General features: G+C 35.5%; 5 protein-coding genes across 6 annotated transcripts in view; 1 reads left to right on the top strand and 4 right to left on the bottom strand.

The window, feature by feature from the left end:
- The window catches only part of LOC123684788, a 3,377-nt gene extending 489 nt beyond the window's left edge, over nt 1-2,888 (bottom strand). Inside the window, exons 1-2 of the mRNA XM_045624236.1 lie at nt 2,616-2,888; nt 1-967 (exon numbers count right to left, since the gene is read on the bottom strand). The exon at nt 1-967 is cut by the window's left edge and continues 489 nt beyond it. Coding sequence (XP_045480192.1) covers nt 311-967; nt 2,616-2,630 — 672 coding nt within the window. The 5' untranslated portion in view covers nt 2,631-2,888 and the 3' untranslated portion in view covers nt 1-310. The remainder of the gene's footprint in view (nt 968-2,615) is intronic.
- Nucleotides 2,889-14,013: 11,125 nt separating this feature from the next.
- On the top strand, nt 14,014-18,422 carry LOC123684787 (PAX-interacting protein 1-like). The gene is made up of 2 exons (XM_045624235.1): nt 14,014-14,297; nt 16,974-18,422. The coding sequence occupies exons 1-2, from the start codon at nt 14,286-14,288 to the stop codon at nt 17,970-17,972; spliced, it is 1,011 nt and encodes a 336-aa protein (XP_045480191.1). The 5' UTR covers nt 14,014-14,285; the 3' UTR covers nt 17,973-18,422.
- Nucleotides 18,423-21,023: 2,601 nt separating this feature from the next.
- LOC123684785 (transmembrane protease serine 2-like) lies at nt 21,024-27,336 on the bottom strand. 2 transcript variants are annotated; one of them, XM_045624232.1, is made up of 3 exons: nt 27,184-27,336; nt 26,838-27,101; nt 21,024-21,932 (listed from the first exon to the last, which is right to left on the bottom strand). In XM_045624232.1, the coding sequence occupies exons 2-3, from the start codon at nt 27,046-27,048 to the stop codon at nt 21,169-21,171; spliced, it is 975 nt and encodes a 324-aa protein (XP_045480188.1). In that variant the 5' UTR covers nt 27,049-27,101; nt 27,184-27,336; the 3' UTR covers nt 21,024-21,168. The 2 variants fall into 2 exon arrangements, with proteins under 2 accessions (XP_045480188.1, XP_045480187.1); XM_045624231.1 differs by having other exon boundaries at nt 26,838-27,336.
- Nucleotides 27,337-58,751: 31,415 nt separating this feature from the next.
- LOC123684784 lies at nt 58,752-198,163 on the bottom strand. The gene is made up of 3 exons (XM_045624230.1): nt 198,106-198,163; nt 61,307-62,903; nt 58,752-59,940 (listed from the first exon to the last, which is right to left on the bottom strand). The coding sequence occupies exons 2-3, from the start codon at nt 62,869-62,871 to the stop codon at nt 59,013-59,015; spliced, it is 2,493 nt and encodes an 830-aa protein (XP_045480186.1). The 5' UTR covers nt 62,872-62,903; nt 198,106-198,163; the 3' UTR covers nt 58,752-59,012.
- On the bottom strand, nt 80,396-81,166 carry LOC123685328. Its single transcript, XM_045624987.1, has one exon. It carries the CDS (start codon nt 81,164-81,166, stop codon nt 80,396-80,398), a length of 771 nt encoding a protein of 256 aa, XP_045480943.1.
- Nucleotides 198,164-288,358: the final 90,195 nt, after the last annotated feature.

Raw genomic sequence — 288,358 nt, 5'->3', positions numbered from 1 at the left:
TGATAGTAACACTGGAACTTCAGCTTTGAAATACCGCAAGTAAAACAATCATAAATGAACTTAGAAGAGTCTCTCATTATTAACGTGCTTCCTAATGAAGTGGAAACCATTAGATACAAGAAAATTTTCATCTAGTTAAGAACTTCCTCATAACGTTGACAAATTATTGATCATCAAGTTCATAAAGGGTCATTATATGCTTCCACAATTTAGCAATAATCCTAATTTTACAGATCAAATATTTTCGGACTTGAATTCAAATTTTTAACGAAATTTGTTTGAATGGCTAACCAAGAAACAAATCAACGTGTTAAGCATCCAGAATATCCATCAATGCTGATGCAGCAGCTATTACTGCCAATTTCTTGTTTATATCCTTGCTGAAGCTATCGTGTCTTTTTGTCTTTATTTTTTCTTTTGTTGGCGTCTTCTTTGTAACGATTTCTTGAGTTGTTGTAACATTTGGTACTTCTGTACTAGAAGAATCACTTTTATAGGATCGAAGTTGCAGAGAAATCACATTCCTAAGAGCTTTCAAATGTTCTGCAGACTTTTGTTTATGAATTTCTGCAGCAGACAAACTATCATTGGTTTTTTGATGATCCACAACAGTATTTTTGTTTTGATTAACAACAGTGGTTTGTGTTAACGTTGGTAGCAGTGTATTCTTGATGTCTTTGATAGGGGTTTTCAGTATACTACCCACTCTAGTGATTATTTTTCTGATTGGTGAATTCTGTCTGGATTCTATATAACTTTGAACCAAGGGATTGTTCTTTGCTATTTCTTGAGTAAAAAATGGCTTCAAATTGTTTTGGGAATTTACATTCATTTTTACTGCAGCTTTGACGGTTGGTACTAGCTGATGTATATTAGAAACACTACGTTGAACTGAAACAGTTGAATTATGTCCATACTGGCCACTTTTTTGTTGACAGTACACGAAAGTTAGGGGGATTAGAAGAATCTGTTGAAAAAAAATTAGGAAAAGTCAAGTTGGGTATAGAAATTTTAAGATTGAAATACGGTTTGACATACCCCTTATATCTGAAGATAAATTCTATAGGATGATTGAAAAATGTGATACCTACATTGGCTACATTGAATGAAACTGAATGATACTTTTATCTTATGAAATATGTGCGTCAGAAATATCGAAATTTAAATTTATTGTGTGAACTGGCAGCCTATTTTAATTTAATAAATTTTCAAGAATTGAAATTCTCAGGAAAAAATATAGTGTAATTCTTATAAAACGAAGCAAATATACAGGGTGTCCCGTAAAGACCACGTCAAACCGAGGGAGAATGTAGATCAAAGGATAACCCACCTGCTATGACAAAATTCCCATTATAAAAGTCTTACCGTTTTCGAATTTTGTTTTTTTGAAAATAATGAATTTTGCCCCTTTCAATAGTTTTGCCCTTACGGTTGGTACAATTTTACATCTTTTTGGTTGATTTTTTCAGTAAAATATTGCTGAAGAATGATTTCAACGTTTACATTAAAAACATCCTTGGTACAGGGATACTCTTCGCTCCAAATGATCTTATTGAAAAAATCTGGATCTGCATGATGTTTTCGCAAAATTTGCCGGCAAAATTGAATTTCGTTGAGGTGAATAATTATGCGAGTAATATTTTCGCACGTAAACAATTGCCATTGTTCACTAAGTAATGCAATATCGAAGATTTCTTAACAGAATTGACAAAACTTGATTTTGTCAGAAACGTACCCATTTGTATAAAAACAGTCGTATCTTTTTTCTTTGAATAACAAATGACTTGTGTGAGACCTCTTTGAAATCACTATAAAATAGACAATTTATTGGTGTAATGTGCAGCAGTAGCTCGGTACATTTTTTTTCCACTACGATGGGCTAAACTTCATGAACAAAATAATCCACTACCAAAATCTCCAATGAAAATATTTCTCCCTTTAAAATGTTCGGATGCTGTTTTTAACGTAAACGTTAAAATCATTCTTCAGCAATATTTTACTGAAAAAATTAACCAAAAAGATGTAAAATTGTACCAACCGTGAGGACAAAACTATTGAAAGGGGCAAAAATTCATTATTTTCAAAAAAAAAAAATATCTCGGAAACGGTAAGACTTTTGTAATGGGAATTTTGTCATAGCAGGTGGGTTATCCTTTGATCTACATTCTCCCTCGGTTTGACATGGTCTTTACGGGACACCCTGTATAGCAACTTCAGAGTCAATTCTTGAAAAAATGCATACCAATCTACCAAATTAATTCATACATATCGGGTGTCCCAAATTCGTTGTCTAGTTAGAGGTTTTCAGAATTCTTTTGAATTAGAAAAAAATGAATGGCACCTTTTTGGGGCTCGATTTTTGAGAGAATTAATTTGGTGAACTCCTCATAAATTAAATTGTTTTAAAGTTTTAAGAGAAAATTGAAAAATGGCGTGAAATGAAAAGTTCTCATAACTTCTTTATTATTGGTGCTATTAACATGAAACAAACGAATTAGGGACACTCGATACATCCATGATCATAGTTTAAAAAAAGATGAAAATATCCATTACAGAAAAGATTAAGAAGACCACTTGAAGATATATCAAAGAAGAAAACAGACTGACATACTTACATATAGAACGTTCATGATGACAAGATAAAATTTCACTGGAAAATAGAAAACTACTTCTGTTGACTGTATGTATAAGAATCATCATTGCAATGAGAGAAATTCATTTTTTCGAATGTTGATGGTTTGTTGATTGAGGGATTTGTAGCACAACAATTACCGATGTGATAACGACTTTTGAATTCACTTGTAGAACTCGATTCGACATCTCTTTTGTTGGTATAGGAAAGTGATTTTGAAACATCATCATAAATTACCCACACGTTAAAATCGGATATGACATAAAAATACTCGTAAAATATTTCTCTTCCTGAGATAGGTAATAAAAACTGCTAATTATCGAAATTTCAGTTGGTTTTGTACCAATTGATTTGATAAATAAAAATTATTTTATTTTCTCTATTTCACTATCGTAATGAGTACAGTACTAAAACAGTGCTGTAATGAACTCATTACAGCATTGTTTTCAGTTATATTTTTCGATTTGTCAAAGCTGACTTCCGATCCTATCAAATTTCAATACATGACAATTATCAATATAATATAATTTGGATGTAGTGAATTGATTTGCAACATTATTCGCAATTTCTCTTAATTCTGGTGGTGTTAAATCGATTTCGTCAGATATAATTCACAAATTTAATGCGTAATTATAAATTATTCTAAAATTCGAAACGTAAGTATTGTTATGAAATGAAAATCGTTGCTAGTTGTTATAGAATTTTTTATATTCAAGAAAAGCAGAGGTTGAAATTTTATGACAAAATACAGATGGGTATATCTACGAGTGGGTAGGTATATTGAATTAAATAATTGAGAAATATATTTTCCTCACCATCATAGAAACAATATTGCCCCCTTGCTTAGGCTTTTGAGAATGCATTGAGGAAGTGTTTTTTGTATCAGAACAGAACCTCAGAATATCAATTTGATCAATTCCAAACTCAAAACTACAGTAGAATATGCTTAGAAATTCATATTATCTAAATAAATCCATCCATCGCCTGATGTTTTTAAATTTGCGTATGTACAGGGTGATTGTTTATATTGCATTGCTTATATTTTACTCAGTTAATATTGATTTCACACAATTTTTTAAATGGACAAATTTGAAGTATTTTTTATGGGGATTCAGAAATCAATACAAGGAAATACAAAGAAGCATTATAAACCTGAAAATTTTATGTGAGCTGGTATTTTTTAAATAGAACACCCTGTATTTTATTTCCTATTCCAAGTGAAAAACAAGCGATTTTAATGAGCATCTAAATCGTTGCCTGGATGGGTTCCAGGGCGTAGAAATGGGGAGGGGGTAGGTACTGGAGGTAATAAATCCTCAAGATTTCCAAAATATAAAATTTCACAATTCTGACAAAGACGAAGAACGAAAATTTTTTCATAAAATGATCGAATAATCCTTTTACTTCCCTTTGAAATCGATACGGCAGTAAAAAACCAGATCCTTTTACAGGTTATGAGTTTATTATCGCTTTCAAGATGAGTACTTTTATTGCACGTCCAAGGTTTATTATTTTATCTATCTGCTTTGTCGGTGTCGCCCCTTATTTGCCATCTGTGATTGCATTCGTCTTCGGTAAGTAAACACTTACCTGTTGTTTTTGAGTAATTCGCATCGAAAAATTGTCTGGGCTGCGTTGTACAATTTATTATGTTTCATTCAAATTGCAATTTATTTGTGAAGATATCAGTTTTGAATTGACTTTATCTACACGGTGTTCCCAAATTGGAGGTACAAATGAAAATTACATTTTTCCCGGATCAGAAAAAAGTCCTATAACATGAGTCCTCAAACGATTTGTTTCCGATGTTTGAAATTCAAGTTTTTTTTTCATAGCACCTTCCCTTCACAAGATACTCAACTTGAATTGGCAGAGATATTCCAATTTAAAGTATCCATTATGTGATATGCTAATTTTGAATGCAAATCTACAGGGTGATATTTTTTTTTGGAAGGGTATCTGCTCCTTTTCTCCAGAACTATAGGTGAACCACTGATGGTTTTGAAAAATATAAAAAGAAACACTGGTCCAGTATTACACTTGTTGGTTTTTTGTAGTTCTGTCCTATATGCTATCGATTTCGAGAAAAAAAATTAAAACAGCTCTCAAATAATCCTCAGGAAAATTCAAATTATTATAAGACCCATTCAGTACGCTGTGATGAATATATTAATTATAATTCTTTTCTTGTTTCGGTACTTATTTAGCCACTCTGTAGCGAAGATTTATAAAGATACGATAAACTCATACAAGCATTACTAAAAACTACGACTACAAGAAACACCCTGTATCTCGTAAACAAAGCGTTTGCGGGCTCATGTTTATGGAAGTTTTTATTGTTAAAATTATCCAAGGAATATCTCTTTTTCCTTCGTGACTCCAAATTAGGAATACCTAGTTAAGATAAGATAAGAACAATCGAATTGGTAATAAAAAAAATTATTTAGAGTAATTTGGTTCAAACTTTTCTCACTTTACAGATATGGGTAAACGTTGTCGTCAAAAATTTTTTTTCAGGGGAAAAAATACGCCGGTTTTTCTAACGACTATCTGAGATACTAAAGGTATATTTCAAGTGAATTTGGTCAGGTGAGAAGGCTCGCTAAAGCTGCTCAAGCCATATTTTTACTTTTGTTGAATTATAAATTTTGCAAGTTTTGTAAACGCGCAAAACACAAAGTAGTTTGTTTCTTCATTGGTATAGACGTGATAATTTCCAAACAATAAAACATTAAGGAAAATATTCATCATGAGCAAACTTCCTCCATTAAAAAAACATCGTAATAAGCTTATAGATTTTCTTAAAAATTTTGTCATTATGCGATTACTTCCGTAAGAGATTCGTTACGAATGTATTCCAGACCTATAAAAACACAGGTCAAGCATTCATGTTGTATCATTTCCAAGTAACATCAACAACAATATCAACATCCAACAGCAACATGAAGTTGGCGGTAAGTGAAAACAGTTTTTCTCTGTATATAGTATTTAAATTTTTGAAAAAATTTTTTTGTTCATCTTCAAGAACTATGTATCTTAAATTATTGGACCAACCAGTTATTCCTTTCAATTTATGTTCTATTTTCATATTATTTTTTCCAGATTTTCCTTATCTTCTGCCTGGCATTGGTATCAGTTCAGAGCAATCCTATCAACCTTAATGTGAATCTCGCAGCATCTTCAGCTCCTCCAAATCAGCCCTTCCGATTATCAATTAACCCCCATTACCAGCAAGAAGACCTTTTCAGCGATGGGCAAATCTTAGGAACTTACTCTTTTGTGGCACCAAATGGGCAGTTCAAACAAGTTCATTATGTTGTACATAAAAAATGATTTTGTGAATAAATCCGATGTTATTTATTGTTTAAGATTTGTTTCATTTTTTTTTGTGATTTGCAACTTGGAAAAAAAAACTTTTAATACAAAGAAAAAGCAATGAGATCGTGCAGTGTAGCGACGAATCCTATTGTCCTTGACCGGTGGAATATGATTGTCATTCTTGATACTTAATATACTACTTAATCTTCTAATTGAACGATCATCATAAAATTTTGTAGAAGATTTCATATTGGCATTTTACAACTATCTATTGAGATTCCATCCAATCGAAATGGTATTTTTCGAGTAATTAGAAAAATAAAATTTCAAATGGCTTCAATTTCGAAATCGTTAGGAGGATACGGTCCATTAACAAATTCGTCCAGTTCATTCAGATAACAGACTCATCCTGAAAATAATTTCGAACAATGGAACTTCATTTCATTCAAGAAAAAAAAGGTTAACCTCTTATTAAATTTTCGATTCAAGTTAATCTTTGATTGCACGCTTATTCATCCATCTATTGCGTTTTTGAAGACCATAAAATTATATGAAGATATGAGATGTGCTTTATTTTGTCATTATTAGTTAGTTTACCTAGACAGGGATCTGATCTTTGAAATTCGGTACAAATATTCGAGTGTATTATTTTACATAGAGGATGTTTTTAAATTGAAGGTACCACATAATGAAAATGGAAGAGTCCTTGGATAATTTCAGGAGAAAAAGTCCTATGAATATGGGTCCGAAAACGCTTTGTTTTCGAGATACAGGGTGTTTATTGTAGTCCTACTTTTTCTTTGATTATACGAGTTCATCCAATCTTTATGAATCATTGCTAAAGATCGGCAAAATAAATACCAAAACTTGTAATGAATTCATCACAGCTTACTAACTGAGTTTTTATGATAATTTGGATTTTCCCTAGGATTTCGAGATGAGTGTTTGATTTTTTCTCGGTATAGTACACAAAAAAGTTTAGTAGCGAAACCCAGTTCTTTTCACATTTCTTTGAACTACCAGTGGTACACCATAAAAAAGTTCTGGAGAAAAAAGCAGGCTCTGCTCTAGAAAAAAATTCACTCTTTAGATTTGCATTTGAAATTGGCATATCACGTGATGTTCAAAATATCAGTTGAAATTATTATGAAGTGCATGTGCTATCACAGTAAAAAACTCGAAAACATTTTTCTTGAAAACAAAGGATTTGTGGGACCATGTTCATAGGATTGTTTCCTTAAAATTATCGAAGTATTTTCTCATTTTCCTCCAATTTAGGAACATTCGGTATAACGGCTTTTAAATAGGAAATATACAATTTTGAATGATTATAATGGCACTACTGAGTATTATTTTTTCTCATGTTATTATTTGTGTTAATTGACTCAGTATTCGTTGTATCGTAGACAAATTTAAAGTGGTACCAGTACAGCTCAGTAATAGGTACTGGTACTCTTGTATAGTGCGAAGTAAATTCACTTTCGAATTTGTCTACTTTACGACGAATGGTCAGTCGATTAACTAAATAATATCATTCATAAATTCTTCTTAAATTTCTCTCAATATATGAACGTTGTTGAGGCGTGGATCTTTCCATGATTAAATAACATAACCTAGGTGATGAATACATCTGACATAAGACATGTCAAAAAATAATACGGAGTGTTGCAATTATAATCATTTTAAATTTTCTCATTTTCAAATTGTCTCATTTTCAAGTCTTCTGCAAATTTACGGATCACTCTACAGGAGGTCCGAAAGATGGCAATTTTTTGAATGTCCGACATTTTTTCATCTGTGAGTTGCCTTGTGAGTAGTCTTCATTTTTTGTTGAGACATGTTGTGCCTAAAACGAAATTAATTGTTTTCAAAATGCTTTGCATTTCATGTTTTGTACGGGGTCTGGCAGTATACTTTCCATGTATACAATTTCAAATGGATTACTCATCTCTACTTGATACCTATATCAATTAAAGATAAGCCAAATCATAATAGTATATTCTAAAACAAGTTGCAGAATGGGTTCCTATTCCAACACGAATGCGTGTTGGAATTGCCTTCTGCAACGAGTATTAGACAATATTTTCTCTATTTCAGTCAATTTTTGTGAAATATTGTTGAAATTCAATGAAAAATTCAATCATACATCCTAGTGACATTTGTATTGTATCTTGGCAGTTGGTGTGACTGCTACGAAAATTGACAGATTACGGAATTTCAATTTGATTCGTATGTTTTGAATTCTGAAATAATTTATAATTATGCATTCAATTCGTGAATTATGTCTGACCAAATCGATTTAACACCAACAGAATTAAGAGAAATTGCGAATAATGTCGCAAATCATTTCACTAAATCCAAATCATATTATATTGACAATAATTGACGTGTGTTGAATTTTGATAGGATTGGAAGTCTGACGTCAGTGTAGACAACCACAAAACGAAAAATATAACTGAAAACAATGCTGTAATGAGTTCATTACAGCACTGTTTTTAGAACTGTAATGAACTCATTACGATACTGAAATAGAGAAAATATTTAAAAACATTCATTTCGACAAAATGCAGTGGAGACCACGCGAAAAAACAGAAGCATAGACTGAATTCTCTTAAAGAGTTCGAAATTGCATATTTTCAGCTGGAAAGTCTCATTAATATTAATCGCTTATATGAACTGCTCGGATGTGTTCAGTAGGACGGCGATACTTGCCATAGTGTTTCTACAACAATTATAACAATTATATAATAAGAATGTTATTAATAATATGTAGTTATTTATTGTTCAAGACGATAAATTTGTCTTTTAGAGTTATTTTTTACGCTAGAGAAGATAATATGATTTTATCGTCGTGTGTAATACAACATTTTTCTCTACAGCAAGACTTCAAATTCAGGTAAAAATTAAATTTCAAAGAAAAATGTAATGTGAACAACAACAAATGTGAAACAAATTTTACATTCTGGTTTTTGGGGAGTGTCAAGTATTTTTGCGTTTTGAATACGAAGCGTATACGAATTGTATGGAAAAGAATTAACACAAGAAGAAGAAAACCTGCTATCAGATGTAGAAGTGCAGCGTTTCAACCAGACAGTTTATTGTTGTTCATACGAATTTATGTGTTTGAAATTGTAAAATAAATTGAATAAAAAACCTCAAAATATTCTATCTACCCTTGCGGTTTAAGTGTTATACTCAAACTAGTTGCTATAACAACATTTTAATATTAGTTTGTAAAAAATGAGATTTCTTTCCAATTGAAAAATCGCAGCTATGTTGGCCAACCTGTACCTTCAACCCCCAACCTCTTGTGTGGCAGTAAATCCCCCCATTGTCGTCCAGTGCCGTCCGGCTTGAGTGTAACAAATGATACTGCAGCAAAATTAATACGCTAAAATCGAAGGCCGATTTGACTTGACCCAGTGATTGATGATCCGAAAATTGAAACACTTTCTTTCGCCGTCAATTTTTTTCAGGCCTCGTTCACCATCCGGCCAATATATAACCGTGATATATCGATATTACAGCGCCTCGCGAATTATAACGGCTTTTGGAGTGTTATATTTTCCTGGAATAATATCTCTGTCGAAACCTGCTGCTTAAAAAATGTCTCCAGAATATGAATGATAGCTGTTACTGACAAGAGCGCTACTAGGGGATAAATACAAAATATATTATTCTCTCCTATACAAAACTGGCATCGTATAATGCACGTAGCGGCCATATTTTACAGATGAACAGGCCGGGATGCGAAGGGTTCGTAGAAAAATGTTATTTTCTCAGATTCGGAGAACTTACTTCCTTCACAAATAGATTTCTTGAGTGCTGATTGTTCAAGTTTATGGATTGTCGAAAGAGAAAACACCGTTGACAATATAGAGGCGGTGAAAATGAAATGGAGGGAAGAAACCTGCAGATTTATGCTGTGGAATATACTGCAACACGCTAGAACTGTTAGATCCAGAAATAATAACATCTCCAACCTTATTTATTGGTGATGTGGAAGTCATCATCAAGACTGGAAAGATGAAGCTTGCAGGTAATATTATTCGATTGAATTTCAGCTGAAATTTTCTTTCAAACCCGATGAGGCTGAGCAAGCTATAAGTGCTCTGAACTTCGACTTATGTAGAAAACATGAAATTTCTCAAAAACATTGTTTGAAGTTGAATATCAGTAAGTCAACATGTCTTCTTTTCGGTGGTAAGAATGATAGAAGAGCGTTTTTGCGGGATTTCGGCGGTACCATAGTGTTGGGGGGAGAGACGGTTGACTTTCAGGAAAATATAAGAAACCTAGGCTTAACTATGGACACAGATTTAAGATTTTCTAAGCACATTTCGATGTGCTTGAGTAAAGCCTATTTGAGTTTGAGACTTCTGTATCAGTGTCGGAACAGCAATAATACGAAAATTCTCTGTGACTCGCTGGTTCTTTCTCATCTAAACTTTTGTGATGTAGTTTATGGTCCCTTGACTGTTGTGGATGAGAAGCGAATCCAGGGTTTACAGAATTCATGTTTGAGGTTCATTCATGGGATCAGAAGGTAACATACAGTCTCAGATGCACTGATTGGCTGAATATGAAACATAGAAGGCAGTTACACTCTCTCACGTTATTTTTCAATATAATCAGACGTAATTCACCTTTGTTGCTTGCTAATAAAATCAGGTTTCGTTCTGAAATGCACCATGTTAATATTCGTTCATAAGACACGATTTCTATTCCCAAATACTTCACCGCGCTATTTACTAGATCGTTTTCCTATCAAGTTCCGTATCTTATGAATGGGTTGGGATTTGTATACAAGGGCTCAACTTTAGATAAATTCAAACTACACATATTAAACAACTTTCGTAATGACCCATTGTATTTATAGTAAATCAATTTAATTATTTCAACTAACTGATATATTATGTTCCTTTGAACTCAACATCTTGAAAATTTATTAATTTTTGTTGTGCTATGGCTGTATCTAGTGAATATTCTACAAAGATTTGCTTGTTTTGCTGCATTGGTGAGCTCATTCGATTTAAGTTAGTGGCTTATGTTCGAACATATTTTTCTTTCTTTTTTTTACCTTGTTTCTAGTTCAATTACAGAGGGTTAGGTGGAAGAATAGACGTGAGGTCTCGGGACTTTTAGTAGGTTTTATTTTCAAATTATGATACCTGAGACAGCGCGAACTAAATCTCGCCCTCAATTCTGTTGCATTTTTTGTATCATAATTTCTATAAATAAAGGCCTTTATTATTATTATGATTATCTTGCTCTTGAAGCTGTCTATACCCAGCACATAAGCAGATTTTGCAAATAATACCTGAACTTTCGCTTCAAGAGAGATACAACACTGTAAATCCTGTTGTTTACGGTCCTCAACAGGTACAGGTTACCTATGTTTGTCAATAGCTTACTTGCAATGTCTTGCAACAAGCTTACATTTCTGAGGTAAACATCAACATACTTTCGGCAGTTACAGCTCTTGTGGTCCAACAGCTAGCATAGAACATTACATAATTTACCGAAGATATTCCAAGAATTGCAATTAACGTAGTTTCTAAGGTTGCAGCTAACAGAAATGTTGATCTTCTTGAATATGAAGGGATAAAGAAGCTTCTTCCGAAACTAGAAGAAACAAAACTCAAGTAGCAGAAGTTTCAAAACAAAATACACAAATTTTCTACAAACAAACGAAAATCGTCTCCTCAGATTTTCAATTGGTGCATCAGCAACTTCAAGTTTTTATCCAGCAATCTCAAGCTGCTTCTCAAGTTCCTTGAATTGTGTGGCAACAATGATTATTTATGCTATTCCTGTCTATGTTATATGTATTCATTTCGTCTTCTGTTTTGTTATTCAGTACAAGCAGATGGAGGCTCAATAACTAAAAATACCTGTTGTTATCAGAACGGTTCTAAAAATATTGAGTATAGCTGTCTTAGAATTTTGAAAAGTATTTTCAGATAAGTATCACCCATTTACTGATCACTATCTGAGATAATGTTGGACATCTCTTTAGAAAGAAAAACTTAAATATACTAACTTCTGGTTATTTTTTTTTGGTATTCAGTGAGTAACGTTTCTAGTCATTTTATGAACTACATTAGCCTTTTCTATCAAGTTAGGTAGGTAGTTGAGATACTGTTTGGTATCTAAGACACTTAACAACAGTTTATTGGACAAAAAGTTGTTCATATGGTATATCGATGGATCAAAATCAGAAGGAGACACAAGTATTGGGGTATATGGATCTAAAATGAGGATCACTAGGTCCCTGGAAAGTGAGCCCTATATCCTGCAAACCGTGACATTAGCTGTCTATACTTGCGCCCAAGAGTGTCTTGAAAGAAGCCTCAAAGGGGCGGTTATTTACATCACTACGGACATCAGGTAACGCTGAGATCCCTGGAATCATATAGCTAGGGGTCTCTACCGACATGAGAGCGTCGTAATACTATAAACATAAAGCAACTTCTGGCCAGAGGAAATAAAGTAATTCTACACTTGATACCGGAGCATTGTATTGTTGAAGGAAACGAAAAAGCCGATGAACTTGCAAAAAGTTCATCAAGGTTAACACCTGTTGGTTCTGAGCCCTTCTGTGGGCTTGAAAAAGACCAATATAAAAATAACTTTTTATTCTGTGAAGCTACAAGGTATAAACTTATAATCGCAATAAGAATGATATAATTTGAAATCGTTCTAATGGCAATATTATGCATTGATTTTTGACATTTCTTATATCATCTGAGTTCAGTCATTAAAAGATACACGCTTCAAAAAATTTGGAAATTGTTGAATTGTTTCATCAAAATCATTGCTCATTTCTGAATTTAAAAATTCATGGACGACATTATTGAGTTAATCGATTCACTATTCATCATATTGTAAACAAATTTTGAACGTAAATATAGATACTTTACACGATATAAGAGTACTGGGCCGTCGGTACTTGATATTACCTTTAAATTTGTATACAAAACGAAGAATAGTGGGTCAATTAACTGAATTATTTTTAAATTTCTTTCAGTAATCACAATTGAGAACTGAGTTTGATAATTTTTTCAACAATTTCTGAACGTTGTTTAAGCTTTTCATGATTAAATAGCACAACTTACTGAATACGCAGATGATTTAAGAAATGTCAAAAAATAACACAAGGTGTGCGTTGTCATTGAAACCATTTTTTGAAATACCTTTAAATATGAACAACAAGCGATTACAAATAAATAGCCATGAATAAAACATAGACATATTTCATGCTTATTTGATAACCGCACTGAGATACAAATAGTTCCTAATCAGCCAGGGCTGATTTTTTATCTAAGATTGTTTTGATTTACCATGGTGTTAAATATTTATAGTGATCCGTTTGGAGTAGAACGAAAATTTCATGAAAATACATCACATTCAAATTGGGATGAAATTGTTTTCGAAATGGAGCACGTGATTTAAGCTTACAGTTGTGATTCGCAAGAAGATTCTATACTTTCCATACGTCATTATTAGATGTAGAAATTATGCAGTCAAAGTTATAACAATGGATACAATCAACTAATTCAATCCACAAAGAAAGACTACACGAATAAATTTTTAGATATATTATATTTTCCAATTTTTATTGTCATCTCTACTTCAATAACAACCCACTCTTTTTTTATTTTTGTGGAAGATATTAATTTTCATCCGTTGAATATTCAATTGAAAAATAGTTATGTCGCATTTATTTGAGATTATAATTTTGAAACGAATAAAGATATATTATTTAGGTATATTTTATGATTTTTGCAAAGTTTAGTAGCAGTAAAAACTGATATATTCCTTTTAAAATAAGAACATGAAGATTTATACGAGATAGGTTCTGTCTAACGAACATTTTTCTAGAACTACTTCTTATGCTATTGAAAACTGATTTCCGTACTTCAGATAACGACTTTGCACTTTAGTGAATTTTAAAATATGCGGAACGAAATACATACTGAAACATTGTATAGAGATTGAATGCATGTACCATTAATTCCCAGAATGGATTCTTGTAAGATGAAAGCGAAACTTTCAACTCAATGATAACATGAATTGAAATAATTTTCATACTGATAAATATTCGATAAAACCATCTAGATATCTAATCGAAAATATGTCATTCGAATCACAATTAAAAACAAATTTTCTCTATCTACCATTCTAAAGCAGGAAAAGACGAACAGGTTTTTCCTAATTTGAAAAAAAATCTAGTTGGATAATTCGAAATCTGAATACGCTCACCAAATTTCGGTTCCTATAAGTATCCAGAAAATAGGTCGAGTCTTCACAGTGTTCACTGCTCAGCTTCACCATGAAACACTTTGTAAGTACTCAGCCTTCATAACTCCCAGAAAAGTTCATTATTAATTTTTAATAGCGTATTCTGCAATATTACATTGTCCCTGTAATGAAGATTTATATGTGCTGCAGTTAAAATTGAACGAGTCCGGTCGAACGAGTATTAACACATATTTTCCCCAGTTTTATACACTGAGTCTTTGGATAAATCATAATTTTCAATTATGCAGCTTCAAATTGAGGCTTATGGCGAAAGTTGTAAAATTATAATTTGTTTTCTGTTGCTACTTCTTCTTCACGGTAGGAATTCATTTTCACTTTTAACTTAATTTTACTTTCGAACGTAATAGGGATGTTTCGCACCCCTAAATTACTTCTACATTTGATAGAAATGAATTTTCCAGACATTTTTGTTTGAACGAGTTTTGAACTCCCGAATATTTCATGATATGAATGTTATACATACCGGTAAAATCAGGGGAGCGGACAAAATATCAACGAAGTACAAATTTCGTAGTTTATTTTCTCTTGAACCCTTTGTCCGATTTTAGCAATATTTTTTTTTAATTGTAGCTTGATTCCTTGGCAACACAACTGTTAAGATTCCGTTTTCAGTTATTCCGTTGTTTGTTATATACAGAGGTGAATAAAAAAAGAAAAGTAAGCTTTTATTCAGAAATAAAAGTTTATTTTCTCTTGAACCCTTTGACCAATTTTAGCAACTATTTTATTTAATTGTAGCTTGATTCCTTGAAAACATAATAGTTTAGATTCCGTTTTCAGTTACTCCGTTGTTTGCTATATACAGAGGTGAATAAAGGAACGAAAAGTAATATTTTATTCAAAACACCCTGTGCAATGAATCTTTGACCAATGCGAATGTTCACGAACATTTGAATGTTGCCTCATCTTGTCCGAATATTTATTTGTTTTAGTAATTGCGATATCTTAATAAGAAGATAAGAAGAAATAACAGCGAATGATTTCAGTATCTGTTCATTGTATTGAAGAATGGCAATCATCAATTTAATTTTTGTTCATTAATTTTTATGGTTCGATGGATCTGCGGCTAAAAATCTGCACTGTAGAATATAGGGTTTCCTATTTAAAATACTCTTCTCTATATCTCTAAAACGGCAATTGATTTTCATGATATGTATATATAATACATTGTATATATCCATTATACCTTTCAGTGTTTGGATTTCGAATTTTTTCGAATGTCGAAAAGAGACTAAGATACAGGCAAATATTTGAAACATTCATTTTTTAGAAATGCCCTGTCACTCAAGAACGAATCAAGATATCTATGATATCTTAGATATTATTTCGAAAAAAGTGTTCGGGGCTCCTTGCAAATTCTTATAATTCTCGCGATGCTTTCAGTGAGCATCGAATTTGGGAAAACTTTCTCATCAATATAATGAAATTCTATTTTTTAACGCATTTCCTATTCATTGATAATATGAATCTCTGTTCATCAATATCAGGATTCTGAAATTGATGTTGATTGTTTGTTGTTTCGGTGAAATATTTATTCAATAAAAGAAATTTCTTTATTGGATGTACAAAGTTGTACAATAAATAATTCGGACAATTTCACATTATGATGCAAAATTCAACTGATCGAATAGTGAAACGAACATTGTAATAATGAACATTTCATTGGTTAATTGAAAGTTGTTCTTTGATTCAATAAAATATGATTCATGAATATGATGAACTACGTTAAATTGTATTAGAGTCTCGTTCATCGGTTGAAAAATGATAACTGAATGCACCAATATAATTAACTTTTTATGAAATTTGTGTACATTTGTGGTTAGGTGTATCAATTGAGATTGATTTTAAGAGCTTAACAATTTAAAACATTAATTTCTCGTTCAACTAAAGTTACATATAAAGTGCTGTAAATTCTCTCAAAATGAAGAAATCCAATTACTAGAAAAAGGGAATTTTCAGAAAAGATGGTGCATACTCTAAGTGTATTCAGGTATTCTGAATGAAAGCTTATTTTTCATTTCTTCACCCCCCCTATACAACAAAAAAGAAAGTGAATAGACTTTTGTCTAATTGTATAATTGGATTTGAATCGTAAATTACGAATTTGTTGACTTCCATGATATTCAGCCTGTTCCTAAATTTTTCGAAAAAAAAAATTACTGCATGATTTAGCATAAGGGATTACTACAAAAACTTGCCAAAACGGAAAGTCGTGTGTTTCCGTTAGCAACAGGTATCTGTTGCTAGGCTTAAGACATCAATAAGTTATTTTGCTGACGTAATTATAAAAATTTGACAAAAATGAAGAAAACAAGAAAATTTTTTCACATTCGATAACCATGTCTTTTGCTATCCATCTTTTTTGTTCTGAGGAGTTGTCTCATCCAATTCCTTCCAACCTGATAACCAAAATTGATAAGAGATATTGAATATTAACGTACTTTAATATAATTGTTCATGGTAATGCCTAAAGTCCTAGTGGCATTGGTATATTCTGTAATATGTAACTTCTAATATCTCCAAACAAATTTAAATGAAGTAAGATCGTGATATTGCAGCAGTTAATCCTAGACTTCAAATAGGTATGATATAGTTCAAAATCACGTCACAATTTCGAGTCTATCGCAATACAGTAACGTTAACCATTCGCCTTCATATTTGCCTGACTGGTTTGAAATTTTAATGACTCAATTTACAGATTCTCTTGTTCACCATCGTAGCACTCAGTTCTTCTGAGATTCTTTCAACGGAAGGACCATCCCAGATTATTGGAATTCCTGGACCAAGATGGCAAGGACCTTTCGCAAATCATATTTTAGGACAACCTGTTGGTGATACTCCAGAAGTTGCTGCTGCTAAAGCTGCGCATTACCTAGCACATGAGCAGATTTTGCAAATTATACCAGAACTTCCTCCTCAAGAGAGATACAACACTGTCAACGTTGGTCAACCACAACAACAAGTATTCGTTCCTCAACAGCAACAAGTCAACTATGTTCCTCAACAACAGCAAGTTTCCTATGTTCCTCAACAACAGCAAGTTTCCTATGTTCCCCAACAACAAGTTGTTTATGTTCCCCAACAGCAGCAGGTTACCTATGTTCCTCAACAGTCTGCTTATGTCGCTCAACCAACGAAAGTCCCCGAGGTACACATCAACGTTCCTTCTGCAGTTACAGCTCCTGTAGTACAGCAGCAAGTACAGAACGTTCCACAATTTACAAAATTCGCCGAAGATATCCCAAGAAGCGAGCTTGGCGAGGTTCCTGAAGTAGCAGCTGCCAGAAAGGCTCATCTTGCTGCATTCGAAGAAATAAGAAAGCTTCTCCCAAAATTAGAAGAAACAACAACTCAAGCTGTTGAAGTTTCAACACAAAAACCACAAGTTGTCGAACAACAAACAAAAATCGTCACCCCTGATTTTCAATTGGTACAACAGCAACCACAAGTATTTACCCAGCAAACTCAAGCTGCACCTCAAGTTCCCCAAGTTGTGTATCAACAACCACAAGTGAAAAGCCAGCAGACTGAAACTGTCAACCAACAAGATGACTCTTTGTTATGGAGGCAACAACTCCAGAGAAATCTTGACTGGTTCTACAACCCACAGCAGTTCTATTCCTACCTTCCTCAAGATACACCAGAAGTCGCAGCTGCTAAACTCGAACACCTTAAACTTCTCCAGGCCTTGAATTGAATCAATTGAACTCCTGTGGTATGAAAAATATATACTCAATGTCAGACTGAATAATTCTAGTTTATTTTTTTTTTTTGGATTTCATGTCATCATCAATGATTCAGGAACATGTAAGAAATTGATTTCGCTATTCAAGATATTTGGTGCTCTCAACTCATCACTATTAAGACAAGATATCGAACATAACATAATTTTTTTTTTCACTTCTATCATGTGCAACATTTTCCTTTCTCTTATTTCTTCCTTTCTCGTAACATACTCCTCATATTCCCTCGTTCTCTTATTTCTCATCAATAAAACAAAAGGAATGATGATGTTCGCTGCCACTCCTGCTGATAAATAATTATTTTTCTAGTTAATAACAATCTTTTACTTTTCACTGATTTTTTTTTTGATAATACTTTTCACTGTAATTATAGAAACTGTCTATTATAAGAAATATAAATGATAAAAAAGCCCACTTACTTTCAACTTATATCAAACTGCAACATTCTCTCCCCCAAAAATAAATATAATTACAATTTCATTGAACATCCCCATATCTGCAAAGAAAGTAAGGGTCTAATAGAGGCACTTATGCTGCTTTTGGGAGTGAAGAAATTTCTGGGAGTATGGGTATTGCTCTGAAGTTTCTGCACCTATTGCGTTTTATGAAATCTTGATAGCAGCACAAGCTTTTAAGTCTAATACATAATCTCACTTCACGATAGATTGGTGGTGTAGGATCAGAGAAACAGGACAATGATACTGTTAGTTCGCCGACGTTTCGGAAAATTTATTTCCATCCTCAGGGTTCTATAAAATTTACGGAAAACATCATTTTTAACATTGATTACCTTAATCAATGTTATTTTTGTAAACACCTTGTTTACAAAAATAAAGGAAAGATGAATATTAATAAAAGTTATTGACTAGAAAATATCACAGAAAAGATGGTCTGGCATAATTTAGATATACAATGAAATATTATACACTTCAAGAGATTTTTCAGTTTAAAATAAAAAGTAATATACATATATCTCTTTCAATAAATGTATTGATTTTTTTGTATAACTGGGGAGAATGTTCATCAGTTGTAGAAGCAGATAATGACAGCATACAAGCTTGCTTAGGCTGTATATTTCTGCAAGTGAAGTTTTTGTCTGATGTATATTTATACCTATTGATGAATAAATTGAATTGAATTGAATTGAATATATAAACTTAAAAATATTTTGAATTGTATAATATTTCATTGTATGTCTAAATTATGCCAGACCATCTTTTCTGTGATATTTTCCAGTCAATAACTTTTAGTAATGCTCATCTTTCCTTTATTTTTGTAAACACCGTAAATCAATGTTGCAAATGATGTTTTCCGTAAATTTTTTAGAGCCCTGAGGATGGAAATGAATTTTTCCGAAACGTATCATTTTCCTGTTTCTCCGATCCTTCACCACCAATCTATCGTGAAGTAAAATTTTTGGATCACCACTTCAGATCTAATACATAATTATCAATAAAAAAAATAAAAAAAAATAAAATAATACACTTGACTATACGTTTCACAATTTTTAGAATAAGACCAAAATGAAAATTCTGAAACAAATGAAGAAGAAAGCCACATACAATGACTTAATAATAACAAAAGCTGACAAAGGTAATACGGTAACTATTTCATATAAAAATGACTTCTTGAGAAAACGGAAGCTTCATTAAACATCAGCAATTTCAAACAATTAAAATCTAAGTCTGGCAAAAATAATTTTCCTCAACTCCTCTTGGGTACTGAGACAGGGAGAGAAAACAGTGATAGAATGGAGAAAGTACACAAGAAGAATGGAGAGAACAAACAGAAGGTGCATTATGAAGAGAATATTGAAGCAAACCTGGGAGATGAGAAAATATGTAAGTTCTTATAAAGGCAGTTCATTCCCGAAGAACTACCAATTTTTTCCGGAGAACTAATTGAAGGGTTGGAATTTGTACCAGCTTCCCAAGAAACAACAGAAATATGCGGCTTCAGTAATAGGTAACATATTGCAAGGGTCCAGAAAAGACTTCGAGGAAAAGCAAAGATATTTGTAGTCCTTTGGGATGGACTGCCTCCATAAAAACTTGTGTTTTTTCTCATCTTCCTTGCTTGCGTTGATTTTTTCTTCATAATTCTCCTTCTGTTTCTTTTCCTCATTATTTTAGTATACTTTCTCCCTTCTATCACTGTCTTTTGTCTCTGTATCACTGCCAAAAAGCTGCTAAGGATAATAAGTTTGGCTTCGAGTTCTATTTCCAGTGCTGTTTTTCGTCGTCTTCAATAATAAGCTTTCGATGCTAATGATTTTTTCTCACTTCTATCTCTAACCTCTTGATCTATTGAAAATTTTTTCGATTAATTTGAACGTCGACGAATAATATGTGTTTCTGACATTGCTGTGAGTTGGCTATCATCCTATATTTCAATGGAATTAATACATGACATGATACTTTCCCCAATACTTTATCGACTTTTTCTTCACGGACTAGCTTTATGCTCAAAGGACCAAATGATGCTATAGGGTATACGCTGACGAATAACTCTATTAGTAACTAATAACAATCTTTTACTTCTCACCGACTTATATTTCAACTGTTTTTCTAATAATAACTTTAACCATAACTACTGTAACGCTATTACGAAAATATGAATGATTAAAAAGCCTACTTATTTAACTTTTACTTTTCACATTTTCACATAAATGAAAAGTTAAAAAAAAAAACTATTATCAAACTGCAACAAGAAATGAGGAGAAAACAGAATATAAAAAATAAGTAATGAAAATATGAGAAATGAGAGAGAAGAAGACGTCGATCATAATAGAATAAAAAAAAAAAGGACAACAAGGGGTGTTTGATGTATATAATGTGTTGTTTTGATGATGATTAGGGGAGTTGGATATTAAATTTCTCTGATTGTTTTCAATTCTCTCCTAACATTCAAAAATTTCAACCTGATATGAAGATTTGATTCCGTTGATTCATTATTTTTCATATTGTCAGTTGTTGAACTGAAAATTAGAAATAAATTAATCTTCATTCATTTTTTTTTCAATACCAATTTATTCGAGAGACTCTAGTTTTTCTTCAGTACAGTTTATAATTGTTTTATTTGTTTCATCGTAAGTTTACAAAATTGTTTAATCGTAAATTCGAAAATAAAATAATTAAGGTACAATAATAATTACATGGTTTTAATCAACAATCTCCCAAACATCAACGGAATTGCTACGTTAGTATAGAATATCTGGGACATCACCTCAAATATTTTCCCACTATTCGATCTGAACGGAAAATAAAACTTTCGTGGCATTTCCAGATTGAAACAATCCTTAACATTTCCAACTAAACAATGCTCCCCAGAAACAGAAAACTTCTTATTACAAATGTTAACGATACAGAAATATTTGAACGGTTCAACGTCAGAGTTTTCCATCCTGTTGATCACGTACTCCTGAAACATGTGGATGTTAAGGAAGAACTCCGGGAGGCCGTTTTCTACATTCCTCTGGTTCAGCTTCAAGCCTATCAGTTTCCATTCTTCATCAAGAACTTCCTCCTTGCACATCAAGGGGCTTCCGATGAAGCCGTACTGAGATTCATTGACAAAATCATCGCTGTGCCTCACACACAGAAAACTCTCATCAGGCATCAGACTGACATCTGGTAATAATTCCATTAACGACGAGCACTGTTGAGTAGACAGAAAGATCTTCTCAAGGCTGTAGATGATTGCTAGGTCGTTGGCTTGTTTGATGTAATCGCTTGATGTTTGATCTACTGTCAGCGACTCTGGTTTAACGGTCTTCCAACCAACCATTTGACAGATCATGTCGTACTCTAGTAGGTCTTGGGGGAGTTTCTTAATGGTTATTGGTCTCACTAGATATCTTTCAAAGTCTATGTATTTTTCTGTGACTACCAGGGCGATGTCGTTGTACGTTCCATCTGGGGGGGGAAGAATTTCTAAGATTACTGTTGGTTTTATAAAAATGGCAATAAAGAAACAAATATTCTGCTTACAGAATGTCTAGTAGGTATATAGACTCTTTCGAACTTGACGCATATACAGAGTATCCCAGAATGAGAGCGCTCAACGCGCGTTGAACGGGCAATAATTCACCAACGTAATCTATGATCAGAAATATTGGGAGAAGTCTGAGGAATGAGAATTTGTTCTGAAATCGTTCAAAATGTGTGCTTTCTCATCGAAGTCATCCGTCGGAGGTAGAAAACCTAGACAGACAAATGAGATCCAGAGCCAAGGACCGCCATTTTTGAATAATGGCAAGAGATCGATGCTCGAGTAAGATTATATAATAAAGGAAAGAAAAGTCACTTTGGGATCTAAGAACCAGTATAGTACACTGATCAACAATTGCTAGGGATCACTTATGAACTTCTCTTCATTTGTATTTTTTTCAAGTTATCTCGTGAATATCTGTACATTATATGTTCTCTAAGGAAAAAGTAAGATGTTTTGAGTTGATTATATCAAAGTCTTCCTCACTTCATCGGCTCTTGTTCACAAAATCGATTATTATCTGTAGGCTGTTACAGGTGGAGTGAAAAGCAATGTGGTATTTGTTGTTAAATCTGTTTTTTTCTCTCGTTCGAACACATAAGGTGACAATAATTGAAGAAATGAGAACAATATCAGCTTATCAGTCATGCCGAGAAGATGTTTGGCTCCTGTGCAACTGGACCAAATCATACGGTGGATACAGGAAGGTTTGTCCCAGCGAGAAGTGTCCCGGCGGTTGAATGTTTCGCGAAGTGTCGTGAGTCGGGCTTGGAATAGGTTCATCCAAAACGACTCAGTAGCTTATGTTCATGGGGGAGGTCGGCAGCTCAGTACAACAGCTGCCCAAGATCGTCTTTTGATCCTCAATGCCAGGAGAAATCCCACTTACCCGGCGTCGCGGCTCAATAGATCACTGAGAGTTGCAACAGGAGTTCTAATTTCGAACCAGACTGTAAGAAGACGACTACATGTTCGTGGTTTGAGAGCACATAGGAGGGTACAACATCCCCGTTTGAATAGGGAACACCGGGTTCATCGACGGCAATGGGCTGAGGAGCACCGCAATTGGACACTTGAAGATTGGAGTCGATGTTTATTTACGGATGAGTCTAGATTTCGTTTGGTCAACTCCGATGGACGTATTCTTGCTTCGAGGGAAAGAGGTCGAAGGTATGCAGAACAGTTTATGGTACCCACAACAGCTTTTGGCGGAGATTCTATATGTGTATGGGGAGCCATTTGTTTGAACCAACGCACAGAGTTGGTTGTTCTGCAGAACACCACCATGACCAGCCAGAGATATCACGATATGATTATTGAACCCATAATTTTTCCGTTTGCGGCTGCCGTGGGCGAGAATTTCATTTTAATTGACGATAATGCCCGTCCACACCGTAGTCGTCTGGTTAATGAAGCGCTAGAAATTCATGCTATTGATAGGATGGACTGGCCAGCTCGCTCTCCAGACATGAATTGCATCGAACATGTCTGGTCTGAGATGTCTAGACTATTGTCAACCTTAGAACAACCGATCAATAACCTGGAGGATCTTTCTAACGCTTTACGGGATATTTGGACGAATTTGCCCCAAAAAATTTTATAAATCGTTTGATCGAAAGTATGCCTCGTAGGGTAGAATGCTTGAGACGAGCTCATGGGGGACCAACTAGGTACTAGCTTAACCGAAACTTCAGCCTTCTTGTGGTTTCATCATAAAATTTTTATGTTATTCAAACACAGAATTTTGAGAATTCCTAATAAAGTCTTTTTTTCTCTGCAACTTTCCATTTTTTCATTCTTTTCTCAAGTGAATCATATTATCAACTGAAAATACTCTGATATCTGACTAAATTTATAATCTTGAAGCGAATATTTCAGAAATAAATTCAGAACAAGTAAGTGATTCCTATCAATTTTTGAGCAGTGTATATTCAAAGGTACTTGAAGGAAGCCAGAATGTTTTGATTATACACGTATGTAATGATTCCCTTCTTGACTGCTTTGACGGTTAGAAATCCATAGATTAGCTACCGATTGTAAGTGAAAGAAAATTAATAGCGTATTTGACTGGCTGTACCATTGAGAATTCATTAGAATTTTATCGAGCTAATTACATCATTAGCTCGATTTAATTCGCACTGGTGCAGCCAGTCGAATACACTATTAACCAAACACCCACAAAAGATTCTACAGTCATCGAGAAAATGAGAGAGGTTTTTGACGACTCCGACAATGATGTTTGGCCTAATTCTGTGAGATGTTGAAAAACTGAAGATGAATCAAATCTCAAATTCCTGCAGTAACTTTCGAAGTATTGAAGAAAATTATGTCGCATCCTAAAGGACGGTCATACCACAGAAGAAAAGATTTTGGGTGGAATACGAAAAACACTACGTGAGATTTACCAATAAAATTTCTCCTACATTTTCTGATCAATTTGATCAATGTCATTACTAGTTTGCATCAACTTCAGACAGAAAATATTCAAGTTTGTCTCAAACACTTCTGTGCTCTTTAGTATATTATTCAACGAGCGGTAATGTAGGTTATAACTCACACAGATGAAGTTTGCAGCACGAGCCTCAGGCGAGTGCTGTAATTCATCGAGTGAGTTATGACCATTACCGCAAGTTGAATACTAATCATTATCTACGACTATATCAATAAATACTAAGAAAAAAATACAGACTTAGAAATGGGAAATAAACGTATGTGTGTTTATTGAAAAACCTTAATAGTTGCCTATAAAAATGCATTAAAATATACCAAAAAACATTTCCTGTAAACGATGACTTAATAATCTTACTGCTACACCAATCTTGAAAATTTTTTCAAACTCCTTTATATATTTTTCTGGCAAGTAATTTGTATGGTAACATTAGCTGTTTGTCTTTTGGAAATGTATACCTATATAATATTTCAACTTCACTATCTGAATTAATCGTTTTCAGCAGAACATTCACAATATTTAGATACCAACTTAATTTGAAAACGTCAAAATTATTAAAGTGACATTCCCTCGGACATTCCTCCTCTCAATAACAATAATGGAATGTTCCCTTCCGGCCAATCGAATAGAAGCAGAGAAGTATAGAAGTACAGATCCATATTTTCCGACTTATTATAGTGAGTTATAGAAGTGATTTATTATAACTCACGTTGTTTGTTAAAAGACACTATTAATTGCTCAAAAGCAGTTGAATAATGAGTATATAATTCAATAGGAGTAGATAAATAATTTGATGCAACGATCATGTAATCATAAATGATAATGGTAGTTTGCTAGTTTATTACAGGTCGAGAATATATAATAATCGAATTGAAATACAGTAGTATAATATGGTAGTATTAATTATGTGACAAGCAGAGCGTGAGAAAAGAAAGGCTATTCACGTCGCGAATAATCTAAAAGATTCGATATCAGAATTTAATACAATGCAATCCCATAAATATTGATTTCAACTCTGAGCTTCAAAAAGCGTACGCTCATGATTGCGGCATGACACCCATTGAAAATCTAGCAAGTGTTTTTATAGAGTGTTTCAAGTAAAATTGGAAGAACTCATACCTTAGTAATAGTGTAAAGTTAGGTAGAAACAGAATCAAGAGAGTCACATCTATACCTGAAAATCTGCTTGGTCTCAAAATTGGAAGAAAGGTAATCACTATTAAAGATCAAAACAACCAATTCCTGAAATTAAAGAAGATAAAACAATACGTCAATCAAATTTGGTATGTCTTAGTGTTGCATTTAATTTAAGGAATTGGCTGTTTTGACTTGTGATAGTGATTACTTAATTTTTGATTTTGAGACCAAGAATATTATTATGTAAAGATGTGATTCTCTCGATTATGTTTTTGCCTGACACTGTTAGGTTCAGATCTGAAAATAATTGAATTCTGCTTCAAAAGTCGATATTTCTTTCCCTATAACTAGAGATCAATGTTTTTTAAACGAAGGACGTTTTTTAATTCGTACTGATCACTGTTGAATGGAAGCTCTTGGCTTGCAGTCCTATTGTGCACATCTTATGCTTTTGCTGACGGCTCGTCATCGACAGCAACGTTTGGAGTGACTGTATTAGGACGTGGAATGATATAGGGTGGTCTTGAGTGACGATTTCTGTTTGGGAATGCATGCTGGTCAGTCTTGGTTGGTAATCATCTAAGGCAATATTAATGTGTACGGGTATATAGGAGATATAGAAGAAGAAAATACAACTCCATTTCCTTTCATTCCTTCAGAAACTAGAGGATTTTTCAACAAGATAATCCCCGTCCCCAAATTGTAATGCATTTTGTTTAAGGCTTTTAATAGGTTGTCATTATCTTGACGAGGCCACCCAGATCTCCCGACCTCTCGCCTATTGAAGATGTGTAGGATGGTGGGTGGAAGACTGAATCAATTAGGCATATCTCCACAATAAAAGAAGCTCTCCTGCATGAATAATTGATTGCCTGAGATCCAATACCCCAGAAGGAAATCGATCACCTGGTGGAATCCATGACAAAAATGGTGCAAGGGTGTCAAGCTAATAAGAATGGTGTAACACATTAGGATTAAAAAAAAATGCCTTCAACCTTTGTTCTGTTCTTTGTTGTGTGTTTCTGTTCTCTGAAATTTGGATCAATTACTATATTTACCTAGTAGAACATTCCTTTCAAGTTTAGTCGAAAAACATTAAAGCCTTTTTAGTGTTTCAGAATATAGTTTCATTTGTCAAGGTAATTACACTCCCCACGAGAAATGAATTTAAGAATTTCAATCTTGTGAAGGCGTTCAATTATAACTATACAAGTTTTCAGGCTGAATTTTTGTTTCTACTCACCAACTGTGGAAATGTAGTGGGGGTGTAGAAGCCACTTTTCTATATTAGCTGCGTATTTTTCGTGTGCCACTGTACCCACGAGAGCAACCCAGTTCTCTTCTGGTCTGAAGCAGTGTGCTGTGGTGAGGATGAATCTTTTCGATACAACGCAACCAGCACAGGCAGAAGTGAACTGAAAATTCTGATCAGTGTATGTACCGATGAGGGCCATAAAAGAATATTCTCCTAAAGAGTGATTGCTTATAGTCACGGCTTCCAAAATCCCTACAAGCGAGAGTACAAATATGATTGTGACGGTTGCCATTTTGACAGAACCTCGAACAGTATTGGTTTATTTTGAACTCACATTGCGAATTTCATGGAACCACTGGTACTGGACTTTTGTGCACTCATCTATTCAAAGTTGAGTGAATTTCACTAATCAAGTTGAAGAAATACAATAATCTCCTGAATTTTAAGATTTCCAGAAAACGTTAATACTTCATTTACCAGTTGAATGTCAAAATGACATCTGACTCAGTTTTAGTTCTATGAATATACAGGATCATGAATTTTTAAGCGTTCGTTCTTCGAACGGAACGAGCTATCATTTTGCATGGTCTGGTCGAGTTCGTTAATGAGCTAAATTTGACTGGAGATTCCATACATATGGCAGTTCGACTTTTTCTTAAATTCAAAATTGCAGATTCGGAAGGGATGAAAATTTGCTACGAAATTGTTCGGTTGGCCTGAATTAATCTCCCCCTGAAGTTTGAATCACTCATTCACTAACACCCTGTATGTGTTTTCAACTACATACTTTATTCAATCTGAGACCAACAGGCCTCACAAAATTTTGTATAAACCTTCTCATCATTAATTATACTGCAACTGAAAACTAACCTTCAATCTGCAAGTTAGAGACATTACCTCAAAATGATGCACATAAACGAGCGCCTAAAAAAGGCACTTATGACACACTGCATACGTTTCTAACCACATGCTTTTTTCAATATTTCGGATCAAAGGCGCTCACAAAATTTTGTATAAACCTTCTCATCATTATATCGCAACTGAAAACTTACCTTCAAACTGCAAGTGAGAGACATTGTCTCGAAATGAAACGTAGAAAGGAGCGCCAAAAAAAGGCACTTACAACACCTTGCATACGTTTCCAACTACACATTTTTTTCAATCTTTTAGATCAACAGACCTCTCAAAATTTTGTATTAACCTCCTCATCATTATATCGTAACTCAAAACAGAGCATCAACCTGCAAGTTAAAGACATTGTCTCGAAATTAAACGTAGAAACAGCGCCAAAAAAAGGCACTTATAACACTTTGCATACGTTTCTAACTACACATTTTTTTCAATCTTTTAGATCAACAGACCTCTCAAAATTTTGTATTAACCTCCTTATCATTATAATGCAACTGAAAACTAATCTTCAACCTGAAAGATAGAGACATTGACTCGAAATGAAACCCAGAAACGGGCGCCAGAAAAAGGCAGAATACCGCTTCAACAACCCCCTCTCTACCCCTCATCATCTCGGCACCTGATATCCGCAAATGAAGATTTAATATAATTTCTCGGGATCATAATCCACATTTATCTGGTGAAATACGACGCCCTGAATTAAGCGTAGATATACCCGAACTCCCATTTATAAAATGCCAATGAAATTCAGAGCTTACTGCCGAAAGTGTGTGGTTAAAACAGCTCGGGGAGCGATCAAATAAACCACCGTGAAATGGCTAATAAAAAACAAACCGTATCTTAGCGCAACGCTGGGACTATATTATGTATATTAGTCCATAAAGTGGGCACAGTATCGCAGATATCTACAACCACGTGTTATAAGTAGGTTTTTGGCTTCTGGAGTGTGTTCTCTCAAGAAAGTGGTATTCTTTATTTCGGGAATTTAGTTGATTTAGTGCCGTTTCCAGGTGTTCCTTCTCTCCACTGCTTGGATATAAGCGGTAAATATTAACTGTCGTTTCGTTGCCGCACAAAAAAAAATGTAATTAGATTTTGGAGTCTACCTCAAGCCGGAATGGTGGAGTGTCATCATTTTGGCTGTACCCATTTGAATTTATTTTTTTCGTTGACCTAGATTTGGCATTGAATGAGAAAAGAGTGAGGAGGTTTTGGAAGCTTCTTCGAATAAGTATTCATGTTAATAACTTGACTCTTTCAACACAATATACAGTGTGGAAGCCAAATGGAATAAATTCATTATCTCAGTTACTGTATCGGGAATTTGTTGTTCTGTGAGGGGATTTCTGAATCCCGTTGATCCAGAAAAGAAATGAATGACACACTTTCGGGTTCTATTTCTGAGATTATCAATTTGGTGAAAACTGTATCCTCATAAATTCAACACTTTTGAATCTATAAGAAAAAATTGGAAAATGGCGTGAAATGAAAAATTCTCATAACTTCTTGACCTGTACATTGGTATTCCCTCCAGTGACCAAAATCTGAAGCTTTATAAGTGGGTATGCTATGTTTGCCACCCGGTAGCTGAAATATTAATCTTAAAAAAAGGCATGCATAGTTCCCCCGCTCCTATGGCTAATATCTGAAGTCCACATTGAACTTTGATGTCATGAAAAATATTATATCCTGAACACTTAATTAACTTGTGCGGTAGATCACAGAGAAGATGGCTTAATATTATAAGGTAATATGCGGGGAATAGATAGTTTCAGATAGCTCAGGACAGGATAGCATGGAGGAACATGAAAGGGGCCAATGTCCAGGAGTGAATAATCAAGGCTGAGGAAGAAGAAGAAGAGCACCCAGCTGCTATCAGTCTAAAAATCCTCCAAACAGGAACATCTCCAAATATACTAACTGGCAAAGAAACTGCAACACCCAGAAAGTGCTTTTTAAATTTTAAATATTTCTTGGTAAAACATATAGCAAGTAAATGATTGAATTTGGAGAAAAAATCGTGAAAATTTTTCCATGTGAAAAATTTTTGTTACTTGAATATTGTAGTCGTTTATTGTAAGTTTTTTAAATTTTATAACAAACCAGCTGTTCGAGGAGATCCAAAGTTGATGTTTAGTTGTTGTTAAAATGCCTAGAGCATATGTACGCGTAAGTTAACACCAGCTAAGTGAATTTGAAAGAGGTCGAATTATTAGTCTACAAGAGGCAAGGTTGTCATTTCGAGAAATCGCTAACCGTACGAACAGAAACTTTTATGAGATGTTGTCAATCGTGGTTTGATAATGCCCCAAATCGAAGAAGAGAAGGCACCGGACTTCGAAGGGGTACAAATTACGTTCAAGATCGACGTCTAAGACTTATGGCCATTAGAGATCGATTTGCATCAACTCGATCTTTGGCTGATGAGTGGTTAGGAGAACAAGGCCAATAAGGTCTTTTCGACTGCAGCATTATTGACTCCATTTTGATAAGTTGAAAAGTTACTTCTGACGGTTGACCATCGCCAGCAACAATTACATTGGTGCAGAGCACGTCAACAGTGGAATGTGGAATGGCATCAGGTCGTCTTTTCTGATGGATCTCGATTCTGCTTGGGTGCACATGATGGCCAAACAAGGGTTAGACGACGTCGGGTAGAAAGACGTGAACATCAGTTTGATGTTGAGCGTCATGTACACCGAATGAATAGGCGTTATGGTAAATAGTGCTATTGCACACGCTAGTCGGTCACCTTTAGTCTTTATTCGAGGTAACATGACAGCGCTGCGTTACCTTCAAGAAAAAGTGAAGCCATATGTTCTTCCTTAGCTTAAATGGCTCCAGAATCCAATATTTCAGCAAGGTAATGCCCGACCTCATTTTGTAAGAGTTAGTTTGAACATTTTCGTAGCGACCCATGTGAATCTTTTGCCATGGCCGCCTAGATTCCTCGATATTTCGCCCATAGAGCGTGTTTGTGACATCATGGGCTTGGAAATGTACCCCAGCCCCGACGGACTTCGGCGGCTCTGACACATGGAGTATAGGTAGCTTAGGATAGTATTCCTCAAGAAGAAATAGACCATCTTATTGCATCAATGCCGAGACTTGTTGGGGAGTGTATAGATAATCGCGGTGGACAAACACATTATTAATAAATTTATTGAAAGAAATTGTAAACCTTCTTTTTTTTCTTCATATTTCAATCATTCTCTCCTTGCTCTACTATATGTATATGTTTTACCATAAAAATTTAAAATTTAAACAGCTCCTTCTGGCTGTTGCAGTTTCTTTGTCAGTTAGTATACTGGAATTCTCAGATAATATTCTATATCAAAAACTAACATGCAATCAGTTACCTTCTAGCACAACCCAAAACTGACATATTCCGAAATTCGTAAAAGAGTTCAGTTTTAAATGTGTAGGCTAAAAAAAATGAAATCTCAGAAGACTCTCTGAAATTGTCAGTTTTCTAATCCTTTTTTCTATAGAGTAATCGTGTTCATCGCAAAATTTCATGCGAACATTTGATAACAGTTAACCTGGAACCTTCCAAATAAAAGACCATCCCTAACTCAGATCTCTTGTTGATGCACACTGTATACCTACCTTTTCAGTCTCATTTAATATTGTATTCACGAGTGGTGACAAGGGACATCGTTTCTTCCTGAACACAAGCTTTATCAACGTTTCCTGGATGGCTATTTCCGTTTAAATAAAAGGCTGCAAAATTGTATGGCTGCCTATCAACAGATGATAAAGCGGACATGTAGCAGCATATAGTTGGCATTGACGTAGCCAGGATTTTTCTTCGAGGGGAGGAGCTAGGAAATATATGTCTCTAATATTGTGGCAAATCCGTTTATTCTGACATATATACTTTCTAGAAAATATCGTATGGGAATATTTCTGTTTCACACAAATTTCATTATTATGTTGTCATTTACATAGAGTAATAAACATAGATAGAGGGAGTATACGCAATTTTTACATGTCCCCAATGTGGTTAGATTACGTTGTCAGATTGTGATATATTTTCAAATCCACAATGTTACTATATCGTTATGAATGTATTTTATATTGAATGAAATATATTTATTTGAGTGATTTCCGAGTAAATATACAAATTTGAATATTTGGAATCCGATATTTTTCATAATTGTCGAATCTATATTGAGCAGAATATTTATTATTTTCTGTCTCTACCTGCTAATATCTAGGGTTTGGCAACTTTTGCTCTCCTAGTGTCATTGGTTGTTTCACGTCGTTTGGTGCGCTTGAAATTTGTTTTATGAATTTCTGATATATTTAGGTATTTATTTCAATATATTTAGGGTTAATATGGAACGTTGAGTCACTATAGAACATAAGAAGTGCGTTCATTGTGGAGAAACTCGCGAATTGAGTGAAATATCGTATCACTGATATGTTTTCATTTCCGCGCGCTTCATGCTCCTTATAGTGAGGTTGTTAATCTGAATTCTAATGTCACGGATTTATCTATTGTCTGTCAAAATTTTGGTACAGAAAACAGTTCTTCCAATGGAAATATTCCATTAATTTCAATAAAAATTCAGTGAAAATAATGTATCCCACTTTTATCGCAACAATGAGACACAATGCTCTTAAATCTTATGTAGCTGTTTTATTTTTCAGTAGAAAGTGACTGAATTCCGCTTATAGATTCGGGCGTTTGAACCAAAACAATATCTATCTTTCGGGTCGAGTGCCTATTGGGGATCATATATCTTTCCCTCCGTTTTGTTCAGTCATTCATGTATTTACGATAATGCTTGACATGAATTATAAATCTTCCTTATTTATGGCTCAGTTTAAAAAATCCATATTTCTTGAGTACGATAATGGAAAAACGAGAGAGAAAGCTCACAAACATCAATACAACTGTTATTTTTCATGCGATTGCCAAATTCGGAGGTGAACTGATTGAAGAACACCTCTTTTTGATTTTTCTGCAATGGATTATTGGTAGGGATCACATTTTACATCGTATTTTGTAATTTTTGTAATACACACACACACACAATATTTTACTCTAAAATACCTAGTTGAGATAGAAAACATTGAACATACTCGTATATCCAAGTTGTCAACAAATAAGTGCGGAAGTTTTTAGGGGGTAAATCTTTGTTGAAAATCAAAAAGGGTCTTTCATATGAACGATATCTCTTAGGCAGTTCCATGGGAATTGATGTCTCAACGTTAAAAAATTCGAGCCTAATATTTCAGTGTCCACAAATGAAATTTAGTGTGTATATGAAGAAAAACAATTACACCCCCATGCAAAATTTCATGTTTATAGCGTCACCAAAGCAATAGAAACTTCAGGCAGAACATGGAGAAAAAAATTGTGAAAGTAGTGATTTGGAGTCAGGAGCTTAGGGGTTCTCGTCATCCATAGGTACAAGACTCATTTAGTTTCGGGTCTGATATGCCAGTTCCATATCACTTTCTTTTTTTTTTGTTAGTGTTTTGAACATATTTTGGAACATATTTAAATATGAATCTAGAAATTGAAGGCTACTTGACGCTAATTTTGTATTGTCTTGTGACTTAGGTGTTGTAAAAAGAAATCCATTATTTTTCCAATAGTTGGCTTTGGTTATCTGTATCTCACGTAGGATAATTCCGATCGGATTCCAGTAGATGGTGTTAGAAAGATGATATTTCGTACTACAAAGATTGACACGAGCAAAGAGAAGGAAATACACTATATTTAATAATTTTTCTTCGATGAAGGCAAAAATGCAAGCCAGGAGGGCTGAAAATGTAAATAGTGTCCTGATAATGTAACAGCCAATCACGTACAATTTTGGTTTCGTCGATTCGGTTTCGGTAATTTTGATGTCAAAGATGCACCACTAGAGATGAGCGATACCGTGATTTCTAGATCACGTTGTGAAACGTTCCTGTTGCTTTATGATATCAGTGAAATTAAAGCGTGACGTGATCACTGTTTAGGTATCGGATTCGGTTAGTGTCCGTTCTCCGTTCCGTGCAGCACTGGGAGTGGGGTCACCCAATACCTCCTAGAAAACAGTCTAGGAGGTATTGGGTCACCCCACTCCCAGTGCTGCACGGAACGGACGCTAACCGAATCCGATACCTAAACAGTGATCACGTCACGCTTTAATTTCACTGATATCATGAAGGAACAGGAACGTTCACGTTTCACAACGCTAAGCACGGACCGTGCTTGTTATTATTATTTGTATGAATCACCCAAACCTTAGATCTTTTGTCTTTCTGTTAATTATTTAGAGGTAACAGATTTGTGGAATATGGATATGAATAATTTTGGACATCGAAAAATAAATAATACCTACACATACAATAATTCACATGTGAATATATATTGATAATATTAAGTGGCTGATACTGCATCAAATAAAATAAGAGAAAAACAGAAAAAGTAACAATCAGAAATGTACAAAAATATAGTAAAACCAGTTATTGAATAATTAAATTTCCTAAATATATTTGATATTTTCTATTAATTTCTGAGCTAATCAAAGAATTGTGAAATCTCTAAATGAAAAGGTATGATTTTTAGGACATCGAATAATAAATAATAAGCCATATGCATATATTCAGACGTTTATTTATTTATTTAATAATAATGATGAGTAATCAACCTCCAAACAAAATACACTAATTTTATAATTGTATATATCAAAATATTTAAGGGGCTAATACTGTAACAAAAAAATAAGAGAAAAATTAAAAATTTCACAACAAAAAACTCAGAAATGGGTAGTTAAAACAGTCCCTAAATAATCGAATTTTCTAACTATATTTGATAAATTTTTCGAAAGAAAAATACAATTCCTATTCATTCTCCACCAACGACATATTAAAATTGAGGAATAGAATCATTTGAGTTTTTTTATTAGTTAGCTTGCTTCGACGTTCTGTTAATATTTGTCCGGCTTTCGAAAACAATCGTTCGCACGGAACTTATGTTGCTAGAGTGCATCAGTAAGTGCCGACAAAGGTTCCGAAGCAATAAAAACATCAGGCTGGCTTCATAATTTACGATTGCACGGACGTTGATATGCCCCGAAAATATCTGTGAAATGTTCAAACAGTGATCCCATCACGCTCTGTATTCGTTTTTCGGAACCGTGACTACCTGTGACAGTCTGATATCAGTGATTAAATCACAGTTCGTGAAATATCGCTCATCTCTATGCACCACGCACTGGAAGAATTATCGAAAATGTCGATGAAATCATGGACATTGTCGAAACCAACCGTCATGTGAGCACTGTTCCGATTGCTCAAGAGCTAAATATTGCACAAAAAAAAAACCGTTTGGAACCATTTGCATGAGGCTGGTCTCAAGATGTTCCATGTATGAGTAGCACACAAGTTAACGCAAAAAAAACCTCATGGACCGAATTTCCATCTGCGAATCGCTACTGAATCGCAACCAAAAAGACCCATTTTTGAAGCGGTTAGTTACTGGTGATGGAAAGTGGATCATTTACGATAACGTCAAGCGAAGGTTTTGCTGTGTCTTCGATGGGATTGCCAGGGAATTATCTAATATGAGCTGCTCCCTCACGGCACAACTGTTAACTCAAAACGGCACTGTCAACAATTGGACCGTTTTAAGAACGCCAAGGAAGCAGCTTTGGCCAATAAAAGAGGTGCCCTGTTCATGGCAAAAAATTTTACTGTTAAAAAATTTGGTCAACAGGGGCTTGGGAAAATCTGTCTCAATTTTTCATCTATAGGGACGTTCTTGATGACTATGTCTTCTATGAGAGAGGCATAATGATGTTATCAAGTTATCAAACGGCGCATATTTGACCTGAATCGGATTATTCGAACTATGGTAATTGAAGCCTAGTTTTTCAAGCAAACATGATGAATATGGGGGTACTATTTTATACACCTTTACTACTTGTCACCTGCCAAAATAACCACAACCCAAACTCTACAGGGTGTCCCGAAATTAATGCAACAAAATTCAACCAGTGATTGCAGATATGAAATAAGCCGACCCGTATTTTTCATTTTTGTCCAGTGCCATGTCATTTCGGAATTATAGCCTCCTGAATTTCACCTGAAATGAAGTTCTTTTTTTCCATATCTCAGGCCTTGGCTGTGCGAACTTCACGAAATTTGGTATATGGGGGGTTTTAGTCATGTATAATCTGCTACTGATATTTCTTCGGAGACCCTTATCTGAGTGCCCTATTACCTTCGGGACCAAATTTTTTTAGATAACAAATTTGAGTTTTCAAAAACTATTGATATTTTCAAAAACAACATTCCATTGTCAAACTTGTCTCTTGCAATTTTTTCATCAAACGCAAAAATTTCGAGAAAAATCACGAAATGTGATCAGCGAATGAAAGATTGGTTGTAACGATCAATGCCTCCCATCTCCGCGAGGGATACGAGGGATTAGATTTTCTACCGTACTCGAGTGAACATAGGCAGAGTGTTGATATTTCCTGGCTTCCCAAATAGTTTCTGAATATTTTATCTTGTCGTCGGCAAGTATTATCAAATTTCTTTTTAATTATCTTTGATACTATTCAGATTATTATTTTAGTTTATTTTTTCATTTATTTTTCGATATTCTTATGAAGAAGTATTTTCATTTGTTCTTAATTTTTTTTTTGACGCGCTGTCAACATTTTTTTTTCCTCTACACTAGCTAGGAAATCTCAATTCTTGTTTGTGGTCATGTGGAATATTTCAAATGTTCAATTTATCTTTCTTGATTGATTTAATATTGAATTTATTGAATTTTCTTGTCTTATTTTTTTTTCAAAATTGAATTAGGTGAATTTTCTTGTCATATAATTTTTTTTCAAAATTATTAATTTCAATCATTGACACTCATGATTTTTTTTTGTAATTATTTCTCCCAACATTTTTTTTTACCCTCGAACAATTTTTGTGTATTTTTTTTATATTTTTTTTTCCGGCCATACCTCATGAATTCAAACAAAATTTTTGTCATATACTGATTCCTCTTTATTTTCTGTGGTAAAACCAAGAATTATAACGGGCTTTTCAAGAAAAAGCCTTACCATTGGAGTTTCGACATATTTAAATCAAATCAAGAAATTACCACGAGATCAAACTCTATTTTGGATCCTTCTTCTGAAAGAGTCGCTGAACAATTCCTCATCGTTGATAATTTTCCTGGTACCGACATCGAGACCAAATCCTCCCTTGGATCATTTTGGTGGAGCCGCAGAACAGTTGGCCATTGTGGATGATTTTCCTGGTACAAACAAGGAATACCCAAGGTATTTACCTAAATTGGCACTAGATGAAGAGACCACAGTAATCACAATAATCCTGTAGGATTTCACATATGCCTACTTATGCGTTTCGTCCCTGGCACACACACCGGACTCATCAGCAGGGCCCCCGCAAGGGTCATCAACGCCCGCGTGCCGAAAATATTTTGGCGCCCCTTAAGGGGGGAAAGTGGAGAAAAACGTCGCAGGATAATCGGCAAAAAATGTTTGAGTTTTTGTTAGGAATTTATTTGTAGAAGGGTTAAAAAAACTATCAGCAACCTTTATTGAATGCTTTAAGAACTTTATGCTGTCAGTTGTTGCAAAATACATTTTTTAAATGTTTCATTATTTTATTCAAGCATTCGATCAAAACCGCATTTGATTTTAATTTTGTAATGAAACTGCAGAGTTTTCAAAACCTGAGCTTTATTCTTCTTTAAATTATTCATAATATTATATTAAAATATTAATATTATTATTAATAATTATAAAATATTATTCCATACTCCCAGCCATCTTCTCCCTTTGTTGAAGTCTAGCTTTTTTTTGCTCTCGAAATTTTGCATCAGAAGGTCGTTTTCTCTTGTATGGCTCCTAGAATTTAAGGAAAACTTGATCCAAAATTGGTAAGGACATTCACCCATGATTTACTTTGCGCCATCCCTTTGAGAATAACCCGTATGTTTTCATTTTTATGAATTTAAACCTTGAATCCGAGCCTTTAAACCTAAATGGAGTCAATATCAATAATAATAATAAGTTAAGACCGATCTGAAGCACATACCCTGTTCCTGTTATAATAATTAATTTTTGGCAAAGGTGAAATATAATTTTTTTAGAATGTCAAACGGCTACGAACATCAAATAAATAATACAGATCCAGGGTGCATATTAAAAAAAAATTAAGTATAATATGATGGTGGCCCCAGGAAACAAATTCAAAATATCAAAGTCGATTCAATTTTTTCACGATTACAAACAATACTTCCCTATTTGAAGCAAATAAAATAGTAATTTACGTAACAAGTCCGGAAAATAGGGTTTTTTTTCGGACGAATAGACAAAATTCTCGCTTACGCTCGTCCTGGAAGTTTGTGAGTCCAAAAAAAACCATTTTCGGGCGTGTTGCGTACAATATTTTTTCGGCAACCATGTAAAATAACACTATCGCTGCTGCTTTCCATATTTTATTGCGATTGCGATAAAAAAACATGCAAATTTTTGACAACTAATTTCATATGAACTGTCAGCCGTTATCTCGGTTGCTATGGATTCTATGATTCTTTTCCGGCCTAGTCCGGGAAGTACGTACTTTCCGGACTAGGCCGGGAAATGCTACTTTCTCAGAGAAAAAGCGTCCGGGAAGTGAGCACTTCCCGGACGGTTGCCGAAAAATAATATTATAGTATATAGGTATGGGCTAATTTAGGATGTGCACCATTTTAAACAGAAAAAAAATATAGAATTGTATAGACTAATAGAAATGCTAATACTGTATGTGGATAGGTACTTACCATTTCATAAAATTTAATTTAATCACAACAAGAAACAGTAAAACAAACCATAATTACACAAAATACAAATTTTTCCAATTATCTGAGTATTTTAATTTTTTGCGTCTTGACCTCAACCCCTAAACGTTTCGAAACAAAATAACTATTCTTTGGATAGGTTTCTGCTGTTATAGCATAGCAAGCAGATTTTGGTAGTTTCAGAAATTCTCTGTAACATGTAGTATTTTTCCTACAGATGGTGGCGAAAGTTTCAGTAATTCCCCTGGCTAAAAGCTATCGCTTCGGTATTTATGATTGTTTATGTGTACCATATGCGTTTTAGTGATGATCGAAGAAATGGTGCCCGCCGTCCGGTGCAAGGTGGTCCATAAAGAAATCACGTACCGACAAAGGGATGATTATTTATGATTTGTTTACTCGAAAAGAATCGTATAATTGCAATCTGTGGCCGAGGTTATTTTATAGGGATTGTGACGTTCGGGAACTTGTTTGGATGTGTAAAAGATGTCTTAGCACGTTTAAAATTGTTGAAAAAATAAAAAAAATCTTTTTCAAAAATCTTTGGTCTTTCGGATTTTCATGCGGTCTATAAGAGATTTTGGCGCCCCTTAAGAGTGGCGCCCGCGTGCGGTGCACGCGTTGAACGCGCGGTTGCGGGGGCCCTGCTCATCAGTGTAACTTTGGTATATTTGTGTGTGCCGTGTCACAGCCGCTTGGGTAATTTATTATTATCGGGAGCCGCCGGGACTCGAACCCGGCATCTCGGTGAGTGAGTCTACAGTCTTAACCACTAGGCTACCGACTGCGGTGTTTATTGTTGCTATGTGGAGCTTTATGAGAAGCCGCCACATGACTCCCTCCTCAGTGACGGAGGAACGAAACTTATGCGTGTTACGAGGTCAACGGTGCAGCCGGGTGATTGCCGACTAATTAGAGCTGCACCTCGCGGCATCGTGCGGACGGTGAATGCCGCCTATTCAGATCCGCTATACCGCAGCAGACCAAGGAGCACGTATTGCCCTCATGGGAATGGGTGTCTAGAGTTTCGTTGGAAATTGCAGATATATGGGAGCTACGCATCAACCTTCTGCTTTTCAGGACACATCGTTAAGACGGCCATTCCCATCACGTCGGGCTTGCGTGCTGTGATGACGGAAACACGAGGCTTGGCGTGCCATCGGCTCTAGTGTCCGATGAACACCCCAGTAGCCGTAACGTTGAGCGGGGCAGTGAGTAGCCTCTGCGCTCCAACGCCGCAGCTTTCCGCCATCATGTCGGGGTCACCAATGTAGGATTTCAGATATGCCTACTTATGCGTTTCGTCCCTGGCACACACACCGGACTCATCAGTGTGACTTTGGTATATTTGTGTGTGCCGTGTCACAGACGCTTGGGGAATTTATTATTAATCGGGAGCCGCCGGGACTCGAACCCGGCACCTTGCCGCATCTCGGTGAGTGGGTGTACACTCTTAGCCTCTAGGCCACAGAGTGCTGTGTTTATTGTTGCTATGTGGGGCTCTATGAGAAGCCGCCACAATCCCTTTAAAATCAGTAGATGTTCATAGTTAAATACTGTCCTAGTTTTGTTACATTTATTGTCAATTTTTATTTCATTTCATTTTTGTAATATTTTTCAAAAGAAATATATTGTTAAATTTTTTTCTTATTATTTCTTCCTTCAGTCAAAAATAGTAGTAATTATTATATCTTGGCTTCATCAAGCCTGGCGCCCAACAAATAAAAAAGCCAAATTATCAATATTTGCAGACAACCCCGACCCTCACCGGTCGATCTGAGCAGCCGATAGGCTAAAGTGTTCTCCCTCATCAAGGGAGGTTACATGGTAGCGCATAGATTTCAAAGTAATTATGGAACATTGCAACACGTTATCAACGAAATTATTACTTTTATCCGTTATCAAATACTTTTCATCAAATTATTCAATGAAATTATCATCAATTGTCAGATTTTCGGAAAAATTCGAAAATTTATTCGAAGTAAATGATTAAGTGTAGAACTAGAATGAACAACTGTTTGACAAACGTTGGGTAGTGTAGTGGCGTGCAGACAAATTTTCAATTCTGGAAAAAGTAACTCCCCGAGCGGGACTCGAACCCGCAACCTCCGGATCACTAGTCCAGACAACCGTGTGGTTAGAGCGCTGGACTAGTGATTCGGAGGTTGCGGGTTCGAGTCCCGCTCGGGGAATTACTTTTTCCAGAATTGAAAATTTGTCTACTCGCCACTACACTATTTATAATGATTAGAAGGTGCTCCAGAGACAGATATTCGGCTCTATTGGAGAATTGACTATCGGGGTTGAATCCTATTCAATTTCTTCAAACCTCCGATCGAAACTCACAACCTGAACGTTATCATTCCCTTCAGACTAGGGCTGCGAATCATGAATGAATGATTTGAATATTCGAATAATCATTGAATAATTATTCGAATAATTGCATTTTGCATTATTCGAATAATCATGAATATTCACTGAATAGTTGAATAATCAATGACTACTTTTCTATTCATGAATAATCAGTGAATAGTCGAGTATTCACTGAATAGTTGAATAATCAATGACTACTTTTCTATTCATGAATAATCAGTGAATAGTTGAGTATTCACTGATTATTCAGTGAATAGTTTTCTATTCAGTGAGTAGTTGGATATTTATGAAGTTACGAATGAAAGTTTGAATGATCACTTGACTCACTATTCAGGAATGATTGAAACAAGGTTTTGTGATTCACTACGGACAAATCGTTTTATTAATATTAAAATTACTGGAAATTACATAATATTGAAATTGATAGATACAATTGAATTAAAATTATGAATAAACTCCTGTCAGTGTTCGGAATCCAAACAAACAAATTGTCATTCAAATTAGTACGTTGTCGTTGAAGAAATTAGCTTATTTCGATAAATAAGATTATTTGAGGAACGATTTTACTATTAATTGATAGACAGAAGGAACGAGATTAATGCCTAAAGTTCGAACTTGAGGTTCAACTAATAAACACGGCTTTTTACAAAATCTGGGAAATGATACAGGATTCAAAGTTACCTCGTTTCTTCTGTCTATCAATTAATACTGAAATCGTTCCTCAAATAATCTTATTTATGAAAATAAGCCAATTCCTTCAACGAGACCGTACTAATTTGAAAGACAATTTATTTGTTTGGATTCCGAACACTGACAGGAGAACCAAAAATGGCGGTGTGTGACGTCACACTAATAGAGCGTATATGGCGAGAGGCAAAACACCAAAACGATTATACCACGTCGCAAAGGGTATATTCACTCATCAAAACTCTCGGATTTTATTGGTTCATTAAAACATGAGTTTGATCACTGAATATTGACTGAATATTCATTGAATAATCACTGAATAATCATTGAATAATCACTGAATAATCATTGAATAATCACTGAATAATCAACGAATAGTTGAATATTCATGACTACTCATGAATAGTCAAGCATGAATATTTGTTTGAATGAATTATTCGAATAATCGAATAAATTTATGGATGAATATACCAATACAAAAAGGCGAAAAAGTCCCAGCCCTACTTCAGACACTACAACGTCACAATTAGCCCCTTATCCTACGCAACACCGTGATTTCTTCAAGTGTCACCCGATCCATCCCGTCGAACGCATACGTCCCCAGATTCCAGAGATAACTCATCCGAATTCCCCATTCGAACTATTCCGACGTCTACGTGTTTCCGTTCGGGAATTTCCTGCTAGGTGACAAGTTTCTCCGTTTCCGTCAGATTTCGCGGAGCATCGCAATTAGCCGGAGAGTCCGTAAGGGTGGCCATACCTATGCAATCAATACCTCAGACATTGCTATTTGTCAACGGAGGCATTCGGAAAAAGGAACTCCCCAGGGTGCCTAGTTTATATATACGATTTCGTGGCACTTGCACGTCCCTCGGATCGCGTGTAGGTTACGTGAGAAATTGGATCATTTGGGGAGGATACTGGGAGGGATGTATCATCGGAGATGCGTCTCTTATGCGGAGCATACGAAAAAACGGATGATGATATGGAGATTGGTTAATGTGGATTTCTTGAATGAATCGAAACACTACTCTTCCATATGGACCACACATAGATCAAAATTACTGATAGATATAGGAGTATACTGTCCTAAATTATCTATCTATGCACTTTGATCAGGAATCTTTTGTATTGCAGACAGAAAATCTAGCGTTCTGCATATGTTGTCAAGAATATCTCCAAAGTGACAGCTAGAACGCTAGGCACTTGCGCATACCTCGGTTCGCATGTTAGTTACGTGAGAAATTGGATCATTTGGGGAGGATGCTGGGAGGTATGTATCATCGGATATGCGTCTCTGCTGCGGAGCATACGAAAAAAGGGATGATGATATGTAGATTGGTCAATGTGGACTTCATGAATGAATCGAAACACTACTCTTCCATATGGACCACACATAGATCGAAATTAGTAATAGATATAGCATTATACTGTCCTAAATTATCTATCTATGCCCTTTGATCAGAAATCTTCTGTATTGCAGACAGAAATTCTAGCGGTCTGCATATGTGGTCAAAAATGTCACCAGAGTGACAGCTAAAACATAGCTGAGCACTTGGCCCTACCTCGGATCGTATGTTGGTTACGTGAGAAATTGGATCATTTGAGGAGGATGCTGTGAGGAATGTATCATCGGAGATGCGTCTCTTATGCAGAGCATACGAAAAAAGGGTTGATGAAATGTAGATTGGTTAATGCGGACTTCGTGAATGAATCGAAACACTACTCTTCTATATGTACCACACATAGATCGAAATTACTAATAGATATAGGACTTTACTGTCCTAAATTATTTAGCTATGCCCTTTGATCAGGAATCTCTTGTATTGCAGACAAACATTCTAGCGGTCTGCATAGAATGTCTCCAGAGTGACAGCTAAAACATCGCTAAGCACTTAGACCTACCTCGGATCGCATGTTGGCTACGTGAGTAATTGGATCATTTGGGGAGGATACTGGGAGGGATGTATCATCGGAGATGAGTCTCGTATGCGAAGCATAAGAAAAAAGGGATGATGAGATATAGATTGGTTAATGTGGACTTCGTGAATGAATCGAAACACTACTTTTCCATATGGACCACACATAGATCGAAATTACTTATAATAGATAACAAAGTAGACTGTCCTAAATTATCTATCTATGCCTTCTGATCAGGAATCTTCTGTATTGCAGACAGAAATTCTAGCGGTCTGCATATGTGGTCAAGAATGTCTCCAGAGTGACAGCTAAAACATAGCTCATCACTTAGACCTACCTCAGATGTTGGTTACGTGAGAAAAAAGAGGAATGTTGAAATAAAGACTAGTTGATGTGGACTTCGCGAATAAATTGAAAAAAAACTCTGCCCTGTGGTACACAGACAGATTAAAATCAAATAGAGGCATAAGCATATGGGTCAAATTGAAGGTATATTCACCCCTAGGTCAGGATTTTCATGCGTAGCAGGCAGAGATTCTATTTTTCTCTGTAAATGTGCTCAAGTATTCCTTAGAAGGAAACTCAAACAAGCAGCCAGGCCACGCTGAGAATCTTGGTATCAATCATATAACCAAATTTTCTGCTGTCCTGAGAATCCCATAATACCATAAAGCAACAGGCTAGAGGCAACAATGTGACTCTTGTATGGGTGTTGATGCAATGTGTGTTTAAAAATAATGAAGTAGCCGATAAGGATGCGAAAAGGTATCAAAGGTAACACCTGTTGGATACGAACTCTGCTGTGTGCTCGGATAAAAACACTTCAGGGTCGTGAACCAGTAGTGGCAAGTGAGAAGCAAACAGCCCAACACTCTCTGGCTAACACCCAGACCTGAGCAAAAGATTCGGTGTTTTCAACATAAGTGGAGTTTTTGCCATCCTACATCAAGAAGCTAAGTTTTGGCTCAAAGTATGACTGCTGACAGGGCACTGCCAGAGCAAATACCATGTGTTCCTAATGAGCTCTTCGGCAGTTGAAGTTTGCAGGATTTGCTAATCAGGGAAAGAAAAACCTAGCACTCGCTTTGTCCAGACCACCTAGGCATGCCAGTTCTTTATCTGCACGTTGTTATATAAAGATTCTAAGGACGTTATCAGATTTGTCAACACTATAGATGATCTCCTTTGTAGTATGTAAGAACAACAGATAAAAAAGGCTGAGACCCGGTCAATTCATACCAACAATAAACTAGTTCTAGTTGTTTATGGTGTTGTGGAGGTAACCACATGAGCTGCGGATTTTTCAGATTCTTTATCGATGAAGAGAAATTAGCACTCTTGTAGATATCTAAAAATTGGGAGTGAAAAAGGATTATCATCTTATTCTGGTATCTGGTATATTTTTCTTGTTTTATCTGAATCCGAGAGATTTCCGAGACATCCTGTATATTTTCAACAGATAGGTGATCTTATATAAAGAAGTTCTTTCTGCCAATGTGACACCTAATCTCGGAAAATGTTTTTGGAATAATACGGTATCTGTTGCCATGTCTCGTTCACTGCTTGCTTGCTATTAGGCCAAAGGCGTGTAAGTGATTTTACCGCCGCCAAAATTAATTAACGAAGTCTCCATAATAATGAGTATAACAGTAACCGCGAAGTACTCGTTAAGGAAATGACGAAGACAGATTAAATAATAGTTTATTCTAAAACAAGTTGCAGAGTGGGCTCCTATTACACAAATGCGAAAATGAGCGACAAAGGAGCGAAATGATATTTTTTCTATTTAAGTCAAGTTTTGCGAAATATTGTCGAAATTCAATGAAAAATTTAGTTTGAACATCCTAGTGACTTTTTTATCGTATCTGGGCAGTTGGTGTGACTGTTACAAATATTTATAGATTACTGATTTTGAATCGAACGTTTCGAATTATGAAATAATTTATAATTATCCATTAAATTCGTGAATCATGTCTGACTAAATCAATTTAACACCACCAGAATCAAGACAAATTGCGAATGAAGTTGCAAATCATTTCACTTCATCCAAGTAATGATATAAATATAGAAAAAATCATACATAAGTGGATTTTCTAAAATGAAAGATACCATTTGAAATATTGATGATGGCAACACTAGTATTTTTTCATTCTTTTCATATATTTGAGCTCAGTAGGTTATGAAATTCAATCCGGAGAAGATACACGCTTCAACAACGTTCAAAAATTGTTAAATTGTTTGATCAAAATCAGTGAGCATTTGTGAAAACTGGAGATCAATTTGGGAAGAATTAATAGACGATATTATTATGTTCATCAACTCACCATTCCTCGAATAGTAGACAAATTTGAATATGAATTTTCAAATTTGTCTAAAATACGACGAATAGTGAGTCGATTAACTGAATAATGTCGTCCATGAATTAAAATGCCTCTCAGTATTCACAAATGGGAGCTGATTTCAATAAAAAAATATCTAAAGGTTATTGAAACGTGAATCTTTTCATGAATACATGTCATAACCCGCTAAACACGAATGACATAAGAACTGAGAAAAACATATACAGTCCATTCAGGAATTATTGACATCCCGGGTGGCTATGGAAAATCGAAATTAAGTTGGTACTGGCTCATTCAGTAACATTTTGAATTGCAGATTTCGGGTTGGCATTGGAAATGTCATTGACAAGAGGTTAGATTTCAGTATGTTTGTGTTATTGGTTTTGATCGAAGAAATTTTGAAACTTAAAAGTTGTATCAATTTCAAACACACATTGATTAGTTTATTTGAGTATTTCTCACAGTACTGTTTGAAAAAAGAAGAAGGCAAGTCATTACAACCTGGATTATTAGTGGAAGAAAACCTGTGCAATACGATTTCACCTTCAAAGAATCATTGAATGATTTGATTGTTACCAAAACCCGAGCCAAAAGCAACCAATATATCAGCCCGGATGAAATTTGAGCAAAAAGCATCTGGATTTTAATCAATCAAAGACAACATTACATAAACGTAATTGGTTACAAGTTCAAAACAGTTAATAAAAGGAAAATTCTTATTGATGAACAGAAAAATATAATAAGTTGAGTACGATTTTATGGTGAATACAGAGAATATTTGCAACAAAATGTGAAATTCATTTATCTGGAGGAAACTTGGTTATTTGAAAATGCTAGCATTATTCAACAGTGGACTCTAGAAAGAAAACAAAATGTTTTTCAAGTATATTCAAGGGTAAAAGTAGAAGGAGCACTATTTTTAATGCTGGATATTTGGATTTTTACCTGGATGTTTTGTTTTGACAGTGGTGATCATGAGGATTATATAAATCTATGAAGAGAGAATTATTTTATGATTGGATTGCTAAACAAAGTCTTGGCATTGCATCTATAGCTTATTTATATTCTATATTGAAATTAAGTATTGTTATATCTTTGTTTTGTTCTTCAATGAGTAATCCAAAAATCTAATAAATTCCAATTGCTTTATAGAATTTTTACTGATTATTTAATCGAAAAATATATTCAGAAGAGTAACTTCAAGAATTTCTTCATCTCTTACCCCCTTGAAGATAATAATAGAATGCAATAAAATTTTAAAATTCACAAATTAAAAATAATTTCATGCAAAAATGCTTTTAGTGAGTGAGTTAAAGCTGTTATGGGCAAAATAATTTAGGTAATTTAATAGAAACTAGTATACAAGCATTTCAATAAAAAACAGAAAACTCGAGTACAAATAGTACCTATATTTTTCATACAAGTTTAATCAATCATTCATGTCACGAACAGTTTCAATAAATAGTGACTTTAGAAAGTAATTTACACATCGGCTGATAAATTGGTTCCAATTTTGAAAGTTACAGTACAACTGTGATGTCAAAATTTTTCATATACTAAATGGATTCTTTGAATTTTATTTCTGTCTTATTATGATACGGCTCTTCCATTCACTAAGCTACACTATTTAAATTTATCAACCAGTTTTTTCTGTTTTCTTCACCAGTTTAGACACCACAGTTAAAATGATCCATAAGAGTGATTTAATAAGAATTTTGCAAGCAGGTTGGTATCCAGTGTTCATCAGTAATGCAACAATTTTTGTAGAGCCTTCAGCGAAAAGGATTATGCCTATTTTAATGATCTTCAATGGGATCTTTCATGAGCGACTCTTAAATGAATAGATATCTCTTCATTGAATTTCCTTGAAATGAGATAGCATTTCACTATATTTTTACGTTATATAATCTGAATTTCAATTTATGAAATCATGACTGTATGCGTCCCTTCGTAATAATCGTAATTTCGAAAATTCAGGATCTTTCGGATACAAAAATGATGAAAATAATTTAAACTGGTCATTTCTATGATGAACCATAGCAATTTTTAGTGATATTTTTGTAACCAGAAATAAAGCCGCGACTAGACGTTCATGGCCTACTTCGATGTCAATAATTCCTGAATGGACTGTACACAGAGTTGCTATTTTCTATTACCATTTACAACTGTTTATTGTAATGCCTCTTGTATAGGTGGGATTGACATTCACCGAAACAGATACATCATAATGGTCACTTTTGACTTTTCATTGATCAGATGAAATTGATTTCTCTATTTCAGTATCGTAATGAGTTCATTACAGTTCTAAAAACAGTGCTGTAATGAACTCATTACAGCATCGTTTTCAGTTATATTTCCGTTTTGTGTTGGTCTATACTGACTTCCAATCCTATCGAATTTCAACAAACGTCAATAATTGTCAATGTAATATAATTTGGAAATAGTGAAATGATTTGCAACATTATTCGCAATTTCTCTTAATGCTGGAGGTGTTTAATCGACTTCGTCAGGCATAATTCACAAATTCAATGCGTAATTATAGTTTATTTCAAAATTCTAAACCTACCATTTATATTTATATTCCGTAATCTGTCAATTTTTGTAACAGTCACACCAACTGCCAAGATACAATATAAAAGTCACTAGGATATATAATCTGAATTTTTCATTGAATTTCGACAATATTTCACAAGAGTTGACTGAAATAGAGATATTATCGTCTAATACTCGTTGCAGAAAGCAATTCCAACACTCATGCGTTCGAAAACTAGCTCCTTCGTCGCTGTTCTTCGAATTTCGCATTCGTGTTGGAATATGAGCCCATTCTGCAACTTGTTTTGGAATATACTATTATTGATCGAAATTATGATCTAATCTGAATGAAATCAAAGAAGAAGTAGTGACCTTTGCTTACGGTGGGAGGTTAAAATGACTCATGTGAAATCATAGAAATCAAGGGGAAAATTAATATCAATTGAACTTCCGAACTCAACTAATTATCAATAGGGAAATAACAACTCCGCACATCAACCAATCACAAAATTGTAGTTTTACATTTTCCCGAATCTATCAGCTGAAATGTATTTTTTCCAGGAATGTCGTTCGAATGTAGTTGGCGTAAAAATAGCATGCTTTATTCAGATACAAATCAAACATTGAAAATTTTCATATACAGAATTGATTATTGCTATCCATCAAAGTGGGCATATTTTTCAATATATCCCGAGTACCTACATTTTTATACCTACACTCAACGGAAAAAAAACTTGCCCACCAAAAATGTTGTTGAAGTTTGTTGACCAAGAATTTTTTTATGTTTGCATCGATTTCAATTGTTTCTACGCTGAATTGAAGATACATTTTTGGTATTAGAACAAATTTCCCAAAAATGTAGATAGCTTATTTATGAAGGGTGAAAGAACCTATGTATTTTTAGTCCAATTTCTTAATACTTGGAAATTTGTAGAGTTTATGCTCAGTTTATTACGAAGACCACCCTTTACGCCATCTTTCAGTTTTTATTCCACCTTAATATCTAGATTATTTTTAAGGAACACATATTCAAATGAAAGCTTGGAGTTGTTTTAGGAAAATAAAATTAATTGGTAAAGTTTTAATATTCAACTGAAATTAAAAAAAAATAATTAGGATTTTTCAATTTTTTGTATGCCCATCTCTAGCGAAAACCTCGAGATACCGAATTGATAAGACGAATAACGAGATTTCGAGGAATTGCGTCATATTCTGATTTCAACGCAAAACGCAAATGTTTCAGGTAGTATAGTATGACGACGTTTCTTTGAATTTAACCCCAGAGATGTTCAATCGGATTCAGATCCGGGCTACATGCAGGCCATTTTATTCTCATCCAAATATTGGTAAACAATATTTGCTACATGCGGTCTTGCTTTGTCGTGCATTAAAATTAAGTCATCTCCAATGAATGGAGCATAGGACCTACAGCTTCCTGAAGAACGTGTTTTATGTAATATTGAGCATATAAAGTGCTCCGTTTTCAATAAATAAGAATTCGGTCCGAGCTGCTCTTGGTATATCGGCCTACTCCTCAATAGAGTTGGCGTAAACTCTATAAGTTTCCTGAACTTAACACAGGGTGTTAAGAATTTGGACTACCAATACATGTTTTTTTCACCGTGTATAAATAAGATATCAACATTTCTGGAAGAATTGTCTGGAGTTTATTTTAATAGTAAAGAATTCATCATCAATTTGGCGTAGAAAATAATTGAAATCGATGAAGAAATACAAAACTTCTTGGATAACGAACTCCAGCAAAATAGTAGGTGGTTTATTTTCTGACGGCGGATATATAAAACTGTGCGAAAATCTCAATTAAATAATGATAATTATAGTCCTCTATTTTCCAATAGGTGAAAATACTCAATTACAGGAAAATATAACTTAACATAATATTCAGAACAAGAAAATACCAAAAAAAATATGAGAAAAAGATTTATCCTAAGAATGACTGAACATCAACAATTTCTTAAATTGTTGGAGAGTTCCAAAGATTTGTCAGTTGGAAAGATAAATTTCCCCAAAACTACAGATTAAGTCCTAGCCAAACAGATAACTCCGCCATTGTCTCTTAATATTCAGAACTCACTAAACTATTACGAAGAACATCTCTCATATCTTCCCTCAGGAATACTTCCAAATTACCAGCAACCATGTTCATACAAATCAGCTTTACTCAGAGTGTCATAACGATACGCCTGACTCAAATGGAACAAACCTGACAAAAGAACCAAAATAGCAAGCGTATCAAATTCCGAGGAAACTTCCACAATATGCCGTTATGCTAAGCTACGTTCGTTCTGGAAGACGATATCTTCATTAATCTAAGTTAAAGGCTGCACGGGGCTAGAGTAAACACGGTAAAGAAAATTGCAGCAGAGTGCTGCAGGCAACTACGAATTAACATTATGTTTTAGTAAGTGTGAAATGTTGGACTTGGGAAAATGGAATTTGAATAAACTTCCACTCTGAATTCCACCGGATTCAACGTATTAGTTCCGGGTTTACCTACTCCTTAGTCCCGGAATTCCAAACGTTTTCTATTGGCAATCGGAACTTTCATATAAAGTGTTGAGAATTGTCAAACTTGGGAGAGATGACGGAAAGTTGGTAAGGTGTATTTCAGTCTTTACGAGTATCGATACAGCGTTTTCGGTGATGTTGCCAGGTGTTCGAAAGATTAAACTGTCAGATTTGTCGACAAACGTAACTTTTAAATAGAAAAGTTTTCCTTATGCCCAATGATGAAGTTTGATACGTATATTTGTTGAAATACATTGGAAATTACACCGTTTTATGAGCTGTTCCAAATTTATATTTGCTTAGCTTTCTAATTGAATGCAACGATTCGATGAGGCGCGTGGAGATATGTCAATCCAAATCCTGGTTCTAGGGAATTTAGAGGCTATCAAGCGTTTCTTGGGAGCGGATCGCACGTTGTGCGTACGAGATTTTACAGAACTGGTGATTCTGCGACTGTTAGTGATACATTTCATTCATTGTTCATATTTTTGGGCATATGCTGCACAGTTCTGGAAGGGTACTGTGCAAAGTGTGGTACTTTTGAACAATTACAATTAATGATGATTAACGGTGAGTATGAATCGATTTTATATTTCTTCCTTTTCGTTATTAATTCAAGTGTTCAAGCTGCAAACAATTATTTTCATTTAAAAAGACTATTATTGTTGGTCAGGCCCGGCGTTAGGGGTGAAACAGTGAAACGACTGTTTCAGGAGCCTCTATTCAAGGGGCGCCAATTTAGCTCAGTTCGTGGCCGCCTTTTTATATTTCTGAAAAAAATATAGTCTGGATTCTTAAAAACAACATGAGGTTGATCTGCTCCGCTGAGTTTATCAACATTCCCTGCAATAAAAATTTCCAAACCGTCTTTACTAAGCCGCCTGTGCAATAAATAACACATGGCAACCCAACCAATATGAGCAGCATTGCCTATTACCCTTATTGAAAGAGGGATGAAATATATTTAACAAAGACGAAAAACTTCTTTCGAATTATGTTTTTACACATTCAACATATGGAAAATTCCTTTGATTTTGCATTCGAAACTAGTACGTCGAAGAAATCCAGGAATCAAGATACCTACACCGTAAGTAGCTATTTTATTCAATCAAAAAACTTAAAAAAAGCCGGTATAATATTATATATTGAAATATTTCAATGTACTTAGTTCACTAGAATTTAATTTTTTTTGAGCATGATTGCAAGATTCATCATCGGAAGTAGAAAATTCTGTATTACCATCGGAGCAGGTGATGTTTTTGTTTGGGGAGGGGGTTGTGTTTTATGAAGGAGGTCATGTTGTTTTTGCTACATTTTCAGCAGGGGCAACAAAAAATTTTTTGCCTCAGATGCCGAAATTGCTCGCGCCGGCCCTGGTGTTGGTATTGGAGGATACACTACCACCTAGTTGCTCAGTTTAAAACGAAATTGGAGATGTTTCTTCTTACAAATCACCGATTTTTATAGAGTTTCCACCTAATTTTCTCAAACAATAATCTACCTGGAAGAAAGTGAACATTTTCGATTTGCGAATGAAAAAAAAAATTTGGTAACTTTTCGTTTTTCGCGAAAAAAATTGATGATACTTGTAAGCTTGTAATTTTCAAAATATTCGTGTAGAAAACCTACCAAAAATTATTACAAAGAGGTTAAATTATAATTCGCTGAAAGTCGTCGAACATTGCTGCCCTCTACTCATTTGCTCCGAAAAAAAAAAGATGAAGTGAATGTACAACTTTGTACACCGTACAAAAGTTTGACAGATATTCGAAAAGCCACGTGGTATAAATCCCTCCTAAGAGGGTATCCCCAAGCAGAGAAGATCTAAAATTGACGGTATGCAACTAAAGCATTGTGGTGCATTTTCCACTGTCAGCTGAAATTCTTTCATTTTCATACAGTCCACTCATTTTCTATTCGAGTGCTTATATGCGACTACACGAAGAAATATCTTCAATATCCAGAAATAGGTAAAAAAGTTCAAGGAGAACGGTTCAAAACTAAATAAATCAAAAGCCGGGCGCCCAAGATTCTTGAGACCGGAAGAGAACGTGGAATGCGTTAATCGGTCTGTTCGTGATGATCCCAATCTCCTTTTGAAAGTGAGCAAGTGCTTTGAAAGTGCATAGATCATAGCTTAACTGCGGTTCGTATAAATAACTAAATCTGTAAACCCTATAAAATACAATATGTGTGAGAATTGAAACCCAAGATGCCATTAAGAAACAAATTGATCTCCAGGAGAGGGATATCCATTGGCCCCTCGCAGTCCTGATTTGATGCCTATCGATTTTTACCTCTGGGTTTCCCCAGATCTGAAGTTATCGATAGTGAATTAATTTATTTGGTCCAGTTAAAACGAAATATTTGTAATGAAATGGGAACCTTCACAGATCATACTTTCCAAGTCATCATCAAGAATTTTAGTGTTAGATTGCATGAGTGTCGTTAACATTAAGATGACATTATTTTGAAGAAATAGATTCCCAAAATAGTGTAGCTTTACTAGATTTATAATTGATACACGTTTTTGGACAAATGGCTTATTTTTTCACATATAAACTTTCTTTTGATACACCTTGTAGTTTTAAAGTTACATAGTTTATATATTTCAGCATATAAACTTCACCAGAAGTTTACATAGATTCAATAAGAATGTTCATTGTATTGAAGAATTCAGTTACCATTCTTCAGCGGATGAACAGACAGGTTAACACCATGAAAAATCGTAACCGAATTGATAGAATTTTTCTTTGTATCAAGGAATAACTTCTATTACACCAATGAAATGTTCATTATTACAGTGTTCGGTTTACTATTCGATCGATTGTACCTTGTATCAAGCCTTGTCCAAGCAACATTCTTTCAATAATACGTATTCACAGAAACGAAAATTTGAAAAAAAAATGTGAGTCCTCGTCGCCACCATTTTTTTCATAAGATTCCCATTAACTTATGAACATTTGAGTTTTCACCCGAGGTATGGTATATTGCTGAATTTGTCATCAGAGAAAGCTATCAAATGATGCAATAATAAACTGGGTGTGCCATTTGAAATAAGGAAGTTTCCGGTATAACCGGAAGTTGTAGAGATCTGAAAATATTTTAAGGAAAAAGATCATTGTCTCCAACCCAATCATGCACATTTTCAGCTCAAAATTATGATTGGATTTTCATAAACGTCTAATAGGCCATCGCGGTGAATTACTCTGTATAGCAAGATATCAAACTCTATTGGAGAATTGCAAAATATTTCTTTCTAAAAACAGGGTGAGGAATATATTATTGAAGGAATGTTATTATCATGTTAATGATTTCTCAAATGATATTGAAAGTAATTAATTGCACCATCTATATAATAATTGCTCAATGAATTGTCCTATGTTGAATGTTTTCAATCTGAAGGATTAATGGAAACTATTATTTTCATTATACATTATACCTAAAGTAACAGAAATAATTGAAACAAGTAACTTTTGCTGTTTGAAAAAGCAAGATAAGATTTGAAAAAATCTTAATGATTCAAATTCGTTCAGAATCTTGACACAATCTAGATCTATCAAAATCCATTCCTGAAATTAGAATGAAACACAAATGAAAAAAGAACCAAATTTTATTGACATCAGTTATCCAGCAATATACAAAGATATGTTTCGAATAGATCAAATTTGGGATGAATGAATTACATTGATCGTTATCACCTACAACAATTGTATCACAAATGTTGCCTAGAGCCATCCATCAACATTTAATATCGAACAAAAATAACATTAATATTGTGACATATACAAATATTTACATTACAATTACAATATTCAAATATGAATATATGCGTTTGAATTCAATCATCATTACTATATGGTTTTAGCTTTGAATTTTTTCTATATTCGGTAACAAAACTATAATAGCTGCCACTGAAATTTCAATGTGGGGTACTAAATACCGTGTATTATGCTGAAAAGTGGACAACGATTTTTCCAGATTTGGTTTTTTTTTATAGGATTTTGAATGATTTTTGATATTTCTTATGTTATTTGTGTTCACTAAGTTATGTCATTTAATTATGGGAAGATATACAATTCGATAACGTTTAGAAATTGCTGAATTGTTTAATCAAAATCAGTGCCCATTTGTGAATACTGATGTAATAAACGGTTATTGAAGCGTGTTTTTTCATGATTTGATGATATAACTTACTGAACACAAATTGCATAAGAAATGAAAAAAAAATGGACAGCGATGACAATATCACCATTTCAAAATGTATCATTTTCATTGGAACACCCTTGATAATATACAAATCATTATATAATTCTGGAAATGAATAATTCTAACCAACTCTCAAATGGATTCAAAAAAAGCCAAAGGATGAGATCTGAATATCTCGCTGTCCATTACCTAGAAAATTTCCAACTTATTCAGAAAAGGAGACCTGAATGAATGATTTGAAAAAACTGTCAAATTGAAAATTTCTATGAACCAAAAATTCAAAAGACTCAGGGTTTCTTTTCAATGTAACACACGGTGTATATAGTTATACATGGTCCTCATTTGGAGGTAAGCACTGCAAGGTCTCATTCTGAAAAATGTGAATTTCAATTTGATCGCAAAACATTGAAAAATGCTTCTCGAAAACTAAAGATCTTTGATAAATGATTCTCAAACTTTTCTGCCTACGTTAGTATTATACAGTATCAAGTATTGTTCATCTGAAAATAGCAAATAGGTATATTACGAACATTTTATTTATTTTATGAAAGGGTAGTCATATAACATATGAACATTGAGAATTCTCAATCTTTCAGGCTGGAGTGGTTTTGAAATAATATTTCTGAAAGAGTTTATGTTACTCAAATAGTCGTTACACTTTCATTATACTATTGAAGTGTGGTGGCAATACCTCATCATATGTTATGATTTTCTCAACTTAGAATTTATATATCAGTTGTAGTAGCATTTGACCCTTATTCAAGATGGTCTAGAAAGGATATTCGGATAAGAATGTGAGCTTCTTAAGCGGTTTGACAAATATTCTTTTCTATGTTATTATACCGTGAATGAAACATCAATTTTTTCAAGAACCTCCTTTCTCGAACCAGATTCTTTTTGAAATACGAAAATTACGAACTGGAAATGAGATTCATACTGAAACACCTCTTTTATTCTCAGCCAATTCCAACAACTCGAACATTCAATTATTAAGCGGAATTCCCGAAAAAAACTTGAGAATTCTGAACAGAATGAATGTTTCAAACTGCTGGAGAATACAAACTGAAAAATTTCGAGACTACAGTGAAAAAAATCGAAGCCTGGACCAGTATCTTCATTAAGAGGAGTAGGTCTCTACTCTATGAAATGGTACATAATTAAATTATCGTACACTGAAAACTGAGCTCCAAACAAATTAAGAAAGGAAAAGTCTGAATAATACGGTTGTTGAACATGACGTACCTTCGTTTTGTGTTCCTCTGTCTTCAGCATGAATTAAATTCTAGGTTCTTCCGACTGTGAAAGGGTAAAGGGTGAGCTTGGTGACGTGAATTATTTGAATTCTATTCTTATTGAAGGAAACTCACAGGTAATTCCGAAGATTCTTTCATTGATAGGAATGGGAAATGAAGAAAATGTTATTTAACAAAATTGCGATTGAAAGAGGAGTTCTTGTGATTTTTCTCATTCGAATTATCTTTTAGATCCTTAAATTGACAGGAAGCTTCGTTTCATCAATTGAATTTGATTTCAGATAAAAGGTAGTACGGCGAAACAGCTGATTATGACCTTTAGAAGTGAACCAAGATTGGATTTTGTTTAAATTGTCACTCATACACATCGTCAAAAGTCTTGGCCCCTCATGTCAACTCTCAATTTGTTGAATGTAATAAGACAATTTTCTGTGTGTGGAATTTTACTATCTTATCACTCAAATGAAAACAATAAACCAGCTAAAAATGTTTCTTGTTCGGGAGAATACAGGTGTATTCGAAGTTGATCAGTTTTCAGCGAATAACAATAGTTGTAATATTGAGAATATTCCGTGGAAAATGCCGGGACATCCAATTTCTCAGTTTGACCGGGACCAAAATAGTAGCCCTACATCAAGAAGCTTTGTGGAACCACCAGATTGCGCAACGTTTGAATATTCCACGGATTTCAATAAGGACCGTAAGGGGCATAGTGGCCCTTTTCCTGGAAACTGGCAGCGTTGTCCAGGGACCAGTGTCTGGTCGACCCAGAGTAACATCTGCAAGGGAAGACCATTAAATCGACAATTTTACTCGAAGGAATCGAACGGTATCTGTTACAGCCCATCGAATACATTTTTTGAGGACCTATGGACGAGTAGTCTCAACCAGCAGAGACGGTTGCATTCCTCAACTTCAAGGTCAAGAAGACCTTTAAGAGTACCTCAGCTATCACCTGGACATAGAGCTACCTGTCAGCAATGGGCAGAACACCACTATGACTGGCTTTAACCACAATGGTGCAACGTACTCTTTTCGGACTAGTCACGATTCGGTTTACAAAGTGATGGTCGACAAGAGAGGCTTTGGAGAAGTCTAGACACTCTAGAGCGACTTAAATTCGACCGGCAAGTTGCGCTCTTTCAAGGTAGATCAATAATGTGCTAGGTGGTATAATGTTCGGTCGAATACCCCTCTTATTATCATTCATTAGGATGATAACGCCCCACCCCTACCGCACACGATGAGTTCAAAACATTCTTCAAGAGAACAAAATCCAGAGAATGAACTGGCCAGCAAACTCACCAGACATGAATCCAATAGAGCACATATGGGATTACTTAGGGAGAGCAATATTCAATTGCCAAAACCTAATTCCACCTTTTCAGGAATTGAGTTTAGCCCTTCAGGAAAAATGGAACGATATGCCTGAAAATTCCATTGAAGACTTGATTCGTGGGATGCCTAGGCGTATTTGGCAGTTGATTGAAAGAAGAGATGGCAATACGTACTATTGAATTTGGATTCAGTTGTGGAAGAGTAACAAACGAACATTTTCTATCAAATAACATGCAGTTGAAATAGAGGAAAATATCTTCTCATTTTCAGAATATAGATTATTTCTTGAGAAACCTTTGGGGCCAAGACTTTTGGCGATGTGTGTATGTCCACTCATTCAACTCAAACAATCGAGTAGGTACTATTAGATATTTGCCATAGTGGGTTATGTACCCAAGATCGTCTTTTGCTCGTGGGTTTTACATTTACTCGAATATTTTAACTGATTCATCTCAGTAACGTAACTAACGTACAGGGTGGACGAAATTCGATGTCTTACGATGAGATCTCCAGAACTACATCAGAAAAAGAAAAATTGATGTCACATTTCCGAACTTTTGAGAAACAAAATATTCTGAAGACCCCATTGATATTTCCTTTCGTTCTTGATATGAATTTTCCATTTTCAACAGATTGTCATAACTTTCACAATCTTAATAATATTGCTATGGAACAAAAAAATTCTTGAAGATATTCCATGAAATCGGAAGATACAAAAAATAAGGTTTTTTTTTAGTTCGATTTGAAATCTGTTGTATGTATGTATGTATTGTTGTATGTATGTATTCCGATTTTGTACTCTTACTTGAAAATTTGTGAGGAATTGATGTTTTCAGCATAACCCTCAGATTCTTCGCAATATTTTAGTCCAACAAGGTTTTTGCTTCAATGCAATATAATCGCAAATGTGCAAGTTATGTTGATTTAATGAAAATGGAAAATTCAAAAAGCTTTTAATTTCTTCTGATTCCTGAAAAATGGGCTCGAAGATCATTCATTTTTTTTAATAAATTTTTGAATCTAACAATGACAGGTAGAAGACAGAAAAAAACAGGACAAAAATATTGAAAAGAGGAAGAAAAAGATAACCATTCTTTATTTTTACTGTTGTAGTTCCCAGTACACCTAAAAAGAATCTTAACGCTTTGTAAAAATGGGCCAGTCAGTGTCAGGTCTATCGAGATATAAACTTTCAGAGTCAGCCAAAGAATACACATTGTGGTCCAGAAGCAACAACAACTTCAGAAACAAATCTTCAATTGTTAAACAAGGTGCTAGTAGCATACGGCTTTGGAGACGAACTCTTTGCCAACAAATACTTAGTGAGATCGCTCTGAACCTTACCACCACACTCCAAAGAGTTATCATTCGGAGAACAAGCTCCATCAACAGAACCTGTCCTTCTTCCTTTCTTCATGTCATCGCTAGAACTCGTCCTGGACACCGACTTCAGATAGTTGGTGTCATGTCTCAAGTTGTCACACGTCTCTTTCATCTTCGTCAGCTGCTTCTGCAAACACCTATACTCCTCCAAAAACCGTTCCAACTGGGTTGCGTGATAATCGTAGCTGTTTGCGTTAGGGGTGCCGGAAGTAGGTGAGAATATTTCCGGTCGCGTGGGTCTGTTCTCTAAACCGGAAACATTAAGCAAAGGGGTGGCTTTGTGTTGCTCGAGGTGAGCGGAAGGTCTTTCCACCCTACAGAGATTGAGGTAACTGTTTGATATCTTCTCTCTGTTGAGATTATTCGCAGTGTATCTGTATGTATCTCCGAATTTCCTCAAAGTGGAGGACTCTTGACTTCCGTAGCTGTCTCCACCACTACTCACGTACCTACTATCAGACAATAAGGGTGCTTCGCTGTCCGTGCTCCTGTACTTTCTTGTTTTCCTCGGAAGGGTGCAGAAGAGTTCAGAGATGTCATTGACGCTGCCGCCCTCGCTGTTGGTCCTTCTAGGGTTGAATGTAAAGGGGTTTGTGGTGCTTGTACCTACGATGTCTGGGAATTTTCTGCCGACCGGGTCTAAGGGCATGTTTAGTGGCCTGGAGTTTGGTGAAGATCTGTATCCTTCAGGCGAGCCTCTGGATATTTGGGGGTAGCAGTGCAATGTCGACGGTGGAGACTTGTCCTTGGGTTTATTAAATGTACCAGACGTCGAAGTGGTGATCTGAGGATGATCTTCTCTAGAAAAAAGAACAGGTACTATAGACTTCAGTAAATCATTTTGGATTGTTTCTATGTTTATTCGAGGAAGAAAATGATGCAATCACTAATTTGAGAATAGTTATTTATAATACAAGTGCAGAAGGCATTGATCTCGGTATTGATATTCTTCCACGAGTTCAAAATTTAAAAACGAGCCACGAAGTGGCGACTTTTTGAATGAACGAGTGGTAGAATGAGCCTTCTGTACGAGTATTATACATTATTTTCCCTAATTCATTGCATATTTATTGAAATTAATGGAATATTTCGATAAATATCATTTAGTGATTTTTGCATTGAAAAATTATGGTTGGCAGAACTGATTTCTTTATGGCAAATAGATGAATTGACAGATAAAGCCGTGGCGGAAAGTTTGGAGTACCAACATATAATAATAAAATATAACTATGGAAACTGTGCGTTTCAGATATATTCTCGCACGATTTTGTTCTACAAGATGTGGAAGTATGAACGGAATAAACACAGAATTAGAGAAACCGTATTTTGAGCCCAAATGTGTGAAACTTGAAATTTATATGACTGCCTCTAATATCTATTTATATTTCAGTTTTATGTTATATTAATGCTTTTTTAATATATTTTTTTCAGGAGGAAGAATTTATCAGTAAGAGTATAATAAAACGATTTTTCATAATTTGGAAGTTTTCACCTGTTGTTTGAAGCCTTTTTCTATCGTGAATTCCATGTTCACTAACTTACCACCGATCATGTAGTCTTATTGATACGACATAGGTTTCCTGAGATTTTCAATAAGTATTGGCTTTTCAGAAAAAATGAGCTCACATGAATTTTCAAACATACCTAGCTGAGCTTGAATTTCATTCATTAAAACTGTTAGATTCGAATCCTCAGCGGCAATTATCATTTTAAGTTGTGAATCAGAATGATGGTTGAAGTTCTGAATACTCGATATAATTCCAGATCAATTATTTTTTCAATCTGTATACTATTGATTAATTTTATTTAAATAGAGATTAATGTATTATGAGGCGATGCAAACACAAAACATTTTTCAAACAGTGCTACCATTGGAACTAAACTCTCAATTTTTCTACCGGCTCCGGTGAAAACAACTGAAGGATGGCAGCTGACAAATAAAAGATCAGGAATATTATAACTAGTTGGGTTATCTGCAATATTGATAACCTATTATTCAGGAGAATTTGATATGAAAACGGAGTTTAATAACCTTTGGATGAAATGTTTCTTAAACCTGCCTTTGTCACATCGACAAGATATTGAAAAATTAAAATTCGGTTATGCAGGTTTAAGATTAGTTAGACAAGTTGAAATTTAGCAAAAATCCTCCTCAAGGATACGCACCTCGTATCACTTATCATCCTACTAGGCATCTGCATATCATGATTCTGCAAGTTATCAGGAGATCCCCACTTCTTTTCCTTATCCAGATCCTTCGTCCACTGCGACGACCTGGACGCTATATCCAAAGTCGACGTCTCATCGTCGTCCAACTCTTGATCAGTATCCGCTGCAGGAACCACACTATAATCACCGTTTCGTCTGTTCACAACTGATATCTCATTGTTCCTCTGCATTCCACCGTTCTTATCACTCACTTTATGGTTCAGCTCGATCTTCTCGTAGTTCTCCTCCATGGAACACTCACGCGTACGCCACTTTTTCGTCTTCCTCTTCGAACAGAGACACAAACTGATGAAGCACAAGACCACAACGAGCAGGATTCCTATGAGAATGCTAACAAGCAAAACCTTGACACTTATGGATTGATCATGAGGCTTCCTCGACACCGCCAAGGTCACACTAGCCTCCACCTTACCAGCCTTGTTTTCCGCGGAACAAACGTATACACCAGCGTCTTGTAAATCCGCACTGAAAATTGTCAGATCACTGGAATCATTCTGCACTTGCATCACGTACAGTTTTCTACCGTTAGTATTCGGAGTTCCCGATAGGTTCGCTATCAGTTTATTCCTAAGGCTCCATCGGACGTTTGGTTCTGGTATCCCTGCTATCCTACAGGTCATCGTGACGTTTCTTCCCTCTACTCCATGGGTTATGGTATCACCAGGTGCTATTTCAGGGACGCAGGCAAACTCGTCTAGATCCAGTTTCTCCCAGGACTTGCCGTTGAGGCGGTTTGGACTGTGGCAAAGAGGAGGCACTCCGAACGGTACGTTGGTCCGCAGCATCCAGTCTCTCAGAGGTCGGAGAGCGCAGGAGCAGTTCCAAGGATTGCTGGCTAACTCTAAGCCGTGAAGGTTTTCTAGTCTGGTCAAGGATGTAGCTTCGATCCCTGTCAGCTCATTACCATCTAGTTTCAACCACTCTAAAGACCTTTCTAGACCTACGAAAGCTCTTGGTTCAACATCTGCTATCTTGCAATCGTTCAGTTCCAGTCTCACCAACTGAGGAACATTAGCGAAAGCCTCATCCATTAGAATCCTAATTGGATTATCATTCAATTTTAACTCTCGGAGCTCGTAAATCGAATCAAAAGTGTGGGTTGGTATGGAACTCAAGAAATTGACACTTAGATCTAACTCCACCAGGTTCTTGAGGTTTTTGAACACGTAGCGTTGCAGTGTTTTTAACCGGCACCTGGACAGGAAGATCTTCTGGAGGTTCAATAGTCCAGCTCTACTGAACTCCTCGCTTTTGAGCACTGGAAATATGTTTCCGGTGAGGTCTATAACTTGTGTGCCTGAATCAAGATGTAGAGGCACGTGGGATAGGTTGGCGTTGAGACAGATGACAGTTTCTTTGCCACTCTTCCATTTGCACTCGCAGAGGGAGGGGCAATCAGCCATGGCTGTGTGCAGATAGAAGCAGAGAACAATGAAGATCACAGGGTAGAGCATTTTTGGATTGGTGGGGGGATCATCGTTGAGCATGCCTTGATTCAGCATCCACTTCTTCAGGTTCCATGGTGGCGTCACAACTAGAAAAAAAAGTGTTATTAATGTTTTGGTCATCATGCAGAGTATAATATGAATAAGAAACTTCGAGAATAATTTTTGATGTGGCTCGCTTGTTGGCTTGTTGAAATTCTTTATATCGCGACTGCAACAAGCAGATCGCTATCAGTATTGATACCAAAAAATATAAAACAGAAAAAAAACACAAGAAAATCCAGAGTAAATGATTACGTTGGTATAAGTCTGTCAGGCAAAAAAAAGTTGCAAAATGATCACTCCTGTGTTTTTATATTATTTATTTATAAATTTTTCGCTTCGACACCTAGGTCATTAGCGATTTCGGTACAATAAAATTTACATATTAATCATATTTAGTTAACATATTGAACTGTATTGTATAACATTGTTTTCGTGACAGTTACATTGACTTATAGTGAATTTTGTGAATGGTGGATTCTATTCTCTCTGATTTTATGTTCGTCAACGTCATCGTAAGGTTCTTGAGAGCTAATGCTTATACTGCTGGACAATTCAGTCTCTTCAAGTTCCATTTGAGCCTTCAGTTTATTTAGTATCTTTGTGAACTTTGTTTTTGTGGTTTTACTAGGTAAGTGTGTGTATATATTTTCCATTGTGTGTATGACCAAATCGACGTTTTCAGTCATTTTGTATGCGTTGTTGAGTGGATCTTTATTTTCGATGCTGAGGTCTAGAAACTTCTTGAAATCTTGAAAGTTTAACGGGAATTGTGTTGGGTCTGTCTGAAATACTGCTTCGATTCCGTCTAAGTTAAGGTTTGGGTGGGAATTTTGTGAGGTTTTATACTTTTTATTTCTACTGGTTTTAGATGTATTTATTGGATCAGGTTTCATAAAAATTTGTTCGGGTTTTCCTGAGCCTGGTTCTTGAGTTGGTTGTGTGAGAGGATTGCTGATCTCTTCTGTATTTGGTGAATTTGGTGAACTGAAAGAAGCTCGACGTTTTTTTGGGTTCTCAGATATTTCGGTTATAGGATACTCATCTTCCATTGGTTCATTTTCTTTTTCTGCTTCTGGATTCATCTGGTTAGTATGAGTAGGATCCAGAGACTCAACACTACGGGGCGTTACGGTTTCAGGTATATTTGGACATGTGCTGGCGATGTGACCTTGTTCCTTGCAATTATAACATACCAATGTGTCAGAAGCGAGAAATATTCTGTAAGTTGTTTGTTCGTGTGTAAAGAGAAATGTTGATGGAAAACCTTCTCCTTCATCTTCGGGGGGGATAATGAAAACCTGCCTTTTGAAACTCAATATATGAGAGAATTCGTCGTCCTCTATTCCGGCTCTCAAGAAATTTATACTGGAGACTAATTTGAGTCCGAGGTCTTTTAACTTTGCTTCAATAGTTGCGTGAGGAATAGATGGACATGCATTTGAAATAATGATTCTCTTTGCTGGGGTTATAAATCTTCGGATATGTATATCATAGCCACCTATGTTGATACTCGATCTATTTTCTAGTAATTTGTCTACTGTTTTCACTTCATCTAGGAAGATGCAGACTCTCTGGTTGGAAAGGCGTGATATGAATTTTATACATTGTGGTCCTATTAAACTACCAATGGCTTTTATGTAGTCGGAATTTCGGAGATCTCCAATTGCGTTTAGTACGATTGCTTGTTTTTTTTTGGGAAATTTATTTTTGGGAAATTTATGGTCGGTGTGGATTTTGTTGCGTTAGCGTATGATGTTTTGGTTGATACGCTTGAATTATTTGCCTGGGAGGTGGTTGGTTCGTGTATGGTTCCTTTATTCATTGTAGTTATCTTATCTGTTATTTTCGAGATAAATAATCATAGGCATATTTTCTCGTAAGAAATATACGCCTGTTCGTTCGAATGGATCGTTCCCGCCGAGCTAGAGCTCGATGAGATGAATATTATAATTCGTATATTTAACAATAATCAGATTACGAATGAGATTTTTAAGATGAGGTTATTTCATTGTAATTATCAGATTTAGTATTTTATCTTCGCTCACCGTAGATAAAGGACAGCTAAATATGTGTACGTATCGGAGGTAGGTAGCACGTGTGCACTCACTAACAGATTTGTACGGAATGATGACCTGTGTTTTTTGAATTTCAAATTCATTCCCATAGATCCTCTTATTCAACTAAATCGAATGAACTACTTTTTCGGCAAAAATGTGAGACGAAATAAATTTTTTCAGTTCTATTGTATCGAAAAAAGAAAAAAATCCGTGATTGAATTAGCTTGAACGAGCTAGGATTCAACCCGATCTAATTCAATCGCGAAGACAAATTTTCGAAAATGTATTTCATAACCGAATGTCCCAAATGATACGAAATATGTTTATCCAGTCCACATTCATAACCTAACTTAACCTACAAAGCAGTCAAATCATTCAATTCTAACAATGTTGCCATATTTTACTTTAAGATCCCGATGCACTAATTGGATCGCCCTTTACAGGAACGGAACGTTTCAAGAGAAAGACTGTTTTCTTCGGAAACTTCAGAGTAAATAACTGTTGCGAACATCAAGGCCAAGAGATCCAGCCGGAATGAGAGACCTGGAAGGTTACGCAAATTCGGGATACAAAGCCAGCAGGGCCGATTATTCTCTTACCTCCTCCACATTGAAAGCAAATTCGGAATTTTGTACACAATCGAATTGCATGTTGAAAGCTAAGCCTCTTATTTTCGCAATACGGTTTCAACATGGTCCTTCAGTCCCAAGCGGAGTTGAGTGTTTGGCTTCAATTTAACAATTTTAATAATTGGAAGCCAGAAAGTTTTAATTAGATTTCCATAAAATCCAACTGATATAATGAAATTTTCAACTGGGTACACAAAAAGTTAGCCGACTTTAGAACTTTACGTCTTATACCTGAATGGTTGTGTAGGTCTGGACAACTTTGGGGAGAGATTGATCGGAGGTTTCTTCGTTTTTTATCGACAGAAATTTGTTGAGTTATGGGATAAAATAGCGAATGATATGATGCTTTAAAATACGAAATTTATGGGAACAGAATCGAAAATTATATTTTTTTACTTTGAATGAAGGAAATTATTGATATCAATATGGAAAATACTACAAATTGACCAAAAATCAGCACTGACTTGAAGTCACGAGTTTCTGTGCACTAGTATAAAATCAGAATCATCTGATTTTTTACGTAATTTTTCATTCAACTTCAAACCTGTTATTTTACAAGCAAAGAATAAATTTGTGATTGATTTCATTTGTAATTTACAAAGTGAATTTCCATCAAATTAAAATTATGTGAAACAATATCTACGGTGGATTGGATGCGTGGATGAAATGCATGGAAAATCTAACCCTGTAAATTGAATTACAATAAACTCGACTTCCAACTAAAATCGAACCTGGCAATTTTATGTCTGTAGCTCATTCTCTTCTAGAGTTATCATGTTTACGGCCGTCAGTTGGGCATAATGATATTAGACTTGCAACTCTTAATATGAGAGTTGAACCCGATCGTTGGAGGCCATTGCCTGATGAAAACTGAACGACGCAGAATGGCGGATGCGTCGGTTCAAGCATTCTTGAAGATTACTGTGCAAGCAAAGCAATGACTTGATAGTTGTTTTTCAGACACTGATCCATCGACAACATCAGTTAAAAGTTGGTATGTTGACTTACAACATGGTCGAAGAAGCACCGAGTTGCATGAGATAGCGGTTAAGTTGAGTAAGAGATATCAGAAGCCAGGTATTCACTATTTTGTAAGAACATTCGTCAATGAGAAAGCTATGATGGAAATGAGTACCGCGCTTGTTCCTCGCTCCGAACAATGTTTGGAATTTTTTAAACAGAATAAAGAGGATTTTTTTGCTAGGATATTAGACGAAGGCTTAAATATATGAACTCTTGAGTTCAAGAGAACGTCAGATGAGTGGAAAGCATATGGTAAAAGCCGTTGAAAGCGACCGTCGTCTTAAAGATCTGCTGGCAAGATCATGTCATCCGTATTGGGATGTGCATGAAATATTGTTTATTGACTACCCTGACGAAGATTAAACCATAAATAGTGAATATAACATAACATTAATAGATCTATTATTACTGAAATTGAGAAAAAACGTCCTCAAATACAAAAGAAGAGAACTCTCTTCCACCTAGATAATGCCCCTTGTCACAAATTGTCAAATCGGACGAATTGGGCTACTGTCTGCTTGACCACCCAGCTTATTATGCCTCCAAGTACCTTTTTTGTGCAGAATGCTTTAACGAAAGAAATTTGTGTCTAATGAAGAATTTATTGCCGAGACTGAAGCCTCTTCCGAAAGCAAAGACGAATCTTTTCACAGAAAAAGTATTGAAAACTTAGAGGAGTATTGGAGTACATGTATTTTGACTATTAAGTTGAATGAAATCGAATAAAAGAATGTGTTACTACTGGTTATAAAAATATAAAATATTATATTATATATAGATATTATAAAAAAATAATTATATTGAGGGAACTTATTGGGTGAAGTCTATCGAGAAGGGATTCATCAAGCAAAGAAGCTGGATATTTTAACCAATTACTTGACTCGTGATAAATTACATACTTGAACTTGACATGACTTGATTTAAGATATTTATGGCTTACTTTATATATTGCTACTTGATTTTTTGAATAGTTCTCTCGAATTTCTGTGTAAGTTTTAGTAGGCAGAAATATGTTGGTAGATTTGGTAGTTTTAGAAATATCATATTCTGAGTATCAGCTCCAGTGTAGAGAAACGAAGGTACCGAGACGGTTGGGAATTGGGATACCTAGATTGTTCCAATGAATCAATTCATTATTCATTGATTGTTCTGCATGATTCTAGAAGAATGCTCGCAACCATACTAAAATCATGACACTTTTTTGGTTACTGTCGACTGAGAATAACTATAAAGGGTATATCTACGAAGGGCACTTCATTAAAAACAGATAAATGCAGTAAATTTCAGTTGGAAATGTAGCATCATCGGCTTTATTTATCTCATATTTATTGTTACACTAAGACGTCCCCAGATTTGTTTCAATTGGTTGACTTTTTCTGAGAACTGACTTTTTTTTTCTAAGAATAGACTCTTTTCATTAATCCTCAAGTAAAGAGGGGTCAATACTGTTTCAGCGATTATTTCAAAAATTAGTACGCTTTATTTTACGCTAGAGATCATCGATTCATATGAGGTTTTCACTATTATTCATTTCAAAGAGTTAATCATTGCGGAAAGTCCTTATTCATTATTTTCTTGGAAAGGAAAAAAATTATACGATGAAAAAAATTATACGATAATTTTCCGAACAAATATTTATTTTTTATGTTTTTTTACATAAAAATATTATATATATAACGAGGGTAATTGTTCATGATGAAACAAGTATAAAAGGATAAGGACAGTCCCTCACAGAGAAGTGCTAACCGTAGACACGTGTTATGCAATAAATCTTATCAAAGGTTTAAAACGCGGAAATTAAAAATAAAGACAAAAAAACGTTTTCTGAATTCTTGCTTGTGATAGATGTGGGCAGTAAATCTAAGGAACTTTGATATTGCTTCACTCACCCTGAAAAGTTGTGTGATCTCGAAAACGTTCAGGAGAAAGGATTAGTTGAACGTTTGCAGATTATAATAATAATAATATAATCAACTAATATAATATAATGGCAACTAAATTAACACTAATTCATTCTGAAAAAGTGCCATACTACAAATATCGACCGGAAACCATCCTGGAAAACGAACGTTATAAACTGTACGGGGATCGTACAGTTTTGACTGATAAAACAATCCCTCACAACAGGCCAGATATATTGCTAGTTGATAAACATCAAAAGGCAGCAATACTCATCGACGTAGCAATACCCAATAACAACAACATGCGTCAAAAAGAGGTCGAAAAAATTTCAAAATATAGAAACCTCGAATTTCAGATGAAGCGCCAGTGGGGAATAATATCAACGAGAACTATTCCAATTATCACCTCAACAACAGGAATAGTACCCAAAAATCTCAAGAGAAATATCAAGCAACTAGGACTTAGTGAGTATATATGTAATATAATGCAAAAAGCTGTTCTTTTAGGTACTGCAAGGACGGTGAGAAAATTCCTAGGAAGCGAAGGACAGGTCCAAGGATCGCGTGTAAGAGGACCAGAAGTTCGACGAGAACCAGGGGGACCACAAGGACCGGACACGACCGAGCTCTGCCCTTCTGATATTTTAAATATCTGGGATTGAGTGAATGTTCCTCTTAGCGAGGAGTGAGAAGCCGATGGCGAGGAGAAATCCTACGCGTATCGGCAAAAGTATAATATAATAATAATAATAAACTTTATTTAGCACTCGGCTATTGAAAACAATACAAATGTAATCCACTAACTTAATTAAATTCTTCATAAATATAACTCATTAAAAATTTTTTGAATTCTCTATAATTATTACAATATTTGATCTTTTCAGGTAGTTTATGGAAGATAACTAATCCCCTGCTATCACGAGAAAGTCACGTGGTATAAACCCCTGTTAACTATTGTTGAGAATTGGGTCGATTGGAGTATATTTTACTTGAAATGTTGATATTTCCTATTATACCTACTGATATTTATTATTACGTATTCAATCCAAGGATCCGAGGTAATCAAAAAAATCCGTTAGTTAGATGAAGACCGGGAATATTAAACTTTCAAGGCGCTACCTGGAAAACATTCGATTTAATCGACTGAAAGAACAACTCGGGCTCCTTCTAAAACGGGAAATGTAAATGGGGTTTTTTGTTAATTAAACGTCTGCACAATGAGCGACAATGGACGAATTTAGCGCGAGACAGCGTCTGTACCTCCAACGGACTCTCTCTCTGAATTGAAATTCTAAAGGCTGATGTGAAATATGATTCCGCTCTTTCAGAAACGGACAATAAATCGCTTTTGAACTGTCAGAAGCTGTCTGGACCGTTACATCTGTTCCGGAATTGACGAGAGCCTTAATGGAAAAGTAACGACATTAGAATTGTCATTCTCGATATATAACATTACGTGACATTAGAACAAGAACGCACAGTAGTGGGTTGAAGAATACGATCATCTTGTGAATTATTACAAGGGCGTAGGTATGGGGAGTATATGCCCCCAAGAGAAGCTAATATTCATTTAACTTTTTTTTTAAATCGGCACGGTAGTAAAAATTCGGATCTTTCAACGATTTATGAGGTCTTTATTGTTTTCAAGATGATTACACTTTTATTGCACTACGAGCCCCTCTATGTCCGAGGTTTATCATTTTCTGTTATCTTTGTCGCCCCTTGTTTCGCTATCTGTGATTTTTGCATTCGATATTGGTATACATTCACCCTATGTTTTCAGATTTTTCTATCATATTGCAGTGGTTGAAGAACTGAACTGAGTTATTCGCATCGAGAAATTGTCTATGTTTCATTGTACAATTCATTCAAATTAAAATTTAAATTGAGAAGCTGATATGATTTTGGTTTTAGGCAGATTTTTAAGGAATTCATATTGAAATTAAAAAAAAGTATCGTTTCTACCTCAATGGAAACAGAATTAGAGTTTTGGTATAACAAAATGCACTTGTAAGACTGAAAATCTGCCAGATACAGTATTGACTGCACTAAAATTTGGCGTTAAGTCAATATATCATCCGAATGTTTATTAGGCACTATATTTGATCTCTATTATGGCTCTAAGTGTGGAGAGCTCTGAGAGTAGTTTTTCAACATTGAAGAGACTCAGATCTAAATGGATCAGTGACGGCTCGTGCCCTCGAGATGTGGGTCGGCCACACACACACACACATATATAAGATTTCTTACTAGCTCCTGAGTACAACCTTGGTCGCTGTGGTGACCCGGTTGTCTTGGATCCATCCCGCTTGTCGGTGAATTAAAAAAAAAAAAAAAAAAAAAAAAAATATATATATATATAAATATATATAAATTTTCCCACACACCTTATCATACTTATAACTATATAAATAAATATATATAAACAAATAGATTTCCACGTCACCCAAGAGGACGGGTTGGTTTTTTGTTTTTAATGGGAAACCTCACCTAGAATAGCCCTATTATAACCCAATATAAAAATGTAGTTCTCAAATCAATGAAAACTGAAATAAAATGAAACTCTTGAAAAAACAGAAATAATAAAATATTCAATTATCAACATAAAATATATATTTGAATAAACATAGAGAAAACCTCTAACGAAAACATATAAATAAATGTATAAAATATAAAAAAATCTTATAAAGACAACAAAAAATATTGTGGAAATGACCGCATGTATTCTGGTCGAAAATGTATGAGCTTGCTTACCCTTTATTCATTTTTATAGATCAAATCAATTCGACGATCTTTCTTTGTCGCGAAGTCATCAATTATTTTCTCGAAAAAAATGTTTCCTCTGGCTAGTTCTTTAACTAAACCTCTTTCGATTGATATCAGTGCCAGGTTATTTAAACGGTCTTGAGACATCATGTTCCTACTGAAAGATTTTATTCTTTTTAGCGCTGAAAAACTTCTTTCTACTGACGCGGATGTTGGTGGCAGGGACAAAATCATACAAAATAACTTATATAATTCAGGAACATCGGAAACAATATTATTTGAGAAAATGAATTCCGTAATACCATTCAGCATATTTGAATTGCCGAAGATAGCATTGTCCCAGTACATGATCAGAAAATCAATACCTAACTACTATCGAACGGCATAAATAAGTTTTTTTCTGATTAAGACGTTATATCCCATAATCAACCATTCATTTGAATATATTTATTATATTTTCATGATCTGAAAATCAATAGCTACTATCGAACGGCATAAATAAGTTCTTTTCTGATTAGGACATAATGTCTCATAATTAACCATTCATTTAATTATCAAATATTTGAAATAAACTTTAAAAAGTTGCTGCTTGACGCTCTGCAATAGGATAACCGGCCAGCCGACCCTGTGTATTGGGAAGCGACCTTACATCGAGTTGTTGTGCCGTTCTACTGAGTGGTCGTATTCTGGGCGTATGTCGTAGTATCTTTTCCTTTACGTAGCGCTCTCGGTAGCGCTGGTTCCGCCATCGGCTCTCGGCCGACCTAACGTGATGAGATGCTTTCAGTGATATTCCAGGAGTTGCAATTGTATAATTGTAACATTTGTGTTACATTTCAGACCTAATGTTACGGTGTTACGTACAATTCTGGAATAACTTGTTTGGGGTGATGTTACGAAAAGTAACCAGTTACGATTGTGGTTTGTTACAATTTATGAAAGGGAATAACAACGCTGGATGCTTTGGAAATCGAATATTAGGTGGGTCCGAAAGAAAATATTGGCCGGTATAAGTTATATTTTCCTGTTCTGAGTGGAAATATTCATTACCGAGGGAATTTGGATATCGAAATCGATAACTCCGATTGAGTTTGAATGAATTGAATATCTAGAACTATTTTCTATTTCCTGATAATTTTTGGGTCGGCCCGGCCGACCCTGCCGACCCTGACGAGCCGTCACTGAAATGGATCAAAATAGATTCGTAGGTTCGGCCTCATTATACCTACACGCATACGGCAATTCAACTCGATATTGATTCTATGATAGAAAGGTTTGCGATAATGAAGAAGAGATTCATGGAATTTATATTTGTTACAGTATTACTTCATCCGAACAAATTAGGAGAGAGGCAACCAACATTACATCTTACCTACTCTTAGCATTACTTCATCTCACCACCGCGGCGCTGTGCGCGCTAGCGGGTTACGAGGCCATCGAGGGCTATCCAAAGAAATAACAAGAATAGATCTTTAATGATCTTGAGCGAATAACAGAGGTCTAATCTTAGATATCAGTCCCTTCGATAACGAGCTCGCGCAGAGAGAGATATTCTAGAGATTATATTAAACTATAAACTTAAACTGTGTTTCATTGAATACTCTGCAAAACCTAGAAATCCAATAATATTTTAAAAACACAAAGGACAAACTATATAACGAGTGAATGATTTTATTTTCCTTCCACAGCAATTGTGATTAATTTGAAGGCATGTTTTCCCATATGGATTTACCATAGAACTTATGAATAAAATTGACAGAACTGAACTGACACTTTGACAAAATCAAAATTATTGGGCCTGATAGAAGTTGATTGTATATAGAACAAATTCATACAACTGAAGAATACTAAAGTGACTTAATAAAGTGGGCCTTACATTTTGAATAATTCCCGAAAATCAGGTAAATGGAGAATGTAAACAAAAAGCCGCCATATTCAGGCTGAGCAAATCAAAAACGAGACCAAGCTTGTCGCCACTATGGTTTAATTGAGTCACTGTACTCCCACTATCTATGTTTATTACTCTGAGGTTGGTATGAAATACTCATTTCAAGCTTTTAGTAAAATTTCATGTGGATAGAAAATGTAGAAATATGGCTGGTCTTCCTATATTTTTTGATTTCCGTGACACTACCTGAGGTGGAAAAAGCTGATAAACGTCTGTGTTGAATGTGCAGTTTTTAGGTTGATATTTCTTCATCCCTAACGCATCGGTCCTACATTTTTGTGCCATAAGAGATTTTTCCTTTCTACTTCCACTTACGCATCTCTTGGACAGATCCCCTCGTTTGAAAAAAGTGCGCGTTAAGAAAATCTGGTCCTCATAATCCTAAGTCGTGCGGCTTTGGCGGCCGCAGCCCACAAATCTAACCAGCGCGCCACGGAAAGAAAATTTGTCTGAGTCCCGCCTATACCGTGTTCTTATTCTGAACAGGACATTATTCCTGATATTTGCTGGCGGAAATTACCGAACTTATTGCAGCTATTTATCCCCCTTTGGTGATTTATTTTTCCGGTTACGCCTTGAGAGTCTATTCAGAATGCCGCTGGGGAAGAGATTGCCGATCTCGGATATCTTGTCGGATGGTATGGATAGGAGGTTTCGCTGTGCCATCAACTGAAGTAATACTGTCTGAAATAAAACGAGGAACGCATTGCCGTGAAGTTAGAAGTTTATAAACGCACCTTAATTGATGCGCCAGTTGTACCTTTGAGCACAACAGAACTATACAGGGTGATTCAAAAGTCCAGGTTATAAATTTATGAAGTTTAAATAAGAAATTCATTCATGTTAAATTGCAATACTTTAGAAGGTACAGTCTGTTAAAATCAATTTTTTTTTCGTTTATTTTTATGACTTTTAAACGAGTTTGGATAAAGAGCGTTTGAATAGTGGAAGATGTTGTACCCAAAAGATTTCCAATATTTTCATATTTATGTTGGGTTCCTAAAATGAATCAATTGGAACTGGGAACTTTTTTCTCTTTTGCAGTTAGGCTATTAGTCTCTTTCTACTCAATCTCAATATGATTAACCTCTGATGAGCTATTTTGATCTGCTCTCCCAGGTGGCAATATGCCACTCAGAAGGTTTGAGTAATCACTACACAATCTCTGTGCCAGAAGTTTGGCTTTAACACACACTTCCTAGGGAAATGGGATCTTTGGTCTCTTGTGTTTTCATGGTCACAAGCCTTCCTTATAAGAGGGTATTCGTGGTTTTTCATCTTACTGAAGATCTTCACGTTCAGGTCATTTAGATGGTCATCTAGAAATGGTATTTGCAGGTCTTCATGTATTTGTGTAGGATCCAGTTAGTTCCCTGTAGCTAATTGAGATGGTCAACCGGATGCTTGGAGACCTATTAATTTCTTCAAGTGTCGAGGGCATGACACTTTCAATGAATTTACAGGGAACGAATTGTTATTGTACATAATGTAAAAAGGATGTGTAATTCTTCGAGGTGTCGAAGATATGTCAAGAGTTGTGAATCTTGAAGAGATTTATTGGGAGGTTGATAAGGTTCGAAGACGACACGGTCGTACCAGATGTGTTACATCTGTTTATCAGGTTCTAGTCCTTCTAGAATATTCGATTTCCAGGAATCCGCGAAGATCTTTGTGGGCGGCACGGCAAAGGTCTTATTGGACTAGGGGATGGTACTTTCCCCTAAGGGTGTGGCCAAGACGAAAAGAAGGGAGGTCGATATTCGAGACAGGGTAGTTCCAATCGGCAGAGACACAGTTCAAATTTAGCCAAATACGGGTACAGTTCAACTTAAGTCGAAGTCGAGTCAAGTTCGGGCGGTCAACTTAAGACGTAAGACGAAAAGACGTTTCGCGGACTAGATTAAGACGAGTCGCGAACAAGTTAAAGACGAGACGACCGAAAACTTGAGGTACGACGAAGACGTGATAATCCAAGACGTTTCGAGTAATCAACAAACGAGTTAAAGACGAAATTCAGTACCGTAGTGAGAAACTTGTAATTAAGACGTAATTAAGATCTTCTCAACACTGAGTTTGTACTGTATAAGTGTGGCTTTGTAAATAGATGTAAATAATTCAAAAGAGTTTAATTATTGCAAATCCAACAAAGTCGCGGAGAAAAAGACGAAAGGCCAGGTAATCGAATCATACCTCTAGACGATCGATTAACCAAGCCTACATTTGTACGTTGCATGGTACATTTACGGCTCGTCTCAGGATCATATTCTGTACGACTTGAAGTCTCTGGAGATAGATCTTTACGGCGTATCCCCAAGCCGGGCATGCGTAAGACATGACCTGCCAAATGGTGGCGTTATAGAGAAAAAGCTTGTTGAAAAGAGACATTTTTCAGCTTTTACAAAGCTGCTGTCTTTCCCTTCGTCACAGCAGATGTGACGTGTTGTTTACAAGTGAGCTTTTTGTCAAGTATCACTCCCAGATACTTGGCCTCGTTTTACCATTCGCTTCTCTTAACGAACATTACGACGTGTCCTTGGGGATCTTTTTCATTTCGGCTGAAAAGAACGGTTTCGCTCTTCTCAGAGGTTACTTCAATTCTTCATCGAGCAAACCAAAATTGAAGTCTGTAGATGGCTTCTTGTAGATACTTCGTTGCCATTTTGGGACGTCAGCGTACATGCCATGGAGGTTTTCTACGTTTTTGGCATGTCGGATTCATATATTGAGAATAATAACGGAGACAGCAGTGATCCTTGCGGAACTCCGGCTGAAAGAGTCCACTCTGAAGACAGCAGTCCGTCAACTCTGGCTCTTAACTTGCGAGAATGCAGGTCAGAGGCTAGAAGTTGCACCATGGAGAGTGGAAAATCATCAGAACCACTGACAAATTCAAGAAGAATATTGGAAAAGAAATGCTCAAAATTGCTGTGACTATAAAATCGACTGAGTTGAAACTGAGGGTGCTGATATAAAATAACAATTTAAAGCATAATTTCAATCTGGTAAAATCATCAAAACCATGGAAAATTCAAAAAGAATATCGATGAAAATACGCAAAATTGCCGTGACATCCAATCAGGATGAGAGTTTGCATGTATGAAAAGAATAACAATTCTAAGCTTCCTTCAAATTTCATATCGATCGCGTTCTAGAACTATAACTAATTCAAGCAGAATAGAAAAAAATAACCATTATTTCCTTAAAAACACACGTAAAAAACCAAAGCGAGACTCAACACCTGCAAAGAATCTGAAGGATCACCGTTCTGTTTCTCTTCGTTACGAAAGCTGTAAGCTATTATTTTCCAACAAAATCAAGACTGCCGTGAGGAGCACGCAGTCAATATCCTGCGAGGTAGCAACGAAGTTTCGCAACCAATTAATCTTCAGGGACTGAGATTCCAGGGAGCAGTAAATAAAGTATAAGTTTAAAACGAATTTCTCAGAGAGGATTCCAGGAAAGTTCTCGAATTGTAAGAAATCAAACTGAGGTGAGATAGGTTGACAAACTGGAGAGAATCCCCTTGTCGCTGGCTCTCTGCAGAAGACGAGGATGAATTGTTAATAGAGGGCGCACAGATCTGTAACAGAGTGTAACTGGGCAGATGTAAGAATTAAAGGAAACTGTTGGAAAATAGCGAACGGTGTTGCAAGGGCCAGAAAATTATTTTTGCACGTCTCAGCTTTCTGGAGTACTTGCGTCACAATACCTGTTGCCAAGTTTTATTTATTGGCAGGAAGGCCAAAAGACGTACCAATACCACAAAATTATTATAATTTGATACTCATCTTAATGTCATAATAACCTTCATTACCGCACTAGAGCTTTTTTGATGCATTACCGAACTGGTCTAGTAATGATATCCTTAAAAATAGTAGACAATTTGAAAACAAAACATTCGATGTTAGGCTGACATCTTTGTTAGCACCTAGAATAATCATATCCGTTCGTTTTTTGTGTTCATAAGTTGAGATTCATTGTAGCCTTCAGCAACCCAGTTTGAATTTACAGCTACCATGTCTTTTCGCGGGTAAAAAATCAGATCTAAAATTAACTAAGAGAGAGGTTAAAGATCGTCTGAAAAAGTACCAAACTATTCCTTCGGATTAGGCAAATGAAGAAACTGGCAATAAGTCTTGGAACACTTCTCATCGAGCTTTTTATATTATTTATACCAATATATTGCTTCAAGCACTTCTCTGCTTTATATTCAATAAAGAGTAATGGATGGTAGCAATCATTAGGTTTTATTATATATATTTTTTCTTCGATTGACAGCAAATATTAATTTTGCAGATACATATCAATCAGGAAAATATTACTTTTCCTGCCTAGGCAGCCAAATGATTATTCTCAATGGGAATAAAACATTCGACATTTTCTGACAAATAATATTTTTTGCCACCTTTCTTATTTCTGAAGAAGTGAGTACTTCTAAGTCGCTACCAATGTCCATAAATAATATAAATATATCTGATATTTTTCCAAAAAACTGTCAGATATTTCATAACTTGTCAAACTATAATTATTATGGGCATACCTACATTTCCACAGCAACCAACCATTCCAATAATTGCCATTTCGTCTCAATTTATCACTACAGGAAAAATAAAAATATTGTGGAAAGTGCAATAATTTGCAAATACAATAAGCTACATATATAATCAAAGAAAAAATTGTATGTTCAACTTGGCATCAAAGTAGATTGACTGCCTCGGCTGAATTCCTAGACTCGCCATGCTCGGCTATTAACTATCAGCCGCGTCAGTCAATCTACTACTTTGCTGTCTAGTAAAACGAATAACTATTTTGATCATCTCTGGGTTTTGCTCAATCCATTGAAATATACTCATAATATCTTTCTATTCCTTTCCGCCGTGTATGTTAGAATTTTTCGTTCTCCGATTGACAACAAATTTTAATTCTGCAGATACATATACAGGGTGTTCTGATTTGTTTCCGACAATCTGAAATGGGTGATAGATCACATCATTTTAAGCAAAAAAGTTCCTATGAACATGGGTCCGGAAATGCTTCGTTTCCGAGATACAGGATATTAAAGTTGAAAAAATAATTCGCGTTTTCTTTAATATGTTTTGACTGCTCCGAAATCCTTTCATGAAATTATTCCTATTCGAATATTGAATTTAAATTCATTTTGAAAATTTCTAAGGCGAAATGCATGCGGATTTTCTATTGCCCACTAATAAGTAGAAGTGATATGCTATGTAATTGTTGTTTTTAAGTGTTCTGAATATTCTGTTTCCTGAAATATTGCGTTGTTAGGATGCTTTACGAATACTGATTTTTTATTTTCTTCGAAGGTCTGTAAAATCCTATTTCTCTGTAGATGATTTGTTCTTTGTATGCTTCGTTCGGGCCTTTGGTAACCAATACCATTTTCCTGTATTTGTTGATAAGCTATTAACTTAGTTAACTATAATTTTAATTAATGACATCTGAACCTAACACACTTTAAATCTGTCATTGTGTATAGCCATTTTAAATCTATTGCCGCAACAATTGTTGAATGTAAAACAATCACTCATTCGAAGATGTCATTTGTGCATTCCACAGAACGGTGGACATTTCGAACACCTTCTTTAAAAATTATTATGTTATTTGATTTTGTTCTAAATTGTTACTTCTAAAAAATATTTAATTTAAAATTATTACAAATTTGTTTCTACATGTTTTAGAGATTACAAAAATATGGATTTGGCTTTAAATGCGTTTTTCTCTGAAACGGTTGCCCCTAGCAACTTAAATGAGTTATACCTTTTTTAACTAGAAAAGTCAGGGAAATCGATTTTTTCAGTTCAGAATGATGTACAGGGTAGCACAGAAAAGTTGTTACGGTTTAAAGGGGACGAAATGATTGTCAGTGGCGCCCTCTAGAGAATACAACCAAATCGACCACAAATTTGAATTTCTCACCTCAAAAAACCCTATGTACCAACTTTCATGCAATTATTTGGAATCAGTCGAAAGATATTCAAGAAAACGCGAATTATTTTTTCAACTTTAACACCCTGTATCTCGGAAACGAAGCATTTCCGGACCCATGTTCTTAGGAACTTTTTTGCTTAAAATGATGTGATCTATCACCCGTTTCAGTTTGTCGGAAACAAATCAGAACACCCTGTATATCGGGAAAGTATTACTTTTCCTGTCTAGGCTGCAAAGTAAGGATTTTCCTGTCTATGTAGCAAAATTATTTTTTTCAATAGAGAATTAGATTAATATCAAAAGTCAAATCAAGCTCAACAAGTATGTAATTTTTCACGAGCTTGTTTCCAAATCAAGTAGTTGGTTGAAATGTCAAGCTACTTGGCTTGATGAATCACTCGTTGTCAACGTGAAGCACTCTTCTTTATGATAAAATTTAGTGTCTGTTGTTTCTGATAATGACCACATTATTGTCGAAATTTGTGGTGAACTGTAATCGAAAAAATCCCGTGAACGAAAGTGTGATTATTTCATCCCTCAAGTTTCCATTGGATTTCCCCAGTTCTGAGGAAAAATCACAACTTGGCATCGCTGATCGCGAATGACAGAACGTCTTGGTTGCACGTTTGAGCTGCTGCAATTTTCACAATGCACTTTAAGTTTCCACGTTGACGTTCGCCAGAGCACATCAGAATATTGTATTATATTGTTGTGAAGAAAGTGACGGGATTCGCGCACCGGGTGAATGAATTAATAATTTTTTTAACCTGGAAAAGCTCTTTTCTTGCAGGTTGGACATTCGAGACTTCGACATTCTATGATTTGCCGGAAATGACAGGACGATATCTTTCGTACGTGGTCAATGTTCTTTTATGCATGTTTGTGTAACTTTTTTCAATTCTTTATATGAAGGAATCGCTGACAATAGTTTTCTTACTATATCTGCGAAATAATCTCTGTTTCATGTAGTGTAGGTATGAGATATTACTCGATATTTTTCATTCATTTTCTATGATTCTGATGAGTGATCAATAAGTTATTGTGCACGAAACTTGAAATTATTTATTTATCTATAGGTGAAATTTTAACCCGGTCAGATGTATTGCTATTGAAATGATGAAAGGTTAGGTATTTTTTTCCGATATTCTTCTTATGGTTCAGAAAACAATATCAACATTTTGCATGAAGCTTGATATTGTTCTTAGGTGCGCTAGTCTTCTTCTTCTACATATTTTAAGCCAGTGGCTTGTATTTCCCAATTATTTATGCCTCTTGGGAGATTGACGTCCACGAGTCCTTCCACCGTTTAGGCGGTCTTCCCAGTGGTCGACGTGTTCCCGGATTTCCATCCCTTACTATTCTGGCAATTCTTTCCTCATCCATCCTTTCCACATGGGCATTCCAAAATCTTCTTCTATTGCGACCCCATCGAACTATATCTGGAACTTCACACTCGTTGCGGATGTCTTCATTTCTCTTTTTATCTCTTAATGTGAAGCCTAGGATGTATCTGAGTACTTTCATTTCGGTAGTTCGGAGTGCATTCTTCATCACCTTGGTGTCTGCTCTCGTTTCTATTGCGTACGTCATCATTGGTCTCACAATAGTTTTATATATTCTGGATTTAGAATCTTTCCGCATGTGTTTGTTGTTCCATATAATGTCTCTGAGAGCACCCGATATCCTTGCCGCCTTGTTTGTTTGGTCTTTAATTTCTTTGGTTCTGTCCTGATTAGCTGTTATTTGCACGCCCAAGTAAGCAACCGACATCAGCTGTTCAATTGGTCGATCCTCCAACACAAGTTTACATCTTATTGGTTCTTTTGAAGCCACGAGTGATTTCGTTTTCGCATTCGATATTTCCATGTTCAATGTTTTGGCGTTTGTGTAAAATTTAAATAGGAGCCGTTGTAAATCGTCCTCGCTGTCAGCTACAATCACTGCATCATCGGCATAACAAATTATCTTGATCACACCGGTTGTCAGCCTGTAACCTCTTGTTGTCTTCTTCACTTCTTCTATTATTTCGTCCATTATCAAATTGAACACATGAGGACTCAAGGAATCCCCTGCCTTATTCCTATCGGTGTTGTTATTTCTTCTGTTAAGCCGCTGTTCGTCACTATTTTAGTGGATGTTTGGTGATTTAGGTCCCTTATTATCTTAACGATATTGTCAGGAACATTTTTTTTCTTCAGGATACGAGTAATATCTTTCAGTTCTGCCTTCGTCAGATCAATGAAACAAATGTACATGGGCTTGTTATATTCTATAGACTTTTCTACCAGCTGTCGTACTATATATATAGCGTCTATGGTTGATCGGTTTTTCCTGAATCCTTAATGTTCTTCAGAGATGCTTGTGTAATTCTCTATCATTTCCGTCAGGATTTTGGTGAACAGTTTCATGGTAGAGTTCAGCAGGGTGATACCTCTATTGTTTTCAGGCTTCCTTTTGTCTCCCTTCTTGAATATGGGTATTGTCAAACTCTTCTTCCATTCATCAGGAACCCTTCCTGTATCAATAATTGTGTTGAAGAAAGTTTTCAGTTCTTTGGCAAGCTGGGATCCACCATATTTGAGAAGTTCATTTGGTATTCCGTCTGGACATGGAGATTTACGATTCTTTAGTTTGCCCAGTGCTTGTTTCATCACTTCGACTGTGATTTCAGATGTCCCTGTATTTTCTGCTTCTTCTCTATATTGACCATCATCATGCTCTTCATTTGAACAATGCAAACTCCTGAAGTGATCTTCCCACACATTCTTATCTATCTGTGCTGTTCTCGTGTATTCCGCCAGTTCCATTTTTCTATTTCTCAGCATACCCCATATCTTTTTCTGAGCCCCATAAAGATCGTGTTCCATCTCAGAGGTAAATTGTTCCCAGTATTTCCGCTTTATGTCTCTTATCGCTGCGTTGGTTCTGTTTCTCACTTCTGTATACCGACTCCTCTCTTCCGGTGTTTTTCTGCTTCTGTATCTTATGTAGGCTTTTCTTTTTTCTTTGGTCAACTCTTTTATTTCTGGACAATACCATTCTTTGTTTTTTGATCTGTCTACTGTTCTCACCTGTCTTTGACCAATTGCTTCTATCGCCGCTGTTTCGATGTTATTTTTGATCTTGTTCCAGCTTATTTCTACGCCATCTGTTTCTAATACTCCGTTTATCTCAATTTTTTGTTGAAGACGAGATTGGTAAAGGATTTTGGTTGATGCGTTGGCTAGTGATTCTGTGTTATATTTTGTCTTTGTAACAGATTTTTTGTCTTGCCTTTTTCTTTGCACGTTCATACGTAGCTTACATAACACAAGATTGTGATCTGAGCCGATATTTGCTGATGTTACACTTCGTACATCTAAGATCTGGGATCGATGTATGGCCCTATTTGATAGGACAAAATCTATCATTGATTGCTGACCTCGGGAATTTTGCCATGTTATTTTGTGCTGAAGTTTGTGTGGAAAAAAGGTATTGTTTATCCTTAGAGAGTAACGTGCACATAAATCGATAAGTATTTCACCATTATCAATGATTTGTTCTTCATTGAATCGATTCATTATCCCAGGCAACACATTGTTGCCCACTCGGGCATTGAGATCTCCCAAGATTATCCCTTTTTCAGTTGACGGTATTCTTCTTACTTCTGCCTCAACCCTTTCATAGCAAGCGTCTGTTTCTTCCTTTTTCCGACTACTATCTGGGGCATAGACACTTATGATATGTGTTTTTCCGCATTCTGTGTTTAAAGACAGCACAAGTATTCTCTCGTCAATGTATTGGATGTTATCGATAAATGGCTCATATTTCTCTGCGACCAGGATCCCTACACCAGCTGACGCTCTCTTACACTGGTCTACACCACTATAAACGAAGATGTATCCCGCTAGTAAGTTTTACAATAGATGGCTCTAGCTGTAAGTGCTGGTAGTGGGGTATCCAAAGGGAGATAAGGGGCATTGAGAGCTTCGAAGACGCTGCACTAAGTCAAACAACGTGCCATGATCGGTGCCGTTGCTTTAAAGACGGTTATTTCGATGTTAACGATAGTCCGTGTGAAGGAAGCCTTCGAAGATGTTGAATTTGAGGTATTGATCGATCAGGATCCATGCCAAACGCAAGAAGAGTCTTTTTGCAGCATTAAGAATTACCCGCCAAGCCATGCTTCCACCGCATATTCACGCTGCGAAGGTTACTGGGGAACGGTATCGACTTCAATTGAACACTGTGCGAAAAACGGTCACAATATGGGAAGAGGCAGGATAAATTGATTCTACAGCATGACAGCGCTCGGCCTCGAGTTGCTAAACCCATTGAAACCTATCTGGAAACGCACAAATGAAAAAACCTAGTTCACCCGCCGTAGTCCCCAGATATTGCTCCGTCAGTTTATTATTTGTTGCGGCCGATGGTATATGGTTTAGCTCATCAGTAGTTCCACTCATATCAAGACATCAAAAAATGACTTGATTCTTGATTAGTGGAAAGCCTCAAAAGATGAACACTTTTATCTGAACAGTATTCGAGCTCTACCAGAAAAATGGGAAGAAGTTGTATTTTACGCGGAATTTATCGCCAGCTGAGTGAATTTGAAAGAGGTCGAATTATTGGTCTACGGGAGGCGAGGTTGTCATTTCGAACAAACGCTAACCGTACGAACAGAAACCCAACTACTGTAATGAGATGTTGCCAAGCGTGAATTGATAATGCCCAAAATTGAAGAAGAGTAGGCACCGGACGTCGAAAGGGCACAAATGAAGTTCAAGACATATGGCCATCAGATGCCGATTTGTGACAAGTCGATCTTTGGCCAATAACTGGTTAGGAGAATAAGGCAATCCTGTACCTATCCGAACGGTTCACCGCCGGATGAGGTTTTTTGGACTGCAGTTAGTTAGGGATGGGCATTAGTAGTTTTCAATATTTCGCATTTTGAAATCGACCACACGAAACATATTTTGATCTACTTCCATTAGTCGAAAATCCGGATTTTTAGTAGTTTGCTCCCATTTCATGGAATATTTTCGATATGCAGAATTTCAGTTTTGCGATTCTACATTTCGATATTTAGATATTTCAGAGTTTCAAATTCGATATTTTCAATATGTCGCATTATGATTCATCGTGACCAGATTCATTTGAAAACACATTTAGTAGTTGGCTTCCATTTTTATAGAATATTTTCAAAATGAAGTAGGTACTTCAGTTCTGAAATTCTGCATATCGAAAATAGTCGATATTTATTTGAAAGTGTCCAATTCGATATTTTTTAATATTTTGCATTATGATTTTGACCACACGAAACATATCATGCTCTAGTTTCATTAGACGAAAATCCATATTCATCGTGACCAGATTCAGTTGAAAACATCATATTTAGTAGTTTTGCATATTTTCAATATGTAGAATTTCAAAACTGAAAATGCTTCTTATTGTATGGGTTGATATGGGGTAGGTAAAAGGGATCTTGGGAATTCCAGCAATAACCAATAAATGGTTCAGGACGTTTATGTACAGAAAGAAAGGTATTTAACAACGGCCGTTGAATTTTATTATGTCTTTTTTTGCTTGAGTTTTCAGCAAGATCGAGACTTAACTTTTTATTTTCGATGAGTAGAATTTCAAAACTGCTATATATATCGAAAATATTCGATATTTATTTTATATTCCGCTAAATCGGGATTTTCGACTAATGGAACTAGTGTATTATAGGTTTCGTGAGGTCGAAATCGTAATGCGAAATATTAAAAAATATCGATTTTGATACTGTGAAATTTATAATACTGCAGTATTATCGACCCCATCTTGGGTTATCTCTGACGGTTGAGCATCGTCGGCAAAGATTACAGTGGTTCAGAGAACGTCAACATTGGAATGGTATCAGGTCGTCTTTTCTGATGAATCTCGATTCTCTTTGGGTGTACATGATGGACGAAGAAAGGTAAGACGACCTCGGGGAGGAAGACACGAACCTCAGTTTGATGTTGAGCTTCATGTACACCGGGCAGTAGAAGTTATGGTATGGGGTGCTATTGCACATACAAGTAGGTCACCTTTATTCTTTATTCGAGGTTACATGACAGCGCTGCGTTACCTTCAAGAAGTGGAGCCATATGTCCTCCCTTACCTCAACCGGTTCGAGAATTCAATATTTCAGCAAAATATTGCCAGCATGTCGAACGGATTAGAAGGGAACAGTGGACGAAGCGATTGCTGGAGTGGAGACCACGAGCAGATAAGAGAAGTAGAGGAAGACCGCCTACACGATGGACGGACGACATAAAAAGAATATCCAATAACTGGATTCGGACAGCATAGGACAGAAGTGAGTGGAATAAAATAGGAGAGACCTATGTCCAACAATAGACGCAAAGGTTTGTATGATGATGAATGCCCGACCTCATGTTGCCAGAGTTAGTTTGCACTTTTTCGAAGCGACGCTTATGAATCTTTTGCTATGGCCGCCCAGATCCCCCGATCTTCCGCCCATAGAGCATGTTTGAGACATCATGGGTAGAAGATTTGGAAATTCACCTCAGCCCCCACGGACTTTGGTGGCTTTGAGACATAAAGTACAGGTAGCTTGGGATAGAATCCCTCAAGAAGAAAAAGACGTGCCGAGACGTGTTTGGGAGTGTATAGGTAATCGCGGTGGACAAACACATTACACATTATTAAGAAATTTATTAAAAAAAATTGTAAACCCTTTGTTTTTCGTTCAAATTCCGCGTACACGTGCTCTAGGCATTTTAAAAACAACTAAACATCGACTTTGGACCTCCTCGAACAGCTGGTTTGTTGTAAAATTTAAAAAACAACTACAATATGTAAGTAACAAAAATTATTACTCTAAATTCAATGATTTGCTCCTTGCTATACGATTTATGTTTTACAAAAAAAAAATTAAAATTTAAACAGTTCCTTCTGGGTGTTACAGTTTCTTTGTCAATTAGTATGACTTCTTCTGCTTAAATTCCTAAAAAAAAATTTCTCTCACAACTTGCAGCAGTCGTTATGACAAAAATATAGTCCTCATTCAGATATTAGAAGCGCTCTGAAGCTTTCAATTTAATTTCGTAAATGGAAAAAGTTCATAAAGATATTGGAATAATCCTGATGAAAATCCCTTCATCTTAATATCGAATTCAGTATTTTTCCTGAAGTCGACTTTTGTTGGTGAAAACTGAAGAATTAACGAAAACCTGTTTTGAAAGTTCTAGTATTCTATTTACTTTGATGATTATACAGACATTTCAATTTGACCACAGGTTCAATTGGTAGAACTGAGGAATTTATACACATAAATTACGCGGTGAGCATAGAATGAAGGAATGTTAATAACTTTATCACCCAATCGATACTAGTAGGCCGATTCGTATTCAATTATTAGTATATGATTCAAATGATGGAGCAAATTGATAACGTGAAATTATCTGTTTTTTTTTATCAGGTATGCTCATTTTCTATAAAAGTTTTGTATTATTATTTCAATTAACAAATAGAGTTGATGAAATGAGAATATATTTTCTGATTTGAATCTATATACAACTTTTGTTTCACTTTGACCAAATTTTTATGCATTCTTGAAGGATTTTTGTTGCACACTGTGCAATCCCCATCAACCCTCTAAATTTTTGAATAAGGAAAGTGGGTCATGTGGTACTTTTTTGGCAGATATTTGTATTTTCTTCACAGGCGTGCAGAAATTTTCAAGAAAAATTTTTTTTTTTTTGAAAAATTAGTAAGTTCAAAGAAGTTATGTGCACTTTGTCATGGGTCATTCACTTTGAGACGATGCTACTTGATGAAATTTGTCACCGAATGAAAGTCGCCCATTAAAAGTTGTGCATGAACAAAACTGTAATGGTCGACTTTCATTCGGTAACAAATTTCATCAGGTACCATCGGCTCAAAGTAAATGAGCCATGACAAAGTGCACATACTGAAAACCTCTTTGAACTAACTAATTTTTCAAAAAAAATGTTTCTTGAAAATTTCTGCACGCCTGTAAAGAAGATACAAAGACCTTGCCAAAAAAGTAACACATGATCCACTTTACCTATTCAAAAAATTCGATGGGGATGGCACAGGGTGCAACAAAAATCCTTCAAAAATGCCTAAAAATTCGGTAAAAGTGAAACAAAAATTGACTTGTTTCAGGATTTTTTTGCTAAATCTTTTTCTTCTGTGAAAATGAATTTGTTTCTTAATTTTGACGCTCACTGTATGTTTGTGTGGTTATATTTAAAAACCCTATACAGTATGTTCCAAAATAAGTCGGCATCATTGCCAACTCCGTTATTATTAATGCTACGATGTCGGTTAAATGGACCAACTAGTAGCATTTTTAGTAGTCTTCTCGATGCCGAAAACAAAACAAAAATTGACAGTCGCGTTGTCATAATATTTAATAAAATGATATTTTTTCAATGGAGGACCCTATATTTTTTCATGCATTCCGGTTCGTAATAACATTCTCAACAACAAAGCATTTGACTTTTTTCGTAAAGGTAAAAATAAGACAGTTGTATTAATAGGAAACATTCATAACAAACGGATCTGATAAAGCGCTATAAAATATCGAGTGAATGTTCAAAAACACCGCCTTCCTGTTGAACACATATTTGGGCCCTTCTATTGACACTATTGATTCACAAAATGAATGCGTTTTGTATATTAATACCAAATGGCTTAGTGGTGTCAATTGGGTGGTGCGACATGATGATCGCGGGTTGCACGAGTTCACATCCCAGCGCATTTTTTTCTTTTTACGGTCTTATTTTGATATTAGTAATAAAATATTCTCATTCGTATAAGTACAAAAATGGTTGTGTGGACAATAATGAGGTTTTATTCGCAAAAAGAAATGAATTTTTTGTACTAGTGAAAGAAACATATATTTGAAAATAAGTCCCTCATTTTCCACTTCAGGAAGAAAAGTGATAAAAGCTTTGTTGTTGAGAATGTTATAACGAATCGAAATGCATGAAAAAATACAGGGTGTTCCATTGAAAAAAATATCATTTCATGAAATATTACGACAACGCGACTGTCAATTTTTTTTTGTTTTCGGCATCGAGAAGACCACTGAAAATGCTACTAGTTTTTCAATTTAACCGACATCGTAGCATCAATAATAAGGAGCTAGCCGACTTATTTGAAACACCCTGTATAAAGTGGTATAAAATGATATCCGATGTTGAAATTAGAGCATGAATGAAGGAGGCGTCCGAAAGTTCCCGACTTCCACAACTTCCCTCTTTTGCACAACTTCCTCCGTTTTAATTCCCAAAAAACGACCTAACGATCGAGCAAACTGGTGTTACATCAAGACTGGTAGCAGTCTGGCATCGATCCCGTCAACAATCTAGCCATCTAGCGTGAGAACGATCTTAACCCCGGCTGAAATCGGAGCGACCGGTGTGCGTTCAACTAATAATCCGTATTATTTGTGGAATCGTTGTTTAAATTGTCCGTAATATCCCGGGAATAATTGCTAATCAGACTCGACGTTCTCTCACGCCGGCAATTGCACTTCTAATTACCTTGAAAATCGACGGACTAATGAGCGCTCCTATCGTGTAATCCTGGGGGTTCATTAGGATTCGTTTCATCAATATTACGGGGGGCCCCTGCGTGAATTGATGGGAGATATGGAAATGGGGGGTGTATAACTAGGAATTTGACAAGATACGAATGTGCCAAATTAACCAACTTTCGTTGCTTTTTTTGTTTGAAGCAAGAAGTATATTTCTGAGCTACTATGTTAGAAAATTACGTTTTTCTACATTCATGTAAAAAGCAAAACTTAATTGAACTATATTCAGTGGAAAAAGAAGTTCTTTATTGCACTACTGCAATAATGTTTTTATTGCACTCATCTGTCATTCTACTTCAACGTGCTGTCATCATGACAAACATAAACGTTCAAACCCACTACATATTTATCAGATATGCTGTGAAATTGGCAATACGTTTTAAACAGTTACATTGAGGGTAAAAATAAAGTTTGAGTTAAATTGTTCGTAACGTATTAGTTCCTGTTTCAATGCAAATCGATATTAATAATAAAGTATTCAAGTTGCGCTTTTCATTTTCCTACACCTAAAGCCTCACCTCAATAAATCATTTTTTGCTTTTTGCATGAACGTAGAAAAAATGTTGTATGCAACTCGTGCAGAAATTGTTTATTGAATTCGACGTGTTGTCCAACTCGGCCTAACGGCCTCGTCGGACAATTTCACGTCGAGTGCAATAAACATTCACTTTTTGCACTTGTTGCATAAATAACTTCTTTTTACTACCCCTACAGAAAGTGACGAAATGTGTACATCTTGCCAACTATGTAGTAACATAGTTGACGAGATGTACACATTTCGTCACTTTCGGTAGATATCACATGATGAAAACTTTAAATTGAAATATCTATGCCAATTTAAGTTAAATATCTTAAGAAGGGAAGGTGCTATGAGAGAAAAACTTGAATTTTAAAACCTCTATCTCAAAAACAAAGCTTTTGCAGACTCATGTTATAGATCTTTTTTTTTAAATGATCCGAAAAATCTGTCATTCGCATTTGTACCTCCAATTTAGGAACAACCAGCAGATATAGTCAATTCCAGACTGATGTCTTCACAAATCAATTGCAATTTGAATGAAACACAATAAATTGTACAAAGTGGGCAAATAAGCGAGGTAAACGGCTATATTTCAGAATCCACTCATCGTAAAAACTTGTGGTAAGAATTTTTACCAATAAATTGTTCAAAAAAACTCACTGGAAATTGTTTTGAAGTTCATACCTCTACCGCAAGGGAGCATAATAGCTATCGTCGAGTAGAAAAATGAATTTTACTCGAAAATGTTTCATACAAGGCTGAAAAAAAAATATCATCACTATGATCCTTGGAAAATTCTCTATCTTTCTGAATTGTCACTTTTAATTTCACGACATCAAATAAGGTAGGGGAAAGGGAGAAATCTGACTGATTGAAATGCCTGTAAATTCAGTTTGGCTCTATATTTCTGAGCAAATTAGATCTCGTCTGAGAGATAATATCTTGTTGATTGAGGACAAAATATACTCATGATAAATTTGTTTTTGCTGCTTTCGATAGGGGGCGCTAAGTCAAAAGTTCATTGTTTTGTTCATTTTGATTCGAAATTTCAAATGTAATGATATGATTTTCTTGAAAGAAACAGAAGTTTCATCAAATCTGATCGAAAAAACCTGAAGGTCGCAAAGCGATACTTTCAGGCATTAGGGGTTATGGCGGAAAGAAAATATTCTTCAACTGATGCACTGAAAAACCAAATTGTGTCTTTGGGTTCTGATAGACACAGAAATTTAATTAAATTTGTATGAAAAAACCAGAAGGTAGCAAAGCGATAGCTTCAGGTGTTTTGGACTCATAACTTCTTTATAATTGGTGCTTCATCCTTCAGGCACTTCTGTTAATAGAATCCATTGTTTCAATAATTTATTTTTCGTTGTCCATAGTTTTGAAGTTATAATACAAACTGGTGTCTTTTGAATATAAACCATAAAAAAATTTCATAACAAATAAAATTGCAAAATTTTTCCTTTTTCAGGAATATATAACATGAAATATAAATTTCTCATCAAACTAAAATTTATCAGAAGTTTCAGTTTTACACGGCAAATCAACCAAATGCCTATTTGTAATAAATCTCTGAACAAATAATTAGAATATTCGGTGGCCACCAAGGTCCCAGGATTTAACATCCGTATATTTTTCTTCTGCGAACATTTAAAGAATGTCATGAATTACTTTGCAATCATTGAAGAAGCACTGAAACCATAGAAAATTTAACCCAAACATCGAAAAAAAAAAACGCATTCTCATATTCTAATTCCAAATCCCAGCGAACTACATAACGGCCATCACAACTCGTCCCATCCATTCAACAGCTATAAATATAGCCTCCAAAAGTTCGATATATATCTCCTCCCCTGGGAATACGCCCAGACCGTTCCCCCGCAACCTCGGGCACATCCAAAAACTATCAATCACCATTAAAAGTATATCGTTCCGACTGAATTAATTCCAGAAAATCACATTAGACGAAACAAGACGAAAATTCCAAATTGGAACCGAAGGGCCCAGCCTCGAAGGAACGGGAGAGATAGTTTTGATGAATTGCGCTGGAGCAAATGGCAATTCTGTGTTTAATTCAGACAGGGGCGGCTCGTCTCGGGTGGGGCTAGGCCGGAAGAGGAAGGGTTGAGGGATAATTGATAACTTCGAATTATATTGATTTACAGGGTTTAAGTTCGATGTTTTGTTGTTAATAAGATTGATTAATGATTATTTCCTTATTCTTCTTACTTTTCTTCCTTTTTTTAATAGGACTGAGTATTGTCATTGCTCTTGTAATCTCGAGCTCCACCTTTCTTTCCACGTCTACTTGTATTTGGAATCTGTGTTTCCGCCCATTTGGTCAACATCTTTCTGCTGACATTCTCTCTACATGGTCTCCCCAGAACCTCTTTCGTGCTCTGATCCATCTGACCACATCCAGCATCTCCAGTTTCTCCCTTATGTCTGTACAGGGTGGGCAAATAAGCGAGGTAAGCGGCTATATCTCAGAATCCACTCATCGTAGAGACTTGCGGTAAAAAATTTTATCACTAAAGTGTACAAGAAAACACACTGGAAATTGTTTTGAAGTTCATACCTCTACCGCTAGGGGGCGTAATAACTACCGTCGAATAGAAATATGAATTTTACTCGAAAATGTTTCATATGAAATTGAAGGAAAAATATCATCACTGTAATCCTTGGAAAATTCTCTATCTTTTTGAATTGTCACTTTCGATTTTACGACATCAATGAAGGGTAGGTGAAAGGGAGAAATCTGACTGATTGAAATGCCTGTAACTTCAGTTTGGCTCAACATTTTTGAGCAAATTAGATCTCGTCTGAGAGATAATATCTTGTTGATTGAGGAAAAAATATATTCATGATAAATTAGTTTTTGCTGCTTTCGATAGGGGGCGCTAAGTCAGAAGTTCATTGTTTTGTTCATTTAACTCCGAAATTTCGAATGTAATGATAGGATTTTTTTAACAGAAACAGAAATTCCATCGAATTCGCATGAAAAAAGAGGTATGAACTTCAAAACAATTTCCAGTGTGTTTTCTTGTACACTTTAGTGATAAAATTTTTCACCGCAAGTCTCTACGATGAGTGGATCCTGAGATAAAGCCGCTTACCTCGCTTATTCGCCCACCCTGTACTTCTCACATGATATCTGAGTGTTACTCCTTTGATGCATCTTAAAATCATTTTTTTTTGTTCTTGTCATTCTCTTGGTTGTAGATGTTTCGGCGGCGAATATGAGCACTATTCTCACACACGCTTTATATATGTGAATTTTTGCTTTGTGGCTGATGCTTCTGTTAGTCCAGATTACATATCTCAGACAGTCTCCGATCTTTGCGTCTTTGTGCGCATGTGCCCGTATTACTATAACGTATCGTTCATTGTTACTTCTAGGTAGATGAATCTTGACACCTGTTCTTTCATTTTGTTGTTGATTACTATCTAACATCGGATAGGCTCTTTGGCGATGACCATGGTCTAAGATATTTCACAGCTGATACTCATGCTTAATTCTTCTACGGCTATTTCTAATACGAGGCACTGTAGGTCGTCTTCCTCATCTGCTATCTGGACGACGTCATCTGTTTAGCACATAATCTTCAGAGAGCGACTTCCCATCTTATAGCCTGCTCCAATTTTTCTGACACTCAATTATTCGATCCATTACGAGTTTGAATAGCAATGGACTCAGGCAATCTACCTGTCGTATGTTGGTGAAAATTCGGACCTCCTCAGATAATCCTCAGTCCGTTTTTATTGTCGTAGTGTTATCGGTGTTAATATTTTTTTCTTATTTTTAATTTTTTTACTGATATGTCCTTACATTGAAGGGAAGCAAGAATATCGCAGAGCCTTATTCGTCATTATAGTCGTCATTATAGTTTGCTTAGAATTCGTAAAATTAATGAATTGAATTGAATCAAAATTATAATCATAAAGAACATATTTTTTTCTTCGTTTATGCACCCCTGAAACTAATTTCTCAACGGATATTTCCAATCCTATGATGTTTCAATGAAAAGTGACTTTAAAAAAGGGAAGCTTTCTGGCGCTCGTTTATTCAAACTCCTATTGCACTCTTGGAGATCACAGGAGTCCCAGAAGTCGACATCAAGTGATAATATTTATCAGAAAGATATAAAAAAATATGAAATATAGTGCATTTTTCAAATTATATTGAATCTTTTCATTCAAGAAAATTCACGTGCCCTGGGATTATTTCTGAACTCCTATTACAAAAAATCTATACTATTTCTTAATTTTTCATCTCGAATAGTGCTCCACGATATCCTTCGAGATATCGAAAAATCCAAAAAGAAATATACCTTCGACCTTCGAATCAGCCAAAAGGAGCTGACCCCGAAGTTATTCCAGACAAAATTATTCGAGAGAGTCAATAAATGGAAGAGGTATCTGCAGAGCCTCAAGTTAGGCCGACTAGAACCAAATGAATTCCCAGCAACCTAAAAGATTTTGAATTAGGAAAAGGAGATGTCAGCACCAAGTGAAGACTCCGTACACTATTGCCTATGGAAATCATAGAAATGTATCGACAGATGAATGTCGTCATTAATAATTTTGAAGATGTTACTTTCATATATTTGAAATATAATATTAGACGCACAACTAAGTTCCTGGTATTTATCAGTACATGGTTCCAGTACTTGTGCTGGTCGATTTTGTCATATCCCAAACGTCAAGAACCAAGCTCAGACATATGAACAATTGTTTGAATATATTAGTGGTTTTGTTGTGTGAATATATTTGATTTTGTGCCAAATTATTAATTTGCAAGAAGTGTTGATTTTCTTCTTTCATTTGAAGAAAACGTCAGCTGAAACGAATGGAGAGCTACAAAAAGTTTACGTAGATGCTTCTGTAAGTGAAACAAAGTGACGTGATGGGTTCCGTCGTTTCAAAGACAACAATGTTGACGAACATACGACTGAGGAAGGTCAAAAACTTTCGGAGACTCTGAATTGGAGGTATTGCTCGATGAGAATCTGTTCCAAACACAAGAAGAATTTCTCAAGCATTAGGAGTTACTAGTCATTTCCAAGTGATTCCATTCGTTGAAAAGATTCAAAAACAGGAAACTTGCGTTCCTTATCAATTGAAGACTAGATTGAAGCCAAGGGACGATGAACGTTGTTTTTTAGCATGTAAACCATGAAGGAGTTTTTCGTCATCGCATCATGACGAATGAAGAAAAATGAATCTATTACAGCAAACCAAACCAAAAAAAGTCATGGGTACTGCCTGGTCACGCTTCTACGTCGTCGCCTCGACAAAATAGATCAGAGTTATTCATTATGAAAAGAGTGAAACTATTATTGGGGAAAGATATCGACTTAAATTGATGTCATTACGCCGAGCACGGCCACAATACGAGCAGAAGCACGATGAAGTGATTCTACATCATGACAACGCTCGGCTTCAAGTTGTTAAACCCGTTAAAACCTGAAAAGTTCCAATGGGATGTCCTACTCTACCCGCCTCATTCCCCAGACATTGCCCCGTCAGATTATTACATGATCTGGCTCATCGGCATTTCAATTCATGTAGGATCCAGTTATTGTTCCCTGTAAATAATTGAGATGGTCAACCGGATGCTTGGAGAACTATTAGTTTTCTTCAAGTGTCGAGGGCATGACAATTTCAATGAATTTACAGGGAACGAATTGTTATTGTACATATAATGTAAAAAGGATGTGTAATTCTTCGAGGTGTCGAAGATATGTCATGGAGTTGTAAATTTTGAAGAGATTCATTGAGGGGTTGAGAAAGTTCGAAGACAACACGGTCGTACCAGATGTGTCACATCTGTGTATGAGGTTCTAGTCCTTCGAGAATATTCGATTTCCAGGAATCCGCGAAGATCTTTGTTGGCGGTACGGCAAAATTCTTACTGGACTAGGAGATGGTACTTTCCCTAAGGATGTGGTCAAGCCGGAAGAAGGGAGGTCGATATTCGAGAGAGTTCAGTTCAAATTAAGCCGAAGACGGGTACAGTTCAACTTAAGCCGAAGACGAGTCAAGTTCGGTCGGTCAACTTAAGACGTAAAACGAAAAGACGGTTCGCGGACTAAATTAAGACGAGTTAGAGACGAGACGACCGAAAACTTGAAGTACGACGAAGACGTGATAAACGAAGACGTTTCGAGTAATCAAAAACGAGTTAAAGACGAAATTCAGTACCGTAGTGAGAAACTTGTAATTAAGACGTAATTAGGATCTTCTCAATACTGAGTTGTACTGTATAAGTGTGGCTTTGTAAATAGATGTAAATAATTGAAAAGAGTTTAATTATTACAAATCCAACAAAGTCACGGAGAATAAGACGAAAGGCCAGGTAATCGAATCATACCTCTAGACGATCGATTAATCAAGCCTACATTCATATGAAGACATCGAAAATTGAATCGATTCCTGAATAGTCTCAAAAGATTAACACTGTTATCGTAACTTTATTCGAGCTCTACCAAAAAATTAACAAAAATTAGTAGCTAACAATGGCCATTACTTTTAAATGTTTCATTACATTCATAAAATGTAACCATTTTTTTCAATAAAGTTGCATTCTCATGGCAATATCAGACAACTCTATTGCTCTACATTCAGTGAAATAGTTTCCATATTAGCACCAAAAACTCATTCATCAATAATGAATTTTCATAACCAAACACGTTATATAGCAACAATCAGCTTTCGAACCCATCCCTTGTATATAACTAGGTATCCGCCTGCCCCATTCCCAAATACGAAACCCCAAATCGAAACCGCGCACACCGGTCAAATTCCGGATTCCGGATCACGAACAGGGAATCATCGGACACGCGGGCATCGCAATCAATCACGGTGTCGTCACAAATCATCGGCCGGCCGGCGAAACAATGAATCCCGATTGATTAGTTCTTGATTTCCCATGGAGGAGGATGTCCATGTCGATCCTGTCGATGAAAGGTGGATCGTTTTGTCCTAGTCGCGATGACAATCAATCCATCTTGTGGAGTCGAGATCGAATCACAGGATGCGATTGTATATCCTGTGTTACCGGAGATTTTGGAATTGACGTACACGAGAAGCCAACGGACTTGACAATGTAATATAGGGACGTCAAAAGTAAGCGCTTTGTAGTATATTAGGGCCATTCTACGCAAACTATCGTTTTACCAGTACACATTTATTAATTGGTATCTATTTTACCATGATAACGACTATGGAATAAGTAAGAATTAGAAACTGTTTAGAGTCTGAATAAGAAAATAATCAAAAATAATATATAACAATTTTATTACGTAAATTTCTTTCAAAAAGTCATTCCTCTGGCTTGTTATCGCAAAAAGATTGAGAATTGAATTGGTTATTTTAGACTGTTGGAATATAAATAATAGCAATACTCCCAACTCAATAGGGATTTGAATAAACAATAAAACTTGTAACTATTATAATTTTTTTGAAAAAATATTATGTTTTTTTGAAAAGTTCACCATATATTATGTAACCGTCTTAGTTAGTCATACCTCTGGCCTCGCCTCTGGCCCTACTAGAAAATTACATAAACCACATAAAAGATGGAGCTATGAGCTAACGTTTTAGAAGTAGACATTTTGCATTTCAAGATTAGCACGTGCAGTATTATTCTTTTGTTAACCTATTTCATGTATCATTGTTAATTTGGCCTTCTGTTATGAAAAAATATTTGTCACAAACTGCAGTTATTTCTCTGGTAAGTTTATTTCGTAAAATCATGTTTGTTTTTTATTAATGATTAATGATAAATTATTATAGGTAATTCAAGAAAAATCCTGAAGAAAAATAGGTTAAATACTTATCATGATCGGATTTATCGAATATATCATTTCAAAATCGTCATTTCTCTGTCAAACAAAGTGACAGAGGAATGTCGGACATCAGTTTTAACTGAATTTTGAAGCTTAAAATCATCTTATTATATTATTGAAAGAAATTCATTTTAAGTGTAATATGCCGTTGTCAAGGGAAGAAAAATGAAAGCGGAAGAGGAAGTTAAAAAAAAAGGTATGAGAGATTGAAGGCGGATCCAAATGGAAGAGAAAAACTAAAACAAAAGGAACGCAATCAATATTTAAAGAAAAAGGATCACAAAATTTTAAGACCTATTAACGAACTGAGTAAAATGGAACAACGTTTTAAAAGAAGACAATGGCGTCAGAACTCTGGATTCTCCTGGAATATATTTTTTATATTTCCGACAAATCTCACCAAATTAAAAAAGCTATTATTAAATTAGCATCAAGACAATGAAAACAATTCATCTAAATTTTTTCATCAATATATTTAAATATTTTTGTTTTTTTCAAAATCATACTACATACTTAAAATGAAAGTTTGCGTGGTATGACCCATTACTATATTAGTAACAAATAAATGAGGCAAGAAAAGGGTAGATACTGCAACAATTGGGGGCGAGATGGAAAAAATGTTCCAAGAAGAAGAGCTTTGGCGCGATTGTTCAAAATATTATTCATGTAAAGACAACAATTCATTTGAGAGAATGAAAAATGTGTAAATATAATAAATGCATGCTTGAAATGTTCATTTTTTTCTTTCGCTATATAACATACCACAGGGTCCGGCAACAGTGGTTTGGTGCTTTCATAGAGTAATAAACATAGTTAGAATTTTTACATGTCCCCAACATGGTTAGTTCACGTTGTGGGATTGTGATATATTTTCAAATCCACAATTTTACTCTATCATTATGAATGTATATTATATTAAATGAAATATATTTATTTGAGTGATTACCGATTAAATATGCAAATTGGAATATTCGGAATCCGATATTTGTCGAATTTATAATAAGCACAATATTTATTATTTTCTTTATCAACCTGCTGAACTCCAAGGTTTTGAAACTTTTGCTCTCCTAGTGTCATCGGTTGTTTCACGTTGTTTGTCGCGCTTCAAGTTTATATTTTCTGAACTTCTGATGTATTTAGATATTTATTTCAATATATTTTAAGTTGATATGAAACATTGATTCACTATGAGACATAAGAAGTGCGTTCTTCGTGGAGAAACTCGCTAATTGAGTGAAACATCGTATCACTGATAATAATAACTAATTTTTACATAAGAATTTTATGTTCTCAAACATATAAACAAATATAAATATTTCAAAACTGTAAAAAGAAAAACTTATAAAATGATCGGGAAAACCATATTTCATTAAATATCAATCTTTCCCTTTTTTTGCTCTTATATGCACTGATATGTTTTCATTTGATGAGGAGCATGAGGTTTAGGACCACAAACAATATCTACATTGTCAGCCGCATGTCTTGCCTTTTCGTCTTCATCGAAGAAAACTGTAGAATATAGCGTATTTTTTCTTTGCTAATGACCATATTTGTCGAGCGTTAAAACAAAACTGATTCAGCTAGTCACAAAACTGACGCAAAAGTTTATGTAGTACGAAATCTCATCTAGTTAAAACCGATCGAACTTATACAACGCGAGATACAGATAACTAAAGCTATATATTGGTTCATTAGTAGATTGGATCAAACAATCTCGGGAATATGATCGGAAATGTTTTTCTCTAGAATTTTGGAAACAGCAAACATGAGGCTTGGAAATGATTATATCATCGAGCATTAAACGAATTTTTGCAAATTGGGTTTGTTATCGATGTGTTGCGTGGCGTGGCAACACAAAATATGTTGACATTGGCAAGGCGACAAGATCTAACTGAATCTCGACCGATACACTTTACTATCGAAGTCCGCAGTGCATAAATATAAAGTGTCATCGTCGTCTCCCTCATGAAACATCCTGGGCGTAAAAGTTCGAGGAAACTTTCCTTCCACAAAATCTCTGGTCGCGCACGAGAAAGTACTCATTAATATTCGAACGGCAGAACGGGGTAAAATTTGCAACAAGGGACGGCCGTTATTATCCTCAGTCAGCCGGTGTCTACAAAGCTATGCCGGGATAATTACAGGTCCATATTCCGATTAGATCCCTCCCTGTAATGACGATGATCATAACTTGGCAAACTTTGCCCGTCGTACTTTGTTATACTTACAAAGTTACCCCGGTCCCATCAACCTAATATCGTTAAATGTTACAAATTCCATTTTCGTGTTTCGAATTAAACGCAGAAGTGCCATTTGGGTCGACGTCATTCATCAAAACTATGCGGCCTTCGGTTGGAATTTTCAAGCATAGGCGGCGACGTGAATTTTGTTTGACTACAAGACGTTCCGTAGTTTTTTATTTCGAGGAGAGCACAGATAAAAACCTCAGCAAAAAACACTACCCGGATAGATGTAGTGACTGTTTTTGTATACGTTGACAGAATAAGCTGACATATTTATATTGAAGGGCTTCCTCTTCGTCCAAACAAAGTCTTCTCCATCCTTCATCTTCACCAACGGTTGACGACTTTATAATTAAATCCTAAAATGGAGAAGAAAAGAACTAGAAAGGAGTACCAAATGTTAGTTTCTATTATATCGATTTGAAGTTAGCGACCCATTCTGAAAAATATTTCGAAAATGAATGGATAGCTTGGAAACCACCATGAAATTTATAAATTGGAAAAGTGTTCACCAAGTAGTCAATGGTTTCTTATACACTACACTCACATAGTGGGCTATCAATAGAATGCCATTTGAAGAGCATACTATTACAATGACCATCACCATTCCTTAGTTGCTTTGAAATACACCAAATTTTCCTAGGAAGATCGAAAACTAGAAATTTCTCTGAAGAATCAACGATAAGACTTTTGTTGAAGACATCACAAGAAATCCATTTCCAACGCCAAATTTTCTTATCACTTTTGAAGGAAAGTATTAATGCATAAAGGTTTGCGTGACTCTAATCTGGCAGTTCTAGTTTTTGGGAGGTAAAATACAATTTGAAATAAGTTCGGGTAAAAATGAATGAGACCTTTCTACGAATATAAGGCGGAAGTATATGTGATAGCTTAGCTCACCAATCTAATGGTGTAGATCTAATAGTTCCACAATTAATTATTCTCATAGGAATGTCAAGCTGTGCATCAATATTATGAACATGAGCACTATTGAACCAAACAGAACAACAGTATCCAGCAGCAGAAAAAACCAAGGCCTAGGCTGCCCTACGAAAAACCATAGAAGCGCTGATGTGAAATCAGGAGCATTTTATAGCAAAATCAGTTTTGATGACAAAAAAGGAGATTTTGACAATGTGGAGATTATGAGATATGCAGATGACAAGAACATCATCATTAAAGCCAAAACATACCCTTAAGCTGTTTCTAAGACTGAAATGGTCATGAAGAATGCTGTAAATTGGTTCAGAACAAATGGTCTACTTCTCAATGACAGAAAAACTGTGTCAATTTTATTCGAAACTAGCCATTCCGGATTCATTACACTGGACAAAATGATTTTGGAGGGGACTCCAATAGAATTTTGCTCGTTCGTTAATTTCCTTGGTGTTTAAATAGATGAAACATTGAACTGGATGAAGCATATTGATGAAGTATGCAAATTATTGCCAAGAGTTTGTTTCTCAATGCAGGTGATATCAGGTTGCTTGAATTTTTCCACTATGAAAACTATACAGGGTGAGTCTTTGACTTGTACATATATTTTAACCGAAGATTCCTGAGGTCAAAAGAAACACTTTTTTCCTTTATAGTTTTTTCCGATTCGGCCCAGTTACTAAGATACAGGCTGTTGAAAATCGATAAAAAAATGTGATTTTCGGCTATATCTCGTAAATGGTTCTATTGAAGGAAATGATTTTTGGAATATAGCTTTTCCTTGATGTGATACATCTTCTCCGAACACAAGATTCCCTACACATCTTTCAGTTTCTTCATTATGAACATTACATCACATAAAAATACCAGAAAATCTAAGAACCCAACTCTTAAAATTAATTTGAACGTTCATTGAAGAATATTTGCCTAATTTGAAAAATAAAAGTATTCCTCATATTTTCTCGTACAAAGCGCCGTTTTCGAGTAACTTAATCTTAAAAAAAAAATTATCTGTGAAATTCAAAAAATTGGGTACTTTGGCTAAATGCAACTCTGTTCTGTTGTGGAAAAAAAAACCACAGAAATGAATATTTACTATGATGTCATGTCTCAGATTTTAGAATTGAAGTACTAGCCAACTTAGTTTGAAAATGAAGTTATTTGAATAAGCTCACCTCAACTCTTCTATTTGATCACGAATTATTGAGCTTTGACACAGCTCAGATAATAAGATACTTCATTAAAATCAACATTCTATTTTGAAAAGTCCAGATTTACCATAAAGCCTATGTTTAAAAAAGTTTTCACAAAATAGTCCCATTTTAATGACAACAATCAATATCACACTAAAGACTGCCATCGAACAATACTGTACCTATTCTTCTTGTGGTCATTCAAACTCACATCGAAACATACCACTAACTACATACTAGACAAATTTTCATGTGATTGAGATTAAATACTTTTATTCTTTTGCTACTCCATAAATTCATCCTAAAGCATATGATTGACATACTTCCAAGAGTGCCCTAATTGTTTTAATATGAAAACAAATAGGTGAGTTGAAAGAAACAGGATATTCAATTCTGGATATTTATATTAATTACTTCTCATTTATTTTCAATGGCGAAATCAAGATGAATCAAGTAGAGTTGGCTATAATGCAGGTACATAGGTATTATAGAACAAATTTCATAACAAGTGGAGTCTAACATTTTCCATTGATTACAGAGCCATAAAACTTCATTTCCATATTTTCACACTAATGGCTTCAAAAATATTGATGCAGATCATTATTTTTATGAGAGTTGGCACAAATCAAATGCTTCATTTCATAAAGGAGTTACTCTCTATCAGAATGCATACTTATTTATTTTGTATCCACACCATTATTTTGGAAATTGTTTTTAAATTTCTTGAAAATATGTATGGAACTTCAATATTCTGTTGGGTTTCTTCAAATCTTCGATGATTTTCATTTTATGCAAATATAATATCAAATATCATAAGACAATAACAGCGTAAACTTTAAATGAATATTTCAGATTATAGGTTAGAAGTTAGAACATAGATTATTCGAACTGTTGTGTTTAAATTTGCAACACTCGAAATTTGAGGTTCAAACTTAAAACCACAGACTAGTAGTCTGTGTTAGAACTGTCACAGATGAATATTATTTATTTGAGAATGTAAGGTTAAATTGCAATTCTAGTACGAAATCAAATAAACAACGATATATTATAAATGCGATATAATAAATGAATGGATATGAATTATGAATATCAGAGCTAAGCTAATATGGGTGGTAGCGAGCTCAATTCGTTATGATTATCGAAAATGAAATAGAAAATCAAGAGAAAAATATTTAATCTTTATCGTCAGTGAAATTGGGATAACTCATTTATTGTATTAAAAATACTACTTTGTTCAACAAATGGAATGTTAAAAGTGAGTTTATGATGGGTTTTTTCAACTGAATAGCTTATTTCCAAGGTTCACATTGTATATCTTATACTTGCGAAAACTTCAGTGTTCCGGTTACCAGGGGTGAATTAGCTCATTATGAAAATTTAAAATGGCTATATCTTTTTAACAGGGCCGAATCGGAAAAAATGGTAAATGAAAAAAGTGTTTCTTTTGACCCCAAGAATCTTCGGTTAAAATATATGTAGAAGTCAAAGACTCACCCTGTATATTATGGAGTTTTTCAATCCAGAGTTTGATCCGGCATTTTATTCTTCAAAAAAACTGTATGATGTCATGGCTATGCAATAAAAAATTTTAAGGATAATGCTGAACATAAAGCCATTAGAGACATGCAGAAGGAGGTTCAGGCATAATAGGATTCTGACAATCCCAGCGATCCACATTCAAGAATGTCTATTGTTTCTCCATCAGAATAGATATAACCAACACACATCATACTCGAAATCTGGAAATAGCGTACTTAAAACATCGTCTCTCATCTACTGCAATGAGTGCTCATTACTCCTGCATAAGGTACATCAACAATTTGCCTATATCATTAAGAAGAGAAACAAATTATATGAAATTCGAGAAACAGCTGTTCTCCCTTCTTCTGAAATTAGAACCATATACTGTAGAAGAATTTATAAGTTAAAAATTGTAAAATAATAGTTTATTGAAAAAATTTCTGTTTATAACTTGACTTGAAATCAACTCAAGTTCAAGTCAAGTAGTAGTTTCTCAATATCAAGTCAAGTACTTAATAAATAAATACTTGACATTGAAAAACTTGATTTGAGTCAAGCTCAAATCAATGAGGATATAATTCCGCATTTGTGTTAAAATTTGATAAATCGAATAATATTTCAAAGAGGTGGAATGATAATTGAAACCAATGAAAAAATAATGAGAACGTGCAAAAGCGGTATAGAGGGACGAATCCTATTGTCCTTGATCGGTAAAATATAATTGCCATTCTTGATACTTAATATACTATTTAATCTTCTAATTGAACGATCCTCATTAAATTTTGCAGAAGTCTTCATGTTGTTATTTTACAACTATCTCTTGAGTTTCAATTCAATCGAAATTGTATTATTCGAGTAATTAGGAAGATAAAATTTCAAATGGCTGTAATTTCGGAATCAGTAGGCTGATACGGTCCATTAATTAATTCACCCAGTTCAATTAGATAACAGACTCGTCCTTAAAATAATTTCGGACAATGGAACTTGGAAAAAAAGTTTTACCATTGTTGTCAGTTATTTCACGTAGATCTGGATGATGGTATGATATTTTTGCAATTCTGCATTAACATTCAAGTGATTTTTTATATATATAATTTCGATTGAATAATTGAATTGAAATAATTTGAAATGGTTATAATGGTTACTTTTTGATATTTCTAATATGTATTATTTCTGTTCAGTAGGTAATGCTTCTCAAATATAGAAATTGTTTAGTAGTGCCCTTGCATGTCCGACAGATGGCGTTACCGGCTTCGCGTCGCACTATACCGCGGCATCGGTGGGTTGATTAAACATTAGACTCACTACAATAGGGCAGTCAGCCCTTCACGATGGAAAGGGGAAGGTGTCTTGAATTGGGCCCTTAGATTTTCTTGTTCAGGAGGTCAAAATCTACAACATACGCAGGGCCGTCGCTAGGGGGTAGGCAGGGGAGGCGGTCGCCTAGGGCGGCAAAAGTCAAGGGCGGCATTTCAAGCTTGATCAACAAAAATTACATGTGTAGAAATTCAAAGTAATGAGATTTAATTCAGTCTGCAACAACAGGAAAGAATACCGATAAATTTAATTAATAACAAAAACCATCAAAGATGCCGCATTATACATTAAACTCATAAATATCCAGATGTGGCGTGATCCCCTCATAGTGCTGTTAACGAGTTATTGACATTAAAAAAAAACACATGCACTCATCAGGTTTATCGGCGTCCGCTTTACGTTGCCGAATTTTATTGCCACTTGGGGTTCTGGATTATTCTCTTTTCAATTCTCTAATCATAATGTTGTTTCCTCTGAATGGAATGCAAAATATAAGAAAACAATTCCATTCCATCACTTCCAACTGATCCTTCTTAAGAAATATAAGTTTTATTATTTCATACTACATTCCATTCGAATTAAATAATGGTTCATTCGCATCATTCGATTATTTCACTAGATAAAAATTTTCAAGCTTTTTCTAAAATCGAAACTGACCTTTGAACCTGAAACTGCAGGACCTACTTTAGAGAGGCGACAACTGATAGAGGGCGGCATTATCTACTTTTTCTGGGAAATCTGGATCACTGGAAGAATGAATTTAATAATTTTTTTTGGATTTAAACGAATCTCGCTGATGTTTTTTTTTATTAAATTTACTAATCTTGAACATATTCGCATCGTGAATATCTGTAACATCTATTCGAATTCAAAAGAATTGTTATTATCCGATTGTCCTATATTAATTTTTAGCATTCTGCAAAGTAAGCTTCTGCACGCAAAAAAATCTATTCTCAAATTGAGTGAATAATATTTGGTTGAAGTATATGATAGATTCATATATAAGCAAGATTATAATAAATTTGGGTCAAGTATACTTTATTCTCCAAATTTAAATATACCAAGTATTCCAAATAAGTATATGATATTCTTGAATTTAATAAAGTCGGTATTATTGGTCCAAAGAAAATTCTTATATTTGCTGTGAGTAAATGACTATACTGGAAATGAATGGTTGATAAATTTCGTTTAAATATAAAATATTTTCAAGACAAGATATTGAATTCCTCAATTTCAATAATTTCTTCGTTTGAAGGTAGTGAATCATATACTTGAATGAAAGAATTGATATACTCAAACCAAAATTAAGTTAGTGTTAGAATAAGTATGTAATATGGTAAATTCAAAATTAATTTTATGGTTGTTCCGAAGAAACATTAAACTTACTTGAAATGAATATCAATTTCAAATCAATTCTTTGAAATTATTCGAACGAATAAATGCAATTATCTATCCAATCCATAAGATTTCTAAATCTGAATAATAAATAAAATACAGCATATATAAAAAACGAATTTATTTCTCAAATCATCATAAAATAAATAAAAACCAACAAATAAACAATATCTACATTGGAAAAAAATTGTATTACATTTATACAAATACAGGATAAAACATTGTACTATACAAAGGATTAAAGGAACATAGTTACCTCCTAAAGAATAAATTATTTAGGCGGAGAGAATTCGAGATACATTCTTAAAAGTTCATCTACATCTATACAACAATTTGGAAACTTTTCGGCTATAATAGATTTTCCCCTGATACCAAAAACAAGTTGGGCTTGGCGGTTTGATTCCTGTGTGTTGCTCTATTTTTCTGTTCTTGAATGATTTGTCCAATATCACTTGAGATCTGCAAAGAAAGAAGAAATTTGTGATTAATAAATTTCATCGTGGACTTTTTCGAATGAAGAATACTACCTGGTCCTGAAGAATTATTCCAAAATTGTATCTCACTCATATCGATGGATATCTATTGATTTGCATTTTCATCAGCAAATGATAACGTAACTCCCAATTGTTCATGAACAATTTCCATATTCTGCAAAAGAATCAAATTCAATTAACATTCATCAATTATGAACAGGAAGTTGTATTCAAAAAGTGCATTAATATTTCGAAAATAATTAGAAATCTCTAGAAAATCTTCATAACAGACCCTATTAAATATTAACGCATTTGTTCTGAAAAAGTAAGAATTTTGTTGAAAATATCAATTCAAAAATACCTAGTACTCAAAGAAATAATGCAAAGATATCAAGCTGAATTACAATAGTAAAAAAAACAACAAGAGCATCATGAAAAGGAAAATGAAATCCGAATTAATGAAAAAAAATTAAATGAGTTGAAATTATTTATTATAAAAACTTACCTTGAAATGTTCCAATCAGACACTCCATGTATCCTAATTAAATTTTGCTTTTTGCAGTATGTATTCAGTATCTAACACTTATAACACAATCAAAACTTCCGTAGACCGATCAGTCCTATCACCTAAATGAGACTGAAGGGGATCGAAAGAGATATTTTCTAATGCAAACTGCACAGAGGGCGCATTTTAGTATATCTTCGAATAATATTCTTGAATCTAGTGGATGGAAGCATTTATATACTTGTATTACGATAAATACTGCCAACAGGTGGATAAGAACGTTTTAATTGGCGCGGCATATCAAACGAGTCGAATCATGTTGACGAAGATGCAGGGAAAAGAACTCGCGTTTTAGTATATTTCGGTATAATATACTCAGATCTAGTACATGCAAATTTAATTCAGATTATGAATGGTTTATTTTGAACTGGATCATTTGAATTTTTCAAAAATCAAAACAAATTTTGTCACTCATCTTATTCAAAACGAAATCCGTGATCAAAATATTTTAGTTTTTTTTTATTTAAATATTTCACTCATCAAGCACTTGGGTCATTAGACACCTCTCAAAGGAATTATATTTTGTAAAATACATTTATATCCATTAAATAATTTTTGGCTTATTCTATATCACACATTTAACGGAAACTGTTAACGATTATTCCCATGTTGTGTCGGTCACGAGAACCTTGCTATCTGGGGCAATCCCAGGTGTTTGATTGCTAGTATACCTCATCCATTTTTGAATGTTGAAACAAAAGTTATTTCAAAAGACTGGTCAAAATTCAAATAAGATGAAAAATGTGTTTTTCTTATCATTTTTTAGGTTCATGATTGCTCACCAAAATCAATTTCACTTATATTTTTATGTATTATTAACACATCTCAAAAAATCACATAAATTACCTCAATATGGTACAATTTTTAGCGTCAGAAACTAGATGTATTGTGAAACGGTATATTAACAAATTATCTAATATGGCCTTTATTGAGTTGGTTAGCTACAATGAACATAAAAAGAAAAATAAAATTCATATTATCTGCTAATTCAATCACAGGGTGGAGTTCAGATGAATTATTCACTCCCCTTCTAACACTCAAACCCTAATATTTAAATATCAAAATGAAATATGTCTCACTATGACGAAATTTTGTCCACAAAATTTCATATTTTCATTTATTATGATTAGTCTCGAACATGAAAAATGAGCAAATAGGTCTCCAATTCATCTTTGTGACTTGGGCATATTCTAATTACAACTAAAATGTATCACTTGCAATAATTGTAATGTGTGAACCAATTCTTCAGAAATATCATTTGGAATGAGTATATTTCAATTTTCATAATGAGTAAATGATATCTTCGAAGTCGCAATATCGTATGTTCAAACAAAATGTAGCAGTATTCTTGAATCAATAAATTTATTCCTTCATTTTGAATACATCATTCACTTGTATGGAGTATTATATATTTCTATGAAGTATATGTATTCGGTATTCTATTTATTCATTCCAAGTATACCAAATTTCTTACTTTACTTTTTCCGATTCAATATATACTTGGATCAAGTTTAATATTTCAAGAATATCCTGTTTCTTGATTTGAGAATAGATTTTTTTCCGTGTGTTAGGGCGGCAAAATAGGTCTCTGCCTAGGGCGGCAGTTTGGCTAGCGACGGCCCTGAACATACGAAAAATTTAGAAATATCAACCTGATCCTTTCAAAACAAATGTTTTCTATATTTCAGTATCGTAATGAGTTCTTTACAGTTCTGAAAACAATGCTGTAATGAACTCATCACACCTCATTGTTTTCAGTTATATTTTTCGTTTTGTGGTGGTCTACTCAGACTTCCAATCCTATCAAAATTCAACACACGTCAATTGTCAATATAATATAAATTGGATTTAGTGAAATGAATTGCGACATTATTCGCAATTTCTCTCAACTCTGTTGATGTTAAATCGATTTCGTCAGACGTAATTCACGAATTTGATTCGGAATTATAAATTATTTCAAAACTCGAAACGTACGATTCAAATTCCGTAATCTGTCAATTTTCGTTACAGTCCCACCAACTGCCAAGATACAATACGAATGTCACTAGGATGTATACTTTTGAATTTTTCATTTAATTACGACAATATTTCATATAACTTGACTGAAATAGAAAAAAATCGCCTAATACTTGTTGCAGAAGGCAATTCTAACACTCATGCGTTCGTGTTGCAATAGGAGCCTTTTTTGCAACTTGTTTTAGACTATAGTATTATTAATCTCAGAATTATACAATCTTTGAACTGTTTGAAAAAATTCAGTCCCACGGATGGGTATTTGTTCAATGATTGAGAAAACGAACTAACACATTCTATTCTAGAGTTATCGAGTACCCAGCGGCCGGACAGCTTGGCTGAATTAATTTTGACCTCAAATTCTTCATTAGTGAGTCAAAAACAACACATACCTAAAAAAGGTGAAAATTGCAGCCTCACCATTCCAATGGGAATAAATCGAAATCAAAGAATCTAAGAAATCGAACATCTGGACCACAGACGTCTCTCCGTGAGATTACTCCTCTCTCCAGTTGAGATTGGTGTTTGGATACATTTTACGTGAAGTGGCAGTCGACTTCACGAATGTATATCTCATTAACGGCTCTTTTTGCGGTGCCTTCAGACGTAATAGGAAGCTGGAGCACTTTAGCTTTCAACCTGTGCAGGAAATTGCGAAATGAGCTGGCCTGGTTGGTCGAACGACCGACGTCTCGTTAGAAGTCCGACGTCGTTGTTGACTCTACTCCCTAGTCATGTTAACTTTCTTACGGTCCAAATGCAAATGTTTACACATCGAGTGCGAAATATCTAATAAAGTCATTTAGAGGGGACTTCAAAGGTAATTCATACCTCATTAGAATCTGCGAGTCCTAACAGATTCTATTTAACTGAAGCAGGTGTTTAATGTAATCATGTAGTAAGTCCTAACAAGAGAGTAGAAAGTAGCCAAAACGTCGAAATGCGAGTATGCAATGAATTTGAATTTTTGATTGGCATATAAAATAAACACACGATCAACTACTCTCTCGCACATAACTCATAACATATTCAGAAACACCCATCAGGGCAAGTTATCTATGAAGTTGAAGGAAAAGTCTATATTACACTTATGTTGGTTAAACAAAATAGGATTTTATGAGATTATCAAGTTATCTATATTTACTTCACTAAATTATTCTGAGGCTTTTGCTATCGAAAGCCTTGAGTTCGTTAATTGAGAATATTCTCAATTACCCAATGTTCGTAGCATCTCATTTCATATTGGTCTCTCCGGAGATGCAGTGTTTCTCTTTCACTCTTTCCTCGCCAACCATCTTCAGGCTGTTTTTCATAATAACAAACTATCCAATTTTTTGAATAATTTGAAAGGTGTGCCACAAGGTTCAATTTAAGTACCAATTGTGTTCATCAATTATGTCTCTCAATTCCCAATAATATTTATCATTTCCTTGTCAGCATACTACCATACAGATGATGATGGACAATTTTAAATTTCGTTCCATCCTGCATTGAACTAAGATTTGAACATGAAGCTTGATATATCTAGAAAGCACTGCTAGCAGCTCACCGCTAAGGAATCTCTTGTTATTTTTTCATTGGAAGAAAAATTGATAGATTGAGGTTTGAATCTTGTAACAAGTTAGTGATGTTCGGTAACGAGAACTACTTCTGGAAAATACTTAAGAAAATTTGAAAGAATATCAAGGAATACAAATATTCTATCCGCGAAACAAAAAATGTTTTCAATTTGATATCAATGTACGATTTTTCTCGGAAGTTAGTGAAATTCCACTAGTGAATTGAATTTTTGGCCGAAATTTTCAATGAGTTAAATGACGTGCGGGACATTAAAATCTACAGATCTCCATAGAAAAATGTCTGCTCTTTTCGAATATTTTCATCAAATTTCAATATTCCACTTTACAGGGTGTTGAATTTTAGTTTGTGAAAAGTCCCATATTTCTAATATCCGCACCTGATTTTTCTAATCAGTTCAAAGATTAATCGATGGATCTAATGGAGTGAATTTTACGTTCCAAATATCAATCGAATATACTGGGTAGTTCAAAAGTTATAAGGAATTGAAAATATTGGTGAATTCATAAACCACCCTGTATCTCGGCTATGGGGAAGATAAGACCTATCATATATGGGTTTTTTTGGACTCGTCTAGGATAGCTCTACCTCGAGTTAACGTATGTAAATTTACCAATGAAACACTCTATATAAAAGTTACTTTTCTGGAGTAGAACGTCAAAATTTATTCTTACTGGTTTTTATATAGATAGACATTCGAAGTATTGACCAAACTTGCTGAAGATGAACAATGTCCTCTGTATTAATGTGTATTAAGATAATTAAAAAAAAATTCATCAATTTGCGGAATTTTGCTAAACGGGTGTTTTCCCTAAGGTAATACATACCTCATTTGAAGCAGCAAGTTCTACCCCCTTCTATTTAATTGGAGCAGAGACTTCTCGTTATTCTATATATAAATCTTATAACAAGGCAGTGTTGATGAATCCTTAAGGATACCTATACATCCTTTGAGAATCCATATCTCCCCGAGCTGAAATATCAATCGAATCAAATTCCTTTGATCGAATAGGTAAACTATGCATCAGTTTCCGTTATAGACATCGATATCCTGTCGGTCAGAATGATTGAAATTCTATATGCGCACCTGTTCTCAGATTGTATTACTTGTTTGACAAATTACCTCTCACTTAATTGGCCGGCTACAGGGAAATGTGCAACGTGACCACGTAATTCTACGGTCTCGATCCAAATTGAAACTGTTTGTACCTGGTAAACGCACCCGACCAAATTAAATGTATACAATTCATTTCGACAATCGCCACTGAAAATAATATGAGACTGTATTTTTGCAAGTATTCTTAGAACCGGGGTTTCCATCAGTGATCAAGGGCGTAGAAATGGGGGGGTACTGGGGTAGTAAAAAAATCGAACCCTTTTACGGTTTATTAGTTTATTATCCCTTTCACCCATGATTTCAAGACATCCATTCATACACGAACTTATATCTTTGAATATTTCCAAAAGCTAGGTATCGCTGGGAAAGAATCACAAGATAAAATAATCAAATACAGAATTATTTGAATATGACTGATCGAGGTACCAGAGACAAGATACCTTTCGAAATTGGATCTGAAATACTTAATATGAAATACGTACTTATCTTATTATTTTTTAATTTTCAGACTTAGAATTAATCAAATCGGTTATTTACAGTTTTTTAACATATGCGCCTAAAGTCTCATATTACAATATTATATGAATCTAAAAAATAATTATTGAACTGATTGGGAATGCGAAGATAAGTAAAAATTCACTGTAAAATAGATGTCATCAAACTAAAACGATTCTGTTATGTGAAATGAATGACTATAAATCTGAAATATTCTGCCACTTGAATTTTTTTCACTTGATAGAATATCCGATGATGGAATATTTTTAACTGAAATTTACAGCATCTGTTTCTAATGAGATACCCTTCGTAGATATACCCTTTGTAGTTGTTCTCAGATGACAGCCACCAAAGAATTTTATGATTTTATTATGTTTGCGTAGATTTTTCTAGAAACACGCAGATCCTCAATGAATAATGAATTGTTTTATGGGAACAGTCCAGGCATCCCGATTCCCAACCTTCTCGGTATCTCCGTACCTCCATCGCTAGAGCTGATACTCAAAATGTTAGATTTCTAAAACTATCAAAATCTACCAGCAGATTTCTGTCATAAAAATTTCGTAGAAATGCGGGAAAACTACAGAAAAAGGTACACTTGCAATCATAGGTTGATTAGAAGAAATAAAAAAAAGGTGATAAACAATTTGAAAAAAAATCATGAAAAATTTAGAGATTCTGCATTTTCAAAGTGGAGGTAAAAGCCCCCCATGAGTCAAGTTTAGTTGACCCCGTGCTGGCGATCGTTTCAGTCATCTTAGAGCTCAAGGAACCTCCTTTTTCTGTCTAAGCGCGCACGAGATAGCAGAAATATATGCCGTGCGACGCGTGCATATCAAGCTCAAGTAATATCAAGTAGCTTGATATCAAGTCAAGCAATAAATATCTCAAATCAAGTCAAGTGTTTGGTTAAAATATCAAGTTACTTGGCTTGATGAATCCCTATTCATTAGTCGTATGAATAGACAAGCTCTCAAATGCTCCTTACGCTATATCAGTGGTTTCGTCGAAATTTTTTAACGATTCGAGAGATGCTACGCGTAAGAATAAAATGATAAATCATAGGGTAATAGTCCAGTCAACAAATACAAAAAATTGGGTCTGTTGGAAAAAATTCCGAACTTTGTGGAATGACTCTGTCAAGTTATCTAACACGAGGACCAGGTGCTAACTTCAGGGCGGCCGAAGAACCTCAACATTTCCACACTTTTTTCAGTTTTTTGCTCATTATCTCTCAACTAAGTAGTTTTCGTCCAAAACGTTAATTTTTAAAGTTGTAGATCATTAAATTCTCCACCATTTTGTGTTCACAATCTTTTTCGTGAGCCTAATATCAATTGAGATGCAGTCGATCAAATTAATAGTCCAGTAGTCAATGCAAAAAGGTGGGGTCTGCTGGAAAAAATTCCGAACTCGATAAAACTGCTACAGATTGTTCGGGGGTGTTGTGGGATGACTATGTCGAGTTATCCAACACGAGTACCCTGTGCTAACTTGAGGATGGCCGAAGTATCCCAACATATTCGGACTTTTTTCGGTTATATCTAATAATTATTTTCAATTAATTCTTGGTTATTATTTATTTTCTTCACCTAGTTGATCTGATTATAAGGGTTCAAAATAATTATGGGTTGACAGGATTTTACAGTAAGGTGATAACATGCCACGATAACATTGAAATATCTACTCTTCAAATAAACATAAACTTTTAGTCAAAGCTACCTCCCCCCTCCACCTCCCAATGTTTCAATATGTCGATATTGATGAGTAAGTACTATAATTACCATGGAACAGCTGGTAATTGATAGTTAGAGGGTCAAAACCTTCGTTTTTTGCCAATTTTTGACATTTTGAGAAAATTCCTCTAATTTTGATTGGCTGTAAGTTGAAAGTAATACCTAAGCAAAAAACCCAAAAGAGTCCGAAAATGTTGAGGTTCTTCAGCCCCTTCCTCGAGTTAGCACAAGGTCCTCGTGTTGGGTAACTTCACAGAATCATTCCACAGCACCCCCAACCAACCTGTAGAAGTTTCATTAAGTTCGGAATTTTTTCCAGCTGACCCCACTTTTTTAGCTGTATCACTTGACTATTATTTTGATCGTTTGTATCTCAATTGATATTGGGTTTACTAAAAAGTCTGTGAATTCAAAATTCTAGAGAATTCAATGGTCTACAACTATAGATATTAACGGTTTGGTCGAAAGCAACTTAGTTTAAAAGTTATGAGCAAAAAACTGAAAACAGTTCGAAAATGTTAGCACAGGGTCCTCGTGTTGGATAACTTGACAGAGTCATGCCACAGCACCCCCGAACAACCTGTAGAAGTTTCATTAAGTTCGGAATTTTTTCCAGGTTAAATGTATTTATCTACTGGACTATAAAGTTTGTAATGTTTTTTTTCGGCGTAGGTATATGTATAGTTAAAACCACTACTGCATTTTCGAGAAATGCAAATTGCATCGGTGCAGCCTCGGTTAGTAGTCCACAAACAAACCGACAAATTCCGCGAAACGCAGAAACCAATTATCGTTCGAATAATACGCAAAGTTTTAGTTAGAATGGCATTCGTTCAATTGGTTCATCGGTCACGTGGAAATTGCCTGTTTTCGATGTTGACCAGTGGACCGTATCCTTGACGGATCAGGACCAGAGGCAAGGATAATATTTACAGTTGAACGAAAGATGCAGTGATGCCACAAGTGGGGTATTGATCGTTGGAAAGTTGGTAGTAAACGACACGTGATCTGGAATCGCATGTCATAACATTGTTGGTTATGATAATTTTCGTAGAGAGTTGAACTATCAAAGTTGAAGAAGGGAAATATTATCTGTTTGGATTCGGGGCTTTCACGTCCTAGAGTAAACCTGTTGAATTTCAAATTACCAGTGCAACGTTATAATTGTCCATGAGACTCTAATGACTGATTTCTAGGGGTGGTTTGGTTTATTTGGAAACAAAACTCCTACCCAGGTTTTTACAAATTTAATAAAATTAAAGTATACAAAGACCGATTTGACTCTAAACAAATAATATTCAAATAAAAACTTAACTTAAAACTGTTTTTAATTTATAACTCTGTTATTAGGATGAAACCTCTTCTGTAAATTATGTTCAGCCTTCTGAACACCAGATCTTAACAGGAATATATAGTACTCCAATCCTATTCAGCGAAGTTGGTTGGTTGATATAATAACGCCAGGTATTACGAAGGCATTCTCTCAGTTTCAGGAACTAAAGTGGTTTAACGTACTACCTATTCCAAATTCTGTATCTCAAGGAAGTACTCTTGATATTTTTCAATCCCAAGAGAGATCCCGACACAATTCTCGCCGATAAATTAAATTCTAAAACTCAAATTGAACTAGTAATGGATGTAAACTAAAACAAGGCGCATCCGTTGGCGCTTCATCGGAGACCAATAGCATACGATTAATTGACAAATTACCGCGTCTTTGACAATTCAAGTAGCGTAACATGAATTGAAGCGTGCAAAATCATTGGACTAGGTCAGGATCATTGAAATCAGGCGAACAATTTGGATTGAGCCGTCTATTTAGAATTCAGACATTATCAAGGCTCAAAAAAAAAAAAACCAAACAAAATAGGAAAAAGTTGAAGTAACAAACAGGAATGAATAAAAGGTAAGAAAGTCCTACTTTGCCAACAAGTTCACTTGTCAGTAGCACACTAACTCTTTTTTATATGAATGAAATCTTATGCCGAGTTCATAGGATCGTGTTTACACCGATAATCTTCAGACTGTTGACTATCTGAAAATCAACAACTGTCAATTTATTGGTGAGATATTACTGATAAAATTATCTCACAAGAATCGAGTTCTGTGAAGGATCCCACGAAGCCTGCTGTTATATTCCACACATAGAGTTTTCTTTTTACTAAAATCACTCAAGGGTGTACACTACCGTTCTTACTTAGTTCTTCATTGAAGATTCATTCTGATTTTGTGCTGAAATCTCATGATCGATTCTCTCATATTTTGGAAGAAAACTTCGCATGACAGTTCAAAATAAACTCAGTGATTTTATTCACAAAAATTTCTATAGTTCTTGTTTCATATAACTTTGAAATTGAAAGGTTTTTCAATCGTATCTCAATCATTTCAATTATGAATTTCAAAATTTTAGAATGAGAAATGCAGCATATCGGGTGTCCCAAATTCGATGTTTAGTGAGGGGATCTCAGAACCCCTTTGAGCTACAAAAAATTGAATGGTACATTTTCGAGCTCGATTTTTAAAAAATTATTTTGGTGAAAACCGCAACCTCATAAATTCAACAGTTTTCAAGTTATACTAGAAAATTGGAAAATGGCGTGAAATGAAAAGTTCTCATAACTTCTTTATTATTGGTGCTATTAACATGAAACAAAACATCCTAGAGACACTTTTTTGCTTTCAGTAGAATCCCTTGGTGTTATAATTTATTTTTTATTGCCATCCGTTTTAAAGTTATGAAACAAACTTGTGTGTTCTCTAATGAATAAATCTCGCTTATTTTTTTCTTTTTTCAAAAATATATAACATGATCAATAAATATCTTAGCAGACTATTAAAATCATCAAAAGTTTCATTTCCACACAGCAAATCAACCCAGTACGTATCTATAGTAATTTATGAACTTTAGATAATTAAAATATTCGGTGGCCACCATGGTCTCTGGATTCAATATCGTTAGATTTTTTTCCCCTGGTCACATTTAAATAACAGCATTTATCAATTTGAGAATGTTGAACACATCTAACGATGTTAAATCTGGAGACCTTGTATCCACCGAATATTTTTTTTATCTGAATTTTGATCTGCTATGTGAAACTGAAACTTTTGATGTTTTTACAGTTTGATAAGATAATTTATATATCATGTTATATATTTTCGGAAAAGGAAAAATTAAGCGATTGTATTCATCATAGAAATTGTTATGGTTTACGTTAAAAAAAAAAACAGTTTGTATTATAACTCCAAAACGCAACACAATCAATTATAAATTATTACACCAATGGATTTTACTGAACAAAGTGCCTCTAGAATGTTTTGGTTTCATGTTAATAGAACCAATATTAAAGAAGTTGAGAGTTGAGAACTTTTCATTTCACGCCATTTTCGAATATTTTTTTAACTTGAAAACAATTGAATTTATGAGGTTGCGGTTTTCACCAAATTGCTTCTCTCAGAAATCAAGCCCGAAAATGAGGGCTTCATTTTTTTTTTGCTTAAGGGGTTCTGAGATCCCCTCATTAGACATCGAAATTGGGACACCCAATACACCCTAAAGTCTTCATTACTTGAGACAACACACTTATGAAAAGTTCTGGACCACCTTCAAACCTTGGAAACCTCCACGAAAAACCAACACGTATTGATCGCATTTGACGCAGTGCCCTGAAACTGTCATTTTCCCACAAAATGCGTGCTCTATTCCTGAGTAATTCAATCATTATACAGCGACGTGGCAAATCTTATCGAAAACTGCCTCTATGAATACAAATTACAATTTTGCACTTATCCAATATCCCTCCGTTCTGGTTGCCTCTGGTTTTTCCATTTAAAGTTTGCCTGATCTCTCATTATGCGCCTCGGCGAGAAACATTGACGTTATCTTATTTTTTCAGATGGATAAAAAGCCGAATTTCGTCTCAATAAAATTTTGCGGAGATACTCGTAAACAGAAGATTGTGGGCATTTGGGATCTCCGGGGATTTTTAAGAAACGTTTTATTAGGGTTTGAAATATGGAATTGCCGATTTCTATCGAGGTTTTGTGTTTCAATTTACATTTATTCGTTGCAGAATAGCTGACGGTATTATTAATTTTTTATGAACGGATATAGCAACGAATATACTATGATTTTTTCAATATATTTGGAGCTTACTCGGGAACTCTATGACTCTATGAATTATATATTTTCAAAAAGTTTCCTACGTGTATGAAGAATAACGTGAGTTTCTCAAATGTAGTTAATATCCAATTAAGAAAAAACCAATTCAGTTCTTCAGAATATCCTAACGAATAATTGTTGAATTAAAAAGATTTTACGAAATATTTCTGTTTTCACCCCCTATATTCATTCAACTCTGGGTTGCATATAATTCAATCAAGTAGGTTGAATTATTGAATTGGTATATATTTTGAAGACTTATCAATGATACTTTCTCAAATAGTTTCCACATCGTTTATCAGCCAAAAAAAAAAGAAATTTTCGAAAAGTACCAATTCAGTTCTTTATAATGTTCCAACGATTAAGTTGTTTAATTAGGAGAAATTGTAAAATATCTTTCTATTCTCACCCTGTATTCATTCAACTCTGTGTTGCATCTATTCCAAGTATGTAGGAAGAATAATTAGATTGGTAATTATCCTAAAGCCCTATGAATAATATTTTACAAATAATGTCCTAAGTGTTTGAAGGGCCACATATACTTAAATACGAAATCAGTTCTTCAGAATGTTCCAAATAACATTTTATTGAATTCAGAAAAGATTGCAAAAATCTTTCTGTTTTCACCCGGTATTGATGCCACCCTATAGGTTGCATCTATCAATCAAGTAGGAAGAATTATTAGAAAGGTATTTATCCTGAAGCCCTATAAATTAAATCTTTCAAATTGTTTCCTAGGTTTTTGAATTGTAGTTATTATACAAGAGGAAAATAAAATTTCAAAAATACCAATTCGGTTCTATATAATATTCCAAGAAATACAATGCATTCATGTTCGTGTAATCGAAATATATTGTCTATGCTTGAGTTGGTATTCGTTACTTTTATATAACGAATAATGGAATTGACCTCAATTTCTTGAATGTTCTTTATTCTTCTGCCAAGCTTTCGGAATATTTTATTCCATCATCAGGGCTACTACAAAAGTTACAATAAATAGATGTATAAAACATAACTCTCAAAATAAACTGAATGACCATAATACCAATACAATTAATAACGAATAATTTCAATAACAATAACCAAAGCACTGCATTTTGATAATTCAATGACATTTCACTGAGCTTGAGCTTAATTTGTTTGTCAAACGTCCAAGCATGTTACTATGGAAATAATCCCAATATGGCAGGAGGCAAAACATCAACATCCTCCAGGGTATATCCACTTATCAAAACGACGTAACTATGGAAAATTTACGGATTTTATTGGTTCATCAGAACATGAATTATATAATCCAAATTAGTATAAATTGTGACGTAACTCTTTCTTTTTTTCGGTAATGATATTCAGTTTACTTACCCCAAGGATTTTTGATGAGGATTTGAAAAATATTGCGTCTCCCCTATTTTGCTACTCGTAAAAAATGCCTAATGGAGAATAACGAATAAAATGAAAAGTGGAAATAGAAACACATTTCAGCAAATGGATAAAATACAGATACAAATCAATAGCCTTGTATCTATGCCTATTTCGCTCCAGATCAACATATATTGTTTACCTACACAAAGACGATATAAAGTTTATGAAGTGAGCATTAATATCATTCCATACCATTCAGTTGTTAGGATGCCTTGAACATTCACTTCCAGACCATATGGCAAAAGGGCTATTTGATTATTACTATCCTGTATATATTATGTTCTTGTGTTTACATCAATTTGAGCTATTACTCGAAGTTATTTGATGTTTACTCGTATTCAGGATTGTGTTACTTTTATTACTTCTGATAGAAAATCGATTTCGAATTGTACCTATATACATTTTCTTCTCTCTATATGAATTGAATCACGATACAGTTCACCATACAAACATCAAGAACTATTTGTGCGATGTCAGTGGATTAATTCAAACGAAATAAATGAGCTGGAGGAGATCTAAGTTCTATATTATTATTCAATGAAATACTAGACATAGGTCTTCACGCTTTACATGACAGTTTAGAAATAAAATAAAAACTCATATTTAGAAATCGACCTCTGATGTTAGATTACTTTTTCTACCCTAATCTTGTAAATTAGAAATTAATGAACCCTACATCTTCGTCCTAATGAGAAGAATGTGAGTTTGAGGTTACCAACTCCAGTGCGCTCACTGATGTAGGTGAGTTATTGCCAAACTACTTTTGGAAAGAATTAAAATTCAATTTAATACCCGGCACCATAGTTGGATAGAGAAAGTTTGCTGAAATGAGGTTTACCGAGTCAAGTTCTTCGATTTATAGCCTGGCTTTTGTTCAATCTCCGAAACTACTGCTTCTGATACGTTTTTGAATGATTCACAAATAGGAATATTGAGGTTTGAAAATTAACGTGATATTTTCATCAGAAACTTTCCGTTCGATTGAAAATTCGATTGAAAAGATTAATCTTATAAATTTTTTTTCCGATTCTTTCAATTTTAAATAATCTGAATACTCGTGGCGGATTCACTTAATATTTGGTATCGCCGAATCATTTCGTCGTGATAAATGATATAAACTGCATTTTGATAATAATAAATAAGCTTTATTTAGCACTCGGCTATTGAAATCGAACATTTCGGATCTAAGAACGAAACTTTTATTATACACTATAGAAAATATCTCGCATATCGACCAAAAAAAAATTGAAAGTTGCTGCTTTTTATTCGAATATTGAAATGGAAAAAAAATAGGCAAATAGTGAGAATATAACATGTTTGGTCATATTCCACAAATTTCTTTTTTTGATTTGCCTTATAGGTACCGGGTTTTTCACCATAATTTGACCCCCCTCCTTTAACTTTGTTACTAGAAGAGGTACAAAAAAATGTTTTTTACAAAAGTTTCACAAAATCGACTAGTGTTTTTTAAAATGATTTCACAAAACGAAATATATACAGAGTGGGCAACATATTCATAACAACTCCATTTTTTCAAGTGAAACACCCTGTATATTTTTCTATATTTGACTAGCTCTTTTTCTCCTGATTCCGGATATATAACATATGTTTGGCCTATCTCTCTTATTCTGAGTACCACAGAGTTTCAAATTCTAAGAATCACCTGGCAAGCTAAGTAATTGTTTTCAATTGGAAGGCTGCGATATTCAAAATGCCCTTTTTTGAGTTATCTCGTTGGCTACGATATATAACATACGTTTGTCATTGAATAAAACTATTCATCGAATATGCACTACACAGCGGAAAAATTTGAAATATTTTCGCTTCATGTGGAGAACAATATATTAAGAAAGCTACAAGGAATATATGGAGTTGCATCCAAATGATCCAAATCCAATTTATTGTGAAAAACGTATGTCATATCGTTCCCAACGAGATAACTCAAAAAGGGCATTTTGACTTATCGCAGCCTTTCACTTGAAAATTGATTACTTTTGCCAGGTGGTTCTCAAAATTTTAAACTCTGTGGTACTCAGAATGAAAGAGATAGACCGAACATATGTTATATATTCAAAGTCAGGGGAAAAAGAGCTAGTCAAATATAGAAAAATATACAGGGTGTTCCATTTGAAAAAATGAAGTTGCAATCAATATGTTGCCCACTCTGTATATATTTCGTTTTGTGAAATAATTTTAAAAAACACTAGTAAATTTCGTGAAACTTTTGTAGAAAATATTTTTTTCGGCAACCGTCCGGGAAGTGCTCACTTCCGGGACGCTTTTTCTCTGAGAAAGTAGCATTTCCCGGCCTAGTCCGGAAAGTACGTACTTCCCGGACTAGGCCGGAAAAGAATAATAGAATCCATAGCAACCGAGATAACGGCTGACAGTTCATATGAAATTAGTTGTCAAAAATTTGCATGTTTTCTGATCGCAATCGCAATAAAATATGGAAAGCAGCAGCGACAGTGTTATTTTACATGGTTACCGAAAAAATATTGTACGAAACACGCCCGAAAATGGAATTTTGTCTATTCGTCCAAAAAAACCCTATTTTCTGGGCTTGTTACGTAAATTACTATTTTGTACCTCGTTTAGTAACAAAGTTAAAGGGGGGATCAAATTATGGTGAAAAACCCGGTATACATGAATACATAGGATATTGTTTTCATCAGTAATCTGCAACAAAATTGTCTTGGGTAGATTTAGTTGCACTGAAAAGGCATGGGAGTTAGATCATTTTGTCTCAAATTCAATATCTAGTTCACACTTTGGTCAAACATATTTCTTATTAATATTTTACGCAGCGTGTCACAGCACTCGGTAGGTGCTGGAGGCTCACAATAAAAGAGAGTTGAACAGAAAGCTTTAAAATCCGAAACATTATCTCTGTATAACGCTGGTGCACTGTATTCAAACGTGGACGTAGTTCGCTCACGGACGAAGTTAAAGAAGGTCGTCCAAAATACGTCGTTGTGCCGGAAAATATTGAAGCTGTGCGAAAACTAATTGAAGAAGATCGTTATGTGATATGTCAGGAAATCGAGAGATGTTTAAGAATTAGTGTGACTAGCATACATAAGATTTTGCACGAACATTTGTGTGTTCGGTAGCTCTGTGCAAGTTGGATTCCACATTTGTTGAATGATGTTCAAAAAAATGCGTATATCGATTGGTGTAGTAAAATGATTTCGAAATACAACTGCGGTGCATCCAAAGCGGATGGATTTATGCAAACGACTCAGAAAGAAAAGGCAAGTCGGCAGTTTGGGTGTTTCAATGTGAAGCAAAGCCAACAAAAGTTGTTCGTTCTCCAAACGTTAAGAAGCAAATGGTGGCGTCTGTCTCCACGAAAACTGGTCGTGTGGCAAATTGGGCTCTTGAGAATCAAAAGACCGTCAATTCAGAGTGGTATGAAACCATTTGTTTGCCTAATGTTTTCCGTAAATTGAGAAAAACAAACCCAAAATGATGAATCATCTTGCATCATGAAAATGCGAGCTCACACACTTCAAATGCAACGAGTATTTTCACATACAAAATATCAAATTGATGGGTCATCCGCCTAGAGCCCCGACTTGGCACTGAATGACTTCTTCCTCTTCCCAGAAATTAAAAATAAACTTCGTGGACAACGATTTTCATCCGAAGGTGCGGTTGAGGCCATCAAAACGCATGTTTTAGAACTACCATCTTCTGACAGGAAAAAATGTTTCGAATTATGGTTCAATCGCATGCAAAAGTGTATAGATCCTGAAGGCAATTATTTTGAAACACAGTAAAAATAGTTTGCATCGAAATCGCTTGATAATTTTTTGTATTCTCAATACATAAATAGTAATCCCCGTATAATATACCCATCTAAAATTTAAATTTATTGCATAGTATGAAGTTTTAGCTACTCCCTACTCCCTTGAAGACTCACTACAGAATGATATAAAACACCTGCTCCAATTAAATAGAATCTAGGACTTGCAGATTCTAATGAGGTATGAATTACCTTTGAAGTCCCCTCTAAATGACTTTATTAGATATTTCGCACTCGATGTGTAAACATTTGCATTTGGACCGTAAGAAAGTTAACATGACTAGGGAGTAGAGTCAACAACGACGTCGGACTTCTAACGAGACGTCGGTCGTTCGACCAACCAGGCCAGCTCATTTCGCAATTTCCTGCACAGGTTGAAAGCTAAAGTGCTTCAGCTTCCTATTACGTCTGAAGGCACCGCAAAAAGAGCCGTTAATGAGATATACATTCGTGAAGTCGACTGCCACTTCACGTAAAATGTATCCAAACACCAATCTCAACTGGAGAGGAGAGAAATCTAACGGAGAGACGTTTGTGGTCCAGATGATTGATTTCTGGATTCTCTCACCAACGAATTTGAAATCATAAGGATCTAGTGAGGGAAGAAGAGGAGCTGATAAAATGAATGTTTCAACCCCACTCACTTAGGTCTCTCTTTGAGAGTTAGACAAAATAATTAATTTCAAAAAAAGGTTGTGAAAATTCCATCGCGTTTTAATGTATTTAATTATGAAGTGAATTTTAGTGTCCCTTCCGACATTACCCTGTTACTTTTTACCCAAAATAAAATTGTAGATCGTTGTTCTGAACTGTTACAATTGTTTATCGGCTCAGGACTGAATTTCCTGACATTTGTATTAGGTATTTACGCAACCTTAAACAAAAGGTCTACCTCTAGTATATTATATACAATGTCACTTGAAGGAAGCCAGAAAATTTCGATTATAGAAGGTTTGTTGAAGTTTCCAGCGATTCATTTGGTACCAGAGAATTCATTGAGTAACAGTACTTTTCAATAAACCCCAATATTTAGCGGATCGTATCTGTAACCAGAATGTGTCGATTTCGTTGTTTCTATTGGCTAAAATAGTCTACGTTCCACCGGGAGCCAGTTTAGTTACTTTCATTGGATACAGCATCTATCACTTATCTTTCTTATGATTCCCATAGAGCAGTGGATTGATACAATGAATATTTTCACCCAGCTTTATTTCCTTGTGACACAGATTTTTCCTTGTTATTTGAATATAGTATATACTGCTTCACAAAAATAGGGGGAAATTCAAAAATTTTGTGAACGTTTCAGAAGTTGTGCACTAAAAGTTCATACTTACTTATAACTGAATGGTTTTTTTGTTCCTCGTTTGATAACTTTTTTAGTTTAGGGCATGTTCTTGCCGTTTGCGTTTCTAAGAATTTCGGATCAGTTGTAATTTTACGTTCTTACAATCAACTTTGATTCAAAATCTGAAAATTTGTTTTGTAATAATGCCTAGACGTGAACTTAGTGCAAATGAAGCCAATAGGACTATTGGTATTATCAAGGCGGGACGTAATCAGAGAGATGTTGCAAATTTCTTAGTGAAAGCGTACTTTTTCGACTCGTCTATCGATATCGAGAAACTGTGAACGAGATCAAAGACCGAGAAGTGGACGTCCAAAATCTACCAGTCATGCACAAGATCACTTTCTGACTCTGAATAATTGTCGAAATGTCGAATCATTCAACAGCGGCTTTTGAACGCTTCTGGTTATTTGGTTTCGATTGAAACAGTTCGTCTAAGACTTCAAAGCATTAATCTACATTCCGACTACTTTTGAAAAGGATTCCATAAACTCAAAATCATATGCGGTAGCGATTGGAATGCACCAATGAACATGTGAATTGAAACGATCAATGGAAGTTCACCGATGAGTCGAGATATGGACGGTTTTCGGATAGTCGGCATTTTCCTATATAGACCCATCTTCTGGTATCCAGAAATCACAGATCTTGTCAGGAAGGACACCCGTCCAGCGGTGATACAGTTATTGTTTGGGAAGGCATTTGTTTGAATGGACTTACACAGTTGTTGGTGCTTGATCCTACCCTGAAATCGCAAATTTACAAAGAGCAAGTTGTTGATAATATTATTTGATTGTTTCAAGCTGCTACTGGGCGGAATTTCTTGTTTTTGGACGATAAGGTGCCACCAAATCGTGTAAGAATTGTCGATGAAGCTCTAGAAGTCCATGGTATTCCGCGTTCGACCCTGACCGCTTGGTGGCCAGATCTCATTCTCATTGAACACGCTGGGGATCAGCTACAAAGACTTTTAGATTCTCACCAATCACTTCCTCATGTGCTTCAAGAACTCAGACGGCTTCTACCGCTACTCTGGAGAGAAATAGATCAATGCTAGTTCAACAATCTGGTCGAAAGTATCCACAAAGGCATTATGAAGCTGTAATTGATGTTCGAGGAGGCTACACTCTTTACTGAACTTTTTTTTTTGAATTTTTTGAGTAGACTGATTTTGTAGTACAAATTCTAAAAATGAAATTCCAACTTGAACTTTGAAACCATGAAGGAATGGGCAAAGTAATGATTTAGATGAGTAAAATAGAGTAAACGTTTGGATTAGATTAAAAAAATTGTTGAAACAAATTTCTGAACTTCCTTAACTTTTGTGGACCAGTATACTCGAAGTCACTTGAAGTAGGCCATATAATTTCTAATATACATGGATTTTCCAAGTACCCAGAAATTCATTAGAGGATTGAAAAGCGTTCGCCCATAGTCCCGGCATGAGATCAAACGAACATCTGGACAAGCTTTTTCATGGAGTAATTCAAGTAAGATTGAAAGAACTATAAAAAAAAATTGCCATGAAAATAAAGGGCAAAATTTGCATCTCCTTATATAAATTTATAACAACCCAGAACGGTAAACAAAATAAAATACTGAAATTTTTCAGATTCCTTTCTGACGTTCGCCGATCGATCAGTGTCAATCCGGAAACTTCAACAATGCCACTTACCGCACCTGAATCGAGGATTTTTATTGGTCGCCTATATCCGCTTGTCCTCTTAAATGATGAAATATCCTTGGTTGCCGACCCGCACCCTTAGTAAGGGGGGTTAGGAAGTATGATTGATCATTTTAAACCGATTTACTCGAATTTACAGCTTGAAGCCGGATTTATCAACGGAGGAACGACTTAGCTGCGAAACCGCATCCTTTCGCCGAATGAGGAGAGGCTAAATAATGGATTCATTCAGATTGATATCTCGCAGCAGTTTGGGGGTTGGTTAATTGTTTCGTCCTGGATTTTTCCTCGGAGCTGAAGTTGGTACGTTGTGAATCTGAAGTTGGCCTAGTTTGTGGTAAGAAGCTACAAAATACAGAGGGTGATCAAATTATTACAGCCACCTCAAAATATTGAAAACTTATTCATGAAATCAACTGAAATTGGGGTAAGCAGCATTTTAATCTGATTTTTTCTTGTTCAATTATGATACTAGAGTATATTTATTCGTAGGGTTAAATCCTGCAACACTTCAGATACCCCCACCAATTAGGTCATGCGCCATAATGAATCAGTATTTTAAGTTCTAGCCAACCAGCCTCGCGGTGGGTTGTATATTTTCACCTAATTTATGGTTTTCTGAGACGTTTTGGTACTTCAATCGACGTTTTATACTTTTGTGCTTTATAACGATGAGATTTTAACAGTCAAGTTTTCGTTTTGTGTTTTTTACACCACTTGATTGAAAACAAATTAAATTATAATGAAAAAATCGAAAGACATCACACCAAGAAAAACAGCTGAAATCTTTGGTATCAAATACAGATTACTCCAACAGAAGAATAGCATCCATTACTTAAGTTTTGAGAGCAACAGGAGACCGAAAAAGAAAAAAAAATTTTGAAAAATAAGATATGACCCCACGACGAAAAGGATGATGTGGTCGGAAAAAAAATTACAACACCAAGAGATGAGCGAAAAACTCGTGATGTTGTTATGGCAATGATACCACAATGTTAAAAAAGTTACAAAATTTCTTTTAGCCAGCCGAGTAGAGGTTCTAGATTGGCCTGGTAATTCTCCAGATCTCAACTCGAGCGAAAACCTTTGGAAGTTGATGAAGACAATATTGTTAACGAAATAATCACTAGTAACCGTCATTTGATAGCGAGTTTAAAATTATAAAAAATGCATGAAATCGTGCCCAAAAGGTGTCAAGCAGTCATAGACGCAAAAGGTGGTGCTACCAAGTATTAGGTCTGAGACATAATTTTAGTTGCTAAAAGGTTCGTTCTTAACTATTATTGAACTGTTATTATTTTTCCTCTATTTTCCAATAAAAAACGGACAAATACATATGAAAAACATGGCCTAATTATTCTACAATAAACAAAAATGCTTATTTCGGTTGGTGGCTCTAATAATTAGATCACCCACTGTACACTTCCTCCACGAGTACTATAGAATATGGCTCTTTCTATTTCAAATTGGATCACAACATGTTAGGATTCCATCACTTATATTAATTTTATTATGCAATTCTTGGTCTCGTGAGCATTTGACTAATTTTATTCCATCATCTGTTGTGGAATGAATATTGTGGAACTATTAGCGATTTGAGTTCTTCTATAAGCCACCTATCGGCGAAAACAGTAATTTCATGGGTTGGGTCCAAAGCTTTGATGGTGTACACTTCTGCAATCATTCCATCATATTATTCCATCACTTGTTATGGAATGAATATTATGAAACTATTAGCGATTTAAGTACATCTACAAGCCACCTATCGGCGAAAACAGTTATTTCATGCATAGGGTCAAAAGCTTTGATGGTGTGCATTTCTGCAATTATTAAACACGAGCTATAGAATGAAAGGGAACTTAATGAAAATCAATGGAAATGTGTGTACACTGTAGTGTACGTCATGTTGGAAAGGGTTAAATTTTTATATTTTAGTCTTCAGTGGGTCATAAGAGTTGTGTTCCAGCTCTTGTTTAATATATATTTGAACATTGTGATATGTGATTACTGACACTAAAACATGTTCATTATGATTGATGCCGATAACGTCCTCAGTGGAACAAGCCTTGTTAGATCACACGACAAGCGAAATAAATCTATTATTTTTTGTATAACTGCATCATAAAGCTTGTATAATTTGTTTTACAAAATGGATCCATCTGCTCGAGACAGGTCATGCAAAATTTGGTGATAAATGAAGATTTCCAGCTCAGCTACATGCCGAACACTAATCAAAAAGTTGCCAAGGGATGTTTCTATTACATTTGTCAAATTTTTTTTCCGTTGGACGAATGGTTTTCTTTGGGAAAACATTGTTTCTTACTCTAAGTCTTCGGAATAAGGCACTAAATACTCTGTGAGGGGGTTGGTATATGTTTGGATATTTTTTATTGATATTCTTGGAGTGGTTTTTGGCAGTTTCCTTTAAAATACCTATATTGATATGATAATAGGAATATGCAGATAATATCTGCATACTACTGACATATGAGAAAATGCATTATTATTCAAAACGTACACTACGTAACAAATGAGTAAGATTTCCAGCTACATGCCGAACACTAAGCAAAAAGTGGTTTTTTGAGTTTCCTTTAGAACACCTATATTGAAAGATAATTTCTGCATACTTCTGACTTGATATTACAAATTACATTCATATATAATGAAATTTCTATACAGAGTGTTCCTAAATAGGGGCTATAAAGGAAAACGGATTCGATAACCCTTTGTTTTCTAGATACAGTCCTTGTAGTCCTATTTTTTGTGATGATTATACCACTTTATCTAATCTTTAGTAATCATCGTTACAGGTTGGTTAAAAGAGTATCAAAACTCATAATTTGTAATTCATTCATGTTAGAGGAAATCAACAACCCAATGATCTAAACAATTATAAATGAACAATCAATTAATTGAGAAAATTTAAATATAATCACACCCAAAATATGCCGGATCTCAAAAACAAATTACAAATCCTCTCAAACATGAATTTGAAATGTTACAGTATAGATACATATTTGCAAGTAAACAGGGGGCATCAATACATGAGGTGTGTAAACCACTTAGAGAAGGGTATGCTTTTGCGTGCATCCGTTTCCTAATGGATCAGCAGATCACATGGTTGCGCAAGCCCTATAGGAAACGGAAAAATGCGTCCTGGCGGTAGACCTGTCTTTGAGTTTATCCATGAGCATGTTTATCGAAAATTCGAGCAAAAATAGAAAAAATAAGGAAAGCACTAACGTGAAGTCAGGAGCTTTTGCTGCTCGTTCATTCTTGCGCTAAATCCAACCTTTCAGCCATATATTGTTTTGTAGTTGGGTTTATACCTGTAGAGCATTGTATATGTATTGAATAAAATAAATAAATAAAATATTTTCGAAGTGGAAAAAAGAAATGGACGAAGGAAAAGTTGTTTTGTGCGTTTTTTGACTTAAAAAGTGTATTTGAAACCATTGATCGGCAAAGACTTGTCAAAGTTTCCTCTAGTTATGGACCAAAGGGAACGGTACTCAAGTAAATTGATAGTTATTTAACTGGTAGATCTCAAATTACAAAAATTAGAGATAAAGTGTCAGATAAAAGGGATGTAGACTTTGGAGTGTCACAAGGTAGTGTGCTTGGCCCTTTACTTTTTATTCTCTGTATAAATGACATTGGTAGATATATAAAAAAATGTTTTCTCAGTTTATATGCTGATGACACAGTGATATCAATATTGCCTCGCTTTCTCTTGCGACTCGATCCGAGTGCACGCAGAAGCCTTCCATCATCTTCCAGAGGATCGCCAGAACGCCAAAACCCCAAGGCAGGTCCGTTCCATTCGCAACACACGGCGTAATTAGTCCGCTCCGTGGACTGAAAACGACTTTGCCAGCAAATTAGTGGCCCCGGCACCCCTACCCCCACCACTACCCCCACCACCTGGGCCGCAGAGAGACAGACATATAATCACAACATCCAGGTACCATCCGGCCTACGTAATTAGTGACGGTAATCGTCCCGGCGGCGTATTTCGGGCGTCGTTCTCATTACGGAACCCGGGCGTGACTTTCGCGTCGCCCGACGCCGGGCGTCGTCCTTTCCCACCTTTAATTGCTGCGGATCATCCCGCGTCCCCTCTATCTGTCCGACCCCCTTTAATACCCTCCCGCTCGGTGGAGGGGTTTTGGTGTGATGTTGCCAAACATTTGGAGAAGAGGCGACTCGTTTGGGGGGAATTTGTCTTGGTGCAAATTAGGCGGATAATCTGGAGATATGGGGGTGGGAATGTTGAGTGGTGGGGCCATCCGTCATGAGGAACTGGGGGGGGAGGGGAGGGTCTGGAATGTCGACAATCTTTCAGCAAGGGCTTAGAAATGGAGGGGGTACTAGAAGTTATTACCCCCTCCCAAGACTTTCAAAATATAAAATTTTAGAAATCTCGCAAATATGAAACACGAAAATTTCTCCATAAAATGAACCAATAATATTCATTTTACTTTCCTTTGAAATCGAGATGTCAGTAAAAAATCGGACCCCTTTACGGTTTATGCGTTTATTATCGCTTTCAAGGTGAGTATAGTATATCCAAAGTCACTTGGAGGAAGCTGAATATTTCGATTATACAAGGGTTGTCCAACTTTCTAGAGATTCCTTTGGGGCCAGTGAAATTATAGCCTAACAGTACTTTCAAATAAACCCCGGTATTTAGCAGATCGCGGTATTCACTCCAAAGGGACATCTATGGCCAAGCGATTAGTTCAAGTGATTGTGGATATACTATACCTTTTTTGAACTACGAGCTCGTCTTTTTCCGAGGATCGGTCCAAGGTTTATTATTTTCTTTTATCTATCCGCTTTCGCGGCATCGCCCCTTAGTTGCCACCTCGGATTTTTGCATTCGTCATCGGTGTACACTTACCCGTTGATTCCGGTTTTTTGTATCATTCTCGTCACACAATTTCAATTTGTATCATTCTCGTCACACAATTTCAATTTATATTATTCTCGTCACACAATTTCAATTTCAAAGAACTGAACTGAAGTAATTCGCATCGAAGAATTGTCTGGACTGTGTTGTACGAATTTTGTTCCATTCAAATGCAATTTATTTGTGAAGACTTCAGTTTCAAATCGATTATATCTACAGGGTGTTCCTGAATTGGAGGTACAAATAAAAATAACAGATTTCTCATTTCAAGAGAAAAGTCCTGAAACATGAGACTGAAAACGCTTTGTTTCTGAGATAAAGCTGTTAAAGTTTGAGTTAGCACCTTCCCTTCACAAGATAGTCGACTTGAATTGGCATAGATATTCCAATTTAAAGTTTTCATCATGTGATATCCTAATTTTGAATGCAAATCTTCTGGGTGATTTTTTTCCTTCTTTCCCACTCCTTTTCTCCTGAATTATTTTTTTGTGAACCACTGGTAGTGTCAAGCCACGGTATATAGAATTTATACCGTGGTCAAACATGATTATTAGATGTGGCGCCACTGTGCTCAACGTGGCAACGTGGCAAACCCCCCCTGTCTCAACAATTACACCCTTAGTACGAGAGTACTGAGAGAGTCCTTCCTTCCTTCTCGTCCAGACCTTCAAGTCATCAACACGTGCTCGTTAAGTAACCTTCCAGTCATCAACACTTGCTCGTTAAGTAACTACGCGCCGCACCACCACAGTTGTAAACCTTGTAACCAAGCAAAATATACACGTAAACCCGATACAGTCTATTTCTCGTTCCCGAAAGGGTGGTCCTTCATCACGCATTATTCAGGTAGTTCAGAAAAACTTAAAAAGAAACTCTGGTTCAGTACTACACTTTTTCATTAGTCGTAGTTTTGTCGTAACTGCAATCGATTTCGAGAAAAAAATTCAAACAGCTCTCTATAATAATTGTCATGAAAATCCAAATGATTATAACGATCCAGTTAGGTAGCTGTGATAAATGAATTAATTATAAGTTTTGGTACTTATTTACCAACTCTGTAGAGGCGCTTAATTGAGGTTCGATATTGATTGAGCATCACAAAAAAGTAGGACTACAAGAAACACCCTGTATCTCGAAAACAAAGCGTTTGCGGGCTCCTGTTTATGGGCCATTTTATTTTTAAAATTATCTAAGGAATCTCTCATTTTCCTTCGTTACTTAATGAGAACAATCGAATTGGTAATAAACATTTTTTTTGAGTAATTTGGTTCAAACCTCTTTTTCTCACGTTATAGATATGAGTAAACAATGTCGTCAAAAAATTTTTTTTCGATTACCCCCTCCCCCAGAAATAATAAAGGCCTATGACCTTGTCTTTCAGGGTGTTTGGTAAAGATGTGCTGAAAGTTCAGGTAGTTAATAAAACTGAGGTCTGTTATTGTCAAGAAATTTTTTCGTATCCAGCTCTGTATTGTATAGGGGTGTAACTCAAAAATGGCAGTGAATTTAAAAACTTCTGAACAACTTTCCCTAGAAAATAATTCCAGAGAATGTTTTTCTTCGTAATGTGATAATCATTCACAAAACAAGTTTTTTTCTTATTTTACCTTAATAAAAAAAACTCAGAAGGGCGATGGAGTTGAAAATGTTTTAAACCACTACCACTAGAAAAAATTCGGGAGAATGTTTTTCTTCGGAATGTAATAATAATTTCCGAAAAAATTTTTTCACCAAAAAAAAAAAATCGAAAGAACATGTGAAAAATTTAATTAATTTTTATCTGATAGAATCGACGAAATAATTCATAACAATAATGGAATATTTTTGTTTATCAGTATAGTGACATTTTGTAGAATTTAGTGACCATCTGATAGTACCTTCATTGGCGTACAACTTTATTTTCACCGTTTTTTCCCTAATTCAAGTCTTTATTGTGAAAAACTGTATTGTCAAAGTTTTGTCCATCGCTGGCAACTACTTTCTCCCATTTTTTACGCAGCGTACGTTTCCCGCTTTGAAAAAACTGGTTATCTTTAGAAGCGATCCACGAATCCATCCAATTTTTCACTTCTTCATACGTCCGGAAGTGCTGGTCAGCCAGACCTTGTGAACGAAACAAGTCATAGTCCGAGGGAGCAATGTCTGGTGAATACGGCAGGTGAGGTAGAACTTCCCATTTCAACGTTTCCAAGTAAGTCTTCACCACTTTCGCAATATGGGCTTGAGCATTGTCATGCTGTTAAATCATTTTATTATGTCTCTCGTTGTATTGCAGACGTTTGTCTTTCAATTATCGACTCAAACTCATTAATCGCATTCGATAATGATCGCCTGTCATTGTTTCTGTCGGTTTTAACAACTCATAATACATTACGCCGAACTGATCCGACTAAATACTGAGCATAACCTTGGAACCATGAATATTCGGTTTGATCGTCGACGTGGAAGCCTGGCCGGGATATGTCCTCGATTTTCTGCACCTCAGATTATCGTAATGAACCCATTTTTCGAATTCAGTTACAATGCGATGCAGAAATCCCTTCCGTCTTTGCCTACATCTACATGCAAAATTTTAACTTGTTCAGATCGGTCATCACTGAGATAATTTTTTTCTATATTCTACTTTAATTTGTTATGGTCCTGGTGTCACGATAAACATGATATATTCATCGAAATTTTTTCAAATAAACACACGTAAACTCGCTTCGGTCGAGGATATTGTTACTGAGTTTGGTTTTTCGATAGTTTGCGTAAAACTTGAAATTGTTTTTTCCCAACTAAATACAACATTTTATTCAGTTATAACGGGTAGTTCTATAATCAGTGGGGAAACAAATTTCAAACGTATCTTTCCGTTCGAGAGTTACCTTGTTGACGGCCTGAAATTCATTAATTTGATCACGAATCCTTCATTTTCGAGTCGAGCCCTATCGCTTGACACCATTGCCGGCTTAAAGTTTAAAAAAATACAAACGATATAGCGCTGTATTCAGTGAACCAGTGCTCAAAAATATAACGCTACGACCCGTCGTTAGTCGAAAAACTGCAGGAACGAATCCAATCAACTCCGCTCGCGCGAATCATCCGAAATAGAAGGACCAGAAAAATTCGGGGTTCATCAAATTATACTAACTGGAAGTTGAGTTATCCGATTTCCAGAGAGTGCTCCAGCTAATTACGATCCTAAAGGGTAATGTGGCGTGAAGTAATTCAGCTTTTATTGTCTAGTAACTGGCTCTAACGTCTAAGGATATAAAATTATTTCACGGCACATTGGGATCGGATTGCCCGACCTAACGTCTTAATAATTTCTCGTTTACATTTTCCCCGTTTCGTTCGATTTTCCGAGAGGGATTGGCGATGCGGCGACGACTGGGTTGATACAGGGTTCTGTTTTTTTCCTCTTCGAATCATAAAAAGCGCAAAATTTGAATTTTTTTGGGAGCAGTATCACATAACAACATACAAGACTTGACAACAAAGTTTATATGAATGAGATAGAATAATAATAACAATAAAAGTAAATACTCATCTTTAGAATCACGTTTAATTTAAATGAATTGGTCCAGAAGGTGAACTTCAACTTACTACCCGCTGAAACTTACTGACCTCCCCTGAATATCGACTTCCCTTCTTCCGGCTTGGCTACACCCTTAGCACCACTCCGATATTGGGGACGGTACCACCCCTTAGTCCAATAAGAGTTTTGCCGTACCGCTCACAAAGCTCTTCGCGGATTCCTGGGAATCGAACATTCTCGAAGGCTAGAACCTGATACACAGATGTGACGCATTTGTTTTCGATATTTCCTAACCCCAGTAAATCTCCTAAGATTTACAATAGAGTAATCGACCCGACATGTCTTTGACATCTCGAAGAATTAACACTTCCTTTCTAAGTTATATACAAAAGCAATTCGTTCCCTGTAAATCCATTGGAACTGTCATGCCCTCAACACTTGAAGAAACTAATAGGTCTCCAAGCATCCTGTTGACCATCTCAATTATTTACCGGGAACAATACCTGTATGTACGAACTCAATATCTTCAAACAATATTTTCAAAGTTTTAATGTTCACAATACCATTATTTCGGTTCAGTTAAAAGCCATTCCGTTGGATTGAGGAAAAATACGTCATGTAATAAGTGTCATCTTTTTCTGTTTCTTAAAATGGGCTGATTTTAACAGAAATCAAATCCGTAAGTTTCATATTCGGCAAACGAGTTCATATAAATAAATCAATATCAGGGCAGTTCCTGGCTTCTCTGATATTATCTTTGTGTTAGTTTCAGATTCGCTAGATGCTCCAAAAAGACAGTTTCACAGCGTGAGAAATTACAGCTTTGTGTTGTAATAGTTGAAATGGAAGGATTTTGAAGCGTAGTCCTAATTATCGATCTAACTCCAGAAATTGTGATGCTTTCAAGAAGAAAGTTACGGATGAAAATTAAGATCTGAACATATTTCACCTCTTTCCACTCTGAACGATGTCTCGGATCGTTGAATCTATTGGCTATGCATCCTTCGAAGTTCAACTGTTCAAGAGTTTCATGTCGAGATTAAATAGAAATGAGGAAAATGAGGAAGTCATTCTAAGGGAGCGTTCTTGTTCGGTTACTCGAAAACAATTGAGTTGATCCCTAGGAGAATTGAGTCTGTGAATGAGATTACATTCTACTTTATTCTGAGGAAAATATTCGATGTTTCAGTTCTAGGAAGAAAGCTATGGAAATCAGGAAATACAGTTGCGAAATGGCGAAAGCGCTACCTACGTTATAGGCAATTTTTATTGAAATTGCAGTTTCGATTTCCTGAAGCTAGCAGGGTCTAGGTTTCTACTAAATCAACTGAATACAATTCCTTCAATATGGTATAGTTCTTCCGAAATTACTTGAACCAGCTACTCCATAAAAAAATTGTCAGATGTTTGTTCGATCCTCATTAAACGGGTGTACGCTTTTGAAATTCTGAAGCAGCCCATAGATGTACAATGATTTTGTTCAATATTGGGAGTTGTGCAATATTTGAACGTATGTGTGCAATATTGCACAATATCTGGTGACAAGGTCCTATGCCAAATGTATTTGATTGTAAAATTGTGGTTTGAAGGATGAATATACATTATTTTCACCCATAGGCTATGCAATATTTGTCCGCATTGCACAATAAATATCTGATATTTTTGATTTCTTCGCATATATAGACGTATACATCTCAACGCTCCCAGGCCCGCCGCCAGGAGCGGCATACTGGACATTTTTCTAGGGCGCCAAATTGTAGGGGCGCAGTCAGTTCATAAAACAAGACATACTTTTTGACAAAAAACTGTTTCTTTATTGGAAAAACATTATTTCAAATCAAATCCGTGAGTGTGAACAAATGTAGATACAAAATGTTTATTTTAGTTATACATAATATAATATTATGTCGTACTTACAAACAAAAAAACATCGAAGAAATCAAAAACTCAACACTTCGAAAGCTTCTTTTCCACGACATTCTTGAATGTTTTTTAACAGTCCCTTTTTAAACTCAAGCAGTAATCTGCCATCATGTGCATGTCCCATCTTCCTTGGTATAGCGTTCCTTCATAACTCGAATATCTATGTGAAATCTTTCACCTTGTTACTCACTCATGTCTTCAAAATTTTCTGGAAAACGGTGGCTGTGTAAATAGTGTATTTCAATACTCGTATTGCTTGCACCCTAAGGATTTGAAACTATTAAGCATCTTATCAACCATTTCAACATAGTTTTGAGCTTTATGTTTGCCTAGAAAATTGTCTACAACTGCAACAAATGATATCCAAGCTTCTCGTTGAATTTATGACGGCAGAATCCTTAATTAATTGTCTTATTTGTGGGCCGTCAAATATCCCTGCTTTGAGTTTTTCTGTACTCAACTGATGCATTTTTAGCCCTATATATGCAAAACATGACACATTCTTATCAAGAGCCTCTACAAATTGCTTCATTAAGCTCAACTTCACATGTAACGGAGGAAGTATGATTATTTCTTCAACCAAAGCGTCGTTAATGACATTCTTTTTCCCAACGTCCATGTTTTTTCTTTGAGGCCACAATTTTCTAACCCAGTGTTTGTTCCTACTATCCCAGAGGCACAAGAAACACGGATATATCGTGTAAGCACTTTGCTGCCCAAAAAGAAAGTTTATCATTTTTAAGTCTACAAAAATCATCCACTGATGTTCGTAATATTTATCTTCTGCAAGACCAAAGCTATGGTATTATACTTTCCTTGCAGTTTCGTTGTGTGAACTAGTAGTATTGAACCATATACAGGGTGTTCTAAATTAAGTCGGCACCATTGCCAACTCCGTTATTATTGATGCTACGATGTCGGTTAGATGGGTAAACTGCTAGCATTTTTAGTGGCCTTCTCGGCGCCGAAAAAGTTGACAGTCGCATTGTCATAATATTTCATAAAATTATATTTTTTTCAATGGCACACCCTGTATTTTTTGCAAGCAATTCGATTCGTAATTACATTCTCAACAACAAAGCTCATTTGAATTTTTTCATAGAGGTGAAAATAAGACAGTTGTATCAATAGGAAACATTTATATCAAACGGATCTGATAAAACCCTATAAAATATCGAGTAAATGTTCAAAAACACCGCCTTCTTGTTGAACACATATTTGGGCCCTTCTTTTGACACTTTTGATTCACAAAATGAATGCGGCTAGCGAAATGGCTTTAAGATGGAAATAATCGTTTTGTATATCAATACCAAAAAGCTTAGTGGTGTCAATTGAGTGTTGCGACATGATGATCACGGGTTTCACGAGTTCACATCCCAACGAATTTTTTCTTTTTATTGTCTTATTTTGCTATTAGTAACGAAATATTGTCATTCGTTATAAGTACAAAAATGGGTGTTTGGACAATCATGAGGTGTTATTCGCCGAAACAAATAAATTTTTTGTACTAGTGAAAGAAATAAATATTTCAAAATGAGTCGCTCATTTTCCACTTAGGGAAAAAAGGTGATATGAGCTTTGTTGTGAGCATGTTATTACGAATCGAAATGCATGAAAAAATATAGGGTGTTTCATTGAAAAAATATCATTTTATGAAATATTATGACAACGCGACTGTCAATTTTTGTTTTGTTTTCGGCATCGAGAAGGCTACTAAAAATGCAACCAGTTTGTCCATTTAACCGACATCGTCGCATCAACAATAACGGAGTTGGCAATGGTGCCGACCTAATTTAGAACATCCTGTATATTCCCATTATACCTACATTAATGAATATATCATATAATAATTTTAGAACTTTCATAAATGAATATATTGAATGAAACCCACATTGATAAATAAGTTGATGTATCTGAAAAAGTAGAGGTGATAGAGAAAAATGAATTGCATGTAGGTACAGATTTAGCGTCCCAAATATAATTTAAATCAGCTCTAACATCCCACTCACCAAAAAAAAATAATATTTTGTTGCCTTGTGTTATTTAAATAAGATACATAATTCTAAAATTTCAGACGATAAATCGATACGAGATGAAACAGTACCGAACACAATGAATCGATTTGACAGCACTCACAGTATCCGACAAAAGGGTTCAGTCAGCTCGTTACAAGAGACAGATCAACATACGCGTATCAATAATAATTGTCACACATAATTGAATCGAACATTTTCATTGGCGACAACAGTCCGTTTCAATGTGGCACGATCGCATTTATCAAACAAATCGTTACGATAACAATGATATTTTAAAATATGTTCAAGTTGTTGATTATTGCACATGCCATTAAAACAAATGTCCCGAACGAAAACACGTTGATTTACGCTCATTGTAGTTTGCGCCAGCTTTGGGCATCGAAAAGTTGTTATTACTGTTCGCTATAAACTAAAATTAGATGTTTTCAGGAATTTCGATTCGATTGCCAGCTGTCGATGAATAACGCCTTCATTTCGTTGGGGTTGCTCGTTTTTTGTCGTTCTGGAGGTTTTTTAGGGTTGTTATTTCCAATAGACGACCTTTCAAATCGGATAGTATTGTCTGGAAAACTGTGGAAAATTGAAATTTTGGATTTTACATTTCAGTGTTTCGATTGGTTTGAAATACATAGGGTTTACAAATGGGAATGACACAATTAAAATAGTTATAATGGAAACACTCTTATTATTTGACATTTTCCATGATAGTGGTTATGATAGAAACAAGTTTTTATTACTACTAAGTTTTACTACCAATTAAATTGAAATAACAATTCAAGGATTACATTGTTTCGAACTTATTTTAGTTCATCTTCAGATTCCGTGAAGATTCTACAAATTGTACACATCATTTATGTAAAACAGGTACAAGAAAGGTGGTACTTGGGAAAAACAGGGTAAAGGCTATAAAATTTGGTATTGTTGTTCAATGCAAAAGACTTAAACCCAAAAACAAGTAAGGCACGAATTAATGAATTAACATGTTCAACTTGTAATATGAAATATACAGGATCCTGCAATAGTGCGTTAGGCTTCCATAGCTGCCAAACTAGTCGTTTTAGGAATTTAGTTGACAAGCATTCCCTTTGTACTTTCAATTCTGCATCTCTGGAAATTATTTTCTGATATACAAGGTGTTCCCAAATAAAATTATTCAACAAATGCGTTATTTTTTAAATGGAAAAATGGGTGTTCCGTTTAAAAAATAACTCATTTGTTGAATAATTATATTTGGGAACACCCTGTAAGAAATGAGCTATTTTTTCATTGATTATGGATAGTGAACTTTACTCTATAACAGAGTTCATTGTGAAGTATATTTGGAATTTTTCGTTTTTTTCTCCTTGTTTTTATAACAATTCAAAAAATAAATGGGTGTTATTATTATTATTATTATAAGCGGCTCTCCATCATTGCATCACATTGTTTAGATAATAATCATCCTTTGCCTAAAATTGACGAGATGAAAATAATGCATGTAGAATCAAAAGGCAGGAAACTAAACTATTTAGAATTGAAATTTATAAATTATTGAACAAAAATAGAATTGAAATTATGAACGAACAAACAAAACTGTGTTATTCTAAAATATTCAATGCTTTCAAATAATTCCTGGAAGTTAGATAACTTTCAAAAATGTTCGCTATCTACCAAATTTTATAGCCTCTTTCCTGGTTTTTCCAAGTACCACCTTTCTTGTCACTTGGAGGAAGCTGAATGTTTCGATTATACAAGGGTTGTCCAAGTTTCCAGAAATTTCTTTGGGGCCAGTGAATTCATTGCCTAACAATCTCGCTAACAATACTTTCGCGGTATCCACTTCAAAAGGACATCTATGGCCCAGCGTTTTTTTTTGACGAGTTCAAGTGACCTTGGATAAACTATACCTGTTTAACATTAATGCTCTGTACAATTTGTAGAGTCTTCACATATTGAAGCATGTATACATGCTTCAACATCGACAGCACCACATATCATGATGTGCTGTCAATCCTATCTGACCCAAAGGATCCAATTCAAAAATAGTGTTCGATGAAAGATGCCCTGAAAGTCGACACACAAGCCTGTTTCAACAAATTAGCATTTGTAGAATGTAAAAATTTAATCCAGATAGAACCAATGTTTTAGTTCGATAAGTATTATAATGCGTCATCACCGCTAATGACCTCGATGTCGAAGAGGAAATTATATACATATAAATGAAAAAAAGATATTAAAAGCTTTAAACTTTACTAATCAAAGCCATAATTCATGAGCATGCTCACAAAAATTCCGTTCGTTTGAAGACTTGGCTGAATCAAGAGGAAGTAACACGGTGAGAGATTTGGACAGGGGTTGAGTTCTTGAGAAATTTTTCAATTATTTGAAATTATCGGGATATATTCTAAGAGATTTCAACATTCGATTGAACAAGCGAATTTGAGCTATCACTCCATTCCAATGTTTCTCAGTCAAAAAATTCCTATATATTATAATTTTGATTTGAACACAGATCATATTAATGTCAGCGCGAAAAATTCAAAACTGAAGGATGCACACCATTATTCAAGATTCAACTCCCGCGCCGCACAACGCAGCATTCTACAGGGAAATAACCAAGCCTGTCTATAAATCACTACTATGCAAGGTGCCTATATATCTTTCAGTCACAAAGAGCTTCAAGAAAAGGGATCAATTTTTCATGCGGCAGACTCTCACAAATTCGATTGTATTCCTATCCCAGCGTACGATTCTTAATCGACGAGGCACAGGGTTGCCACTTTCGTCTGTTCTGCATTCGAATGTCGACAGAGGTAGCATCCCTAGCATAATTTTTTTGTGTGCGATTGTCCCCTAACTTCGTTCATTTCTTTATTTCATAAAATGCCCTTTTTTCCGTATAATGACACAGGTTTTTTTTGTCAGGTGCATGAAAATTAAGGTTCGATGTTTGCTGTCCATGGTTTAACAGTTGACAATGTTCAACTGTATAATAATAAGATCCATAAACTAAACTGGAATCGTACAGTTTTGACTGATAAAACAGTCCCTCATAAAAGACCAGATATACTACCAGTCGATAAATATCCAAAGATAGCAATACTCATCGATGTAGCAATACCAAATAACAACAACATGCGTCAAAAAGAGGTCGACAAAATTCCAAAATATAGGGAGCTCTAATTTCAGATAAAGTGGCAGTGGGGAATGATATCAACGAGAACTATTCCAATTATCATCTCAACAACAGGAATAGTACTCAAAAATCCCAAGAGAAATATCAAGCAACTAGGACTTAGTGAGTATATATATATATATAAGCGACGGACAGGTCGAAGGATCGCGTGTAAGAGGACCAGAAGTTCGACGAGAACCAGGGTGACCACAAGGACCGGAAACGAACGAGCTCAGCCCTTCTGATATTTTAAATATCTGGGATTGTTGAATGTTCCTCTTAGCGGGGAGTGAGAAGCCGACGGCGATGAGAGTTTTCTTTCCTCTAAATGTCAAAAAACATCAGAAAAGAAAACATCTTCCCCAATGGCATATACATCGACAAGCCACTTAAACTTCCTTGTGTGCGAATTTTATGGTTCAAAAAACTGAAATAAAGGTTGAAAACATAAAGAAAAACATCTCCAGAACATATTATTTGAATGAAATTTGTTCTTTTTTTTAAATTTGATGAGAAAAATGAACCTAACAGATAGACTTATTTGGACATAAACAAATGAGTAAGGCTAATGCTTTCAAATTGTGGAAATTAACTTCCATTCTGCGCCGTTCTCAACTTGTTGGCCTTTTTCCTTCGACTTAGAGGAAATTTAAACTTGAGGATCTTGGCTTACGTTCCTATAAAATACGGTTTGTGCAAGAATTAAAGCCAAAAGACCATCATTTACGTTGCATTTTTCTGATTGGGCTACTTCGAAACTGGCCGAAGAAAATCATTTTTACCAAAGAATTGTGTTTAGTAAAGGTCTTTTTTTTTAATGGCTTCGTCAATGAACAAAATTGCCGTATATGGAGCATAGACAATCCTCAAGCCATGAGAAAAGAGCTGCGTTTACAGCAAATTGCTAACGCTACCGAGCCATCCTGAATGATTTTATGTTTTCAAAAGTTAATCAGCTTACCATCGACGACATTTGGACCCAATAAGGTGGCGCAATCTGTTATACAAATAATGCTTAACCATTATATTATTGCAGAATCAATTTGATGATAACCTGTTTTCCAGAAGTCGTCGTGTTAACTGATCCCTTCGTTCATGGTACTCAACGTTTCTCGATTACTTTTTATGAGGCTATGTCATTGGTTTATGCCGATAAACCAGCAGCTCTTGGAGCATTGGAAGCCGATGTTCAAGCCACCATTAAGACCATACGGCCAGATTTATTGGAAAAAGTAGTGAAAAAGCAAAGCGATGAACTAATAGAATCCGTAAATTTCCCATAGTTACGGCGTTCTGATGAGTGAATATACTACTTGACGACGTGGTATAATCGTTTTGGTGTTTCGCTTCCTGCCATATTGTGATCATTTCCATAATAACATTCTTAGACGTTCGCCAAAAAATGAAAGTGAAAGCTCAGTGAAATGTCATTGGATTATCAAAATGCAGTGCTTTAGTTATAGTTATTGAAATTATTCGTTATATAATCGTAACGAATACCACTCGAGTATTGAAAATATATTTCGATTATACGAACCTCTTGATTCGACGTAGTTCGCGAAACACTACTCGAGCTGCGCTCTCGTAATGTTTTGCGAACTACGTCTCGTGAATCGGTGTATAATCGAATGATGTCTATGCTCTTATGATATTATAAGTGATTATAATAATACCAACTACATTCCAACAATATTTCCATCTTGTATTATTATTTAGAGTTCTCAAGCTCTTAAAAAAATACCCATTACCTATATTTTTGTTCATTTAGTGCTCGGCTTCCCTCGAACCCGGTACACCAATTTAAATTCAACCCTGTTGATAGAAAACGATTGAAACCGCTGGCGAATAGAATCGAATAACCGTGTTTCAATAGACACCGCTCTGTGATCCCGATCTTCCAGCGAAATAATGTCAACAATTTGCGTCCATTCAAGCCGTAAAGCAGATTCCCAAAATTGCGATTGTTTCCCGGGATTCGGATTGTTGAGTTGCATCGCGCCATCGGGTGTTCTCATACAATGCCGCACAAATGCAAACAAGATAGCGTATCGCGTTTTAGGACCCATCGAATCTCGTTCAGCCGATATACAACATAATATGTTATACCGTGCAAATTCGAACCATAGAGACACATGTCGATTGTCAATGGTTTGAATTGATTGTCTTTTAATTTTTTGACAGCTTATTGTTATACTCTAGTACTCAAATCAAATCAAATCAAATTTTATTCCTTCGAAAAATAAATACAATTTCAATCATACAATTTGCAAATTAATTACCCTTCATGTGAGGAAGGACGCACCTAAGTAGCAACTTGTGTTGTGCTCTCCATACTCCATTCGGGGTGTTCATAGATATAACAAGAATTGAATATTGCCGGACCGAGACCAAACACACTTATTTCTTTTACATCCAAGCCAAACATTCAGTCTGATGATCCTTTGAGCAAAATATAGTAACAAAAATAAAGACAGAAAGAGAGAGGCAAAGAGAGAGAGAGAGAACCCAAGAAAAAAAAAACACAAGCTACCACTCTCATAGTCACCTCCAATCAACCAAATAAGTTGAAAAGTTCTCTATTGAGCATGATGAATTGAGCTTTGATTGAGTTTTTGCGAGAGTTTTTGTATACATTGAAATTTGAAATATTTCTTATGGTAACTGGTAAGAGATTAAAAAGTTTGGGGCCGTGATAGAAAACACACCTCTGTGTGTGACTCTTTTCGGAGGATGGAAGAGTTAAGCATGGATTCGTCACGAATCGTGTAAGCTTTTCCTTTTCTTCCTGAAGAACAGATTTGTTCTTGAATACCCAGAGTGAACACTGGTTTATATAGAGATCTCTTACCTTCAGTACCTGAGTTTCTCGATACAGATATTCGGTGGGAAACAATTTCGGTTTTTTGAACAAGATTTTCAATATTGTGTTCTGAGTCACTTGGAGGACGTTCAGGGAATTATTGAACTACAGACTCCGCAAGATAGTGGTATATGGTGGTTAGATTTTTGTTCATCCTATCTCACATGCTGATCCATAATTACCCCAAGATACCTGATCATTTCCGTCTACTCGATAGCAAAACAGTTGCAATTTATTGAACAAACACAGCCTTTCTCGTGAATGTAGATAGTGTTCTGCCTCGGTTGGTTGTTCTGCAATAGGGTGAAAGTGATAAATTTAGTCTTTTTCACATTCAGAGAAGTAGTCAAATATGTGTGATGTGAGAATTAGTGATGGAATATCTAAAACTCCCAGAAGACCATGAATAAATTGAGTTTTCTAATAAGTAAAATTTAAAATATACGTTAGTCATACGTCTCCGTTAAAACATTTTCTGGATGAAGACATGAAAATTCGAAGATGATGTACAGGGTAACACTCACGACTGATCTACACTAGTGTGCTGGCACATGAGCACTTACTATTTTTAAGAAGCAGTATATCACACATATTCATGAATTGTTCAATTTCAGCATTCAGTGATCTTGATCCTCAATCAGAATTACAAAGATTCCAAACTGCAAGGATCTAACCAAACCAGAAGATGTCAACACTTGAAAACGAGTCGTAGAAGAAAATCATTTTGCAATCGTCAAGTACGACGTATTCCAAATGGAACACAAAAATCGATCTAACCACATCATATCCTATTTCATCTTATTACAATGCAAATGCAAAAAAAAGGAGACAATTCAAATAGTGAGAACTACAGACCAATAAGACAAATCGACTGACAGCAAAATTGGATGCGTACCAGCCAGTAGAACAGGCAGGCTTCGGAAAGGGATTCAGCACCATCGAGCACTTACAAACAATCCGGACAGTTGTTGAAAAAACAGTTGAATATAACATTCCGAAACATAAAGCCTTTGTCGATTACCATAAAGCCTTTGACAATGTCGAGAGTTGGGCATTCCTAACAGCTTTAGACGATGCTAGAATTGACTCTAGGTACTCCGCTCTCATAAGAAATATATACGATGAAGCGACTTTCCACGTGAAAATAGACGAAAACATAACGACCGAAAAAATAAATCTAGGTAGAGGTGTTAGACAAGGTGATACCATCTCACCTAAACTTTTTACTCTAGCCTAGGACAATGTGATGAAAAAGCTAGCTTGGGACCGGAAAGGACTGAAAATCGATGGGGCGTATCTCAATCATTTGAGATTTGCAGACGACATAGTACTGATAAGCACAGACATCCATTAATTGAAATCGATGCTACACGACCTGAATGAAAAGTCAAAGGGAATAGGACTAGAGATGAATCTTGACAAAACGAAGATAATGAGCCATAGTTAGGGAAATATCACTATAGATAACATGAGCATAGAGAACGTGGAACAATATATACATTTGGGGCAAATGATTAAAAATGGAAAAGAAAATCAAATATTGGAAATTGAGAGAAAAATACGCTTAGCATGGGCAGCCTTCGGCAAACTGAGTTTCATCTTTAAGGACAAAAATATTCCTCTACACTCAAAACGCAAAACCTAAACTGCTGTATATTACCATTGACAACATATGGTCTAGAAACTATGGCGAAAAAAGTGGCAGAACAACCGAGAGCAACTCAAAGGGCCATGGAAAGGATTATGCTGAGTATAAGCTTGAAGGAGAGAATTCGAAATACGAAAAAAGAACAGAGTAACTGACATCATGAGTAGAATAGCGAAACTTAAGTGGCAGTGGGTGGCACATGTTACAAAGCAGAGTAGTGACGTTTTGGAGACCTCGAGAGGCGAAAAGAAGCATAGAAAGACCGAGAAAAAGATGGATAGAGGACATAGCCGATATAGCCGACAAGCAATGGATGAGAACAGCAAAAGACAGAGAAGCATGAAAAACAGGAAGAGGCCTATGTCCGACACTGGATGAAAGAGGGCTGAAGAAGAAGAAGAAGACAATGCAAATCAATCAGAGAAACCTTTTGGATGCAATAATCCCTCATGAAGAATTATAACCTTTGGTATTTCGATATTCGAGTTGTCTTCTTAAAAATCAATGCAGTCCTATCCCCAATATCTGAACTGAACGCTCTTTTGATTTGTTTCGAACTATAACCGCCCGTTTCAAGTGATCCAACTCATCATGAAAATATTTCGACTCGCATACACTTCGAGCTCTCACCACAAGTGTCACCTATGTGACCTAAAGATTCAAATCACACCATCATTTGAGCTACGTCCTTTCAGAATCGATCACGACAACGTTTGACTACATCCTCCCCATACTTTCTGCTCCCATCCTCCCCCGCAACCCCCGTGCAGCATCCCGATCGACCGCCCTCTCCACGATGCGATTTACCTTCCTCAAAAACCCCGAGATGAAGTTGCCAATCCGTATACGTCGCAACGCGAACTTCAATCGACAGACGCCCGAATTAAACTTCACAGTCGAGCGGATCCCGATATGAAAGTGTCATTTTTTGACCGACCGACGGGCGTCTCGCACGTCCCTTTCCTCCTTAAGCCCCTCGCCCACCCTCCATAACGTCCGGGGAGATATTCACGAGAAACGTTCCGCAATTTACGACAATTTGCGAGCTGACGTTGCTTATCTCTATTGATCTGTACGAAATGTATAAGAGAGGCCGGACATGGATTTGAATCTCTTCGGAATGCTGGAAGGGTGAGAGAGGAGCGAGGTCGTGGATTGCACCAGATACGAGATTGAGATGTCCCTTTGATTTATTATGCACGGCTTCGGCAAGTTCGATCTGTTGGAAGGCGGACGTCGAGATATGACGGGGGGTTCCGCAGGGGATTAGACTTGGGACGGCGAGGTTGTGATTGATGTTTTAATTGTGGTTTGGTTAGCGTCTTATTAGGTTGTTTTTGTTTATTGTTTTTTGTATTGAGGTGTTTTTTGATTTTTATACTTTTGCATTCATTCATTTACACATTCAAACCGTATTAAGTATTCCGAGTTTTTAGAGGACTTTTCAATTTTTCTAAAGGTATAGTAACTACACTATAATCCACGAGCATTCAATGAATGTGTGAATGTTGTCAATCCACAGGAACTAAAATTGCTAACTGAATAACGAGTATCTAAACGTAATAAAACACATTCAGATCATAAATTAATTCTTCTTCTTTTCTTCTTCATCAGCCCTCTTTCATCTAGTATCGGACATAGGCCTCTTCCAGTTTTTTCCATGCTTCTCTGTCTTTTGCTGTTCTCATCCATTGCTTGCCGGCTACATCGACTATGTCGTCTATCCATCTTTTTCTCGATCTTTATTATACTTCTTTTTGTCTCTCGAGGTCTCCGAAAAGTCACTTTGTGTGTCCATATCTCCACACTCTGCCTTGTAACATGTGCCACTTAAGTTTCGCTATTTTACTCGTGACCTTGGTGCCTTGGTCTGTTTTCGTATTTCGGTGTTCGGAATTCTATCCCTCAAGCTTATACCAAGCATAATATTTCCATGGCTCTTTGAGTTACTCTCAGTTGTTCTGCCACTTTTTTCGTTATTGCCATAGTTTCTAGACCATAAGTTGCCACTGGTAATATACAGCTGTCATAGGTTTTGCGTTTTAAGTAAAGAGAAATATTTTTGTCCTTAAAGATGAAACTCAGTTTGCCGAAGGCTGCCCATGCTTAGCGTATTCTTTCCAATATTTGCTTTTCTTTTCCATTTTTAATCATATGCCCCAAATATACATATTGTATATTATTATTCTCTATGCTTATGTTATTTATAGTGATATCTTCCTGACTATGGCTCATTATCTTCGTTTTGTCAAGATTCATTTCTAGTCCTATTTCCTTCGACTTTTCATTCAGGTCATGTAGCATCGATTTCAATTCATGGATATCTGTGCTTATCAGTACTATGTCAACCGGATGACATAAATTAATTATTAATCATAAACATATATTGGAAAAAACTCTCTCTAGAGAGAATTTCCACTCAATAATTCATAAAATTCAAAATTTTATCACAAGGGTTACTGTAGAACTAACTTTCAAAAGTGCTACTAACACTAAACAAATTTTAGAAAATAGTTTCGATAAAACTCCGGATAATTTTAAATCGTTTGGATTGCAATAAAGTTGAGTTTATGTACGACGAAGGTTGTTTTATATTCTATCAAGGTACAAGGAACACATGAGTTACAAGAAAGTTTTGAACCACCTCACAAATTTGTGCGACCAGAGTGACCAGTATCGTCGGTGGTTCTTTGACGACGTGTAGAGTCAGTTCTAATCCTTGTTTCGGTGAAGAACACTGTTTTTGCACATCGTCACAGAACCACCGACGATGCTGGACGCTTAAGTTGCCCAAATTTGAGAGTTGTTCCATCCACGAAAAAGTCATGGTCGAGCGCAAATTGAAGTTGCATGAGATAGCGGTGGAGTTGAAGATATCAGAAGGCAATATTCACTATTTTGCGTGAACATTTGTCCATAAGAAAGCTTTACTCAAATTGCGTGCCACGCTTGCTCACTGATAATCAAAAACCACAACACATCGTCGATTCTTAACACTGTTTGGAGTGGTTTAAGCGGAGTAAAAAGAATTTTTTGAATGAGGAATGAAGGAAACATTGATTCGTCACTATATTCCTGAGTCAAAGAGGACATCAGCTGAGTGGATTGCACTTTGCGAACGTCATTGAAAGCTACCAAAATCTCAATATCAGCTAGAAATATTCTAGTATCCGCATTTTGGGACGTGCATTGTATATTATATACTCGCTCCTTTTTTCCCAGAATAATTCAAAATATAGAGAATTTATCTTGCTGATTTACTAATAAACTCAAAAATAAAGTGTGCTAGATCAGCATTTGAGCCCATGATAAAACTTCTAAGTATCGCTTTATTGGACCTGGATTTATGCCATCGAACGTTCAGATGCTAATTATACTCTATTCTTTTGTACTGACTCTGTCTGCCCCAGAGGTATTATGGGTGTCGCGCCACACTCAACTGCAGTACCGGCGGGTTTATGGGGGTTGCCGCGTTGCAGAATAGTCACCTACCGGCAGAATATAGTTCGTAAGGCACTATACTAACACTCGATTCTGGGATCAGTGGTTCCTCTTTGCGGAGAATCTTCAGCTTCCTCGATGGCTCAAGTGGCTAGAGCGTCGAACTAGTTATTCGGAGGTTGCGAGTTCGAGTCCCGCTCGGGGAGGTACTTTTTCCAAAATTGAAAAATTGTCTGAATGCCGTGAAATTAATTCAACAAATGAACAATCTCGTTGAAATCAACACTCGAAACATGCAGTTTCACAACCCTACCGAATACCTTACTTCACGTGAAAACCCGCCAGTCGGTAAACAAAGCACCTATTTCATCCAACTCGACCTCGAAAAGCCTACTACGATCCCGGACAGGCCTCAACCGGAAAGAAAATATGCATTTATTCCGTGAGGTCGGACCCTCGACCCTGCTGCCAATTTGTTGGAATTTCCCTACGTACGCACCGCCAAGACGTTACCTGATCGATAACGGACACAATAACGTGTCGAACTGAAAACCAAGAAGCAGCCAGACGTATGGCGTTTCCCCTCATTAAAATCGGAAGCCTCGCAACGTTGAAAATTCGTTGGAATATAATGAACTGTTTGGTTAGTTTCAGACGGTCTGGGACGCTTGTTACGTGCCGTGCTCATTTTGTGTATTGACTTTTCTCGTGGGGGGAAACATGCTAATTGAGTTTTTCCGGATGTGAGGCGGATTTGGGGAGGAAATTGAATAGTTTGGGTTCGTCTGGCCGCTGTATGTTAATCTAGAATTCGGATGAGGTTAGGAAGATTCCGGATGTTAATTTTAATTATGGAATATTTCATTCTATGGTTGTCGAGCAGAGACCTAAACTTTGAAAATAAAGGAATAAAGAAGACATAAGTCAATGTCGATGTCAAAATTTTGTATTTCGACTATCTTATGGCTCTCCGGGGCATTATGGTTTTGAAGGAAATTAAAAGTCGATGAACTTGCATGCATCAAGCTTGACACCTGTTGGTAACGAACCTTTCTGAAGGCTTGTAAATACCAATACAGGGCAGCGTTCCAACAATAGCAGAGGGACAATATGGAAATCCTCGGAGGAATATTCCGTGGGTAGTGCTTTCATCGACGTATACTAGGAAGTTCCTGAAGAAACCACGACCTGAGATTCGGGTAATGGTGAGACTGCTGACAGGACACTATCTGTACACTATTCTGTATCGCATGGATAAGAAGCAGATGAGATCTGCAGACTCTGTGGAAAGGAAGTAAAAATAGACGAACCGATAGTGTGCAAATGTCCGAAGCTGACTGGACTAAGAACCACTAACTCGGGAAAGTCAGTTCTGGATACTCATGCAATAAAAGCCAAAGCCCTGGGTTGTTATGAATAGGTAGGGTTAAGAACAAAAGATCAATTTGATCGCAGTTCCCGTTAGGCTAACAGAGCCGTAACCACCCCGATTCAGTGAAATGATAAGTAAATAATAATAATAATCTTGTGGTTAGAAATGATGACATGTTCTGACTTTCATCACTACCAGACTCGACATGATGGTATTTTATGCATACCACGTCACAATATTACTAAATATGAAACATCTCCCACTTTTTCCGGTATTCATTTGTTCAATCATTCACCTAGCGGATTGAAATCGTTAGATGATAAAACATTCAAGAAGAAGATCAAGTTAATATCAATTGAAAAATGCTTTCGAAGTACTGAGGAATTTTTCTCTGATTCTTTCAGTTAGTTGTTCATTTCCGTAATTGTTATTTTTTATGATGTTTGAATTATTTTATTTTGAATTTTATAATAATTTGGTTTTTACTTTGATTGTAATTATTCTTATGTTGACATGTCCGATACATTATAATATGTCTTGAAGGATTAATAAAGGTTGATTTGATAAAGATTGATTTCATTTGATTGCAGATACGACAAAACTACAACAAAACCAAAAAGTGTAATACTGAACCAGAGTTACTTTTTGAATTTTTCTAAACTACCAGTGGTTCACACAAAAATAATTATGGAGGAAAGAAGCGGGCACCCTTCCAGAAAAAAATTACTCTGTAAATTTGCATTCAGAATCAGGATATCACATGATGAAAACTTCAAATTGAAATATCTATGCCAATTCAAGTTGAATATCTTGCGAAGAGAAGGTGCAATGAAAGAAAAGTTTGAACTTCAACACCTGTATCTCAAAAACAAAGCGTTTGCGACTCATGTTGTAGGATTTTTTTTTCTTGAGATGATCCGAGAAATCTATTATTTTCAGTTGTATCTCCAATTAAGGAACACTCTGTTGATATAGTCAGTTCAAAACTGATGTCTTCACAAATGAATTGAATGGAACACAATAAATTGTACAACACAGCCCAGACAATTTTTCGATGCGAATTACTCAGTTTAGTTCTTTGAAAACTATAAATTGAAATTTTGTGACGAAAACAAAGGGTAAGTGTATACCGATGACGAATGCAAAAATCACAGATGGCAAATAAGGGGCGATGCCGAGAAAGTGGATAGATAAACGAAAATAATAAACATGGTAAAAAGACAAGCTCGTAGTACAATAAAAGTACTCATCTCGAAAGCGATAATAAACTCATAAACCGTAAAAGGGTCCGATTTTTTACTGACGTGTCGATTTCAAAGAAAAGTGAAATGATTATTAATGGTTCATTTTATGGAGAAATTTTCGTTCTTCGTCTTTGCGAGTTATCTGAAATTTTATATTTTGGAAATCTATAGAGGAAGGGGTAATTACTCCCAGTACCCGCCTCATTTTTACGCCCTTGATTCTATACACATGTAGGCTTGGTTAATCGATCGTCTAGAGGTATGATTCGATTACCTGGCCTTTCGTCTTTTTCTCCGTGACTTTGTTGGATTTGTAATAATGAAACTCTTTTGAATTATTTACATCTATTTACAAAGCCAAAATTATACAGTGAAAACTCAGTATTGAGAAGATCCTAATAACGTCCTAATAACAAGTTTCTCACTACGGTACTGAATTTCGTCTTTAACTCGTTTGTTGATTACACGAAACGTCTTGGATTATCACGTCTTCGTCGTACTTCAAGTTTTCGGTCGTCTCGTCTTCAACTTGTTCGCGACTCGTCTAAATCTAGTCCGCGAAACGTCTTTTCGTCTTACATCTTAAGTTGACCGCCCGAACTTGACTCGTCTTCGACTTAATTTAAAACTGTGTCTCGGCCGATTGGAACTACCCCGTCTCGAATATTGACCTCCCTTCTTTTCGTCTTGGCCACACCCTTAGGGGAAAATACCATCCCCTAGTCCAATAAGAGCTTTGCCGTACCGCCCACAAAGATCTTCGCGGATTCCTGGAAATCGAATATTCTAGAAGGACTAGAAACTGATAAACAGATGTAACACATCTGGTACAACCGTCTTGTTCTCGAACTTTCCCAACCCCAGTAAGTCTCTTAAGATTTACAACCGATATGACACATCTTCGACACCCCGAAGAATAACACATCCTTTTTACATTATGTACAATAACAATTCGTTCCCTGTAGATCAATTGAAACTGTCATGCCCTCGACACTAAAAGAAACTAATAGGTTTCCAAGCATCCGGTTGACCCTTTATTTATAGGGAACAATAATTGGATCCTACACACATATTAACCAGATATACATCCAGCTATTCTGCGTGAAATAAAAATATTTCGATAATAATCGAATAAAAATCATCGAGCCTTTTGGTATAACCTATCAACAGAGTAGATTTCACTGTAGCAATCCAAGACCAAAAAACGTCAGTTCCAATAAGAAGCGCCCCGAAACTTGCGAACCGAGTGGAACTCGTAAAAACTTCGCGGAACGAACCATATATCCCGCCATATTCATCATCCGAAACCCCCGACCGGAACAGTTGTTCCAACTTCCGCTACATCTTCCACACATAACAGAAGAATCAAATTGGACTGTCAATCCTCCCTGCAGACTCCCGTGCGGTCCCTAGGAAACTGATTCCCCGGTAATATCACCCACCTCCGTGGCCTACTACGACCAAGAACCTACGCGGAAAAAATAATAGAGTTGCGAACTTTCCGCATAAATCCTCATATTGAAATTAGTTTCGCGTGTTACGGATACAGGGGGATTTTGTCGGCTGCGACCCGGGAGATTTAGGGCTGCGCTCTCCCGAGTTCAGGGGCGCGAAGGATGGAGTGTGACGAGCATGCGGGAGGGGGGTGAAGATCCGGTAAGGATTCGAAGTTATTTCAATATCCGACCTTCCTCAACGGGACGGCGTCTTTGCCAGGTATCCCATTTGTGTTGCGAGAACTTCTATCGGAGTTTTCCCTGACCTTTCTTTTGTTTTCCGATGGGTTATCGACCTGTTTGCCGTGTGCCGATTTGGGAACGTGGCAGGTTGAATAACTCAGTTTCTGACGAGGGATACGTCGAAGATGATGGAGAATCAACCGAGAAACGTCTATTTTGAGACGTACGTAGTATCGACATTTGTGTCGTATTTGGTCAGGAAGGTTCGATAGAATAACTTTTTGATGGAGATAACTAAAAATTTTCAGAGTATTTTTTGCGAGGTTGAGTTATGGTCAAATCTAGGGGTTTAAAACAAAATTTGGTTGTATTTTGAGCTCGTAAAATACTTATACATCTAGTCAAATTGTTCAATTATGAAATATTGGATTTACACGGTTTTATATTATTAATATTATAGTCATTTTATTTTCGAGTTATGTATTGAGGACTGAAGTTTTTTGCCATTCCGTAGAAGATTGAGAACACTTTTTCTAATGTTCGTCCGTAAATACAATATCTTTCGAAAAAAAAACACATGGATCAAAAAATTTGTAGGGCATGTTTGGGATTTGAATATGCTAGCTGAGGTCGTGATGCAGCTAATTCTGAATTTGGTTTTTCGTATAACTGGAAAAAACACATTTGATTGAATTGAAACTTTGTTGTCAGTTTAGAAACAATGAGAAGGAGAATCGTGACAAAATTTTATGAGTAGGAGATAAAAAATTTGTTTTCATAAAATTCCACATCTCAGAACTTTTTTGGCAACATATAGGGCATCAAAAGTTCTATGGAAACTTAGCATATAACTTGCACCATAACGAAAAACGTTATTTTTCTCAAAATTTCGTTCAAATTCTAAGTCCCCGATATAAATAAAATGGAACACTTAAATTGCAGGCATAAAATTTTCTGGAACACTTTAAAGAATATGAAATAATTTCTCAATTTTTCATCTTTTACTTGAACGGCGTACGAAGCTTCTAACTGATATAAGATTACGAATGAAATCTGGAATATCCAACATTACGAAGTGTAATTTTCTAGAAGGAAAATTTGAGACAAGTTGTAGAGAGAACTTTCATGGATCTAATACCGCAATAAAATACGATGGAGACTTTTTGGGAAAAGGACATTATCATCTGATATGCATCCGGTTTACATTTTTTTCATTTCAAAACTTTAATTATCTCTGCCATCCAACAGTTTTCAGTTGATTAAAGACATAAGAGCGAATTTGGGCCGAATACCTAAATTGAGACCTGAAAATTCTTCTGGAAAATGTTTTTTGACATCTAATAAATGATAAGAATGAAAAACATCTCAAGTCAAATAAAGAGTAACAACGATTTCTAGGAACTTTGAAATTCTTCAACTCAATTCATAAAATTCATTCAACTGAAGGGTTATCCGATAAGGTATCATTTTTATATAAAAAAACGACTATAAGTTTCTTCAATGGATGATTGTATGATGATGGTATGCCATAAATGATGGAAAACGATATCAATCAAATGATCGACTAGTAAGAGAAAAACCTGGGTTTTCGTCAACACTACAGACTACAGCAGTAATATTCTCAGTTGTTATTGAGCCACCCACTAACTGATCCCGACAGCTCAAATTTGTCCACAATTTCCTTCCGAGAAGGTATTTCACGATGACCCAAAAGTACTTTAGTTTTAGGAACTGTCTCAAATGCAAGACAATTCATTCCATTTCCAATGCTTGTGACACTTTTCCAAGTTTTATAATTTAAACATCAGAAATGAACTCGAATTGTGGCAAAGGATATCGCAGGACAAACCGGAACTCAATTTCAAGGAGCTGACCGTAATTTATTCAATGAAAGAAACACGGGACCTTTTTCCTGAGACGGAAAAGGCTTTGGAAATTTTGATCGCTCTACTTACACTTGTAACGAAGTCTGATTATTCCAATAAGAATGATCAGGCTCCGTCTAAAAGAATATTTCATTGTTTTCCGTTCAAATTAATCATTCTGATATATTCCGTAAATATTGGAAATAATTTATTAATTGTTCACCGCGATAATGAAAAAGTCCATGCCTCATGTTTTTCAACCGACCAGGGCCTCGAATAATCCGATTGAAATAATATAAGAAATTATTTATTTCGGCGTTTTTACCGCTGATATATTTTTTTTCCATATGTTAGATTACGTTCCGCCAAGAGAATTTTCTCGAAAAACGAGGTTTTTGTCGACATGAAGAGTCACGTGGACTGAATTCTTTCACCGCCCCGCACCGAAGTTATAAAAGGGTGTAACCGACCCAAAATCGGTAATTCATGTTCAGGCATTCAGATAGTAGAGATAGTTATTCAGATTTAGTCAGTAGTATATAGTTAAGATTCAGATTTAGGCAGTAGATAGTTTAGTTTAGTTTAGTTAGTTATTTAGATTTAGAGATTTAGGCAGTAGTATAGTTTAGTTTAGTTTGGAAAAAGACATTTTGGTTAAGGAGTTACAAAGTGACTGGACCATAGTAAAATTGGTAATTGAACGCCAATAGTTACAAATTCGTTTCTGAGGTCGAAAATCGCCATTTTCATCAGTCAACTTACTTGTTAGTCCTTTTTCTGGGGAGTTTGCTAATTTTTACTTGTGACTTTCTTACGAGTGAATATTCAAGGGTTTCATTTGATAGAGACAACGAGAGGGTGGTGTACCGGTGGAGTTTTTCAACGCGTTAGGATTAGTTTTCATTCCTTCCCGACTCTACAAAATCCACGATTCTCAATCTCCAAATATCATAATTTCCCGGCTCCCGGATCCGACTAACTTGTTCAACGGTTCTGACTGACATTAAATTGGTGAGGTAAGGACACAGTAGTTGTAGACAGTACAAATTATCTCAGTAACCGAATTTAAGTATACATATTGATACAGTTTATACTTTTTCTGATTTCCCGTTTTTGCTGAGATTGTCTGTATTGTAGAATTGAATCAGTACCTAAACCTATTAATTTTGTTGCGTTGTTTGTTACTTGGTCACCGCTACCATCCTAGGTGACACCGAATCCTGTCTTCACTAAGCTACCCTGGTAAGGTTTGTCAATTTCTCCCTAAAATTGGCTGGCGCTCGAGATACTACTGCAAAGTGCTGAAGGGCAATTGGCAGAGGCGCACAGTGACGCAAAAAGGAGCGTTACACACTGTAGAGAGATCATTCAGCACCCTGCGAAGAATTAAGACTTAGCTGAGGAGTTCGATGGTTGAGAGTTAACTTAACGGTTTGGCGATGATGAGCAATCATCGTACAGCACTTAGTGAAAACTTCACAACAGAGTAGTTAAATAATTTTCAAAAAATCTGAGAAGGTTGTGTTTAGGTTTGGTTGCAGTTTTATGATTTTGATTTATTCAAAATTTGAGTTTCATTACATTATCAGCTGATAAAACATGATATCAAGAGAGAGAAAGACATAATGATTTTGTTTTGTTTGCCCCCCACTCCCTTGCCCAACAGCTGGCGACGCCCTTGAGCCTATTCAAAATGAAACCTCTTATTGCAAATCATTTATTAATTCAATTTACATTATGTTTCATTAACGTTTTTGCGAATCAATGAATAATCGAAATGAAGAAAAATAAAAATGCTCAATATTTCTTCCTTCTTCGATGTCGTTATGAAAAATATCACGCTCAACTACAAAATCTTACAACTTACAAGTAGATCCTCGAACTCCACCAACCTTATATGTCATCTTCGAAATTCGAGCAATTTTTCAGAGGATTTGTTTCCGACCCAGAAGCGAGCAGAACACGCGAGGGGGTGACGCAGTTATTTAAATAAATAGCCGCGAGTTCTCGACCCTCGTGAGTCTGTATTCCGCGAACAACACCGTGTGTCCGATACGATGAGATGGGTGGCGCGTGTCTAGATTTCAAGATCCGGTTTTTGCCGCTCCTGTTGAATCGTCGCAGGCAAACGACACAGTCGGGAGAAGGGATGGGAATTGTTTAGGTGGAGGTTTATTGAATTTTGGTTTGGCGTAGAAGTTGATAGAAACGGGGATAGATGTAGGGACAGTATATATTCCCACGGATAGTCGAAATTCAGACGGCGATTCACGTTTCGTTCACGACTTTGTCAGTAGATAAGTCTTATCAGTTGGTGGCTGCGTTATACACCTTCACAAGTAGATAGCGGCGTGACCCCGGCTATGAACTTTTGGGTACATATTGTTCGCGGTGCCATTTTTCCAAGTGATATACAGCGTGTGGCGCCACCCTATGGCAAAGAGTCATCACCTACTCTAGGTAGATAAGATAAATAAGGAAAAAGCAAGGAAGCGGCACATGTTGTTCAAGTGTATTCGATCAACAAGTAAGAAGCTAGAAACGTTGGGCGAGGTGGTACAGCCATAGTGCTATACACCAAACACTCAAACAATAAAAATTTTGGTGAATGCTTTCATTGTCCAAGTGTCTGATAATTCTTTTTTCTGAAAAATTCAATTGAATGCCTTCTGAAAGCGTTATAACATACTTCGTCAATTTTTGTACTTTCATTTATAACTAAGTGTCCAGTAGACAGAGCAAAAAAAATGGGGTTTGATGGAAAAAAATCCTGAAACTTCTATAGGTTGTTCGGGGAACTGTGCAAAGATTCCGTCAATTCATTCAACACGAGGACACTGTGCTTACTTGTGGGAGCCGAATAACCTCAATATTTCCGGGCTTTTTTCAGTTTTTTGCTGAAATTCTCCAAACTAAATAGTTTTCGACCAAACTGTTCAGTTTTAATGTTGTAGAGCATTAAATTCTCTACAATTCTATATTCGTAAACCTTATATCAATTGACGTACAGTTGATCAAAACTATGGTCCTGTAGACGAAGCAAAAATAGTTGGCATGCTGGAAAAAATTCCGAACTCAATGAAACTTGGTTGTTCGAGGGTGCTGTGGGTTGACTCTGTCAAGCTATTTTACACGAGTATACTGTGCTAACTTGAGGATGGCCGAAGTATCCCAACATATTCGGACTTTTTTCGGTTATATCCAATAATTATTTTCAATTAATTCTTGGTTATTATTGATTTATTTCACCTAGTGGATCTGATTATTAAGGTTCGAAATAATTATGTTTTGAAAGGAATTTACAGTAAGGTGATAACATGCCACGATAACATTGAAATATCTACTCTTTGCTAAAACGTAGGCTTTTAGTCAAAGCTACCTCCACCTTCCTATGTTTCAATATGTCGATATTGATGAATAATTACAATAATTATCATAGAACGGATGGTAATTGATAGTTGGAGGTTCAAAACCTTTGTTTTTTTGCCAATTTTTTACATTTTGAAAAAAATCCTCTTATTTTGATTGGTTGCATCTCGGTTGATATAAAATTTAAAAAATTTCTGAGAACAAAATTATAGGGAATTCAATTATCTACAACTTCGAAAATGAATGTTCGGTCGAAAACTGATTAAGTTGAAAATTATAAGCCAAAAACCGAAAAAAGTCCGAAAATGTTGAGGTTTTTCGTTGGATAACTTGACAGAGTCATCCCACAATACCCTCAAACAACCTCTAGAATTTTAATTAAGTTCGGAATTTTTGCCTTTTTTTGTATGTTAATTCCTACTAAAAAATTGTCTGAAGGGCCTTAAAGTATCCGTTCCATTCATCATTTCATTCACATGAAATTTTAATCATAAATTTTCCAACTATTCGTTGGACTCATCGAAATCGTTTTGCGTATAAAGATAGATGGCTTGACGGAGATTTCCACTAGATTCCGAATAATCTTCCTTCGATTGATACGTCCTCATTATTCAATGGGAAGTATTTTGAATAAAAACAAATAATTTTGCCACTTTCAAATAATCAATGTACTGAAAACAAACAGTTTAGAGAAAACATCAGAATTTCATGTAAATGGTTAATGAAAAGGATACATGGACGAAAAATTCAAATTTGATTACAAAGCCATCTGTGACGATTCGTGGAGAATTTTTCGTGAAAAACTTTTGTATTTTTGGTCGTAATCTGAAATAAGAAAAGATCGCATTTTTGAAATTCAAAAAGTCGAAAGCCGTACTCCTCACAAGGGGGAATAAATGGAAGGGTCCTGGCATAAGTAGACTTCCCCCTCAAAAAAATCAACTGAAACATTTTTCCAAAAGATATTTTCTTCTCCAGATTTTTGACTGATTCAAGTTGAAAAAATTACCAGGTATATTGAGTAGAATCGTTTCAAATGAATTTCTTTCATTAAAACTAAATATATGAATGTTATCAAATAAAATGAATTGCTCAATTTCCATATTCATTTTATTCAATCAGCTGCTATGTTTCTCAACATTATCTTCGGAAGTAGTATATTTTTTTCATTATTGAACTATCCATAACGTTGCTCGTAGAAATTCCTTGATAATGCTTCAGAATTTTTTTCGAAAGTTTATCATTGGAAACAATTGTGCAAAATTCATTGAAGTTGTAATTTCGTCCGTAATTTCGTCTAGGTATAATCAAGTTTCAAACAATTAATGTTAATAATTTAGGGTCCACTAACTGGTCTGTGGTCTCGTTAAGGTCCGTGGATGGCAATAAAGGTTGTTATTACGGTTTGGACAGACGTTAATACTTAATGATCCCATTTATTTTCGCTATTTGAAATGTCCCTTCTTTGATACTTTTAGTTATGGAAAGACCTGAAGTGGAAGATGCTATTCCACCCTCTAAATATTTGATGTCGACAATTTGTCCCATTTAAGTCAACACTCGGGGATAACAATTAATTTTTTTCAGGTTAACGAAGTTCGTGAAAATTAGTTATGAGGTGAAAGGTGGAGGAAATTTTGAATTACGATCTATCCATATACCCTTTCTTTGAATTATTCATTATTCATGGATTTCTTATGGAACTGAAGTTTTAATCGATCTCCCGCTGTGTTAAGATCCTCTGATGAGTTATTGCAAATGGATTTCTTCTGCTACAGATTCAGTAAATCTCTATCATTGAGTTCCAAAGATGACATTATCGTTGTGAAAACAGATGATTGAATGCCTAAACTTGAAGAGTTTTAAGAAATGAATTATTTTTCTGAAGCATGCATGCTTTTCCTTTCATTGTTTAGATATTTTCGACTGTGCCCGCTCTTTCTGTAGAATGATTCTAACTTCACTAATTTTACATATCCATAGTTCTGGGTCAGAAAGCCAGGCAGGCAGAAATCTTAGGCCTCTGTATGTGTAACTAAAATAGGAGATAAGAGGTAACAAAATCATACTGTTCTGGACATCGAAAATTGTAATACTCGATGGAACTGAATAATTTTGTGGAAATTTTTACTATACCTCAGAGGATGTGATGAGCCTTCGAAATATTGTAGGAAAGCTTGGCGAAACACCTTCGGTACTGTATGAAATTTGCAGATTCTGTAGCTAGGACATGAAAACTGTAAATGTTTCAGACTGGTCGGCCGAACAACTTTTGGAAAGGCCTTTTCTCAATTTCTTTAAAATGATAGCTGAAACTCCCATTGATCAGATCAGAGCGTTATATGGGATCAAAATGTCAGCTTTCGCATTTCTAAATTCTAGAAAAAGTTATCACTGTTCGTCAGAAGATGGTAACAATATTATCCATAAATTCAACGTAAAAGAACATTGGAACGCATGTATCAACTTCGCTAGGTAGTGTAATCTAAGCGAAAACGTATATAAGACCAAATTCAAGATATTCATGCGTTGGATCAGAAACCTTCTGTTTTGAAGGCGAAACCCCTGTCTGTGTATTGAAAGGAATCTTGAAAAGGCGAACATATACATTACAACGAACAGTCAAGTCCAGCTGACGAATTTGGAATCATTCAGATCTTTGCTGATCTTGAAGTGATCAAAATAGCACTGCAATGGATGTCAAGCTAGAGAAAAACCTAAAACCTCCTATGAACTAGGAAAATAATAATGTAAGATAGCAATTCATCAATTAGAATTCACGATTAAGAGATCCTTTCAGAAGCATATGTACATCTGGAGTTGAACAAGCAAAAAGCTTCCTGAAATTTCCTCCAAAAAGCACATGCAGCTGTCAAGGACCAATAAGGTACACCTATATATAAGCTTGCCAGTAGATAATTGCTCAAAGCAGAACACAAACTATGCAAATTTCCAGAACTGGACAGCTTAAAAAGCACACTTGTGGTAAGCCTATTATAAATCCCCATGAATGGTTGAGTCAGGACTCTCATAGAATGCAAACGGATTTGCCAATATTGTTTTCCTAGGCATTAGTTAAACAACAGTTCTGAAAGTGCCAATTGACTAATGGTATTGAAGAAAGTTATCAAGCCGATAAATTTGTGAACGTATTTTATAAACCAGAAAAAGAATATAATAAGGAAGGCGTTCAGCAATTGGAGATCACGATTAAGAGATACCTCTAGCAGGATAAACCTGATGTTGAAACGATGAAGTCTCTTGGAATTTCCTCTGAAGAAGCACATGCAGCTTTCATTGATTAAAGATGCATTTCTAAGTACTTTCTATACCAATATACTGTCAGCATATGGGATTTGCAAAGTTTACAAATTGCACAAAACCAAGCTGATTTACAGAACTGGGTAGCCTAAGAATCCACTTGTGTCAAGCCTGTTATAAATCCTCACGAATTGATAGCAAAAGAATGCCAATATATTCGCCAACATCGTTGAAGACCTTCTTGGAATCGGTTAAACAACACTTCTAAAAGGCTGCTTCCACCCAATCGACTCCTCCATTCAGTCTGATCCAATCTAATACTCGTAGCTCCATCGCAACTCTACCCAGCATCACTCTCTACCTCCAATTATCTCCAAAGTCTGGGTCTGTCAGCAAATGAGATTTGCAAAGTGTACAAATTGCCCAAAACAAAGCTAATATACAGAACTGGCTAGCCTAAGAATCCACTTGAGGCAAGCATGTTATAAATCCTAACGAATTGATAGCAGAGAAATGCCAATAGATTCGCCAACATCGTTGAAGACCTTCTTGGAATCGGTTAAACAACACTTCTAAAAGGCTGCTTCTACCCAATCGACTCCTCCATTCAATCTAATCAAATCCAATACTCGTAGCTCCATCGCAACTCTACCCAGCATCACTCTCTACCTCCAATTATCTCCGAAGTCTGGGTCTGTCAGCAAATGAGATTTGCAAAGTTGACAAATGGTTCAAAACAAAGCTAATATACAGAACTGGCTAGCCTAAGAATCGACTTGTGGCTAGCTTGTTATAAATCCTCACGAATTGATAGAGAAGGAATACCAATAGATTCGCCAACATCGTTGAAGACCTTCTTGGAAACGGTTAAACAACAGTTCTGAAAGGCTGCTCCTACCCAATCGACTCCTTCATTCTATCTTATCAAATCTTATACTCGTAACTCCATCGCAACTCCACCCAGCATCACCCTATATCTCCAATTATTTACAAAGTCTAAGTTTGTCAGCAAATGAGATTTGCAAAGTTTACAAATTGCACACAAAATAAGCTTATTTACAGAACTGGCTAGCCTAAGAATCCACTCGTGGCAAGCCTGTTATAAATCCTCATGAACCGAGAGCGAAGGAATGCCAATAGATTCGCCAACATCGTTGAAAACCTTGGAATCGGTTAAACAACAGTTCTAGAAGGCTGCTTCTTGATCGTCGATTGGACAATCGACTCCCCTATTCAATCTTATCAAATCTAATACTAGTAGCTTCATCGCAACTCTTCCCAGCATCGCCCTTTATCTCCAATTATCTCCAAAATAAGGGTCTGTCAGCATATGAGATTTGCGAAATTTACAAATTGCACACAACTATGCTAATTCACAGAACTGGCTAGCCTAAGATACCACTCGTGGCGAGCCTGTTATAAATCCTCATGAACTGAGAGCGAAGGAATGCCAATAGATTCGCTACAAATTGATAGCCAAGACTCCCAGGGAATGTCAATAGATTCGCCAACATCGTTGAAGACCTTCTTGGAATCGGTTAAACAACAGTTCTAAAAGGCTGCTTCTACCCAATCGACTCCTCCATTCAATCTAATCAAATCTAATACTCGTATCTTCATCGCAACTCTACCCAGCATCGCCCTCTATCTCCAATTATCTCCAAAGTCGACTCCGGTCCCATTAAAAACACGACAATTTCCATTCACGTCATTCGGCATCACATCAGCCCTGGATGGGCTGGAGACTCACCGCTACAAACAGCTCGTCTGACGCGCTATGATATTTAAAATAACGCGTCGGAGGAGATTAGATGGGCAACGTTCCGTGACGTAGTTGCAGAGCTACGAATCGCTCCACTTATGTGTCTACGCGAGCGCCACGACAAGTATTCGAAACTTGCGGTCGAATGGAATGGGAAGATAGGATTCAGGAGAATCGGGTGGTTTTGTTTGGCAGCTCGGAACGATATGTACGAATAGCAGTTTGGATAGTCGTTGAGGAGTGTCGTCGTATTCAGTTTGGATGTGGGGCTAACGTTCGAAGAGTTGGGTTTGATGGGGTATTGGAAATTCGTGTCGGTGTAGACGATACAATGGAATATACATTTCATCATGTTATCAAGTGGAGTATAAAGACGAGATCAAAATAAGTATACACTTATTTCGATCTTGTCTTTATACTTCACTTAGTAAGTCCTAGGGTCTAACCAGTAAAATCCTTTGAAAGTGATTGAAGTACCTCAACGCTACTTTAACTTTTCAATACCTTGTCTGTAAAAATATTCATCTTTGCTTTCGAAGTAGGCTTCGACCTCGGCAATCACCTTTACATCAGAACCGGAATTCTTTTCTTGGTGCATTCTTTTGAGGGCTGCATGATTTTCTTCTATTCGAGCGTTATAAATACACGAAACTAGGAATTTATGCATTTCCGTTTACCTTTGTTCCCTGGATTTTCTGATATCTTGATAGTTACCCCCGGTTTCTGAAAGACTGATCAAATCTTTGTTCAATTAATACAACATTCAACTTAACAGCGATGTCAAATCCGTTTGAGTTTCTGAAATGTTGTTAACTGGATTGATACCTGTTAACTTAGAGAATTTTAGGATTTTACTTTGATTTGCCTTTCAGAAACTGGCCGTTATTCTGCTATTCGGAAATGAAGTCAACTGTCAACTACTGCACATACTGTAAAATAAGGTAATATCGCATCTTAACGGTGATTCTGTCCTGTGACAAAGGTAAAGCCATAAACAGTGAATATGACATGAAGTTATTGTTGGATCAACTGAGTGTAGAAATCGAAAAAAAAAATATCCTCACCAAAACAGTACTCTTTCTCACAAATCGATGAAAACCATGGTAAAATTGAACGAATAACGCTTCCATCTGCTTGCCAACCATGCTTATTCTCCAGATCTGACCACAACTGATTACAGCTTCAGGGTAAGAAATTTGGATCTAGTGAAGAAATGGTTGCCGAGGTTAAAGACTATTATGAAGGCAAAGACGAAACTTTCTACAGAAAAGTAATTGCCAATTAAGAGGAACGTAGAAGTTACTACATGTATCATTCTTGAAGGTGACTAAGTGGACGAATAATGTCGAAAAGAAAACATATCTTTCTACTGGTTTGTCTTGGGACCAAGTAGTTATAAGTTAGATTAGATTTAATTAAGGTTTCGTTTTACTGCAACCTAATGATCTATTGTGCCCCCATCAGAGTTAGTCTCTCCATAACGTGATCTACAGCTCGCCTTCCTGTTCCAGAGTTCTGATGAACTCCAATATCTTGGATGGCTTCAAGGAGGCTAACTCCTCACCTCTATAAGTTTCATGTCTAAGGCAAGTTTTGCATTGGCTAGCGATGGCGAGGCGTTCCGTCACCAGGTCATCCGAAGTTTCTTCCTCCTCCCCACAGAATCTGCACACGTCATTTTCTGTTAGACCCATTTTCATGAGGTGTTTCCTAATCGGCAATGCCCTGTGAGGAATCCAGTGAGGAGGTGCAGTATGTTCTTACTAAGATCCAGATACTTCTTGGATCTTGTAGAGTCAAAGTTTCGAAGAAACTTTTTGGAATGATCCAGACCAGGAAGATTCCGACAGAGTTTTTCTCTTTCGGTTACTCACTGAAACGGAGGTAACCGAAAGAGGACCTACTAAATGAACAAATTTCATCAAAAAGCAGAACTCGAGATGAAAATACTGGTAATTTCACGTTTGCGCATGCTTAACGCGTGCTCTATAACCAGAAGACAATCTACTGCTCTACATGCCCCAACTCGAAATCGCTTCAAAATTGAATAAAAATAGTAGATGTTTAGGCTGTTACAAGAATTTTAGGACCTACCAACCAAAGACATACAAAAAACAAAGTTTCTTATGGTGTTCTGAAAAGAATTTTGTTGGCGAAAAATTTTAAAAGTTTTTTCCTACATTTAGCAGATTGGAAAAAAAAAATAGAATTTTTGAATGTTTCCTTCAAGTTCTGTGTTCAAACTGTCATTTTGACATTGAACATTGAATTTGGTGAATAGCACAGAGTAATAAACATAGATATAGGAAGCATACGTCATTTTCAGTAAGCGAATTTTATCCCCAACTTAAACTGTCAAATTTGACGTAGGGAGCGCGGAAATGAAAATATATCAGTAATACGATATTTCAATCAATACTCGAATGTCTCCACAAAGAACACACTTCTTATGTCCCATAGTAAATCAATGTTTTATATTAAATCAAAAAATATTGAGATGAATACCTAAATGGATCAGAAATTCGGCCTTCAACCTTGCCACACGACGTGAAAAAACTGATGATACTAGGAGCGCAATAGTGGCCAAACGTTGGATTTCAGCAGGTAGATACAGAAAATAATAAATATTCTGAATATTCTGCATAATAGAACTAGACAATTGGAAAAAATATAATATATATTCATAATGATAAAATTATGGATTTGAAAATATATCACAATCCGACAACTTAATCTAACCATGTTGGGGACATGTAAAAACCTTAATAGGAATGAAAAACATCATTATCGAAAAGTAGAACCAGGTTTCACGAAAAACTTAACTCAATCAGTGAAAGTCTTCAGCAGTTGCTAAACGAATCATGTCTTAGATTCTAAAATTTCTTAATCAAGTAACCAAAAAGGTCCCACACAATGTCCGATCGGCCTCAGACGATAAGTCTCCCAAAGCCCCCCATTCCACCATCAGCATCCTCATCAATCAAAACGGCCTTAAGGCCACCTAGAGGGCAGGGCGACACGTCGTAGGGGAGCGTAAAACAGAAATTCACACCGCTCGCTAAGTGATGTCGAAATCATTGTGTACGATTAAATTTTAACTCGCTTCAATTATTAATGGGATTTAACAGGTCCCCTCCAGTATTAGGAGAACCTAAGCGTCCCTTTGTCGAATCCTCCCTTTATCCCGTGGATGAAGGGGTCGATCCCGAAATGTAACGTTTCCAGGGGCCTCTCCAATTTATCGCTTGCGAAATACATAAGTAACCGCGAATACCTGGAACAACGGTGTTACGGCATTTACTCAATTATTGTGCAGGCAGGTGGGCGGAGGAACTGGATCCTCTGTTGATGGTTTCGGGAAGTGGGGATTTGGGGGTTATTTGAGTAAAAGAGGTGGGGGAAGGGGTGAAGTTGTAGGTGACAATAATACACACATAGTCAAAATTCTCAGCCTCTCTTCCAACTTTCCACTTGTTAACCCTTTACCGAGACTATCTAGGGAAGGTACCGGCAATGAGAGAATTAGCATTATGAGAGCCTGGTCCTCGAACCTTCCCAGTGATGGGATGATAAAGAAAATTAGCATCAAAAAAATATTCATTACGGTACTGGGTAGAAAAGAAGATTAGGAAAAGGAGTCCACAATCCCAGTTCTTAAAAAGAATACCATCAAATGGTATACAGATGGTTCCAGAACCACGACGGAAACTGGCGTTGGAGTATTCGGGGCTGGTACTAAATGCTCAATATTGCTACGCCACTGTCTAAGTGTCTTTCAGGCAAAGATACTCGCGATAGAAATATGTGTAGAAATTAACATAGCAAGAAATTATCGCAAATGTGACATAGTCATACCTTCCGATAGTCAGGCTGCAATTAAAGCACTGAGCTCACATACCATGGATTCTAAGATGGTTTGCAGTGCAGAAGAAAACTTGATGAAATGGGTAAGATTAACAGGGTCTTTTTAGTCTGGGTTTCCAGCCATTCGGGAATCAGAGGGAATGAGGAGGCCAACACACTTACCAGAAAAGCACAAACTCCTTTCATCGGCCCGCAACCTTTCTGTGGTATAGACAAATGTACCTACAAGAAAGAGTTTCAGGAAAAGGAGATAACCGAAAGAGAAAAACTCTGGCGGAATCTTCCTGGTTTGGATCACTCCAAATAGTTTCTTCGAAACTTTGACTCTACAAGATCCAAGAAGTATCTGGATCTTAGTAAGAATATGCTACACCTCCTCGCTGGATTCCTCACAGGGCATTGCCGCCTTAGGAAACACCTTATGAGATGAATTGTCTTAGCCTCACAAGATCGATTTTTATAATTCTTTCCGGGTTTTCAAATTCTTAGCCCTGATGATGGAATAAAATATTCCGAAAGCTTGGCAGAAGAAAAAAGAACATTCAAGAAATTTAAGTCAATTCCCTTATTCACGCTTACGTTTCTAACACTGAATTACCATAATACCAATACAATTTTTGCAGATATATGCAATACGATCTGACGCCATCCTATCAACATGGTCTCTCCTTTCCCTCCTTCTTTGTCTACTCAACTTGGCAACATCATGTATACCTGACCTTTCTCTCATTGACTTGCTGGTGTTTCTATCTCTCAATGTTACCCCCGAAATTCTCCTCAATTCTCCTTCACATCTACCGTTCTGAGCTTCTGTTTGGATCTCTTTGTTTCCGCACAGGTTTCTTTGGCGTCATAATTGAGTGTACCATTGCTTTATGAACTCTCACTTAACTTCTTTTGAGCTTCTTTAATAGTATGAAATAATAATAATAATAATAATAACTTCACAAGGAGCAATTTTCATACAACCATCAGACAAACCAAGAAAAACTGGATGGAGATGGAGAGAGAAGCCCCTGCATGGAAGACATTTCAACGAGGTGAACCAGGATCATGTCGACATTGAAGCGTCGAACTATTGGCTCACATCAGGTTCAATGTACCCAGAAACAGAAGGTTTTCTTTTAGCCATCCAAGATCAAGTGATCTCAACTAGAAATTACTGCAGGCATATCATAAAGGATCGAACTATTACTGACGATCGATGCCGATATGGGTGTCCAACAAATGAGACAATACAACATATCACAGGTGGATGTCAAATGTTTGCAGGAAATGAATATAAAGAGAGACACGAAGCAGTAGGAAAGATACTACACCAAGAAATGGCAACTAAATTAACACTAATTCATTCTGAAAAAGTGCCATACTACAAGTACCGACCGGAAATCATCCTGGAAAACGAACGCTATAGACTGTACTGGGATCGTACAGTTTTGACTGATAAAACAGTCCCTCACAATAGACCAGATATATTACTAGTCGATAAACATCAAAAGACAGCATTACTCGTTGACGTAGCAATACCAAATAACAACAACCTGCGTCAAAAGGAGGTCGAAAAAATTTCAAAATATAGGGACCTCGAATTTCAGATAAAGCGTCAGTGGGGAATGATATCAACGAAAACTATTCCAATAATCATCTCAACAACTGGAATAGAGCCCAAAAATCTCAAGAGAAATATCAAGCAACTGGGACTTAGTGAGTATATATGTAATATAATGCAAAAAGCTGTTTTTTTAGGTACTGCAAGGACGGTGATAAAATTCCTAGGAAGCGAAGGACAGGTCCAAATATCAAGTGTAAGAGGACCAGAAGTTCGACGAGAACCAGGGAGACCACAAGGACCGGACACGACCGAGCTCTACCCTTCTGATATTTTAAATATCTGGGATTGAGTGAATGTTCCTCTTAGCGAGGAGTGAGAAGCCGATGGCGAGGAGAAATCCTACGCGTATAGGCAAAAGTCGGGGATAACTTAACTTCTTTTGAGCTCCTTTAATAGAATGAAATAATATGCATTGTTCTCATACTAAAAAATTGGTTTATCGAGTAGTCAATTTCCTGCATCAGTTTTTCTGTATACACATCTCGTCGACTAACATCATTAAAGATTACGTATATTTCGCAAATTCCGATTTACATATCGAACGTCTCCACGAATCCTCATTTAATTCTCCACTCTACGCATTTTTTACTCCGATACCCCAGGTTCTGATGAATATTCCCGGAGTCCTCTCAACCGCCGTTTCGAAACATGCAACATGTCCGGAATATCAAGCAGAGACGGAGGAGGGTTATCTGTCGTCTCTCGCGCGCGTATAAAATTTCGGAAATATTATGTCTCGTGCCCCGCGTTTAGCCGTGGAATAAACCGCGGAAATTTATCAACTCGTTCAACAGTTAACAAAAGGGCCACGCGGAATTTTTATTACGAGGAGCTACAACGACGGAATAATATTTGAGGGCTTGTTACAGGGGAACGGCCGGGTATAGTTTTGTTGGAATGTTTGAAATTTTCTGTTTTTTTTAGAGTGACAGAACTTTCTGTAGGGATAACTGTGATTTGACAGAAGGTAGAAGCCATGTTGTTTTGAGATTTCTGTTCAGTAAGCATTGACGAATTATCATGGAAAGACTCACACCGCAACAACGTTCACAAATTGTTGAAATTTATTTTCAAAATCAGTGTTCTATTCGTCAAACTTATAGAGCACTTCGTTGAATTTATGGTTTGCATAATCGTCCATGAGAGCAGCTTATTCGTCGAACAATCGATAGATTTCGGACAACATTTTCTCTACTCGATGCAACAACAACAAGACAAAGAACTGTACGTACAGAAGAAAATATCGCTGCTGTAAATGATAGTTTAATGAAGATCCAGATTTGTATATTCGTCGATGTTCACAACAAGTTGGACTCTGTGCATCCACCACATGGAAAATTTTGCGTAAAGATCTTGGTCTACACCCTTACAAGATTCAACTGGTTCAAGAACTAAAGCCATTTGACCATAATAAGCGTCGTTTATTTGCTGATTGGGCCCTAGAACAGGTTGAAGTTGATCCAGTTTTTTATCGGGAAATTGTGTTTAGTGATGAAGCTCATTTCTGGTTGAACGGCTACGTAAACAAGCAAAATTGCCGTATATGGAGTGAAAACAATCCTCAAGAAGTTCTGCAGGTTCCATTGCATCCTAAAAAATGCACTGTATGGTGTGGTTTACACGATGGAGGCATCATCGGTCCATATTTCTTTAAAATCGGTGCTGGAGCTAATGTTACAGTGAATGGTGCTCCTTACAGATCGATGATCTTGTTTTGCCGTAGAAAATATTTTCTACGGTAAAAAAAAAATAGAACATGTTATATTAGGGGTGCAACTTTGCTTACGCCGTTTTGCAAGAGATGGCTATAGCGGTAAGTGATAGTCGAAATAAATAGATCGCTGATGTCATACAATAAGCTTAGGTAATTTTAAACATAACGCCATCGAAATATTAGTCGATTTGTGTCAACATAAAGTTGTTCTCGATTAAACATGTCTGCTTACAAACCAAATTCTTGTTATTTGCGGGAGGTTTCAATTTTCTGCTTCAATATGAATATCTCTGCGGCTGAGGCTCATCGAATGCTATCAAATACTAAAAGTAGGCCGCTAGTAGTGCCGAGAGTGGTTTCAACTCTTTAAGAACGGCGGGTTTGAAGTCGAAGACCAGCATGACAGTCGAATAGAGAAGGTTTTCGATGATGCAGATTTGGAGGCATTACTTGTTCAAGACTCGTGTCAAACGCAACAAGAATTGGCAAGATAATTGGGAATGACGCAACAAGCCATTTCAAAATGCCTGAAAGTCATGGTAATGATTCAGAAACAAGGAAATTGGGGACCGTAAGAGTTGAAGCTGAGAGATCTTGAACGGGATCTGTTTGCTTGTGAACAGCTGCTTGCAAGGCAAAGACGGAAGGGATTTCTGCATAGCATTGTGACTGGAGACGAAAAATGGATTCATTACTATGATCCCAACCACAGAAAATTATAGGGATATCCCGACCATGCTTCCACGTCGACGCTAAAACCAAATATTCACGGTTCCAAGGTCATGCTCAGTATTTATTGGCACCAGCTCGACGTAGTGTATTATGAGTTGTTAAAACCGACAGAAACAGTCAAACATGATCGTTATCCACTGCAATTAAATAGTTTGAGTCGATAATTGAAAGACAAACGGCCGCAATACAACGGGAAACATGATAAAGTGATTTTACAGCATGACAATGCTCGACCCCATATTGCGAAAGTGGTCAAGACATACTTGGAAACGTTGAAATGGGAAGTCCTACCCCACCCACCGTATTCTCCAGACGTTGCTTTCCCAGACTATCAGTTGTTTCGATCGATGGCACACGGTCTGGCTGACCAGCACTTCCGATCTTATGAAGTAAAAAAATTGTATCAATTCGAGGATCGCATCAAAAAAGGACCAGTTTTTTCAACGCGGGATTCGTACGTTGCTCGAAAGATGGAAAAAAGTAGTGGCCTGCGATGGACAATATTTTGAATCATAAATGTATAACCAGTTTTTCACAATAAAGCCTCTAATTTCGGAAAAAAAACGGCGGAAGCAAGTTGTACGCCTATGTACAATTATAGTCAAATTCAAAATAAAAAAAATAGATAGATTTTAGATGTCCAAGGTTTTGGTGGGGTGCGAGTGTTAGGGCAAGCATGAAGGTGGTAGAATGTTGGATTTGATTGGGTGGGCAGGGAAAGGAAACGCTTTGAGGATGAATTCAGTGGCGAATACAGAGGGGGCAGGTAGTTGGTAAATATTTCTTTCTATTTTCTTCCTGGATTGAAAATTTTCGTTGGTATCAAATCTACTGTTCGTATTTTAGCAGGTTTGAAACACCATTTTTACAGAACCCCTTGTTGTTTGAAATTAGGTTTGGCTCAAACTTAGAAAACTATAGACAATGTGACGAAATGGCAAAACGATCTGTCGAAGTACTCGAGTCCCAAAAAATTGCTGGATATCAAAAGGATTTAGAATGAAACATATTTTAAACATGTTTTTCTTGAAATCCAAGTGGCGAACCACAAAAAAGATAAACTTGAAAATGGAACGTTTGCAGTCCAACTTATAAGTGAACTTTTTTCTTAGTGTGATTGTTTCTTATCATTTGTTCATTTCCAATTCAGTACCTAACATCTTTCATAAATAACGTAACAGCTTCGAACTCAGCATAAGCGTTTTTCACCAATTTTTTTTCCCCATCAGTTCAAAAGTTCACCATTGTAATTTCCGATCAATACCCCGCTCAAAAACAATCCTCCTCCTCACCTATTGTCTTCCTCCGTGTTCTCTCTCTCTCTCGACCCCTCACCCCATCACCTCCCATAAGAAGATCACATCAACTTCCGAAAATACCAACAGTAATTGAATTTTCAATATCGCCTTGAACGACGTGATTAAATTCGCGAAAAGTTCCTGAGCATCCCGCTTGTGAATTATAGAGGGCGCAAATGTTCGATTCTCCACTTCTTCTCGAAATCCAGAAGCGATGGAAACGAACTGGAGAGTGATTAATTAATTATTGACGTTGATATTTTCTGGCCCCCTTATCGGTCGATAATGCCAATAACGATATTCAGTTCTCTGGATAAGAGAGAGAAAGAGTTATCGTCGGCGACTTTTGAAGACGAGGCAGCTGAAAACTAGCATCCTTCGGAATTAATGAGGTAAGTTGACGAGGTCTTTGTAGTCGAGTTCTCAAAGGATGTTCGAGGAGTGTGTGAGGTGTCTGATGAGATTGTCGAGTCCAGGAATTCAATATTGGTAATTTCATAACAGCCAGAAACGTCAAGGGTAAGATGTCTGAAAATATAGGCGTATCCACTGTTTAAGATAATTCTGGCGACTCGAACACGCCAATCTCGGTAGTTCCCTCTTCTTCCGTAAATGCCGCTATTAATTGAAATGCTTATATTTCCTGAAAACGACAATGAAAATCTTCAATTCCTTTCTTGAGAAATACCTAATCATATTTCCATTGAAACAGCAGCGAAATTAGTGGGCGACAAAGAAAAGTATGCGGAAATCAAATGGAGTACCAGGAATATCCTTGAATTCCAAGGAAGCTAATCCCTACAAAATTCGCCAGTCTTACCTTACTTGAACTTTTTCAAAAGCCAAAGGGCCTACCAGTTGTGAGACATATTAGTCTCAGAAGATAACGATATCACAAAAATATAATTGAATATTTCCCTCCTGTCAAAAATTCTATGTATATGGAGAACAATTATCGAAAATTACAGCGAATATTTCCCTCCTGTCAAAAATTCTATGTATATGGAGAACAATTATCGAAAATTACAGCGATAATTGCATTGTAGGAAGCGAAACTGCACTGCGATAATTGTTCTGTTCATAGATGCATAGTTTCTATGCATCTTACACAGTTCGAATCTATGGCAATTCCATTCTAAATCAGTTTGACAAGTAATGTAACAGTTTATTCGGGAAATATTTCCCCAAATTACACTCGTGCATCAAAATGATCGGATAATTTCGCATTCCAGCGTGTTTTCTTTGAAAAACTGCATTCGGTCATTTTCATTTTTGGAGAAAGAGCCCCCCACCTTCGGTGTCAGGCTCTTTCTCCAAAAATGAAAATGAACTCATGCAGTTTTTATGACAACACGCTGTCATGCAAAATAATCGGTAATTTTGATGCACTTGTGCAATTACTTATGATAATTGCATTGTAGGAAGCGAAACTGCACTGCGATGATTATTCTGTTCATAGATGCATAGTTTCTATGCATCTTACACAGTTCGAATCTATGGCAATTCCATTCTACATCAGTTTGACAAGTAATGTAACAGTTTATTCGGGAAATATTCCCCCGAATTACACTCGTGCATTAAAATGACCGGATAATTTCGCATTTCAGCGTGTTTTCTTTGAAAAACTGCATTCGGTCATTTTCATTTTTGGAGAAAGAGCCTTCCACCTTCGGTGTCGGGCTCTTTCTCCAAAAATGAAAATGAACTCATGCAGTTTTTATGACAACACGCTGTCATGCAAAATTATCGGTAGTTTTGATGCACTTGTGCAATTACTTACGATAATTGCATTGTAGGAAGCGAAACAGCACTGCGATAATTGTTCTGTTCACAGATGCATAGTTTCTATGCATCTTACACAGTTCGAATCTATGGCAATTCCATTCTAAATCAGTTTGACAAGTAATGTAACAGTTTATTCGGGAAATATTCCCCCGAATTACACTCGTGCATCAAAATGACCGGATAATTTCGCATTCCAGCGTGTTTTCTTTGAAAAACTGCATTCGGTCATTTTCATTTTTGGAGAAAGGGCCCCCCACTTTCGGTGTCAGGCTCTTTTTCCAAAAATGAAAATGAACTCATGCAGTTTTTATGATAACACGCTGTCATGCAAAATTATCGGTAATTTTGATGCACTTGTGCAATTACTTATGATAATTTGTAAGGAAAGCTTAGTTGAATTGCTGATTTTCGAACGCTCGTTTCCCAGTAAACTCAAATTAACAATCACAGAGAAAACAGATAAACACCCAGTTGTAAAAGTTTTTGATATTCTGACTGAATGAACCTGATACCGGAGCATTAATAACTGCAGGTGATACATTACAAGAATTCGACACTACCCTCAGTTGTGGTGCTACTTCATTCAGGTCCACGAAGTTTCTACGCATTTTTTAGATTATTTCTTCATAGTGACCAACTATGCAGATATGGTGTGAAGGATTTAGTATTCGAATGGTTGGTAATAGCACTACTTGACACTGATCAACGGTGACCGTCGGCCACCGATCAGAAGGATCCAGATTTGTTGAATTAAAATGATATTAATACCCTCTATTTGAGAATCATGGAATTTCACAATGTAGAAAATACCCTCTATTTGAGAATCATGGAATTTTACAATGTAAAATATTAATGAAACGGAATATCGTCAAAAAATGATCCGAAGCATGCACATCAAATACATACAAAATCTATAATCATTGTCTATATTCAGTAATAATTCAACTAGAGTAGGCTACATTCTACCTATTCCGAAAGTTTTCATTCACTAAATATTTCTTATGAGGACTTTGTAGTAGATAACATAGTTACTTTAGTCGCTCTGACTAAATTCCCTCCCGCTTCGCCTTAACTTTTTGTAAAATCGTATAAGTCACATCATAAATCAGGATTCGTTTTATCATTAACCAACCACTTCCATGGAATTAAATGGTATTTTTAACATAACTTGAACATGAGTTTTATTAAATTTGTATAAGATAGATATTCGGGAGTAATATCATAAGGTCATCTAATTTTTCCGAAAAAAATTCGAAAAAGCACGTTGCTAAGGAATATTTCAACGAAAATCATGAGCGCTGTTGCAACAAAAATCCGAGTCGAAAACGAGGATTTTTGCACCAGCACGAATGCTCTTTGTTAAAGAAATATTACTCTGCATTGTGTTTTAAAATTTTTTCACAGGAAAAATTAAATGCCCAAATGGTATTTGACAAGACTATTTCATGAGACCATGATTGCTTATTTTCAAAGATATTGTAATCTTTCATGACAATAGCTGTTTAGTTTTGCCGAGGGTATACTCGAAAAAACTGCTGACAGGTACTGTCATACAGTTTTCCCATCTAGAAACCATTTTAATTCAAAATTGAGCGTTTGTGATTGATGTAAATTAAGATGAGTCTAAGCAGCAAAGTAGTAGACTGACTGTCGCGGCTAATAGGCATTCAGCCAAGGCAGTCAGTTAATATACTTTGCTGCCGAGATGAAAATATAATTTTTTCTTCGATTGTTTATAATGATATATGTAGGATATTGTATTTGTAAATTATTACAATTCCCACAATCTTTTCATTTTTCCTGTAGTGATAAATTTAAACGAAATTTGATAGAAATCGCAATTGTTGGAATGATTGGTTGCTATGGAAAAAGATATGTCCATGATTATCATAGTTTGACAACTCGTGAAATATCTGACAGTTTTTGAAACAATATCGGATATATTCATATAATAGACATTGATAGCGACTTAGAAGTAATTACTCCTCCAGAAATAAGGAAGGTAGCAAAAAATATTGATTGTCAGAAAATTGCGAATATTTTATTCGTATTGAGAATAATCACTTTGCTGCCTATTCAGGGAAGTAGGTACTTTGCTGTCTAGGCGGGTAAGTAATAATTCGAAACATTCATTCAACTAATATTGAACGAGTGTGAACAGTCTTATTGCTGATCAAAAGTTTTTATTTTACCAAATCTAACACTCATATTCCTGATCTTCAATAATATGGATAAATTGTCTTGGGAGTGGAATAAATTTAAAATGAGAGACGTTAAGTCATTCCTTTAAGCGACATTTCGCAACTTTATTGTTGCTCCTTCAAAGCTCTACAAAGAAACACATATTAGATAAAAACCTACAATAACAACGAAGAATGTAATTTCATGATACCTCGGAAGTGGAAAACGTCCTTCATTCAAATTTTGTGGAAATTGAAATTGAAATTTAATAAATGATCGCACAAGTCAACGTATTGCTATATCATATGATGATAAAATAAACAAATATTTGCGTGCTACGCTGGCGTACAGATGTATAAAAATTAGTTTTTGATAATTTTCGAATTAACTGCAATTATGCACGCTCCGACCCCCACAAGCAAACATACACTCATAAACAAATGATACAATTAAAATCAAAATAAAATCACAAATATTTAAATTCTGTGTCGAGAAAATAAATTTAGGTTAGGATGTTATGGTATATATCGCTTAAACCCAAACAATCAGTTCTAAGATTAATGTTTTCAGTCAATTGAATTTGCACCATCTCCCCCATATTCCGCCTAAACCAATAGGTCTAGCTCCCTATCCAAAACTGTTGTCTCTTCAAACTTAATATCGTGTCCAGTACTAAAGTGATGTAAAGCCAAAGCTGTTTTGTTTGCTTGTTTTTTTTCCTGAATTCATTTCACTATGAATGAATTCGATCACAAATAATTCATCAGACTCGTATTCAGATCGTTTTCGGCTCTATACCCGAAAACCATAATGTAATTTTCCCTATATAGAACAAGCTCGCAAATATACATTGGCTCCGTTTTTCTATCGCTATATCATTTCACAACAATAATAAACCGATGAAAATCAATTCCGTCCGTCTGTAATAGACGAAGCGATCCAGATTACATCCGCCGTCTCACCTCCCGCCCCTCCCTTATTCATCACACTCCCGACTCCATAAAATCGACAGCAGCTCGACCTAAAGTCCGGGCCCCACTCCCCGATGTCGAGCCAATAACTTCCTGATTTATACGGTCGGATCATGGACCGTAAAGAAGAAACTCGGCGGAATGAAAAATCATTTATCGACATCGGGAAATGGGGAAATATACTTTACTACCCATCCGGACTTCATAATTTACTTCCAGTGTTTCCCGCTGAAACTTCCAATTCGCGCCCGTTACGTCGATGGGACCGGATTTATTAGCCGAATTTCGGGCGCGCGCGTCCCTAGATTTAAGTATCTTCCTCCATGATAAATTCCCTGATTCATTATGTAAATTAAAAAACTTTTAATGGAGAAGTAACATCGCGTTCGACGTCTCTGTCATCTGTGTTTTTTGGAGCGGATCCCGGTAGGCCGGTTTGGCTTCTGTGCTCTCCTGACTTCATATTATTTTTTTTTTTTAATTTTATTCTAGTCCGGAAAGTTTTCGGTTGCAAAAGTTCCTTCGATCCAATAATCGGTCTGATAGATATTCAGTCCAGGATGTGCTTTAGCGATTCTTTTTCCGACTTTTTGATCGGACGTTTCCCGAACACTTCGTAACAATGTCTGTATTTTTGGATTTTTATTTTCCTGTTCACTAACTCCGTTTTCCTGTTGATTCGGAAAGAGTAGATTAGATCGAGATCTAAAATTGTATTCAGATGAAGAATGACAATTTCAAGCCTCGTGCAAAATTTTATACTGATTGGTTAACGGGTTCCATAGAAAATTTAAGAAAAATATCCAATATGATAAAAGTTGATTGGTAGAGATCAAGGATGAAGGATATCAATTAAATGAAATTCTGTCGACGTTTCGATTATATTGACTAATTGAAAATTATTAACATTTTGAAAAAACTCATAAATAAACGACACAAAGAAATATATAATAAATAAATCTAATAAGAATACAAAAAGATGATCCACATTATCAGTTAACTCCTATTGTCCACAATATATTTTTGTCTGTTGCATATTTTTAAATTTTTTTGAAAAGTTAATAGTTTTGGTTTGATGAATTTGTTTTCAAAAATGTATCCTAAGTGGATGCAATAAACCATATACGTGCTCAACAGAATTCTAATGAATAAATAATAAAATATATGGATTAGGTTTCTGATCTTTCTGCTGAGTATTGACTACAAAGAACGCTCGAACAATTCGTTTTTTTTTCTTTGATATGATTGAATTGAATAACCGGATGATGTGAATGAACAATTATTCCAAATTCGAATAGATGTTACAGATATTCACGATGCAAAGATGTTTAAGATTAGTAAATTTGATAAAAAAAATCATTTGTGAAATTCCTTTGAATCAAAGAAAATTATTTAATTCGTTCTTCCAGTAATCCAGATTTCCCAGAAGAAGTAGATAATGCCGCCTTCCATTATTTGCCGCCCCTCTAGAGTGGGCCCTGCAGTTCCAGGTTCCTAGTTCAGTTTCGATTTTAGAGAAAGCTTGAAAATTTGTTTTTTTTTTTTTAAAGATTATCGAGTAAAACAATCGGATGATGCGGATGAACCATTATTTACTAACCTAATTTATTAAATATCCGAATGCGCCCACGCCCAACACACGAGGATTTGATATAAAAAATGAAGAATATTATAAAATAATGGAATGTGAAATAATAAAACTTCTTATATTTGTTCAGAAAGATTAGTTGGAAGTGATGAAATGGAATTGTTTTCTTATATTTTGCATTCCATGCTGAAGAACCAACATTCTGCTTAGAGAATTGAAAAGAAAATAATCTAGAACCTCAAGCGGCAATAAAATTCGGCAACGTTAAGAGAACGCCGACAAGCCTGATGAGTGCATGTGTTTTTTTTTTAGCGTCAATAACTTGTAAACAGCACTATGAGGGGATCACGCCACATCTTGATATTTACGAGTATAATGTATAATGCTGTACCTTCGATGGGTTTTGATGTTAATTTAAATTGTGGGTATTCCTTCCTGTCGTTACTGACTGAATTTAATCTCGTTTGGTACTTCGAATTTCTACACATGTAATTTTTGTTTATCAAGCTTGAAATGCCGTCCTTGAATTTTGTCGCTCCCTCAGCGACGGCCCTGTTGTTAATTTTTGTAGTACCATTTTCCATTTGTATTTTTGGACCTCATTGCCATTCTTTATTTGGAAATAAAGTGATTATCTATACAGGGTGTCCCGTAAAGACCACGTCAAACCGAAGGAGAATGTAGATCGAAGGATAACCCACCTTCTATGACAAAATTTTCATTATAAAAGTCTTACCGTTTTCGAGATATCTTTTTTTTTTGGGAATAATGAATTTTTGCCCCTTTCAATATTTTTGTCATTCAATTTCACATCTTTTTGCTTAATTTTTTCAGTAAAATATTGCTGAAGAATGATTTTAACGTTCACATTAAATACATCCTCCGAACATTTTAAAGGGGGGCTATGAGAAATATTTTATTGGAAATTTTGGTAGTGGATTATTTTGTTCATGAAGTTTAGCCCATCGTAGTGGAAAAAAAAAATGTACCGAGCTACTGCTGCACATTACACCAATAAATTGTCTATTTTATAGTGATTTCAAAAAGGTATGACACAAGTCATTTGTTACTCAAAGAAAAAATATATGATTGTTTTTATCCAAATCTTTCTGACAAAATCAAGTTTGTCAATTCTGTTAAGAAATCTTCGATGTTGCGTTACTTAGTGAACAATGGCAATTGTTTACGTGCGAAAATAATACTCGCATAATCATTCACCCGAACGAAATTCAATTTTGCCGGCAAATTTTGCGAAAACATCATGCAGATCCAGATTTTTTTAGTACCCTTCCTTGTTACAGGAAGACTCGTCGCTCCAATTGATCTTATTAAAAAAATCTGGATCTGCATGATGTTTTCCAAAATTTGCCGGCAAAATTGAATTTCGTTAAGGTGAATAATTATGCGAGTAATATTTTCGCACGTAAACAATTGCCATTGTTCACTAAGTAATGCAACATCGAAGATTTTTAACAGAATTGACAAACTTGATTTTGTCAGAAACGTAACCATTTGGATAAAAACAGCCATATCTTTTTTCTTTGAGTAACAAATGACTTGTGTGATACCTTTTTGAAATCACTATAAAATAGACAATTTATTGGTTTAATGTGCAGCAGTAGCTCGGTACATTTTCTTTCCACTACGATGGGCTAAACTTCATGGACAAAATAATTTAATTTTTTAATTATTTTACTGAAAAAATTAAATCAAAAAGATGTAAAATTGTACCAACCGTAAAGACAAAACTATTGAAAGGGGCAAAAATCCATTATTCTCCAAAAAAAAAAAAAAAATATCTCGAAAACGGTAAGACTTTTATAATGGGAATTTTGTCATAGCAGGTGGGTTATCCTTTGATCTAAATTCTCCCTCGCTTTGACGTGGTCTTTACGGGACACCCTGTATATCTATCAATCCAGACGTGATAGCCTTCAACATCATATAAGGCATTCCATCCAGGCATACCCTAAACTACCTCCCAACTAATGAAACCACACAAGTTTATTCATCATTTCTTCCTCCAACTGATGCTCCTCCAAACTTCCTCGGATTTTTCATCTCGCGCTCATCCCAAATCGACGCCGCAGCATCCCTGGCTGTCATCCCTCGGCTCCCATATGGTCTCCGCAGCTCCGTTCGAAGAATTATTCATTTTAATCCTTCCGGTCCCGAAGAGAACCGGATAGAGAGAGAGACGTCGTGATCAAGACGAATGACACGCATTCATCCCCACTCTCTACGAGCACAGAATGGTAAATTGTTTTTTCCACTTCGTCTTCGGAACACTAGACGTATTTGGCGTTAATAGCGGTAGGAAGACATTCAAATTTATTGCCCTAACTATGTGTACCTCGGCGGGCCGTGAATTATTTAGAGGTATTGTGGCAGGGGGAAGATGAAAAACAAGTGGCGGTCGAGGCGATTTTTTCAACGTTCGGAAGCGAAATCGAGTATCATTCTTTTGTAGGTAGTGTATAGGTAGTAGTCACTCAATACTTCTATTTATCCTTGAATCTGAAAGGTTGCAAACATACCAAAAACTAATTAATGTAGGCTTGATTAATCGATCGTCTAGAGGTATGATTCGATTACCTGGCCTTTCGTCTTTTTCTCCGTGACTTTGTTGGATTTGTAATAATTAAACTCTTTTCAATTATTCACATCTATTTACAAAGCCACACTCATACAGTACAAACTCAGTATAGAGAAGATCCTTATTACGTCTTGATTACAAGTTTCTCACTACGGTACTGAATTTCGTCTTTAACTCTAGCTTTAATTACTCGAAACGTCTTCGATTATCACGTCTTCGTCGTACTTCAAGTTTTCGGTCGTCTCGTCTCTAACTCGTCTTAATTTAGTCCGCGTACCGTCTTTTCGTCTTACGTCTTAAGTTGACCGACCGAACTTGACTCGTCTTCGGCTTAAGTTGAACTGTGCTCTCTGCCGATTGGAACTTACCCTTCCTCGAATATCGACCTCTCTTCTTTCGGCTTGACCACACCCTTAGGGAAAGCACCATCCCCTAGTCCAATAAGAATTTTGCCGTACCGCCCACAAAGATCTTCGCGGATTCCTGGAAATCGAATATTCTCGAAGGACTAGAACCTGATACACAGATGTGACACATCTGGTACGACGGTATTGTCTTCGAATTTTCACAACCCCCCAGTAAATCTCTTCAAGATTTACAACTCCATGACATATCTTCGACACCCCGAAGAATAACACATCCTTTTTACATTATATGTAAAATACCAATTCGTTCCCTGTAAATTCATTGAAACTGTCATGCCCTCGACACTAGAAGAAATTAATAAGTCCCCAAGCATCCGGTTGACCATCTCAATTATTTACAGGGAACAATAACTGGATCCTATATTAATATTGATATGCCTATAGAATTGTTTTTCCAAGATCCTGGAAATTATAAAAACAATTTTTCTATTAAAAATCAGATCAGTCCGGCTCAACATGTGTAACAAATTTGGCTACGTTTTCTCAATTTCTATTTGAAAGTTTGGATGATTCCTGTCAAGTTGATGTCATCTACACGGATTTCCAGAATTCCTTCGATAGAGTGGATCTCCAGATTTTGCTGGAGAAGTTGGAGAATAGGTATGCGTTCAGTACTTGGTTAATATGTCTTCTTAGGTCGACGACGAGGACAGTTTGTTTTTGTTGAGGAGGGTTTTCGTTCTTTCGAGTATTTGTATGAGTCTGGTGTGCTTCAGGGTTCTAATCTTGGCCCACTTCTATTTTTGCTGTTTGTCGATGATTTGATTTATGTGGTTGATGTGATGAGGCTGCTGTTTGCGGATTATTTCAAACTTTTTCTGAGGGTGAATTGTGTGCAGGACTGCTTTAGATTACAAGGGGTGTTAATAGAATTATTAAAATGCTGTGAGGATAATCGTCTGAATTTGAATTTTTCTAAGTGCAATATCATTTCTTTTACAAGAAAGACGGAACCTATTACGATTATGTTTGATTATTCTGTGGAAAATATACAGTTGTTGATAATAAGAGAGTAAGTATTGTTAGGGACCTGGGAGTTCTGTTTGATGGTTAGATGTCATTTCTTCCTCACATGAATGACCTACTGAGCACTGTCTTTAAGTTGTATGTCTCTATAATTCGTAATGCAAGACATTTCCAGAATTCCGGAACACTTATTCTCCTATTTAATAAGCTGGTGAGTACTAAGCTCGAGTATGCCTCTATTATATTGCAGTCTATAAATATATTCCTGTCATAGTCAGCGTTTGGAGTCTGTTCAGCGTAGATTTTATAAATTTCTCTCATATAGAGAGGAAGGTGTTTATCCCCCGAGAGGTATCGACCATGCTGTGCTCTTGAGTAGGTTCAATGCTTTCTCTCTGGTTGATCGGCGGGATTTGCAGGTTGTCATCTGTCTGTACAAGTTAGTTCACGGTAGTGTTGATAGTCCATATCTACTGGAGAGACTCAACTTTCATGTACCACGATCCAACTAGATATATATAGATATAGGCCTTTATTTTATTTGGTTCCTCGTAGCCATGATTGTATGATTCGAACGCCCATTCATCATATGTGTAGCCTTATGAACAACTTTTACGGGACCTGTGATATTTTCTTTGAAAATTTGAATTTAAAGCAAATATTTCTCAGCTGAAGAAGATAATGATCGTTCATTTTTCAATTGTTAACAAAACATTATTTTGTAAATTTTTCTGTAATTGGGTTTTGACCTGTAGAAAAATAAAGCTGTTTATGCATTTATTCATCTATTTATGTCCGGAAAATCTTGTTGCTCAAATTCGAATTCATTTTCTCAGTTCCCATTCGAGGCGTTGAATACTTCTAGCCAGATTCGATAAGGTGACTTATCATAGCTTACTAAGGATATTAAAAAAAATTGGATTCAGTACGCGGTTGTTATGCCTCCTTCGGTCGTATCTTCAGTCAGATGCGAAAAAAAATTCGAAATAATTTGACCACAAAATTATAGAATGTTTTAAGTTTGTTCGATAACAAACCTCTGATGGTTTACCATGTATAGTGTGATGAACCGATGGATTACAAGTTGAAATTAATAATTGTATCTACATTTAACTCTAATTTTGAAAATTGAGCTCAAAATAAGAGAACTAAGAGACTTCAAATTTTACCAAATATCAACTTGTTGCGTTTTTTTGCACCTGAGTGTATTTCTAATTGCGAATTTTAGTTCGAAACCTAGACAGGATAGATGTCAATCATATAAAAGAATCGATTTCAGTAAACTTAAAGCAATTCTTACATCAGAAGAATGGGAGGAGGTTCTCTCAAGTAATGTCAAAAATCTTATAATGTGTTCATTTCTAATTTATTGGGACATGTTGAAAGCGCAACCGTGAATTTTAAATTATTTAATAAGAGGATTATTAAGTTGAAACCTTGGATTACGTTTGGATTGATAAACTCTATCAAAACAAGAGATACTTTGAAAAGAAAACTCTTAAAAAATTATTCGAAGTAACTTGAAGATCAGTATAAATGTTTTAGAAATCGCCTTAATCATTTGATAAGGTTTACAAAAAATGAATATTACAGGAATAAACTAAACTTAGCTAGATGTAACATTAAACAAACTTGGAGGATAATAAATGATATTTCAGGTAATGATCCATCTGTTAACACCCTGGAGAGCACCTCCTTTAACAGGATTAATGGGGAGAAAGTCACAAGTAATCGCGAGAAAGCAAACTTATTTAGTGAGCATTTCAAAGAAGTGGGTGTAAATTTGGTAAAAAGTGTTGGAAACTGTAGTTTGCCGAGTGATTTTCTAAAAGAGTCATCTGAAGTATCTTCTTTTTATCTAAAACCTGTAAATGTGGAAGAGATTGCTGCACTGATTTCTGGTCTCAAAAATAATTGCTCCTCAGGTCCAGACGGTATCTCTTCTGAATTTTTAAAAAACATTAATGAGTTCATTCAAAGTCCCATCGTCCATATTATAAACCTATGTTTTAGTCAGGGTACTATACCTCACCAGTTGAAGGAATCCAGCGTTACTCCGGTTTTTAAGGGCGATTATCGAGGTAACTTGAATAATTATAGGCCAATATCTGTGATCAATGCCTTTGCTAAGATTTTTGAACAGTCTCTGAAAACAAGAATGACTTCTTTCTTCGATAAATGCCATATTATAACAGATCGTCAATTCGGCTTCATAAAAAAATCTAGTACGGAAAACGCGATTTTAGATCTTACTGAAAAAATCGTTAAAGCCCTCGATGTTTCTGAGAAGTGCTTGTCCGTTTTCCTTGATTTGGCGAAGGCTTTTGACACTGTATCTCATGACATCTTGTTGGCTAAATTGTCAAATGCGGCATTCGAGGACATGCTTTGACACTTATGCGAAGTTACCTGTGTGACAGAACTCAAAGGGTGAAAGTTGGTCGAAATCGGAGTGCTGCTTCGGTGGTGGACATTGGAGTACCCCAGGGGACTATCTTAGGTCCCATCTTATTTCTGGTGTATATAAACGATATAGCTAGAATAAGAAATTTAAATGGAAGTATCGTGTGCTATGCTGATGACACAGTACTTTGTGTCTCGGGAAGGGACTGGCAGAGTGTTTATCGCGCTGCTGAAGAGGATCTTCGAAAGCTGCATATTTGGTTGAGCAATAATCTTTTGAGCTTGAATGTGGATAAGACTAGATATGTTGCATTTTCTCTCCTATCAAGTGATCAGCCTGTAGGTACTTTAAAAATACATGAATCCACCTGCACTCGCAATTCATTGTGTCAGTGTAATTCAATTGAGAAGACTTCCACTGTTAAGTACTTGGGCCTGATAATTGACCAGCATTTGATATGGGACAGCCAGGCGGAGTTTGTTTTGAAGAAGATGAGACTCTTAATGTATAGGTTTTATACTCTCAGAGATATCCTTTCTCGCGATAATTTACTTCTGGTATATAAGTCGCTAGAATAATCTATAATTAGATATTGCATTATCGTATGGGGGGCGCTTTTCGTAACAGTTTGTATCGCTTACAAGTGGCCCAAAACACCTTGATCAGGATTGTTTCAAGAAGGGATAGGCGATTTCCGACTCTTCAGTTGTACTCGGAAACCGGGCTGTTTAGTTTGAGATGTTTGTATACGTATCATTGTCTTGTGTGGATGTTTTCAAATAGAAAAAAATATATCACAGCTCCTCCAACAGTAAAAACTAGATTTGCTGAAAGTTCACAACTTATATTACCGCTTTTTCATAAAAGCCTTACACAAAGGTTTGTGTTTTTCCATGGGCCAAAATTATATAATCTACTCCCATTTCGATTAAAAAATATCAGTAGGATCGAAGAATTCAAGAGAGAAATTAAGGAATATATAGGCGAGTATGGTTCTGATTATGATATCTACTAGATGAAGTCGTAGTGTGTATGCATTTGCCGTTGAACATGTTATTTTCACCTTCCCATTTGAATTTTGTTTTTTTTTAATGTTGTTATTGTTGTTCGTCTCCTCCTCATCGCTGTTCATGGTCCCGTTTACTATGTTTTTGGGTGAACTAAGGAGTACTATCAGTTTTTTGCACAGGTCTGTACTATTATCTTCACTCCATTACAGACGGGTGAGAAGGACACAAAACAGGCATTGCCTAGGTGATTCTCGCCTGTCCATGGAAATTTTAATCTAATTTAGTTTATTATAATTATAAAATTTTGTACAGACTATTGGTTGAAAATATATTTGATTTGATTTGATTTGTAACTGGTTTCTACTTAGAGCTGCTTTCATTTCGCAAAGTGGTTCCGAAGTATTGCTGGAATGGTGTGAAACGAATTGTCTGAGGTTTGAATTTTTCTATATATAATGTAAAAAATTACCAAATATTCACGGGATCGACAGAATTTCTAGTCTGGGTGCTGATACGAAATCATAATTTCAAGCACATCATCAGAATCATAGAAAATTGAATGAAATTTCTGTGATTTCCTATTCGATCTATTTGAAATTTTGTGTGTATAAATAGAATGGCTTTTTCAAATTTCGTAGGAAATATGTAGAGCTCTCTCTTCATGGTAGGCTTGATACACTAAACGGGAGTTTTGATACAATAAAAAATAAGGTACCAGGTTTTCCACCATAATTTGACCCCCCCTTTAACTTTGTTACTAAAAGAGGTAAAAAAAATGTTTTCTACAAAAGTTTCACGAAATCGACTAGTGTTTTGTAAAATGATTTAAGAAAAGGAAATATATACAGAGTGGGTAACATATTGATTGCAACTTCATTTTTTCAAATGGAACACCCTGTATATTTTTCTATATTTGACTAGCTCTTTTTCCTCTGATTTCAAATATATAACATATGTTTGGCCTATCTCTTCTATTCTGAGTATCACAGTTTCAAATTTTAAGAACCACCTAGCATGCTCAATAATAAGTTTTCAAGTGGTAGGTTGCGATAACTCGAAATGTCTTTTTTTGAGTTATCTTGTTGGCAACTATATGACATACGTTTTTCGCTTTAAATTAGAGTTCTGTGATTTGGATGCACCTCCATATATTCTCGCCTTGTAGATTTCTTATTTTTATTGTTCTTCACATAAAGTGGAAATTTTTCCGCTTCTGAGTAGTGCATATTTTATGAATATTTTTTCATCGTTGCCAACGAGATAAATTAGAAAACGGCATTTTGAATTATCACAGCCCACTTGAAAACTGATTACTTAACTTGCAAGGTGGTTCTTAAAATTTGAAACTCTGTGGTACTCAGAATAAGAAAGATATGCCAAACATATGTTATATATTCGAAATCAGGGAAAAAAGAGCTAGTCAAATATAGAAAAATATACAGGGTATTTCATTTGAAAAAATGAAGTTGCAATCTATATGTTGCCCACTCTGTATATATTTTATTTTTTTGAATCATCTTACAAAACACTAGTCGATTTCACGAAACATTTGTAGAAAACATTTTTTTGTACCTCTTTCAGTAACCAAATTAAAGGGGGGGTTAAATTATGTTGAAAAACCCGGTACAAGCAATAATCAATCTTATAAAAGTTTAATGAGTCTTCTTGATGAAGGATATTTAATATAAATCAAATAATTTGACAACTTTGTGTCTAATCCTTCACAATAATATATCTGTATGATATATTCAGTTTATTTTTGTCTTGGAATATATTCCAATTCTAAAAATGACAAATTTAATAATCAACCAAAAGAAAAATTCAAAATGACTAAAATTGTACAAATTGAGTAAACGGTTAATAAATTGAACAACTAAATTAACATAAAGACAGACGTACGTTTCGGAATTTTTGTATTTAATAATACAATTTTTCCTCATCAGTGCCCTATAGTTCAACGGAATTATTAAATTTACAAACTTACCACGTGTATATCTACCTCAACAAAATTGCAAGTAAGAAACCACTAACCAAACGTAACGGTTGCTTTTGTGAGGATTCACAGAACAAGCCATTACTTAAGGTAGTCATAGATTTCTTCATTGTTATTCTTCTGAAATACATATACACATCGACATTTACAATTGAATAAACAATTTCAGAAATTCTAAATTTATCAATTGGTTGATACTGACTCTCTAATCAATAAATGATTACATCAAATTATAAAAGTTTAATGAGTCTTCTTGATGAAGGATATTTAATATAAATCAAATAATTTGACAACTTTGTGTCTAATCCTTCACAATAATATATCTGTATGATATATTCAGTTTATTTTTGTCTTGGAATATATTCCAATTCTAAAAATGACAAATTTAATAATCAACCAAAAGAAAAATTCAAAATGACTAAAATTGTACAAATTGAGTAAACGGTTAATAAATTGAACAACTAAATTAACATAAAGACAGACGTACGTTTCGGAATTTTTGTATTTAATAATACAATTTTTCCTCATCAGTGCCCTATAGTTCAACGGAATTATTAAATTTACAAACTTACCACGTGTATATCTACCTCAACAAAATTGCAAGTAAGAAACCACTAACCAAACGTAACGGTTGCTTTTGTGAGGATTCACAGAACAAGCCATTACTTAAGGTAGTCATAGATTTCTTCATTGTTATTCTTCTGAAATACATATACACATCGACATTTACAATTGAATAAACAATTTCAGAAATTCTAAATTTATCAATTGGTTGATACTGACTCTCTAATCAATAAATGATTACATCAAATTATAAAAGTTTAATGAGTCTTCTTGATGAAGGATATTTAATATAAATCAAATAATTTGACAACTTTGTGTCTAATCCTTCACAATAATATATCTGTATGATATATTCAGTTTATTTTTGTCTTGGAATATATTCCAATTCTAAAAATGACAAATTTAATAATCAACCAAAAGAAAAATTCAAAATGACTAAAATTGTACAAATTGAGTAAACGGTTAATAAATTGAACAACTAAATTAACATAAAGACAGACGTACGTTTCGGAATTTTTGTATTTAATAATACAATTTTTCCTCATCAGTGCCCTATAGTTCAACGGAATTATTAAATTTACAAACTTACCACGTGTATATCTACCTCAACAAAATTGCAAGTAAGAAACCACTAACTAAACGTAACGGTTGCTTTTGTGAGGATTCACAGAACAAGCCATTACTTAAGGTAGTCATAGATTTCTTCATTGTTATTCTTCTGAAATACATATACACATCGACATTTACAATTGAATAAACAATTTCAGAAATTCTAAATTTATCAATTGGTTGATACTGACTCTCTAATCAATAAATGATTACATCAAATTATAAAAGTTTAATGAGTCTTCTTGATGAAGGATATTTAATATAAATCAAATAATTTGACAACTTTGTGTCTAATCCTTCACAATAATATATCTGTATGATATATTCAGTTTATTTTTGTCTTGGAATATATTCCAATTCTAAAAATGACAAATTTAATAATCAACCAAAAGAAAAATTCAAAATGACTAAAATTGTACAAATTGAGTAAACGGTTAATAAATTGAACAACTAAATTAACATAAAGACAGACGTACGTTTCGGAATTTTTGTATTTAATAATACAATTTTTCCTCATCAGTGCCCTATAGTTCAACGGAATTATTAAATTTACAAACTTACCACGTGTATATCTACCTCAACAAAATTGCAAGTAAGAAACCACTAACTAAACGTAACGGTTGCTTTTGTGAGGATTCACAGAACAAGCCATTACTTAAGGTAGTCATAGATTTCTTCATTGTTATTCTTCTGAAATACATATACACATCGACATTTACAATTGAATAAACAATTTCAGAAATTCTAAATTTATCAATTGGTTGATACTGACTCTCTAATCAATAAATGATTACATCAAATTATAAAAGTTTAATGAGTCTTCTTGATGAAGGATATTTAATATAAATCAAATAATTTGACAACTTTGTGTCTAATCCTTCACAATAATATATCTGTATGATATATTCAGTTTATTTTTGTCTTGGAATATATTCCAATTCTAAAAATGACAAATTTAATAATCAACCAAAAGAAAAATTCAAAATGACTAAAATTGTACAAATTGAGTAAACGGTTAATAAATTGAACAACTAAATTAACATAAAGACAGACGTACGTTTCGGAATTTTTGTATTTAATAATACAATTTTTCCTCATCAGTGCCCTATAGTTCAACGGAATTATTAAATTTACAAACTTACCACGTGTATATCTACCTCAACAAAATTGCAAGTAAGAAACCACTAACCAAACGTAACGGTTGCTTTTGTGAGGATTCACAGAACAAGCCATTACTTAAGGTAGTCATAGATTTCTTCATTGTTATTCTTCTGAAATACATATACACATCGACATTTACAATTGAATAAACAATTTCAGAAATTCTAAATTTATCAATTGGTTGATACTGACTCTCTAATCAATAAATGATTACATCAAATTATAAAAGTTTAATGAGTCTTCTTGATGAAGGATATTTAATATAAATCAAATAATTTGACAACTTTGTGTCTAATCCTTCACAATAATATATCTGTATGATATATTCAGTTTATTTTTGTCTTGGAATATATTCCAATTCTAAAAATGACAAATTTAATAATCAACCAAAAGAAAAATTCAAAATGACTAAAATTGTACAAATTGAGTAAACGGTTAATAAATTGAACAACTAAATTAACATAAAGACAGACGTACGTTTCGGAATTTTTGTATTTAATAATACAATTTTTCCTCATCAGTGCCCTATAGTTCAACGGAATTATTAAATTTACAAACTTACCACGTGTATATCTACCTCAACAAAATTGCAAGTAAGAAACCACTAACCAAACGTAACGGTTGCTTTTGTGAGGATTCACAGAACAAGCCATTACTTAAGGTAGTCATAGATTTCTTCATTGTTATTCTTCTGAAATACATATACACATCGACATTTACAATTGAATAAACAATTTCAGAAATTCTAAATTTATCAATTGGTTGATACTGACTCTCTAATCAATAAATGATTACATCAAATTATAAAAGTTTAATGAGTCTTCTTGATGAAGGATATTTAATATAAATCAAATAATTTGACAACTTTGTGTCTAATCCTTCACAATAATATATCTGTATGATATATTCAGTTTATTTTTGTTTTGGAATTGTATTATTAAATACAAAAATTCCGAAACGTACGTCTGTCTTTATGTTAATTTAGTTGTTCAATTTATTAACAGTTTACTCAATTTGTACAATTTTAGTCATTTTGAATTTTTCTTTTGGTTGATTATTAAATTTGTCATTTTTAGAATTGGAATATATTCCAAGACAAAAATAAACTGAATATATCATACAGATATATTATTGTGAAGGATTAGACACAAAGTTGTCAAATTATTTGATTTATATTAAATATCCTTCATCAAGAAGACTCATTAAACTTTTATAATTTGATGTAATCATTTATTGATTAGAGAGTCAGTATCAACCAATTGATAAATTTAGAATTTCTGAAATTGTTTATTCAATTGTAAATGTCGATGTGTATATGTATTTCAGAAGAATAACAATGAAGAAATCTATGACTACCTTAAGTAATGGCTTGTTCTGTGAATCCTCACAAAAGCAACCGTTACGTTTGGTTAGTGGTTTCTTACTTGCAATTTTGTTGAGGTAGATATACACGTGGTAAGTTTGTAAATTTAATAATTCCGTTGAACTATAGGGCACTGATGAGGAAAAATTGTATTATTAAATACAAAAATTCCGAAACGTACGTCTGTCTTTATGTTAATTTAGTTGTTCAATTTATTAACCGTTTACTCAATTTGTACAATTTTAGTCATTTTGAATTTTTCTTTTGGTTGATTATTAAATTTGTCATTTTTAGAATTGGAATATATTCCAAGACAAAAATAAACTGAATATATCATACAGATATATTATTGTGAAGGATTAGACACAAAGTTGTCAAATTATTTGATTTATATTAAATATCCTTCATCAAGAAGACTCATTAAACTTTTATAATTTGATGTAATCATTTATTGATTAGAGAGTCAGTATCAACCAATTGATAAATTTAGAATTTCTGAAATTGTTTATTCAATTGTAAATGTCGATGTGTATATGTATTTCAGAAGAATAACAATGAAGAAATCTATGACTACCTTAAGTAATGGCTTGTTCTGTGAATCCTCACAAAAGCAACCGTTACGTTTGGTTAGTGGTTTCTTACTTGCAATTTTGTTGAGGTAGATATACACGTGGTAAGTTTGTAAATTTAATAATTCCGTTGAACTATAGGGCACTGATGAGGAAAAATTGTATTATTAAATACAAAAATTCCGAAACGTACGTCTGTCTTTATGTTAATTTAGTTGTTCAATTTATTAACCGTTTACTCAATTTGTACAATTTTAGTCATTTTGAATTTTTCTTTTGGTTGATTATTAAATTTGTCATTTTTAGAATTGGAATATATTCCAAGACAAAAATAAACTGAATATATCATACAGATATATTATTGTGAAGGATTAGACACAAAGTTGTCAAATTATTTGATTTATATTAAATATCCTTCATCAAGAAGACTCATTAAACTTTTATAATTTGATGTAATCATTTATTGATTAGAGAGTCAGTATCAACCAATTGATAAATTTAGAATTTCTGAAATTGTTTATTCAATTGTAAATGTCGATGTGTATATGTATTTCAGAAGAATAACAATGAAGAAATCTATGACTACCTTAAGTAATGGCTTGTTCTGTGAATCCTCACAAAAGCAACCGTTACGTTTGGTTAGTGGTTTCTTACTTGCAATTTTGTTGAGGTAGATATACACGTGGTAAGTTTGTAAATTTAATAATTCCGTTGAACTATAGGGCACTGATGAGGAAAAATTGTATTATTAAATACAAAAATTCCGAAACGTACGTCTGTCTTTATGTTAATTTAGTTGTTCAATTTATTAACCGTTTACTCAATTTGTACAATTTTAGTCATTTTGAATTTTTCTTTTGGTTGATTATTAAATTTGTCATTTTTAGAATTGGAATATATTCCAAGACAAAAATAAACTGAATATATCATACAGATATATTATTGTGAAGGATTAGACACAAAGTTGTCAAATTATTTGATTTATATTAAATATCCTTCATCAAGAAGACTCATTAAACTTTTATAATTTGATGTAATCATTTATTGATTAGAGAGTCAGTATCAACCAATTGATAAATTTAGAATTTCTGAAATTGTTTATTCAATTGTAAATGTCGATGTGTATATGTATTTCAGAAGAATAACAATGAAGAAATCTATGACTACCTTAAGTAATGGCTTGTTCTGTGAATCCTCACAAAAGCAACCGTTACGTTTGGTTAGTGGTTTCTTACTTGCAATTTTGTTGAGGTAGATATACACGTGGTAAGTTTGTAAATTTAATAATTCCGTTGAACTATAGGGCACTGATGAGGAAAAATTGTATTATTAAATACAAAAATTCCGAAACGTACGTCTGTCTTTATGTTAATTTAGTTGTTCAATTTATTAACCGTTTACTCAATTTGTACAATTTTAGTCATTTTGAATTTTTCTTTTGGTTGATTATTAAATTTGTCATTTTTAGAATTGGAATATATTCCAAGACAAAAATAAACTGAATATATCATACAGATATATTATTGTGAAGGATTAGACACAAAGTTGTCAAATTATTTGATTTATATTAAATATCCTTCATCAAGAAGACTCATTAAACTTTTATAATTTGATGTAATCATTTATTGATTAGAGAGTCAGTATCAACCAATTGATAAATTTAGAATTTCTGAAATTGTTTATTCAATTGTAAATGTCGATGTGTATATGTATTTCAGAAGAATAACAATGAAGAAATCTATGACTACCTTAAGTAATGGCTTGTTCTGTGAATCCTCACAAAAGCAACCGTTACGTTTGGTTAGTGGTTTCTTACTTGCAATTTTGTTGAGGTAGATATACACCTGGTAAGTTTGTAAATTTAATAATTCCGTTGAACTATAGGGCACTGATGAGGAAAAATTGTATTATTAAATACAAAAATTCCGAAACGTACGTCTGTCTTTATGTTAATTTAGTTGTTCAATTTATTAACCGTTTACTCAATTTGTACAATTTTAGTCATTTTGAATTTTTCTTTTGGTTGATTATTAAATTTGTCATTTTTAGAATTGGAATATATTCCAAGACAAAAATAAACTGAATATATCATACAGATATATTATTGTGAAGGATTAGACACAAAGTTGTCAAATTATTTGATTTATATTAAATATCCTTCATCAAGAAGACTCATTAAACTTTTATAATTTGATGTAATCATTTATTGATTAGAGAGTCAGTATCAACCAATTGATAAATTTAGAATTTCTGAAATTGTTTATTCAATTGTAAATGTCGATGTGTATATGTATTTCAGAAGAATAACAATGAAGAAATCTATGACTACCTTAAGTAATGGCTTGTTCTGTGAATCCTCACAAAAGCAACCGTTACGTTTGGTTAGTGGTTTCTTACTTGCAATTTTGTTGAGGTAGATATACACGTGGTAAGTTTGTAAATTTAATAATTCCGTTGAACTATAGGGCACTGATGAGGAAAAATTGTATTATTAAATACAAAAATTCCGAAACGTACGTCTGTCTTTATGTTAATTTAGTTGTTCAATTTATTAACCGTTTACTCAATTTGTACAATTTTAGTCATTTTGAATTTTTCTTTTGGTTGATTATTAAATTTGTCATTTTTAGAATTGGAATATATTCCAAGACAAAAATAAACTGAATATATCATACAGATATATTATTGTGAAGGATTAGACACAAAGTTGTCAAATTATTTGATTTATATTAAATATCCTTCATCAAGAAGACTCATTAAACTTTTATAATTTGATGTAATCATTTATTGATTAGAGAGTCAGTATCAACCAATTGATAAATTTAGAATTTCTGAAATTGTTTATTCAATTGTAAATGTCGATGTGTATATGTATTTCAGAAGAATAACAATGAAGAAATCTATGACTACCTTAAGTAATGGCTTGTTCTGTGAATCCTCACAAAAGCAACCGTTACGTTTAGTTAGTGGTTTCTTACTTGCAATTTTGTTGAGGTAGATATACACGTGGTAAGTTTGTAAATTTAATAATTCCGTTGAACTATAGGGCACTGATGAGGAAAAATTGTATTATTAAATACAAAAATTCCGAAACGTACGTCTGTCTTTATGTTAATTTAGTTGTTCAATTTATTAACCGTTTACTCAATTTGTACAATTTTAGTCATTTTGAATTTTTCTTTTGGTTGATTATTAAATTTGTCATTTTTAGAATTGGAATATATTCCAAGACAAAAATAAACTGAATATATCATACAGATATATTATTGTGAAGGATTAGACACAAAGTTGTCAAATTATTTGATTTATATTAAATATCCTTCATCAAGAAGACTCATTAAACTTTTATAATTTGATGTAATCATTTATTGATTAGAGAGTCAGTATCAACCAATTGATAAATTTAGAATTTCTGAAATTGTTTATTCAATTGTAAATGTCGATGTGTATATGTATTTCAGAAGAATAACAATGAAGAAATCTATGACTACCTTAAGTAATGGCTTGTTCTGTGAATCCTCACAAAAGCAACCGTTACGTTTGGTTAGTGGTTTCTTACTTGCAATTTTGTTGAGGTAGATATACACGTGGTAAGTTTGTAAATTTAATAATTCCGTTGAACTATAGGGCACTGATGAGGAAAAATTGTATTATTAAATACAAAAATTCCGAAACGTACGTCTGTCTTTATGTTAATTTAGTTGTTCAATTTATTAACCGTTTACTCAATTTGTACAATTTTAGTCATTTTGAATTTTTCTTTTGGTTGATTATTAAATTTGTCATTTTTAGAATTGGAATATATTCCAAGACAAAAATAAACTGAATATATCATACAGATATATTATTGTGAAGGATTAGACACAAAGTTGTCAAATTATTTGATTTATAATAATCAATCTCTTATTATCATAACACTACCTAATTCCTCCATAATTCGCAGGTTAACATTTTTATTATACTACTGACACTTGCACAAGCTGAATGGAACTCCATTTTGAGACACTTCGCTACGAAAATTTTAAGAACTCATAATCAAGATTGAAATTTCCATTTTCAGTTCTTAAATATTGCTAAAGGTTTAAGCGAAGTCCTGAAATTTCACTCTGACATTAATGGATTGGTAAATGTTAAACACAAATTGTTTATTAACGATTTTGTAAAAAATGTTTCAAGCCTCCCCAGTCTTCCCTATAATATAAAATAATATCTTAACCAACTCTACGCCAATCTTAACACCTTCCTGAATACACAAATAAAAGTAAATCTCCGTCCAACATCAAATCAACAAAAAATCAGGTTTGGACCGCTCGAACTGTAAATCTCTCCAGCATCTGTTTGTATCGAACTATTGTGCAGCTTTTCCACGCCACCCTCACCCCCTTCAGCCCTTCCGCTACGGACGGCCACCCCCGGTTTGGCCTAGGCGGAAAATAAAGAACGGCCAGACGGATATGGCCCCAGCTACGATTCTCGGAAGTGAGTTTAACGACTTGAAGTATATAGGTAATGGAATTTTTCGGGTCGATTGTTGCTGATCGAATCGCCACTTACCTTTGTTGAAACGCAACTTAGTGAGGCCAGATGTGCGACGGCTCCTCTCCTGGGAAATTCATCTGAAACGGAAAAATCGATCGGTTAGGCATCTTAAAGGGTCAGATATTTCGGCTATTTCTAGATTTGATCTTATCTCTTTGATTATTTTCATTCATCGACGATATCTGAAATTATTCGACCTGTCCATCTGGTAGTGAACATTGGCGTCTCTCTTTGATGAATGTCGATGCTGAAAGGATTGACTATTTCCTGATAATAATCATCATCATAATCGTAATTTCTTATTTGCTATATAAAGATATAGGAAGATGTCATGAAAATATAACAACATATCATCGTGTGTTCATGTCACAAAGGGAGTACCACAGGGTTCGATTCAGGGTCCACTCATGTTTCTGATCTATACTGCTGATTTGTTTAAGACGGTTAAATTTTGCCGGTTTCATGCTTTTGCTGATGATATTCAGATATACATGTAGGATCCAGTTTATTGTTCCCTGTAAATAATTGAGATGGTCAACCGGATGCTTGGAGACCTATTAGTCTCTTCAAGTGCCAAGGGCATGACAAATTCAATGAATTTACAGGGAACGAATGGTTATTGTACATAATGTGAAAAGGATGTGTTATTCTTCGGGGTGTCGAAGAATGTGTTATGTCGGTTGTAAAACCGACCGAGATTTATGGGGTTGGGAAAAGTTTCAGAACAAGACGATTATGCCAGATGGGTTACATCTGTTTTCTCAGGCTCTAGTCCTTCTAGAATATTCGATTCCCAGGAATCCGCGAAGATCTTTGGGGGCGGTACGGCAAAAGCCCTGATTGGACTAGGGGGATGGTACCTTTCCCTAAGGGTGTGGTTAAACCGTGAGAGGTCTATATTCGAGAGAGGGTAATTCCAATCGGCAGAGGACACAGTTTTAACTTAAGCCGAAGACAGAGACGATTAAGATAAAACCGAAGACGGGTACAGACGGTACAGTTCAACTTAAATCAAAGACGAGACAAGTTCGGTCGGTCAACTTAAGACGTAAGACGAAAAGACGGTTCGCGGACTAGATTAAGACGAGTCGCGAACAAGTTAAAGACGAGACGACCGAAAACTTGAAGTACTACGAAGACGTTTCGAGTAATCAATTAAACGAGAGTTAAAGACGAAATTCAGTACCGTAGTGAGAAACTTGTTATAAGGACGTTATTAGGATCTTCTCAATACTGAGTTTGTACTGTATAATTGTGGCTTTGTAAATAGATGTAAATACTTCAAAAGAGTTTATTTATTAAAAATCCAACAAAATCACGGAGAAAAAGACGAAAGGCCAGGTAATCGAATCATACCTCTAGACGATCGATTAACCAAGGCTACATACATTGGTTTCAAACCGGATCAGGCTGCAGTGACATGTACTCAGATAAATGATGATCTGAGTTTCTTTGCATTGAAGGCGAGGAATCATAATCTACACTTGAATCCTGATAAGTCTAATTTTTTGATAATTGGAAGCGCTAACTCTATCTCCAAGCTTGGTGCGTTTTCTGTCAGGGTTTTCAACAAAATTTTGAAGCCATTGAAAACAGTTGAAAATCTTGGGTTGTATGTTGATTCTCAATTGAAATTCTCAGATCATGTCTCTGCTTACATCAAAAAAGCCTATTTATCCCTCAGACTTAAATATAGTAGTCGAAATTTTCTTTATAAGCGTATCAAACTGATGCTCTGTGATCAACTCGTCTTATAATATTTTAATTTCTGTGATGTTGTTCATGGCCCCTGCCTTGATGCGTTCGACTCGGGGAGTATACAAACTGTTCAGAATAGTTGTTGTCGGTTGGTGCTGAATTTAAGGAGGACTGTTCCAACCTCTGGCTACATAAATTCTATGGGTTAGATCAACACGAGGAATCGCCGTAGACTTCATCTATCATGTTTCATTCATGAAATCATTCAGCTGAGACAACCCCCATATCTGCATCAAAAAATATAGACGAAATGTGTAAAGTGTTAATGTCCGCAGTTCGTCAGGTATCAGTATCCCACGCCACATAACATTTGAATTTAAGAGTTCCTTCTCATAATAGGTCCCTTTTATTTACAATGATATGGATCATGATATAAAATTGAATGTTTTCAAGTCAAAAATTAAAAAATCACTTCTATTCACCCAGGGTTCTACTGCTTCATAAATGCCAGTATATAATTGTTCAAATTTTTCTTCTTCTTGTTAATCATGAATGTTGATTTTTTTGTTTGGGATTAAGGGATATATTGTGGGTTAAAGTGTAAGAGTAGCGTAAGCTAAACTTTCGCCGAATGAAGACGATTATTATTATTATATAAGGTATATAATAAGTACATTACAAGTAGCATAATAACATCATGGACTAGATTCAATAGAAATCATGTAATAATATCACTTTCTAAGAATTCCTGCATGCTATAGAAAGCAGTCTTCAATAGCATCTTTTTCATCTCCAGACTGAATCGCTTTCCATCCAACCTCTCGAAAGCATTCGGAACTCTATTATAAAAAACAGCGCCATATTGGTCAATGAATGGTTGGGATGAGGAAGGTCGATAGTAAGGTATCTATCTCTAGAGCAGATTTATTTCTTATATCGAAAGCATGTTTGTCCATATTTCTAGATAACATTCCATACTATCCAGGATGTCATTGCCGAAAATGAGGAATAGTATCGGACCCAGAACAGCACTCCCTTACCAATGTCTCCGACAGCTGACCAATTCCTCCACGCAACCTGTTACTTTCTGTCAGCCAGATACTATGATATCAGATCGAGGAATATCCCTCTAACATCAAAATATTCCAGATTCTCGAGTAAAATGTCATGATCGACTAAAATGTTGGTTATCCAAATTGAACAGGGTTTCCCAAATTTTATGTTCACTGAAAGCAATTACAGACCTCAAGACGGAATGAGCGATCAGTTCGTTGAATAAGCGCTCAAAAAGAGACTGTAATTAATCAATTGAATCAGCATGGTTATGTGCATGATGTCTTAAATTCGATGGTCACAGATAGCATCTCGAGAATTATAAATGCGCCTGAATTAACAAGCGCTCAGAAACTTCTGATCTCACATTAGTGGGTACTTTCCATTTTTTTATTCGATACGAAACAAAAAATTCATTTCTGTAATTGAATTTGTTCACTTATTGTTATCTACATAATGTCATTTCATAAGGCAAAATATCCTCAATGATTAAATAGCCAATTCATCGAAAACAAATGTTTTTTTGTGTTGCATAAATTTTCGTTCGGAAAATAACTCATTTCGAATTGTTGGAAAGAAATAGAACAAAACCTGTCAATTAATTTCGAAAAGCAAACCATTTATTCGGAATAATTCATACATTAGTGGATCCAGAAAATGTTTTGCCGCCAGAGAATCGGGTTTCGTTTGTTTGTAATTATTACAAATTTAATTCCAATTAACTCCCTTAATTACATTTGCATTTCGAACAAATTTACATAATGTTCATTTAAAGTTGAAAAGTCGAATATCTATTGAATTTTGACCCATGCAAATTTTGAATGTCGACACCATTAAATTTCATATCGGAATTATATTTTCCTTTCTTTTTTAATGCTGAACAACCTTTCTGGACCAATTGTACCTCCACTTTGTTTTATAAATCGATTATCGAAATGACATCTCCTTTGACAAATCAGCTAAAAGGCCAATTGAAAAGTCCCCGGTCTACCATAGTAAAACACATTTTTTTGGCAAAATTCGATTTTATTATTCAACAGTTGCCTTCGAGGGCAATACATCGAACATAGCGATCTTCCAACTTTTCCATGCCGTTTTTGTAGTACGATTTGTCTTTCGCTTCAAAATAGGTCTCAGTTTCGACGATAACTTCTTTACTGGAGCTAAATTTCCTTCCAGCAAGCATTCTTTTGAGGTACAAGAACAGGAAAAAGTCGCTGGGGCTAGATCTGGCGAATGAGGTGGATGCAGAAGCAATTCGAAGCCCAATTCATGAATTGTCTTTATGAAACAGCACCTTCTTTTTCTTCAAATGTGGCCGTTTCTCAACGATTTCATTTCTCAATCGCTGTTGGTGGTCTGAACTTTTTGGGGGTAATCAATGAATATTATACCATGTTTCATCCATTGTCACCTATCGACACAAAAATTAGGTTTATTGCACTTAAACAGCTTCAACCTATTTTTTGTCTTATTATTTATAGAGATTGGTAACAGTACGAAATTAAAAAATGTGAAGAAAAAAGTATTAAAATGACAATACACATTTGATAAACATTGGCGAATCAAATCTCAAACGGCGCATGGTACATTTGTTCGTACTCAAAGACTCTTCAAATCCAAGTAACAAGAGTACAACTTTGCTTCCGCAGTTTTGCAATAGATGGATGTAGCGGTAAGTGGTAGTCGCAATAAATAGATCCTAGATGTCAAAAAATTAGTCATTTTTAAACACAACGCCATCGAAATATTAGTCGATTTGTGTCTGCAGCTTGAAGTTATTCTCGATTAAACATGTTAGCTTACGAGCCAAATTCTCGTAATTTGCGGGAGGTTTCAATTTTCTGCTTTAATATGAATGAATCTGCAGCTGAGGCTCATCGAATGTTCTCAACTACCTATGGTGAGGCCGTTATTAATGAAAAAACGCTTCAAGAAAGGTTCGAAGACCAGTATGGCGGTGCAAGAGAGGAGGTTTTCGAAAATGCAGAATTGGAGGCATAACTTGATAAAGACTCATGTGAAAAGCAACAAGAATTTCAGGATCATTGGAAGTGACGCAACAAAAGCCATTTTAAAACACCTGAAAGTGATAGGAATAATTCAGAAACAAGGATATTGGGTGCCGTACGAGTTGAAGCCTATAGATGTTGAACGGCGTTTGTTTGCATGTGAACAGCTGCTTGCAAGGCAAAGAGGAAAAGGGTTTCTGCATCGCGTTGTAACTGAAGACGAAAAATGGGTTCATTATGATAAACCCAATCGCAGAAAATTATGGGGATATCCCGTTCAAGCTTCCACGTCCACGCCCAAACTGAATATTCAAGGTTCCAAGATTATGCTCAGTATTTGGTGGGACCAGTTCGGCGTAGTGTATTATGAGTTGTTAAAATCGACTAAAACAATTACAGGCGATCGTTATAGAATGCAATGCATTTGAGCCGACTATTGAAAAATAAATGGACGCAATACAACGAGAGACATGATAAAGTAATTTTACAGCATGACAATGCTCGACCCCATATTGCCAAAGTGGTCAAGACATACCTATTTGGAAACGTTGAAATGGAAAGTCCTACCCCTCCCGCCGTATTATCCAGGCGTTGCTCCTTCGGATTATCACTTGTTTCGATAAATGGGACACGGCCTGGTTGACCAGCACTTCCTGTCTTATGAAGAAGTGAAAAATTGGATTGATTCGTACGCTGCCCGAAAGATGGGAGCAAAAAGGGGCCAGCGATGGACAATACTTTAAATCATAAAAAAATAAACAATTTTTTACAATAAAGATTCGAATTTCGGAAAAAAATGGCGGAAGCCCATGTACCTACTTTTCGAACAAAGGATAAAATTTTTTTGTATTCTGTCTATTACAAAATTGTCTTCAGACAAAAATAATGTGTCTCCATTTTTCATACGACTCCGCCTAGTCATTAGTTATTCGTCAATTACATATTTTCCCCGACATGACACAACATAGAAACGTTTATCAAAATAGAAAAAAAAACCAAATACGAAATCAATCCTGGGGATGGTACATCTACTCTATTTCAATATTTTATCAGAAGAGATACGGGGAAATACGAATTTAACTGATTCGCATACAAAACAAACGATACGATATATTTATATTGAATAAATATGGAAGCGGGTAGTCATGGTATTTCATATGGAGTTCGATATATAGCCGAATCACGCCACTGCGATTCGTATGACCCAGATAATAAATGCATAGTAGAAGTTAATCATAATAAAATGGTAGAATAACATGCATATGCCTACCTTTTGGAGAGCATGTTGTACCATCGCATTTTGCAATTTAGTTTAGAATTTTGTAATACACATATGGAGGATTTTCATGAGAATATCGAAACCGTGTGCGTTGCTCAAGAACGACTGAGAATATTGCTGATCAAGCCCGTAATGTTGACGAAAACCCATGTTTTAAATTGAAAATAATTATAATGGCAACAATGCCTATTATTTTTTGACATTTCGTATGTCATTTGTGTTCAATACTTCAATAGGTTTTACCATTCAATCAGGGAAACAAACACGATTCAGCAACTCTTATAAATCGCTTTATTACTGGGTGGAATTCAAGAAGAAATCATGGACGACATTATTTAATTCATTGACTTCCTATTCCTCGTATTGTAACACATTTTAAAATGGTACCAAGTACGCCTCGGTATTTGGTACTGGCATTCTTATATCGTGTAAAGAAAATTCACTTCCAATTTTATCTAAAATAGAACGAATAATGACTGTATTAACTGAATAAAATTGTCGATGAATTTTCTTTAAGTTTTCATAAATGAGGACTATTTGGTAAAATAATTCAACAATTTCCTAACCTTCTTAAAGTGTGTATATTTCTATCATTAAATGGCATAATCTTCAGAATATAAATGACATAAAAAATGTCGAAAAAATCAAACATTATAGGTAACTGAACTATTTAAAATTGTATCATTTCTATTGGAAAACCTTCTATATCAAAAATTCATGAGGTTATAAAAGTTGATTGAATCTACTTGATGAAGAAAATTCATCAATTAACTTTTATAATTGAAAATGATCATTTATTGATCAAGAGTCAACCTCAACCAAAATATGAATTGAAAATTACTAAAATGGTATTTCAATTGTAAATATCGATTAGTATTTACGAAAACAACAAGAAAGAAATCAATGACTACCTCACGTAGCTGTTGTAAGTTGTTAAATTCAGTGAGTTTTTAAACCATAAAACACTGTTGAGACAAAATTGTATTATCAAATACAAAAATTGCGAAATGTATGTCTGTCTTTATGTTAATTAAATTATTCAATTGGTTAATCGTTTACTCTATTTGTACAGTTTCAGTTATTTTCAATGTTCTTTTAGTAGGAATTAATAATTTGTCATTATTGGAAATATATTTCAAGACAAAAAACTAAATGAGAAAATGACTGAATGCTGTCAATTTTTTGATATTTAAATTAATGAGGTGATTTCTTGATATAGTTGAGGTCAATCAAGGTAATCAACGCACTGCCCTGATTAAATTGAGGTTTGTAGTTTTAATAATTTTCTCTCGAATTCCCTATTCTTTCGAAATTACAAACCTTCAATGATACTGACTAATCTTATCATGTCAATTTTTTTGATGATGTTTAATTATGTGGTCACGAATTTTTATATATCGTCACCACTAATGTAACCAATGTCTTCAAGCGCACAAAAATTTCCAAAATAGCAACCAATGATTCTTGCATAAAAAATCCTATAGTTGATTCCCATATAATTTTGAACCATGAAAAATTGAGACGAATATCGCCAAAAAAATTTCCAATATTTCGGTGGCCACAAAATCGATGGATTCGAATTTCTGAGCGTTGATATTATATAAAAACTTCAATATCGATGAGGAAAATTTCAAGTTGATTCCAAAATCAAATCCATAGAAAATTAAAGACTACTTCTTCTGAGGAATTATTTGACTGGTCGAAAGCAAAGAGTAAAAATAAACAACACTTCTAGTGATTATGCTACTATTAACACAGGGGTTCCTCAGGGAACAGTGTTGGGCCCCGTGCTTTTCCTAGCTTACTTGAATGAAATTGGGAGTATATCAACGGATTGTCGTGTGATATCATATGCTGATGATACAATCCTGATATTTTCTGCTGATACATGGAGTGAGGTATACAAACTAGCCGAGCTGGGATTGGGTGACGTATACCAATGGCTGAAAATGAGCAAACTGAGTTTAAATTTTCAGAAAACTAATTTTATGACTTTCTCTCCAACTAAAGCAGATCGACCGAAGGGTGAATTTTTGTATATCCATACATCTTCTAGTAACATATTGGAGACATTCAACTGCTCAAAAATTAAAAGAACTAGTGAAATCAAATACCTGGGTGTAATTCTGGATGAGAACTTGAGATGGACTGAACACGTACACTATCTAACGATAAAATGCGAAAAATGTTCTTCAAGTTTTCACAACTTAGGGAAATATTAGATAAAAAATTAATTATGATACTCTAGAGTTCGTTGATCGAATCAATGCTTCGATATGGAATTGTTGCGTGGGGTGGATTATATGATTCCAATTTAAAAATTTTGTCAGTATGTCAAAATAAGATTCTAAAAATTATAACGTCTAGACCTCGTAGATATCCCACGTTGAAATTATATGATGAAATTAACATCTTAAATATCAGAAATTTGTACGTATTAACATGCTTGACGTATTTACCAAAAATAAAAGATTGTTTTCCGGCTGTATCGCATGATTATCAAACGAGACTGAATAAAAATGAATGCTTGCACATCCCCAAGGTTAAAAACGCTTTTTGCTCAAGATTTGTAACATATTTTCTTCCTAAGTTCTGCAACATTTTACCGTACTCCTACAGAAAACTGGCAATAAAGAAAAATAACAGAAAAAAATATTAAAGCCTTCATTCAAGAGAACAAGCAGAAGTGCATCCATTTGTTTTCTCTTTAAATGGAATTTACTCCTTATTCATTTTTAAATTGTTTATTTCTCTGTGTCCCATCTGCTGGCTGTCCCTGCACATGCAATATGTACTGATTATGTCAGGGAGAGTGATCTGGCAAACAAATTCTCAATTTAGGCTTGATCGCTTTCCTGCAAATTGATTTCCATGATTCTAGGTGCAATATTTGATCAAAGATATATATATATATTCGTACATTATTGTTTCTGGTTGAGTTTTGGAAATTCGAAAAATTGTATGTTGCTTTGCTTTAAATGAATAAATTCGAATTTGAATTTGAACGGAAAGAAAATACTCAATATTTTCGAGGTTACAGCTCCGATTCAGTTCAAATTTTGCAGAGAGATATGTAGAATTACCATGAAATGAAAACCATACAGAATTTAATTCAAATATTGAAAAATAAAACAACAAAAACTTATTATATCAGTGAATACTCAACGTCATGGCAATTTCAAGAGCGCAATTGACATATATAAGATCGAGCGCAATAAAACCAAAGACTTTACGACAGTACTTGCGTCATTTTTTTGTTGTTATCACTGAAATATTAGGTTTGAACTTCTGAAAGAGAATTTTATATATATAGAATTTATGATGATTATTCCACTTTTTCATGTGTGAAAAACATTCAATAACGTATAGTTTTGAAATTATTCTGGATTATTCATTTCGATAAAGTGCCTTTTTTCGAATTGAACTTTGGTATAGATCAGTTCGCTACTCCCTTTTGACAAACAAAGATGGGTGAATTTCATAGAATAATTCAAATTGAATAGCAATAAATATCATCCTAGTTTGGAACTGATTATTCTTAATTTGAATCTGTTGATTCCCAATTTGATTTTGTAATGTCCCAATTTGAAGTTGAAGAGGTATAGTATAATCAACACAAAAAAATAGGACTACAAGAAACACCCTATATCTCGAAAACAAAGCGTAGGCGGGCCTATACTTATAGAACTTTTTTCTTGAAATTATCCAAGGAATCTCTCATTTTCCTTTGTACCACCCATTCAGGAACATTGTAAACAAGCAAAATACAACTCAAGTAGAAGAAATCGGTAATTAGGGAAATATTGAGTATTTTTTTATAAGTATGTCGTATTTTTTCACCGACGTCTTTGTCTTAGCAACCAGTGAAACAAGGTCAACAGGCAACAGATACCGTGAGAGATCTAGAGACCTGAATCGTGTAAAATTGAAGCTTTGAATGTGGTTTTTTCGGATTGTGATTTGACAGAATAACTCCAAGGAAATGAGTTTATTCGAACTGGTGCACTTCTGGCATTGCATTCGGTTTTATCGAGGATATAAAATTCGTGAAAAGCGTACTGACATGAATGCACTAGCTTTTATACTCTTATTTATCTACCCATTCACACCTGAAATTCATTCTGAGTGTCAATAAATATTTTTAATATAGGTAGTGGAATGAGATATTCCGAATTGAATTCAATTCTCAATAAAAACAATTAGATGCGACGAGTGATAAAAATGGATAGGATACCTCACACTTAATTAGAGAAAGTGGTCCCCTGTAAAATTGGCTGAATTTTGGATTTGTTATAGTCCAAGTCATTCAAAACAAAAAGTGCAATATTATATAGTTCAACAAGTCCAACTTTTCTTTTTTTTTCTCACGAGTGTGGAAACACACGAGTGAGAAAAGGACTTTCTCCACATGTTGTACACTATACTTTTCCTACACATGCTATGGAAAGTAGCGAAATCTTCATAGCTTATTCAATTTCAAAACTATGTATGGCTCATACTGTGAGAATAGTTATTTATAATACAAGTGCAGAAGGCATTGATATTCTTCCACGAGTTCAAAATTCAAAAACGAGCCACGAAGTGGCGAGTTTTGGAATGAACGAGTGGTAGAATGAGCCTTCTGTACGAGTATTATACATTATTTTCTCTAATTCATTCCATTTTTATTGAAATTAATGAAATATTTCCATAAATATCATTTAGTGATTTTTGCATTGAAAAATGTTGGTTGGCAGAACTGATTTCTTTAAGGCAAATTGATGAATTGACAGATAAAGCCGTGGCGGAAAGTTCGGAGTACCAACATAGAATAATAAAATATAACCATGAAAACTGTGCGTTTCTGATATATTCTCGCACGATTTTGTTCTACAAGATGTGGAAGAATGAACGGAGTAACCACAGAATTGGAGAAATATTATTCCACACGGCACTTTGCCCACACCTCGCTTGGTAGACCAATAATATTGGGCTTTTGAGAAGTCGAATCTATGGAAACGCAAGTAATGAACAGATACAGTCAACGAAGGCTATTTTGAATTGAATAAGGTACTTTACTTGAATTATTGAAATGTGTGCAGTTGTGGGAAAAGTATAGAGTCCAACATGTGGAGGAAGTCTTTTTCTCACTCTTTTGTTTGCGACTCACACTCGTGAGAAAAGTTGAACTTTCCCTACTTGTTGCACAATATTCTATTTCATACAACTGCACAAATTTAAATAATTCAAGTACGTACTTAATTTAATTCAAAATGGCCTTGATTGACAATATTTGTTCATTTCTTGCGTTTCCATAGAAACGACTTCCCAAGCGAGGTGTGAGCAAAGTGCCTTGTGGAATAATATTTCTCACAGTATGAACAATACATAGTTTTGAAATTGAGTAAGCTATGAAGAATATGCTATTTTCGATAGAAGTTGTTGGAAAAATTTTTTTCAGGCTAGTTTTGACGTTAGGGGCTCTTGAAAACTCTGAATTGTTCCCCATTGTTAAACAATACAAATCATTATCCTGCCTGGATAATCATCACTATTCTGTCATTTAAAGAGATATCAATACGTATGAGATACTATTGCATACTAGCATTGTTCTTTGGTGTTGTTACATTTGGTCAATTATACAGTAAGTCCCTGCTACTTATAAATTTTTCAAGTTCAATTATTCGAAAATGGTTACAAATGGTCTAAGCGATCTAGGATAACATTTTATATTGCTTAACAATGGAGAACAAATGAGAGTTTTTAGGGTCCTCTAGCGTCAAAACTAGCCTATAGAAAACTTGCTTATTGAACTTTTTGAATGAACTATAATCTATCAAAAATTCATCCTATTTTACAAGGAGCCACTTTTTCTAATGAAGTGTGGTATCCTTTCTTCTGCACTCCATATCACAACATTTTTACTGGGACAGGGCAAAGACAGACAAATGAAAAATTAAATCGTTAACACAATTTCGCTCCGAAGCGACCATTGAATAGCAATTTTCCGTCCGGAAAAGCTTGAAAAGAAATTTTCCGAGTGTTCTGTTTGTAAAAAGGCAGTAATTAGTACCTATCCGGCTCGTTCCATTTGAAAAACGAGTTTACATGACAGAAGATTCGGGAAAAGACGCCTGACCCTGATGAGAATGTCTCTTGCATTTTCCGAAGTGTTATTCAATTACATTTTTCTTTGTCTGATGGGAGATTCATGGCAAGAAAAACTTTTTGGATTGAGTATGACAGACGGTTAGATGGAATGGGTGTGAAAACGTTTCTGTTTTGGGATTTTATTTTCGTGAGCTTGACGTTGACAACAAATTATTCAATTCTTCTGATTGGACCAAACATTAATGGATTAATTTTTGATAGTCTTCCTTAGTTCTCATTTTGACGTTTATCAATTAATATTTTTTTATCGTTTGCTCGACCTGATAGTCATATTCATATTCATCTATTTCCTCAAAATTTACAACAAAGTGTATAAAAAACGTTTCCACATAAAACTAGTAACTCCAATGAATCACGTCCGACAAAATATAAATATATCCATAATTAGATATATAGACAAACATGCTAAAATTTAATATGCAATAAATTAATAAGGAATTTGTTGAAGCTTTTGAATCAAATTCTTCTACTGAGTAGAATACACCTTCAACCAGCATTTTTAACTCACTTTTGAAGCGCACTCTGGATAGTGATCCAAATACTCGGGTAGTATGTTGAACATTTCTAACCCATTATATGTGAATATTCTGGGTTTCCTTCAGTCGGTGAAATGAAGGTATATATCTCGGTATATATTTATCCTTTGTTCTGGTGTGGTGGTCGTGAACTTCTTGACGTTTATGAAGTTGTCCTTGTTTTCTAAAATCATAAGACTTGTTTTCTAAGAACATAAGACACTCGAATATGTTACATGACGGAGCTGTGAGTATACCATCATTCTTGAACAGTGGTCGACAACTTGCAATTCGGTCAATACAAGCAATCAATCGAACATATATTATTCTGCTTAAGATGATACTACCGGCCTGTGAAGATGCACCCCATAGGATAATGCTATAGGTCATCCTTCCATCAAAATGAGCATGATATACAACGAGTGCTTCGTTTTCGGTAGGTGTGTTTTTTACTCGCCTCATCGAGATATGGAGGGTTAAGTGACTCTAAATTTGTTGTTGTTTGAAAAAGGACAAAATTGAGCTTCATGTATTGGCAAACACTGTTTTTTGAAAGGAAAAAATACTGCGCAAGCAAAACAAAGGCTTGATATGTGTTATTCAGATACTGCTTCATCGACAAAAACGATTGAAAGGTGATATGCTGACTTTGAACGTGTTCGAAGGACCACCCATGATGCTGAACACAATGGTCACTAGAATACAGCAGTTGTATTAGAAAACATCAATAATGTCCACTTTGAGCGATAATAAATTGAAATTGAAGTTGCCTGAGATGGAGGTGGAGTTGAAGATCGGTAGGCACTTTATTCACTATTTTGCATGAACATTTTTGTCCATGAGAAAGATTTGTTCGGAAGGTGTGCCACGCTTGCTCACTACTGATCAAAAGCAAAAACGCATCATCGATTTTGAGAGCAGTTTGGAGCTATTTGAGTGGAATTAACAGGATATTTTTCGTCGATATTGCGACAGTGGATGACTCCTGAAATCATCACTAACCTTATGAGACAAAGGGAACATCGGTTGAGAGGAAAGCATACGTTGAACGCCATCCAAAGGTCCAAAGTGATCAAAATCTCAAGCATCACCTGCCGAGGTTTTGGCATGCTATTTTTGGACGTGCATGATATATTATTCATTGACTATCTTGACAGACGTTAAACCCCAAAGATTGAAGATAATATAACCTTTTGGAATGATTTAATGCAGAAATTGAAAAAAAAATTTTCTCAATTGCAAAAAAAAAATTCTACCACCAAGGACTTCACCTTGTCACAAAAAGATGAAAACTATGTGCAAATTGAACGAAATGCACTTCCAACAGCATTAAGACTCCCATCTTATTCTTCAGATCTGGCCCCAGGGATTACTGTATTTCTTTGAACTCGAAAAGGAAAGAAATTTGGCTCTAATAAAGAATCTTTCTACAGATAGATACAGATGTATTATTAAAAATTTAGAAGAGCGTTATGCATCACATTTTAAAGTGCCCACGTTGACGGTTAAGGTCAAATCTTCAAGAAAAAAGTGTTAGTGTGGTTAGGCTCAGGACTTACTGAATGAAGTTTTATTACAATGATACCGTTTCGTATATTAGTGAAAGTGGTATTGACTGAAAAAGTATCAGAAATGTCAGTTTCATATAAACTTCATTTCGGACTCTTCAGTAATTAGTAGGTGGAAATAAATTGATTCGAATCAAAAACAAAATATGAGAATATGCTTACTGTTATTGGTATTTAATTTGCTATTCAAAATGTAGGATTATGGAACCAAGAGAACTAAGACACAAACGTAACAAATAACTAACATAAAATAAAAAATAATCAGGTGTCGTATACTTTGAAAACAATTCCTGTAAGGGTCTAATGCTGGAAATTGTAAAAAACATTTTATCAATAAATCAACGGGATGAATTAGAACTATTCAGAAAATTATATTATAACTTATATCTACACCAATTATTATATCCAATCCATTCATATATAACACAAATTTCAATGAACTGGAACACTCTAGACTCTACCTCCAATCTTCAATATATTGTGTGGTAATAACATCATCTGCTAATTCTCACATGTCTTCAAAACATAAGAAATCATTTTTCTCTTGACCAATCAGGAAAACATAATCCATCCCAACTCGCCTTTATGTAGTTCCAGTTTCAAGTCTGAATAAATTGGCAACGTTATTGTTCTTCTCTACAAACCTAACCTAAAAAAGTACCAAATAAGTCACCTGTCAAATGTGACACAGTTGACAATATATCACTCCAAAACCCTGAATCACCAATCCGAACACCTTTTACAGCCAATTTAGACACCAAAAACAGCCAACCAGACATCTCTGTCAGCCTAATATCAATCCCAATCTCGGAAAAAGTGGCAGGTAATAGAGCAACGGAATGAAACAAGACCGGGCCAGTGGAGCAGTCATTTTCAGTCTCTCAGGGCGGCCCTGGGCTCACATCTGACATTTTAATAAAGCCGTCCCGCGGGTACTCTCCTCCTCGCCCCATGTAATATGTTCATTCACGAAGTTTTTTCGGGATCCCGATCTCGGCGAAGACGCCTCGCGGAATAAATGGGGGCGGCGGGCGCCTTTAGGGGCGATAAATATTGTTGAATGTCAGGTTTCTGAGGATTTTACCCGCGACTCTTTAATATCGAATTCATCGGTCTTGTTCCGACCTTGTCAGGGACGGCAGTAACGGGGAATCAGAAAATTGGGTTTTTATGATGGGGGTGAGCGATGTTGATTCATTGAGGTAGAGAGAGAGAGGGGATGCGTGACATCAATGGAACGGATGTGTACGCGTCAAGTTGAACTTTTCCGTTTCGTTAGCCGGTGGTGAATATCCGGTAATGTATGGACACCTTTAGGTATGTCGGAAATAAATTCTGCAGGTATATTATTCGATATATGGATTATTTCCTATTCAAAATTTTTAGAATCGGTTTCGCCACTAAAAGTCACACCTATTAACAATAAAAATGATAATGGCATACAAAAAACAGTAATAACAAACGCCAATAAAATACAAAACAGTTTACTGATTTCAAATGATTCTAATGGGCTTATTTCAAAAACATGAACTCATATTTGTATGAGCTCTAAAATTTTAGATAAAGGATAATTGATGGTCGTTCTGAAACTAGTCAAAAATAAATAAATGGATATTATGGGTGTACAACTTTGCTTCCGCCATTTTGTAATAGACGGTTTTGGTGGTAAGTAGTAGTCGAAATAAATGGATCTTAGATGTCATACAATAAGCTAAGGTATTTGTGAATATTCCGCTATTGAAATATTAGTCGATTTGTGTCTGCATCAAAAAGTTATGTTTGATTATACATGTCAGCTTACGAGCCAAATTCTGGTCATTTGCGGAGGATTTAATTTTCTGCTTCGAATGCTTTCAAATAGGTACCTATGGTGTGGCCGCAATAAGTGAAAGTACGTGCCGAGAGTGGTTTCAACGTTTCAAGAACGGTGATATTGATGTCGAAGACCATTATGGCGAAGGAAGGGCCATATGCCCTTGCGAATATGCTGATTTGGAGGCATTACTTGATCAAGTTTATTGAAGCAATAAATAAGTTTCTCTATTTCAGTATCGTAATGAGTCCATTACAGCTCTAAAAACAGTGCTGTAATGAACTCATTACAGCATCGTTTTCAGATATATTTTTCGTGTGGTTGCCTATGCTGACTTCCAATCCTATCAAATTTTGACAAACGTCAATAATTGTCAATATAATATAATTTGGGGATAAAGTGAAATAATTTGCTATATTATTTGCAAATTCTCTTAATTCTGTAGTGTTAAATCGATTTCGTCAGACATAATTCACGAATTTAATGGGTAATTGTAAATTATGTCTAAATTCGAAACATACGATTCATATTGAAATTCCGTAATCTGTCAATTTTCGTAACAGTCACACCAACTGCCAAGATACAATAAAAAAGTCACTAGGATATATAATCTGAATTTTTCAGTGAATTTCGACAATATTTCACGAAACTTGACTGAAATAGAGAAAATATCGTCTAATACTCGTTGCAGAAGGCAATTCCAACACTCATGCGTTCCAAAACTCGCTCCTTCGTCGCTCGTTTTCGAATTTCGCATTCGTGTTGGAATAGGAGCCCATTCTGCAACTTGTTTTAGAATATACTATTATTGAAGCAGAGAAATATAATGAAAAACAGTTTCTGAAATACAATTTTTTCGTAAGGTTCGCGTCAATAAACGAATTACAACCCATAAAAGTATATACTTGTTCGTGGGGAAACAATATAAAAACCAAAAACTCCAAAAAACTACTACCAATGAGTTTAGATAAAACAAATACAATATAAGTTAACCCTGTCGAAAATTTTCCTTCAAAATTCATTATCTTGCGACTTGATCCAAGGTAGGTAAAATTTCGCAATCCCAATGTCTTTCCGACTTGCGGTCGCTGTACTGGATTTCCCCTGATCTCATAATGTCTAGGTATAATCTGTGGTCGTTCATACTGGTATAACAAAAGCGATCTTCCATATAATTGCCTTATCCTGAACACCTCTGCTTCCCTGTACAGAATATCAGTAGGATCGTAGACTCGTGTCAAACGCAAAAGAAATGGCAGGATAACTGAGAGTGACGCAACAAGCCATTTCAAAACACCTGAAACAAGAAAATTGGGTGCCGTACGAGTTGAAGCCGAGAGATGCCGAACGGCGTTTTTTTGTTTGTGAACAGCTGCTTGCAAGGCAAAGACGTAAAGGATTTCTGTATCGCGTTGTGACTGAAGACCAAAAATGGGTGCATTACGATAATCTCAAGCGTAGAAAATCATGGAGATATCCCGGCCATGCTTCCACTGCTAAACCGAATATTCATGTTCCAAGATCATGGTGAGTATTTTGGGCGACCAGCTCGGCGTAGTGTATTATGAGTTGTTAAAACCGACTGAAACAATCACAGGCGATCGTTATCGAATGTAATTAATGCGTTTGAGCCGAGCAATGAAGGACATATAGCCGCAATACAACGAGAGACATATGAAGAGATTTTACAGCATGAAAATGCTCGACACCATGTTGCGAAAGTGGTCAAGAAATACTTGGAAACGTTGAAATGGGAAGTCCTATCCCACCCGCCGTATTATCCTGGCGTTGCTCCCTCGGACTATCACTTGTTTCGATCAATGGCACACGGCTTGGCTGACCAGCACTTATGAAGAAGTAAAAAATTGAATCGATTTGTGGATCTCTTCAGAAGAAGACCAGTTTTGTCAACGTGATATTCGTACGCTGCCTGAAATTTGGGAGAAATGAGTGGCTAGCGATAGACAATACTTTGAATCATAAATGTATTACCAGTTCTTCACAATAATTTCGAATTCCGGAAAAAAAAGGCGGAAGCAAAGTTGTACGCCTGAAATTATACCCTAGTCAAAGACAATAACTTGATATGAAACAATATGAAAAAAATCTTAGGATTAGAAAATATACTTATTTCAATCGCATGCTGAATGTGATCGGATTGGAAGAAAAAATCATATTTCTTATTTCTTTGGGAACAGTGGTCAATTATAGAATAAGCTGAGTAAGTGAATAAATATTATCGTTTTCATTGAGTCTCTTTCATCATCTGATGCCCAACTCTTCAACGTTAGGTAATTCTCAGGGCAGAAAAAACGAATGAAAAACAAAACATTATAGAGCTTACCTACTTCAATCTCATTTGAAGTCCTTCAATTCAAAGGCAAATGGAAAAAAACTGAATTATGAGAACACTCACATTATAACACGATAAAAAATATTATGGAATGCGGTGTGAAATGAAGAAACTTCATATATTTCTTAAGGAGGATAAGTTGGAATTAGTGAAATAGATTCGTTTCACGTAGAGTTTGCATTGCATTATGAGAAATCAACATTGTGATTGGAGAATTGGAAAGAAAAATAATCCAGAACAATAAAAATGATAATGGCATACAAAAAACAGTAATAACAAACGCCAATAAAATACAAAACAGTTTACTGATTTCAAATGATTCTAATGGGCTTATTTCAAAAACATGAACTCATATTTGTATGAGCTCTAAAATTTTAGATAAAGGATAATTGATGGTCGTTCTGAAACTAGTCAAAAATAAATAAATGGATATTATGGGTGTACAACTTTACTTCCGCCATTTTGTAATAGACGGTTTTGGTGGTAAGTAGTAGTCGAAATAAATGGATCTTAGATGTCATACAATAAGCTAAGGTATTTGTGAAAATTCCGCTATTGAAATATTAGTCGATTTGTGTCTGCATCAAAAAGTTATGTTTGATTATACATGTCAGCTTACGAGCCAAAAACTGAATTATGAGAACACTCACATTATAACATGATAAAAAATATTATGGAATGCGGTGTGAAATGAAGAAACTTCATATATTTCTTAAGGAGGATAAGTTGGAATTTGTGAAATAGATTCGTTTCACGTAGAGTTTGCATTGCATTATGAGAAATCAACATTGTGATTGGAGAATTGGAAAGAAAAATAATCCAGAACCCGCCCCACGTGGCAATGAAATTCGGCAACCCTCAGCAAAGCAAACGCCGACAAGTCTGATGAATGCATTTGTTTTTTTTTAGCATCCATAACTCTTAACCAGCACTTCGCGGGGATTACGCCACATCTGAATATTTTTGAGTATAATGCATAATGATGGTTTTTGAAAACAATTAAATTTTTTCGGTATACTTTCTGTTAATGCTAACCAATCTCATTGAGTACTTAGAATTTCTACACATGTGTTTTTTGTTGAACAAGCTTGAAATGCCGCCTGGTCTTCTTTATAATCCAATACACATTTTTTTGTTACTAAAAATCATGTTTTATTGAAGTACCGAATCTCGTATTCATAAAACTGAACAAGGAAGATTTTATGCTGTTTTATTATCCGAATACGTGCGAGAGTTCGTAAAAGCTGAAATCCCCTCTTTCAATTGAAAAACGGGATCAATTGATCCCAATCGGGAAAAAAACGTTGAATTCACATCTGCTTCTCTCTGAAACCCCACCTCCACCCGCCAATTAGATCACGATGATTCTCAGAACAGTCGAGAATCTCTCGAGATGAAAAATTGCATCTCCGGTCCGTTTGTTTCAGTCCATGCGGCAATCGTTCACGTATTCGCGAAGAAAGAGACTCGGTAATAGATTTAACAAGTTTCGCATCGTCAAGAATTCTGATTCCATCCAGTTGTGATGCGATTCAAGGCCACTTCATTAGCAGTTCAGATGAAACTTTGTTGTGACTATCTCTCTCCGAGGGAATGTTTCATCAAACATGAGCGAAAACATGGATTGTAGGACAATTCGGAACAGGCATTCTTATTAATATTCAGCGGGGAACGGAGTCCCCTAGAATATTTGATTGATAAATTAGGACGGTCTTAGGTCCAGTGCGAGCTCTGGATGTTTTGTTTACGAGAGGTTTGGTCCAGTAAGATCAGGAGGGCAATCAAATCGGGTCGACGGTAAGAAGAGGTTCGTTATGTTTTGTTTTGGTGGAATTCGTTAACGGTTGACCCGGATTGATTGTGTCAATGGATGCAGATTAGGCTAGTTTGAGATTCTACGATGCTTCTTGTGTCGACGAAACTGTTCTGTGGAAGTTTCCTAATGATGGCAGATGTTTGTACATGGTGTTTCGAACCAATTAACCCAAAAGTATTAATGAATTCATCGAAATTGATTCCTTGTTTATAACTTGGTGAAACATAAGTTCAAAATTGATAAAAGAAATAAAAAAACTTAGCTACACATTTCACAATTTTAATAAAAATATATAAATTACTGTTGATATGCGTGTTTCGTGTTTCATCCCATTCTTAAAATCAATTTAAAATATGAACACAAGTATAGTATATCCAAAGTCACTTGGAGGAAGCAGAATATTTCGATTATACAAGGGTTCTTCAAGTTTCTAGAAATTGCTTTGGAACCAGTGAATTCATTGCCTAACAATACTTTCAAATAAACCCTTGTATTTAGCGGATCGCGGTATCCACTTCAAAGGCACATCTATGGCCAAGCGTTTTTATAAACTAGTTCAAGTGACTTTGGATATACTATACAAATAAATTCTACAGAACAGATGTTCTGAAAACACTTCTTGAAAATAAATCAACAACTGGTTTTTCCAATCACTGCATCACTTCCAATCATTTTATAAATAAAAATTTCACACACAGATGATAAAGGTGAACATTTAGATCTCTTGGAGTTTTTGGATATATTTTCAGCTCAAAAACAAAAACTTCCAATTGTCAATGATCAATTAGATATTTCACCAAAAATCTTCTCTTCAGTGGTATGACTATCCTTAGGATGTGAAATCATTTTCTTCAGAACTCGACGTATCATTACCGACTTTGATAGTAACTAGAGGAATAAATTTGATCAAAACATATTCATCTTCCCTTCTTTCAACATGTGCCACACAATTCTGCCAAACGTCATCGCCGTCATTATAGAAAACCTCTCTCATTTCCTCGATGACTGTAGTATCTTTCGTCGGTGTTTGCTTAAATTTTCTTGAACGGCTCTTAATGAAAACTTTCATTAATAAGAGCTAGCAAACTGCCACGCGGTAGCTCGTGTACTATTTTGAGCAATGAAAGATGTCAGCATTTCAAACTCTGATACATAGACTGATTTCAATTCCATTGTCAGAAACTAACTTTGAAAAAGAAGTTGAAATAATTGAAAACCTCTCTCATTTTCTCGATAACAGCAAAATCCTTCGTCTGTGTTTGCTTATATTCACTTGAACTGCTTTTATTAACTACTCTCCCCAATAAGAGCTACCAAATTGCCACATAGTAGCACGTGCTCTATTTTGAGCAATGACAGTGACCAAATCGACACATACTATCTCTGATATTCCGATCCATAACAGTATTTCACAATTTTATAAGATCAAGATGTCAGCATTTCACATCCACATACATTTCAGACAAATTTCAATTTTATTGTCAGAAACTAACAATGAACAAAGAAGTTCAAATAATTGAAATCCTCTCTCATTTTCTCGATGACTGTAGAATACTTCGTCGGTGTTTGCTTGAATTTTCTTGAATAGCTCTTGATAACAAACCAAATTGCCACACAGTAGTACGTGTACTATTTTGCGCAATGAAAGTGACCAAATCGATAGATAATCAACTGGAATTCGTTCTGGAATCTATTAGGAGGACTGGTGAGGCAATGAATTTCCTACTTATGTTCTCTATGAGTGTAGAATCCCTTCGTCGGTATTTGATCAAATTCAATTTAACGGCTCTTAATAATTTCCCAACCCAATTGGTCATAATTAAGGGATGTGAAGACGATTACTACTTCCACCAATAAGGGCGATCAAATTACCACACGACAAAAAGTTCACTATTTTGAGCAATGAAAGTGACCAAATCTATAGACAATCAAATGGAATTCGTTCTGGAATCTATTCTGGAGGACTGGTGAGGCAATAAATTTCCTACTTCCACATATATTTCAGGGAACTTGGGAAATCCTTGTATATTAGAAATATTCTGACCTACTTCAAGTGACTTTGAATATATGAGGCGTGTATTTAAAGTAAGGTCTCCATTTATTTTTTCACATTAAATAACATTTATTTACTAAGTTTTGTGAAGCTTGAAATCTAAGCTATTTTTCTACGTAATCGCCTTCGATGAGCTTCCTCATTCGTACGACAATCTTTTGTATCCCCTCCTCGAACTACGATCCCGCCGCCTTGAGCAAGAACGAAATGACCGCTTCATGAACTTCTTCATCGGTATTGCAGGTTATACACCAAAATTGAATGAATAGAGTCTCTACTGCATACATCTTGGAGTTTTTCGGCCAACTCATTGAGAGTCAACCTGCGATCTTTCACCACAAGAGCCCCAACTTTCCGCACTGTTTCGTCCGAGTGTGACGGCCTGCCGCTGCGCTCCTCGTCGTGAACGTGCTACATCAAGACTGAGCGTCCTAATAAGCTCCACCAGGTGTCGATTGGTGGAGGAGGGTTAACGTATACAACAGTGTTGCCAGATTTCATCTAGCGCTACTTTCGGCGATACAATGTCCTTGGAGACCTTACTTTAAATACACGCCTCGTATTTCATCCAAACAAAAAAAAATTCGGTCACACAACTAACTAAAACCGAGTAGGAATGCATATTTCAATGAAAGATATCAAATCGGCACCTGGCCGAACGTGGACTATTTAAGCCAATAGAAACAACCAAATCGACAAATTCTGGTTTCAGAGACGATCCGCTAAATACAGGATTTTATTTGAAAACACTGTTAGCCCCAAGTGAATTTCTGGAAAATTTAGAAAACCCTTGTGTAATCGAAATATTCTGGATTCCTCCAAGTGACTTTGGGCGTACTATACCAACCCACCAAGCGATAAAAACACCAACGCGTTCCAAAAAAACGCCCTGGATAATAATGGAATCATCCCGTAACATACCCCTATTCCGGAACGCACGGGCACAACTCTTCATTAGGGGATGAAGGCCCCTTCTAAATCATACGGGATATAATCCGCATTTTCATGATGCTTACGCCTAATGTTCGCATTCAATAACGTACGAGGGCGTTTAATATCAACCCCCGTGAAGTTTTACCCCCGATCTCCGGCGTTTACCGGCTCTTCGTCTGTTTCGGTCTTTCATTTGTTGCTGTTTATGCGGATGTCCCTTTTGTGGGTCAACGAGCCCCGTGCCTTTTAATTTCGGGGGTTGGGTATTATTGGTGGGGGTGGTGTAAGACTTGAAAAGGCGAGATCTTGTGAAGAGAGGGTGGTTTTTGAATGGGGTGGTTGTTGTTGGGGGTTTCAGAGAAAACTCATTTTCCCAAAACGTCTGTAATTTGAGAATGTTGAGCCGTAAGATCTCGAATTATTGGGTTTGTTTCAACGTTGAAGAATTCGAAGTAAGAATAAATGAGTTTATGAATGCGTGAAATTGGTTCAACGGTTCTGGAGTTAAATTTGATGTACAAATTTGTATCCGCCTTTTTGTAACAGATGGCTGTAGCGGTGAGTGGTAGCCTAAATAAATAGATCGTGGATGTCATACAATAAGGTATAAGGTATTTGTAAACATTGAAATATTAGTCGATTTGTGTCTGCATCATGAAGTGATTCTCGATTAAACATGTCAGCTTACGAGCCAAATTCTCGTCATTTGCGGGAGGTTTTAATATTCTGCTTTAATATGAAGAAATCTGCGACTGAGACTCATCGAATGTTCTCAAATACCTATGATGAGGCCGCTATTAGAGAAAGAACATGCCGAGAGTTGTTTCAACGCTTCAAGAACGGTGATTTTGACGTCGAAGACCAGCATGGAGGTGGAAGAGAGAAGTTTTTCGAAAGCGCAGAATTGGAGGAATTACTTGATCAATAATTGCATCAAACTCCACAAGAATTGGCAGGATCATTGGGAGTGATGCAACAAGCCATTTCAAAACGCCTGAAAACCATGGAAATGATTCAGAAACAAGTAGATTGGTAGGCGGAAATTGGGGACCGTAAGAGTTGAAGCCGGGAGATGTTGAACGGCGTTTGTTTGTTTGTGAACAGCTGCTTGCAAGGCAAAGACGGAAGAGATTTCTGCATCACATCTGCACTGGAGACCAAAACTGCGTTCATTATGATAATCCCAAGCGCAGAAAATCATGGGGATATCCCGGCCATATTTCCACGTTGACGGCCAAACCAATTATTCACGGTTTCAAGGTCATGCTCAGTATTATGCGGGACCAACTATATTATGAGTTGTTAAAACCGACTGAAAGAGTCACAGGCAATCGTTATCGAACAAAATCAATGCCATTGAGCCCAACATTGAAAGACAAACGGCCGCAATACAACGAGACACATGATAAAGTGTCAGCATAACACTGCTCAACCCCATATTGCGAAAGTGGTCAAGACATACTTGGAAACGTTAAAATGGGAAGTCCTACCATACCCGCCGTATTCTCCATACGTTGCTCCCTCGGACTATCACTTGTTTCGATCAATGACACACGGCCTGGCTGACCAGTACTTCCGATCTTATGACGAGGTACACGTTTATCCCAGTATAATAGTTGATCGTTTTATAAAATAGTATTTAACGATTTGGTCACTTTTATTGCCCGAAATAGCAACCGTTCTGTCGCGTGGCAATTTGATCGCCTTTATTGGCGGAAGTTGTGCCCGTCTTCCATATCCCGTCGTTTCAACTGGGTTAGGAAATTATTATAGAAGACGTTAGAGTATATTTGATCAAATACCGACCAAGGGATTCTACAGTCATCGAGAAAATGAGAGGGGTTTCTGATGATTTTGGCGATGATGTTCGGACAATTCTGTGACACATGTTAAAGAACTGAAGATTGATAGTCGATTTTTGTATCTCAAAAGCTCAAAAGCTTCTGACACGCCACTGGTTTCCTTGTTTTCTCGATATCGTTCTTGCACTATATATGAATGCAATATTTCAAATCAGCAGTCTGTTATCAATGAAATAATTAGTTTTTGTTTGGAGTGTTCTTCCATGTTTTGGTGCCGAAAATAGCGTGTATCGAAAAGGGAATATCATAGAGTAACAAATATAGATATAGGGAGTATAAGCAATTTTTACATGTCCCCAACATGGTTAGATCACGTTTTCGGATTTTGATATATTTTCAAGTCCCCAATTTCACTAGATCGTTATAAATGTATACAGGGTGTTTCCTAAACATGCGGCAAAAATTCAGGGGGTTGTTCCTTGGACTATTTTAAGCATGTTTTGTCCTTGGATGATTTTTGAAAAACCTCTTTGTTTCGAAGATACAGGGCGAACAACATTTTTCATATTTTTAAAATTAATAATAGTTTAAATAAAAATGCGTACCGCACTGTGTTTACTAAGTAGGTACAATTTATTTTTAAATTCGTTTAACAACATTCCAATTACTAAAAACGGCCAGTTTTTTGACTAAAAATTGATAAGTGCAGATGGTAAAGGAATACAGATTAAACACGGTTTTCATTTGAATTCGTTTTGTGATGTATTAGCAATTTTTAGTCAAAAAACTGGCCGTTTTTAGTAATTGGAATGTTGTTAAACAAATTTAAAAATAAATTGTACCTACTTAGTAAACACAGTGCGGTACGCATTTTTATTTAAACTATTATTAATTTTAAAAATTTGAAAAATGTTTTTCGCCCTGTATCTTCGAAACAAAGAGGTTTTTCAAAAATCATCCAAGGACAAAACATGCTTAAAATAGTCCAAGGAACAACCCCCTGAATTTTTGCCGCATGTTTAGGAATTACCCTGTATAATATAGAATGAAATATATTTATTTGAGTGATTCCAGATTAAATATGAAAATTTGATTATTTGGATTCCGATATTTTTCCTAATTGTCGAATTTATAATAAACAGAATATCTATTATTTTCTGTATCTACCTGCTGAAATCCAAGTTTCAGCAAAATTTGATCTCCTAGTGTCATCGGTTGTTCAACGTCGTTTGGCGCGCTTGAAGTTTGTTTTCTGAATTTCTGATATTTATTTCAATATATTTTGAGTGAATATAAAACGTTGATTCATTATGGGACATAATAATATAAGTGAGGAAACTCGCGAATTGTGTAAAATATCGTATGACTGATATGTTTTCATTTCCGCGCGCTTCATGTCAAATTTGATAGTTGGGAATAAAATTTGCTTACTGAAACTGACATATGCTCCCTATCTATTTCTATTACTCTGAGAGAAAAATCGAACGTAGCACGCATGAATTTGTAAAATCTCTTTGCTATTTGGTTTTCAAAAATTGTTGAAAAAATTGATCCATGACGTGTTCTTGAAATTATTCTATGTTCTTGAAGCACGTCACTTTGCAGGTTTATTGACCTATGGGACCACCAGTTCATTCATACTAATTTTTCTGATCCGTATACAGTCAAATCCGCAAGTACGTAGAACATCCAGAGTTCACTCAAATGTTTCTCCAAGATTTTCCAATAAACTGACTGCATTCTCTCCAGCACATATTTCTTATAAATTGCCACCCCTTGAACAGCGCGCCCACGCCACTGTTACAGATGCGGAATTCATCAAACTTTATTTGAACATATTTCGTTTTCTCACCTCACATAAAATGCAGCTTGCGATACGCTACAGGCTGAAAAATTCAATATCGTTTTTGCATGAAAGAACCGCCCGGGCGGATTCCGACATACAGAATCGCGGCAGAATTTCTATATGTGCCAAGGTCTGCAAGGATTACCATGAATTTATCCCGGGAAAATGCTCTGCGTCCTGAGTTTGAAAATCCCAATCTTTTTCCGTTCAGACAGCGATGGGTTTCCAGGGAAATGCCTCCTCGAAGTTTGTTTTTGTCAATGGAGTGTTTCCGGTGGATAAAACTGTTCCATTGAAGTAGCAGTTCTTGGCGAATGTATTCGGAGGAACTAGAAGGTTAATACTAAAGTGAGCGCCATAGCTAGCACACACATTTAGAAAATTCGAACCGAAATTAATTTTTTCTGAAATCGTTCAAGAGTGGCAATTTTCTCGCAGCAAATTCATATCATGAAATACGCTAAAAGGTACACTTTGGATAATTAGAAATTCATGTATGAAACCAACCCACATCTAGAACATATCTTTATTGAATATATTATGTATTATTGAATACGTATAGATGTAGATTAGACAAATTTAAAATACTTTCGTAATTTTGCCAAACCCCTGTAATTCGACTTGTGAGCTGAAACATTTCTCAGTCGAATAATTTTCAAAGAAAAAACAGCAATTTTCCGGACGGCATGCAATATAAACAGTGCGCGTCAAAATTATGGAACAAATTCATTTTCTCAGAAGAAAAATAGTTGGCAACCATCCTGGAACAAGTCAATTTTTGTTTCACTTTTATCAAATTTTTATGCATTTTTTAAGATTTTTTGTTGCACCCTGTGCCATCTCCATCAACCCTCTGAATTTTTTGAATAGGGAAAGAGAGTCATGTGGTATTTTTTTGGCAAGGTCTTTATATCTTCTTTTCAAGATTTTTTTTTTTTGTTGTTAGTTAGTTCAAAGAGGTTTTCGGTATAGCTTGAATGTCAAACCAAGCCATGAATCCCTACAAATGATCTCGGCTAATATTTTTGTTATTGGGTATTTTGTTTGAGAACCTAGATTTAAAATCTTCTTTATCATTCAAATTCCTTTTTTATAATTCATCACGATGACATGCTGTGGCAATACCAAATGAGAAGGGGACAGATCTTATTTTATTGGCAATAATCCTTGAAACATTTGTAAACATATTAGTATCTATATCTGCGACTCCTTCTTTTTAACGGTATTTGCTGCATATTCGTTACGCGCTGAAACTCATTTCACATTTTCACAACTCAAATTTCAGCATCCTCCAGAAAGTATTTCTTTTACTACTAGATATACAATGTACTACAGTAATGGGTGCAACACCTTGAAGCTACAGATTCTGTAAGAGTTTTTATCATCAAGCAGTCTCCTTCATTCACTTCAAATCAAATCCCCTTACACATTCAGTCAGTATAAAACAGATTTCACACACAATTTCTATGAATTCTCCTGGATCATTCAAACTATTGACAAAGTATCCTACAATTAATTCTTCAGACAGGGATTTTGTGGACGTGCGATAAAGCTTCTACGTCTCAGAATGTGTTAATAATCAAAATTATCGTTGTCTATCACCCATGAGAGTATCATCAAATACCTCTTCACAGCTCAAACGTTATGGTTTGGTTTGATTTCTTGTTGTGAAGAGTGCAGTGTCACCAATTCAGTGCACCTTGATTGGCACTGTGACATGCTGGAGGATTTTTAAGTCCAAAAATTGAGGAATTTGGTGCAGAGTATAGGTCAGAGAGTTTTTTATTCCAGCAAAATGTTGCTGCAGTACAGACAGTCGTTTGCATGATGGAGATGATCCACGGTCAGATGATCTCTTGGTACAAGCAGCTTTTGTGACCCCTGTGCTTTTCATATTTCAACTGGGGTGTCACATCAAAGCCCAATTGTCTCGTCCAAGCAGCATACATAACCTTGAGCTTGCACGTAAGAAAAAAATCACTCAAAAAACCTAAGCCACTATCAAGAAAATCTGAGCGAAAAGTTCCATATATTTATTGTCCACTCAAGCCATCAGATGGGTGATTCAGGACAACGCTTGAAAAACTAAATTACAATTTAATCATCTAGGCAAATGCATTTCTTCAATATTTCTATCACATTTAATATAGGAGGTTATAGGGTTATTCGAAGTCATAATTCTCTTCTTCTTCTATTTGTGCATATTCTCTGTGGATGTTGGAAATCACATTGGTCCACATTACTTTATTGACAGCCGCCCTGAATACTTGAATGGTCGTCATCCCTGTCCATTGCCTAACATTCTTCAGCCATGATGTTCGTCGGCGCCCTGGAGACCGTCTTCCTTCTATCTTGCCTTGTAAAATCAGCTGAATCAGTTGGTATTTTTCATTACGCAATACTTGTCCCAGATATGATTTTAATACACTGCAGTATCTCCAGATCCTTCTGTATCCGTTGCATAACAATGTCATTCGTGACACGGTAGATGTACGAAATCCTGAGCATTCTGCGGTAGCATCACATTTCGGAGGCTTCCAATCCCTTGCATGTTGCCTCTGTTAGTGTCCAGGCTTCCACTCCATAAAGAAGAGTGTAAAATACATAGCATCTCAAAACTCGTGCTCTCAAGTGTATATTAAGATGCATATTAGATAGTATTTTTCTGAGACGATTGAGAACATCCCTCGCCTTCTCTATGCGGCATCTTATCTCTTGTGAGTGGTCCCATTCTCCATTCAGACTGCATCCCAGGTAAGTTACCTTGTTGACTATTTCCAAAGTATTATTATACGCTGTAAATTGATGTTGTGATTCCACGTTTTTATTTACTATGAGGACTTTTGTCTTTTTGCAGTTCAATTTCATGCCGTACCTTTCACATGCTCCAACAACACGGTTACCTAGTGCTTGCAAACCCTCTGCACTATCAGCTGAAAGTACTATGTCGTCTGCATATCGTTGTTAATTACTCGACCATTGATTTTTATGCCCTCTTTCATAATTCTATGCTGCACCAAACCATTTTTCTTCGATCCTTCAAGTGTTGCACTGTTATCGATTTCTAACACTTTAAGACATCTGCATTATCTCCAAACCTCTCCGGAACACAAGACATTAGTCCGAAACAGAATGCCAGATACCCGTACCATTTTCATCCGCTAAGAATTAAACGCGTTCTCCAGGAAACCGACCCAACAACTCCGCTAATTGGCTGGAATATAAACGCTGGAGCAACCGCTAAAGTAATTAATCTCCGCTAAGTAGCTCTTAATTAATCCACAAATAAATTGGGAGAACTCAATTGTTGAAGCGTTATTACGACACTGAATCAAGATATTCAATTACCGGGCTCTTTGCAGCATTAACTGTGACGGATTTGACGTTAAGCGTGGTCACTCTTGGTACGTGTCTAATTGACACTGTTACGCTGGGTTAGGCACTTCAAATTCGGACATTTAGGGTTCTCGTTATAACTGTATTCAATTGTAGGTTTTGTAAAACCACAAAATCACAAGTTTTTAAACATTCATCGTAATGCCTTCAATGCCCTCAGAGTAGACCCTTTGCGAAATATAGGGTGTGCCATAGCTAGATCCCTCACTTCAAAGAATCACCGTGAGGGAGGTCCCATAAGGGTGGAGTTAGGCCTCTTTGAAGAAGAGGATAGTTCAAGTTTGAGTCAAGTTGTGATTGCTCGAGAAAGCAACGATGTTAGAGTGAAATTTAATTCATTGTAACTGCCCAAGCTTCTATTGCAGCTATGTCAAAAAATCGAATGTCAAAACCATATCGAAACAATTTTGGTCTCTGCTGTTATGCCACTGGAATTTGCAAAAACGCCATATTTGACATACAAACTGGTTTTGTAAAACCAAAAAATCACAAATCTTCGAAAGTTCTACGTATTGCCTTCAGAATAGACCCTTTGCGAAAAATAGGGTATGCTATGGCTAGCTCCCTCACATCAAAGAATCACTGTGAGGAAGGCCCTAGAAGAGTGGAGTTGGTCCCGTTTAAGTCAAGTTGTGCCTGCTTGAGAAAGCAACGATGTTAGAGTGAAATTGAATTAATTGTAACTGCCCAAGCTTCTACTGCAGCTATGTCAAAACCAAATCGAAACAATTTTGCACTCTGCTGTTATGCTACTGGAATTTGCAAAAACGCGGAATTTGTCGTACATATAGGGTGTTTCCAAATTTAACGTGAACCTTGGGGGACGTGTTAGTATGACTCATGGGCTGTCGTTTGAGCCATATTTAGTATTAACCAAAAATCATTTCAACTCCAATCGTCAGCTGAGTGGACTGCACACGATGAACCGAATTCAAAGCGAGAAAAAACACAACCGTCAGCTGGCAAGGTTATGGCATCAGTATTCTGGGATGCGCAAGGTATAATATTCATTGATTACCTCCAAAAAGGCCAGACCACCAACAGGAATTATTATATAGCATTATTGTATCCTTTTAAAGATGAAATCGTAAAAAAACGGCCCCATTACATCAAGACAATGAAAGCAATGGCAAAATTACATGAATTGGGCTTCGAAGGGCTTCTGCATCCATCGTATTCGCCAGATCTGGACCCCAGCGACTTTTTCCTGTTCTCAGTCCTCAAAAGAATGCTCGCTGAAAAGAAATTTAGCGACAATGAAGAAGTAATCGCCGAAACTGAGGCCTATTTTGAAGTGAAAGACATATCGTACTATAAAAATGGTATCGAAAAGTTGTAAGATCGCTATAATCGCTGTATCGCCCTCGAAGGAAACTATGTTGAATAATTAAGTCGAATTTTGTCAAAAAAAAGTGTTTTACTATGGTAGACCGAGGACTCTTCAATTGGCCTGTTAGTCTTTTGAGATCATTTCGCTTCAAGCTTCAATCTCATCGAATTTCTCCATTGGTTATAAACGAAATTTTGTCGTATTTTCTTTTATCGCGAGAATCATACGCTTATTGCCGCTGGCAAGTGGCTGCGTTTGTCGCGATATATACGAATGATCGATCGGTTTTTTATATTTCGGGATCGGAATTCACTGCAGCGGCAATAAATCAGATAATCAAGCCGTAATTGATGTCGGAGAACACGAATATGCAAACAGAGAACAATACGGAAACATGTTTGGGCAATTACAGTACACGAAAGTCTGCTGTGGAAAAGGGAACTTGACGAGGGTTCAGATTCCGATCGGAAATACTCAGGACGGAGGGTTCTGAGGTTTGTAGTGGTGAGAAGTTTGGTGTATCGGGGTATAGTTAGGTGTTTTAGTTTCGATGAAAGATGAAACCATCCACCAGCAGGTGGTAGATATGGGTTGTGTGCTCACACAAAACACATGTCGATGATGTTGATGTTTGAAAACGCATTGATTCATTTGAGAGGAAACACCACAACGTGGCATTCTCGTGATCTGTCAATATTTTCCCAGAGGAGGAGAGACAAAAATATTGAATGGTGGTGCCAGAATGATTGAATCAGTAGAAGTTAGGAATACTATAATAGTTCTGAGTTTCGTTGAAAAGAATTGCTTAATAAGTTTTTTTGGTTTTTATGAAATAATTTTTGGGATATTTTTATTTTCAAAATGAGTGAGAATGTATGTACAGGGTGGGCAATTAACCGAGGTAAGCGGCTATATCTCAGGATCCACTCATCGTAGAGACTTGCGATAAAGAATTTGAACACTAAAGTGTACAAAAAATAAACTGAAAATTGTTTAGAAGTTCATACCTCCACCGCTAGAGGGCGTAATAGCTATCGTCGAGGAAAAATGCATTTTACTCGAAAATGTTTTATATGAAGTTGATGAAAAACTATCATCACTGAAATCCTTAAAAAATTCTGTATCTTTTTGAATTATCACTTTGGATTTTACGACATCAAATAAGGGTGGCGGACAGGAAGAAACCTGACTGATTGAAATGTCTGTAACTTCAGTTTGGCTCAACATTTCCGAGCAAATTAGATCTCGTTTGAGAGATAACATCTTATTGATCTAGGAAAAAATATACTCATGATAAATTTGTTCGAACAGCTTCCGATAGGAGGCGCTAAGTCAGAAGTTCATTGTTTTGTTCATTTTTCTCCGAAATGTCAAATGTAATGATTGAATTTTGTCAACAAGAATAGAAATTTCATTGAAGCGAGGCGTTCTGGAGTTATGGCCGAAAAAAAATATTCTTCAACAGATGCACTGAAACACCAAATTATCTATCTATGGCCAAGAATCCCAGAATTCATAAAAACGAATACGAAATTCCAATTCATTGTCTCAAATGTTCAAACTATCTTCCGTCATGTTCCTATCATATTATCCGAGATAATTTTCGAATTATTTTTAATGTTTCCTCAACAATGTGATAAATGATATTTCATTGGAAATAGGTAGGTGGAATATTTTACCAATTCATGTCTCTTTGCGAAGTATAGCCAAAACTTGTTTATAAACCATCGAAATCCTAAATGGTTCACATATCACGAACACTCAAAAATACACTCCAACCGATCTCAAAGATTTATACCGCATAATAAACCGAAAATTATCTACTCCTTCCGGGATGAAAATTACGGCGCCCAACAACTCTCCACACCCTCATAACATAATATCCGACCATAAAATAATAACCGAATTCCATCCATGCCATCCTCATCCCCATAATCCGAAATAAATCACTCGGCAGAATTCCAGATAGCGGAGTCGCAGCATCCGAGTTGAGCCGTCCCAAATCCCCCCCTAATTCTCCGCCAGAGATCTAGAGATCAATACTGATGTATGGGACGGTTTGGCCGGGGCGCCGAAACCCCATAACTAATTGACGCTGGAAGATGAAAATAACTGATTAATCTTCTCCACGGATGGATATCTGTTGCCGTTCGATCTGCGGAAGTGATGCCCGCATAACTTTCCGACGAAACAATATGTCATCGACAGCTTTCGGAGTGATTAGGGTCGGGCCGGCACGCGTGAGAGGTGATCCGGTATGGTTTCGGTATTATATCGGTTGGTCCGGTATAGTATCTCTCTATGGGCCATTTTTCCATTCATACGATTTGTTAGAGAAATGTTTTGGGTGACAAAAGGATGGTTATTTTATATAATTTTTAGACTCTGCACAATTCGAAATGTGAGCTTACTTTTTTGGAAAAAGTGCGAGTTTTTGTTTCGTGGAGAGCGCACGACTTTTCGACGAAACAATATGTCATCGACAGCTTTCGGAGCGAATAGGGTCGGGCTGGCACGCGCGAGAGGTGATCCGGTATAGTTTCGGTATTATATCAGTTGGTCCGGTATGGTATCTCTCTATGGGCCATTTTTCCATTCGTACGATTTGTTAGAAAAAAACTTTGCGCGGCAAAAGGATGGATATTTTATCTCATTTTTAGACTCTGCACAATTCGAAATGTAATCTGACATTTTTTTGTGATTTTGTTTGTCTCGGGTCCGCACATCTTTTCGACGGAACAATATGTCATCTACAGTTTTCGATGTGATTAGGATTGGGCATACACCCGCGAGCGGTATGGTTTCGGTTGTATACCGGTTAGTCCGGTAAGCTATCTCTCTATGGACGACTTTTTATTAGTGAGTTACAGAGAAAAACTTTGGGTTGCGAAAGGATGAATATTTCAACAGATTTTGAGATTATGCACTATTCACAATGTAAACTGACATGTTTTTGGTAGAAATGGATTTATTTGTTCCGTGAAGCACGCACAACTTTTCGTCGAAACAATATGTTATGAACAGCTTTCGGAGTTATTAAGGTTGGGCTTGCATGTGCTAGAGGAGATCCGGTATGGCTCAAGTATTATACCGGCTGATCCGGTATAGTATCACGCTATGGACCATTCGTGCGATTTTACAGAGAAAATTTTTGGACGACAAATGGATGGATACTTATTCTGATTTCGAAATCTGCACAATTCATAATGTAAACTGACCCTTTTTCGGTAGAAGTGGATTTTATTTCGTGTTGCCTGCACAACTTTAACACACAACCTTAAAAACAATATATCATCGACAGCTTTCGGAGTGATTAGAATCGAGTTTGCACGCGCGAGAGGTGATCCGGTATGGTTTCGGTATTATATCGGTTGTTCCGGTATAGTATCTCTCAATTGACCATTTTTTCATTCGAGATAATTGAGAAATTTCGGGCTTTTACACCGAGGTCTAGTCACATGAGAGAATAGTTATTTATAATACAAGTGCAGAAGGCATTGATATTCTTCCACGAGTTCAAAATTCAAAAACGAGCCACGAAGTGGCGAGTTTTGGAATGAACGAGTGGTAGAATGAGCCTTCTGTACGAGTATTATACATTATTTTCTCTAATTCATTGCATTTTCATTGAAATTAATGAAATATTTCCATAAATATAATTTAGTGCTTTTTGCATTGAAAAATGTTGGTTGGCAGAACTGATTTCTTTAAGGCAAATTGATGAATTGACAGATAAAGCCGTGGCGGAAAGTTCGGAGTACCAACATAGAATAATAAAATATAACCATGAAAACTGTGCGTTTCTGATATATTCTCGCACGATTTTGTTCTACAAGATGTGGAAGAATGAACGGAATAACCACAGAATTAGAGAAATATTCTTATCCAATAGCTATAATTACAAAGAAATCGAACGAGCAATACGACCACGACGTCAACTGAAAAAAACAGGTCTCCGAAAATAATTTCAAAGAGAAGAGCATACTTGCCATACTTTATATCATCAGTGACCGACAAAATTCCATATTGTCTTCTTCCTTACCTTTGATTGAATAATGTGTGATTGATTTTTTCTGCCCTGTACTCAAGCCCAAAACTCTTTATTCAATCTTCTTAAACGACATTACATTGAAGCAGTTTACAAATCAACACAAAAAGTGGGACAAATTGTTAACATTGCAGCAGATAAAATTCATCCGCTTTCCAAATTTGGTGATATATGACACCTTATGATTGTGCAACATGAAAGGTGATGCCAATTGAACCAAATGGATGATACCGCCAAGCATGCTCTCATCGACGGACATATCATTTCATTGTCGAGAACAGAAATTATTTTCGACATTAAGAGTTAGGTACTACCTATTACCCGCAAATAAATATGGAAGTTTTCGAAATATACAAACCCTCGAAAAACATCAACAGAGGAGAGGAGACACCAATAGTGCACACCATCTGGGACCATATTCTTGAAAACTAGGGAGTAGAGCAATCGAGAGAACGGTGACGTGGTTCTACTGACAATTGATAAGTGGTATTCTTGAAAGTCTTTCTATCGGACGGTAATAGAAGGATGGCTCCCTGATGCATCTATTGGGTAATTTCAGGGGATCAGCCGGGGAAGACCAATAATGTGACATTTTAGGATACATAATCTTACTTCTCTCTTTGTTTTGTGCTTTTCATTATATCTATTTTATATTATAAGATATCCACATAGCTCGGATCAAATCAAATTAGATCACTGGTTATATCGGCTAGATACTACCATAATAATGAATAACAATCTTCGTTTTGTGGGAAGAAATTATGGAAGATGTTGAAGATGCTGAAGAATTATGAAAAGTATTAGGTGTATCTGAAAAAATCAAATTCAATTTTTTCACAACAAATATCAAGGTCAAACATCAAATTAGAGAACAAATAGAAAGTAGTTCGAGCACGTGCGCATTCCTAAACTAAGAACTAGGAAGAAAGTGCATAAACGCCACTGAATTCTTAGGTTTAGTTCTCAGTACTTAGTGCTAAGTCCTTAGTTCTTAGGAATGGTGCATAAACCCACCATAAAAACGGGATGAGAATTATGACATGACATTGTCTGTCAAAACATTCGTATTTATGATTGGTCAAGAAATTCGACGAGGAACGATCCCCGGTGAACGTTCTATTCTATGGCCGTCAAGAATTGACACCCAGGTTACCAGCAATAGATCTCACGAAAACGAAATCTCTTAAGAGTGTGAAGTATGAAGTATAAATACCGCATCTGGAAGAACCTCAGAGGAAAGAAAAGATAGAGGTGCCTTATAGCATTTGTGGACATCGCTATAACATTATTGTTTACAAACACTTATAATGTACTGCGTTGCCATTCTGAGAAAGAAGTAATCTTTTCTCCGTTCTGTGGCATAGATGTTTTGCGAATATTCTGAGGATTTGGCAACACGGTTCTGTTGTTGTTATTGCACGTGTCAACTAGAGGTGCGTTAAGGGTTAACTGTTCATTTTAATTTCACGTTTGTAATCGGCGTTATTTCATACAAGTTTGTGAATTTTAAGTTACATATTGTTAATTTTAATCATGGTAAATACTCGAAAAACATGTATAGTGTGTGAAACATCGGAAATGAAAACCTAACCTATCATAGGTTAGTTCACGTTTTGAGTCCATAGGCGTAGAATATATCTCGTCTATGGCGTAGTATTTGTGAGATATCGAAAACTTAATTCAATGCTAACATTTGTAGGTTTCCTTCAAATAGAGAATTTAGCAAAATATTGTGCCACGTATTAATATTGCAAATGAACAATTTGCCGAAATATGCATATGTTTGTTCCAAACATTTCAGCACCGAAAACTTAATAAGAGGCAGTAAGAGAACCATTGACTACGCCACTGAAATGTTTACCGCCCCTCTAGTTGTCAATTTTGCAGGTTTGTTGTTGTCCTATCTCACTTTATCATCATGCTGTTGCAATTGATTACAATACAACGCTATTTACTTCTAAGGGCACCTCTATCTTTTCTTTCCTCTGAGGGAAGAACAGTCATTTATATAGGGGAAATCCAGCATCGAATCACAATCTACGACTAGTATTTTTGTGGGTAATTATTGTTATTACTATAAATTATTTTGTAACGAATGACAACCAGTAAATAGTTAGAACAATTTTTGTGGGTGCGATTGAAATGATTTCATTATTTAATTTTCTTGTTGTAGATCCCAAAGAGTTGTACAATCAAACTTGATCAATTGATCCCAATCTAGTTCAAATTTTTTCTGGAGGGACTATTGAACCAATTCAAAAACACTATCCACTCAAATATGTCAATAGGTAAAAAAAATTTAATTTTGCATTGCACATATCTAATTCTGATCTTCATGATGACAATGCCTCTTGGCCAATAAGAGCTAAATTGTTTCAACCGAACCCAGTCTACCCTACTTGCCATCCAAAATGACATCACAAACGAGCTTCCACTCTATAAATCCCCCAATAGTATTCGAGGAACACTCAAAGACATTCAATACCAGCGAAATATCACTTTGAAACCACCTACCTCACTATCCAAGTCTTACAATCACGCCCGCACCGAAGTTGGCCCAATTGTTCGTCAAATTTTCATTGAAAGCCGCCCGAACGGCTCGAGGAACGTTGGGAATCCACTCTGGATGGCCAAAGTTCCGGACAATGATCAGAACGTTCCGCATGAAGAACTTGGTGACCGATAAATCATAAACGTTCGAAGAATCCTCAATGGGACCGGTTGGATTATCCGCCGCTTTGAATTCTCATTTGGCGCAAATGACGCGCGGTCATTCGGCCGATTGTGTCCGAAGGTCCTGGGGAAAATTTGGCGTCGCCAAGTTTGCTACTAGGTGTGGATTAGACTGAAACGTCTGGATGTATTCTGGCCCTAGTTGCAGCGCCGTGAACCGTATTTAATTGTATTAGTTTTAAGCACTAGCTGCCTTCGTGGAATAATTAATGGCAACTTTGTGAAATTGCACGATCGAGACAAAAGCGCCAAAGGAAACTTTCCACAGTTAGACTGGATTTATCGGCCAATAGCGGAGAATCGGCTCTTAGTTACGTTCGCCGTGTTGACCTTAAGAAGATGTGGCTGGGAAATGATTGTAAGGAGTGTTTTCCATGGGTATTTCACACTAACCAGACGGAATTATAGCTGTCTCTTTAGATGTCCTGACCGGTGACAGATGACATATGGGGTTTAGTAAATAAGTTACAGTCCATTCAGGAATTATTGACATCGAAGTAGGCCATGAACGTCTAGTAGCGGCTTTATTTCTGGTTACAAAAATATCACTAAAAATTGCTATGGTTCATCATAGAAATAATCAGTTGAAATTATTTTCATCATTTTTGTATCCGAAAGATCCTGAATTTTCGAAATTACGAAGGGACGCATACAGTCATGATTTCATAAATTGAAATTCAGATTATATAACGTAAAAATATGGTGAAATGCTATCTCAATTCAAGGAAATCCAATGAAGAGATATCTATTCATTTAAGAGGCCACCAAAGGCTCTTCAAAAATTGTTGCATAACTGATGGACACTGGATACCAACCTGCTTGCTAAATTCTCATCAAATAACTCTTATAGATCATTTTAACTGTGGTGTCTAATCTGGTGAAGAAAACAGAAAAAACTGGTTGATAAATTTAAATAGTGTAGCTTAGTGAATGGAAGAGCCATATCATAAGAAGACAGAAATAAAATTCAAAGAATCCATTCAGTATATGAAAATTTTGACATCACAGTTGTACTGTAACTTTCAAAATTGGAACCAATTTATCAGCCGATGTGTAAATTACTTTCTGAAGTCACTATTTATTGAAACTGTTCATGACATGAATGATTGATTTAACTTGTATGAAAAATATAGGTACCTACTATTTGTACTCGAGTTTTTACACATTTTTTATTATTAACTGTTTTGAACTTGTAACCAATTAAGTTCATGTAATGTTGTCTTTGATTGATTAAAATTCAGATGCTTTTTGATTGATTTTGATTGCTTTTGGCTCGGCTTTTGGTAATCATTCAATGATTCTTTGAAGGTGAAATCGTATTGCACAGGTTTTCTACCACTAATAATCCAGGTTGCAATGACTTGCCTTCTTCTTTTTTCAAACATTACTGTGAGAAATACTCAAATAAACTAATCAATGTGTGTTTGAAATTGATACAACTTTTAAGTTTCAAAATTTCTTCGATCAAAACCAATAACATAAACAAACTGAAATCTAACCTCCTGTCAATGACATTTCCAATGCCAACCCGAAATCTGCAATTTAAAATGTTATTGAATGAGCCAGTACCAACTTAATTTCGATTTTCCAAAGCCACCCGGGATGTCGATAATTCCTGAATGGACTGTAGTTAGGGCTGAAGATTATAATTAGACAAAACATATCACAACTCATAAAGTTTATGAATAAGTTACGTTGTGGCTAACAGTCTCTGATAAATATATTGCACTTAAGTCTGAGAAATAATTCGACAGAATATTTTGACACTTCGGCTTTGTCACTGATACTTGATTTTGATGCCCTTTATGGAGGTATTCGTGACCGTCAAACCACTGTGGACTTGACGTGAAACAACTCATCCATATGCTTTACAGATGGATCTATGCCCCTGTGTCTTGCAAGCATAAGCAGGGTACAGTAAGAATTTTATAATTGGTAAATACGAATCTACAGGAATCTCTTAGTTTATGATTGAAAATTAGACGAATTATTCTTTTTTGTACCACAAAGACTGAAATGGTGTCAAGCGATTCACCCCACAGAATCACATTGTAATTCAGGTGACAGTATACTAGGGAATAGTATACTCCCGATAGTGAATTCAAAGGCAATATATTTTTAAAAGCTCTCATAACATAATAAGAACGACATAACTTCCTATAAACATTATCAACATGATTCCTCGAATTATGAGTGATATCGATATGTAGACCAAAAAACCTCAAAGAGTCTCCAGAAGGGACATTTAAAATAAGTTGACGACTTGAATCACGAGTTATAGAAAATAAATTAGACCACGAGGTATCATCCGCAAATATAATGAACTATAATGGCCCAGAACAGATCCCTGCGGGACACCCATCTTCACCCATGATGTTTTTTATCTCAAACCTTTCTCTTCACAATGTACTAATAGTATTGTTACCGAGGCAGCTAGATAGGTTCTCACTACTCGAGGCACCTTTGCATTCCAAATGAATTCAAGGTGCTCCTGGATGTGGATAATGTCGAACTTCAAAGATTTATTCAGATTATACATCCTAGCGACTAAATTATTTTGGAAGTTAGTATGACTGTTACGAAAATTGACAGATTGCGGAATTTGAAATTGAATTGTATGTTCAGAATTTCGAAATAATTTATAATTATGCATTGAATTTGTGAATGATGTTTGACGAAATCGATTTAACACCACCAGAATCAAGAGAAATTGCAAATAATATTGCAAATCATTTCACTTTATCCAAATTATATTATATTTTGACATGTGTTGAAATTTAATAGAATCGGAAGACTGTGCAGACAACCACAGAACGAAAATTGAAAACAATGCTGTAATGAACTCATTACAGCTTTGTTCTAGTATTGTAATGAACACATTACGATACTGAAATAGAGAAAGACTATTGGTCGTTCTTCTGAGGAAAGATTAAATGGCATCGAAGACGAAAAACCACAAGCGTTCCTACATCATATACATATGTGGGATCCGAATTCTTAACACCCAACTGAATGATACGCTACTGACTTGACGAAACGAAAACTACGCGATCGATCCTAAAACAGTGGACCAGGCAGTTTTTATCGATATATGGAGACGTAAGGGGAAGAGGTACTTGAGACTTAAGACTGAGACTGGAGCACGATACGAGGGGACGAGGTTAGAATTCGATGTTAGAGAATAGACGGACATAGTAAGATTAGAGTTAAATTTTTATGGGAATAGGGAACATCAAATGAAGAAAACCACTTTATGTGTTGGCCGACGTTTCGAAAATTTTATTTTATCATCATCAGGGCTCTAGAATTAAAAAACACATCAAGTAAATCAGAAGCACACACCCAAGTAGATATAAAATTCGAAAGAACAGATCGCAAAACAAACACAGCTCAAGAGCAACCAAAAGGACAACAAACCAAAATGAAATATTGCACAGGGCTATATCACAATACACATAACATCAACACTAAAAAATGCAGACAATATAGTTATAGATGGATAATTATTTTTTTTTTTATATAATAAACTCCTCAACAACAGTGATTTTAAACTTGGAAAATACAATACTCACATTCACAGCAGTTTTTTCTTATGTCAATAGCATAATAACTGAAAGTACAGGATTTCATATAACAGAGGTAAATAGAGGAGAACAACGTATTCAAAGCGGATACTCAGGAGAGATCGACGAAAACGACTGTTTTGTCATATGCAGACGTTACCACAAAAAACGGAAAGATGTCAATCCATGAAACATTTCAGGTTTTTATTCTTCTTAATAAATTATAATAAGACGTGCTCAAACCGTCTATGTCAGTTCTTTTATTTACATAGACATAGTAAGAATTCGACGTGATAGACGCATATCATTCGACGTGAAATATATTAAACGCAGCTAGTTAGATAATTCGACGTTAGATATAGACTTGGCTTTTGGTAACAATCAAATCATTCAATGATTCTTGTAATAAACCAAAATGAAATATTGCACGTGATAGACGCATATCATTCGACGTGAAATATATTAGACGCAGCTAGTTAGATAATTCGACGTAAGATATAGACGGATCTACTCGAATAATCAGACAATAGACGAAAGTTCAGTGGCTGTACATTCAATTGAAGTTGAATGGTACATAGTGTAAAAAAACAATAGTTAAGTTCCGGCGGCCTTTTTATATAAACCCCTAGACAACGATATAAAAACCCTACACATATAACACCGTATACAAACACAATCACATACCGTGCGAACATCAAAGAACCACCCCTGTACAAAATCGAATAAGAAAAAACCTGAAAACGAATAACTTCTGGAAGCGCATAAGAAAACGATATCGGCGAAGCCCGAGAAGTCTCCCTCTCAATCAAGATCGGAGACCGGAGATATTCCGTCATCATACATCATCTCCTGTCACCCTACCTTCATGTCAGAGGGTGGGAAATCTATAATGAACTTGTTTTTCGATAAAACACTGCTAACGTTATTACATCCATCATCCGTCTCTTAAATCAATTGTTAACCCATAAAATGTCATAGCAGATCTTACGTTGATTCCACCAGGAGGGTAAAGTGATTAATGAACATTTAGAGACGGGTTCACTTTTCATAAAATAAAAGGAGATGTGAGGGCTAACTGGATCGAAAATTATGAAAATGTATTTTGTCGATTTTACTTTTATGAACCACTAGCGGTGATTTGAAAAAATAGCTTCAAATTTTTTCAAATAGGATTTCATTCCAATGTTAATATATGAAATTTTCACATAAAAATATAGCTTCTATCAGGGATATACCGAAGCTTTTTCTCCGTTAAATGAAAATTCAACTGAACATATATGTCAAAGGAAGTCATGAAAAAAAACCTCAAAACTCATTTTTTTCAAATGGGAACGCATTTTTTAGTGGATGAAGTGGAATCTATTTCAAAATAAATCGTTCAAGTGTAATTCATACTACTTCTCTATTCTTATTTTGGAATTTCCTGATTTCTTTATTCCAAGGGTATGGGTGATTCAATATTGATGAGTTCTCAACAGCAAATGCTCAATATGTCCATTTCAAAAGACGTTCTCTAATAGATAGTATTGTTCTACGAATTTCGGCAAACTATCGAAAGCCGCAACAATTCTTGTGAAAATATATAGTAGATACTGGAATAATTGGTATTCATAGTTGTATTGCGGATATTATAAATATATCAGTTTAAGGACTGTAGACAATCCAATCAATTTGATAATCTTACTACACTCAGGTGCAAAAAAAAAACGGAATAAGTTCATATCTGGTAAAATTTCGAATCTCATAGTGTTCTTATATTCAGCTCAAGTTCAGTTTTAGTTATCCAGTTCAACTTGCCTATCAACTCCATGTTGAATTCTGGCTCATTAAGGACTATACAGGGTTAATCAGAAGTTTAATGTTAAAGAAACGAGAATTTCCTCGAGAATCAAGATGCTAATCGAAACCTAATCGACTGTATGGATAAGAGCTAGAGATGGTAATACATAATATTCGAAGTGGTCATTGCAACGCAACAGGTTCACCTTTCCACGATGGTGTGAGAGGGTGTGTCTTAGGCAGAGATCGCCGGATAGCCTAATTGAAGAGTCCACCAGCGACGAAAAAACGGACGAAAAACCAAACCCCTGGGAGGAGGCAAACCTCGTAACTTGCCCCGAGAAAGATTCTCCAAAATCACTAAACAACAACATCACATGTTCTCATCAAATCCTTATCAGCAGGGCCGGTGATGAGGGTGAAACAGTGAAGCGACTGTTTCAGGCGTCTCTTTTCGATGGGCGGCAATTTAGCCCAGTCTGTGGCAAACTTTTCATATTTCTGAAGAAATATAGTCTTGATTCTTAAAAACAACAGGAGGTTGGTCCGCCTTGCTGCGTTTATCAACATTCCCTGCAATAAAAATCTCCAAACCGTCTTTACTAAGCCGCATGTTCAATAAATAACACTCGGCAACCCAACCAATATAAGCAGCATTGCCTATTACCCTAACTGAATGAGGAATGAAATGTATTTCACAAAGACGAAAAACAACACTTCGCTTGTTGTGAACACATTCAACATCTGGAAAACTTCTATGATTCTGAATTCGAAACTAGTTTCTGATGAATGCTAAATGTTTTCAGCGGAACATCCCATTTAGTTTTCGAAGCTTTGCATGCTTTACCGCCCTTTGTATCTTGTGGAGTGATAGGTAATCTTTCATCGATCCTATGTGATCGATTGTGAATATGAGAATCAGATACATTACTTACGCATTGTTCATCAGTGTCGAAGAAATCCAGGAATTTATTGTAGGTAAAAATGTCCGAAAAAAAAAGAAACCCAGTGGAAATGATACGAGTAGCAAAATCGCTAGAGAAATCGAAAATGGCGAATTATCATCGAGGCAGATGATGTTTTTTGTTGGGGGGGGGGGGAGGTTTATTGATACGTTTTCAGTAGGGGCGCCAAAAAATTCTTTGCATCAGGCGCCAAAATTGATCGCGCCGGCCCTGTTATCAGCTATTAATAACAGCATGATAACTAAGCATCAGCTTTAAAATATATGTTTTAATTCGGTTTTGTGAGGTTAGGTTCATTCCCTTCACGTTCCTACATTTTTAGATTCACTCAGCGACCAAATTTCGACACTTATCCTCTTCATCCAATTTATCCCTCTTGTTTTAACGGATTCCAGCCAGGGAGTTGCTCTCAGCGTCTAATCTCTTTTGAGAACGCCCGCCGACACAAAATTCCCATCTGGATCTAACACGTGAAATCGCTCATTGTATCGTTTGCAGATAAGCAGCTTCCAAACTTTCGAACACAGTTAGGCCAACGAAATACCCTGTTACAAAATTCTAGAAGCGCGTTGTGATTCCTCTACGAACTTCGGGTGGAGTTCGATGCATTTCGACAAAACTGTCCGAGTTACTGAATAACGGAATATAAAGAACTAGTTGGAATATCTTTGATCTTGCGATCAACCAGAATATCAGAGATAAATATTTTTTTTACATAGGCGTACAACTTTGCCTCCGTCGTTTTTTTCATAAATTCAAGTCTTTATTGTGAAAAACTGGTTATTGAGGGTGTTTTTTAGAGCTATAGAACTTTAAATTGCAAAAAAACAACAATAGATTATTCGATTGACATGAATTTTATTTATCTGCAAGATAATTTTGTGGCATTACATTTCAAATATGATTTCTGGCATATGACCGCCACGGCTGGCTCGGATGTAGTCCAAACTGGACGTCCAATTTTCGATGACTTTTCCCAACATTTGTGGCCGTATATCGGCAATAACACGGCGAATGTTGTCTTCCAAATGGTCAAGGGTATTGTGGCTTATCCGCATAGACCAATGACTTTATATAGTCCCACAGAAAGTAGTCTAGCGGTTTTATATCACAAGATCTTGGAGGCCAATTCACAGGTCCAAAACGTGAAATTAGGCGGTCACCAAACGTGTCTTTCGATAAATCGATTGTGGCACGAGCTTTGTGACATGTTGCGCCGTCTTGTTGGAACCACAGCTCCTGGACATCATGGTTGTTCAATTCCGGATTGAAAAAGTTAGTAATCATGGCTCTGTACCGATCACCATTGACTGTAACGTTCTGACCATTACGTTTTTGAAGAAGTACGGACCAATGATTTCACCAGCCCATAAAGCGCACCAAACAGTCAGTTTTTCTGGATGTAACGGTGTTTGACATACACTTGAGGATTAGCTTCACTCCAAATGCGGCAGTTTCGTTTGTTGACGTAGCCATTCAACCAGAAGTGCGCTTCATCGCTAAACAAAATAAAATGGACGTAGTGCGCGATACGTATTTCGCACCGAACCACTATTTTCGAAATAAAATTGCACTATTTGCAAGCATTGTTCAGGCGTGAGTCTATTCATGACCCAAACCAAACTGAGAATAAATCACTTGACAGCTGTTAAATCGGTCGCCATCTTGAACAGTAATGCCAACTTAAAGTTATATACCTCGAAAAAAAACATCCTTCATGATTCAAAGTATTTTCCATCACTGGGGTAGGATTCTGTAACTTTCGTTATCATAGCAAACGAAAGCGATAACGTTACGAAGCGAAGCTAAGCGAAGCGAATGCGGTATTCTGGAAGCGTCTTTTTCTTTATCGTTTCGTTATCTTTACGCTTTTAGTTTCGTTGTCGGAGCTTACCGACTTTACACGAAGGAACATTGGCAACGTTGCAAATAAGTAGATATTTAAGCTACTGTAGGATTCTGCAGGTTTTGACATATGAGGTACCTGAGATAATGTCTAATAAGAGCAATGAGATAAGAGTCCCTTTTATGGACTCTAGCTGTAATCTCCTTTGAATAATCCACAGTATTCAACTTGAGTATTGTAGTGAAGTGACTAAATTGATTAACCATGTATTCCAAGGAAGAATTAAATTCCCTAAAGATTCTGAGAAGACCCAAAATAAAGGGAAATTTTTTGAAAAATGTGGAATACCAGGAATAATTGGAGCAATCGACTGTACACACATAAAAATCTAACTTTCATAACGCAATTTTTCAATAATTAATAGAATGAATTTCAAACTTAATATTAAGAATTGTGATATTGTAAAGCAAAACATTCAAAATTATAACCTCGAAATCGAAATCATTCAAGTGTCATAATATGACGCTTAAGACTTGGTCACGTGGTAAAAGTAAACCAATCAAAAACGTCATCGGACTTTTCGTAATGACAACGAACCCTAAAATGTTTCGTTATCGTCATGAGGTCGTTCTTTGCTTCGGCAAACACGACTATTGCCGAATCCCTTTACAGAATACCGAACCGAGCAAAACTGTCTTTTCGTCACGTTTTCGCTTCGCTTTGCCGTTACAGAATCCCACCACTGGCCACTACTTTCTCCCATTTTTCGGGCAGCGTACGAAACTCGAGTTGAAAAAACTGGTCAGCTTTCTCTCTCGTTATGTTGCGGCCGTTTGTCTTTCGATGCTCGGCTCAAACGCATTAATTGCGTTCGATAAACATCGGCTGCGATTATTTCAGTCGGTTTTAACAAGTCATAATACACTACGCCGAGATGGTCCCACCAAATACTGAGCATGACCTGAACCGTGAATATTCGGTTTGGCCGTCGACGTGGAAGGATGGCCGGGACATCCCCATGATTTTCTGTGCTTGAAATTACCGTGATGAACCCATTCTTCGTCTCCAGTTACAATGCGAAGCAGAAAACCCTTCCGTCCTTGCCTTGAAAGCAGCTGTTCATAAGCAAACAGACGCCGTTCAACCAGTTTCCTTGTTTCTGAATCATTCCCATGACTTTCAGGCGTTTTGAAATTGCTTGTTGCGTCATTCTCGATGATCCTGCCAATTCTTGTTGCCTTTGACAAGAGTCTTGATCAAGTAATGCCCCAATTCCGCATCTTCATGAATGTTCTCTCTTCCACCGCCATGCTAATCATCGACGTCGAAATCACCGTTCTTGAAGCGTTGAAACCATACCCACGGCACGGTCTTTCACTAAAAGCTGCCTCGCCATAGGTATTTGAGAGCATTCGATGAACAAATTTCTTCATATTAATGCAGAAAATTAAAACCTTTCGCAAATGACGAAAAGTTGGCTCGTATGCTGACATGTTTAATCGAGAATAACTTGACTTACAGCCATCAATTGAAAAACGGTGGAAGCAAAGTTATAGGTACGTCTATTTACTCTCAGGTTTATGGATTGTCTTTTCCTTTCATGATTATTTTTCGTCGAAACGATTACATCAAACTTAATAAAAGTCTATAAACAAGTGTTGGTTCAATCTGATTCTAAGTTACGTACTTCAAAAGCACCAGCAACTGACATTTTATATGTCACTCAGTACCGAATCCGAAAATCCATTAAATTCATTGCTGTAGATCTGGCAGCGTCCGAATTTTAATGGCTTTCTCTGCGAAAAATCGTCAACAGAACAGGAAAATTAAGTTTCGCCTCTGCGAATGGATAATTCGAGAATTAACTATTTCTCCGGCGTTTTTGGGGGACCCGTAGAAGTCGTCAGAATAAGTTACGTCCTTTCATTTGCCAACAAATTCTGCACTGTTTGCTCTCGACGAGTTTGAAATGAACTTTTATGAATCGTATGGACCGAAGTTTGAAGAGAATGGTTATGTTGAAAGGAAAGCTTTTCAGTCGCCGAAATGAAAACAACTCACTCTGCTCAAATCAGAACTCAATAATTAGGAAGGCAGTCGGGATTAAACGAAGAACGTTTCGTTGAGAAAATACTGAAAATATATAACCGGACTTTGGTTCAGCCTGTAATAAAGCACGATGAAAATATACTAAATGACCACCCAGTTATAATTAATGTACTACCACAATTTTTTTGTGTTTTCACAAGGCATATCTTTTAGGGTAAGGCCGGTGTTCAATCGAAAAAATGTGAAAAATGATTATTGTGTTGATGCTCCACTTATTATCTTATGCACTCAGAAACACATATAATTTTCTAGTTATTCTACTGTGTTATAATTTGATTTTTTTTTCATATTCTCGACCTGTATAATACGAACAAGGAACATAATCAATTATGATGACATGATGATCGTTATTCGTTGCACAAAATTATATGCGCACCAAAATGATTGAAATGAACCTGGAAATGTTCTGTCTGAAGATGAGGCGAACTAGTAATTAACATTGATAAAATCAGATTGGAAGTTATATTGATTAGTCTCCTCTAGACCTTGGTATTCCACGAAAAATTTCAGAGAAGTTTACGAATCATTACCAACTCAGGAAGTAACTGAAGGAATTGATTAGATCACAAAATATTCAACTTTCGTCATTGCGATCGTCATCGTCGAAATCATTAAAAATCTCCCTCATTTTCTCGATGGCTTTAGAATCCTTCGTCGGTATTTGATTAAATTTTCTTAAAATGAGATGTGGAAGATCAGCTTAAATCCCACCAATGAAGAAGCGATCAAATTGCCACGAGACTGCATTTCCGCAAGGGACATCAACGCCCGCGTGTGGAACATATTTTGGCGCCCCTTAAAGGGGGAGGTGAAGAGAAGCACTGCTGGATAATCGGAATTTTTTTTTTAAGTTTTGTTAAGAATTTAGTGTAGAATGGTTGAAAATTTATCAGCAACCTTCATTGCCTTAAGAACTTTATGGTGTTAGTTGTAACATAATACATTTCAAATATGTTTCAAAACTTAAGCTGTATTTTTCTATAAATTATTCATAAAGGCACGAACATTTAATTAGGATCAATCCAGAAATTGAATGAATGTTTTTCTAGATTTGGCTGCTGCAATTTCTTTCATATTATCAATCAATTTTATAGAGTATCTCTTGCTCTATATCTCAGATTGCCAATCCAGAAAATCTTTCTTATGACATGGTAGGCTTCAAATAGTTTTTAATTATTTTTAATTTAGTGAATGATCTTTCATCAGAACCAACAGACACAGGTAAATTGAGAAGTATTCTTGAGGCAATCTTTCTTAAGACATGGTAGACTTCGAATAGTTTTTAATTATTTTTAATTTAGTGAATGATCTTTCACCAGAAGCAACAGACACAGGTAAAGTGAGAAGGATCCTTGAGGCAATACTAAGATTCGATAGAGAAGAAGTTAGATTATTTTCAAAAATATATTGTGGAATTTCAAGAGGATTTTCGCTTCAGATAATGAAAGCAATCTCAGGGCTTTTATCTCGTTGAAAAAATCATTTTCTTTCACGTCAGCCTCGTTTTTTCCTGATCAGTTAGCTTTTGTTGAAGAGCATGACAGTATTTTAATAGATATTTGTCATTTGATTTAAGAATATCACAAATAAAACAAAAACAGTTATCGTAATCAGATATCATATCGAACCTACTATTTAAGGAACTTAGTGTTTGATCAATTATTATTTTCAAAAAGAAATTTATTTTAAAAGCGATTTTTGGATCTTCAGGCACCTCATCCGTCTCTTCATAATCGAACAATTTTAGATTATACTTTCGTCTTACAGTATATAATGGAGAAAAACCTTGATCTATCTCAAGAGCACCACTAGTTTTCCAGCTACCGCAAGTTTTTCCTCGAGAACATTATCATCCCTATAATTTTTGAAATGATCAACTAAATTCTTCAAATAGTTTTGGTAGACTTTAATGTCAATCGCTACACTTTGCATCATTATGCTTACAATATTAATCTGGAATGAAACATCATAAGAAATTATTACACTTCAAATAAATTCAAAAGAATGAATATTTGATAAAAGGTAACTTGCTTTATGTCTAGTTTCTATGTTAAAAGTATCATTTTCTGCTATTTCTAAAAGGCTATCACATATTTGAATAAAATGAAACTTTAGCATCAATTCTACTTGACCTTTAGCATCAATTCTACTTGATCTACTAAATATCACTTAGGGGTTTCAGATGTAACTGAGGATCATGCTTTTTTATAACATTCCAATCATTTTGTGGATGAAGAGAAATATATATAAAGTTCTTGTACAATATCAAAAGAGTCCACTGTTTCATTTGAAACCTTAGCAGCATCATTTTCAGTTAATTTCAAGCTGTGTGCAGCACATGGCGCAAAAAATGCCCTAGGATTAGCATCGAGTATGCGTTTTTGCAAACCAATATCTGGCTATTTCATACCGATTGCGACGTTCGGAAACTTGTATAAATTGCAAGAAAGAAGTTTGGAAAAAAAACTGTTGAAAAAATTTGAAAGATTCTTCTTCAAGAACCTTTGATCCATCGGTTCTTGATGCGGTCTATAAGAGGTTTTGGCGCCCTTTTAGAGTGGCGCCCGCGTGCGGTGCACGCGTTGCACGCGCGGTTGCGGTGGCCCCGCTGCATTTCGAGCAATGAAAGTGACTAAATCAACACAAATTATTTCTGAAGACGATCAACTACTTAAATGAAATCTGTTCGAAAGACAATAAATTACTTACTTCCTAATACATTTTTGGAAACCCCTGGGAAAACCCTTGTTCATTAGAATTATTCTGGTCTACTTCAAGTGAAATAGCGGTGGAGTTGAAGATATTCGAAGGCAGTGTATTCACTAATTTTCCATGTTAAATATATTATATATAAATATATTTTCGGTGGTTTAAAAAATGTACTTTGTAATACTCGATTCAATCCACTACACCAGTGAATGACTGAATCACTCTCGAATAAAGTAGGCACCAACTAAAAAAAAATAGGTGCAATGCAACATACCATGTGTTTATTCGTTCCGAAATTCATGAATTATATTCCTCCCTTTCCCCACCTATATTTCGCGTGAGTTTCCATAGATCCTGTTGAAGTGGATCCCCTTTTTATGTCGCTTCGAATTTGATGTGGGTCCGGATATGTACAGACATATTGGCTTCGATCTGTAGCCCCAACAACAAGGAAAAGCGTAGGACGAAGAATCGGAATATTGCACGAATTTCCATTGAAATTTTCGCATTTCAGGTATTTCTATGTGACAACGTCGCCTGAAAACAAGAGCGAAAAGAAAACTGATTTATTGTGTAGGATTTTTTTGCTGGATTCTTTAGATGTTGAAATGGCGATAATATTCACGCTAAACTGCTGTTATAGACTCATATTTGGGAAACTTGTCGCTGGCATTGAACGGAAAGTATTCATAAGTTCCAAGAGAAAGTTCATTGTATTGGTGAATTCAGTCATCATTTTTCAACCGATGAACAGAAACATTAATACAATGACTAGTCGTTTTCATCATTTTGATGAATTTTTTTTATTGATATGAGGAACAACTTACACTGAAGCAATGAATTGTTCATTATTACAATGTTTGGTTCATTATTCGATCGGTTGTATTTGTTATCAATAATGTGTTACTGTTCATTGAAAGTGTCCGAAGCAGTTAATGTTCTTTATGCATCTAATGAAAAAATTTCTTCTATTCAATGCATATTTCATCGAAACAACGAACACTCGAAATCAATTTCAGAATTTGATAATGAATGAATAGGGCAATACGTTAAGAAAAGGAATATGTATCATTATATTGACGAAAAAGTACATTGGATCAATGATATCAAGTTGATGATTCTACTGGGTTATCCATGTCGTGGTCCGGAAGCCACAGGCATTTTTGCAAGTTTTTAAATTTTACAACAAACCAACGTCAACATTGGAATGTGGAATGGCATCAGGTCGGACGACCTTATGGAGCCAAGGAGAAACGAGATTCATCAGAAAAGACTTTCTGATTTATCTTGATTCTCCTTGGGTGCACATGATGACCAAAGAAGACGACGTCGGGGAGAAAGACCTGAACCTCAGTTTGATGTTGAGCGTCATGTACACCGGACAGTAGGCGATATGTTATGGGGTGCTATTGCACATGCAAGTAGGTCACATTTGGTCTTTATTCAAGATAACATGATACCGCTTCTTTACCTTCAAGAAATAGTGGAGCCATATGTTCTCCCTTACATAAACCAGCTCTGGAATCCAATATTTCAGCAGGATAATGCTTGACCTCATGTTGCCAGAGTTAGTTTAAACTTTTTCAAAGCGACCCATGTGAATCTCTTTGCCATGGCCGCCTAGATCATTCGCCCATATGTATGAGTATATTTGGGACATCATGGATAATAATAATAATAATAATAATAATAGGTATTTATTTCCAGAATTGTATGTATACATTACAAAATGAAAACAAGTCACAAATTCTTTACAAAAAAATAAATCAATGAACTAATATATCTATGATTTTTGTATTGTCCGTTACTTCACGATGGCATCTGAGATCGGATCCTTCCGAAAAAAATTTCTGAAGTTGAATTCTCTCAAAACTACTCCACTCGGCCATAATGCCGGCTTTGACAATTCCAAATATAGGGCGTCCGAGGGTACGCCTACACTAAAGGCAGAATTATTGCCTCTTGTGGGAAGTTTCCTTACTTCAAAATTATTTTGATTTGTAGAATCCTTCAGAAATTCTTTCACGTCATCCTCTGTCACATGGGGTCCATATATTTTCCCAACGTATAACCATTTTCTTCTTTGTGCACCTTTGATTTTGGATTCAGGATTTACCTGTCTCGATCCAGTACATAACAGGCTGGATTTTGGTTTTTGTTTTACAGGTTTTTTCTTTACTACCTGAGTCCATGATAATTTTTCTGGTTCTTTAATTTGTTCAATTGGTTTTTCAATATGAGAATTCACAGTCTGATCCAATTGCATACCATGATCATTTTTATATGATAATGCTTGGTTTGATAAATTGGATATTTTCCTTTTACTACTTTTGCTTGGAGGATTTCCTGTTGCGGAACTGGCTGAAGGAATATTCTCTGTCAGCATCATATTTCTGGGATCATTAGTTACAGCTGCCGGTGAACAATCTGTCAAATTGTCGATTTTGATAACTGGTATAGCAACCTTATGATGGAAATTGTTATCAACAGGTTCATGATAATTATTCGCGTTTTTCTGCGGTACATTTGTTTTCAGTTCGATATCCTGTATTCTTTGAAGGAGTAAGGCGTTATTCAATTTAAGAATTTCATTTTTTTCATTCGCTGATTCTAATAGTTGAACGAGAAATTGATTTTTAGTCTCTAGTAATTTTCTTTCGAGGAAACCCAAACTACTCACTGTCTCTTCCTCTGATTTTCGAAGCGATATCTCTATAGTTTCTTCGGAGTTACAACAGTTCATATGAAACCCATCAATAAATTTTATGTGTTCCATCTTTTTAGCACAAGATTTATGCATAATTTTTTCACAGAATGCACAAATCACTATACCGCACTTTCTTGAGCAGCATGAAAAGCCTTTTTCAGTTTTATTCGCGATATTAACATCGATATAACTTTGTTTTTGAGAGCTCGTCTCAGATACGTCGTCACTTTCGTCGCCCATGTTGACATCCAAGGCTTGGAAACTTATCACACCCTCCACGGACTTTGGCGGCTTTGAGACATGTAGTACAGGTAGCTTGGGATAGTATCTCTCAAGAAGAAATACACCATCTTATTAAATCAATGCTGAAACCTGTTAGGGAGAGTATGGATAATCGCGGTAGACAAACACATCATTAACAAATTCAAGAAAAAAATTGTAAACCCTTCGGTTTGTTCTCCAAATTATCAATTTCTCCAATCATTTACTCTTTGCTATGCTATGTTTACCAAAAAAATTCCAAATTTGAACAGCCCCTTCTGGGTGTTGCAGTTCTCCTGTCAGTTAGTATATGTAATTGAAAAAGATGTCGTTCCAGCAAGATGACAAGCCACATAACACACCTATTTGGGCTTCATTTCAAGAAAAATTCCCAGAACGCGTAATTTCCCGTTTTGATGATGTCAATTGGCCACCAAGATCCTGTGGATGTTTTTGTGGAGTTGCGAAGAATCGTTTCCATGCTGATAGTCCTCAGACTTTCGACGATCTGAAAACCAACATTCGTCAAGTTATTGGTGATATATTGCCCGAGATTTGCCATTGAAAATAACCTCACAAGCATTGAGTCTTGTAAGACATCACGCGGAAAACATTCAAATTTGTTACAATTTTTTGCTAGTACGGATGAATAAATGGATAAATTTTGTAATCTACATACAGGGTGTCCCGTAGAGACCACGTCAAACCGAGGGAGAATGTAAATCAAAGGATAACCCACCTGCTATGACAAAATTCCTATAATAAAAGTCTTACCGTTTTCGAGATATTTTTTTTTTGAAAATAATGAATTTTTGCCCCTTTCAATAGTTTTGCCCTTACGGTCTGTGCAATTTAACATCTTTCTGGTTAATTTTTTCAGTAAAATATTGCTGAAGAATTATTTCAACATTTATATTAAAAACATCCTCCGAAAATATTAAAGGGGGGCTATGAGAAATATTTTTATTGGAAATTTTGGTAGTGGATTATTTTGTTCATGAAGTTTAGCCCATCGTAGTGGAAAAAAAATGTACCGAGCTACTGCTGCACATTACACCAATAAATTGTCTATTTTATAGTGGTTTCAAAGAGGAATCACACAAGTCATTTGTTATTCACAAAAAAAAAGATATGGCTGCTTTTATCCAAATGGGTACGGTATTGAAAGGGGCAAAAATTCATTATTTTCAACAAAAAAAAAATATCTCGAGAATGGTAAGACTTTTATTATAGGAATTTTGTCATAGCAGGTGGGTTATCCTTTGATCTACATTATCCCTTTGTTCGACGTGGTCTTTACGGGACACCCTGTATAATGGCAAGGTCTAAGCATTATATTGAAATAAAACATTTCACAATGAATAATTTTTGTTCAGTGTATGCACTACCATTTGTGACTCTGTGACTTGAATTGGTCAAAATACTGAATTTCCACGAATTTAATAATGCCTGCCATCCAAAATGAGTGTAGAGTATCAACCATAATAAAAACATTCCCTTCTTCTCAACCCAACATGCGAGCAACAACTCATTCTTATATCGCAACAAAGACGTCTGGTTCAAACGTTGCACCATCAGATAAATCATATCCCCAAAGATCCACTCCACTTTGAATTATTACCAAAGGGATTTAAAAGCTGAAGGTATGAGAGCTATTCTGTTTCGGATTCCATAACGATATTCCTACGCTAGCATTTCTGAACGCACTGTTAATTTTACATAGAACCAACAATTTCCTTTCCAGCAAACCAAATAATCAGGGGGGTGATGATTATATTCAGGGCCCAACAAGCTTAAACGGAAGTTGAGGAGATTGATGGACCCCTTAATCATGCATAATTAAAAAACGGATCGATCCTCCCACGCTAGCCGGAGGGGACCATCAATTATAATTACTCGTTTGAGAGTATGATGTCCGAGTATGCAATGAGCCTACTGAAATTAAAAGGTACATGGGATCAGTTTCCGTTATTCTGGAGAGGATAACACACCTCTAACTCCTCACTATATTCTAAGCTGGAAATCAGTAGGTTATGATGTAATATCATTGTGTGTGAGAAATCAGATAATCTTTACCGAATCAGAGGCAATATTATATCTGACAATGTCATTTCCAACACGCCTACGTGTATCTCCTTTCCTCAAAGTGATGTTGGTAAAGGAAATTCTTAAATTACCACATCAATTTTCTTTATTATATTGATGGGATTCAATCTTTATTCCTGGTATTGGATATCCACAATAACAAGACATATTGGAGCCTAAAAAAAATCAAGTGTCGCTTGCAAGGATTTTCATTGAACTAGATTCGCTAGAATCTATCCTTTAAGAAATTCGATTAGTTTGATTTTATACATTGTCCTACAACTCCTAACGAGATCTTTCATATTGTCAAATATGTCAATGTTCAATTCAACCTTGGCGTTCGGTTTTTGAGGATGCAGTTTAGCTTGCCAAGGTTTGCTTCTTAGATGGGATAGTTCTGCACATTTGCACAATATGAGTTCACCTGATTCAACGTTCGATTTTCATAATCTAATTTTGACCTGTTGACAGAGCCATTCGGTTTTGAAGGTGCTTCTGTCTACAGTGTCCTGTCAATAAATTTACAACAGCTAAGCTTGTTGCTTCTACATACACTTCTTTGATGATGAGGAAAATTCCACGAATTGTTTCGTTTGAGCAAGCCTGGCTGTATTTCCCCAGACGGATCATTTATTCCCGAGCTCACATAGTTGAACAGCTGCCCCATAGTGTTTTTTTATTTCCACAGAAGATAACTCTTGATAAACTTTATATCTTAATATCCACAGCAAAGCCACTTTATTGCATTTAGCAAGATGTATTATTGCATCACACTTCTAGTCACCAAAGACCATATGATTTCAATTTCCACAGCTAGATTTGCTAGTAAATGAAGTGTACCCCCCTTTGAGGTTTTTATTAAGATACCCCTGAACACTCTTACAAAATGCTTGGTCATCTGCCTATGAGGCAGAGATATCTTAAACATATTTTCATTTCATTATTTTTCTGGAGTCGTACCTTACCAACAGGACGCTGTGGGTTCAGTACTTCGGATGCACTTCAGCGAAGTTTGTGGCATCATCTGGTGATCTTCAGGGGTCGGTGTTGGGTCTCCTTTTATTTGTCATCTTCATCAATGACAGTTGCCGTTTCCTGAGGAGTGATTGTCTACTTTACGTGGACGACTGCAAGTTGTTTCGGCGGATTCTGTCAGTTGAGGATTGTTAGGAACTTCAGGGTGATATTGATGGGTTGAATCGTTGGTGTGCAAGAAATTCACTTCCTCTCAACATAAATGAATGTTGCTTAATTTCATTTAGTCGGAGGATGGCACAATTTGAATTTCAGTATAATATTGAGGGTCACGTTCTGTCCAGGGTGGCTGAGTATAAAGATTTGGGTGTTGTGTTTGACTCGAGATTGACTTTCACACCCCACATGCGTCTGGTTATGTCATGTGGATTTTCTGATGAGGAGGTCTAAATGGCTAATCGATTCTGGAACCCACTTCGTTTTGTTTAACGCTCTCGCGAGGTCAAAGTTTGAGTACGCGTGCGTTGTCGGGAACCCGGGATACGGTGTTCACATTTCTGGTTTGGAAACAGAGGCAAGTTTTGAAGTAGGTTAGTTTCAGACTTGATGGAATCTACCCTAACCGTGGTTTAGCACATGAACGGCTGATGAGCAGATTTGAGGTCGATAGTCTAGATAGGCGTCGCACCTATATGGGTCTAGTATTTCTTCAGAAAATTCTTTGCTCAGGGATTGATTGTCTTTTCTTACTTTCTCTGATTAATTTACATGTGCCAAGATTGCCCGTACGTGTTTCGACTACCTTTTACCTTCCTTTTCCATGTACTAATGTACTCTCTTCGATAGTAGACCATCTGTTATAAGGAGGACTATTCTTGGATCATAGTCTGATTTAAATTACAGAATGTGAAGCTAGGTGTGGGCATTTCTCATTATTTTTTTTTGTATAATCATTGCATAGCTCGCACTTGGCTTCGATTTTCTTTTGTTTTTTTATTTTTCACATGGAATGTATTTAGTTTGATAAGGTTTCATTTCTTGTAATTTTCTTACCCATTCTGTAATTGCTATTGAATGGTGTAATAAATGAACAATTGAATAAATTATCTGTTAGCTTGTGTCCACTACTTCTTATCTTGCTGAACACTTTCCAACACTTCTACTGATCTTTCATTTCTTAATAATAACCAGTTAATACGAATAGCATCAGAGGTCGCAAATATCTACAACTGTTGAGGAATTTTCAGTTCTCAACAATTTCTTAACTGAGCCTAATAACATACATAGTGATACTTGTAAAATTAACAACATCTTCAAATAATCGATATAAACTAATCGAAGAGACCCAGATATCGTACCTACTGCCCTTAAATTCCTTCTGTTTAATTTCCAATTTCCATAAATCGTGCCAACAAAAGAGAACGAATTAAAAGTAGGTAATCGCAGATACAAAACGGGCGTATAACAAGCCTAACTCGAGTCCCAAGCATCGATACCACCCCCTCGTCCCCATAATTAAACCTCCCAAACCCCCTTAAAATCACTTAAATTTGAACTCGCCCCTTGAACCAGCCGACCCCGTGTCGAATGAGAGGCATCCTGTCACGAATCACCTTAGAAACCACCCGGCAGCAGCCACTTCAAACAGCAGACACCCCAGCTCTTTGAGATCCTTCGAACGATCGCGAATTATTAAATATTTTCCGTGTTTCTCCCGTGGAATTCGAGGCTCGGAGGGCCTCTAACCCCCTTAGAATTCGGTGTTAAGCTCTCTCTCTCCTACTTCTGGCGATCACATAAAAGACGGCGTCACGTCTTTGCCTGGGGTTTGGATTTTTGAGTGGTGTATTATTGGATCCGGTGGATTTCTGTTTGTCGATTATGTCGACTCGGATTCCGGACGGATAATGTGGCGGAAACGGGGGATTGTTGTCTGTTAGGTTGGCATTCAGGCCGTTCAGGGGTTGGTAGGATTGATCTCGGAAGACTGACGGTCTGAGAGAATTTTTGAGAGCTCGTTAAACGAACCGATCGCTCGCCGTCTGTAATTTCCGAATTTTAAGCCGGTGGCGTTTTCTGACGTCACTGATGACGTAACCGGCTTAAAGAAATTTCGAACGGAAGAACCTAGTACCTTGAAATTCGAAGGGAAGGTTTGAATCTCGGATGTCGCGATTGAGTTGATGAATGGATAAAATCCAACTAGGGGTTCCATAAATATAGGCGTTTGAAAGTTTGCGTTTCTATTCTGAAACTATAGATCTGATCGAAATGTATTTGAATGTAGCAATTTAAGGTCTCTCGCTAAATTCCACGTTGAAATTAAATTATTTGATATTTCCGTGGCTAGAGAACCAATCAAGTTGAAATTCAGGGGGTGTTTACAGGAAGTGACTAACTATATCGAGCTTTGCGCAAAATTAGGTGTTAGTAGCGACGTCAGAGCCATAGAAATTTCAAACAGAATATCGAAAAAAAGTAGGAAGCCACGTACTTTAGGTTAAAAATCACCATAGCGTTTCATGCCGTTTTTATGAACACCTATCTTGGCCATCAAAGATGCTGATGTGCTCCAAAATCAGTAGCCTCTCCAGTTAGATGCATCGGGTAATCATTAAAAGATTTTTTTTTAATTTTCTGGAATTTTTAGGCAATGAATTATTCTCTTTCATTATTGCAACAGCTCTTCTAATCACACAATTTTGCTATATTCATTCAGAAAAACGAAAGATTCCTGAATTTGAAGTGTCATATCGACAATTAGTTAATTTTTTTTAGATTTTTCAATGAACATCATTGATGCTTACTTTAGTATCAGCTCGGGAATGGTTTTTCCTTCAGTGCTTTGTAGCAAACATAATAAACTCTTCTATCTGAGATGGTTTCAAGGGGGTTGCATCTACATTAACACAAGTTTCTTGTCCAAACCTTTTTTTGTCATTGGTGTACAATGACGAGATATTTTGTGACCAGGTGATCAGAAGTTCCTTCCTCCGCCTCAGAGAATTTGCATTTGTCAGTTTCTGTTAACCATATTCTCATTAGTTGCTTTCTGAATCTGCATAAGCCAATGAAGTGATGCATGATCTTCCTTCCAAGATTAATTGCCTTTACTGAAAAACTAATCACCTTCCGTTATTTCATCAAAAATCCCTTCATTGTGTAGTTTCATCTAGAGACATCATTGTGACTTTCTTATTCCACAGCGGCATCACCGTTGCAGTAAACTCTGAATGTTCAAGCAAATGCTGAAGAATTTTTTATCGAATTCAATGAATATCATGATCCAGTTATCCAGCAATATAATGCTCAAACTAATACAGCTCATCATTTGCTCACCATTGTACATAAGTACCAGAAAGAAGCGAAGCTATAGGGTTCATTCTCTCCTCTTCTGAGAATATTCTCTATTGCTGGTACCTATTCGATGTGCCCTATTAGTGTTTTATATCTTCTGTGGATGTTATTCGAATGTTTTGTTTATATCGATGACTTTCATATTCATTCCAAGTAGTAGCTCTCGATATTGAGATAATTTTTGTCCTAGAGAATAAGATGTTAACATATATTTTGTCGGTGACTGATGAGTTTCCTTTGGAAACTATTTCTGGAGCCCTGTTTTTTATGGCTTACGTTGTGATCTTTTTACTCGTTCGTTTTTTTCGATCTATAACCATTGTATAAGAAGGTTTGTCTCAAGTGATTCAATTCATCCTGGACATCGGGGTCTTGATCACTTTTTGTTTTTATTGAGGATTTTGATTGAAATCCTGGTATGTTTAGGTATATGTAATAGTCATGATGTGGGATTCACCTCAGCTCTGAATATAATTCACACTTCGTTCGTTCCATCCGAATTGAATGGAAATGCAGAAATGCCTTTCTCACGCTTGTGAATACAAACCTAATTTCTTCACAACCTGATCTCATTCGCAACACACCTTCCAGAATTACCTACCATTCGTATATAAATCGAAAGACTTGTATCCTTATCAAGCCTCTCACCTCCTCGAGAAAAAAAATCATATACAAGCCCTTGATTAAACTCGATATTTCTCCCGGCTCCGATCCTCAGACCCTCAGAAAATTTATCGGATTCTCTCTCCTCTTCCACCTTTTTTTTTCTCTCCCATCCATTACACTCAGGAGAGAGGATCCAGCCATCTCCTACGTACCTCATCAGGCGAATTTAATTCTCTTTGAGCGGCCTTAAGAAGGATCCAAGATATGATCCGATCATTTCGACTTGACAACTTCACCTGGACGACGTGTCCCATTCCTTGAGTGGGGCCTAATTCAATCGGGGCCCCGGCAATTCCATCCCGTATCACTCTCGTGAATAGCACTCGGACCTTCGCAGATAACTCGGCGCAAGTTTATTACACCCCCTGATAACTCATTCAGAAATTCCGGTGTACGTTCTCTCTCAGTTGTCGGAAGCTGCTGCAATGGGGTTCCTGGGAGATCGTAAAGAGATTCCTCGGGGAGCGTAAACAGTTATCGGCACGGTTGCCGAGTCCCCCCGCTTTTGCGAAAATCAGTTCGCTTTCATGTCTGGGATGTTTGTGTGATGTTGTTTGATAGGCGATAAGTTTTTTATGGTGGCGATGTCGGACATGTTTTTGCGCGCTTATTTTATATGAGAACGTCGTGGTATCGTTTTGCGCAATGGTCTATAATTTTGAAACAAGGACGTACAGATAGAGGGGGTACTGGGGGTAATTACCCCCCTAAGATTCTTAAAGTATAAAATTTCAGAAATCTCGCAAAGACAAAGAACGAAAATTCCTACACAAAATGAACCAATAATAATCATTTTACTTTCCTTTGAGATCGACACGCCAGTAAAAAAATCGGACACCTTTACGGTTTATGAGTTTAATATCGCTTTCAAGATGAGTACTTCTATTGCACTACGAGCTCGTCTTCGTCCGAGGTTTATTATTTTCCTTTATCTATCCGCTTTCCCGGCATCGCCCCTTATTTGCCATCTGTGATTTTTGCATTAGTCATCGACATACCCTTACCCGTTTTTTGTATCATTCTCGTCACTAAATTTCAATTAGTAGTTATCAAAGAACTGAACTGAGTAATTCGCATCGAAAAATTGTCTGGGCTGTGTTGTACAATTTATTGTGTTTCATTCAAATTGCAATTTGTTTGTGAAGACATCAGTTTTGAATTCACTATATCTACAGGCTGTTCCCTGAAGGTACAAATGAAAATGACAGATTTCTCGGATCATTTCAAGAAAAGAAGCCCTATAACATGAGTCCGAAAACGCTTCGTTAATGAGATACAGGTTCAAATTTTTCTCTCACAACACCTTTCCTTCACAAGATATTCAACTTGAATTGGCATGGGAATTACACACAGATAAATATTTCGCGAAATAAATAATTGCAATAATTGCGTTTTTAATATAAACATTAATCATAATGGTCCAAGAAATTTAGAAAACATCTAAGCTTGTAGTTGAAATGAATAAAAATTATCATATGAACAAATAAAAATTAGATTGTTAAAAAAAATATTCTGTCATTATAAAAGTCAATAAATTTCCAGTATGATTCGCTGTTGGGTACCCACGAGGAAAAAATTTCCACTAAAATTCATCCGTTGCGATGGTGATCTGTGAGAAATACAAGTTCTGATTGGTTAAAAATCACATGTGTGGAATTTCCACCGAAATTTTCAGCTAATTAAAGGATATTGGATTGAAATTTCCTACAAAATCGAATAAATCTAGTAACCATAAAAAATTGACGTTCTACTCGTCCTACAAACGAAATTACCTGGTATTTCTCTTGAGAAATACCTGCATCTCTTGAGATGCAGCCGATTTTGGTACTGTAATTGTTTTCTTTTTTATAATAGTATTCTTCTTTGCCTTTTGTGGAGGCGATAGTGACTAGAGTGCGAAAACGTGTAAATTATCGAGAATTGAGTAAATTCCACAGAAGTGCTCCATTATTGGATTATGTGGTATTCCTTTCAAAGTAATTGCTGATCTTCTTAACCGTAACCAATCCTCCATAGTGAGGTGTTGTGAAGCATGGTCTAGAGGAGGTCAAGAGCGTCGTAGACAGGGTGGATAGCCAGAGCAGAGAAATGCGATCTTGGACTGCAATATTCGATTAATGCCACTAAGAAGCCGATTCACGAATAGAAGATCATTAGCCGATCAATATTTTCGAAATGAAGGACTTCTAGCAACTCGTACAATTTAGCGTCGAATAGGGGATTTTGGCTTACATTCATGTCGAGCATATCTTATACTTCTGCAGATGGTTTGTCATCTACAGCAACGTTTCGGGTTTGGAGCATACAATGGCATGTAGTGGTCTTCAGTTACAAAATCTATGGTTGAGAAAGTATGATGGTTGTATGATGGGTAGATGTAGACGTAGAAAACCTCACAATGTACAGTTTTCTGTTGAGCGGCATGTGCATCATATTCTATGGTATGAGATGCTATTGTTTATGCAAGCAAGTCTCAGTTCAACCAAGGCAATATGAATACCCAGATCAAATCATATAGGAGTACCACAGGGTAGCATACTGGGGCCATTGCTGTTTATTGTATATGTGAACGATGTAGTTGGGATTGTACAATCATGATGTGCATGTCAGATCACAAGTTATGCAGATGACAAAAATATATTAGTTGCAAATGCTAGCTATCCTGATATGATAGCTGAGGCTTCTAGTCCATTTCGGCAGTTGGAAGAATGGTTTTCAGATAAAGAATTGAGTATGAATGCTGACAAAACTAATGTTATCTTGTTTCGAACTATACAGCAACAGATTGAGACCCCTAACAATATCACACTATCACATCAAGACATAAAATCAGAAAATTCCACACAATTCCTAGGAATCACTTTACAAGAAAATCTTGTATGGGCCGAACACATTGAAAAACTGGGGAATAAACTTAACTCAGTAGCATACTCGATGAGAGTTATATAAAAATATGTGAATGAAGAATCAATGAAAATCATGTATTTTACCAACTTTGAAAGCCTCATGGGATTTGGTATTATTGTATGGGGAGGCCACTATGATATATTGAAACTGTTTGAATTCAGAAGAGTGTGATGAGAGCGATGTTTAGAGTGGAATGTACATAGAGTTGCACAGACATCTTCAAAAATAATGGTATATTAACAATATATGGGCTGAACATTCTTGAGACAATAATGTACATTTTCAAAAACAAAAACTTGTTCCCTGAGTGATATCTTTTCACAATTATAATACCAGAAAAGTTAACATCAGTTATCCCAAACATAGACTACACATAACAGAAACTCATCCAAATGATGCAGGTAGAAGATTTTTCAACAAACTTCCAGATGATGTGAAAACATGCTCAACCATGAGCTTGTTCAAGAGGAGGGGTCAAGAATTTGCTGGTTGAGATGGAAGTCTACTGTCTGAAAGACTATTTCGATGGATAGTCTCAATTTGAATCGACGATATTTCAACTCATGCCCATGATTGATCTTAGGACTGTTTATGAGACATACTTTGAAATAAATTTTATTATTATTATTGAATCTATCGAACATGTGTAGAAAGTAATGGATAAAAGATTGAAACAATAAGCCAAACACTAGATGCTTTCTGGTATGAATTATGGGGATGCAATACCTCGGGAAGAAATCGGTCATTTGATGGAATATATGGCAAGCAGAGTGCGGTAGTATTTTCTTTTTTTAATTTGGGTCAATTACTACCTTTGATTGATTGAAAATTTCTGCCATGTTTGGTGAAAAAACTTTATACCTTTTGCAATCACGTTCATTATTTAGACACAATGTTTGTGATTTGGCAATAATGAATTGAAACAGGCGAATTCGTAACATTGGAAAGGCGCGGATTTTCATCCATCGACGCTGTTATAGCATGCAAACAATCCATCAGGTTGATTTCGTATAATTTGACTTTCAGACCGGCAATTTCTTTCCATGGATCGCTTCCGTAATAAATCTCCCTTTGAAGGGTCCACCCTCTGGATTAATGGAATACGTTCTTGAATCCCCGAAAAATATACTGGCCACGCCATGAATCGTACTATCGATTCTTGCCGCCAAACACCGTAAGCACGAAGGCATTATTATATTTGGCAACATCGATAATGATTCGAAGTCGAATTTCATGTTTTGTGAAAAAATATTAGGATTTGTCCTCCAATTTTCCTGGAAAAAAAACAAAAGGAGAACAGTAATATATGGATAATCAGAACAGAACGTTGGCAGGAAAACAAAGCTATAATGAGTTAATAACAGCACTGTTTCTAAAACAGTAATGAACTCATCACGATACTGAAATAGAGAAAATATATTTTTGCTACTTATACCCTTTATTTGGGGAAAATATCAGGTGTTTTTTCCTTTCCGATTAACAAAAATTTAACTTTTACGGAACAAAGAAAGCTCCAATGCATTTTAATCAAAACTTATGCTGTGTGGACCCGTTTACGTCCAAAGTGCCGAGCTATCCAATTGCCTGTGATAAGCAGATAACTGTTACCTAAAACTTTTAATGAATATAAGAAAATTAACATGCGATGAAGACATAATCCATTTTGTAATGGGTGAAGAAATACAAAGACTATGAATTTGTAATTCGCCATTTTGTAAGAATCCGACTCAAAATGGTGAAAGCGCCAGGGATGCCATTTCATTTCCCCCTTGGACCTGTAATTTCTGTGAACGGTCTATGAAATATGAATTGAGAACATCAAAAATTCACAGGAATTTCACTAGAAAACCTGATAAAGGTTTTTCCAAAACGAAGGAATATGGTCGCCCAAAAGTCAAATCATCTCAGAAAAAATTTGTGTTGAGTGGCCATCAGTTTTTATTTGGAAATTTTATTTCAATCAGTTGTGTATAAGTCAAAAAAACTTCATAGAACTTCATGGATCGGACAAAATTTCAAAGAAAATACCAAAATTCAACACCCGCATATAGATAGTGAAGTATGGACGTACCTTCAATTCTGCATAAGATACGCTTTTTGGCAAGAAATTCTTACAATATTATCAATTGCAATCCACATTCAAAATCACGTTAAGAGGGGTTTATATCACGTGTCATTCTCGTGATCGGCCAAAGTTTAACTATTCCTTTCTCCTCAGCATTTTTGAGATCCCGCCACTTTTCAGAATGAGTGAAGCATTCTCAAACATTCCTCTGATTCACTATCATTTTCAACTACATGCAAGAATTCCAAATATATTTGTATGTCTCAATTTTTAATTTTAGAAGAAAAGTTTACTCAGCCTTTTGACATTTTTTATGTAAAAATTCATAAAAAACTAAATGTTTGTTCGGAAAGGTGTATCATTCATGTAGGGTTTTTATATCGTTGTCTAGGGGTTTTTATAAAAAGGCCGCCGGTACTTAACTATTGTTTATTTACACTTTGTACAGTACTGAACGCCAATTGAATGTACAGCCACTGAACTTTCGTCTATTGTCTGATTATTCGATTAGATCCGTCTATATCTAACGTCGAATTATCTTACTAGCTGCGTCTAATATATTTTACGTCGAATCATTTGCGTCTATCACGTCGAATTCTTACTATGTCTGTCTATTCTCTAACGTCGAATACCACCCTCGTTCGTATGTGTCGTACTCCAGTCTCAGTCTTAAGTCTCAAGTACCTCTTCCCCTTACGTCTCCCTATATAGATAAAACTGCATGGTCAACCGTTTTAGGATCGATCGTGTAGTTTTCTTTTCGTCAAGTCAGTAGCGTATCATTCAGTTGGATGTTAAGAATTCGGATCCCACATTCATATATTTATTCTTCAATAAAAAATTCATTTGATTCTTTGTTTTCCATTTAAAAAAAAATCGTAAATAAGTACTTTCCGCAATGACGAACTCTTCAAAATGAATAATAGTGAAAACCTTATATAAATCGATGGTCTCTTGCGTAAAATAAAGAGTTCTTATTCTTGAACTGATCGCTGAAACGGTATAAACCCCTTTCAAGAGTCTACAACCACTCGACGTAAGAAACTCCTCTTTTGGCCGTCCCGTATACCCAAATTTTCGACCAGCAATTTACGAAATTTAATTCACCGCCGACACGGATACTCGCGGAAGCACAACAAAGTGGCGTGGATTAAATCACCCCGATGCTATACCGAAATTTTTGGAAGCCGGAAGGAAATCAATATCACCCTATATTTAACCCTTGAAAAAATTGAAATTATAGCGCCGCATCAATTTCAGGCTTCCGCAGGCACATTTTCAATTATGTTCGGTTGCCCATCAATTTGCATAATGAATTTGGACCGGTTAATATTCCGTTCGAAATCTGAAATAATTATATTCGATTGTGCCGATATTCACTTACGCACATATTAACGGCCATAATTTATCACGCAAGTTCGGCACTAGATTGCCACCAGTGGCGTGTGCCGTTCAGGATTCGGTAGATGAACAGAAGAGCTTCAGAAATTGATCGCTATATGAAACCATGTCGAAAAACTATAAGCTCTACAGGGCCGAGAATTAGTTGGATATGAATTCAGATTAATCTATTATGTGAATCTTCGGCGATAGATAATAATAATAATAATAATAAAGTTTATTTCATCACGGAGGTACATGAGGTATGACCTGTATGTGATATTAACTTAATTAAGATTTCTGAAATAAATGTTCCATAAGATAATTCAAAAGGAAATAATTACAATACCAGGAGAAAAAACAAAAATCATTCATAAGCACAATGTAAAAAGTTATTTCACATCCGATATTTATAATTAATTGTATTTTACTGTCTCAATCAGGTAATTATTGAAGTCGTCATCGTTGCATAATCTGTCATGAATTGGTGAGTGTATTTCTTTATTCGGTTTCGAAAATTCTGGCCAGTCTTATATATTTCAGTCTTGTATTTGGGATCTCAACTATTATTTATCAAGTCACTGATTACCTTTCTGTTCTTACCATCCAACCAAGCTTTTAAACGCTTTTTGAATGATCTTAGATTTTTCAAGTTCTTGAGTTGATCAGGAAGGACATTGTAAATTTTTGTTGCTAGGTAGGTGTGATTTCTCTGGCCTATACTTTTATTGCATCTGGGTGGTTGGTAAGTATGATCTCTTCCTCTCGTCGAATATTGATGCTGTAAAGTATTTAAGGTTGTCTTTCCTGAGATGATGTTAGAAAGAAGTTTAAGAGCATACAGCTGTCTTACATCTTGGACTCCTGCTATATCAAATAACTGTTGGCTTGGAAATGTGCGCTTCTTCTTGTAGATGATTTTCAAGATCCATTTTTGAATGACTTCCAGAGGTTTTATCTGGTTCTGATAGGCACCACTCCATCCAACTATACCATAGCAAATTTGGGATTCAACTAAGGCATGGTAAAAAACTCTTAAATGCTTCGTGTCACTAATGTTTTTACGTAATTGCTTAAACTTGAAGAGTAGACCCCTTATCTTATTGACAAGGTTTTTCATGTGCTCATCCCATCTTAGCTGTTGATCAATGGTGATTCCTAAATATTTGATATTCTTTGTCCTTTCAATCGATGTGTCACAGTCAATTTCTAGATTTCCCATCTCTGGCAGATTTGTAGTGTAAGAACTGAAGACCATATATTTCGTTTTATCGACGTTGAGGGTGAGTTTATTATTCCTGAACCATTTTTTTATTTCTAAAAACATTGTTTGTGCCTTTTCCTTCAATTCCTCCCATGTATTCGCTCGATACTGGACGACTGCATCATCGGCAAAACAAATAGCGTCCTCAGACTCCTTCATTTTCAGAAGATCATTCACGAATATGACAAAAAGGATAGGTCCCAATACAGTCCCTTGTGGAACTCCATATGTCACGGTCTCCGAAGAACTTCTGGTCTGCTCTATTTCTACAACTTGTCTCCTGTTGGACAAATAACTTTTTAGTAATTCACAAATAGGTCCCCTAAATCCATATTTTTCTAGCTTTCCAAGTAAGGGAGTATGACAGACAGTGTCGAATGCTTTACACAAATCGATGAATATACACAAGGAAGGAATTTTTTCATCTAGACTTTCGTATAATCTCCCTGTCAATACTCTTATTGCATCCTCCGTGGATTTGCCCTCCATAAATCCGTATTGCTTTTCATCAATAATGTCGTATTTCTTAAGATAGCTGGTCATCCGCTTTTTCAGAGCTTTTTCAATTATTTTTGCCAAATTAGATATTAAAGATATAGGCCTGTAGTTATTCACTCGTTAACGATCGCCGCTTTTGTAAACTGGTTTAATTATACCTAGTTTGAAGGTATCGGGAAAGCAACCTATTTCGAAACAACTGTTTATCAGATAAGCCAAGGATGTCGATATTTCTGTCCTAATTTCTTTAAGCGTTTCAGATTTAATTGAATCATGACCTCTAGCTTTGCCTGATTTGAGTTGCCCTATAATATCCTGTATTTCTGTGGGGTCAACAGGAGCCAAGAAGAAAGAGCTAGATTGCCTAATACCCGCTACGTTGTATTCCTCGGGACACTCGATTTTGTCTGCTAACACCTTTCCTATGTTGGAATAATGTTGATTGAACATATTGGCTACTTCCTTTTCATCGTGAATTTCAACGCCGTTGTAATCAATATGCTTTATTTTTGCATTCGATATTTTGGTATTTCCGCATATTTCTTTCATACATTTCCATACAGCTTTCGATTCAGATTGATTTGAATTTATTATTTTTTGTAGATATATTTTTTTTTAATTATTTATTAATATTTGAAGTTTATTTTTGAACTGAGTATATTCAGAATGAAGAGTATTATTGTTTGGATTTTCCCTCAATTGTTTATAGATATTATTTTTTTTGTGGATTGCTTTTAATAGGGCTGGTGTAATCCATTTTTTGCGAATAGTTTCCTTTTTATTGAATTTAATAGAATGTGTGTTATTTTCAATATGATTTGTCAATGTTTCAGTAAAAGAATTGGCCATAGCGTCAACATCATTCTGTTCATACATACGCGTCCATGATTCATTTCGCAAATCCATTCTTAAATTTGTGTAGTTTATATATTTTTTCACTTTCCTATCATTATTCTTATCTACCTTCAATTCATCAAATATATTGAGAGTAAGTATGACTGGAAAATGATCAGTTATGAGATAATGCAATATGTATCCTTTTATGTTGTCCAATTGATTTTCAAGGTTTGATTTCTTCAAAAATATGTGATCGATACAACTTTTTCCAGCTGGTATCGTATATTCGTTTATAATGAACCCGAATGTATTCATAATATTCTTATAATATAATAATAATAATATAACAAAATCGTTATCTGATAATAAATTGATATTCATATCTCCGACCAACACATTTGTTTCAGCCTGGTGCATTGTTTCCAAATAACTGAAGAGATCTTTATTAAAGGTATTCACACAGGTTTGGGGAGATCTATATATAGCCGTTAAGGTAAGGCCATTTTTGTCGATAACATTTATTTCTAGAGATTTACTCTCACCTATAGTTATTACTTTGTGTTAATTGTATATTTCTTCTAAGGTAAACTAAGACACCATCATTTTTGTTTTTGGTACCTTCATTATAAATTGCCTGATATCCTTCAATATTGAAAACTTCCGGGTTAGATATCTGGAAGGTTTCCGTTAATACTATAATGTCGAACTTGAATGATAGACAGTCCAGAAATATTACTAATTCATCGAAGTTTTTATTAATGCTTCTAACATTCATGTGAAATACTTTAAATGCATGTTGCCTTTCAAGATGTTTAAATGATTTGATATTTTCTACAATTTCTGTTTCATATTTACCTTCCTGATACTCCCCAATAAATTAATTCATCCTTGAGCCTTAAGATTTTGCTGAGCCCGTTCTTAACTTCATACCCAACTTGGATTCCTTTTTATGTGGTGACTTTTTTTTCGAGGGTTTCTGGATTCTCGGAATTCCAGGTGACTCGTTGGAGTTGAGTGGTGTTTTCATTAGTGCCCTACTCGTTTCAGCATGGTCATCTGTAGTTTCCCAGCCCGCTTCACTACTATCTTGACTTTCCTCGTCCTGTAGATTTTTTCGTAATTTGGTCGGACAAGAAGAGGTTGCAGGTGTGGAGGGTGCACTGTGAGGCTTTCTCTCTGGCTGAATGCTCACCAGATCCTCCACTGTATACCTATACTGTTTGGTGCCAATTACAAGACGATTACCTCGAATGAATGACTTGCAAGATGTATTAGCTCTTGCCTGGATAAGATTAGTTCTTAGTATCTTGGATTCATTTCGCTGCTTCAAAGTCAGATCGTTAGCTATACTCTGGTTTAAGCCCTTCAATTTTTTAACCTTTGAAAATATAACTTTTTTCTTCAGATTTGAGATTAGTTCTACCTTGATAGGAGATTTTTTTGTTTTTCCCAACTTGTAGCAGTCGCTGATGTCACTCTCACTGATCTCAACCTCCAATAAGTGATTCAATTCCTCGCAAATTAACTTCGGAGTAGCGTTGTCTCTCAGTTTATCAAATCCAAAAAGAATTATGTTATTCTTTCTGTTCACTCGATCTGCATATTCAAACTTCTGCTCTAGGGTAGAGTTTTCTCTCTCCAACTGGTCTACTCTAGTTTTCAGCGAATGGATTTCCAGCAAAAGTCTAGCTTCTGTAGCAGAAATTGAGCTCTTCACCTCGTTCTTGCTCTTAATGATTTCCTCATACAACCGTTTCAGGGTGATGTCCTTGGTAGAATCTGAAGTAGTCTCATCCATCGACATCACAAATTGAGTGCGAACGTGTGTGTTCCTCTTTAGGTCAATCTCGATTCTGCAGGTGTTTTTACAGTTTTTATGTTAATTGTCTATTTAACCTTTGTTAATTTTCAACTGATTTTCAGATTTCATTAATAATTCTTGGCTAGAAGAAACTTTTTTTTTTTGATAAACAGTAACTTTCACAACAGGAAATCAGTAGATAATCACATTGTGGTGTACAACTTTGGATTTGGATTTCAAGCTTTTTATCACATAGAACAATGTTTATGAAAGTTCTTGAGATATTTTCGGACAAATATGAAACTGAGTTAGGAGTTCCTCAGGATTCTGTTTTAGGACCGCTAATGTTCATTCTCTCCATTAATGACTTGACCGTCACATTGTTGATGAGTGCTTGGTCATTTTTGTCGATGATACTTCCGTGGTGGTCTCGGCGCCGAGCCGGGTTGAGCTTCTGAATCGTTGTGAAATTATAGATGTGACTTTCGTACATTGGTGTCAAATGTACTGATCTAATTGTCAATATGTCTAAGACAGAATCAGTCATATTCGAAATAAGGAATTCTCTGGCAGAGCCACTTCGGATACAATATCAGATCATAGAGTTGAAATTGAGCGATTCAATAAAATTTTACGCTATTAGACGCATTAGAGACTCACTTTCCTTTGATGCAATTTTAAAAGTATATTTAGTTTAGATATGTAACAGCCTCATAGCCTAAAATATTTTGGTATGGATTAATAGACAAGTTTAGTGATGTTGATAATACTATATTTGACACAATAGAATTAAAATATAGAGCAAAACTGACAAATCAGTGATGAAATTTTGAAAATCCATCAATAAATGACTGAGAAATAGATTATTTAAATTTACGTATTTTAGCGCGGAACGTCTTTGGTCTGTGACGTCACAGCTCTTGCCTGTGATCGCTACACCATAAATTACGTTTAAATACTTAGCATTCGCAGTGATGAAGTTTTTTTCTTCAAATCCATCTGATGTCAGTGCAGAAATAAAAAAAGGAGTTAAACTTTTCAAGTAAGTATCTATTTTTGAGTTTGCTTCATCATGGTTTAACTTATAACGATGATTCATTTAAAAAACGATTCATAAATAATTTATAGTTGAGTACTGGTTGTTGAAGTCTATCAATGGCAAAACAAATTTATGTGAGAAGTTAAAAGTAAAAGAAGAAAAAAGTAATTTATATGTATGTATATAGTAAGTTATTTCAGCCATCGTGTAACGAACAAAACACGACACGAACGGCACAAGTGATTGTACACCAATGAATTCGTGAGCACTCTGCGAATACCAGTCGTCTAGTGTGTTACGTCACGACACTTACACGTACTATGAAATTATTCTTCCAAGCGCAACTTCAAAGTCCCATCACTTTTTCATTTCTAGAGATATTTCAATGATTCTTCCACATTTTTGTTTCATTTTACTCAAATTTTCAGAATTAATCCTTAACAAAAAAATTAAAACTAGTCCATTCTGTTGAATTCAACAGAGTTTTTATATCGCAAAAGAGGATAATTAGGATGATGTTCAGGCTAGGTTATCGTGTTCACCCCAGACCTATATTTATTGCAAATGGTATTTTGACAGTAATTTGTATCTTTATTCTAAAGTATTCGCAATATGTTAAAGAAAATGAATCACTATTTGTCAAGTTGTCTAGCTTCCACAGCTACTCTACAAGAGGATCAGAAACGTTATGCACGCCTATTCATAAAACTACAAAATTTGAGTCATCTGCACTATACCAAATTATGAATCTCTACAATCATTTACCAGATTTTATCAAAATTTTGAATTAATCGAAATTTAAAATGAAAATTAAGTCAGTAATGCTTTGTAGAGCATACTATAGTGTTAGAGAATACTTAGATGATAATTCTCTTTTGTGAATGTATTAACATGAATCGACTTGTCATATATAATGTCTCACAAGATCAATTTATATTATTATTATTATTATATGAAAGTAACATAGAACATTAAAACGTGATTTTCGGGCATTATTATGATGCATGGCGAATTCTTCTTACTGATAGTATTCACATCATCGTAAAGGCGATTTCCTGGAAATAAAATTTGTTTCTCAAAGTTTTTCATTGGGACGCATACTTTGAGAGATAATGTGAAATGAAGACACAACTATTACCATTGTCTATTACAACGAACGAAATGGGAGTGGCGTGACCGCTGGTAACTGAATAATTACCGAGATACGCTCTCCTATTCTCAGTACGTATCTAGACTTGGACATGAATCGTTGAAATATTGATTTTTTGATTGAACTACCTTTTCGCATCTCTTCTATTTCATCATATATTTTCAAAGAAATAGTTTATTTTTCGTATCTCCTCAACATAAATATAACATATAGTAGGTAGGTATATACAGGGTGGCCACTTTTTCAATGGGATTGTATTGGTAACTTTTAAACCATAAGAGTTAGAAGGTCGGTCAAATGGAGAAAAAGTTGCATACATAGAAGCATTATCAAGCAGTTCAAACAAATCGAAATTATCAGGGCCAGTTATTGAGATATCATAAGAAAAGTAAATTCTCTCATTTTGATTTTTCTTTTTTTCCCACTTTATTTCAAATATTATCAAAAAATGTTACAGGAATTTTTTATTCGACAGTATATTGTTCTCAATTTGACGTGATCAGATTTCGTATCCAACGTTTCGTGGTCTCTGGGCCACCCTCAACCTCATTTTTTTCAATACGGACCTGTATATTTTATGACACTTTTCGAAATAACTTTTAACGCTGAATTCAACGATATATCATACAATGTCATTCAAAGTTGATTTTGAGGTGATTTTGACCCTTATCCAATTTTCTTTGGGTCGGATCTGTCGTGAATGCAATTTATCAAAAACTGCTGTCAATAAAATAGTCAAAAGAGGCAAATACAATGATTTCAAATTTGAATACCTAGCCTTGCAAAACTTATATCGTAATGATATCAAAATAGAGTTCGATTCTGTAATTTGTTTCAACGGAACAAATGACAAATCCAACAATAGTGATTTCTCGCGAGAAGATTTAGAATGTATTGGAAGGTATTCAAGAAGACGAAATAAGCAAATGTATAAGAAGTATGGGTTCCAGAAGTGCATTTTACACAATGGTGGACATTTCGAACACTTACTCCATTTATTTTCATTTACTTTCGAATAATCATTCAATGTTTCTTTCATCAAATGATAATTTGTTTAATTATTATAAATTGAGATATGTAAATAATTATTACTTGTTTCTTGATTTGATTCTGATATGTTCCATTTAGTTCAAGATGAGTAAGTTGATTTTTTCATCGAAATGTATTGCATGTTGTTAATTAAACTAAATGTACCTGAATGTAATACAGATCCGACCCAAAGAAATTTGGATAAGGGTCAAAATCACCTGAAAATCAACTTTGAATGACATTGTATGATATATCGTTGAATTCAGCGTTAAAAGTTATTTCGAAAAGTGTCATAAAATATACGGGTCCGTATTGAAAAAAATAAGGTTGAGATTGGCCTAGAGAGCACGAAACGTTGGATACGAAATCTGATGACGTCAAATTGAGAACAATTTACTGTCGAATAAAAAATTCCTGTAACATTTTTTGATAATATTTGAAATAAAGTGGGAAAAAAAGAAAAATCAAAATGACATAATTTACTTTTCTTATGATATCTCAATAACCGGCCCTGATAATTACGATTTGTTTGAATTGCTTGATAATGCTTCTATGCCTGCAACTTTTTCTCCATTTGACCGACCTTCTAACTCTTATGGTTTAAAAGTTACCAATACAATCCCATTGAAAAAGTGGCCACTCTGTATAGTCACTGATACCCGACGTGAGAAAGGTTATTGTTATTTTGTTTCTTTTTCATTTTGGTTTTGTCAATCCAGTCAGTTTTTTAAAGCGCGGGTGAAACCGCGGACTTCAACTACTAAAATAAAGAATTGAAAATTGAAAATTTATTTTTCTTTTAAAATGGATTTCCATCCAGTAAGAACCGATTCGATGAAATATTTGAAAAATGATTACTGAATTCATCAGTACAATGAACTTTTTCATCGAATTGATTCAGTGCAAACTCTTAATGATATACCCAAAAAATTTCAAGTTCAAGTTCAAATTTACGCAAGGCAATCACAAAAATTCTACAGAGCTTTCTACATTATCATACACTCAGTTGATTAATAACGCGACCCCTATTTAATAACGAACAAAAAACCGAACAATCAACCCTCTCACATCTTCCTCACATTCATCACCAAAAAAAAAAAAAAAAAACCAACACCATCAACCATCCCCAACAGTTGTCTCGTACGAAGAACTTAATTAATTTGAATTTCCCGCAGGCTGGCTTCCCGGCAGTCACACATCCTCCACTTCCGGTTCTGTTCCAGATCAGAATTCCGGATGCACGAGCCTGAACAATGTCTGCAACAGAAACTGCTACGTAACTTATTACGGATGCCCTGAACGTTCACGGCCTCCTTCGAGAAAGCGGGGAAAAAAGGGACCGGGGAGAATCTGAAGGATTTGGCGAGGATAAGCTACTTCTTACACTTTGATACGCAAAGTCATTCCTCCAATTCAATTTGATATCATTTTGACGGGTGGGACGACGGAAAACGTTTTAGATGCAAATGTCATTCCGGGTTCTTAATATAAAAACGGGGAGATGTAGTGGGTTTCGGATATTCGATCTGGGGCGATCGTCTGAAGACGTTTTTGTTGGGGAGATACGTGTGTTTGGGCGCTTGTTCCCCGAACAGAGAGCTATACGGGGTGTTCTACAGGATCTGTGACGAACTTCGACTGATGGTAGTTGTTCTCATTCTGAACATTTTTTTCCTGTGATCATATAGCCCAAGATCTCACGACGGTCATATCTTCGGTATTTTATAAAAGTTTTTCTGTGTAGTCCCCTGTACAGGTGAAAACTCCATCGCCTATAGAGTTTGGGATGTGGTTATTTTGGCAAGTAACAGGTAGTACAGGTATATAAAATAGTATCTTAAATTCTTTGAAGTATAGGCCCCAATTTTTATATTTTCTTCGTGATAACTTTAGAAATCTCGTCATCCATTGCCAGACACTTATGACAGGTGTACCTCCTGCCAGAAACCCCTAAACTTCAATGGATTGTAATTATACTTTCGTTGAAGTATAAAAGCTAAATTCACATATGTTACTTCGGGACCTTCAAAAAAATTTACCTCAATAGCCAGACACATTGAAAGTCCGCTGTAGATGCGAGCGCGAGTGCTTAGTTGATTGAGTTTCGAGCGAATCATTAACATAACTTGGTAGTTGGTGTAAAAACCATTAAAACTGTCCGGCTATCGAGCTTTCATTTTTTTAGGTATAATATATAATTGCAGATTCAATCGAGAATCACGCAAATAAATAAATTTCATTCAATATAATATACATTCATAACGATAGGTTAGGTTAGGTTTTTATATAAAATTCAGCTTTTATACTACGACGAGAGTATAATTATAATTTATTTCTGCAAATAAATTTATAATTATATTATAATTATATGTCATAAGTGTCCGGCAGTGGAGGACGAGATTTCAAAAGTTATCCCGAAAACGATTAAAAAAAAATTGAGCTTTACCTAATTACCTCATACCTGCCAAAGTAACTACAAACAAAACTTAATAGTCGCTGGTCGTCGTTACTGTTTACATGACAGGACATTTTTTCAAATGTTTATCGATGGTCATTTCAACACTATGCACAAAATAATAGAATTATGTATTGGTCATGTGATCTGACGATTCTTGTTTCACTGAGGATGCTAATTTACGACGGCATTAAATTTCAATGAATTTCAATTTTAGGAGTAATATTTGTAAACTTACGTAAAGAGAACTACCTGAGAAATGATGCCAAACATTACGACGATTCCCTGTTTAGTGAAAAAGACATTTCGACACCATAAAAAGGAGTTTGGTCCACATGGAAAAAAAAATTATGAGAAAATATTTCTTCAGAAGCCAGATAGACCGAAGAATTTGTTTTGTTTCTCTGTTTTTCTTTCAGTTTTTGTTAAGGTTTTTCAAATTTTAATCGATTCGTTCTCGTAGAAATGAAAAAACGATAGATTTCGGAGTAAATAAATCAGCATTTTCATATTTTTTGGTCGATTCTTCATCCCAAAATTGTAAAAAAAATCGATTTAGTGTTATTTCAATGTATGTTGATCGACTTTACCCTTTGAAATGATCAATTTAATTTTTCCATGCTTTTAAGTGTTTTTCCTATGGGAAAAAGTGCACCTACAACTGCTATGAAAAGTAGCTCATTTTTTATAGCCTACTACATTTCAAAACTAGGTGCTGCTCACACTGTGAGAAATATTATTTCTAACGGCACTTTACCCACATTTCGCATGATTGAACAATAAAATTGGGCTTTTGAAAAGTTGTTACTATGGAAATGCAAGAAATACATAGGTAGGTACTGTCACCGAAGGCCATTTTGAATTGAATCAGGTACATTTTTTGTATTATTTGAATTTGTGCAGTTGTAGGAAAATTCTAGCATGTACATTGTGAGAAAGTCCTTTTTCACTTGTGTGTTTGCGACACACGCCTTTCGGGTTCGTGCCACAAACTCCCGCACTCTTGAGAAAAGTTGATCTTTCCCCACGTGTTGCATAATTTACTAATTTCCAACATGGTGCACACTATACTTTTTCTTAAAACTGCTATGTTAACGAGAGCCATTTTGAATTGAATTAGGTACATTCAATTATTTAAATTTGTATAGTTGTCGGGAAAGTATAGTGTGCAACAAGTGGGGTAAGTTCAACTTTTCTCACTCGTGTGTTTGCGGCTCTCGCCTTTCAGACTCATGCCACAAACTTCCACACTCGTGAGAAAAGTTGAACTTTCCTCACTTGTTGCACAAGATAATATTATGATCGTAATTGACTATTTGACCATTTTTTATTCAATACCCTATCTTTAATTTGAGAAATTTTATAGCCGAAAAACCAACTGGTTGTTGATCCCAGCTTGCATCTTTAATCACTGTGAAACACGCGTCTTTATATGAAAACTTCCCCACTTAAAATGAAAGAAGCGAAACAGTCACTCTTATAATCGTATATAGACACAAAACAAACAGAGCGTTATGTAACACAGCTAACTAAGCAACAAAAACAAGATAACGAACAAGACCGACGCAAAAACCATCGCGAATTCATCCCGTTCCGGACAAAAGGTCCCAGTAATTAAATTCCCCGCTTAGGTATGTAAATCCCCGGATCGCGGGACATCGATCTGTACCGGATCCGAAATATCAAAAAAGAAACGAGAAACGCCGGACTCGATTATGGCCAATTTGTGTCGTGCTCTCTCTCTCTCTCTTGCTCTACCTCTGTCTCAAAAAAGACCGATGAATAAATCTCCATGAAATTTTTACGATCCCTAATTAGACACCGCGAGACGCGTGATTTGCATCGGGACCGTGAGCGGAGAGCAGCGGGAGAAAAAAAAAATTAATGACGTCGAAACTACGGTGCTCGGATGAATTGAGTGGGGGTGGCGTTTTTTGGACAGATTGGAGGGGGTTTGTTTTCGGAAACGGGTTCGTTGTTGGGGATTGATGACTTGTCGACGTTAAAGCTATAATTTAGGTGAATCGCACGTCTAAGAGGGAAGACCACCACGTGGAATTCTCGTGATCTGTTTATATTTGCTCAGAGCAGAAGGGACGAAAATAATGTGCGGTGTTGCCCAAAATGATTGAAAGATCAGTAGCAGTTGGAAATATTACAATAGTTCCGACTTCTTGAAAGGTTATACTTTACGAGGCAAAACTCTAATTTTATGTGCCTGTTTTGTAATTCATTCAGAACAAACATGGGCACCAAATCCCCAATCCATACAATATGTCAAAAATACAATGAAATGTGCTCCCTTACAGATATTTATGCGGACTGCTTTGGTCATTTCCTAGGTCATTTCAAATTTGAAGTAAAATTTCAAAATTGTGCCAGATAACGTATTGTAACGTTACAATTGCCCATGAGACTCTAAAGACTAATTTCTAGGGGTGGTTTGGCTTATTTGGCAACAAAACTCCTACCCGGGTTTTTACAAATTCAATAAAATTAAAATATACAATGATCGATCCCTTTCACTCTAAACAAATAATAAAATAGAAACTCAACTTAAAACGATTTTAAATGAGTTACTCTGCTACTAGGATGGAACCTCTTCTGTAAATTATCTTCAGCCTTCTGAACACCAGTTCTTATCAGGAAGCTATAGTACTCCAATCCTCATTCAACCAAGTTGATATGATAATGCCAGGTATTACGCAGGTATTCTTTCAGATTCAGGAACTAAAGTGGTCTAACGTACTATCCCAAATTCTGTATCTCAAGGAAGGTTTCTGTTGTTCCAATTCCACGGGAGGTTTTCTTTGTTCCAATCTCACAGGAGGTTTTCTTTGTTCCAATCCCACGGGAAGTTTTCTTGTTCCAATCTTACGGGATGTTTTCTTTGTTCCAATCTCACGGGAGGTTTTCTTGTTCCAATCTCACGGGAGGTTTTCTTTGTTCCAATCTCACGGGAGGTGCTTTGAGAAAATGAACAACGATATCAGAATATGTTAACTGAATTTACAACTCCTTCTCGGATTTCTAACCAAGAAATTAGAAAGAAATCATTACATTTATTATCAAATAAACCTGAGAAGGAGTTTTGCTGACATTATTTGACACAAAAAGAATTCTACCAAACCTGAAATACGTTTCGACAAGATGGATGACTCTTAAAAAAAAACTACTGTTTCAAATTAAATCGATTCGTTCTGGTGAGATTATTATCTACTTGTTGAATACAAATATTCATGTTAACACTTACCGAGAATCCCGACACAATTCTCGCCGATAAATCAGATTCCGAGTCTCAAATTAAATTAATAATGACTGAAATCTAAATCTTAGGTACGTATTCTTGCTGAAGTCTCAATAATCATTGAAAATCTTTCAGAAGATTCTCTCTAGATCCGCGCATCTGCGTTCCGACCGATGGTACACGATATGATACGATTAATTGACAAATTACCGCGTCTTCAAAAATTCCAGTAGCGTGACATTGAATGAAGCGTGCAAAATCGTTGCAGTATTTATGTACTTCTCTTTATTCTTGTGGAACTTTATAATTTATTGAAAACTTCTTTTCAAAATTGTGTCGGACAACTATGGATTTATGCACTTCTAATTATTTTTTTAATCTTTTCAGTAAAAAAAATAATATTCGAGAATTGTGTTGGGTAACAAGTTTCTATTTCTCGTTATTTTTTGTAAATCTTCATAATTTTGTTGAAAATTTGTAACAGACAAAAATTATTATTATTACAAAATATTGTCCTGTAATTGGATGTTCTCCTGTTAGATAATAAAGGATTTTTTCAATATTTTTTGTAGAATTCTTTTTACGAATATTTTCAGAATACATCAGAGCTTTGTAGAGATACCACATCGTCATTTCTTTGAAAAAAACGAAAACTTACTACAATTGTTATTTTTTCTCCATTTCCAAACATCTAGAACTTGTCATATATTATTTCAATTTTTAAAAGCAGACACAGAGATATCATTGAAAACTACCGTCCAATAATCATCTCATCAGTTTTTCCCAAACTATTCTAGTGTTTGGTTAATAAATAACTTTCATTTCATCTGAAGAACATCATTATCGATAAACAGCACGGTTTTCGAAGTGGGAAAGAAGTGTTGAGACGAACCTGCTTTGCTTTCTACATTTTGTTAAGGGTGGAGGTGAGTCCAGCGTCAAAATAGATGCCGAGTAGACTGACTTCACGAAGGCCTTTGATAAGCTGTGTCATACAATTATGTCGGAACGGCTTCCTGATGTGGGAGTGTGCGGAAGTCTGAGGCTGTGATGGCTGATGTCTTATCTCATGGGTAGGAGACAAGACGTTTTGATCTACGGCTGTGAATCTAGGAAGTTTCGCAATACCTCTGGAGCTCCGCAGGGCTCTCATCTCGGCCCCGTGCTCTTTCTTATTTATGTTAATAACATTTGAAAATACTTTAGTTTGTAGGTTCCTGCTTTTTTCCGGCGATCTCAAGCTGTTCATGATGATTCAATCCCTTGAGGACTGTCTGAATCTCCAGTGTGATCTCGATAGATTAGCCCAATATTATGAGAATAATTGCTTGTTCCTTCACTTGGATAAATGTTTGAGAATTTCGTGTACACCAACAAAATCTCCATCCAGTACACACTTGAAAACCATCAGTTGAAGGAATCAAGTATTGTCAGAGACTTGGGAATAACGTTCAACTCCAATCTAATCTTTGACGCTCACATTGGTAACGTCGTCATATCCTGCTCCAGAATGCTTGGCTTTGTGCTAAGGCATAGAAGAGCTTTCCAAAGAATGAGACTATCTCAACACTCTACCATGCATTTGTCTCTACACAATTGAAAATCGCATCGATCATATGAAACCCGAGATATGACTGCTATGTTCGACGCTTGAAGTCTGTTCAGAATAGTTTCATTCGGTTTCTGGCCTACAAAAATAGAATTGTAATTGAAAATCACGACTACACGTATGTTCGTTGGATTTTTCAGCTTTCCAGGCTAGTCGGAATGAGATTCTTCAATGATGGTTCATTCATGCTCAAGCTCTTGAATGGTCTGATCATTGGTCCTGGTATTTTGGAGGAGATTTGCTTTAGGGCTATCGATCTATGAAAATACTCAGGTCTGATCACATGTTTTAAGTCCCCCTTAGGATAAAAACTACACCGCAAATACCCCACTTGTCAGAACATCTAAAACGTCGACTTTTGTTTTCGTATTTTCCGGGATAATTGTATATAGATTAGATTTGGTGATTTTTTGTTCATCTAGTTCCTAGGTAAATTACATGTATAATTAAGGTTTTATTTAAAAAGAACACTGCCTCAGGGACTTTGGCCTGTTTGTGGTCCCATGAAAATAAAATAAAAATAAACTGAAAAAATGAATTCTCAAATTGGAAATTTTGAAATAGTACAATGTAGATTATAGCTTGAAGAAACTTATGAGGAAACCCCATAAAAATCGGTGATTTCCAAGAAGAAATATCTCTGAGATAATTTTTTGAACCGTTATTTTTATAACGGTTATTGTTCTTTTGAACAATATCCAATTCCACAGTAGAGCGTTAAAAGCAAAATAAAATTTATTTTTCCCCAAAATATCCAAGTCTTTCACACATTTTTTCAAGCGATACTAGTTTCTGATATACTGTGTGATTATTCATTGGTAAATGGGCAAAAGTTGAGGGTCTCACCTTATAATTAAGTTACAGAGTGTTTTAATGATTTTGTTGATTTCTTCAATTACCCATAATTTTTGAAACCTTTTTCGATATTTTGGTTACGGTTTTGTCTGAATATTCAGATTTGACTAGATGTATTGAGTATCAAAATCGCATGCGGAATTTCGAGAAATACTTTGTTCGCTTTGGTTTTTTCTCCTTTATTCGGATATCGTATTGAATTTGAGGAATTTTGATATACAGTGTGTTTTCTCGAGTTGAATATTATTTATCAATTTTTCTTATGCCGGACCTGAAAAAATAATTTAGTCACTATGTCTGTCTAGACTGTCTGAACTACTTGTTGCAGAAAATGAACTTACCAAATATCATGAAGATGTATAGGGTGGTTCGAAAGTTATGGGTAATGGACTAGTTTTTGAAATACCTCTAGAAATGAAAAAGTTATGGGACTTTGAAGTTGCGCTTGGAAGAATAATTTCATAGTACGTGTAAGTGCCGTGAGGTCACACACTAGACGACTGGTATTCGCAGAGTGCTTACGAATTCATTGATGTACAATCACTTGTGCCGTTCGTGTCGTGTTTTGTTCGTTACACGATGGCTGAAATAACTTACTATATACATACATATAAATTACTTTTTTCTCTTATTACTTTTCACTCCTCACATAAATATGTTTTGCCATTGATAGACTTCGACAACCAGTACTCAACTACAAACTGTTTATGAAACGTTTTTTAAATAAATCATCGTTATAAGTTGAACCATGATGAAGCAAACTCAAAAGTAGATACTTACTTGAAAAGTTCAACTCCTTTTATTTCTGCACTGACATAAGATGGATTTGAAGAAAAAAACTCCATCACTACGAATATATCTATTTTAGGCACTTTGTCCTTTCACGAAGCCTTCTTCCATTATGGTGACATAAAAACAAAACTAGAGTTAAAACTACACTGTACAACTACAAACGGCGCGAGAGCCTTGGCGCGGCTAAGTATTTAAACGTAATTTATGGTGTAGCGATTACACGCAAGAGCCGTGACGTCACAGACCAAAGACGTTCCGTGCTAAAATACGTAAATTTAAATAATCTATTTCTCAGTCATTTATTGATGGATTTTCAAAATTTTTTCACTGATTTATCAGTTTTGCTCTATATTTTAATTCTATCGTGTCAAATATAGTATTATCAACATCACTAAACTAGTCCATTGAAGAAATTGATAAAATCAAATAGTCCTATTATCTTTAATTCAGGTAATTACTGGCAAGACACCAAAATCAATATCTTGGAAATTTGACTGAAAAAAAACGCTGTTGGCCAAAAAATGAATGGTCCACTTATGTATAACTCACTCTGAATACAGGTTTGAAATGTTAGAACGACCCATGAATGACGAGCGCCAACAAGCTCCAGATGACGCCAAATATTTCTCTCCTAACAATAACACAACATTGTCAAACATCAGTGTCGATTCTACGATATCCAATACGCCAATACAACCCAGGTCCGAATCAACCCTAAAAAAGATCCTCCATACCGTTTAAATTCCAATAAATGCGTATATCAGCCGGGAAAATGCATTACACACAAATCAATCAAACCGTTATACGACATCAAAAGAGCAACATGAATAATCATTCAGCGAAATTAAAACAGATGACTGTTTCGATTAGTCCCCGCTTCGTATCTTTGTCGATAAATTTAACATCGATACGTCAGGGATCAGGGCCGTCGCTATGGGGTAGGCAGGGCAAAATTCAAGGGCGGCATTTCCAGATTGATCAGCAAAAATTACATGTGTAAAAATTCAAAAGACCTAATGAGATTTAATTCAGTCGGCAACAACAGGAAGAAATACCGACAAATTTACTTAACATTAACAATCATCAAAGGTGCCGCATTATACATAATACTGATAAATATCCAGATGTGGCATGATCCCCACATAGTGCTGTTTACGAGTTATTGACGCTAAAAAACACATGCAATCATCAGGCTAGTCGGCGTTCACTTTACGTTGCCGAATTTTATTGCCACTTGGGGTTCTGGATTATTTTCTTTTCAATTCTCTAATCAGAATGATGATTCCTCAGAATGGAATGCAAAATATAAGGAAACAATTATATTTAATTACTTCCAACTGATCCTTCTTAAGAAATATAAGAAATTTAATTATTTTATACCACATTCCATCATTTTATAATATTCTCCATTTTTCTATCAAATTATCTAGTGTTGAGCGTGGGCGCATTCGAATTGAATGATGGTTTATCCGCATCATCCTATTGTTTAACTCGATAATCTTCAACAAAAAAAAATTATTTTAAGCTTCTTCTAAAATCGTAACTGAGCTAGAAGGTATATCAAAGAAAAAAAAGAAATATTCGTGCCTTATATATTTTAGTCAAAACTCAGCAGAAGGATCTGAAACCTGAAATCAATTTATATATTTTATCATTTATACATTAGAATTCAGTTGTGCATGTTCATTGTTTATTGCATTCAACTTATCCTAAATCTAAAATATTTTTTGACTTTTCACAGTATGCCTTTTTGACCAGTATATTTTTGATATTTATTCATTTATATTTTTAATTTTCACTTTGTGACTCATGCTTATTTTATATATGCCGAAACATGTAACCGGATGATTTAATATACAAGGTTCCAACAACAGAAGTGTTTCATAGACTTTTTCCTTCAATTTCAATTCAATTTCATCCTTAATCATCTATTGGATTGAAATTTGAATCCATAAAAAATAATTACTCTTAAAATACATTCTCCGCTCCCCCTGCTCTTTTGCTCAATACAAAATCCCAAACCTGAAAGGGTTTCGATTTGTATTTGTGCCGAAGCGGTAGGAGCCCGATTATCCAATATTAATTTTTAGCATTCTGCAGAATAAGCTTCTGTTAGAGTCTCTGCCTAGGGCGGCAGTTTGGCTAGCGACGGCCCTGTCAGGGATCGAGAGAGTTTTGTGTGTAGATCGGGGGGGCGACAGAACAGAACATATTTTACGCATAAATTTCGCGATAACTCTGGCCAGAACCAGAAATAAATCTAGTTTACATTCATCAAGTAGGACGTAATGAAATTATAAGCTACAATGATTTCGGGTTCGGAATAAATTGGGGTTGTTAATTAACGGAATTAGGGATTTAAGGCTTCGCGTATCGATTGACTCGCCCGACCTGATTCTGACAATGAAATAGCCATAAATAGTTCGTTTCGCAGATCGTTGAAAACGATGCCAAAAAGGGTTTCTAGAATGCTTGGTGGACGAAGGGGAATTTATGGGTTTTTGCGACTTTGCTGTAAGCTCCTATCATTACGATATTATTTTAGTGTTCTGTAGTTTCAACCGTATTGATAATAGTTATTTATGCAACAAGTGCAATAAACAATTTTTGCACGAGTTGCATACAACATTTTTTCTACGTTCATGCAAAAAGCAAAAAATGATTTATTGAGGTGCGGCACTAGGTGTAGGAAAATGAAAGGCGCAACTTGAATACTTTATTATGAATATCGATTTGCATTGAAACAGGAACTTATACGTTACGGACAATTCAACTCAAACTTTATTTTTACCCTCAATGTTGAAAGTGAATGAACAATTGGTGCAATTTTCAATATGAATTATTTCGTAGTGAAGTACTTTTTAAATCCACTTCTTGATTTGTTACTGCTGTAAACATACTAGTACTTGGTAACTGTATATCGTTATTTCCTTCAGGCTGAAATTTTTGTTTTGCAACACTGAGTTTGTTTGCATGTGATTCCTCTACATATCCCTCCGCTACTGTCGACGATTTCCATCAGCACGTTGAAGTAATAGTAATAGTAATAGTAAATTTTATTCGCCATCAAGAAAGAATTACATGGCACGTCATATAAACACATTCAGCAATATTACATGATGAGAAAAAAAAATATACTAATATAAATATAAACATCAGTTAACACAGTTTAACAAGTTAAAATTTCAATCCATCAACACGCTGAAGACAACACAAGTCAGAACTCGAATCTCAAAAACTCGTCAACAGAATAAAATACGTTCTCCAACAACAAATTCTTGACATTTCTTTGAAGAGCTGACCCTGGCAAACTCTTCATAGATTGAGGAAGCTTGTTGTACAGTTTAATGCACCAGTAGAAAGACAGATGAGTGCAATAAAACTTTATTGCACTAGTGCAATAAAGAACTTCTTTTTCCACTGAATATAGTTCAATTAAGTTTTACTTTCTGCATGAATGTAGAAAAAATAGTTTTCCGCTGATTGATAGCAAATAGTAATTTTGTAGACACATACCAATAACAAAAGTATTACTTCTCCTGCCTAGTAAAGCAAAGTAAGGAGTGTAAGGACTTTCCTGCCTAAGCAGTAAAATGATTATTGTCAGTGGGAATGAAACTGTCAGAAATTTCATAAGATGTCGAACTCATTATGAATATTTCCATAGCAACCAACCATTCCAACAATTACGATTTATCACAACAGGAAAATTGAAGAGATTGTGGGAATTGTAATAATTTGCAAATACAATATTCTACATATATCATGATGAAAAATCGGGGAAAAATTTATATGTTAACTCGGCAAGTTCTTAATTTCACGTGAGAATTTCCTTCATGTTTCTAAATAGTTATTTGTTTTACTAGGCAGCAAAGTACTAGATTGACTGCCTTAGCTGAATTCCTAGCCACGCTACGCTCGTCAATGAATTATCGGCTGCGACAGTCAATCAACTACTTTGCTGCCTAGTAAAACAAATAACTATTTAAAAACATGAAGGAAATTCTGACGTGAAATTGAGAACTTTTAGACGGTCATATTTTCTATAGTATGATGACGTGATCAACTTGAAATTTTGAGCTTGAACACCCAAAATCTCAACTGGTTTCGTGGTCACCGAAATATTGGCTAATTTTTTTTTTTGATATTCTTATTGAAATATCAGTCGTTTTTATTATGAGACCAATTTGCATTAGGCTACAAATTATCCTTTTATATCTAAATGCATATTTCCATTGAGATCCAACATGCAGTCTTGACTAAGTCATCGCTAACCAAACTGCCGCCTTATAGGTAGAGACCAAATTTTACACCGTAACAGAAATGAAAAAATTAATATTGGATACTCGGTGTCTTCTATAGAGATATTAGGATGTAGTAAAAAGAAATCCCAGATATGGCTTTATTTATCTGCAACTCACGTTGTATCCACTACATGGCGTTAGAAAAATTAGATTTCGTACTACAAAAACATTCCCTAAAGTTTTGTAATTAGTTAATTCAGTTCAGTTTGAGCGCTCGTCAAAGATGGACATACGCTTTTTTTTACAGTTTTTCTTCGATGAAGGCGGAAATGACATGTGAAAATCTACTGTCTTAATTTTTGCCGATGGTGATAGGGGCTATGAGATAGAAATAAGGTATAACCTTCGAAATGGCAAAAAGTTATCGAATAAAACAGCGCAAATTATCAACTTCAAACCAGAAAGCATGTCCAGATGAAATCTCAGTATTAGCAGAGGAAATGTGAACGGGACTTTATACATTTCAACGTTTGATGAAAAACTTCAGCAAAAATGTCTCCCCGTATGGGTGTAGTGATTGGTTTATGTATTTGTTTACAAAATAGGTTTGCATATTTGTATTGAAGAGCTTCTTCTTCATCCAAACGGAATTTTTTCCATCCTTTCTTGACACCAAAAGTTGACGACTTATACATTATGATTGAATTTGAAAACAAACGAGAAAAGAAAGGAGTAATAAATGTTATAGTTTCTATTGAATTGATTCAAAGTTAGTGACCTCTTCTGAAAACTGATCTGAAATTGAACGGGTAGCTTGGGAACCATCCTTAAATTCATAAATTGCACAAGCATTCACCAAGTGTCAAGAGTATCTTTTTCACCACACTCACATATTGGACTTTCGATAGAATGCCATACTATTGAAACGACCATAACCAATCCTAAACTATACAAAACTACCTAGGCAGATTGAAACCTGGAACTTTCTCTGAAGGATCAACGATTAGACTTTTGTTTAAGCTGTCCATCAACTTTATGAACATGAGCACCATTGAACCAATTAGAACAACAGTATTCAGCAGCAGAAAAAACCTAGTGCCGGACGACAAGTGCTGGCATCAGCACCCCATGAAGAGCTAACTAATTTAGGGAGAATATTCCCCGACTTCAATTTCATATGCAAATTTTTCAAGTGAACCTTGAAATTCAAACAAGAATCAAGTTTAACTTCAAGATATTTGGGAGTATAATTATGATTCAAGACGGAATTATTGAAAGTTGCTCTATATTGAATATATCTTTATTGATTATTCAATCCTTATCAACCCTCATACTATTTTGCTGAATTTTCCAACTATTTTCACATATGCAAGGGAGATGGACAATTTTGTTGAATCAGAATAGGGAGATCCATCATAATTAACAAACCTTGTTTGATTCGGGGAGAGAAAAATCTACGTTAACCAGATTTCGAACTAATTAGAGAGTTAATTAACGAAGCTGCGAATGTGGGAGTTTATTTATTGATTGACTCTCTGGACCTGAGATTAAAGATGAAATACCTACTGATGAATAGTTTGTGTCGAAATATATAAAAAACTCTGTCAAATAGGCTTCGTTCTCTGCAGACTGAAGGGAGTCGACGTCATTAGTGTTTCATGACTTTAATCTATTCC

This window comes from Harmonia axyridis, chromosome 7 (assembly GCF_914767665.1).
Source record: "Harmonia axyridis chromosome 7, icHarAxyr1.1, whole genome shotgun sequence".
Taxonomy (NCBI): domain Eukaryota; kingdom Metazoa; phylum Arthropoda; class Insecta; order Coleoptera; family Coccinellidae; genus Harmonia; species Harmonia axyridis.
Note: the sequence above shows the minus strand (reverse complement) of the source record. Positions and strands in the feature narration are given on the sequence as shown.

Bases quoted from the DNA above. Each gene is read 5' to 3' on its own strand.
- LOC123684785 (XM_045624231.1), bottom strand. From the start codon at position 27,141: ATGGCAACCGTCACAATCATATTTGTACTCTCGCTTGTAGGGATTTTG. The intron at 21,933-26,837 runs GTGAGTAGAAAC...TTCCCCCCCCAG, and splicing joins CCACTACATTTCCACAGTTG to ATGGAACGTACAACGACATC.
- LOC123684784 (XM_045624230.1), bottom strand. From the start codon at position 62,871: ATGCTGAATCAAGGCATGCTCAACGATGATCCCCCCACCAATCCAAAA. The intron at 59,941-61,306 runs GTGCGTATCCTT...TCTTTTTTCTAG, and splicing joins AGGATGATAAGTGATACGAG to AGAAGATCATCCTCAGATCA.
- LOC123685328 (XM_045624987.1), bottom strand. From the start codon at position 81,166: ATGGACGAAATAATAGAAGAAGTGAAGAAGACAACAAGAGGTTACAGG.